This window comes from Eumetopias jubatus, unplaced genomic scaffold (genome assembly GCF_037043125.1).
Source record: "Eumetopias jubatus isolate StellerSeaLion01/CBP00866 unplaced genomic scaffold, mEumJub1_p1.0 scaffold_6, whole genome shotgun sequence".
Classification (NCBI taxonomy): domain Eukaryota; kingdom Metazoa; phylum Chordata; class Mammalia; order Carnivora; family Otariidae; genus Eumetopias; species Eumetopias jubatus.
In genome coordinates, this window is record NW_028274812.1 from 146,727,958 (window position 1) to 147,009,866 (window position 281,909).

The following is a 281,909-nucleotide window of genomic DNA, read 5'->3' on the forward strand; positions in this document are numbered from 1 at the left end:
TATTCTTTCAAAAAGTCAAATTTACTCTACCATACATTTCTAAATTAAAATAAAAATAGCTTTCCTTTTGTGGCAGAAACACCCTCTACAATTTATCTGAGGGACACTTTCACCAACTTGTCTCGTTTTGAAACAGGTCTATTGGTGCAAACTTTTTGAAGAAAGGATTGTACTCACTCCATTTTTTTCTGGGCCCCACAGGGGAGCCCAGCGGCGGTGGGGTTTTGCCGGGTCTAAGAACAAGACACATGCCCCCCTCCACCGCGGTGGTAGGATCAGGTTGCGGAGAGAGCTAAACGGGGCCTTCTCCTCCAGACAAGCTTGGTAAAAGCTCAGACGTAGTCGGCAGGATTCGAACCTGCGCGGGGAGACCCCAATGGATTTCTAGTCCATCGCCTTAACCACTCGGCCACGACTACGGGTGTACACTGAGTTTCCTACAAGTACAGAGGGAAATGTGGGAGATTTAGCCGTAAGACTCCCGGGCGGACAGAAGTGTGTGTAGTGCGTCGGGCAAAAATCCGCAGGTTGCATGAAGGCTTGGGGCGGGGGGTGAACGCCCCCCGCGGCCCCCGACGTTTAGGAGCAGGAGGACGAGGGTGCTCCCCACAAGCATCTTCTTTTCCAACGAAGTCGAGGTCGATTCGTGAACTACCACCTGCTTCCCTTGCGGGTGACCTGGGAGTGTGCTGGTGCTGGGGTGTCCGGAACTGGGAGCAAATTTCCTCGGGCCCCGGGGCGGGGGGCGGGGATGGGGGTTAGGGTACGCAGGGGTTTAGGCCTGGACGGGAGCAAGTCTTCTTCCAGAGCTCGCAGGCCAGCGTCCGCTGGACGACCCTGCGCTGGATGGGCTGCGGGGAAGGAGATACTGTCGCTGATTTGCGTCCACGGTGCAGGGAGGGAGGCGCTGAAAACCGCCCTGGGTGCCCTCCCTCCGTGTCCCCAAGCTCTGAGGCTACACCGCACGTATTCATCTCATTGCTTTCAGGAAAGTGCTTGGCAAATACCAGTGAGCTTTCCCGTTCCATGCGGGTTAGAAGAAATCTAGAGGTATAGACGGTCCAGGAGTTTCATTTCCTGTGAGTTCCTAGCTGCTTCCTAAAAAATGGATTACCTGGTTTGGGTTTGTTTTGTTTTTCCCAATGCAAGGGCCCGTTTTCTTTCAATTGAAACCAACACAACACGTTTCCTGTTCTCCTTTTTAGGTTTGTAACTCAGCTTCCTTCTGCAGAATTTCCAGAGGCTCTACAGGAAAGATTCAGAACAAAATGGTTGAGTGTGGATGCCAGAGAGATGGGTCCCCATTTCATGACCAGCAAAGTGTCAAGGGCAAGATGTGAGAGCTGATGGATATGCCTCTTGAGAAAGCAGAGATAAATGCTTGGATTTAATAGATTATATTCAGCCAGAAGTATCAAAGTCTTCTTTAAATAGAGCTCTATTCAATTCAGATACCACTGAGAATGGGGGGGGGGGCTAGATCCAATTAAAGACCCTAGATCCAATTAAAGGCCCTAGATCCAATTAAAGACCAAATATTTTCCTTTTATTAATATCCAGAGAAGATAAACTGTACCCTCACTTATAAACAGAATGAATGTGGTCATGGAAAGTAAGGACCTTCACTGGCAATCTTTGGAAAATTCCCCACTATTTGCTTTAAAAGATTGTATGACATTTTAAATCTTAATTTTCTGCCTCTCCCCATTGGAATATTTTGAGGGCAGACCTTTGTCTAGAGCTTTCCTAAAACATTTTTTTAAGTTTCAACTTTTTGTTATTAACATAAAACCCCAAAAGAGTTCCTCATCAAAGAACACATGCAAAATAATTCTTAAGGTCTAATTAAATGTCAGCAGATTAGAGACGTAGAGAAGCCTCCATGAATTCTGCAAACCTCTACCTGGCATCAGTTAGTCAGGAAACAGACTCAAGGCCCATGTAATTGTGAAGGGCATTGAAAAAGACATTTGATCACAGCAAGGACTATTGAGGAACATTCAACATCAAAGTCCTTGAGTCTATAGGTACAGAATTCATCTTTCTTGTGCCAAGTAAAATAGATGTTTCTCCTTGATTAGAAGAATCTTGGGTAATAAGGACTGTCTCACCCTGGGATGGAGGGGGGTGGAGAAAACAAATAGCCCACACTCCAAACCTCCCAGAAACTCACAATAGCAGCACTTGGCTGTATCTTTTTTTCCTCTCATGCTCTCCACAGTATTTTTTTTTAATAATAAAAGTGGGAAAGTTTTTTTTTTTAAGATTTTATTTATTTGACAGAGAGAGACAGCAAGAGAGGGAACACAAGCAGGGGGAGTGGGAGAGGGAGAAGCAGGCTTCTCGCGGGCTCCATGCGGGGCTCCATGCGGGGCTCCATGCGGGGCTCCATGCGGGGCTCCATGCGGGGCTCCATGCGGAGGACGCTGGCCCGAAGGCAGACGCTTAACGACTGAGCCACCCAGGTGCCCCTGAAGTGGGAAAGTTTTTTAAAGCAGAAGGTATGCGCTTGATGGGCTCCTGTGTGGCTCAGTCTGTTAGGCGGCTGCCTTGTCTCAGGTCATGATCCCAGGGTCCTGGGATTGAGTCCCTCCTAGGGCTCCTTGCTCAGCGGGAAGCCTGCTTCACCCTCTGCTTGTGCACGCTCTCTCTGTCAAAGAATTAAATATAATTTTTTAAAAAGGTATGCTCTTGAGATATGAGAGTGGGTGAGCTTAAAAGAGAGAGAGCTGGGCCCCCTCCCCCAGTATTTTTTTTTTTTAATCTGTTGCGTTTCTTCCTTTTCTCTCTTTCTCTCGACAGAGGCAGAGGGAGAAGCAGGCTCCCCGCAGAGCAGACAGCCCATGCAGGACTCGATCCCAGAACCCTGGGATCATGACCTGAGCCGAAGGCAGACGCTTAACCGACGGAGCCACCCAGGCATCCCTCGCCCCCAGTATTTTGAGTGCAAAAAAAGGGGGGGAATAGTTGAAGTCATACAAAACATAAATTGTGCCAATATCTTCCAGACAAAAACCACCAGGAATACATAAGTAGTTGAACAGGTTGGGACCCCTGGGTGCATCTCAGTAAAAGTGTTTTAGTCTTGTGTTAGGTGATTTGGGGGATTTAAAAAAGCAGGGCTTCTCTGGATAGGATGCTGTCTGGGAGTGATTCTAGGGTTGGATAGCTTAATAAATCCTACCCCGAAGGAAGACCAAAGCAATGCTAACACTAGGGTTGGTCAAGAAGGTGTCGTCATTCATACTGGACAAGATGAGGAGACGCTGGGTCACTTTTGTGGCTTAACAATATTTGTGTGTTTGGTTCTGTTTTGTGTGTGTTTCACATTCGTGTTTATGTTCAGACAGGAGAGCAGTGTGATCTTATTTTCATTTTGATCCATCAATGGTCACTGAAAGGCCTGGTCTGACATCTGTGTTCTGTGAAATTGTTTATGTTCCACAAAAGAACATCAAGGCCTAGCTGAGAATACCAGGTCAGATTCCACGTGGCGGGGGCTGCTTTTAACTGTCTTGATTTTGTATTTTACTAATTTAATTGAATATTATATCATCAACACTTTTTTTCCAGGCACTTCTCAAATATCATTTTAGTGGCTTTCTAATGTTCCATCATTCAGATGAAGTCGGAATCAAGGAAATATTTCCCCTTGTTGGACATCTATGTTATTTCTGCTCTGCTACTGTTACCCATTTTTTAAATACCATAATTGGTTTTGTGCACGAAACGTTTTTCTGTAGTTAGGATTAATTCTGTAGGACAATGTTTTGCAAAATGAATTACCGGTAGAGTGTTTTCAAGCTCCAAATGAGCTGAAACATCTGTTTGTTAGGTGCTACGGTTGCAAGAAGAAAGAACATCTTGTGAGAATATGAAGAAGGAGATATTATTCCTGTCACCACAGAGGAAGACAGAAGCCAGTGACATTTAACTGCAAATGAGAGTTTTGCAGACAAGGGCTTGAGGAAACATTTCCCTTGTAATCTGAACATTTGACGGATCTCCTTGTTTGTGTCCCCACAACGGCACTTCTGTTCCCAGCATTGCGGACCCCGAATCTAAGTTTACAGCCATTAAAAGGAAGTTGGCTCAACACCCTCCCCTAGGAACCGCATGATTTCTAAGCCCAAAATTAACCCTATTTAGAATATGGCTCAACTTTGCCTGGTACTTACGTGTTTCTACCTGTCCTTTCAGCTTTGTGCATGACAGAAAGTTGCTGGGTCCGGCTCTTCGGGAAGTTCGTTCTCTGGGATGGTGTCCTTGGGGCCAGGGGCCGGGGGCTGGGGGTCAGGGGCCGAGGAACCCAGTTGAACGCCATCTAATGAGTATCAGCTCCGTATTCAGCTGTGAAAGTAACTCAGGTGAGTGCCCTTGGAGCCTGCTCCTCTTCCACCTGCTTTTGCCAGTCAGAGGTGCCACTCAGTTCCTGCCTGCCCTTCTGTGGTTCCCCAGACTTAGATGTGAACACACCCGTCCTGGAGGATCAGTGCCTGGAGAATGGACTAAGGTCAAGGAAGCTCGAATCTCACCATCCTCGACTGGTTCTTGATTTACTAGGGGTGCATTCTTTAATCCAAGAACCCTTGGATAAGCCATGAAATTCTTTCTTACAAAACTAAACGTGTGCAGATGCTCCACACACCAGGCACCTGTCACATCTCACCTTAGCCCACGTGGCCATTGGCTTGCCTACCCCGCACTTTCACTAAGAGTTAATATTCTGGGGGCACCTGGGTGGCTCAGTCGCTTAAGCCTCCAACTCTTGATTTTGGCTTATGATCTCAGGGTTTTGAGGTCATGATCTCAGGATTGTGGGATTGAGCCCTGCCCTGGGCTCACTGGGCATGAAGCCTGCTTAAGATTCTCTCTCCATCTCCCTCTCCAACCCCAGCACCCCCCCAAAAGAGCTAACATTCTGTGGAAGGAGCCTGTAGGGTGGTTAAAGGATTTGAAATTCCTTGGGGTTTGCCTGCAGAGGTTCCAACCCTGCCGACTGGTTGTTAAAGGGTAAGCCAGTGAGAGATTTAGGTAGTCTCACCAAAGATGTTTATTTAGAGAGAAAAATCAATTATTCAGGAAAGTTAGTACATAGATCTGCTGTCAGGAAGGTCTGTGAATAAAGGCATAAAAATAGTATCCCATATGACTAATAGCATCAGCCCTTCAATATGCTCAGATTGGAGAGGCTGGATCACTGATCACTGATAAATGTCTTCATGAACTTGGTGGGCTATAAAGTCTGTGTATACCAAGACTGTGGGGGAAAAACAAACTTCACTCTTAAAGATGTCCATTGTAATTCAGTCAATTATCAGAGCAGTCTGGAAGCAGCAAACCAATTTTCTGAGCCACCAAAAAGGAATATCAATTCCCGTGAACAAGGATGACTAGGGGTATAGTGCTGGTCCAAACCCAGGACCTTCCTCAGTGTGAAAGGTATTATCAGTGAGGCAGAGGTGGACCAACAAGCACAATTTATAGGCTCAGGAATTGGAAGAGAGGGGATTACTGGAAAAAAGCAAAATGCTTTCACACAAAATCTATGGTCTGAGAGATCTGGGTTTTTAGGAAACCAAAGGAGTCAGTCCAGTTAATTGGACGCACAGTTTAGAAGATGGGGGGTGGGGGGGCAGAGCACCATAGCTGTGCGAATACATAAATGGGAGATAACACAGGGTCTTTTATGCTACACCAGATTGGATTCCACATGATATATATTGGAAAAGTCTACCCAGTATTTTGAGAATGTGGGTGCGTTATTAGAGTAGCCCATGATGGAGAAGTGGCCTAGAGGACTTTATAATAAAAATAATGTTTAGGTATCATCTCTGCATCAAATTAATTATTTGAAAACATGTTCTCAGATGAGTTTTTAATATTACTGAGCTAGAGGGAATAAGGTCCTGAGGAATACTTCATTCTACTGACGCTGGTTGTGGGATTTGTTACAGATATCTGCCGTAACAAGCTACTTGAAATAATTAACTACTCCCAGCCTAAGGCATCTTAGTTTTTGTTAAGGAGCCCTTTCAAGTGAACTTCTTTTTTTTTTATTGCAGACATAAATTAATGACAAATACATGTTTACCGCTGTCCACCCCAAACGACTTCCTTTCACTTGAAAGCTTTAGAATCCTCCGAAAAGTACAGCATGTGGGCTTAATTATCTCAATTAAGTAGTCTACAGTACCCTTAGCTGTATCTCTGGATTGTCAGATTTGATCTTCCCCACTGACGTGTGCTTTGTGAAGATCTCAGATACTTCATCTAAAAAAGAAAGAAGAAAGGAAGGAAGGGAGAGAGAGAGGAAGGAAGGAAGGAAGGAAGGAAGGAAGGAAGGAAGGGAGGGAGGGAGGGAGGGAGGGAGGGAGGGAGGGAGGGAGGGAGGAAGGAAGGAAGGAAGGAAGGAAGGAAGGAAGGAAGGAAGGAAGGAAGGAAGGAAGGAGGGAGGGAGGGAAGGGAAAGAATTCCGACCGGTAAGCAGGTACGTGGGCGTAGCCGTAACTCTAGGAAATAGGGCGACACCGCTCTCCGCGTCGGGCTGGGGGGCTCTGGCGCTGCAAGAACTTTTCGCGCAGTCCCGCCTTCAGCTCCGGTGAACACGCGTCCTTTCTGCGCGGCGGTTTTCCCGACGGTCGGTTCGGAGCTCGGGTTTTGTCCGGCAAGTTTCAGAGTTAAGGATTTCTTGCCCCGAGGCCGCGGGGAGGTGGGGGAAGGGCGGCCGCTCGCCCGCGCTCGTACTGACCGGCGCCTTAAGCCTCCTGACCCCGAAGTTTCCGGACTCCGCGCGCAGGACTGGGCCCGAATGCCGCGCGTCAGGGTCGCATGGCCCTAAATCGTCTCAGGAACAGCCTGCGATCGCTTCTCTCCCTGGAACGAGTCCCTCCGGATGCTCAGCTCGCCGCAACTCGCGGCTCCCGGACCCGCAGACCCTGGACTCCGCGCGCCGGCGTCTGCCCTAGGCGACCGCACCCGCCGCCCGGCCCTCTCTGTCCAGGACCGGGGCCCACCTGACCGACGGCCGCTGAAGGAGCCGGGGCGGCTGGAGCGCACGGCCGCACAGAGGAGAGGCAGCAAAGAAAATCCCCGAGCTAGGAAACCTGGAGTATTGCCAAAGATGCCTGGGCGCACCCCAGAATCAGAGGGTCGCAACAGCAGCACGTTCCAAACGAACAAGAAGGGCCTCCCTTCCGCGAGGGAGAACCCCGGACCGGAGCCGGAGGGGAAGGAGGGGGACCTCGCGACGTGTTCAGAAAGTCTTCCGACGCCGCTCGCTGGGAGGTCCCCAAATTCCATTTTCGCGAAGCCCACGGTCGCGAGCGTGTGGGTGCATTGGCCGGATGAAATGAGTTGTGGTTTTTGATCCTTGATCAAACTCTTCCTTAACTTGCAGAGACAAAGGACAGTGGTCCCTGGGAGGATCAGAAACTCCCCGCGTCGGGTATTGTGTGTTCCCTGCATTGTCTTGTTTCTGTGTTTCTTGAACTTTCGCAGTGACCGGAGCAGTGTAAGTTTCCGGAAATGTATTGTAGTGATAACCAAATAAATAACCAACGACCTTAGGGCTCCAACCGAAAGCCGCACTTCACAGGCTCTGTGGCGCAATGGATAGCGCATTGGACTTCTAGTGCTGACAGGAAGAGATTCAAAGGTTGCGGGTTCGAATCCCGCCAGAGTCGTAAGTGTTTTGCCATCAAGTGGATTCCCTTCCAATAACGTCTCTGTTCCTGTAAGATGTGGACGTTTTGCCCACAGTCAGCTTCCTCGCTTCGGTTTATTTCAACTCCTTCATAAACAATTCCATTTGTGTCTGCAGGGGTTCAACGACCAAACAGAGGGAAAGGGAGTGGACGCGCGCGTAGCGAAGGTTAAGTATTGAAATAAATACTAGTAATTATTTCTTCGTCATGAAAATTAATTTCCAAGTTGCTGTTTCCCCGACCTTGAGTGGAGGCTCGCCAGGCAGGCGTTCCACACGTGTCTGCAAGAATCCTGCAGCGGCCCCTGGAAACCCCCTGGGTCTTCCAGCAGGTGATGCTCAGCCCAAGTCCGCGCGCCCCTCCCGGCTCCGCCCCCAAAGCGCTAACGGGTAGTGCAGAGGTTTCAGCTCCGGAAACCTACCTAAAATTTAATTTGCTTGTAAATGAATGGTGGGTGAGATCAGTAAAAATTATTTCCCTCTCCCCTTTAATTGTAGAAATGGAGATAGAGCCAAAAAATAAGTCTTCTTTCCCTCCAGGAGCACTACTTCCTTAATTCGGCCCACTGCTGCCTAGTTTCAAGTATCCTTTCAGAAAGAAACAGAAGGACTACAGACGCACTGTATTTGCAGGAGTGCTTGCATCTGGCATCGTTCTATGTGCTATCAAGGGAGAATTGGTTGACCCCTACCTTTGCATGTTGAGCATGGGCTCATAAATCTTCCAATAAAGCCTTTTTCTTGAACCATATCATGTGGTATGGTGGGTTTTCTCCTCCTCAACTTGTACAACAATTTGGCAATGATGCACTCTTTCCCTGTGACCAGCTAGTGTAATGACTAACCTTTAAAATATCACCCACTATACACTCCTCATACCATATACAGCACATGTCTAGCAAGTCAGGCAACCGAATGAGGGGATGCTTTCACAGCCTCTCACCCCTATTTATTCTTGCATAGATTCTTCAGTAAATGAGAATGTCTCATTTCTATTCCATCACTATGGCTGCAAGGCCAATTTTGTCTAATATTAAATTTACACACGTGTGGATGATTTCTGTTTTCTCTATGCCAGTGCATGTTTTGTTTATCTAATGGTTATTTCATGTATTTTTTTTCTGGTTTTCTAATTTTTGTATAACAAGAGGACAACTCTCCTAGCTGTTAATCCTTCATGGGTGGAAGTAGAATTTTCATTAAAAAAAATAATGGACCACAGAGAACACCAATTATTTTCAACATTTCATAGTACTTTTGTTAGATTTTTAGATTATCTGATCTATATATGGGTCTGTTTAAGGACCCTCTTAATCAAATGATTGATTTCTTTTTATCTACATATTCTATTCCCTATATCATTTTTCTTCATAGGGAACCATTCTAATGTATTAAGTGTTCACATTTTCTTACTTTAAAACATGACATGTTTTCTTACAGAATACATAATAATATTTTGTGCATATCCTTTTTATATTACAAAAATTATACTTTGTATACATAGCATTTTACTTCTGACTTTTTTCCAAAACTATCATTATCTTATTTTTATGTCATTTAAATGCTGAGCAATACCTCATAGGGTGCATCTACCATAATTTACCTTTTTTTAATGCTTCCAAGAAGGTGTCCTCTTAATTCCTGATGCTACACGTGACTCTGCCCAAACATCCACATACACTTCCCTTCAGGGACTTGGACATAGCCCAAGTGACACAGAAGTTAGAGAACATGTTATACATATATCTTGATTGGGTTGATTGGTGCCAGATTGCCATCCAGGACGGATGCAACATTTTCAACAAAACTAAGTAGCCACAAAAACCTATCTGTGGCATTAATAAGCTTAGCAATCTAAGAGTTGTAAAGTGATGCCACATCAGAGTTCGAATCTCCCATATAATCGCTGGCTCTGAGCACTTCCTGGTTTCAAGGTTGTTCATTCTTTCCTGCAAACTGTTAACCTTGATTGCCTGCTCCCTAACTGCATCTGCTGCTTTTAATTGAAGGTTTACAGGCCAGTCTCATGTATTGATACCTTATCAGTCTCAAATAATTGTCTTGTGATTTAGTAATATCATTTTTTTTATCTTCAGACCTGATAGGAATACCAGAGGCTACTCAGCTAATGTTACACTATTAACATCAAGATTAGACATCTTCAAAGATCAGCACAGGTACAGGACATATGACAGAAACTAGACCCAAAGCCACTGCCTAGATGCCCAGCTGGAAATTCACCTTTCTGTCTTCATGTCTCCCTCTGTGTGTATCCTCACCACCTTTATTTCCTTCTATATGCAAGAACATTGGCCCTTTATACTTATAAATTACTACAGAAGGTCCATCCGGAAGGTCCCTAGCTCCACGGCATGCAGTTGCTGGGTGCTGTCTTCCCCCTGGTGGCCCCTGATGGGTAAGCTCTCCACTTGCCAAATGGGGAGAGTCCTTCCAGGGCGCGTGTGTGAAAGAGTAGGGGAAATAATGCAGGGGGTGGGAAAAATCTTTCCTCAAGTGCCTTTTTTTTTTTTCAGCAACAGTATTTTTAGTTGTAAATCATGCAAAGGCCTATGACATAGGTTTTCTTAGAACAGACCCATCTTGGCTAACTCAGTGGCACAATTCAAAAGTGAAAAATTAAGATATATTCTTGGTACAGAAGAGTCTTTAATAAACCCAAGGAATGTTTTCCACCAAGATACAAACTAGACCCTAGTTTTGCACGCAAAGGCTGATGACTTTTATCACACACCAAGATTTGCTTTAATAGTTAAGGGACAGCAGTCAGGCTAGCAAAAAGTCACCAGGACAACAAAACATTTCCATGAGAGTAGTCATTTATTAACTGGCCAGATTACAACAATAATCATGGCAGATACCTTAGTTCATCCTTCTAATAAGCCTATTGATCTGGTCTTCCCTGTTACAGCATCTCCACCTTCTACAAAATGGGTGGTCTTTGTCTTCATTCCCCCTCGTGGAGAAGATAATTTGAAGGGCCATAAAAAGTTGTTTGCTTCTTTGAAACGTTTTCCAACAGTATAGATCTCGTGAATCAGATCCTCCATGCAGATGATGCCATATTTACCAAGAGATCGGGCAATCAATGTGTTATCTGTCAGGGCAATTCGCTTCTTGTTGATTTTGCCATAACCACGCTTGTAGATCAATTCATTCACCGACTTCAGATTTGGGTACCCCCATGCTATATAAGGTTCCACAATCCTTAGTATGTTAACTGAAGCCTTGTTGAGCTTAACAAAGGTGCCATTGAAGATCTGGCGAAGGCGAAGAAGCTGCAACACCTTTCGAACCTTTGGGCTCACACCATTGATACCTCTGATCCTGAAGACAAATGCCAATTTGGGTTCCGCAGGTACGTAGAAGTTGCCAGCTTTTCTTGCCATCCTTGCCATTCGAATCTCAGTTCTGTACAGATATCTGCCTATATTCCTTGTGGTAATGCTTAGCTTTTTCATAGATAAGCTTCCTTCTTGCCTTTCGAAGCATCTTCTGAGCAAACTTCTTCCTCAGACGCTTGATCTTCAACTCTGCGAAATTCCTTCGCTTCTTCTTAAGGGTTTCTGGCACAGCAGGAATCTTCTTTTTCTTCTCTTCTGCACCCTCCATGGTTCCAGCCGGAAAAGAGGTCCTCAAGTGCCTTTTCAGTCCAGTTTCCCTGACCTCACTAGAATAGAATCCTATTTTGACCAGTTTAGGTTAATATGTGTAGATGAACTCCATTCCACAAACCACTAGGGAGCAAATATGGCCACTTTTCTGGTTTTGCCAAGCAGTTAGATTCACAAATGAAGGCGAGGGGTTTCTCTGTAGGACACGGGCCTGGACTGTTTAGATGATAGCAGGAGAAGAAAGGGAATCAGAAAGCCAGATATCAGGGAGAATTGGGGCTTGAATTATCTTTGGGAACCTGTGGGGGGAGAAGTTGACTCTGTCAGTGTCCAAGTTGGAAGTGTCACTCTTAGCCCTACAGCATGTACACAGAGCTGTTCCTGGAACCCAGGACTTCTGACTCAGAGCTCTGAAGCAAATACAGATGGATAAGCGGCTAGACAGAGTGCTGGTGCTAATAAAAATGCGGTCACAAGGCAGACATGAAAATGTGCCTGCACATCCTAGGGTCTAAAGATAAGCAGTCACAGAGAGGACATCCACAAGAAATTTGGCCTGTCACACTGAGAAAAAAAAAATTGCTTGGCTTAGTTTTGGGGAGTTGGTCCTATTAATGCCACGGTTCTGGGCCATAACTTTATCTTACACCACTCTCATGCACTCCTTTGGAAACTAAAATTATGAGGAAAAGTGATTGATAGGAGAAAGTTCTGGTGACACTTTCCTGCAGGAAAGGGTGAGGTAACTGGATTTGAATCCACTGTGGAAGAGATGGCCCCAGCTTCCGCTCTAGGATAGCAACACATAGTCCACACTTCCATGGCAGAAAATAGGAAAAAGAACAGGATTCCCTTGGAGAGGAGCAGTACCCTGCAGAATTTAGCGGGAAACCACAAAGGGGTAAAGGATGGCTTCCCAAGAAGTTCAGTCAGCATCTCCTCAGTTTGGACAGGGCACAGGTGCCCTAGGCTCTGGAACCTTGGTCTAATGTCCCTATAACACCTCCGCACTTGGGGAGAAATCGTTGTTTTTTCCCCTTAACACACGTGACGTGTTAATACCCTGTATTTGCAGAATCTCACTTAAAACCTTACCTACTCTCATCCTTAGGGCATCCTGTCTCTCAGAAGTTCTACTTCAGAGCAGTGCAAATTCATTTACAATGAAATAAGCTAAAATTATGCATTTGGAAGCCAAGAGGTGAATATGGCTGGTTTGGCACCTGGCACAAGGGAAGGACATAAAAACTGACTCTGGTCTTGGATGTAAACAAAGACTTTGATGAAGAAAGGCGCCTAAGTTTGGACTCTGATAACTAAAAGATCAATAATAATAAAGAGGACCAACAGAATATTAGATCTACACAGATTTGAAGAAGACACCACAAATATCTGAACAAGTTTTAGTGACCACTCTCTCTTGGCAAGAAAGGAGCTTCTCTGGAAGGATAGGGAAAGTTGGTGAGAATAAGAAATAAAGCTGGAGAAAATGGTTTTGCCTAAAAAAGGATTTAATAAAAAAGTTTTGAAATGGCTTTGCCCAATTCTATCTGCAATAGTGGACTGTTACTGACCTAAAAAAAATCCACAGAGATAGCCATAAAGTGGTTATTTTGGGCTCTATTTGCTGACCCATCATCCATAGAGTAAGTGGCCAAAACACTCCAAAAAATAAATCCTTCAGTTTCCAATATAAAGTGAAATAACCCACTTTTTAAAAACAAACAAACATAAAAAACCATAAAAAACGAATAAGCATGACAAACAATATTATATTATAATCATCAAACTTGCTAAGAGACCAGAATTTAATTTTTCCAACTACTAAAAAGAAATGAAAATTATTTAACTGATAAAAGTACTAATTTGTCACTACAATAGCAATCATATTATACTATGTAAATGTATCAAATCTTTAAAACCTTTTTAAAAAAGATTTTTTATTTATTCATTTTGAGAGAGACAGCAAGAGCAGGGGAGAGGGGCAGAGGTAGAGAGAGAGGCAGGTTCCCTGCTGAGCATCCCCCCCCAATGCAGGGCTCGATCCCAGGACCCTGAGATCATGACCTGAGTTGAAGACAGACGCTTAACCAACTGAGCCACCGAGGTGCCACTAAAAAACTTTTGAGGAGCATCTACTATATGCTAATCTCTAATTTACATTTTAAATATATAGTAACTGAAATTTACTATAGTGAAAGAAATATAGTCACTGCTTACAATCTTGACTTGACTTTCAATTGTATCATTTTTGTGTTTGGAGGCATGATAGTACATTTCATACAAAATTATAGTTAGATAACTAAACAAAGGTCCAACTGACAAGAAGCAGTCCAACCCTGGTTTGGCTCTGATGTGTAGCAGTCTGACTGTGTGTGAGGGAATGCAAATATTCAAGGTAGATCCTCTCTAAATAAGTAAATAAATAAATAATCACTGATAAACTTACAAGATCAGAAGTTAAAAAACAATAAAATAAAAAACGTTATTGTAGATGGGACTTGGTGAAACGAATCACTTGCTACATTGCCTAGCACACGTCATTGATACTGCCTCCAAGCTTCTCAGCGTCTTTCATTTAAAATGCATATTTTATAAACAGCCAATGACTGGATCTTCTCCTTTTTCCAATGTGACAGTTTCTTGATTTCAAGATGGGATTTAAACATGATGAGGTATTTCAGAGGATGTTGTAGAAATATTTCTGGTACCTGCTGAATATGAGACCATGTTCTATGTCCATCTCTCGTGATATTTAGCTGTGATACCCTGTAAGAAGGTGGAGACTGGGACTGGAGGCAACATTCTCAGATTCATGGTATTTAGTCATTGATTTGTAGGTAGAAAGTCAATGGACTCCCAGGGGAGTTTATCTCACTGTTATTAAGGCCAAAATTAATACTGTAGGCTAAGAAAATTTAAGAATTTCTGAAAGTTTGGCAAGCTTATATTTGATATTTTCATTTTTTCTTTCTGTCTTACCCGAAGAACAAAGATGATGCGGGCAATGGAGAATTTGAGTAAGCATTAATATCCCACGAAGCTTTTTAGTAACAGTTCTGGGTAATAGAGTATACATCACCAAATGAGTAATGCAGTTTTCACCAGGTGGGGAGGGTGAGTCAAACAACAGTTTCGCTAGGGCTAAAACTGGGCTTTTCAACAAGAGAATGCTTTGATCCATATGAAAATTGTTTTATATGCATTTTGTAAACATTTTATATGCACAAATACACATTTTTATATACACTGTTTTTGTAAATATTTTTATATCTGTGTTTGGTACAATGGCATCAAATTAATTTTAGAATGTGTAAAGAAGGGGTGTTGAGGCTTGACTCTCATGTCTTTACAGTTTTGAGGGGATTACAGTGTAGGCAGGTCGGATGAGCATCAGAAACATCCTTGGCTTCACCTTTAATACTTTCTTACCAATCCTCATTTAAGATTGTAGTCAACTTATCTTTGGCGTAGTAAGTAGTAAGACCTTAGCTCCAGCTAGTGTATTAAGTTAATCAGCACTAGCAGAATGGAAGACAGAGGGGTCCCTTCTGGTAGTATAACAAATCATTTGTGGAGTTAAAGATTATCCTGTGAGTAGAAACATACCATAAACCCTGAGGATGTTGGCAAATCTCCAGGAGCTCTGTTTTACATCATAAAGTATACTATCATTGTCCTTGATTGACCATCACTTTATAGACAATTTTTACACCTATCTTTATGCCTGAACATGAATATGTTTTCTGTAAGCTGAGAAGTAAAAGATCATTGAAATGTATTTATATTAATTTATTTTATTTTATTGTTATGAATTGAATTGTGCTCCCCCATTCATATGTTGGAGTCCTAATCTCCAGTACCTCAGAATGTGGCCTTATTTGCAAATAGGGTCTTTCCTTGCAGGTGTAATTAATTAGGTTAAGATCAGGTCATTAGGATGACCCCTAATCCAATACGACTGGTGTCTGTTTGAAAGAGGGAAATTTGGACACAGAGACATATATGCATAGAGGGAAGATAATATGAAGAGATAGAGAGAAATAATCATGTTATTCTCATGGTATCTACGAACCAAGGAGGAAAATCTGGAACAGATCTTTCCCTCACAGCCCACAGAAGGAACCAACCCTGCCAACATCTTGATTTTGGAAGCTTCCAGAACTGTGAAATAAACTTCTGTTCATAAGCCACCCAGTTTGCTTTGTTACAGCAATCCTAGCAAACTAATATGTTTATACATAATTAACCTAGGAAGATTGTTCTCTTTTGAGTTTCGGTCTTTTTTTTTAATCCTAAACTTGGTAAATAAAATAACTCTCACAACATTTCTGAGTTAAAGTCTGAAAAATATCAAAGCCAACCTAATTATTTCTATTATTCTTCCTTTTTATAAAGTGGAAGAACAAATCTTTGTGTTATTTGGAAGCCATTCTAGGAGACTTAAAGAATTCTGGTGTAAAAGACATCTTTGTGGTTTTTACTATTCTGAATTTAGAGCCTATACTTGGGAAAATCAAGTCAAGATGAATTGTCATGAGAGACAAAACATGAACACAAGTCAGAATTTTATAAAACAAGGCATGTTAAATAGATAACATGTAAAAACCACAGCACTAATAACAGTGATTATCAGAAACTTAAAAATAAGTAAATTTTCTCAAAATTGTTTAAAAATATACCAGGAGGACAAAGAGGTAACAGAATATTTGGGCAATTAAAAAGAACTTTGGTTAACTTGGCACAAATAACTTGGTAATTTTGCAGAAAAACATTTCTAATTTTGCTCTTTTGCACATATTTTCATACCAGGATTTGTATGTCATTTTCCTGTAAATAAATTAATTAAAAACCACTGTCTCAGACTTTTTAAATCATTAGCACACTGTTTTTTAAATGAATCTTACTACATCTCTAGATGCACGCATTTAAATAGACACAAATACAGAATCAGATGTGTCTCCAGACATTGCCAAGTGTCCATGGAGGGTAGGACGGGGTGCAAAATCACCCCCGGTTGAGAACCACTGTTCTAACCCTTTTGCCTCTCGACGAGTTCATGACACAGAATAGATCACATCCAAACGCTTCACTCCACAGCCCACGCCCTCAGGCTGGCAGAGAGAAGTGTTGGGGAGAAGGTGCGCAGGAAGGGGAAGAGGGAGGTCGGTAGGAAAAAAAAAAAAGAGGACCAGGCAGGACAGTGGAGAGGGAGGCACACGCAGGAGGAGGGCGGGAGAATGCTCGAAACACCTGCCCCTGATTCTCACAGAACAGGTTAAATGCTGGAAACAGGAACTTAGAACCCTCACCTCATCTCTATTGTAAGACCTACATTTTAATACTGACACATTGCTGCTATTCCGTAGAGACTTTTATGAACATCACAAATACCGAAGGAAGAAAGGAGGGAGGGAGGGCAGGCAAAGGAGAAAGACAACTAACCAGCACCGGCTTGAGAAGGGTGAAGCGCGGGTAGTAAAAGGGAGGAAGGATAAGCTTCGGTGTTGCTGCCTAAAAAGGAAGTTGTGATTTAATTTTAAAAAGTTGCAGAATGTGGACACGGCAAGGATAAAAACACCAGCGTGTCAGAAGTGGGATTCGAACCCACGCCTCCATGCGGAGACCAGAAACCCCGAGCGCGGGAAGCGAGCGCTTGAGTCTGGCGCCTTCGACCCCTCGGCCATCCTGACGCACCGACGCCGAGCGCGCTGCCCTTCGGTGCCGTGATCCGCCGCTCGGGGGAGCACCCGCGGCCCCCTGCGCGCTCTGAGCTGCGCTCGGCCCCGCGCGGGGGCGAGCGAGCCGGTCTGCGGGAAGCCGGGGGCTGACGCGGTGGCGCCGGGGGAGGCGCGCAGAGCGCGAGCGGGGCTGTGAGGTGCGGAGCGCGCACAGGCAAGGAGGGGGCGGCGGGGAGGGCCTTACACGCCCCTCTAACCCCCCGGTCGAAAGTACTGGAACTGCCCTTGCAAGAGGAAGCTGGCGGGCTGCTTTATGTTTTAGGTTAAGTCCAAATGACTAAATGTTTTCTCCCCCGGGTTTATGTTTGTCACAGCGTTTGTAATTCCTGAGATTCTGTGTAACTTACGTAATAAAATAACACTTGCACATTATTTCGTGGTAGGTGGCATCGTGGGTACCGCATGAAGTTTATGCATTATTTTCTTCGCATTTGGTCAGAACTGCATTTGTCTTCATGAATAGAAAAACCAATGAAGAACGTCTTAAATGATAAAATAATGACTGGCTCACAAGTAAGTAGTCCTGGTTAGACAGGGCAGGGCGGGAACAGCTCCCCCAGGAAGTGGGCGCCGCGGCCGCCTTTGGGGTAGGATTTTGTCCCCAGGCTCTCTCTCTACAGGTGCTCAAAAACTGTTTCATCAGCCACGAGCACTATTTCCTCAACTGCCGGCCATTCGTGTCTTGGAACGAGTTGGGGCTCACGATGAAACGTGGAGGACAAAGCTAGAGGCGGCCTTGCGTTTCCCCCCGCAGCCCTAAGGACCCCAGACATCCCATTTCTGACACCACCGGGAAAATACCGAAGGGGACAACCGGACTTAATTCCCCGGCCCGTGTCAAGGTTATAACCTTCCTCTCCTGTCTCCATCTTCTCTTTCATTCTCTTGAAGATGCTCCTCGATTACTGCACAATCGTTCCTAAAAGTGGTCACCTCGTCCCGGTTTCCCCCACGGGTTGGTGAGGGAGCCTGAGCCTCGGCTCTTCAAACATCTGCGGATTAAATACTGTCCCCGAGGGTCCTTCTGCCCAAACCCGCGAATCATCTTCGGCAATGACTGACTCTAGGAAGACACTTCGTTCTCCCGGTAGTTGTGCGCATGAACCGGCTGTTGGATGAATGTACAGTGTGGCCGTTACCTGATCTGCTTAAGAATTCGATGACCCGGGTAATGGAGCCACACTTTTGGAAGGTCCTCGAAGTTCCTGAAACCTTGGATCACTCCAGCCCTTCCTGGTAATCCAGATTGTTTTATGGAATTTAGTTATTTATAAAATAAATTAACCACTTTCACTAAGAGCCTGGGTAGCTCAGTTGGTAGAGCATCAGACTTTTAATCTGAGGGTCCAGGGTTCAAGTCCCTGTTCAGGCATCACGTGTACATTTTAGTTCAGCCACGTGCGGAAGAGGGACCCTACATGTCGCCCAAATGAACTCAACTTCTTTACAGACTTTCAGGCCTAATCTTAGCTTCATGTAATTATACCTTCTAAGAACAAACTAAACAGGTCCTAGACTTTGCAAGGGAATTTGGAATTGTGGGTGATAGAAAGAAAGACAAGAACAATAAAAAACTTGTCACAGAATTACTATGAATTCTGCCCTTTTAAAATTCCCTGTCATTCTGTGGGGGTGACTCCCTGGAAGGTGGGGTGCAGTTTGATTAGATCCTACTAGAACATAAACTGAGAGCGGTGATTTCTGGGGTTCCCCAGCTCTTTCACCTGATGGTAGTACTACAAGTCTTGCCCACTCTGCAAAACGTAGTTGGTGAACAAAAATCCAAACACATTTTGAGATTGTGTTCGCCATCCACCTTGTGTGTTCATTAAATAGCTACCCTTCTTGGGGCGCCTGGCTGGCTTAGTCGGTAGAGCCTGTGACTCTGGATATTAGGGTTGTGAATTCGAGTCCCACGTTGGGTGTAGCGATTACTTAAAAATAAAATCGTAAAAAGAAAAAGCTACTCTCCTTCTGAGATTTAAATATGCTGTAAAAGCTCTTGAAACGAGGTTCTTTGCATTTGTTCTGTGTCCAGCACTATATAGATTTTTGTAAGATTTTAACTGCACTTTGGACAAAAAGTCAAGGTTTTCACCTGGTGGGTACTGTGTGTGCAAAGCAAGATAGCCTCTGCCTCATCATTGTTTTCTTCATTTCCACTGTCATATATCTGCAGGAGAAGAACACCATGTCTGAAAAGTTGTGGGGGTTTTCCCCTGCCTTAAAATGGACCTCAGAAATCCTCCACCAGACAGAGCAGCAGAATCCTCTGTATCTAGATGTGCCTGACGTAAAAATGTCAAATAGCTCCTCAACAGAAACACATATTAAAAGATCAAAAGTTTGCTGTTTGTTCTCCGGATCGAATTTCTCGCCTGCCCTTCAGTACTTAACTCAGTCAGTGAAAGGATGAGATCTCCCAGATGAGCTGAAGGAATCTACAGCTTCAACATCTCCCAAAAGTGTGGATCAATTACCTAGGGTCTCGGGCTGGTGCCAGAGCCTTTATCACTGAGCAGATCATTTAACCTCCACATTGTACATTTGCTAAACGGAGGATTTATGCACACAATTGCATAGGAAATGAAGGAGAAAAGTTGAGCTCAAACAAGAGCAGGTTCCATTTCGGAGTGTTTTCACTGGAGTCAGTCAGGGATTGCAGAAAGCGGGTAGGTGGGCAGAGCAGGGGCCCAGGGACATCATTATTCTTACAGGGCACGAAGAGCAGGGCATGAGGTTCCTTTATGAATCTGAGGAGAGATGAGTCCAATGACTGGAGCTCATTTAATTATTCAGGAAAGTGAAAGATAGGGAGAGAGAGCTGAAGGTCAAAATTACAAAGCAGGGCGTATGAGTCTGTTTCCCCCTTTGGAGTTTTCCCTGCACTTTCATAATTGGGATTTTGCAGGTTGTTTAGAGTCAGAAAAAAAAGGGATGTGGTGCACACTTCAGAGGCCTTCTTCAACTGGAAAAGACCGTTTCCCTCAGAACCCACTTCTCGCTTCTCAGTAGGTGTTTCCTCTGCTCATTCCCCCTCCTCCCTTCTCTCTACCGTTCCCCAGTCCCCTCTCCTCCTTTTTCCCTCTTCTCTCTTCTCTGCTTCCCTCTCTGTTACCCCTCATCTGCCACCTAAAGTCTCTAAAGGCAAAGTGGAGCAGAATTAAAACACGTTATCCCCGCTGCACCCTTTGGCATTCTGTGGTGACTCTATGATTTGGAGGAGAAACACGAAGTTACTTTTGTTGTTATATGATGGGTAGATAGGTACATGACGATCTAAGCTAGATAACTAGGGGTTTTTTTAAAAATGCTATACAAATAGTTTAGATTTTATATTAAATACAATAAACATTTGAATATGTTAGTAACATAATCAGAATAACCAATGACAGAGAAATGACTAATGGCTCCCAAACTTTGAGGCCCACTGAGATCACCTGGGAATTTCCAACACCTATTGGAGGCTGGCTCCCACCTCCAGACATTCTACTTTAATTGGCTTGGGTGCCAGCCTCCATCAGGGATTTTAGAAGCTTCTAGGTGATTCTAACGTACAGCAACATTCTAATGTACATTGAGAGTTTTCCCAAGGGTGGTTGGTTCCTGTACCACCAACATCTCCATAACTGGAGCTCTTGCTAGAAATACAGAATGTCCAGACACACACTGTATCTACTAGGGGAGAATGTGCATTTGACAAAAATACCCAGGTAATCCCGAAGCGCTTAAAGTGGGAGAAATACTGGCTTACAACACCTGTCTCTGCTAATACTTCCATGTTTACTCAGTTTGAAACACTATATAACAACTTATGTCAAGGTTCACCTGTGTCAAAAAAAATTGTCAAAGTTTTGGAAATGGACAAGAGAAAAGTATTGGGTGTCCTTTCAGGGAAGTTTTGGACATTGTCTGATAGGCTTTTGGAAATTATTTGGTTCTGAGTGTGCACCTTTAATTGAATTCCTTTTTACTAAACTATTCTTGAGTTTTGTATGGTACAAGTTGACTTGCAATGCAAATGATATTTGTCCACAGCAATTCAAGTAAATGTTGCCCAACAAAAAAAGATAATTTCAAGTATCATTGTCCTATAGATTGCTAACCAGTTCCCATTAATGACTCATTTATTAATATCTCCTGAAGACTCTTGGGGTAGACGTTGTTATCCTAAATGTACAGGTGCAGAGAGGGGACTGGGGGGCACAGCACCCTAAGACGTCACCCACTATGTAAGCGATGCAGCCTCAATTCAAACACAGCTATCCTTGATTCAAGGTGCTTACGGTTTCCGCTACTTTCCCAAAAAACAGGTTGAGCTGCTTCATTTTCTTGTCAGCTCTACCGAAGCTCGTCCTTTCCCGCCGCTTCAGTTCGGAGGCAAATCTGAATGGCTACATCGTGCAGACTTTTTAAAAACTCTATCTTTCCTGAAAGCGATTTTGATCAATATTGCCTAGAGCTTTGACCGCAACGATAGGGAAATCGTAGAGCCGGGTAGTCTCTGCGGGCGGCGTTCTGGCTGCAGGGAGTCAGGGGTTCAAGTCCCACGACTGACACACCTGCCATTCAACGGTGCGCGACCTCCCGAGGTTTCTTCTTGCTCCCGCCCCTTCGCCTCCACCCTGCTCGGTCCCCGAGCGCCCGCCCTGCCCAATGCGCCGCGTCCCGCGCCCCGGGTGCTCCAGGGCACCGCCCTCGGTCTCCTTACCTGTCCCGGCAGGTGTCGGTCCCTGCCGGCCGCAAGCACGTCCTCCCGCAGCCCCGCCCGGCTGCAGCGCCTGGACACACCGCCGCGGGGAGACACGCCCCCCCCCCCCGCGCGCACCCCCGACAGTCTGCAGATCGGTTCCCGGCGCAACATCCCGCACAGTTTCCAGGGCGCAGTTTGAACCCGAGCGGGAAAGCGGCCGCGGATGCCCTGCCAAGGCCGGCGGTAAACCAACGCGCGGAAATTCGCCTTAAAACTGGAGATGGAATCCGAGCAGGAAGACCTCGTTTCCAGGGAGCCACCCCGGGAAGGTTTGTTAACTCTGAAAAGGGCAGAGGCAAAAGGGGCGGCTGCTCTCTCCCCGTCGGGGAATCGAACCCCGGTCTCCCGCGTGACAGGCGGGGATACTCACCACTATACTAACGAGGAGGACGTGCTCCCACTTGCAAAGTCTTGATTACAGAGGATTCACACGGTGGGTTCTGGCCTTTCTTTCCTGTGCACGGAATTCCTGGGACATTCACCCATCTCTACAAGAGTCATCTGTTACAAGATTCTATAAAACAGATTTCGCAATGTGACTTCGAAAATCTAAAAATGACAGCCCACCAAAGATTAGACATTGCTGCATATGGTTTTATCACTCATAGCAAAGAAATGTTCCTTAACAGCAAGAAATGCATTAAACATTTTCAAAAAGCCTTCCCCCCACCCCCAAAATAACTTTCCTCCTTCTTCGCTTCAAGTTTATTCCTTATTTTAGATTTGCCTCAAAGGTCACCTTCCCCTGGGACATTTTCTCGGATCACTCTGCGTTAGATGTACTGCCTCTTTTTCGGTTTGCCACAGTAAGAATCGCAGGTGTTATGTATGAATTTCTACATGGAGTACAAGTAAGAGCTTACTCTCAAAATCTATATCTTAGATTTCCCAGCGTTGGCATTAAATGAGTTCTTATTTTTGCATAGCCTTTTAGTTGTGGAAATCCCACTATTAGGAATATTCCTCAGTGAAATTCCAGCTCAGTTAGTTCCACAAGGGGCTTCATAGGAGATAGTCATTGTAGCAACTCAAGGTAGCAAAGAATTGAAGACATACTGGAGGTCAATTACTGAAATGAATGTGTATCCTGAGAGAACAACAATACGTTTCCTACCGCTTCAGAACAAATCACTACAAACCCTAGAAATGTGTGATCTCTCAGTTCTAGAGACGAGTAGTCAGAGATCAAGATGTCAGGGGCAGGGCTGTCTCTGAAGGCTGTAGTGAAGACGCTTTCTTGGCTTCTTCCCAGCTTCTTGTGGCTCTGGGCAGTGCTCCCGGCTCCTTGGCCTATACCCATCCCAATCTCTGCCTCTGTCTGTCTCTGTGTGTCCTTTCTTAACAAAGACACCAGCCACTGGATTTAGGATCCACTGTAATTTAATTTAACTAATCTTAATTTAACTCATTACATCTGCAAAAACCTTTTTCCAAGTAAGGTCACATTCTGAGGTTCTGGATAGACTTTCCAAGGGATGCTATTTAGCCCCCTACAAATAAAAATAGAAGATAAACTGTTTATGCATAAACTTAGTTGACTGCACCAAAATATGCACCAAGAGCTGGAAATGTGCTGATTAAAACTGGTGGTGGCTGAAAGAGCAGGGAGCTGGGAGGGAGGAATATATAGTGCTATGTTATTGTTGCTCGGACAAAAAAGCAGAAGAGATTGTCTAAAGAAAGAGGAGAACAAAGCTCTTAAATGACACGATGAGGACCATAACTAACAGTTAAAAATACAAACTTTCTAAAAATATTAAAAAAGGTAAAATGACAAAATACCCTATTTTCAAAAGAGACATTAAAGACCTAAATAAATGGAGAAGTATATAATTTTATGGATGGGGGACTTAATATCTCAATGATATCATTTCTTCCTAATTTGATCTATGAACTCAATGTAATTCCAATATAAATTCCAACAGTGTTTTCCAAGAACTTGATAAAATTTCCAAGACCTTGTTGTAAAATTATATGTAAGTGTATAGGGCCTATAATATCAAGGACACTTTTACTAAAAATAAGGGGAGGATTGCCAACAAGCTTGCAGAACTTATTAGACACTCCAGGAATTAAAATATTTCAATACAGGCACTGGCATTGAACCTCAAATTGATTAAATAGGACAGAGAGCTCAGAAGAGATTGTGTGTTTATATGGTTTGGTATATGGACAGTGGTGGTATGCCAGTGCAGGGGAGAGTCCAAGCTATTTAATAAGTGGAGCTAGGAAAAAATATTGTATTCCCATGGATGGAAATATGAAATTGGATAAAGATTAACACTAGAAAGATCAAGGATATAAATGTCAAAAACAAAATTTAAAACTCTCGGTAGCATGTATATGAATCAATCAGGAACTTGTTTATACTGTCCTGGGTAACAATGTGGAGAAATTTAATACAGTAAACTGGCTACATTAATGATAGAAGAACTGATGTGATCAATGGGACAGAGACTATCTACATGGAAAGCCACCAAACGTTCAAAGGCCAGGTTACCTGGGAGAACTGGAAACCACAGCAGATGTGCCTTGAAGGCATTTGATGCTTTGAGGAGGTGCAGCTAGGGCCAAGCGGGGGTGTGTAAAGCCTGCTTCCACTCTTGCTTCTCTCCTCTCATCTCCATCCAGTGCTGAACACTGATTTAAACCCAACCAGAAGCCACCCGACCGAGCAAGTTGGGGAACGTGGCTTCCATGGGCCAGCATCTCTGTGTTGTAGAGCACCAAGGAGCATGGGATGTGAATCACTCTGAGCACAGACGTGGGAGGGCTGCCCCTTTTGCTACTCATCATCCAATCTCAGCATTTTCCTAAAATTTAACTTACATTCAAAAAGTTAATGCTCTGTACACATGAAGATATCCTCAAAAGCTTCCAAGAAAGAAAAGCAAAGTACCATCATACCTTTGGAAAGAGAGGGGAATTGGAATTAGACCCCAGATCTAATCACACTAGCCCCGGTTCACTGAGAACTGAAACCAAGGAGACTATGCAGCTACTGCAGAAGATGGTGTCCAGAGTAGAAAGAGGGGTGGAAGTTACCTGGCTACTCTATCCCTTTTGCGCTCTAATCTCCCACCAGTGCATTTTATTCACTAAACTAAACTGCAGTCAGGTGGGAAGTTGGTTTGGGAAATACAGCCTGAGGAATGGCGCCCTCTTGATCCCAAATTAGCAGAAAGAGGAGGGCTACCTCGTGAGAATGTGTATTGGAACAGCAACGACTGGGAGAGACCGGTTAAATACGACACAGAAACGCGCAAGGTTCAAGAATGGGTTTGCGTGAATGAAATGAAGTTTCTTTTAACCAAATTATCGCTTAAAATGAAAACACAAGTTACACTGAGAAAGGCTAACTGCAATTCAAATGAATGATTGAATGGAATTGCAAGAAACTGATGAGAAAAAGAAAAAAATGTATCAAGAACTCCCACACATGAAAGAGCCAAGCACATCAACCCAATAGAAAAATGGGCAGTCACATAAATAAATAAACTGGAATTCAGGAGAAAATTCAAATGTATAAATCCAAACATACGTAGAGATGTTCAATGTCATCGTGATACAAAAATGGAAGCCATTCTGCCATAAACTTACTTCCGCTTGATAGGATAAAAATGTAATGTACAAAAATAACAACAGCTGGAGAGGATTTGAGTAAACAATATCCCTTTATACATTGCCCAAAGACACCATGGTGGTTAATTTCACGTGTTACTTTGCCTGGATCACAGGGTACCCAGATATTTGGCTAAACATTGTTTCTAGGTGTGTCTGTAAGGGTGTTTCTGGGTGAAATTAGCACTTGAATGAGTGGATTCACTGAAGCCTTTTGCCCTCCACAATGTGGATGAGCATCATTCAAGCCCTTGAGAGTCTCGAGAGAACAAAAAGGCAGAGAAAGAATTCAGCCCCTCCTGCCTGATTGCTCAAGTTGGAAACAGAGATTTTCTTCTGCCTTTGGCACTCCTGGTTCTCAGGCCCTTGGACTCGGGTTGAATTACATGGAGCAGAATGTTATGGACTGAATGCGTACCCCCAAACTCATATGTTGAAATCTTGATCTCCAATGTGATGGTATTAGGAAGTGGGTCCTTTGAGGTGATTAGGTCATGAGGTAGTCCCCACTGAATAGAATTAGTGCCCTTTAAAGGAGACCCCAAAGAGCTCTCCTGACCTTCCAACCCATGAGGACTCAGTGAGAAGACAGTGGTTTAGGAACCAGGACGCTCTCATCGAACAGCTGAAGCTGTCAGCGCCTTGATCTCAGACGTCCCAGCCTCTAAAACTGAGAAAGAAATCTCTGTTGTTTATAAGCCACCGAGTCTATGGTCATTTGTCATGGTGGCCCCAGCGGACTAAGACAGGGGCACACATTTTTACAGCTTTGGAAAAACAGTTTGTTATAACCTCAAATAGTTAAAACATTTACATAACCTTACAAATCAACAATTTGTCTTCTAGGAAGGTACTCACAAGATATACATGCACACTTTGCCTTCTTGAGCTTTGCTTTATTGCTTTTATTGTTTTTTACAAACTGCAGGTTTGTGGCAACCCTGCGGTGAGCAAGTTTGCTGGCGCCATTTTCCCAACCGCATTCGCTTACTTCGTGTGCCCGTGTCACACTTTGGTAATTCTGACGATATTTCAAACTCTTTTGTTATTATTATATTTGTTGCGGTGATCTGTGACCGGTGACCTTTGATGTTATGTTGTAATTGTTTTTGGGGTGCCACGAACCGCACCCAAATAAGAGAGTGAACTTACTTCATCAATGTTCTGTATGCTTTGACTGGCCGGCCCATCCCCATTCCCCTCCCACTCCTTGGCCTTTGTATTTCTGGAGACACAACAGTGTTGAAATTAGGCCAATTAGTAACCCTACAATGGCCTCTAATTGTTCAAGTGAAAGGAGGAATGGTGTGTCTCTCGCTTTAAATCAAAGCTAGCAATGGTCAAGGGAGGAAAGCATGTCGAAAGCCGAGACAGGCTGAAAGCCAGGCCTCTTGTGCCAAACAGTGAGCCAAGTTGTGAATGCAAAGGGAACGTTCTTGAAGGAAATTAAAAATGTTATTCCAGGGAAGACACGAATGATAAGAAAGTGAAACAGCCTTATTGCTGATATGGAGAAAGTTTGAGTGGTTTGGACAGAAGATCAAACCATTCCCTGAAGCTGAAGCCTCATCCAGGGCAAGGCCTTAACTCTCCAATTCTAGGAATGTTGTTCCTGAGCTATTTATCAAAGTCTATCTTTGCACCTGTGGTTTGAAATGCATTCTCTATCATATACTAAATGTCCTTATGTGATCTGGTTTATTTCTGGACTTTGTATTTTATTGCACTGAGCTATTTGTCTATTCATTTGTGAATACCACAATTTGGTATATTTAAATATCTAAAAATATTTACATTTCAAGAAATATGATAAACAAACTAAAAACAGCTGACAAATTTGGGGGAGGAGGAGAAGAAGAAGGAGTATTTGCAATACATATCACAGATAAAGTGTTAATATCCCTAATATAGAGATAAACAATTAACGATTAATTAACAATTAACGATTGAAAAAAATCCAAAACTTCATCGTAAAATAGTCAAAAGATGTTAATAGACAATCTTTTTAAAGATAGAAAAAGGGCCCTTATATATATGAATATGTGTCCAAACTCTCTAATAGATAAAGAAATGCAAATTGAGACCAAACTGAGATGCTATTTTTCTGCTTTTAGATTTGCAAAAATTAAAGAGCATGTCAAAGATCTGGGGAACAGGCAGTCTTATTTATTGCTAGTGGGAATACAAATTGATACAACATTTATGGAGGGGAATTTGGGTATATCTAACAAGATTGCATATGCATTCATCATTTCTTCCAACAATCTCAAATCTAGTGATTTACTCTGAAAATCTACCTTCAACAGAATGAAAATACACACGTGTCTATTTATTTGTTGCAGTATTGTCTGTAACTGCAAACAACCTAAAAGCTCATGCAAAAGAAAGTGGTTAAATAAAGTGTTACTTCCACATAATGGAGTACGTATGCAGCTGTAAAAATATAAAAAAGAACAGGGAAGATCTCTATGAACTGACAGAGCAATACCTAGGATCTATCCTTAAGTGAAAACATTAAGTGCAGATCAACATCTATAGCATTCTACCTTTAGCTTAAGAAAGAAGGGGAAACTTAAAAATTATGTATCTGCGTGTTTATTCAAAAAGAGATCCAGGAAGGGTAAACCAGAACCCGGAGAGACTGATGACCCACAGAGAGCAGGTGGGAGTGAATGGAGAGAGACAGACAGAGAAAAGCGAGAGAACCATTGGGGTGAGTGACATTTCTCTCAGTACATCTCCCTGCAGAGTTTTGACTTTTAGAATGATGTTATCTTTCATGTGTGTACAAAAATAATAAATAACATAAACAAGGACCGGATAGGGATTCAAAATGGCACACACCTGATTATTTCAAACTAATAATATAACAACAGAGAAGGAGAGAACTGACACAATGAACGCGGGTGCAGTATTTCTATTTCATATCATCAGGCTAAAAGTATACAGAATTACCAAAACCGAATTCACAGCCGCGTGATTGAACACACTGCCCAGAGAAACCGTGCTCTTGGAGCCCAGGTTCAGGGTCTTCAACCATAATCGAAATCCCTGGATAACAACAGAAACTTTGTAATGTAAAGACAAAAAAGACAGCTAAGACCATTTCAAAAATGTGTTTGCATATTATAGCTTTAACAACCAGGGGCTTTTAAGATGCTACACATTTTTTTGTGTAGGGAGAGTCGGTCCAAACTGTGGGGAGCCTCAGAGACGACTGGACAGAGTCACTGCTCTCTTAAATTCTTATCAGGTCCCCCTAAAATGCTCCCCCGCCACTCCAAGATGAATGAAGCACGTCAAGGGAACTTTAGAATGGCTGACTTAGTAATTGCGTCCCTTGTGTATTATTTTTACATCAAGCCCTTTTTCAATTCCTTTTGGCATCTTGGGACCACGTTTTAATTAATATTGGGAAGAGGTAATTACTGAAACACTAGAACATAAACCACTTCAAGGATATGCCTTTGTTTTGGCTGTTATGGATACCCCACTCCAGAGGTGTTCTAAGTGAATCCAGACCTTACCGAAATAAAAGGAGCGGTTATCGCCTGAACAGGGACTTGAACCCTGGACCCTCAGATTAAAAGTCTGATGCTCTACCGACTGAGCTACCCAGGCCTCGCGTAAGCTGCCTTCGTTCACTCTATAAATAAGAGCTCCAGGAAGCGCTAGTTACGTTCACGGTTTCAGAAACTACCAGCGTCTTCCCGGTGCGCGGGTCACACCCTCCAGCGCGGCGCCGCACCTGAGCTTGATGGCACTGAGCATTGCAATTCTTCCTTCCACAATTACCGGGTGATAGTTACTGCAGGAGGATTGCCAGGAAAGTGGCTCAGAACACGGTGGGATCCACTGGGGAGGGAATGAATATTCCTGCAAGTGAGGACAGAGCCCTTGGGGCCGGCCTTCCAGTGGACTCGCAGGTCCCTTGCCGGGAGGAAGAGGTGTCCGTTCCACCAATGGCTTCGGTAACTGGAAGAACTTCAGGAGAGCCAAACTTCGGTGAGGATGGAAGGTTGTGGACAAGGCAGGAGGTTCACTTCCTGTTCTTTCTAACAGTGTTTTCTTTCGGAGTTGGGGGTCCTGGGATGTTGATGGCGGAGCAACGGCCAGATGGACGTGACACCCTCTCCTGAGTGGGGCTTCGGTCCGGGAAACTAACCCCCTGGAGCCCGCGGCTCTGCAATTCCTTCCTCGCCATCCTCACCTTCCTCCACGCTCCCTTCGTTCACCCTCTCCCCGTCCCCCTGCCCCCCTCCCCTGTCCAACCTCCCTTTTGCCAGTTCTGCCATTTTTGCGCCCCCTCGTCCGTCCTTCCACGGCAGTGGACCCTATAACGCGCCGCCCCCTCGCCACCAACGCTCACCGGAGTCCACTTGGATCCACTTGCTCTATTTTTTAACTCCACGTTTTATGCTGAGCTGCATCCTATTAAAAGGCAGGAAGGACCAGGCAGATGGAAAGGCGTGCGGCCTCTGTCACTGCAGATCTTCGCTCGTTCATGAGACCCGGTAGCCCCTCTGCAGAGCAAAGAAGCAGGGGAGAGTCAGTGCATATGGACAAGGAGTAAGATGGTGCGTTGTTTCCCCGTACGTTGTGAGCTTTAAAAAAAATGTGACTAAAGACACAATTTTGATAATGGCCAATTTTCAACAGGATCCGAAAGAGAACAAGAGATGTAAAGCAACACTGTCAAGGCCATGAATGCTCGGGACTTGGTTTGGTCGGCCTGGTGCTCTGTGGCAATTTTGGAACTTGAGGAATAAAGCGTGCGATTTCGCGTTGGGAGTAATAAAACGCTGTAGCAGAGGATGGTTTCGATCCATCGACCTCTGGGTTATGGGCCCAGCACGCTCCCGCTGCGCCACTCTGCTGCCTGCTATCGACGACCCTTTGATTCTCAGAGATTTGTTTGTGCCTTAGCACAGTCAACCACCGTACCAACACTCCCTTTTCCTCTTTTGCGCCCCGCTCCTCTACTCCGTCTCCCACTCTGGGCGTACCCCACACTGCCTTCTCAAACGCGCGGCCTACAGACATCTCTAGGACGCCTTTGCAACCTACTCAAGAGAACCAGAATCTGAACGGAAGCCCTTTCTCGGGAGCTCGGTGTTCACCGGCTGGGGCTTCCCACACGGATTTCTAGGTGTGGATTCAAAACTAGGCTCTCCTGCGCCTCCACCAGCGCACTCGGCAGCTCCGCGACCCTCGCGGGGCGGAGGGCGTGGGGGCAAGAGCCTGGGCGCGGGGCCCGGGAGCAGGGCGCGGCCCGGGCGGAGCGGGGCGGGGGCGGAGCGAGGGCAGGACAGAGGGAGGGGCAGGCGGGAGCGGGGGCGGGGCGAGGGCCGGGCAGAGGGAGGGGCAGGCGGGGGCGGGGCGAGGACCGAGCGGAGGGGCGGGGTGAGGGCGGGGCGAGGGCCGGGCAGAGGGAGGAGCATGCAGGGGCGGGGGCGGGGCGAGGGCCGGGCAGAGGGAGGGGCAGGCGGGGGCGGGGCGAGGACCGAGCGGAGGGGCGGGGTGAGGGCGGGGCGAGGGCAGGACAGAGGGAGGGGCAGGCGGGGGCGGGACTCCCCGCGGCTGGCCACTGTCCCCGCGGAGGGGAAGGGGGGGACGCGGTGTGGCGGGAAGACCCCAGGATCATGACCTGAGACGAAGGCAGACAACCACTGAGCCACCCAGGTGCCCCATAAATATCTCATTTCTATCGCTCACTCCTCACTGCCTCGTCTTTAGCTTCAAAATTGTCTTTCAATTTCTATTCAGAAACTTAAAGATCTTGTGTAGAAGGCCCGTGGTGCAGTCACAGTTCAGACCCGGCTTGGAACTGCTAGAGGAGCCGCAGGGGACATCCCATCACTGGAGGGACCACGCTGTTATCTCTCCCTCGAGGTTCCGAACGCGGTTTGAGTAGTGACACACAAATTAAATTTTGAACAATTATTTTTAAAGGCCTTTAAACCATAAAGATATTTATTATCTCAGTACTGAATTAGCCTGTTAACCTTAAAAACAAAAACTGCCAATTATTTTATCAGCAAAAGATGGTTTATTTGGGAATAAAAGAGAATTGCGGTCTGGAACAAACAGGCTATGGCAAAACCATAGGCAAGTCCAGAGAACAGAGGAGAAATACGCTCTTATAAGGAGAAAAAGGGTAAGTTGGGAAGACAGTTACAAATGAAAAGCCCATTGGAATAAACTGGGAGTTGAAGTATGGTGGCTTATTGGCTGAGCTGAGGTGGGGGGGGACGAGGACAGCGTCTCTTCCTGTGGCTGGAATAGTAGAATAGTATCCATGTGCAAGGTCAAGTCCATGCAAGGTTAACTCCCTCTCTTCATGTTGGGTCTCCCGTTGGAATGGTAGGGCAGAAAGTGTTGTTGGGTGGACTGGGGAGAACCCCGGGCCCCAACGCCTCTGCCCAGCCCATCCCCAGGATGTCCCTGGGAGGCTCTTGGTCTTGTCACGAGAAAGAATTCAAGGACAGACCAGACACAATAGTTGAGAGGTGCAAGTAGAAAGTTTATTAAAGTGAGAGATTGTGAAAGCAGGTGAGCTCAAGGGAGAGTTGCCTATACAGGGTTTGAGTTACCATCTTTCACTGACCATTGTTAACTAGGGGATGTAATATTTATTACATGGGGAGGGTTTGTTTTTGTTTTTTTGTTTTGTTTTGGTTTTGGTTTTTTTTGGTTCTGTGACTTTTCACCCTTACTTGGTCAGGGTTTCCCACCTGCCTTCTTTGTCTTGGGCCTGTCTGATGCAATCTGGCTTCTTGTGGTTTTGTTCTGGAGTGCTACCAGTACCAGCCTTTAACTTCCTCTTTGTTGGCCTCCTCCCTGTTGGAACCTAACTAACGCCTACTCTAGCAGGATGGAGTTAGTTACTTCAATCAATCAAATTGTGGGTCTTTAATGTCCGTGGTTATATCTCTGGTCTGCTAGACTTTGTGTTTCAGTTGACTTGCATATCGTATTGGGCTTGAGAAACAAATATCACATGCCTTCTAGAGCCTCTGCTGATTTTGAATTCCCTTCACAATACATACATCTGATATTTTAAATAATCAAGGAGGGAGGGATAGAAAAAAGATTCAGAACAAAGGAAGAAGAAAGAAGAAGAATACATTTATTTTTATTAATCTGGGGAACATAAGACGATTAGAAAGTGTAGGGGAGGAAAAGTTTTCCTTCTATCCTTCTAGATTCTTTTGGCTAGTCTACTAATTAAATTGACATAAAACAGGTCAATAGGACAAAAACAAATTTGATTTCTTATCTATGGGAGCCCCAAAGATAAGAGACTCAAGGGCAAGTTGACTTATATGTCATCCTGAGCTAAAGAATGGGATGGGGGTCTGGGGCTTCAAAGAGAAGGAAAACAATTCATGGGAAGATGGGAAAAGCAAATGTTTGGTGAGCAAATGTTTGTCATGCCAGGCAAAGACAATGGGACACAGGGAGGACTTTGAACAAACAGGCCCTGCTAGTCCCCCTCAGCTTACCACACCTGGCCCATACACTTTATAATTATCTCTGCTAATAGCTCTCTTCCTGGACCAGGCCCTCTATCTAAATTCTTTTAGGCAATTGGGTCCAAATACCAAAGTGGCACAACCTTGGTGGCATATTCTGCTCCCCTTCAAAAGCATGTAAACTAAGGAAAGCATAAAAGGTTTTAAAATGTTCCATCTGACCACAGTACTGCAATTAAATACATATGTCCCCAGTTTTATAAATAGGTAAACTAAGAGTCAGAACTAAGTGACCTGATCAAACGTGTCTCCCTCTCCACTAACACTCCCCTGATTGGCTTACTGTTAAACAGCTTATATAAGATTTCATATATGTCAGAAAAAAATTGTCAAAGACTTAAAAGTGGACCACAGAAATTATTGGGTCCTTGCCTTAGTGAAGTGCTAGGCATTGTCTGCCAGACCCTCCGGGAATTATTTTATAAGAACGTGACCCTTTAACTGACCTTCTATTCACTAGGCTTTTCTAGAACTCTATGATGGTAGAAGTTAACTTATAGAAAGTGACAATAATGCAAGTGATTCTTGCTTATATCAGCACAAAAGATTTTGCTCAGTTGAGATACAATTTTGCCCAGTAGAAGAGATAACTCCAAACATTGTTTTATTGCCCTATAGGATGTTAACCAGTTTTGCATCTTTTACCAACTTATTTCAGCATTTCTGATTGTGTGTTGTCTGTTCTTCATACTCTTCTTTGAAGCATTTCTATCAGTTTACCCATTAATTGGCGAGATATATGAAATCTTTGACATTGTGTTTATATTATATTTGTTTAAAAGTCAAGTTGTCAGCTTTTCATCTGATTGATGACACCAATATGTTTTGCGAATTTAAAAGAGAGAAGGAGAAAGAAGTCCTGACTGAGATGTGAAGCGCATCTTGACAGAGCCATGACCCAAGGTGGGCGGGCGATTGTTAAGTTGCTGAAAATACCAGTGTACGGGGGATATTTCAGGCCCCCTCAGGGTCCCCCTCCCCACTAATAAAACTTGTTGAGATAAAGTACTATGAGGGACCGTGCGGGAGAGTCTGTGAACCCCGGGGAGAGCCCCCTAGACGGTGGTTTCCACGTGGCACGGATCAAACCCGCATCTCCAGCTCCCACGTCTAAGGCCCGTCCTGCAAGTCTCGGCCAGCAGGGTTTGGGGGCAGCGGGAGAAAGACCTCCAGAGGGGTGCGGGCGCCCGGACTGCAGAGCTGCGTTCATCCTGTCGCCAACTCGCAGTTTCCCCGCAGACCTGGTCCGGTCCCAGGTTTGGGTTTTGCCGGTCGTGCTGAATGCTTGTTCGCTCCAGCACCTGCTAGAAATAGCTCTCCGCTCCCTTCCTGGATGGAAGGTCTTTGATCACTGACAGTTGTTACTTCGCACGGCTCTCGCGTGTCGTGTCAGGATGGCCGAGTGGTCTAAGGCGCCAGACTCAAGCACTTGCTTCCCGCACTGGGACTTCTGGTCTCCGCATGGAGGCGTGGGTTCGAATCCCACTTCTGACATGGCTCTTTTTTGTTCTTGCCATACTCATCAAACATTTTCACCTTTAGGTCCTAGGTCTCATTCTTCCCTCTCGAGACTCCTCCCGCTCTCCTCCTCCTCTCGGCCCCATCCCGATTTCCCCGCACGAGGGCAGCACCCTCCGTTACTTCGTCCTTCCCCTCCCCCCACCAGACCTCTTCACAGGCAACATCATCCGGCTTACAGCACCTCCGAAGGCATCTCTCGCACCCCAGCCGGGGAGCTGACCAATGAAAATTCTCCGTTAGAGAACCTGCGTGTCTCCACAGCCCATTGGGCGCATTTAAACATCTCAGAGCCACCAGTGACCCCCTCTTCCTGGAGAGAAGGCGGCAGTGATTTCCATCAGAAGGTCATGCCTTTTTCTGCCAACCCGGTAACCTTAACGAAGCCTGGGAACTCGTCTTAAAACCAAACCAAACAAACAAACAAACAAACAAACAAACAAACAAATACAAGGTAACCAGAAAGACCTCCCTTTCCTGGGAGAGACGAGCAGCCAGATCTGTGGTCTGTGGGAGGAAGATGCTACACTGTCTGCCTCGCCATTGGGAAAGTAAAGGCCAGTCTCCTGCCTGACCATGAGAACGAGAAGACCGAGGCTTTCTTGAGTAGTAGCTCAGCTGAAAAGGCTCCCACACATCTGTCCTAGGCTTTTCCACTGGGGAAATTGTTACCGGACAGAGAACTGGTTCCCAACTCAGGTGGGCTGCTCCCTGCTGGAAAATCAGTGCTCAGAGACAAGAGACAATGGGAAAGGGAAGCTGGCAACCTGGGAAGATGGTGGACTAATGTCTCAAAGACCATCTTCCCTGTCCAGGTGTTGCTGGAAGGCCGTGAAGGGGAAGGCATGGGGAAAGGGAGGAAGCTACATGCAGGAGAAGCAGGTGCCCAGGCGGTTACTCACATGTGGACGTGACCCTGCACAGACTTGCTGGACTCTGAGTCAGCTATTTTCAAATGCAGTCAGGCCTTATCTTCTGGGAAAGTCTGGTCCTTCACTCCTCAAGGCCAGTGGTCTGCAAATCTCAAGGAAAGTAGGTTATTTCTGCTGCAGTTTAAGGAACTTAGGTCAGCAAGCAAGAAGCCCATAAGCTTGAAACAAGTTAACCCTTAAGACTGGTTGGAGTGTTGTTACAAAATTACTGGGAAATTCACTGCTTTTCCCCACAGAGAGAAACTGAAAGAAACAAAACAGAATCAATAATACATCTGCTGGAATTGATTTGCAGCCTTTGTGTTTTTATATTAGTGAGATATACCATACGAGTAAATACATACATTTTCTGGTTTTGCCTTTTGCCTTTAAAAGAGTATCAACATACGTTATGTTGCCATCGTCCAGGTTGAATATCAAATGACACATTGGGGAACGGGGCAAATACTCAGATCACTGCTTCCACATTTCCATCAAGCTCCGTAACAGTTTCCTGGCTAGAGGGAGCCTCAGAGGCCAGTACTCCTTGTCTTGAGCAGGTTTGGGTACTTTACAAAGGGAAGCAAATGTTGCAAAAGGATCTTTATTTTATTTTATTTTATTTAGGTTTCCCTATCTAGCCCAAAATATACTGTGGGTGCTTTGAAACACAGAAAGTAAAATCAGTAACAGAAAAATAAACAGTCCCAATTCAAAACAATGATTGAAAAGGGTAAAAATGGAGAATACAGGGAAAAATAATTTAGACTTTCATCATTTCAGAGGAAAGGTAAAGCAGGAAAGAGTGGTAGGTGGTTATAAATTTGTAGAAGTGAGAAGGAGAGTGTAAGAAAAGGAATTTAATCATCTTGGGAGGGGGAAAGGAGGCTTTGAATTCAAAGAAGTAAATTAATCACACTTGGCTGTCCATAACTCCCTTTTGTTATTAGTCCATAAAAGGTCACTCCCAGTTATACTTTGATGCATTGTTTTTCCCTGTCATGCCTGGTATCCAACCCTTTCTTCTCCCCCAACATATAGATTTTCTGTAAAGTGTTTAATATTATTCTTTAGAAAAAAAGGTATTCTTCTGCACACCAAAGAAACAATCAACAGAATAAAAAGACAACCTACAGAATGGGAGAAAGATTTTGCAAACCGCCATATTGAATAAGGGGTTAGTATTCAAAATGTGTAAAGAATTCATACAACTTAATAACAACATAACAATCAATCTGATTTTTAAATGGGCAGAGGAACTAAATAGACATTTTTTTCCAAAGAAGACATCCAAATGGACAACAGGTACATGAAAAGGTGCTCAACATCACTGTCAGGGAAAAGCAAACCAAACTCACAATGAGATATCATCTCACACCTGTTAGAATAGCTATCATCAAGAAGACAAGTGATAACAAGTGTTTGGGAAGATGTGGAGAAAAGGGAGCCCTACGTGCTGTTGGTGGGAGTGTTAACTGTGCAGCCACTCTGGAAAACAATATGGAGGTTCCTCAAAAAATTACAAATAGAACTATCATATGACACAGAAATCCCACTTCTGTGTATTTATTCAAAGAAAATGAAAACAGAGTATTGAAGAGACATATGCACTCCCATGTTTATTGAAGTATTATTCACAATAGCCAAGTAACTTTTGTCTGTCAATGCATGAATGGATAAAGATGCGAGAAATATATATGTAGATATAGATAGAAAATTATATATATCTTGTGTGTATATTTATATATAAATATATAAAATTATATATCATTATATATACCCTTCAATTATATGTATAGAACATAGATCTATCTATATTCTCTCTCTCTCTATATATATATAAAATAGTATTTAGCCATGAAAAAAAGGGGAAATTCTGCCATGAATCAACATGGATGGACCCTGAGAATATTATGCGAAGTGAGATAAGTCAGAAAGACAAGTACTACATAATATATTTTATAGGTGGAATTAAAAAAGTATTGTGAAAGCAGAGAGTAAATGGTGGATACCAGGAGGTGGGAGAGGGGTATGGGAGAGATATTGTTCTAGGGTACATATTTGCAGCTAGTAGATACATACTTCCTAGAAACCTAATACACAGTGTAGTGATTATGGACAACAAAATTGTGCTATAAACACTAAACTTGTCAAGAGACTAGATCTTAATTGTTCTCAGCACTAGAAGAAATGATAATTATGTGACCAGACAGAACTAGGTTGTACAACGTTGTGTGTCAAATATATCTCAATTTTTGAAAAAAGAAAAAACTGCTACAAAGACTATACTAGGTCAGCCATGGAGCTGAGCTGGAATCTCACAGAGGTACATCTCCAGGAGAGACACTGCTGAACAGTAATTCAAAAGCTATACAATACAGGAAGACAAACTCATTTAAAAGCAAATCTGCAAAAATCTAAGATCTTAATTTTAAGACCAATATTTTAGCCTGTGTAGAACTTCATAGGATGCATTTTATTAACTTCAAAAAATGAAAGAGAAGACATCTAAATCACATAATTCTGAGATCATATCTCAGAGGGAGCTATTGATTGAGTTAATTTTAACAGCATGGCCATTTCCCTGCTATTGCCGACCTAAACATTTTCAACAGTGTCAGCGAAAAGCCAGGACCCAACGTGCGGTCGACTGGTCCACCGTTGATATGGCTTTTTTTTTTTCTGGGAGGAGAGGAGCTCTGATGACGCCAGGGGTTGCGTCCGAGAGAACATCCCAGCATTCTCTAGTGAGGGGCTTTTCCTTCCTGGGGAGTCGGGGTGTTGAGGGGGAACAAAACCGGAAGTGTCAGAAGTGGGATTCGAACCCACGGCTCCACAGGGAGGCCAGAAGCCCCAGCGCGGGAAGCAAGGGCTTGAGTCTGGCGCCTTGGACCCCTCGGCCATCCTGACACGGTAGCGGCCCGGGCCTGAGGCTTCCTCCCTGGGCTCCCGCCCCCGCGCTCCGCGCCCGCTGCATCGCGGAAAACGACCATTCCCGGGCCTGGCGGGCGAGGCGCGGGTTCCGAACTCTGATGCAGAAACGCAAAGACACGAGCCTCTCCTGCGGGCCTGGAGCCCAGGGCGCCGGCGCGCTGGGGGCGCCCCTCCTGGGCTCTCCCCGCAGCCGGGCCTCGGTCCTCGCAGCGACCCCACCTGGGACCTGGACTGCATGCCGGTCGCCGTGACCTCTGTGACTCGGACCCGCATCCTGCAGCCCAGGTGGAGGCTGCCTGCGCCAGGGTCGGCGGAGACTCAGCCAACAAATGCCTTCCCCACTGCCCTGGGCGCAGGCGCTCATCATCAAGAGACCCTTTCAGTGCATTTCTTTCTTTCTTTCTTTTTTTAAGAGATTTTATTTATTTGCCGCCCAGCAGAGAGCCCGATGCGGGGCTCGATCCCAGGACCCTGGGATCCTGACCTGAGCCGAAGGCAGACGCGCAACGACCGAGCCACCCAGGCGCGCCCCCTTCCGGTGCATTTCGAGGCGTTCGTCCCGTTGTCAACCGCCCGAGACTGTGAAGCCACTGCCCGCAGCCATCTTTCGTTTCCGCACATGGTACGGGATGCAGCTCGGTGTCCTGCCCCGCGGGGTCGCCCGGGCGCTGCGGGACAGGCCTGTCCCTCCTTTCTCTAGAGCCCTCGGAGGCTCTCCATCAGCCGCCCTGGGGGGCAGCGGCTCTTCTGCAACATAAGCTTGGCCGTTTAGAGCTGAAAAAAATATGTTTCAGTGACTGTGGAAATGAAGTAGCCAAAAAAGAAAAAGAAAAAAGCAATAACCTTGTTGCAACTAGTATTCTCGGATTACACTGTGGAGGAGAGAAGCAATGTAACATTCCGGTAAATAGGAGCCTCAACAGGTTTCTATCATTAGGCCGCAAGGGTCTATATCCATAGGATACTTAAATTTGTAGACATCACTTTTAAATCTAACTTAAAATTAATTTTAATTTCTTCATCTGTGACTCTAAAATTGAGTGGGAAATATCTCTCTTGAAAATTAAGTTATTATTTGTACATGTTACTTTTTTTAATGTGACTGTATTTCAGCAGTGCAGTTGCAACAGTATGCAAAATTAAATGTATATTTTGATATATGCCTATGTTGAATTTTTGCATATTGCTTCCTATACCTGTTTGAAGTCTATGTATGTATTTTCTACGAAATGAAAACTTCTGAATATAGCTTTAAAATATCTGGGATACTTGAAAATGGATGTTACTAAAATGTAATGTGAACGTAGAACTGCAGCTGAAAATATGCTATAATCCAGTTGTCTTGGATAGATGGGTTCCTGCACAGTACAGTCAATATTTCATGACCTTCTGGGTAGACTATCTCCTAACATCTCTTTATTATTAATTTATTTTCTGAAGTTTTTCTTTACAAGTTCAGGGGAAATTGGATAAGTGAAATCTGAGGTAGTAGGGGCTCTGAGTTCAGCGGTAGAAAGCCTGTGACCGATTGTGTTTTCCAAAGATGGCCATCGCAACATAGTTCATCGCATGTGCTCTTCCTTTAAAGTGATTTGACACATTTCCTTCGAGAGGTAGGGGTCTGTGTTCCCTCTCATTGAATCTGGAAAGATCTGTGATGCACTGGTATTGATCCCTTGGGACTCCCCAAGCTAGCTCACAAGAGCTTCCAACAGCTTTCTCTCAGAACGTTTGCCCTCAGAACCGAGCCACCATGCTGCCAGAAAGCCCACAGGGAGGGACCCTGTAGAGAGGAGCTGAGGTCTCCGGCCCACAGCCAGCAGCAACCGCCAGACATGTGAATAGGTGACTTCCTGCCCCCAGCCTTCTAGTCTTCCAGTCGGGTCTCCAGAAATCAGGAGCAGAGACAAGCTGTGCTCTGCCCAAATTCCTGACCAAGTCTGTGAGAGAAGACATGATCGGTGGTGTGTAAGTCAAGCCATTACGTTTTAATATGATTTTTTATGCAGCAATAGGTACATCGGTATCAGTCTTGGTCCAATCAGGAGAGAGAAACCATGCAGCAATTTGACAGGAAAAATTGTTTGCTTGCTTATTTATTTACTTATTTTTCCAGTTTTATTGAGATATGATTGACATACAACACCGTGTAAGCTTAAGATATACAACATGATGATTTGATATATGTATATATTGCAAAATGGTGACCATAATAACTGGAGTTAACATGCACACCTCACACTCTGACAATTTTTTCCTTGTGATGAAAACTTTTAAGATCTCCTCTCTCAGCAATTTTCAAGTGTACAATTCAGTATTGCTAACTATAGTTGACATGTTTTACATTATATCCCCAGAACATATTTATCTTGTAATGCCCAGGGAACGTTTTAATATAGAGAATGATTAACTACAGGGGAGACGGGAGGACCAAGGAATTGGCTAGGAAAAAGTAAAGAGAATTCTAAGAACTGTAAGGGTAGCAGCTGTAAGGAGCTGTCACCACCCTGGGGGCTGATAAAGCACCTTAGGAAGTGAGGGCAGAGATTAGCACAGAAGGAAGAGCCCTCCACTCCTCACCCCACCCCTAGCGAAGCCCCAGACCTTGCTGTAGAGGGCACAGCCTGGCTCACCGAAGAGCAGAGACATTGCCTTGCTGTGCTAGCAGAACTTGCTTGAAAGTGCCCTCCGGAACTTGCTGGAAATCCATCTTCTAGCTTTTCTTGGAAAGCTATTCTTGGAGAGGTCTCTCATTGAGGATACTCATCTGGGGGTGAGAGATTTGTGGAGGGCAGAGATCTAGCCACGTTTCTTCCCTCAGTCTTGCGCTGGAGGCCCCATCACCTTCTCTGCCCCGGGGTGCACTTTATTCCCTTTCTTTACCTGAGAGAGGGATAAATCTATCTCCAGATTTCCCATACAGGTGGGCTTGGCGGACCCAGCATGCTCTTCTGTTCTGACTCTTCCCTGGAACCAGCGTAGAATGTCTCATTTGTGGAATTCCTGACATTCTTGCCAAGGAACTTCCCTCCCATGCCCTTTGGACTCGGTTTCAGTTATTTATGCCTAGCGGGAAGTGTGTTTGTACCTTCTCAGCTCCTGCTACCTCCTTCTCATCCTATGAAAGAAGAGACAAGAGCATTTGTTTCACTAAGTCTACCTATTAGGGATTGCAAAGACCAACCGCAGCTGGGGCAATTACAGCCACACTCTGTATTAGTCGTTAGGAGAGCTGTTATGGATTCCAGTTGAGTCCAGTTGGCCAGAAATCTGCCTCCAAAAGGAGCTATTAAAAAATCAGGATCTTCTTTTCGCTTTGTGTACAAACTCCGTCCAATGGAATGAGCGGTGTCCATCAGCCCCAGGTGATATAAATGTGTGTGGATACTGTCAGTGGATACTCTGTTTGAGGGCAAATGACTAGAAGGAGGGAAAACCGTGGGCAGAGCCTCTCGAAGTGTGACTGGCGACCGGCACAATCCATAAATGTTTATTTCCAGTCTGCTCTGTTTCAAGATATGGAGCTTGTGCCAGAGGTAAGTCAACTATATCACTAAGCATCTTGTTTAGTTCTGTTGATGATTTGTTCATAGTGGAGTTCCTCAGGGAAGGCAGGAGTGCATTTAATTATATTCTGGAACAAGTTTACGTCTCTGTGGACCAGGAACTGATGTTTCCTGACTGGCAACTTTGCACACCATGGCTATTACAGGAGTATTCCAACACTCAAGTGCAGGGCGAGGCTGTGCATCTTAAAAAGATAACTCATTCTACTAGCATCATCAGAATGAGATTTCCAAAACATTATTTGTCTAGATCACAGAGTCTCCAAGAGAAACAGACTTGCTTACCCCTCCAGCAGACTAATGGAGCCAGGAAACATGCCTACACTGCAGCCTTAGTTGGCTGTTTGGAATGAACTGAGCTATTGCCTGAAACCAGAATCCACACATTTTCTCCAGAACCAGATGCCTCCTCAGCCTTCTCTGACAGAAGAGCTGCCTTCCACATGCCAGTCTCACCGGGACGCATCTGCTGGAAAGAACCTACACTTCATGCCTTCTTCCTCACTTCACGTCAGGGAGTGGCAAACATACCCGTATTCCTCCTTGCAATGGCTGTACTCTTAATATGGGATGATAAAAATTGTTTAGCAATACATATTACTTGTCAGCTGCTCAAGCTTCAACCTACGCTGTTATCCAAGGCTTATACAAGATGCGCGTTCATGACTCAACCAACCCTGCGCTAACCCTATCACTACAGTTACAACAGCAGGTGCTGATCATTCTCCATTTGCCCATCCAGACCCATTCTCTGCCCGGTTTTTCTGCCCAGGAAGGCTGCATCAGTTGGGCTCTCTTGCGTCCTAGCTCCTGTCTGGACTCAGCCAATGGAAGGCACTAGCAGATGGGAGATGGCAAGAGAGGGAGGTAGAGGTCCCTGGCGTCCCCTCCAAAATTTGGAGATCAGTCCAATGGGTGTTCTGAAAACCCTTGCTAAACCAAGTTCCAAATGGGCGAAGATTTCCTACATTAGAAGGCGGTGAAAAATAGTAACAACAGTTTGGAAAAGTTAATTGTCTAGGTTAGCATCACAGAGTCAAAGGGCCAGGTCCTACATAGGCTGAATTCTGGATCATTTGGCTCCTCAAATCACATTTATCCTAAGTAAGGCTAAACCAAATGCAAAGAAATAGTACTAGTATTCTAATACATGATATTCTGTATGGATCTAGAGTACCTCAGTGCGGTGTTTTAGGCTCTAACGAAGAGGCCATGCCTCATTTCATCAGCACCTGACAGTCAGTCCTGTCTTCCCGGCTCTGCTGACTTTTGGAGTCTGAGGTTGGGAGGAAGAGAGCTGGCTCTCTGGGCTGGTACCCTTCCAGAACTGTGTGTTTTTGCAGGCCCTTGCAGAGCTGCAAAAGCACTTGCAATTTAACTGTATTCGTAGGTAAACTAGTCTGTCACACACGCCCTATGTGGTAGAGATTTGAAGGCAGGCGAGACAGTCTTCTAACTACCGAGAACTCGGTGCGCCAGAGAAGTGTCCTCCACAGTGTCCTGCCCGTAATGATTGCTCACTGTTAGTAAATGCATTTAAGGATGAGAAGGCTTTGTCTCTGCAGACAGGGGAAGAAAGAGAGCCCACTGAGATCTCACTTAACATCATTAAAATATAAAGCACCAAAAAAAAAAAAAAAAGTCCAAGTGACTCCTCTGAACCTAACAGACCTGTATTTCACTGAGGTTATACATTTCTTTAGGTGCTAGAAACAGGAGGTGAGCACGGTACCTAAACGGGATGAAATCTGAAAAAAACCCTGCAAATCACAGGCTTGTTGGAGCTTCATGACCCTCCTTGGGCCTGCAATCCCCTTCTTCTCTGATAGCAGGGTGATGATGAGGAGTCTCAGTAGGTAGTGTCTCTTATGCACAGACAAGTTTAGGATTTTGGAGAATTCGAACAAACTGGCTCCTCTGGGATGCAGGAGGCGGATCTCTAATCCTAAAAGATCTTTTATCCTTAGTGATCTTTAATCACTAAGAATAAGTGGTAAGACTGACATCCCCTCCCCTGCCCTCACTCTCAGCTTCGTTAATATGACCATTCCTTGTTTTGCCTGGTTTTCCCGTCACGCGCGTTCGGGACACCCCGGGTCACCAGGGCCTCGTCGTGCCTGTGTGTGGCCGTGCTCCAGCCGGTGGGCCCTCTGCGGAGCTGGCGGCCGGGCCCGGAGCGCACCGCCTCTCCCTCGCAGCCCGCGGTCCGGCGCCGCGGCCTCGCGCTCCCCACCCCGTGCATCTGTTTGCCGAGTCGTTTGAAGGAGCGGCGCGTACCGCCCGCAGTCGAGGTGTTCGGTTTGTATTTACTCGTGCGCAGGCCGGCGGGCCGGGGAGGCGGCGACAGCCGTGCGCGCGGGCGTCAGCGGCCCCTGCGGCGGGCCCGGGTCGGGCGGCGCGCCGTCTCCCGCGCGGCTTCCCTCCTCACCCCGGCCTCCCTACTCGGCGGGGTCGCGCGTCCGGCCGAGTCCCCAGACAGCCTTTGTGATGAGACGGAGGAACTCGGAAAGGGGAGGGGTGGAACACCAAACTTCCAGAAACTCTCGGGAGCAGAAAGCGAAATAGTTGCATGTGTAATCAGCTTTAGGGCAGGGAGTCAGGAGCCGGATCGCCGGGCTCCGTAGCTCAGGGGTTAGAGCACTGGTCTCGTAAACCAGGGGTCGTGAGTTCGAATCTCACTGGGGCCTCCAGCGCTCTGCTTATTTTTTCATCTTGGGTACAGGATTTCAAAAGCAATGTTTCCTTGACACCAAGACCTGGAACTAGAAATGAATTTACCAAATCTGTATCCTCAGAAAATTACTGCTAACACAGCAGGGAATTCTAAGATGGAAATTCCTCATCGTGAGGAATTCCTCATCATCGGGAGTAAAGGTGCTGTACCATCTTTAAATTGTTGGTGATACCTGAAATTCAGGTGTAGGAAACCTTGAAGCGCCACCAGCACCACAATTAATGCCAATATAAGCCAGCAGATTAGCTAATTTGTATTGAGTTTCAATTACAATCTAGAGTCCTGATTAGTTTAGCCACTGTAGGCCTAAAAGAATTATAATTACTGATTTTATTATACTTACTTAGTGGACTCTAAACTCCCCCTGCAGACAGGAGTCTATCTTATTTGCTATTGTATCTCAGAGGTTGCAAAGTATGGACCTAGTCTGTGCTCAGTAAAGGTTTGTTGAATGAAGCCCAGCTAAAGAAGAGTGACCAGAGTGTAGTGAGTTTGTAGATACCTTAGGAGGTATAAAAATTATCTGAAGGTCAAGGAACCAAGGTCAGCTAATAGAGAAGAACAAAAGAAAGCAACTCAGCCCTGATAAAGATTCTACCAAATATGAAGTGACTAATCCTTCTGGTCTCATTCTGGTGTCTCATAATGGGAATGAGTTGTCCACAAAAACAAACACTGAATGTCATCTAAAAATAATAAACAATATTAGCGATCTTTACTCCATCAAAAGCAGTAGGCCAGTATGTTTCTTTCCCAATTCAGAAAGAGCATCTGTTCAAAAGTTGCTCGGTGAACAGGAAGCTGCAGGTTGCTGCTGAGCCTCAGAGTGCTCGGATGATCTCCTAAAGGCAGGAACCTGGTGGAACGAAGGGAGAGGACATAAAAATGAGCAGAAGGCGACGAGAAAAACCTTTTGCCAGAATAAGAAAAAGACATAAAACACGGCTTCTGATTATGATGCTGAAACCCAGATCTGCCTTACTTGGCACAGAACTAGAGACAAATGAAGTGAGCAGCACTTTTGGGGGGCCCATGTGTCAGGTCTCAACGTATGCCTCCAAAAAACAGACAATCAGCGGAATGAGACCCCAAAAATCCAAATGAAAGACTGAATTTCTATTTTTTTCCCCATGAACTCATTTTGGCCTCTGTGTCTACAAAGCAGCCTATTCGTGGGCATCACGTTTCAGTCCCAAGATCACTGCCCCCTCCATTGTGATTATATAACCCAGTGGCTTCCACTATTTGTTGAGTGACTGTGTGTGCGTGTGTGTGTGTGTGTGTGTGTGCGTGTGTGTGTATCCAGAGTCAAGGCCCAGGAAACTGGATGATAGAACTTGTAACGTTGTGTATTGTCAGAGTGTGAAGAAGCATCAAAGATGATGAGACCTGCCAAAAGAACACACTTTGAAGAAATATCCACTGGCCAAATCTGAAACTATTTGAGAATTAAGAAAAAAATAAATGTAAAGCTTTATAACTTTCTGATTCAAATGTAAACCCATACAATGAGACCATGGTGGTACGGACAACTTTCTTTTAAATGGAAAGAAATAAGAAGGCTTTCCTTACAGTGGAATATTCTGTAATAGATATAAAAAGATTGATGGAATTAGAAACTCACCATTGGAAAACCATAATGATAATTAGTGACTCAGGCAGATCAATGCCTGCTAAAATTATTGTGTAATAAGATACTTATTAATGACAAAAGGAAAAATAGTAAGATATAGTTGAAAAACTTGAGATACCACCTTAATCAAGTGACCAAAGTGAAAATCACCAGTAAGGAGACAAGATGACGTCACAACAATGTGACACAAAATACTGAGAACAGCAGAGTAGTACTTAACGATATAAATAATTGAAATATTAGCCAAATCCAAATAGACGTATCTTCCACAAAATAACTGTCCTGTATTCTTAAAAAGTAGCAAAGTCATGGAAGACAAAGGGAGAGGGAGGAATTGTTTCAAATTAAAAAGGACCTAAATTGCATGACAACTAAGCATCACACATAATCCTGGGCCTGACACTCTTTTTTTTTTTTTTTGCTTCAAAAGATATTACTAAATTGGGATAAATTTAAAAAAAACTTGTAGTAAGATAATAGCATTGTATCAAGTTTAATGTTCTGCTTTTATTATATAATTGTGTTGTGGTTAGGTAAGAGAATTTCTTTTTTCTAATAAATATACACTGTTTGAAATATTTATGAGTAAAGGAAAAATCATGTCTGCAGCTTCCTCTCAAATAGTTTCAGACAGAAATAAAATAATAATTCTGCTACATATTCATACACATTCATACGTATGTATCAAGATTGAGAAAATGATAAAGCAAATGTGATAAAGGGCTAACACTGGTGAATCTGGATGAAGAGTAGTTGGAAATCTTTGTGCTATATTTGCAAACTTTAATCTGAAATTTATTAAAATAAGAATTTCATTAAAAAATACCTTGGAATAATCCTGAACTCTTCTTTCATGCTCAGTTCATCAACATATCCCTTCTACTCCCTTTTCTCAATAGTTTCAAAATCTAAGTACTTGCCACCACCACCCCCACCTCGATCACTCTGGTTCAGGCCACCATCGTTTTCACCTGGGTTATTTCAGTGCCTTCTGACCGGCCCATCTCTCTCCCTCTGCTCTTGCCCCTCTCCAGACCCCCTCCCCCCAGTAGGGCAGTCAGAGTTACTCAGGTGAAGCATGACAGATCATGTCATCCACTCATTCACCTGCTCAAACCATCCAACCGTGAACTCCATTGGAGTAAAAATCAAGCTCCTTGCTACAGTCGTGATGACCATTATTAATCAAACTGGGACACTCACGAGAATGAGAACAGCATCATTAATAATCACAGCAGAACACTAGGCGTAAACAGGGCTGTATGGTCACCCTGATTACAGCATCTAGCATCCAGTATGGCCCTCCTCTCTGCTCTCCTATTGGTCTCCCCTGATTCTGCTGGCTGCAGTCATAGCAGCCTTCCTGCTCCTCTGGGAGCAAACCAACAGTCTTCCATCTCAGGGTGCTCACACGGGCCGCTCCCATCTCAGGGTGCTCACACGGGCCGCTCCCATCTCAGGGTGCTCACACGGGCCGCTCCCATCTCAGGGTGCTCACACGGGCCGCTCCCCGCCTGGCATGCTCGGACGACAAATGTCCTTAGAGTGCATGTTTTCATGTCCTTGAAGTCTGCACCCTCCACTTCCTCAGTGATGCCTTCTTTGGCCATCCTGTCTAATATTTCAGTATCCTCCAGCATTAATATCCCTCTTCTCTGCTTACTATTAACATGTATTTATATACTTACCAAAATAGAGTGTATATTTTAGTGATTTATCTCCTATATCGTCTGTATCCTGTATCGGAGTATGAGATAGCTGAGCGCAGGTGTTCTTGTTTGTTGGCTATGATCATATAATCCATAGCTTCTACAGTAATGCCCAGCACCTATTAAGCAGTCAGTAAATATTTCCTGAATGAGTTAAAGAATTATCTTATTTTAATAAAAAATGTTAAATTTAATGAGTGTTTAGGAAATATAAATGAATTAGATGAAAAAAATGAAAAAATGTAGCACTCTGGGCAAAATTGACATCTCTATGTATATAAAATGCCTCATTAATGTGACTTGGGGGAAAGGCTGTTAATTTGTTGTTGTCATATGTTTATTTTTAGGTGTGGCATTTTTCTTTATTGTCAAGATAGAGAGTGGAGGGAAGGGGAGAGGGAGAGACAGAGAGAGGCATTACACCCATGACGGCGGCAGGGAGTGGCAGGTACCTCAAGCATCCGTTGGAAGCACCGTCCTGACAAGAGCATTTTGTTTTCCATGTACATGTATCTGGATGTCCTATTACCCACCCCCACTTCACGGTGCCTGAGGTCAAATCCAAAAACTGTGACTCTGATGATTCTCTGACTTCTAGAATCCATCTTCACAATAAACTCTTACTCATGGGGAATAAAATATAAATATAAAAACTAATGGATTGAAAGGAGCATGACTTCTGTAGATGGAATAGACATACTTCTACTTATTGCTTCCACCAAGTACAGCTACAAATCCGAGGCATTACATGGGAGACAAAGGTGTGGAAAGGAAAGACGATCAAGAGATCTTGGGACCCAAAGAATGACATGGTGGCGAACTCTCTGGGTTTTCTTTATGGGCTTTTATAGATCCCAGATTGGGTACTGTAGAGGCCTGCTGTGTAATATTTTATATATAATACAGTGTAATATATATATATATTTGACCCTTGAACAACGGGAAGGGGTCAGGGCACTGATCCCCATGCAGTCAAAACTCTATATATAACTTTTGATTCCCCAAAAACTTAACTACTAATAGCCTGATGTAAGAAAGACGTTAGGGTTCGAAGCCGATGGCCAAGAAAGAATTCTTGAGACATCTTTGGTGCAAAAGGGTGATTTTATTAAAGCACAGGGACAGGACCCGTGGGCAGAAAGAGCCGCGCTGGGGTCATGAGGAGTGGCCCATTACATACTTTCCAGTTGGGAGGGGGTTAGGGAGAGCGTTAAGTCTCTAAGGAATTTTGGAAGCAAGGTTTCCAGGACCTTGAGGGGGCTAGCTATTGTTGGGAAAAGGTCATTTATTACCGTCTAATAAAACCTTAGTCATGAGACCCTTCAGATGTACATCGGTGGGCCATATGCTTGGGGGATGATGGCCAACACGTACTTTGCCAGGTAGAGATAAAGGAAGTTTCCAAAGGAATTTTATGTGTTAAAGTAGACTTACAGGATCCTGGAGGTCCGGCTAGGATTGCCTTATGCCCTTAGCAAAGTATTAACATTGAGGCAGTTGAGTTCCTAGAGGAAGGTCTCTCTGCCTGTTTCAAGGACTTGACAATGGGCTGTAGGTAGTAAGGAAATTTAATTTTTCTTCTGCTTTTGTTTCCCATATCATAGTCTGTTGTTGACCGGAAGCCTTATAACATAAAGTTAATTAACATTTATTTTGTATGCTGTACTCTTACAATAAAGTAAGCTAGAGAAAAGAAATTTTATTAAGAAAATCACAGGAGTGCCTGACGGGCTCAGTCGGTAGAGCATGGGACTCTCGATCATGGGGTTGTGAATTCAAGCCCCATGTTGGGCATAGAGATTACTTATAAAAAGAAAAGAAAAGAAAAGAAATCACAAGGAAGGCAAAATACATTTACAATACTGTGCTGTATTTATTGAGAAAAAATCTGCATATAAGTGGACCCATGCAGCTTAGACCTGTGTTGTTCAAGGATCATATACAAAAAGTATATACATATTAACCTCTGTCCCTGGTTCTAGGCACAAAGCTCCTAAAACCCTTGCAGTTTCCCAAGTCATAAGAGCACTAGGAGCATCTTTTGGTCTAATATTTGGTCTTTGACCCCAATTCCTGGCACAGAACTCCTAAATCCCCTGGAATTTCCCAGGTGACAGGAGCGTCTTTTTTTCTAATGGGGTGACTCTGGGTGGGCTCCTGGATGGGGGCTGGTCGCTGGGAGACTGAGCCTCAATCAGAGACTTGGAGTTTTCAGCTGCTCCCCCCCAACCATCCTCCAGGAAGGGGAGAGGGGTTGGAGATTGAGTTAATGATCATCATGCCTATGTGATGAGTCTCCAAAAAAATCCCCAAAGCACAAGGTTCAAAAAACTTACAGGTTGATGGCTAAAAACATCTAGAAGCAAGAGCCTGAGTAGCTGCCCTGATGGCAGAGCGAGGAGCAAGGCACAAAGAGGGTGAGCCATCCTCCTCCCAGGTATCAGAAAAAGCTGGGTGTTTCTCGGTGATGGATGTGCACCTCCCCTGAGGGACTGCGGCTTCCTTCGCTCGCGTAGGAAGGAATGTGTGCAGGGCCTGGGGCGGCAGTGAGGGCGGGGGATGACCGGCTGGAGGACAGAGTCTGAGTGGGGTGCACACCGACAAGCCAGATCAGGAGAAGCATTGCTTGCCACAGAGAACGGAGGTGAGTTTCCTCAGGAAGCAGGGTTTCTGACGATGTAACACGCTGCCTAGCAGGGATGGATGCCCTCTACACCCGAGCCCTTGTAAAGCCCGGAGACGGCCACACCCAGGACCCGCTGCACAGAATGACAGAGTGGTTTTTGTTCCTTTCACTCTGCTCGACCTCGCAGGAGCCCAAAAGGGCAGCAGGAGGGACGACGGATAGTTAGAAGAGCAAGCATACCTCCTCACCCCCTGCACGTTGGAGAACCAAAAAGGCCTGAGCTGGGAAAAGAGAAAGCTTTAAATTGGGTGAGAATGTTAAGATTTGATATTATACTGTACTGGAAAATAAGACCAGTTATTAGCGTTGTTACAGAGAAATTATTCTGACCCTGGTTAATGACACAGGGGAGCTGAAGGTGATGAGGGAGCAGAAGGCAAGCTGGGGACAAAGCACAAGCTGACACCCCATAACTCCCCGCCCCCCACTCCCAGGTGGGACGTTCCTCAGGCCCTCAGGCCGCCCCAAAGCTAAGGGAAGGGAAAACAAATGGTTAACTTAATCACAGTCCTGAAGGACCTGAGTCTCCCTCAGTTTACAAATGTCTTGGTGACTTACAAGGAAAAGGCGTTCTTATCAATAACCTAAGTTCCAGAAGGAAAGTAGATGAAATTAAATGTCCTAATAACCTTCAGCCCATTGACAGATACTTGAAGCGAGCAGAGGGTACTGTTCCTCCGGGAAGCTCCCAACTGTCTTCCTGCTAATGCCTTGCTAGAGGGAAAAACAACCTTGACTTGACAATGGCAAGGCCTCTGGTATCCGGTAGGTCCTCTTTAGCATATGAAAGTCCTTTTGAAAACCTCCCTTTGCCTCACTTCCCCCAGCCGCACAGTATATAATCAGCCACGCTCACAACCCCGGGGCAGCCGCTGTTTCGGCCCCCGGGTCCTGATCACGGGCTTTAATAAACCACCACTTTGCACCAAAGACATCTCAAGACTTCCTTCTTGGCCCTTGGCTCCGGACCCCACCAACCTCACCAACATTCCAAAACTACATCAAAGGGACTGCCTTTTAGGAAGACTCCATTTCTGCTGTTTCTCTGGTAGGCCCCATGTACTCATGTTCTGTACTTCACCTTGCATCTGAGGAAACCAGAGAAGCTCTGTTCCCACTCCAAGAGGGAGGCAAGAGAGTGCATCAGTCTGAGTTTCCTCCTAGGCCCCCATACGCCTGATAACATCTGAGAAGAGCTGCCCCCAAGCATGTCTCAGGACACTAGCTATTCCCAAGAGCCATCTGCCCGGTGAACTGAAGAGACCCCAGGCCCTGAGGCCCCCACCCAGCCCACCCCAAAGATGGCGCTGCAGGCTCTTGGTCTCCTCCTGGGAGAAGTCGGGGACAGACACATCACAGTGTACAGTGATATAAGCGGGAAAATGTATTACAGCGAAAGTACGTTCTCGAGTTTTGAGAGCAGGTGAAAGAGAGAGAGCTGTGTGCATGGGGTTGGGTTCCTTTTATTGAGTTGTTAACAAGGGAGTGGAATATTTATTACTTGGAGCAAGGATTTTTTGGTAGGACAGTTTCCCGCCTTTTCTTCCCACTTGCTCAGGGCTTTCCTGTCGTGGCGCCGCATCGTGGGCCTGTCTGGTGGGATCCGGCCAGCATCTCGTGGATGCTGCCAGGACAGGCCTCTGACCTTCCCCACAGCTGCCCACGGCCGCCTCCTTGCGGGCCTCCGGGCATCCTGTTAGAGCCTCAGTAACTGCCTATTCTAACAACCAATGGGTCTCCACTGACATCCTGGAAAAATCAACAAAATCTATCCATGCTTCTTCCTCACATTACTCTCCTCTAAATCATAGTCCTTTATAACTGTGTCTATTGGAGAAAAATCTAAGTGAACTTAGCACCCTGGGTTCCAGGGAGACTGAGAAAATGAGTTTCTAACTTCTGCCTTGAGATGAATGGGACTCTTAATAACATAGGTTGACTACTCAAAAGCAGTGTTCAAAATATACATGATACTTTATTTTATGTACTTTATTTTTTGAGAATTCATAGCATTTTATTCAAGTTAATCCATTTCATTCAATAATCTGCCATATTGTTGCTGTTACCATTAATATTATTGTCATGATTATTTTTCTTTCGAGAGGACCATGGTTTTTAAAAATCTGGGTTGGATTTCCAAGATGTTTAACTCTGTGATTAAAAAATCTTTTTCCCTACCAAAAAGCAACCCCCTAATCACAAAAGAAACAGGAAAGACTGAAATTTAGTTGTAGAAATGGATTTCTGCCAGAGATCATAGTCCAATTCATAGTCCATAGCCTTTCAGGGTTGTATTTTATTCGGGGTCTCTTTCTTTGAGGAGGGGGCTGTCCCTCATAAATGTTTGCTTAAAACAGATAATATGCCCTCCTGCATCATAGAAGGAAATAAGGTCTAGTCCCTAGAGAACAGGCAGGTGGTCTCCCAGGAAAGGAAACCTAATGGCTCCTGGAGGTGACAGTCATTCTGCCAAGGTCAGGGGACAGTGTGGATGACCCTCCTGCCCTAACCAGTCAGTGGTAAAAGGGTCTAATCAGGTGAATGGGAGAGGTAGTAACTAGCTTCCGGTTAGAATCTCTAGCTCACAGGACTGTATGTGTTTGAGTAAGCGGAGCTGGAGGGAGACGTTACAGAGTCTGGAGAAAGTGACTAAGGGTAGGCAGGCAGGTGTGAAACAGACACAGGATTCCTACCTAGGGACCCACAGAAAGGCACTACCAGTCAAGGGCAGTCCTGTGCTTTTCTTTGAGAAAAGAGTACGTGAGTAGGTTCTGCAGTTTTCATATAAAACTTGGAATGATACTGAACAAGTGGAAAGTGAAATCAGAATTTCCGTCCTTTGTTCAGAAAACGCTGATAGGACACCTGTGTGCAAGGCAAGGGGAAACAAAAAAGAGCTAGATGTGATCCTGACTGGAAGGAGCAATCTTAGCAGTGTCCATCGGACCCCTGGCCACCACAGAGTGTGGTGTTCGTGGGGCCACGTGGAGGGAAGGATGGTTTCCGGCTGGCAGGACTGGGGAAGGCGTTCCCCAGTCCACTCCTCGTGGAACTCAGCATGTCCTCTGTGCCTCTGCGTTACTGCTCAGCCTGGCCCATTCCAGGCACTTGCGTATCTTCCTTCCCTTTGTTGGTGGTGTGAGAAACGGTAGTTTGAGAGGATAAGACCATGCCTCACAGGTGCCTAGCGGTGTGGAATTGATGTGTTGGGGAAGTGTCACTCTGTCCTGGCTCAGAAAGGTGGAAAAAATTGGGGGAAAGGAGAGCTAAGATGGGGTGGTAAGGGTAAAGTGTTTTAGTCAGAAAGTGGAAGCAGAGTTATACCAACAAGAAAGTTTAGTACATGGCTTAAACCGGTGATAGGAAGAGCACCAACACTGTTGAGAACCTCAAGAAGGTAGCTGGAAGCCCTCTGCCAAGTAGGTTAGTCTGCAGAATTGGGAAGCTTAAATGCTTTCCTATTATCTAGTCAAGCTCAACCAGAGCATACAAAAGAATAATGAATGACTAGAGCATCTTAAATTTCTGGAAGGTAGAAAGATCAAGTAAATTTAACCCCCCCCCCAAAAAAAAAACCAGTGAAATTGAATGTCAAAGTGTAGAGAAAGATTTTGGATACCTTCTTTGTTTTTGGTGTTTTGGTCTCTAAGAAATCAAGATAGAGAGAGATGCTATCCCAGATTGGAAAGTTTGTAGGAACCAGAGTAGTTGAGCTGGACTATTCGTGATGCCTTTAGACTTGCACAAAACTATGGCATACAAGGACTGTCCCATGTGAATCAGCCAGACAAGTCAATACCTATTCTGCAAGAGGGTGTGACGGTGGTCTGCCAAGTAGCGTGAAAGGCCCAGGGGCCCCAGGCTCTGAGAAGGGCTATTCTGAGGCCAGAAGATAACCCACCATCCCCATCTCTGCAGCACATCCCCCAGAACACAAAACAGGGCACTCCACTGTACCTACAGGATATTATAATTGTGTTTCTGTTGGGGAGCAAGACTTTCCTGTCCCCTTCAAGGTCCTTCTAGCTGGACTAAGAATCAAATTGACATGAAACAGATTAACAGGAGAAAATAAAATTTAATAGCATGTGTACGGGGCATCCACACAGACATGGAAATTCTAAAGATAGTCAGGTTATATGTCATCCTCAAGCAAGGAGAAGGGGGTAGGGGTCTGGGACTCAAAGGGAAGAGACACAATTCACAGGAAGATGAAAAAGAGTAAATGTCTGGTGCACAAATGTTTGCCGGGCCACTCAGAAACAACAGGACAGAGAGAGCATCTTCATCAAACGGGCCTTGCTAGCTTCCTGCTGTCTACCATACCTGGTTCATACCATGATGTGGTCATCCTTGGTGGCAGCTCTCTTCCTGGAGCAGGACCTCTGTCTAAGTTCTTTTTAGGCAGTTGTGGGGGAAGGAAAAGAGTTTCTCCCGAATCTGCTGGGTATTGATGGCTTTTAACTAAAAATAATCTTTATGCCAAAGTACCCCATCTTGGGGCAGCCTGCCCTAGGCCCCTACATATACACCCATAAGTATTTTTTTAAAGATTTTATTATTATTATTATATTATTTATTTTATTTATTTATTTACTTATTTATTTAAGAGAAGGAGAATGCGAGCACAAGTGGGGGAGAGGGAGAGAGAAAGGGAGAAGCAGACCCTGCACGGAGCAGGGAGCCCGATGCGGATGCGGGGCTCGATCCCAGGACCCTGGGATCAGGACCTGAGCCGAAGGCAGATGCTTAACCGACTGAACCATCTAGGCGCCCCCACCCATAAGTATTTTGAAGAGCTTATTTTTTTTAGGGAAAGTATACTGAATTTACCCATTCCCTGTTTGGCCTACACCCTCAAGTTTATGTAATTTTTTTCATTTGACCTATAATTGATATAATTCAGGTCACACAAATGACTTTACTAACCTCCCTTTGTGTTTCTGTAGATCCTGCCCTTTGCAAGAGGAACAGAGTCCTCCTGCACACCTCGAAACAGGAACGGAACTCCCTCACCCTGCCCCACCCCAGCATGAGAGTATCTGTAGTCGGCATCCTGGCGTCTGCACATAATTGAGAAATGTTGCGGGCCTCTGCACTCCCCTTGCTGATGAACTATCCTAAATCCTTTAAAAACCCCTGGGCCAGGCAGAAACCTAGGAGCTGGCTTTTGGACAAGCATCCACCTTCTCCCCAGTGTGCTGGTTTCCTGATTAAAGCTCAAATTCCTTTCCAGTCAAAATGCCTCTCTTGACTAATGATCTTCCAGGCGACAGGCAGCCCAAGTTGGGGTCCATAACATTATCAAAGGAGAAGGCGCTGACTTGACTCTGCATGACAAACATGACCCATGTTTATCTTGCTTTTCCTGATAACCTCTTCGAAACTGGCCTCCCTACACCTTTCTCTTTTTTGTCTTTAACTACAGATGGTATTTAAGCTAGAGTTGGAAGTCACTGGGTGATACCCTTGGTATCTTTCATACATATGATGTAGGAAAGACGATGTTAGGGTTCAAAGCCGATGGGCAAGAAAGAAATCTTGAGATGTCCTTGGTGCAAAAGGGTGGTTTTACTAAAGCACGGGACAGGACCCGTGGGCAGAAAGAGCTGAACTGGGGTCGTGAGGAGTGGCCCATTACATACTTTCAAGTTGGGAGGCGGTTAGGGAGAGCGTGAAGTTGCTAAGGAGTTTGGAAGCAAGGTTTCCAGGACCGTGAGGGAAAGGTTATTTATTACCGTCTAATAGAACCTTAGTCATGAGACCCTTCAGATGTACATCGGTGGGCCATGTGCTTGGGGGATGATGGCCAACACGTACATTGCCAGGTAGAGATAAAGGAAGTTTCCAAAGGAATTTTTATACGTTAAAGTAGACTTACAGGATCCTGGGGGGTGGGGGGGCGCGGTTTGGGGCTAGATTGCCTTATGCCCTTAGCAAAGTATTAACATTGAGGCCGCTGAGTCCCTAGAGGAAGGTCTCTCTGCCTGTTTCAAGGACTTGTCAATGGGCTTTAGGTAGTAAGGAAATTTAATAATTTGTAATTTTTCTTCTGCCTTTGTTTCCCACATCACATACAGGAGTTTCTGTTTGTTTTTCTTTTGCTAATTGTTTACAACAGGGATTTAGGGCTAGCACTCTGAGGGGCAGAGGGAAGATTATTTTTCCTACTTTACAAAGCAAAATTAATCAGTTTTTTTATTAACAAACTTTATGTTTTAGAATAGTTTTAGATTTTTCAGGAAAACGAGCAGAAAGTGAAGTGGGAAACAAAGTCTGAAGAAAAATTATTATATTTCCTTACTACTTATAGCCCACTGACAAGTCCTTGAACCAGGCAGAGAGACCTTCCCCTGGGAGCTCAGCTGCCTGGATGTTAATACTTTGCTAAGGGCATAAGGCAATCCTAGCCCGACCCCCAGGATCCTGTGAGTCAACTTTAAAATATAAAAATTCTTTTGGAAACTTCCTCTATCTCTACCCCCCTAAGATACATGTTGGCAATCATCCCCCAAGCAGATGACCCATTATTATATATCTGAAGGGTCTCATGACTCAGGTTTTATTAGACAGTAATAAATGACCTTTCCCCAACAATAGCTGGCGCCCTCAAGGTCCTGGAAACCTTGCTTCCAAAGTTCCTTAGAGACTTACGCTCTCCCTAAGTCTTTCCTACATCAGAAAGTACAGAGAATTCCTATACTGGTGCTCTTTTATTGCGTTACTTTTATTTGTTGCTGGTATCAGAGTAATACTGGTGTTGTAAAATCAAAAAACAAAGGCACTTCTTCCTGTATGATGCTATTTAAATATTGAAAGGGTTCCAAACATTCCACCCCAAAATATGCCACTTTGGATGCAGATTATTTTTAGTCAACAGTAGAACCCCTCTGCCCTCCCTGCCCTCAACTGCCTAAACTACAGTATGAATATCCCCTTTTGTAAAGGAAATTTACACTTATAAGGGAAACTTCCATTAGACAAAGTATCTGTACCAAGAAGAGAGCTAGTCCCAGGGATAAGTTTATTGCTGGAGACACTCTTTCTGCACAAAAAAGCAACATTGATTTACCAGCATTTCTTCCTGTACCTTTTGATAATTTGCCTCTGCCAACTCAGAAGCTCCAAATCCCTATTCCTCTGTGTTATCCCAGGGTAGTGTGTAAATCTCAATCATGTGTGAACTCCTATGCATACATAAGAGTAATTAAAACTGCTTTTTTCCCCTCTTGTCAATGTTTTATGTCAACGTAATGCTTATGCCACTCACAGAACCTAGATGGGTTTTCTTCTGGGTATAGTCACACACATGTGATCCGTGAGGATTTGAAAGGTTCTCTCCCGTGAAACCGTCTGGGCCTGGGGAAGCTGAGGGTTGGCTCTCTGACAAGTCACTTAACTGCCTCCAGGGGTATAAGCCTCTGTGGCCCTCTAGCTTCTACGGAATCAACCTTAGGAATGCCTCTTGTCCTGGAAAATCACCAGTTTTGTCCCAGTTCTCCAATTTTTTGCTAAGTGATACAAAGTACTCTTTTATGATTTTTATTTTATTTATTTTTAAAAGATTTTATTTATCTATTTGACAGAGAGATACAGCGAGAGAGGGAAATGGGAGAGGGAGAAGCAGACTCCCCGCTGAGCAGGGAGCCCGATGCGGGGCTCGATCCCAGGACCCTGGGATCATGACCTGAGCCGAAGGCAGATGCTTAATGACTGAGCCACCCAGAGCCACCCAGGCGCCCCCAATTCAGCCTTTTCATGTTATTAATATGGTCTTAAAGATTTGTGGAGAGAAGTTACACCCACAGGTAAATGGCATTTTTCTCAGGTTATAAAAATACATCATTTTTCTCAAATGGCACATGGAGCCCAGCCATATCCGATTCTTTCCAGAGCAGGATCACGAGAACCTTGAATCATGAATTTTTCAGAATCATCTTTTTGAGAGAGAATTTGAGCATTCCCTATAGTTCCTGTCTGAGATGACTTTGACAGGACGTTTCAGTTGTTACCAGATCACTTTCATCTTCTTGAAAAGTACGTTAAAGACCCAGTGGTTTCCCTGTGTTTGCATTACTATTAATGTAGGGAAGGGAAAAAAGTTTTCCGGGACCTTCTTAGGGTCCCTGGCTGGATCTGAAAATTAAACTGACAAAGACAGTTTAACAGGAGGAAAGCATACAAGTTTACTTGGTAAGAGGTTTATGGGACATGGGAGCCTTCATAAGGAAATGAAAACCCGAGGAAGTGGTTAAAGCTGAGTATTTTTATGCTGAGTTTGATGAAAAGTGGACCGTTGTGGGGAAATACCATAGGCCAAAGGGTACAAGGTAAGTCTAGTAAACTGGGAGGAACTTCTTGGTGTCCTTTTGTCTCTGGACAGAAGGGTGCCCCTTTCCTCAGGGAACTCTCACATGAGAGTTTTATGACCTGCTTCAGGGGAGAGGGGCAGGGGCGGGTCAGAGTGACCTCCCGGCTTCTCATATTTTCTCAGACTCCTTCAGCTTAAAAGATTTAATTTGCCAGGTTGCCACATTTTGGGGTAGTGTGTTCTGAACCCCGTCAATTACAAAAATATGTTTATTTCCATGCGATTGCTCCCGCATTCAAAACATAATATTATAAACTATCTCCCAAACTGTTGCCAGTCATTCATCCTTGTCAATTAGATCACGGTTTCTATCAATCAGGAACTCAAGAGGGTACAGAGGGATATTTTTAGAAGGGTTTCAGAAAGGGGCTATTTAATAAAGGCGTGGGCAGGTTTGGGGGAAGGATGGAGTAGAGGGCTCTCAGGTGGTTAGCACCCCGACGGCCTGAAGGAACGAGGAAAGAAGCCATTACTGGAACTTGAAGGAAAGGTCCACTTGGATGGACTAGACAGAGCTGACCTCCAGAAAAGAATGCAGGAAACTGAACTCTGCAGCCTCTGTGTCCTGTTTCATTCTGATCTCCTTCTAGTGCTCCCACCATGAAATTCGGGCTGAAGGCCGAGGGCAGGGAGCCCGTGATGTAGTCCATACAGGCTAGGCTTCCTTGGAAGAGGAGACGGAGGTCAGAGATGGTTATTATTTTTTTAGCATTAACGATTCCAAGCCATTTAGCTCTCTACTTTTTCCTCCATGAACGTGACTTCATGCTCTGATGCCTATGTTGTGTCACAGACTTGTCTTCTCTGATGAAAGTCAGTTTAATAGCCAGTGGCACGGTGGTTCACGGTAAGTTTTCCTCCCTTAAGAACAATAATTCCCTAGATACTGGTTCTTTCCTAGATCCAGACTTGGAGCACGGCCCCATGCTGTTGTTATGAGATTTACGTAAACCACTTAGAACCATGCCGGGCCGCTGGTAAGCTCTATCCAAGGGGTAATTGCTAGGGTTGTTCTGTAGATGGAACAACCTCTAGAGGTTCAGGCGAACTTGTTCTCTCTCTAGGACGGTATGGTGGGGATGTTGGAGGAAATTCTCTGGTGAGGTGGTCTTCTACCCAAGAGCTTATGGTGCTTCTCACTGCTTCTCATGTTAAGGTGTTAATACCCATGCAATGAGACCGGTAGGGCAGCTCAATAGACACCCCACTTTCCACATGTCTGGAAGCAGGAGGCTGGCTGCTGGTCTATTACTCACAGTCCTGTTTGGTAGACACTGTGTGGTCAAGAATAGGCAGGCTAAAAAGAAAAAAAAAGAAAGAAAAAGAAAGAAAGAAAAGAAATCTTGCCATTTGCATTTGCAGTGACGTGGATGGAACTGGGGGGTATTACGCTGAGCGAAATAAGTCAATAAGAGCAAGACAAATACCATATGACCTCACTGATATGAGGAATTCTTAATCTCAGGAAACAAACTGAGGGTTGCTGGAGCGCAGGGGGGTGGGAGGGATGGGGCGGCTGGGTGATGGACATTGGGGAGGGTATGTGCTATGGTGAGCGCTGTGAATTGTGCTAGGCTGTTTTATCACAGATCTGTACTTCTGAAACAAATAATACATTATATGTTAATAATAATAATAAAAAAGAACAGCCAGGCTAGTCCCTTCGTTAAACAATTCTCCTACTTCACGGGGATTATTCCTAACAGCCAGAAGGCTTCGGAGCTTGGGTGCACGCGTCCAGAGAGCTGCAATTTCCCCAGGCCAAAATCAAGGCAATAAGCAAACAGAGAGACGCACGCAACGGGCCTTTCTCCCGAGAGGCCCCGGGGAGGGCATGAGGATCACGGGCGGGTGCAAGGAGCCTGCGAGCCCGAGACGGGTGCAGGAGCAGGGGAGGGGTGTGGACGCCGCCCTGGCCGCTGGAACCGGCGGCACGAACGAGGAGTGGTCACGACTCCTGCAGGAGAGGCCCGAGCAGCCGGCTCCGACTCGGAAGGCGGCTTTCAGGCAGGCCCGGGAGGATGTGGGGGACGCGAGGCGCAGCTGCGGGGTGCCGCCCGGGGACGCGCGGAGCCAGGCCCGGCCGACTCGGCTCCCCGGGGTCCCGGGTCCGCTGGGAGCATCCCCGAGCAGCCGGCTGTGCGCCGGGAAGCCGCGCCTCGGCCGGACGGCTCCGGTCTTCCACGGACGTGGGAAGGCGGGGAGGAGCCGCGGTCCGCGCGCCCTGTCTCCGCCGCCGTTGCTCGGGGCTCCTGAAGGGCGCGTCCTGGGTCCCCGGCGGCTCAGAGGAAGAAGCGCTGCCTTCTCCCGGGAGGGACGGGGGCAGGCGTGCAGACCACAGCGGGTTCGCTCGGAAGGCCGGCGGGTGGCAGGCGCGGGAGGCGACCCCGCGGCTCGGCGCGCTCCCGGCGGCGGCGCAGGGACGGGCGCGCCCTGGCCCGAGGCTCTGTAGAGCGCGCGCCGACGCTGCGGGGAAAGCATGCTCCAGTGGCGCAATCGGTTAGCGCGCGGTACTTATACAACAGTATATGTGCGGGTGATGCCGAGGTTGTGAGTTCGAGCCTCACCTGGAGCATGTTTTCTTCCCTTCGCGATTTCCGATTCTTCTTATTCTAATGCATTTTCCCCTCCTCTTGAAAGAAAAAGCTGGAAGGAGGGTATTTTATTTTCCATGCTGAGACCGCGGATATTCCCACGATTAAGGAGGGCATTTGGTAGTTTTCGAACAGCAAGAAACCACAGATCAGAAGGAGGCAAATGGAGTTTACCCAAGGAGGTTCTCCTCCACCTGAGCCCTTACAGCCACTGCACAGCTTCACAGGAACCCCCTCATCCTTTCCCCGCTCCTTTCTTTAAAGGAATCCTCTGCTCTTTGGGAACTGAGCAGAGGAGTGGAAAACCTGGGTCCTGCGCTCTGCGGTTTGGTCAGCTCCGGGGTCAGTCCCGGGGTCAGCTCCCGGGGTCAGCTCCCGGGGTCAGTCCCGGGGTCAGCTCCCGGGGTCAGTTCTGGGGTCAGCTCCGAGGTCAGCTCCCGGGGTCAGCTCCGGGGTCAGCTCCCGGGGTCAGTCCCGGGGTCAGCTCCGAGGTCAGCTCCCGGGGTCAGCTCCGGGGTCAGCTCCCGGGGTCAGTCCCGGGGTCAGCTCCTGGAGTCAGTTCTGGGGTCAGTCCCGGGGTCAGCTCCGAGGTCAGCTCCCGGGGTCAGCTCCCGGAGTCAGCTCTGGGGTCAGCTCCGAGGTCAGCTCTAGGGTCAGTCCCGGGGTCAGCTCCAAGGTCAGCTCTGGGGTCAGTTCCCGGGCCAGGTCCCGGGGTCAGTTCCTCGGTGAGCTCCCGGGGTCAGCCGTCCCCGGAGTGGGGAAAGAGCATCTTTGCTCTGATGCCGCAAGGCGCGGTGAGGTTGCTGACTTCCACCTGTGAAATCTGAATGTGATTTGAGTCCCACAAGCCAGCCTCCAGCAGTCATACATGGGGCAGGGGTGGCTGGGTATGTATTTATTTTCATCAGAAAAAAACCAAACAAACAAGTCCTGTTTGGACAATTACATTCATTCTGACGCTGTGTCCGAAATCAATGATTCAAGGTTACTCTGCTTTGATCCCGTCTCTTCTGGATTTATTCTGTTCCTTCTCTCTTCCTTAAGAATGATATTCCTGACAGTTCTGTCCCCCGCTTTCCTCTCTGCTAGTGATATGCATGTTCTCTGTATTACATTCACGCCCTTGATTACGACCTCTCTGTAAACACTGAAGACCCTGTACCATTTCTCCCCCACCCATCCTCCCTTTTGAACCCAGAGCCAGGCATCTTGCTGACCAACCGCACTCGTCTGACCGAAATCCCCACAGGTCTGTCACAGCAACTCGGGAGAAAATGATCAGGCTTCAATCCACTCCCTCCCCTGTGCTCTTTCTCCTGAATGCAGTCATGTCACAAATGTGCAATGCCTACGTTTCCCGCCGGTCCATTCTAGGTGCAGGGTTACTGGTGACATAGAAAGAGGAAGCCTCTGGGCTCTGGAAGGTAAGTTCTAGTAGGCAGGAAACAACAGTGATCAGCTAAAAATAAATATACACGTAGATGAAGTTTTATAGAGAAAACTGAAAACAGGATAGAAGGAGAGGAGAGCCCAGGGTATGCTGGGAGTGCTGTATTAGGTAGGGCTGTTAGGGAAGGCCTCTCCGGCAAGGTGGCATTTCAGCAGCGGCCTGGCGGTCAGGAAGAAGGTGATGGACGCACACAGTCCAAGACCGGTGTGGGCGGAGGGCAGAACGAAGGCCAAGGCCTGTCGGCGGTGTGGCCCCAGAAGCACAGTCAGAGAAGAATGAGAAAAAGACCTCACACCAGCACGTTTCAACAGAAGAGAGGCTTCCATCATTTTCATAAAGCTAATACCTGATGTGATGTTATTTATGATCCCAGTTAAGGCCAGGACGGAGCGGTGGGAAGGTATAATTGTCAGAGGCACAGAGAAGTGTCCCCAGGGGTTGAGGCTGTTTGCTCTGGGAGGCTCTGACCTACCAAGGGCTGGGCTCTCCCCAGGTTCCATGGCTTGATTTGACAACTCCGCTGTGACTCTGATCACACCAGCTTCTGTGGGGTGAAAACAGCAGCAGTTTTCTTTCTATTGTGCCCTTTTTAGTAAGATTTCCACCAACTCAGTGGCTTAAAATAGCACAAATTTGTTGTCTTACAGTTCTGTAGGCCAGAAGCCTAAAGTGGCTCTTCCTGCCCTGAAATCAGGCTGCTGGCTGGGCCGTGGTCTTCTGGACGCTCTGGGCGAGAGCCCTTTTTCTTCCCTGTCCCACCTTCTAGAGGGTGCTCACATTCCCTGGCCCTCAGCCACCTTCTACCTCCAAAGTCGGCAAGTGAATGACTCTGGTCTTTGCCTGTGTTGTCGCGTCTTCTTTTCTGACACTAATACTTCTCTTCCATCTTTTTTTTTTTTAAGATTTTATTTATTTATTTGAGAGAGAGAGAATGAGAGATAGAGAGCACGGGAGGGAAGAGGGTCAGAGGGAGAAGCAGACTCCCTGCCGAGCAGGCAGCCCGATGTGGGACTCGATCCCGGGACTCCAGGATCACGACCTGAGCCGAAGGCAGTCGCCCAACCAACTGAGCCACCCAGGCGCCCTTCTCTTCCATCTTTTAAGGACCCTACTATATCAGACCCCCTGGATAATCCGGGTGATCTCCCTATTTTAAGATCCTTACCTTAAGCACCTCTGCAAATCCCTTTCGCCCTGTGAGGCAGCACATTCCCAGCTCCTGGTGCTTATCGTGGGGACGCTCCGAGGAGCCCCTGCTTTGCCGGGGTCGTCACACACCATGTGTGAGACGGAGAACAGACCCTCCCCGAGAGTTTTTCCTCCTCCGCTTGTGTAATCCATCCTTCCCTGCCCGCCTGCCCCGGCCGATCTGCTTTCCATTGCTATCCTGTTGCCTTCTCTAGAATTTTGTGTAAATGGGGCCGTACAGTTTGTGGCCTTCTGTGTTAGACCACTTTTACTTAGTATAATGGTGTGCTAAACTCTGCAGCCGAGATTCATTTTTTATTCCTTCTTTTCTAAGCTCCCCGTATTTACCTGTCAGTCTCCTTGATTCCCTCTTACCTCCTAATGTCTCTCAGTATTTTCCTGCTCACAGTCCATGTTCCCAAAGGCCTCTGTGCCTTGGCAAATACCCTCATTTTGCCCCGGCTCTTTCCTCTTTCCTTGCGTCCACTTCTCCACTGGAGACCGCACACCTGCACCTCCCAGTTCCCAGGGATGCTCCCCTGTGAGCTTTGCCTGCTTGGCCAAGGCCCTGATGCATGAGCTCAGGCTTCTCTTTGCTTTCCTCCCTCACTGATTGGATCAGAAGCTCCTGGGGAGGGGGGGTGGTGGACAGGGGCTGTACTCTAACTGCCTTTATTTCTTTAGTACCCTGCTCAATTCCTGACTCACCTCTCAGTGAACTTTCTCTACCTGTGGTCTCAGGGAGGTCTCTGCTCCTTGGCTCCCTCTGTCTCCCGCCTTAACCCCTTGGGGTGAGAGTTTCTTTTGTTTTATTGACTTAATCCATTGATTTTAGCAAAAGGAAGGTTAAACGTAGCTACTGAGAAATGAACAGTATCAGCAAGAGAGTTTTGTTTTGTCTTGCAGTTCCTTTCCCTAAAGAATGTAAAGTGAAAGGTCAGAGAAGGGATTTGCTGGTGCAGATAAAGATAAAAAACGAGGAGGGCTGTTTGACTCCTTTCTCTCCCTACAGCGCTCTCCTTCATCTGGTCTGCATGACAGATCCCTGCTCATTCCTCATGGCCCAGAAAAAAAATCTGATGGTTTCTTCCTTCTTACTAATAGATCATTTGTTGTATTAAATTCGCATTTATCTCATTGTAAAAAAGATGTATTTATATACACAACTGTCTTTTCTACTAGTTTGCTTATGGAGGACAATTACCATGACTTTTTAAAAAAAAAACTTTTAATTACATAGTCCATCATGTGACATGTAGAAAATACTCAAAAATATCCATAGAGTCTCAAAATGGCACAGTGGCATAAACTCAGAACTTTGGGGAGAGAAGAGGAAGACAACAAAGGAAGGAGGAAAAAGTGAGGTGGTTTGGATGGAATGATGAGGAGAAAAAAAGATGTGTTTCTTTTGATTCTTCCAGGTGAAAATACTGGATATTTTAAACACTACAACTCAAGGCTTTTCTAGAGTTGATATATGCTTCTGCCAAACGAGGATTAATACACACGCTTGGCTGACAAGGAGAACTGGTAATGAGTTTGTTTTAGCCCCTGTGTAGAGTAACCCCCCGCCCAGACCTCACATTGCCATCATCAGAAAGGGCCAGGTAGTCAGTCTACTTTAAAAATTTCCCTCTTCATATGTGTCCAATACGTTATTTAAAAGATTTTATTTATTAGAGAGGAGACGGGTGTGGAGAGGGAGAGAGAGAACCCCAAGCAGAGTCCATGCTGAGTACAAGCCCGACGTGAAGCTCGATCCCAGGCCCTGAAATCACGACCTGAGTGAAACCAAGGGTCCACTACTTAACCAACTGCACCACCCGGGCACCCCTGTGTCTAATTATTTTTTAAGACTATTTATGGAGTGATAGAATTTTAAATTGTTGAACAAGAAACTTTTCTTACAATTTGACCTTTTGGTCTCTTTACTATTTATTTCTCCCGGTTTCTATTTCTGTTTCTGGTGCAGACTGAAAAGGTCCAGATCCTTAAAAAGCTCTGCAAGTGATTTTATCCATTACAAATATGGCCTACTTTTATGTCTTTTGTTACATCCAAATTATATTTCATATAACAATTTTGTTAATTTTTATTTTTTATTTTTTGCCTAGATAATACATTCCTCTGGTTCCAAGTATTTGTAGGTATAAAGGTACTTCCTAGTCCAATTTTTAAAGAGGAAAGAAAAGAGTTTCATTTGAGCCCAAGTTAGGTCAGTTGCTCTGGATACACAATCTTCACAAAGAAGAGAGTCCTCCAGGGAGGGAACATCTGGTACAGGGTTATATATGTTTTTTACATTTTAAAAAAGTTACAATCATGTTACATCATGATGAAGAACATTCCAGAAAGTTACAGACTTCATCTTATGTTTTTAGTATGTGTGAGACTGTATGACTTTAATCTAACGGGAACCAGGGGGGTTTTAAAATTTTTCTTATCTTTATGCTTGGAAAGCTCCTTTTTGGTTATTTACTTTAAGGAAGGAGATGCACATGGTGCTCAGGGCAGAAATGGAGCCCACGCTCTGAGGTTTTGCTGAGTCATTCTGACCTGGGTAAATGTTAGAGTAGAGCTTCCCTGGGAGCCCAGGGGCAGGGCCCACACACAGGGAAGGCTGGACATTTCCTTTATTTTACCAGTGTTATTAGTTTCTTCAAAAAATAGTATGACTTACATTCTCTTCTTTGCCAGATACCATTCTAGGTGAGTGTGTGGAGAGGAACCCATCCCTTCCCATGTGGTGAAAAATTGGGCTGTGCCCAAAGAGAGACCTGGTCTTTGCTTTAGCTGTTGGGAGATAATCCATGTCATACCTAATAATAGGATATATCTTTAGGGTGGATCTGGCTGCATACCTTAGTCATGTCAGAAAGACCAACCATGTGATTTAGGGTGGAGGCTTTGTTACTCTATCAGTCAGCCTGGAGAGTGAGTTCAAGCACACGGGTCATCAAGCGCTTATGGCGATATAATGAAGCCCCAATAAAAACTCTGGACATGGAAGCTCAGGTGAACTTCCTGAGCTGTCAATACTCTGTGCATCGTCACACATTGTTGCCCGGAGAAGGGATTTGCTAGTGCAGATAAAATGTGCTCAGAATGCTTACATTAGCCTACAGTTGGACAAAATCATCTAACACAAAGCTTATTTCGTGATGAAGTGTTGAGTATCTCACACAATTCATCAAACACTGCACTGAAAGTGAAAAACAGGATGGCTGTGTGGGGACAGAAGGGTTTTCACTGTATGGGTTGTTGTCCCTGTGATACCGTGGCTGACCGGGAGCCGCGGCTCACTGCCCAGCATCACCAGAGAGGATCCCACCCACATCACAGCCTGGGAAAAGATCAAAATGCAAAGTACTCTTTCTACTGAATGTGTATTGCTTTTGCACCATCGTAAACTGAACCAACCTAAGTTGGGGACCGACGGCACAGTAATCCCCCCTTACACATGGCAGCACTTTTGACAGTTTCAGTTGCCCACGGTCAACTGAGGTCTGATATTCCTCCTTCTCTCACGTCATCAGAAGGTCAGTAGTAGCATCAGGCTACATCGCAATGCCTACTAGTCACTCAACTAATGCATTTGTCAAAATCCATCGAACCCTACAACACAAAGAATAGATCCTAATGTAAACGATGGACTTTAGCTAGTAACAATGCATCAACCTTGGTTTATCCATCGTAACAAACATATCACAAGATGTTAATAATAGGGGCATCTCTGAAGTTAAGAGAAAAGGAAATATGGGAACACTGTACTTTCTGTACAATTTTTATGTAACTGTAAAATACTCTAAAGAATAAAGTCTATTTTAAAAATCAACATAGGAGGTAATATGATTATAAATAACCTTAACTGTTTCAAAAGTGGAAAGACTTTGTTACCTTAAATAATCAAGGACATACTAAAAAACGATAGTTCTAGGAGTTAAATTCTGCCATTTTGGGAGGAAATGAACTGAATTGTCACCATAGTGCCAAAGCATGTAATGGTGGGGGCTTTTGAAGGGGGTTTGCGGGTGGATTTGGAGTTACCCGTAATACCAAGGTTAAACAAAAGCCAGGAACCAAACCAAACCCAAAGAATTCTCAAACAAAGAAGTGAAATTAAATCCTTACCAACCTACGACAGATGAATGTGTGGAGCACCTGGATGAGGAGCTGGGTTCCCTGTGGGATCCCATGAGGAAAGGAGCACAACAGGCTTGGGAGGACTCAGTGTCTGGGTGGATGAGATGGGTGTCCCAGGTGGGCTTTTCCTCCTGGGTGACTCAGGACACCAAACTGTCAAAGACAAACACCAGATAAATGAGGACATTGACTTTATTTAGGGTCTTGCGATCCAGAGAACACCCCAGATTGCAGGATCGGAGTGTTCTCTGCAGGGTAGTTTGCCGTAGACTTTTATAGGGATAGTACACAACTTCCAGATGAGGTTATTTGGAATTGTTTTGCATTGGAGAAGCTTCAGTCAGATGAATGGGATGTGTTCATTTGTGTGTCTAGCTACTTTCAAGGGGGATTGTACAGAAAGTTAGCATAGCAGGCCTGAGACTATGCTCCTTAGAAAGGCCTGCTTGCAAGGTTGGCTCTTGGCTGGCACCTGGGAACTTAGATTTTAAGAGAGTTCCCACCATTTCCCAGATGACAGGAATGGCTCACTGCCAAAGCTGTTCATGCTAACCGTATGGTTTGTGCTGAACCCCTGCTTTCTTTCTGGGTCTGGAGTTTTGATATATGCTAGGCATCCTCCCAGTATCTTGGGTACCGAGTCTTTAGTGAACTTGCCTGCTGGACATTTTTCATGTGTTGTCACAATTTTGGGTTGAAGGAATTAAGCCCATTCTGTGTGACTTGCACCTGGTTTCCTCCAGACCTTGCCCCATGTGCCTTTTCCCTTTGCTGACTTTTGCTTTGTATCCTTTTGTTATAATCAATAATAGCTGTGAGGACAACTATATGCTGAGTCCTGCGAGTCCTTCTCAGATCATTAAACCAGGGGCAACCCAGGGACAAAGTGTCCTCATCTTAGCTAATCACTCATGAGATAAAGAACAAGACCTTGGCTAAAAGTGAAAGAGGAAGGGTCTGTGTTTGGCCTTATCAGCAAGTTTGAGCAAAAGAGCAAAGATTTGTGTTTGGCCTTGTCCATACCTAAATACTATAACATTTTGCATTATATAGGAGGTGGGGTTTGTTGACTGCAAATATCTCATATAATTTTTGATATGGGATATGCTAAGTTATTATTTTTTCAGTTTTTTTCAATTATTAAAATTTTCAATTTTTTCAATTATTTTTCCATTATCCAAATAATAGATACTCCCATAATGTAAATATTTAAAAAAATAGAGAGAAACACCAAAAATATCTTATTCTCTCCCCTGTTAATAATTAGCATCATTAGTCATCAAAAAAATACAAGTTAAAATCACAAAGAATTTCCACTACAACCTGGCCTGAATAGCCAAAATTAAAATGGCTGACAATACCGGGTATTGACTAGTCTGTGGCGTGACCGGAAGCCTCGTTAACATCGTTGTTAACAGTGTACACTGATACATGCATTTTGGAAAGCTGTTTAGCAACAGTTAAACATACATATATCCAGCATACATGACCTAGCAATTTCATACATCTATCCGCATATCTATGTACCTATACATGTATATACATATCTATTTATCTGATAGATGAGTGTTTATGTTCACCTAAAATTTGCACAAGAAGGTTCCATGATTTTTGTAACGTAAAACTGGAAACCAAGCGCCCATTAGCATTAGAATGGACAAGTACATTGTGGTCTGACCAAATGGAAGGTGACGAACAGGAACAAACTGTTTTCATAGATAAAAACACAGATGAATCTCAAAGACAATATTGAGTGAAAGAAGCCAGTTAGAAGAATGCAGATTCAATTTGATTTAATGTACGGGAAGGTACAAAATAAATGACCGCACATGTAGTGAGAGTTCAGACCAGTGGCTAACTTTGGGAGGATAGCAAAGGAGAGGGATCCTGAGAGAGCTGAGGTGGTTACCCAGGAAAGCAAATTTGTAAAAATCATCAAGCTGTGCACTTAAGATTTGCATACTTTACTGTATGTAATTTATACCTTAATAAATGAAAGGGGAAAGGAATAAAAACAACTGAAAGAATAAAAAAATATTTGCGGTCCAAACTAGAATTTATCCCAAATGGTGTTGTCTTGAATTCTTCCAGCAGGAAGATTTGAATCACTACCCCAACGGTTGTCTAATTCATATCCTTAGAAACCGTACCTAAAATTTTCGTTGTCACTGTTTTTTCGTTCTTCCTATAATACTCAGGAAACTTTGAGTGCGTTTCCCCATTGTCTAATTTTTATGTAGGTATAATCATTTTTGAAATGGGCACAATGTTACATTTGCAGAAAACAAGACGAAGACTTTACTTATTTTTCCTGAAATGTAGCATCCAAAAAGGAAAATAAGCTGTTCAGAAACGGTTGTTGTAAAAGAAATTGATGAAAAACGTCTTAAGGGCTGGCCGAGATAGCTCAGTTGGGAGAGCGTTAGACTGAAGATCTAAAGGTCCCTGGTTCGATCCCGGGTCTTGGCACGGTCTCCCATTTCTTTTGCAAACGTCATTGACTTTCCCATTACTGATTGGCTGTGTAAACCAGTGACTACCCACCCATACCAATGTCACTCACCTTCAAATAGGTTGAGACCACAGTGCCAGGGATGTGGAAAGGAGCTACAGACATTTACCCTCATCACGGAAAGGGCTTTTGTAAATTCTTTGGCAAAACACAGTTCTACGTCCATACACCTAATTCCTTCCAGCAATTCCTTGAAGTAAAGAAAGGAAACCTCCCCAGTGCCTTTTTCAGAGCACTTGGGTGTTATTAAGTGCATCTATAAGAATCAGGGTATGTGCACTTTCAATTCTTAATTACCTCTGCTCCTGCCTTCGCTCACTGTTGGGCCTTACCCATCCTTACATTGTTGTCAGCACTTTGAATCCTGTAAAAAGTTTTGCTTATCTTATACAGCATTTGGTTTTCAGCGGCGGGGTCAGGCCTAGTGCGTCACTTTACTATGAAGAAAGGCAAGAATGATGGTATAAGCATAAATTGAATTTTAGTAGTATTTATTAAGATTATATGGGATGGTATATATACATACGTATATGCCGTAAAATATAATAGGGATTCTTAATATTGATTTATTATTTTTCCCGAGACAGTGTTGGATAATTCATAGACTCTAATCTGGAATATAGCACACATAATTTGAAGTTTTCTTACAGGACATTTGAGGCAGATACTCCCTTGTGTATTGCCAACGACGCAGGGGAAGGTATTAAAGGTATGCTTGACTATGCATAGACTATTTTGAGGAGGATAAACAAGCGCGGAGCGCTCCGGTGGCCTCCCAGGAGGATCTGGGGGCAGTTGGAGTCTAAGATCGGTGGAGATTCGTTCTGTACCATGGTGTAATGTTAAAGGACAGATCTTTTAACGAGTCCTTCTTTTGATCCCGAATCACTATTAGTAAGGTTCATACACAATATTTCATTCAAAAGCAGGGCACAGAAAAATATAGTTCTTGGATCTGGAGCCCTCAGTCTACCCGGGACGTAGCTGAAGGTGGGGGTGAGGACAACAGACCCATGTCTTGGGTTTCGCCAACTGGGAAGGTGCTGGTTTTTCTAGGAGAGCGAGTGCCCGGCATGAGTAAGCCTCCCGGACACCCTAGGGCGGAATCGGAAAAGTCAGGGAGGTCTGCCACCCGGAAAACTCCGTTCGTTCGCAGGAGGAAGGAGTCAAGAGTAATCCTTTTGGGGTTGCAAGGCCCGGACGCAAGCGAGGTGCGTCGCGGTGGCTTTGCCTGCGGACCTCGGGGTCCGTGACGCGCTTGGGAATGCAGTTCGCCGCGGCGACAAGGAGGACGCAGCCTGCAGGCCTCGTCGGAGAGCGCCCTGTAGTGTGGGGTCGAGGTTCGCAAGCCCTGGGCCGCCCGCGAGAGCCCCGCAGACTGCAAGAAGGCAAGGTGGAACATCGCGGGACTCCGCCCTCGACCTGAGCGGTGGACACGGGAGGCTCAAGCTTCTCTCCGGAGCCCGCGTCGGCCTTCAAATCAACAGAGTCATTACTTGTTGATTCACTTAGCTCCAAATGAAAGTATTCGCTGAAAATTGCCTAGGCGTCGGTCAGCAAGAAAACTGGAAAGTTACAAGGAAACTAACACACGGACGCCTCCCACCTGTCTCCGGGTGAGGGACCAGTAGGCTCGCTGGGCACCGCAGAGCGCACCTCTCCGACTCCGGCCTCCGCCGCCCGGGCCGGGGGTCCCTCGGCTCGCGCCCCGCCACCTGAGTGACGCACAGAATGTGCCGTTGGGTGAGAAGTTGAACGCTCAGCCGGCGCCCCACCACCTCGCCCTTTGCAAACCTCCGCGGCCCCTTTCTCCCACCCCTAACAAGATAACAAGTCACCCCGACTTAGCGCGTGACCGATGCTGCCGGAGGCCGCGGTCCAGCGCCCGACCGCATGGCTGATGACGTCGGTGCAGGTGTCTGCGGGTCTTCCGCGACCCCGGGGCCCTGGATCCTTCCCTCCACCGCTCGTCTTCGTTTCCTCGCCTTGGAACAGCCTGAACTTAATGGGACATTAAGTTACAAGTCATGAAAGACAAGTGTGCAATTTGTGATCCAATGCTACAGACGTGCTTCTATAAAGGGGGGACTCCCTTCACCAACGACTGAAAATCCGGCTACAGCGCACCCTCCACAATTAGACTAGACTCAGCCTCTGCACAAAAGTTTCTCCGTGGATTTTCTTCTCCAAATCCGAAGAACTGAAAGCATGTAGACTCATTACACTCTGTGAATATGGTTGAAAGATCCCCTTAGAAGGAGGGGGAAGAAGAAATTCCCTTTAGTTTCAAACAAAAATTTAGAGAAACTTACCATTTTTAAAAAAATAAGGTGCCGCAGGAGTGGCCGGTTAGCTCAGTTGGTTAGAGCGTGGTGCTAATAACGCCAAGGTCGCGGGTTCGATCCCCGTACGGGCCAGGCAAGGTCCTCTTTTGGCCTTCGGCCTGACCAACTCAAACCACCTATTACCCGAAATCGCCAGTGCTACAATCGAGAGTTCAGACATTGCCCCTCTCAGCAAGAAGGCTGGGTATTTTCGTCTCGCTTTGCTTGTTTTTAATAAAAAGTAACGTACACCTGCTAGGAAGACTTCACTGAAGAAACCTGAGGGAGTAGCGTGGGAGCCAGGCGGTTGTGTTTTAGGAACGGGGAAATTGAGGAGTTTTTGAAATACGCCTGCTCAGTTTTCAGTGAAACTCAGGAGACAGTATTATCTGGGCGCGTCCTAGAAGTTTCAAGTTTCAGGGGAGAAAAGCAGTCATGCGCAGCGTGGCCAGCGGCTCGGTCGGCTAGAGCAGCGAGACACGCGCTGTGTTCCCGTCGGGTCCGCGCTCGGTCCTTCCTTTTCACCGAGAACCCTCCGTCCGGGGTGCCTGCGAGGACAGGGCACCGAGTGCGGCGCGGCGCGGGCTGGGCTCCATGCACCTGCCGGCGCCGTGCAACACTACGCACCTGCTTTCTCTGGTTTGGTCTCCGCCCCCAAAGCGACGCGGTGACTGCAACTCACCTGCGATGCACACCAAGGAGACAAGCTACACTTTCGGAAATCGGTCCACATATGAAGATGATTTTGGGGGGTTGGTCTGAGGACTTTTTCCCCACTTGGCAGTGATTTCTCTCCAGCCTCTACGCGCGGCCTCGACGCATAGGGAGGAGGCAGGTCTGTCGAGAGAGGCAGCCTGAAAGCTGCCACCTCCCAGGTCTTCCTTACACTCTCATCTTTTCCCGGCTGTTTACCTTTGCAAAACAAGGGATTCCTTCCTGTTGATTCTCTGTCCCCTGGCGGGGGGGGCTCTGTCCCGACGAATGCTCGGCCGCTCACGTGGGGACACGTGGGGTGGGGGGAGCGGCGACCGCGGTCTTCAGGGCCAACTTCTGTCTAAAGGGCTCAACTGAGGCAAAGAGCCGCTCGCACCCGTGTCCCCGCAGCCGAACCTCCCTTGCCTCAACATTTCCCCAGGAGATGTCTGTCCCCTTTCTCTTTGGTAGCCACGCGAGGAAGGAACTGCGCAGGAGAGACCTCTAAGGTGAGGACTCTTCCCAGTGAGGACAAAACATCGATGGAGAAGACACTGGAAGAAAAGTCATTGTTTATTTTTCTTTAGAGCTTCTTTGATTTTAAAAGCCTTCCTTCTAACGGTCTTTTTCAGCCCATCTCCTGTCTCAAGTTCAGGAAGCGATGACAGAAGAAAATCTTAGAGGATCGTTCCTTTGATGCTTCTGACATCTCTTTCAGGCTCAACCGACAGTCGATGCGGGAGAGCATCCGCGAAAATGAAGGATCAGTTCCAGGAAAGTGTATTCGAAAGACTTTAAGGATTGCTTCAATATTTTGTTTAAAAAAAAAAGTACCTACAGAGTGTGAAGAAAAAGCGAGCTCCGCGAGCCAGCCAGGAGTCGAACCTAGAATCTTCTGATCCGTAGTCAGACGCGTTATCCATTGCGCCACTGGCCCGCACCTCTTGCAAGATTATCAATACTTGTATTTTCTATCACCATACACAATTCATATCAGACAAACAGTGGTTGATTTTTTTAATTTAGGCAGGGATTAGGAACAAAATCTGTACCAATTCTGGGAAAGCATAATTTATTTTGTGACTGGTTTGCATTATGCACATTTACATAAAATGTTTTCATTGAAAATAGGTCAGTCTTCACTTATTTTCTGACTGTATGCTTTGGAAACTTGTTTGGTGCTTAGTAGCTGTTGGTTTTGTTTTTGTTTTGTTGTTTTACTTGAACGTATCTCCATGGACTCAGTTTCCACGTTCTCTCTTCACTCCTTACCCAGTTTATATTAGTGCCTAGTTTTGAGCTCTTCATTACTGCCCCCCCCAATATTCATCTGCCCACAAATTGCAATAAACACAAAATGCAATAAGGAGGCAAGAATTCAATAGAAGTATACATTTTAAGAATGGCATTTGACAAAGAATCTTGGAAACCAGGAACTCACTTACTAACAAATACAAAATTGGCTTAAATTTTACTTAGCTCTTCAAAAGAGCTGCAAATGCAAAAGTGCTTATAAAAGAGAGGTTTAGTCCACTGAGGGGACGAGGTTTCATATGGGCTTGAAAAGGCAAAGTCAGAAGTCCAAATATATCCTCTCTGTGCCTCAATTTCCTTATTTGTAAAAAGTGCTTCAAAGAGCACTTGGCAAATATGATGGAGTATTATCCTAAATTTTTTATGGCTCTCACCAGCCTTTGATGTCAGTTATAAACACTAAAGATTACTGCCTGAGAACGCCTTTAAGGAAGCTGCTGGCTCTATGATCAGAAAGGGCATCTATCCCCCAAATTTCAACATCTCCTGTGTTCTCTTTGCTGCTGTGCTCTGGCATTCACCAGATTTAACAAATTCACCTCCACGAGCCAGTGTTATTGAGTGCTCCAAGTCTGAAGCCGAAGCTCGGTGTGGACAGTGCGGACACGGAGCAAGCACCCAGACGACAAAAGAAGATGATGGAACTCGTAACTAGCTGGCGCTGTCCTCCTAAAGGATTTGAGTTATAAATTGGAACTGCCGCTTAAGAGATGTCTCTGCGGTGCTGGGCGGGGAGCCGTTCAATTTTGCAGAAGCTTCAGGGGATAGGCCCCACACCAAAAAGCACAACGCTGTGAGCAGGATTTGAACCTGCGCGGGGAAACCCCATTGGATTTCGAGTCCAACGCCTTAACCACTCGGCCATCACAGCCCCTTTCCTAAGGCCGTCATTCATTAGACTGAAGACAAGTACATGTCATTTACCATGTAGTGTATTAGAGAGAGAATGACTGGTTCCTGAGTGTCCTCTCAAAACCTTCTCCAAGCCCAGGCTTCCATATTTCACTTAATGGCAATTTCACCTTTTCAGATATTTATGCAAAAATCTTGGCAACGCCCTTGACTTCAGTTGTTCTTTCATTCCACATATGTGAGGGGATTCTTGTTTCCTCTCCCCTCAAAATGCATCTAGATCTGAACAACTTCTCACCACCTAACTGCTATCACCCCGGCCCACCACAACTTCATCTCTGACATGGGGTATTGCAAAATCTCTTAATAGGTTTCCCTTCTTCCATCCTTTCCAGCCTTATGAAACACTCAATGATAAGCAACCGGAGAGATCTTTCTGAACCCAAAACACTTTGAGCACAGCTTTGCTCAAAACTCAACAACGCCTCATTTCATCAGAGCAAATACCAAAGCCCCCACTTGGGCTACTGAGTTGCCCAAGATCTCATTGCTCCTACTGCACCCCTTGCTAAGCTATTCTTGCTTTGATATAAGTATGACCCAGCCCCTTACCTACTTCAGGTGCTTTCTCAAATATCAGTTTATCAGGAACACAGCCTGAACATTATATCTAAGCCCTACACGCCCCTCATCCCAGGGCTGCTCCCCGTTCTTTGCTTTATTTTTCTCCAAATCACTCATGGTCCTTTAACACATTATGCACCTTATTTATTTTGTGTGGAACCTTGTGAATTATGGTTCAAACGCAACTACTCCTGGCTCCACATTACATGCTTCATCCTTCACATCTTTTTGGATATGTGTGTATTTTCTTCAAATTCCCAAAGCCCCGATCTTCACAATTTCCATATGTAAGGAGGAAGAATTTTTCCTCTATTCTGTTAGGTTTGTAGCAGGGGCCTATGAGTCCAACTGACAAAGGATAGGTTAACAGGAGAAAAAGTTTACAAATTTTGTTGATGTGGATATTTTTTATTTTAATTTTACATGCATGAAGGTTTCCCAGGAAAGAAACGAGAACCCAAAGAAGCAGTTAGACTTGAAAGATTTCATACCATTTTAACAACATTGTAGGGAAGTAGGTAGACAAAGAAAAGGGAAGTTTGGGCTTCTAGGGGCAACATTTGTGGGAAGGTAACTATATGGGGAAACTAGTGGAAGCAGGGATTATTTTAGCAGGATTTGTTTCTGCAGACTTATCTTGGTGCTGACTTTCCATCTCTAGTGATCAGGGTAGTTCTCCTCCGTCATGAGAGACGGGAGGGGAGCATCTTCACAAAGGGACGTTCATGCCCTGCTTTTAAGCAGACAGAGAAAGACAGAGAGCCCTTCCTGTTTGCTTTTTCTTAATAGCTCTCAGCTCAAAATCATCCTTATGCTAAAGTGGCATATTTCGGGGTCGCAAATACTCGCGTTTGTTTTTAAGTCTGAGACCCTCAAAAGAAAATACAAGTTCATGTCTAAAAGGAAATAGGCTCAGAAGCAAAAGTACCTGTTTCCGCCCGGTTTCGAACCGAGGACCTTTCGCGTGTTAGGCGAATGTGATAACCACTACACTACGGAAACCCCGTGGGGGCACCTTTCGGTAAAAGTTAATATTGCTTGATACCCCAGGTCTTTTTTCTGGAGGGATTTCCCTTTACGAAGTTAACACTGTCATATACCAGTAGAAATGCTTTTGCCAAATATATCTAGTATAATGTTCAGAGAAGCCTGTTTAGAACAGCCCAAAAATTGGAAACTCACCCTAGTGCCCTGATGGGTTTCTAGAGAAAATGACAGCAGATCGGAGACTTCATAGATGAAAAGAGTGTGATGAAATAGGATGCAGAGACGTTAGAAAGGGGACTTTTTTCATTGGGAGCTGAATGGAGTGGGCATGATGTTGGTGGCGGGAGGATATCCAAGGATGTGAAGCAGGGTATGGAAATAAATTAGGTTAAAAGGGAATATGTGGGCCAGATGAGAGAAAATACGGGTTGTGCCTTCCAAAGCGGGGAAGGTATATTTAAATCTGAATATGAGGAGAGAAATTGGGCTGTTAATTCTTGGAGTACAGATGTCATCAGTGAAGATTTCTTTTTTTAAATTAAGATTTATTTTTATTTATTTATTATTTATTTTTAGACAAATTTTTTAGATTATTTATAAATTATTTATAAGATTATTATTTGTTTATAAGATAAATATATTTATTTATTTTACAGAGAGAGAGAGACAGTGAGAGAGGGAACACAGCAGAGGGAGTGGGAGAGGGAGGAGCAGAAGGCAGACGCTCAAGACTGAGCCACCCAGGCGCCCCAAGATTTCTTTTTTTAAAAAGAATTAAAGTGTAATTTACATAATTAAAATGCACTGATCTTAAAGACACAGCTCAATGAAAAACAAAAGTCACATCAACGCACTGATTCAATAAACTCGGAAAATGACAGCCAGATTAACCATAAAGAAAATTGTAACTACCCAAATTATTTTGAAATGCTTGAAAACCAAAATTTTAAAAATCTTAAAAGCAGCTGGAGGGAAAAGAGAATACATTTTAGGTTAAATAAAGATTAAATGGAATAATAAATATTAAATCAAAGAAAGGCAGAAGAAGAGAAACAAAAAACAAGTGGGACAAATAGAAAACAATTAACTTGATGATGGACTTGAATCCAAATATAAATAATTGCATTTAATGTAAATGAGATAAACACATAATTAAAGGCAGAGATTGGCAGGCTAAATAGTAAAACAAAACAAAGAAAAACAGGAGCCACCTGTACCCTGCTTACAAGAGACACATAAGACAAATAAAGATGACAGGTTGAAAGTAGAGTGATGAGGGAAGATATACCTTGAAGACATGAACCATTATATCGATATCGGATATATATCAATATCAGACAGAGTAGACCCTAGGGTAAAAAGTAAGACCAAAGATAAAGAGACACATTCAATAACAATAAAATGAACAATTCGCCGAGAGGACTTATTCTTATATGAAGCAAAACTGAGGAAACTAAAACAAGAAATAGAACAACCACAACTATGGTTGGTGATTTTAAAGACTCCTTTGAGTAGCTGATGAGAAGCTGAAAGAAAAGGGGAAATAAATAGGATGTAGAGGGTTTGAACTGTAGCTAGTAACTGACCAACTTGACCTAGTTAGCACTTAAAAGACACTGCACTTAACTACTGTAGAATACACATGTCAAGAATGGCTTTGATGACCAATCTTGAAGACACGGGGGGGGGGGGGGAGACAAGAGGAAGCTATTATAGATTATGGTCAAGAAGAGATATTCAAGACCCAAATAGAGACCAATAGCAGGACAGAAGGGAAAGACATCTTACTCATGTTGAAGGCAAAGTCAATAGACTTTGTGATGATTTGATGGTGGGAGGAATCAAAGTTAACCACAGGTTTCCAATGGGATTGATGTCAGTTGAGTTTATGGTGCACTGTGTTAGTGGTACCTATATGAAATTCCAGTGGAGATTGAAATATGAGTTTGAAGCTAGGGAGAGATCTGTCTTAGATGTGGATATTTGGGGAGATTAGCTCCAGGTAGGCAATCAAGAGATTTAGAGTTGATGAAGAAATTCTGAGGGATGAAGGATCAACTCCAGAGACTCTGCAATGAGTCAGGATGTGAACATCAGCCCTGGAAAGCACCAAGATGTTTGAGATTCTTCCAGTTGCAATCATGGTGTAGGTACAAGACTCAAGAACTTAAAACTTAACGATCTAAGAGTGTTTGACACTCCTAAGTTTGATGTGCTGTGTATGTGGAATTGTAGACACAGATTCAGCATTAAACAATCCCAGTACAGAGAAGAAACTGTGATAACAGGTAACAGGGACAGATGAATCCAGAAGATCTCAGCTGAGTCTGCAGAGTAATGATTTCCAGAAGTAGTTATCCACAGTGTGGTCATTATCACATTTGTTTCAAACCTAAAGTTGCCTGGTTAGACAAGTATGTCCAAGTGGACGTACTTCCTAACCATTTCCCTTTCCCTGACATTTCTCATCATGGCCATGCTTTACGTTTCACTTTTTAAAAAAATTTTTTATTGTTATGTTAATCACCATACATTACATCATTAGTTCTGGATGTAGTGTTCCATGATTCATTGTTTGTGCATAACACCCAGTGCTCCACGCAGAACGTGCCCTCTTTAATACCCATCACCAGGCTAACCCATCCCCCCCCCGCCTTTCACTTTTTAACGGACATTTCATTCAGGTGAATTCATCAAACTATCCAATGCCCAACTTCACCAATGAATAGCGAGACATGAAGAAGAAAGAACCACACAGCTGGTCAAAACAACAGCACGCCTACTCTAATAGCACAAAAGAGGAGCTGTCTGTCTGAGGATCCCAAGCCAGGGAACATTTAATAGGGGAGGTGGTTTGAATAAAGAATAAGTTGTGTCAGGAAAGAGATAGTATTTCCATTACAGAAAACTCCCTTCAGCAAAGACACAATTGTGAATGTCCAGGACATGGTTAAAACTGTCTTACAGAGTAGCCACCTTTTATCATTTAGTACTGTTAACCACTCAGTGCTTCCGGAGTTACATGATGTCATCTGTTAGATTCAAATTCACTTTAAGGAGTTTTAAAAAATAGTCCTCTAACATCTTTGCATTCCCAGATGCTCAGCAATCGACAAGAAATTAATCCTTTCTTAGTAATACAAAGAATATCTGGAAGGGCATGTTCTTAAAGTGGTTGAGTCTCCGTCACTTGATCTCAAATGGTAGGACAAAGGGGCAAACCTCATCTAGGCTACTCACTTACTGCAAATATCATGACTAGAACAAATATTCCGAGTCCTTAAATTACTCTTGATATATGTGTTGGGAATGCTTCTCAAGGGCCTGAGTATTACAAGATTCATCCAAAGTAAATTCAAGTTGGTTCCTACTCACGTAGAGAAAACATAGGAGGTTAAATCACAAAAGCCAGGAAGAAAGCAGGAGAACAGGCCCCGCTGGGATTCGAACCCAGGATCTCCTGTTTACTAGACAGGCGCTTTAACCAGCTAAGCCACGGAGCCACATACAGTAACCCCTCTAACTGCATCTTATTTGAGTATGATTTCACACACCTCAACTGTAACGAACTTAGTAACTAGTTTACCAGATGTTTCAAAAACAAAAAAGAATAGACATTGTCTCAGTCAAAACCAAAGAAGAATGTTCTTTTGGAAGGATGAACATAGGGACTGGATTGAGATGACTGTCTCTTCTTGGATCAGTGTTTCAGTGTGGACACTCCTAGATTCACTAGACTATAAACTCTGGTGGCAGGGACAGAGCCCTTTGTTGAACCCAAAAGGAAAAATGAATGGACTTTATACTAACCACCATTTTGTTTTAACCACACCTGTGCGCTCCTCTATTAGTGTGGAAAAGTACATGCTACTGGTCAAAATCAACAGGTGTCTGACACACTGTTGCCAAAAGAACTGTGAGGATACGTTTGCACCTGTCAGATGGTGCTTAAGGATGGTGGCACTCATTTCTCAACTCCAGAAATGTTGACTGCCGATGGCTCACAACTGGGTTGGTCTCTGGGAACTGTCCTCAACAGAAGACGCACCTTGCTCAGATTTACACCCACCATTGGGGGTGCTCACATCCAAGACTGGTTGATGTAAGAGTATAAAGGCCTCCCCTCCTCCTGTTGGACTCAACGCAGGACATTTTTGAAGGGCCATTCCATGATCAAAGACCCCTGAGAGAACAGTGAGGCCTCTGTTAAACTACATCAAGCTCAACTTCTGCCTCTTCCCGACCCCGCTTCCCTTACCCTCTCTTATTTGCTGATTCTAAGAGCATTCCCAATAAAACTGCACACAACCTGACCAAAGGCAAGTGACTGATGCCTCCTTCGAGCTCTAGAGGTCAAAGTAAGTCTGAATGTGGCCCAGACTCAGAAATCATTTACCACAGCAAGTGCCCTGGTACAACAAGAATGGTAGCAATATTAATATTCTACCCTACAAACTTACAGAACTGTTGCCACAGAGCAAAAAAAAAAAAAAAATGAAGATATCTACTAATTGGTTCAAAAGGTGTATAAAGTTAGTTAAAACGTGCTCAAGGACCAGAAGAATAATTTATGATATTAGAAGCAAGTACCTGGAATGGGAGGTTAGAAACTAAATGGGAAATTTAGCTAGTCAAAGAATATGATTCTCATTTCTGGTAAAAAACGAGAATATCAAGTACTAAACATCTTACAGACTATAGTGCGTATCCAGAAGAAGACCATATAATACACAGATGTGCACGTATGTTCTTACAAATGGAGGGCAAAGGTTTTTAGAATGTACACAGACCGATAAGCTTCTGAAAATACTAGTACCCCTAGCTCAGAAGGAGCCATGGTGGGAAGAGGAGAAGCCGAACGGGGCAGCGAGAGCAGAGGATGAGAGGACCCGGCGGCTCCGTCGGCCGCTCCCTGGGCGCGCACCTGCCGGCAGGTGCGTAGGGCGTCGGTTGGAGAGGGCACACCTCCGAGGAGGTTTCCCGCCGTCCTCCCGAGCCTCCCGACCCGGGTCAGTCCCGGCGTTTCTCCCAGGCCAGATAACGGCCCTGATTCTGGACACGCCCTGCCTCCCACAGCCCTCGTCCTGGTTTGGGTGGGTCCCGGCGGGGTCAGAAGCTCTTCGGAGACGACCCCGGTTCCGGTGCCCGCGCCTACGCCAGCCCCGCACTCGGGCGCCACCGCGCGTCCGGTGAGCCGCACTGCAGCTCCAAACGGCGACCCTCGGGGCGGACTAGGGGGGCGGCGGGGGCTGCGGGTCCCGGGTCCCCGGGGTCCGGGCGGAGCTGGCCTGCTGCGAACAGGCCGCAGGAGCCGGGAGCCACTTGGTCCCGCTGCCGGACGTTGGCCTGAATCTTCTCAGGTTTTCCTGGAAGAAGCGTGATGCCTTGAAGCGGAATATGGAATTTTCCCCTCCCTTCTCCCCCCTCGGCCCCTCGAGAGGGGAAGGACGCAAAGAGTGGGAGCAATGCTCTCTTTTTCTCAAGATAAACCTCAAGATAGGAATGCTGTTTCAGCCCCGCGTCGGGCTCCCTGCTCGGCGGGAAGCCTGCTTCTCGCTCTCCCACTCCGCCTGCTTGTGTCCCCTCTTGCTCTGTCAAATAAGTAACATCTTAAAGTAAGTAAGTAAGTAAAGAAAGAAAGAGAGCGAGCGAGCAAGCAAGCAAGCAAGCAAGCAAGCAAGCAAGCAAGCAAGCAAGCTGTCTCAGTGTTGTTTAGAGGAGGCGCTAGACATCCGGGCCGGTTAGCTCAGTTGGTTAGAGCGTGGTGCTAATAACGCCAAGGTCGCGGGTTCGACCCCCGTACGGGCCAAGCGGTGCGGCGCTTTTGCGCTACGCGAGGGGAGTAATGGCGGACTCTTAGCTTTACGAAGTAAACACATCTGTGAGCCAGTTTGCTGCGATGTCTGGTCCTCAGATAGAGCTGGGTACTAGCCTCGGTTCCAGGCGCTCCTGCATATGTCGAGCAGTTCCCCCTTGGCAGCAAAGACCGGGGACAACAGACGGCGGTGGCCTTACTTTGCTTTCCTGTGAAGAAACTGTTTTTGGAGGCGGGTGGGGGCGGGGAATCCCTGAATTAACCAGTTGTGGAATCACCCTTTATATCACTCCTTCTGGGTCGTTCTGCATTTCCCAGTTCAGTTTAAAGAAAAAAAGCTAAAAAATGAGAAACAAAAATCTCCCAAAACTTTAATAGTAAGAATGACCAACATCCTTGTGTTTCAAAAAGAAACTTTAAAAAGATAAAGAGATGTTTCCTTTTCACCCTTATTCTTAGCCCACATCTCAAAATCACTTTCTAGGTAAACTCTGTCCATAACTTTTCATTTTATCCTTACTGGTTTTCCTTGGGCATGTATACGTAAATATTTATATTGATTATTATTTTTCTTCTTTTTCACACAAAAGATAATCATTTACTCATTGTTTTGCATTTGCACTTTTTTCTTAGTATATCTTGAGTATTTCTAATTGCACTTTCTACTTTGTACGCCGCCAAAATTAAAGCTTATTTTCAAATGAGTTGGTCCTGCCAGCCAGAAGTTGAATCTGGAAACCTCTCAACATTGTACAAAATGTAGGCTTTTCCAACTCAGGGAAGGAGGTAGTGGAAATTATATCCTTAATTTTCTCTAATGTGAACAAAGCAGTTTCTTTCTTAAGCCATATCACATTTAGAGGCTTGAATATGCACTCCCAAAGTGCTCAATCATCAAAAGAAATTATGTACAATTTTAACAAATATTTATTTGCTTGTGGAAGGAAGCTTTTATTTTTGCTCATTATTGACCCCCCCATGTGTACATAATGAAAGTTTGGGTTTTTTCCTCCTGTTAATCAGTCTCACATAAATTTAATTCTTAGACCAGCTAGAAGAAACTTGAAGGGTAGAGAAAATTCTTCCTCTGCATTAGTATAGCAACTGCAAAGCCCTAAAACCAAGTGAACACAGTACTGTAGAGATAGATGACCCGTGTGGCTGAAGGAGGCTGTCAAGGAAAAGGGTCTGGTGCTCTGGCCTCCCATGCCCATTTTACTCTCAGAACGATCTCTAGCTTCAGGCAGTCCAGCTGAAAATTCTGCTTTTGTGAGATAGGTTGGCTGATTTGTGGGCTTTGTCATTAGGAAATAAGGAAGAAGCTGGTGAAGGGTGGCAGAATATGCCAGCCCAAAATATGACACTTTGACACAATGATCACTTTGAGCCAAGGGCTTTTGAAAAGCATTAAATACAAGAAAACCACTCCAAACTTTCTACTTATTCTTAAAAGTAGGAGATAAAATTCCCATGTGAAAGATGTCTTCTTTATACCAGGAGAAGAGTCACATTCTAATTCTCAAGGATAGAAAGTTGAGGCTCAGGGAAATCTTATTAAATTAACCCCAATCTTCCTAGTCACTTCACCCAATTAATTATCCTAGCCCCAGCCCCATTGCCTTATCACATTTTCCTGATTTTACTGCCCTTTGTCCAATTCAGTATATGCACATGCAACTCTATCCGCTTCTTTGGGTCATTTCCTTATGGAGGGATCCCGTGTTACATAAAACACATTAAATAAAGTTGTGTGTTTTCGGTTAATTTGTCTTTTGTTATGGGGGCTCACATCGAGAACTTAGAAGGGCAGAAGGAAAGACTATTTTTGCTCCTCTCCACTGGAGTGAGAGACTGGTTTTCTGCTGTGTGCCTTCTTAAAAATCCCCAGGAAACAAAATCCAGACTGTGGAAAACCTCAAGTTTCTTCTACAAATAAAAGGAGAGAGAGAAAAACTATAGATTCAAAGAACTTGAGAGACATATATGTTCAAAGGCTTGTTTTTAAAAGAGTATACGTGTAATCTATATATATATGCTTTTTGTAATATATTCTTTTATTATACAGATTATTATAATATCTGCATATAATTGTAATATATTATAGAACCCATTTATAAAATATATAAAACAAGTGGCAACATTTGAACAATAATTGAATACTTGACTTTATTTTTGTTTTTAGATGTGATCATTGTGTTGTGATTGTTTTTTCAAGTCCTTATCTTTTATTTTTGTTTATTTATATTTTTTCCTTATCTTTTAGAGATACATACTTAAATATTAGTCCTGTGCCGGTTATATTGGAGCCTGAGGCAAAGGAAAAATCAGTAATACTGATTCCCTACTAAAAGCTTGGATATTGTATTCATTATGGATCTTTTGCATTGATTTTTATTTTTTAAAAATATTGCTTTAAAATATTATTTCGTTTGCTAAGCTTTTTGGTTAAGCCTTCTCAGTTTTGTGCCCAAGGCAGGTAACTCACTCGCCTTACCCCACCCCAGGCGGAGCTGAAGTTGTGGATGATTCAGGTCTGAGATTTACTTCAACGTGTCAATGAGGGGAATGAGGGCTGGGGTTATACATGAATAAAACTGCATGAGTTGATAGTTATTGAAAGTGTTCGATATGGCTATCGGGCTCATTATACTGTTCTCGGTCAAACCCGAACCCCTCCCGGCCCATTTCGGAGGCAGGCCCAGGAGAGAGAGACCCGGGGGGAGCAGGCCCATCGCGAACCGACCACCGAGGCGCAGAAACCTCCAGGTTCCTAGAGCGGACCGGAAGTGACGCCCGCGGCGGGAGGCCGAGCGTCCGGTTGCGGACCCGAGCGGTCGCTGTGCTCGCGGTGTTTGTGCGGGCCGGAGCTCCGGCGGCGTGGGAAACTGCTCCGCGAGTCCGGAGGCCCCACGGGACCGCCATGGGCTCTGAGGCGGCTCGAGAAGGGCCAGGTTTCGGAGCCTGCCACCTGACGAAGGCGGGACGTGAGGGGACGTGTCCAGAAACGTAGGTCTGCGACCAGAGCTGCCCCCGCGGCACACAGGCTGGCTCAGGAGGCGCCCGGCGGAGGGGAAGGCAGTAGTCGCTTCTCCTCGGCCTTCGGGAGGGAACGGAGTGGATGACTGTGCAGAGTCCTCGGGCCCGGGAGCAGATGGCACTGGCCTGGCGGCTCCCCACCAGTGAGATGCACCCGGAGCAGCCTGGCCTTGCGGACGGTAGGACGTCCCTATTTGTGCGTGTGGTTGGGGGTGGGGGACGCACGGAGGGGCTCAGGTGCTGGGCGGCAGGTGCGGGAGGTTACTGCTCCGGCTCAGGTGCTGGGCGGCAGGTGCGGGAGGTTACTGCTCCGGCTCAGGTGCTGGGCGGCAGGTGCGGGAGGTTACTGCTCCGGCTCAGGTGCTGGGCGGCAGGTGCGGGAGGTTACTGCTCGGGCTCAGGTGCTGGGCGGCAGGTGCGGGAGGTTACTGCTCCGGCTCAGGTGCTGGGCGGCAGGTGCGGGAGGTTACTGCTCCGGCTCAGGTGCTGGGCGGCAGGTGCGGGAGGTTACTGCTCGGGCTGACAGCATCTTCTGCAAAACCATTCTCTGGAAGGCAGAAGCGTTGCGACTGTGTTGAGTGCACTGATAATTCTGGGCATCAGGTCAGTGTGAGATGTGTAATGTCATGAGCCGGGGCGGGGGGGCCAGGGGGTCATCAGATGATAGCAGTCCATCGACCTCAACAGCCTGCCTCTACCTTGAAGTCGTTAGAGATTAAAGTTCTGGAGCAGTGTTAATGTGCAGAGGGTGACGATAACCACCGGGCTCCACTCAGGTCCCAGAGGTGTGTCTCGGCCTTCCTTCTGGGCAGACACGGTTCTTTGACACCGTGTCTAGTCGAGGCCTTGTGGCTTAACCAGCACTTAAATCGTGTGTGTGGTTCTCGCCGAGTGAAATTTACCAGCACCATAGTAGAGGTGAAAGAGGTGAGCAGAGGGAAAGAATTCTATCTTTATTTAAGATGAAGAACTCCGAGGTATTTTTCTCTGTTTAAGCAGGTTTTTCTTCAGCAAAAAGAGAGTCCATATAAGCATTTTCTGGCACTGCTAAAAGCTCAGTGATAGAATTTTAATGTCTTTTCTATCAGGGCTTAGGGTGAAAAATCAGGCTCTTAAAAGCTCCAGTGATTTGAAAAATCCTTCAAAAGATCTTTGTTGCAGTAGTTACCGGAACACACATGGAGGAATTCTATGGCAGCTACTACTAAACGGCTTTGCAAATATTTTGTGGTTAATCCTCACAACCCTGAACGAGAGATGCGTTTACACTGTGTAAAGCTGGGGCTCAGAGAGTTTAACTTGGTAAATAGGTCAAGATCACATAGCTAGTAAGTGGCAGAACCAAGGGTTTGAATTCATGTTTGTATGACATCAGAGCCTGTGTTTTTTACTTTTAAGCCAATGGGGTGCTTCTGCTACAATCTCTCAATTTTTAAAACGTCTTTATTATATATTTACTTTTTAAAAAACATTATATATTTATGTGGTTCAAAATCAAAATACTAAAGAAGGTACACGGTAAAGTCTCACTCCTGCCCGACCTCCCATCCACCCTGTTCCCTTTCCACCACAGCAAACAGGTAACCATTTTTATTAGTGTTTTTAGCTGTCTCTCCAGAATTCCTTTGTGAAAATACAATTAAACACAAATTGTGTTCTTATTTTCACTCTTTCTTGTATGTTAAGTGGCATACTACACTTATTTTTTCCACTTAACGCTGTATCTTAGAGATTTCCATCTTAGCAATAGCTTGTTTATGTATGAATAAACTATTTATTATGATAATATAATAAATATATATTTTGGTCTTTATCCATGGTTCTTGGCTCGTAAGTCCCAAAATCTTTGTAGTTTCCTAAGAGACTAGAGTTAGAGGGGCATCTTTTGCTAAAATATTTGGTGTTTACCCTTTGGTTCCTGAAGTATCTTTAGAGTGATAAATGTGAAAAGAATGTTTTCTGTTATTCATTACAAACCCCTTTCAACCACACCTGAGTTTATGTTAATAAAGTGATTTTTTTTTTTTTTTTTTTTTTTTGGTATGCTCCTAGTAACTTAGAATAGGGTTAGGAACCAATTTTGAGATTAGAGGATTGGAACTTTCAGCTCTACCCCCTCTGACCTCCAGCAAGGGGAGAGGGGCTGGAAGTTGGATTAATCACCAGGGGCCAATGTCTACATGCTGAAGCTGTATATTTCTATCCAAATCCCTTTCTCCTTCAGTTTCCTGTACCATAGTAGCCAGAAAGCCAAAAATTCTTCCCTCACTCCCTTATAGTTGGAGTGGTTGGCATGGGACCTGGGTCTGACCATTGAGATTCAAGTGAAAATCACTTGTGAGGGGCTTGTAGAAACCTGTTTTTAAAGGGAGTGACTTCTCTAAAAGAATAAAGTCTTTATAAAAGGTGGAGGGTGACTTGGCTGGCATGCTCCATCAGCTCCTTACCCTGAACTTCTTTGCTCTTCTCTTCCTGTCTGGACCGCAGACAAGACTCCTGGAGGAACGGCGGCCGTCACGCGTCTGTGATGCCGAAAGCCACAGGACAAAGACAGGTAAGCAAGAAAACAGAAGGTGCCCAGGAATGTCATGACATTCTTGGCCAGTGGGGTCAGCCCTGGGTGCTTTACCTCAGGACCTCTTGTTGAATGATGTGCTCACTCCTTTCCGCCGCAGGGAACCCAGTCCTGACTGGTGATATTGGCTGGTGAACATTAGCGCCTGTTCTGTGGCAGCTCTAACCACCCGAGGTGTTAACTTTTACACTGTCCTCATTACACTCTGCATAAGGGTCTTAGGAGATGGACCAAAAGTTCTCAGAAGTGTGGTCCCTGAGCCAATGGCATTAGCATTACTGGAAACTTGCTAGAAGTGCAAACTTGGGTGCCTGACCCCAGACGTGGATCAGAAACTCTGGGAGTAGGGGCCCAGCAGTCTGTTTTAAGAACGCCCCAGGTGATTCGGATGTATGCTGAAGTTTGACAGGTTAATCTCTGTAGATAGGGTACTATACCCATTTTACAGACAGGTAGACTGAGCTGAATTTAAGTCCTACAATGTCCTACAGCCAGTAAGACTGACTACTGAGCCTGTGTTTATAACGACTACATTACATCCCATGATAAGAATTCCTGCTCTAGAGAAGTGGTCTCCAGAATTTGAAAACCTACCCCTTTGAAAAATAATCTATCCCCTCGTACATTTCTAGATTGGCATATAAAATTTTACATCATAAGTTTAAACAATGGTAAAGAATGTGTTTTCCAGTCCATTGTAAATTATGATATTTTAAAATGTGTTCCATCACTCTCCTAAATCTATCCAGTGGAATCTAAGTACCATAGTGATTATTATTTTAATTATTATTATTTATTATTTTATTATTATTTAAACAGACTATCATTTGTTTAAAAAATGTTGTTGTTGTTTTTTATTTAAACGGGCTATCATCAGTTTAAAAAAATAATTTTCCTCTAACATTTGAAATTTTACATCCTCCTCTTTTATACCTGAACTTGTATTTTCATTCCCCCACCCCACAAATAAATTCTGTTGTAACATGGCTATTTTTGGTCTACCTTGTCATACTTCTCTGAAACAAAAAAGTATAAACATTGAATTTCATATTTTTTAAAAAAGTTCCAGTGACCTTAACAGCTTTAAGAGTAAATTTGTTTTCTGTATTAAGTTATTATGATTTTTATTAGCATAAAATCAAATTCATTGTGAATGTATTGTATATTTTGATAAGTTAATAGATAAATTGAATTGCAAATGCATCTCTTAATGAGATGGGTGTTGCTAGGATTTTCTAATTAATTCATGTATCTATGGATCAATATTCCTTGTTGCAAGAATGAGACAGGTTCATCAGTTTTCAGTTTTCATTATTGAAGTTATGAGAGATTATATCAGTTTACATGAGTAGGTAGGAATTCCAGGATTTTTGAAGTAGGAATGCAATTCTAATTATTCTGACACCTGTATTACATGCCAAAATCACTTTATGTATTACAAAAATTTGTTAGTCTGTTGCTGACGACTGGGTGAGACGCTCTTTTGTTGAAAGTAAACGTACGAGAAACCACCTGAGCTGCAGAAGGCCGTTCTCTTGCTCACTGACATCATTGTTTTAGAGCCCTTGGTCAGATGCTTTGAGGAAGCTTTGCCTCTTGGGGCAGCAATGAAGGGTGTGACTTGGGTTGGTTGAGAGTTACCCCCCCCTTTCCTTAGTGGGCGAGGGGTTGTGACAAAAAGGTGGGTGGGAAAGCAGGATGTTTCAGGCAGATCGATCATGATGAGTCTATGTGGAAGCCCAGGATCCGCAAGTGGATTCCCTGAAAAGTGTGTTCGTGGATTCCCAGGGATGCCCATAGCCCAGCTTGAAAACTAAAGGATACTAAGAGATATCTTAGAATCATGGTCGTCATGTTCTACAAAATGTAAACAAATAGATTACTTCAGTTTAAGTTTCTCACTTGGGAAGTGGGTGTGTCTGCAGAGAACATGGAGCTAAGCTGCAGGTCACAAATTGTTTGTATTCACAGTGTCGTTATACACCTCTGAGAGGGGATTATTTGAGTATCTTGGGTCATCTTCAGCCTTTTCACATATTTTTAGGTGAATATTCAAATATTCTGAATATGTCCTAATTCCAGGAGACACCTTGTTCTGGTAGCAATAGTCACAAATTCTTGAGCTCCAAGAGACTAACCTTCATGCTACCCTAGGACTTTTGGCCTCTCTGTAACCCACACCAGGGGAAAAGGGTTTAGAATCACAGGTATTCAGCCTGTTTTCATTCTTTGCTGGCCCCACATCCTCCTGTAATTTCTCCTGTGTCTGCGCTAAGTTGCTTTTCTTCTCTCATCCATAACTATACTGATTCATTTTTCTTTTCTTTTTATTGTGGAAAGAACACTTAACATGAACTCTACCCTCTTAACCCCCCCTTTTTTTTAGGTTTTAGATTTTTAGATTTTAAGATTCTAAATCTTAGATTTTAGAAAATCTTAGCAACATCCATCTCATTAAGAGATGCATTTGCAATTCAATTTTAGTTTATTAACTTATCAAAATCCAAAAAAATTTTAGATTTTTAAATTAAAAAAATTTTTTTTAGATTTTATTTATTTGACAGACAGTGAGAGAAGGAACACAAGCAGGGGGAGTGGGCGAGGGAGAAGCAGGCTTCCCGCTGAGCAGGGAGCCCGATGCGGCTCCATCCCAGGACCCTGGGATCATGACCTGAGCCAAAGGCAGACGCTTAACGACTGAGCCACCCAGGCGTCCCTATCTTAACACATTTTTAAATGAACAGTAGATTACCACTGACTGTATGTACAGCATTGTACGGCAGATCTCTGGAGCTTACTCATCCTCAGCTGAAACTGTGCCGATTGATTAAGAACTCGGTTTGCCCCCCAGCCCCTGGCAACCCCTGTTCCATTCTTGGCTTCTGTGAATTTGACTATGTTAGATGCCTCAAATAAGTGGAATCATGCAGGATTTGTCCGTCTGTAATGGCGTATCTTAGTAGTCTGTCCTCACGGTTCATCCATGTTGTCAAATATTGCTGAATTCCATTCTCTTTTTAAGGCTGGATAACATTGCATTGTATGCATAGACCATGTTTTCTTTATTCTGTTGAACATCTAGGCTGTATTCACATCTTGCCTGTCCTGAACATTGTTGCAGTGAACACGGGAGTGCTAAGATCTCTTCCAGATCCTGATTTCATTTCTTTTGGGTAAATACCCAGAAGTGGGATGGCTGGAGCGCGGTATGTTTTTGATGTTTTGAGGAAACTCCATACTGATTTCATAAGTGCTGCACATTTCATTCCTACCCACAGGATGCAAGTGTTCCATTTTCTCCACATCTTTACCAACACTGTTCTTTTTTTGCGGGGGGGGGGGTCCTTGTTTTTTAATAGCCCTCCTCACAGGTGTGAGGTGGCATCTCACTGTGGTTTTGATTTGTATTCCTCTGATAATTAATGACACCGAGCATCTTTTCATGTGCCTGTGGGGCCATTTGTATATATGTTCATTGGAGGAATGTTCGAGTCTAGCCCAATTTTTTGTTGAACCATTTGTTTTTTTGTTTTTGTGTATTGCTATTGAGTTGTAGCAGTTCCTTATATAGAGAATTATCCCTTATCAGACACGTGGTTTGCAAATACCTTCTCCCATTCTGTAGGTCACCGCTTCGCTCTACTGATGGTTTCCTTTGCTGTGCAGAAGGTTTTTAATTTGATGTCATCCCATTTGTCAGTTTTGGCTTTTCCCACCTGTGCTTTTGGTGTCTTATCCATGAAATCATTGCCAGGACCGGTATTGTGAATCTTTCCCCCTATGTTTTCTTGTAGTTTCACAGTTTCAGGTCTTACGTAGAAATCTTTAATATGTTTTGTTTTTTATATGTGGTATAGGATAAGGGTCCAGTTTCATTCTTTTGCGTGTGAATGAATGTTCAGTTTTCCATCAGCTTGTGTTGAACAGACTGTCCTTTCTCCATCTTGTGTTCTTGTTGACGATCAGTTGACCGAGATGCATGGGTTTATTTATGGGTTCTCCACTCTATTCTTTGGTCTGTATGTGTATTTTTATGCCATTGCTATATTCTTGATTACTCTATCTGTAATATTTTTGAGATCAGGAAATGTGATGCCTCTGGCTTTGTTCTTAAGATTGATCTGACTATTCAGTGTCCTTTGTGCTTCTGTATGAATTACAGAATTGTTTTTTCTATTTCTGTAAAAAATGCCTTTGGGATGTTGATAGGGACTGCATCGACTCCATAGATCTCTTTGGGTAGTGTGGACATTTCAGCAGTATTGAGGTTTCCACCCAATGGGAAGTCTATTTGTGACTTCTTTGCTTCATCAGTGTTTTGTAGTTTTCAGTGTACAAGTGTTTATTTCCTTAGTTAAGTTCATTCCTAAGTATTTTGTTCTTTTTTGTAACATTATGAGTGGGATTGTTTTCCTCATTTCCTTTTTGGATAGTTCGTTGTTAGTGTATAGAAGTGCAAGTGATTTTTGTGGGCTGATTTCATATCCTATAATTTTACTGAATTCCTTTATTCTAACAGTTTTTAAAATGGAGTCTTTAAGATTTTTCGCTCTAGAAGATCATGTCAGCTGTAAACAGGGATAGTTTTACTACTTCATTTCTGATTTGGATGCCTGTTCTTTCTCTTTCTTGCCTCATTGCTCTGACTGGGGCTTCTACTACTGCCGATGAGTAGAAGTGGCGAGAGTGGACATCCGAGCCTTGTTCCTGATCTTAAAGGAAAAGCTTTCATTTATTCATGTTTGAGAATGATGTTAGCTGTGGGCTCATATTTGATCTTAAATTATGTTTAGGTACATCCTTCTAAACCTAGTTTGTTGAGAGTTTTTATCATAAAAGTTTGTCGAATCTTGTCAGATGCTTTTTCTGCACCTACTAAGATGATCATGTGATTTTTATACTGTATTCAGTTAATGTGGTGTATCCCATTAATCGAGTCATCTTTGAGTTGTGTTGATGATGATGAATGTCCTGGCAAACCCAGCAAGAATGTGTCCCAAATCTACCGGTTTTGGTGAGTCTAATTTTGTGTTCACCTAGGATGCAGAAGCCTTTTAGTTTTTGATTTTTCAGAAAGGGAGTCTGTCCATGAATTGTAGCTAAATTGGAGTGTTTGTGGGAATAAGGTGGTCCACATGTCTTTCTCCAGGAATAGCACTGATCCGTTTTTCTTAGCGCACCTTGACGGATCAACTAGCTCTTGGAGTACGGCCCAAGTGCTCTTGGTGGGCCCTTACCCTGCCGGCACCATAGTTCCAGTGACTGCTTCCTGAGACCATCCTGGAGGTTTAACTAGCTCTGTGGTAAAGGAGCTCTAGCTCTTGACCATTCCAGTTTTGAATATTCCACTTGTGATTTATGGTTTTCTGGGCACTGGGGCCATCATTCTGTGATGGGTTCATCATCCAGCAAATAGCACAGGTGACTACATGCCACACTGTTCTAGGCAATGGGGAAATGGACACGGTGGGACCTTATGGGCTAGTGGGAGGAAACGAAAAATAGGATCTCTGGTAGGTAAGAGCTATGAAGAAAAATAAAGCTGAGTATGTGGACAGAGAAGGAGGAGGAGTGCTCTGTCATGTGGGGTGCGGAGCAGAGGTGGCCCTTGAGCAAAGAAGTGAGTATTCATTATAGACTACACTTGCACAGAACTGCTAACATGGTAGCACGGACACTTAAGAGATCCCGTCTGTTCCTCGGCTTCGTAGTCTTTGGAGGCCTGAATCTCGTCTGCCTAGTGGGGAGAGAGAAGCTGGCAGAGGGCATGGCCCACGATGCTCTCCTCCTGCCACAGCTCAGGGCTCCGGAAGTCTCCCCCACACCCACATTCATTACACCTCCCCTGTACCCCCAGCCCAGCACCTGTCAGCTGCTGGCTGCTCACTCGTGAGCCTGACCTCTCTTTTCGTCACCTTGGGACTTTGTTCCCGAGCATAGGGTTTCTTCCTTCTTGAGCAGAAAACAGGGACACAGACAAAGGATGGCTTTGTGTCAAGTGCTAGAGAGAGCTGAGAACGCTTGCGTGCTCTCAGAGGCAGATTACATTATAATCTTGGGTCTGTAAAAATTTTCCCACTTTTATGATGTCCCTAAGTGGGCCCACTAATGAGCAGGCAGGATACATTGCCTGTATTCTCAGTCTCTCTGACTATTCCTTTCATATTCTCACTCGAACGGAAATCTGGTTCTCTCCTATGGACCCTGCCTGCCTTGCGGTCCTTCTGAGCGGTAGCGGCTGTTTCTTCCCCACCCTTTGTTACCACTGGGCCTGGAGATGGGTGGGTCTCCTTCTTGCTCCTCATTGCCCTTTCCGGACTGTTTTGTCCTCCCTTCTCCTAAAACCACTTTTCTCCTGGACTTGACCACTCTTCCTTCGTTTTGCTGTCATCTACAGACTGTTGGAATAATTCCTCTCATTCCTTGAACATTTAAGCCCTTAGAGCACTATCACTCGCTGAGACTACTCCTATCATAATTCTTGGTGGTGGTAGAATCCAGAAAGGTGATTTTTCCGGTGCTCTTGGCCTCCCGGTTCCCTGAGCCCTCATGCAGGGATCTTTTTTCCACTCTCCTTTCAACCCCCTCATGTGGCCCAAACTCAGACCAGTGCTTTTCACCTTTTACGTCAGCTCACAGTCATAAATACACATTTCTTGTGTGAATATTTTTGTCTGGAAGTTTTGCAATCCACTGCTTCCTTTGCTACTATAAGTGAAAAGAATAAAGTTAGTACCAAATATGTGTCCATTGTCCTACGGTCTTGCCCATCCGCCTCTCACACTCTCACTTCCCTCCTTACCGAAACTAGATTCCGTGGCTCACCACTGCGGCCACTCTGTTGCCCACACCCTCAACCCACTTGCTTTTTCATTTTTTTTTTTTTAAGATTTTATTTATTTATTTGAGAGAGAGAATGAGAGAGAGAGAGCATGAGAGGGAAGAGGGTCGGAGGGAGAAGCAGACTCCCTGCTGAGCAGGGAGCCCGATGCGGGACTCGATCCCGGGACTCCAGGATCATGACCTGAGCCGAAGGCAGTCGCTTAACCAACTGAGCCACCCAGGCGCCCGCTTTTTCAATACTTGTACAAAATGCTTATCCTTCTAAAAATCTGCATTTCTATTTATTCGTTGCCTAAACCCATACAGGTGAACAAAACTGGAAAAGAAAGCAGACCGACTAGTTCAGCTGTAAATTCATGACCATACACCTCGAGTGAGCCCTTCGTGCTGCCACGTGATCCCACACCATTCCCCAGCCCACTCTTCTAGGTAACTTGGCACCTCTCTGCAGATCTCCAGTACCTCCTACCCTGTGCTCACCTCAGCTGTGAATTTGCCTTCTATTCCTCTGAGAAGATGGGAGCAATCAGAAGACATTTCCCACGCATTCTCGTTCCCCCATCTAACAGCTTACTGGTGTATGGTCGGCTTGTCTTCCTAACACCTGTGCATAATTTGCTCATTCTTTCATCTGCGGCCAGCCCCAGGAATACTGACCTCCCTCAAGCTGCCGGTATCTGCCTCCTGCATGTTAAAAACAGTAGACCTTTTGGTCCCACATTTTCCTCTAGCTGCAGCCTCTTTGCTTTTTCGGCAAGCTCTTCAAAGAGTTGTCTATTGTTTTATACCCACCTCCCCCCTGTGTGTTCTTCCTTGGGACCTCTGTCAGTCTTTTTGATAGGCTCTACTTATCATTCTACGCAAAGAGCTTTTGTCGAGGTCACAGTGGCCTTCTCATTGACGAACTGGTGATCCGTTGTCATTCCTCACCTGACTTGGCTTCTGGATGACATTTGACACAGACATTTCCTCCTCCTTGAAACATTTTCTTCTCTTGGCTTCTGGGACTTCTTCCCAGTCCTCTTGGTTGGACACTTCTTGTCTCTAGATCTCTAAATCCTGAAAAGCCTGAGAGCTGAGTCCTAGGACCACTTCTGTCCTTGGGCCACACTGAAGCCTTTACTCTCACTGGTTTTAATTCCCAGGTATTGTGGATGTTTCTCAAATTTAAGTCCCAGTGTCTAGCCTGGACCTCCTTCCTAATCCCCGTGCTAGTGTATGCAATCCCCTAACATCATCTTTGGAGATCTAAAAGGTATATCGAATGTAACATGTCTAAAGTCAAACTGCTTCTCGCTCCGTGGTGCCTCCAACTTGGTCTTACCCTTATCATTAAAGAGCAACTCAGACTTTACAGATCTGAGTCTAAAACCTTGAGGCCATTCCTGACTCCTCTTTCTCTCGTATCACATGTCTCATCTCATCACTAAGTCCAGTGGCTCTACCTGCAAAGTAAGCCCAGTGTGGGACTTCTAATGCCCTCCTCAACCAAGAACATGCTCCAAGCCACCCTCTCATCTCATGTGGCATCACTACTCCGGTAATTCCTGGGTCCCTTGCTTAAACCTGTGCCCTGTAGTCTAACCATAACACGGCAACTGAGGGAACCGTAGAAAATGTGAGTCCAGTCTTACTCCTCTGCTCCGATGGCTTCTCGGAATAAACACCAAATTCTTTAATGTTACCTGATGGTTCTTATGCAGTCTGGTCTCTATCTCCTTTCTGACCTCTAGCACTCGCCCCGCTCACCCCGCTCCAGCCACCATGCAGGCCTCCTCGCTTGAAGCAATACATGATTGACTATGAAATGGGGCAGTCAGTCACTGTCCTGTGGAACCCCACAGGGTGAACACGGTCTGGACAGTGTGGTTGGGTAAGCTTCCAACCCAGTCTTGGGCCTTGAAGGATAGGTTTGCACTGGCTGATGAGAAGAGGGAAGCAGGAGGGCCTAGGGGATGGGATTGAGCAAAGGCAAAGGGTTGTACAGTCTAGGGGTATCTCTGTATGGTAACCATATTGGTTTTTGTTTTTTTTTAAAGATTTTATTTATTTATTTGAGATAGAGAGCGCAAGAGGGAAGAGGGTCAGAAGGAGAAGCAGACTCCCCGCTGAGCAGGGAGCCCGATGCGGGACTCGATCCCGGGACTCCAGGATCATGACCTGAGCCGAAGGCAGTCGCTTAACCAACTGAGCCACCCAGGCGCCCCGGGAACCATATTTGTTTGCAAACCAGTATCAGGCACCTGGAACAGTTATAGGGACCACAGTAGGTGGTCGAGACATTTATTTACTGAGTGAATGAGGGATATTTGGATGGTAATTAGTGGGCAATAGGACAGAAGGTTTAAATGGAGTCCATTCGAGGAGCACTTACCTATATAGGATTTGGGAAACAAGGTAGTAAATGTTTTTTGGCAGAGAGGTTGAATTTTTGGAGGGAGTAGACAGAACAAAGCTGGAAAATAGGTTGAAGCGAGATTAAGGAAGGGCTTGGATGTCACTTGAAGGATTACATTAGGTGTGCTCGGGGACATGTTAGGGGGCTTCCAAGCAGGGGGAAAACCTGATAAAGTTATTGGGGGAGGGGCTGTCCGTCTGGAGTCTGGAATGATGATGGAGCCTGGGAGAGACGTGAGGAGGCAATGTTCCAGAACTTCAGGCGTGACACGCTGTGGGCCCACAGTACTTGTTAAATAGGGAGCTAAACCGTAGGGGGATATTGAGGCTAGAATGGGAAATTTAAGAAAGTGTTAGGAGTGAGGGATCATTAGGAATTGTCTAGGAAGGATGAGGAGTGAAATTAGAGGGTCTGGAGGAACGCCTCCCACCTCTTCCCTCCCTTAGGCGATGCCTTCCCATCGGTGCTTGAGGATGAAGAACCTGGACAGAGACGTGACCCTCGCCTGTCATGTTCTGGCCACTACCCTCATGTGGTGGTCTTCCCTTGTCCCCTCCTGGGTGGAACTAGAACTGCCTGGAGACCCCAGTGTCCTCGTCAGTCTGCCCTTCGAGGACTGCAGTAGTCAAATGTGCTGGCTGCCCAAACACAAGCCACGTGAGTCCTGGTGCAATCTGTAGCCTCGGGTACCTGCCTCCTGCCCACCTCGCCGTCCCAGCCACTCCTTCCTGCTGGTGCCCCCAGGACCTCCTGTGCTCCCTGTATACCTGGGCACTTGGAAAACCGGGGAGTGACCCCTAAAAAAGGGTGAGCTTCTCAGACTCTCTCGTCATCCTTCCCTGATCCTAGCCTACTTCATACTGGGTGGAGTTCTCATGATCAGCTCCCTTCTCTCACTCTCCCTCAACTCTTTGTTGCTGACCTTCCCTCAGTTATTCCCTGAGACCCAGAAACAGTATGTTTCCTGTGCTTTTATCCTCATCGTCACAAGTAAGGAGAGGCAGGAGTGAACTCAGAAGGTCTTGGCTTTGGGTGAGGGTGGGATTTTTGCTTGATTAGCTTTTTAAACACTGTTCAGGAGAGTGCAGGGGAAAGGAAAAGTCTAAGGGAAACACATGGTCTCAAAGGAGGCAGAAGGAAAGTGAGGGGCAGTAACTAATGACGTGATTCTCGTTCATTGATCATGACCCTGCAGTGAAACCTTGGAGGACTGGTGGAGTCTAATCAGGAGATCTGTCTCTCCCCTTTCTTGGGTCCACAGGTACTTTTGTGCTCCTCTCATTATTAATGTACTACATGCAAATTTTGGAAATGTCTCAGGGACCTGATCCACCAAAAGTCACCTATAAGTTTCCTTACTTCATGAATGTGTCCAGCTCTGCCCTGTTTCTACTATCTGGTGAGTGATCGTTGGATTCTGATGGAGGAAGGTGAGTCAACCCCCCAGGAAGTAGATAAAGCTCATTTCTTTGATCTCCCTTTTCCTTTGTCTTTGAGTCTCAAACACGTGGAAGTTACATCCACAGCCACTTATCTAACTTTCTCCTTTTCCTCTTTGGTTTCTGGGCATTGGTGTCCCTTATGATGCTTGTCCACAATCTCTTCCTATTGTCCAGTGACCTATATTAAGAACTGTTCTTTCTTGATTTCTTCCTGCAATTTAATTTTGCAATATCAACCCCAAAATTGGGATTGAGAAGCGGTCTCTCTGCACCAAACATACCTTGAACAAGGGGTAGAATGCAGACTATGGGAAAGAATTATTTCCTTTTTTTTTTCACAACGGGAAATAGAAGACAACATGTAGAACCAGTTACATAATTTGTGAGGCCCAATGCGAAATGAAGATGTGGAGTCTCTTGTTCAAAAATTATTAACAATTTCAGGACACAGCAAAGCATTAAAGCAAGTCTGAGTGTCTTCCGAATGCAGGGCCTGTGTCTCTGCCCAAGTCATGTGTCCGGGAAGTCAGCTGGGACAGTGTGTTATGGGGTCATAATAAAAATGTGTATGGGTAACCCGCACTTTGGTCTCTGGGCCTGTTATGTTCTTTGAAAACTAGAGATGGTCCTCGCCAGATTCATCGGTATAGTTATTTTCTTAGGGGCCCTCTGCCTTCACAATTCCCAGCGTGTGGGAGCTGTTGAGTTTTAAAATCTCGAACACGCCACATGGATACCCCCATTTCATTAGAAGACACAAAGCTGAGCCTAAAACCAAGCAGAAGGCGTGAGCATAATGCAGAGGACTCTCCACCCGTAACTGGGGATTTCTCAGCCATTCGTCCCGAAGACAGTGTTGCTGATTCTGGAAAGAACTGACTTCTTCCCTTTCTTCTGGTCACTTATCCGGAGCCCCGGACCTCAGGTCTGTTTCATGGCAGAGGAAGGGAAGGGGGTAGAATTGTGTGTGCGGTCTTGCGTTTCGGCTCCTAGATTACGTAGGTGCCTGTTCGCCATTATCTCTGCAACTCTGCCGTTGCTGGGGCCTGTTCTACGGGGGTATTTCCTTGTCCTTAACCGAGCCCTTTCCCCATCTGTGAAGTTGAAGCGTTAATAAAAGCCCTCTTCCCTCTGGAAGTGTTGTGACTGGTCTTTTTTTTCCCGTGGTGTTATTTCAGCAACTGTTGCTGGCGGGCACAGTTTCTGTGTTTGGGGGAGAGGCCTTCCTCACGTCTGGGGTCACAGAAGGGCGGTAACCATGTGTCACTACCACGTACAAAACCATAGCTATGCCAAGGTGCAGCACAGGGTCCGAGAGCCCAAAGAGACTGCAAGCTGTCTGCCCCCCTGGGCGTCTCCCGCACAGGTGTTGGGCTGATACAGGTGTTGAGGAGGTGATACGGTTTTTAGAGGAGGGAGAAATGCGTTCTAGACTATTTTAAAAGCTACAGAAGTTAATCCGGAACATTTTCATTAAGGACAGCTTATAAAGGAAGAGAGTGGTTCTCTTTTAAGGTGCAAAGGAACTAATCTTTCCTGCGCACTTACTGCTTACCAGGTGCTGTGCTACACACATTGTGTGTGTGTGTGCGCGCGCGCGTGCACACGCTCACAATCCAGTGCAGTAGGGGCTATTCTCTCTGTCTTAATAACGAACGCACTGCGGCTCAGGGAGAGTATGTGTCAAAGCCAGAACTGGGAGACAAGATTGTTGGGCTGCAGTGTCCATGTGTCCATGAACTTTTCCCTTCTCAAGCTCTCAGGTAAGGGGTAGACTTATCTAGATCTGGGCAATCTGCTCCAAAGTCCTTGTTCTGAACTTTTATACTCCACAGCCTTTGAAAAGCAAACTTACCTTTTTACCAGCGAGTGACTCTCTTTGTAGAAATCCTCCTATCTAGATAACTAAATTCACAGAATCCCGACGATAAACCAGAATGTTAATTGTTCTAAGTTTCTGTCGTTTTGACTTTCCACATCACTAATACCAAATATGGACTGTAGGTCCGCTGATTCCTAGCCTGCGTAAGGGACGCTGAGTGTCAACCCTATGCTGTCGGGGCAAGTTTTATTTTATGTGTTCCATCTTTTCTTCATCGTGCTGGGTATATCTTCAGTGTAATGAGCCAAAGGTTTGAAATCTTGCCGTTTGCAATGACATGGATGGAACTAGAGGGTATTATGCTAAGCGAAATAAGTCAGTCAGAGAAAGACAAATACCACATGATTTCACTCATATGTGGAATTTAAGAAACAAAACAGATGAACATAGGAGAAGGGAAGGAAAAATAAAATAAAAACAGGGAGACAAACCATAAGAGAGTCTTAACTCTAGGAAACAAACAGGTTGCTGGAGCGGAGGTGGGCAGGGGGCTGGGGTAACTGGGTGATGTAATGAGCATTGGGTGTTATATGAGACTGATGAATCACTGACCTCTACCTCTGAAACTAATAAAAAAAAAATCCAAAGGATTGGTTTTTTTCACTGTTTCTGAATTTACTTTTCTCCTCTTTTTAATTATACAAGTATTATAGAGGGTTGTTGTCAAAACACATAAAAATATGGCTAAGGAACAAATATATATATACCCCACATTCCAAAGTAAACACTGTTAACCACATTTTATTGTATATATATATTTCTGGACATTTATATACATATGCTATGTGTATACATTTTTAAAAAGGATTATCATCCTGGGAAAACTTTGTACCCCATTTTTAAAAAATTTAATTCTTTGTCTTAAACATTTTTACTAAAAGGTAATAGATAACTAATTATTACAGTCTGAAGAGTGAAGGCCAATAAATATTTGTTGGGTGAATATATAATTTCTCTTGATCACCAGCTCCTTTCAAACCCCTAATTCATCTCTGGACACTGTATTGCTTCAGGCAAAAAGTGTTTTGTTCCTCATTAGAGCAAAAAATAGTAATAATAATAAGGATGTCATTTTCTCCTTCTCCATCTACTTCCAATAAACCTGCACTTTGTTCTCATTCCCTCTTTTAGAGGGGCAGTGGGAAGGAATTTCAGATTCAACTCCTTCCTGGTTGGATAAACTCATTTGAAAATAAACCACACTTGTTCAGTGTGCAAAGTTGGAGATGCTGTTTGTAAGCCAAGTACTGATAAAATACAGCTCTCCAAAATCTATTAAATGGAAAACAGCTGCAGAACGACAGGTAAATATTTTATCTTTTATGTAAAAAGATAGGTAAATGAAGACTATGTTCATATTTGCAAGTATCACTACAAAAAGTCAGGACGCTGCATTAGAAGCTAAGGTGAAGGTGCTGGTGAGAACCAGAGCGATGTGGGGAAGGACGGCCGCAGACTTCAGTTTGCCTCCTAATACTTCCTCATTGTTGAGCTCTGTGAATATACTTCGCATGCAAAAAATACGTATTGCGTTGTTTCTTTCATTCTTACTGTGCTAAGAGTGTTGAAAAGTGTTCTTATTTTTTAATCATGTTTTCTCTTACACATGTGATGGTTAATTTTATGTGTCACCCTGGGGTTCCCAGATATTTGGGCAAACATGATTCTGGAGGTTTCTGTGGGGGTGATTTGAGGTGAGTTTAACATGTAAATCAGTAGGCAGAGGAAACCGCCTTGCCCTGTCCAATGTGGGTAGGCTTCATCCGATCAGCTGAAGGCCGGCCCTCCCTTGAGGAAGACGGAACTCCCCCCACGTGACTGCCTCGAGCTGGGACATCAGTTTACTCCTGCCTCAGACTCGGTCTGAAACAGTGGCGCTTCCTGAGTCTCAAGCCTGCTGGTCTTTGGGCCAGAAGTGCACCGTTGGCTGTCCTGGGTCTCCCAGTTGCTGACTGCAGATCTGAAGACTTACCAGCCTTCATAATCACAGGAGCCAATGTGTATATTCCATCGTATTCTGCTGCTCTGGGGAAGGCTGGCTGATAGAACCAGTAAAGACAGGACGGCCCAGAGTGAGGTGGTAGGAGTGTGGCAGGCTTTACATTTTCCGTACAAAGACAAAACCGATCCAGATTGCCTCATTTTTCCTCCTCGAATCCATTTCCCGTTGAAAATAAAAGCTACCTGTCAGTCTCTTCCTCTATCCAGAGAGCCTGGGTGGGAGGGGAGAAGCTTGGTTTTATTTTCCCTCAGTGTTGTGTTCCCAATAAGAAGATGCATGTTACAGAAAAAAAAAAAAGTTTAAGGGATGAATTGGTAGCTATTGTTAATTATGTATTAGATGAAAAATTAATATCCGTATAAAGGATTTTACAGCAGGGCTTATACACCATGGGGAGGCATCTTGGGGGCCATCATAGAATTCCGCCTACCTCAAGAAACAACAGAGGTTGGAGTTGAGTGGGCATTTCCAGCATCACTGACGATTGGAGGAATTTAGTAAATCAAGCACCTGAGACAACAGGTTCAGATCTTCCTGGTGGCAGAGATGGGTGTGGTATGGTAGTTTTAGATCAGTTGACCCTCTGGCGAGGAAATGTGACATAAGGGATGTCTATAGGGATGGAACCTGCACCCGGTGCCATTGGCATGACAGTCTGAACAAAATTACTCACTGACCACTAAGAGACTGCTGTGTCTTCTCTTTAGCAAGTTTCAGTTTGGTAAAATCTTTGCCACCTGGAGTTTCATTTCAGAAAAAAGTAAACCCTCCACTTCCACTCATCCTTTCTCTCTCTCCTTAATCCACAGGAAAGAAAAAAGATGACAAAACCCACCTTTGGTAGGGATGAGTCTTGCCTCTCCGTGGAAACTGAGTCTCTCTTAAACCAACTTACTTCTGACTGTGAAGACACAGATGAACTTCTTGGGAGGAGCTCCCTTCTGCCCAGGAAGGCCAGGAGCAAACATGAAGCTCAAGGCTCAGACTTGAAATTCAAGGCAGCTCATGAAAATGATCCACTGAGCTGCCCCTAGGATCAGAGAACTTTCAAATGTGTAATCCCAGTGTTTGATCTCAAAACATAGATGCAATTTAACTATCAGGACAAATTTTATCTAATTTTTAATCTGATTTTGGACTGCTATAAAAGAAATGTGGGAGTTTCTTCTAAGGGGCAAGGGGACTAACCTATATAGTGACAAAGACACTTCTTAATTCACCAGGCACGTAATCCTTACAACTGCCTTTCATGCGGTAAGGATTATTACCTCCATTTAACAAAGAAAGATATCAAGGCTCAGAGAGTTAGAACATTGGTTGTTGAGTTCCAAAGTTCATGGTCTTTCAAATCATCCCAGCCTATACATTTTAGACAGAACAAGATTTAGTAGTCTGGCTTTTCAGTCGTTGGGGAGAATATGGATATTCAATAATATGGTGTTTGCATGCAGAAGAATGAAACTGGACCACTTTCTAACACCATACACAAAAATAAACTCAAAAAAGATAAAAGACCTAAATGTGAGACAGGAATCCATCAAAATGCTAGAGGAGAACACAGGCAGCAACCTTCTGACCTCGGCTGCAACAACTTCTTGCTAGACATGTCTCCAAAGGCGAGGGAAACAAAGGCAGAAGTGAACTATTGGGACTGTATCAAGATAAAAAGCTTCTGCGCAGCAGAGGAAACAGTCGACAAAACTAAAAGGTAACCTTTGGAATGGGAGAAGATATTTGCAAATGACAGATACGGGGCTAGTATCGAAAGTCTATAAAAAACTTATCAAACTCAACATCCAAAAAACAAAAAGTCCAGTTAAGAAATGGGCAGAGACATGAACAAACATTTCTGCAAAGAAGACATCCAAATGGCTAACAGACACATTAAAAAGTGTTCAATATCACTAGCCATCAGGGAAATACAAATCAAAACCACAAAGAGATCCCACCTCACATCTGTCAGAATGGCTAAAATTAACAACTCGGGAAACAGATGTTGGCAAGGATTTGGAGAAAGGGGAACCCTCCTACACTGTTGGTGAGAATGCAAGCTGGTGCAGCCACTCTGGAAACAGTATGGGGGTTCCTCAAAAAGCTAAAAATAGAGAACTACCCCACCACCCAGCAATTGCAGTACTAGGTATTTATCCAAAGGAGGCAAGTATAGTGATACAAAGGAGCGCATGCACCCCAATGTTTATAGCAGCAATGTCCACAATAGCCAAACTGTGGAAAGAGCCCAGATGTCCATCAACAGATGAATGGATAAAGAAGATGTGGTGTACATATACAATAGAATATTACTCAGCCATCAAAAAGAATGAAATCTTGCCATTTGCAATGACCTGAATGGAACCAGAGGGTATAAGGCTAAGCAAAATAAGTCAGTCAGAGAAAGACAAATACCATATGATCTCACTCATATGTGGAATTTAAGAAACAAAGTAGATGAACACAAGGGAAGGGAGGGAAAAATAAGACAAAACCAGAGAGGGAGACAAACCGTAAGAGACACTGAACTCTAGGAAACAAACAGGATTGCTGGAGGTAACTGGGTGAGGGGCATTAAGGAGGACACGTGATGTAATGAGCCCTGGGTGTTATATGCAACTGATGAGTCACTCACCTCTACCTCTGAAACTAATAATACTGTATATGTTAATTAAATTGAATTTAAATGAAAAAATATGGTGTTGGCATTACTGGCAGTTCTCTGGAAATAAGGTAGAGTTAGATCTATATTTCACATATTAAAACAGGAAAAATTGGATAAATCAAAGATATAAATACAAAAAAGAAATGAACATTCTAGAAGAAAGCATGGCATTCCTCTGTCACTCTTTTTGATCTAGTGGGGAAAGGCACACCTAAGCCAGACATTGAACCAGAAGACTCATCACTTTGGCCACAGACCCAAATCACTGCAAAATTCTAGGGCAAATAACAAACTGGATTATCGGTGACATATCAGAATGAGGCTTGATTGATTCATATTTAAAGAGCTCCTATAAATCATAAGAAAAGACCTAACAACCAATAGAAAAACGAGTACACAGGAGAGGAAATACAGGTGGCTCATAAACTTAAAAAATGCTCAACAACACTAACCCCAGAAAAGCAAAATCAAACTCCACTGAGGGACCATTTTTAGATTTCAAAGCACTCATGTTCTGCTGGTGACGGTTCACCTCTGCTTTCCGGGGCGAGCTGGAGGGGCAGCCCCAGCCGAGCTCTGACGACCACCGTTAGAAACAGTAAGAATCTCCTGGCAGGTGGTTCTCGCTTCGCAGGGGCCACAGAGAACGAGGGCTTCCTTCCTGTGGCTTCAAGGGCAAGGCCTCCAAGTTTCCATCCGCCTTGCAACTGAAGGGCCTGGAGTGTTAAAATCTCATTAGGAACACTGCGGACATGGTGAGTTTTCCTGGTTGGCAATTTGATGGGGGCGGGGCAGAAAGTAGCTCACGGAGGTACTACTGTTTAGTCCTCCTCCTGCTCGAAGGCAGAGCAGGGTAACGTTTTCTAATAATACTTTTCACTGTTTTCGCGGAGGGATGGAAAAAGCAGACCCGGAGGTTGCCACGGGCTCGCCTGCTCCCGGGAAGGGCTGCAGAGGCCAAAACCTGCTTTACCGGGAGTGGGGTTCGAACCCACGCGGGCACACGCCCATTGGATCTTAAGTCCAACGCCTTAACCACTCGGCCATCCCGGTGGCTGGGCTCTTGCCCTCGGCAATTCGTTTTTTATTGGATCCAATGTATTCGCGCTGCGCGTGAAGAAAATACTGAATTATTTCTGTTTCTGTGGAACTGCACGAGGAGGCCTGTGATAGAGAAAACACAGCACACTTCTTGTGCTTTCGGAAAGCGCCCACTTTCCCCCGAGCTCCCCTCGCTAGATCATCGCCTGTGTTTCAGAGAAATCGCTCTTTTTCTTTGATACGGAAAGGAAAACGCGTGGGGAGGGACAGAGAGTAGGAGAAAGCCCCGCCTGGACGCACCTGCTTCCTCTGGCCGCGGCACACGCCGCCCCGATTCTGCCAGAAGACACCAGGGTTTTCCTGCTCTCGTCCACCCCCCTGCAGAGCCCCCGGGCTGGAGGCTGCAGGGCTGCGCCCCGGGGGACGGGAGGTGAAAATGAGCAAGCCCTGGTGGGGGTGGGGTGGGGTGGAAATCCCTAGGGGACACAGTTCGAATTCGTGACTTTGATTTTAATGACAGGACACTTTCCCCGACACCCAGTATCCACAAAGGAGCGCACTGAGCCCAGTGTGGGCTGCAAAGACAATAGGCCCCCCCCAGAACTCCGATATAGGGTGGACCCCAAGAATCCACCAGGCACACTCCGCTAACTGACGTCAACCGTGGGCTGAATGCACTCAATCACGGGCGCTAAGAGTGGTCGTGGGGAATTTAAGAATCCATGAAAGAAGCTCCCAGATGGGACATTTGGGGTCTCTGGAGGACACGGAGCTGAAATGAAATCCTGTAGCACAGGCTGGAATATAATTAATTAATTTATAGAACAATACCGAGCACCCCGAGTGTGCCAGGGCGCGCAGGGCGCCTCAGGCAGCCGAGGGAAGGTACCGCAGGATGACGGGGTTATGGCAGGGGTACAAGACAAGCAGAGGGTCCGAAGATGACTCTTCCCAGAACCTCAGTTGATGAAGAAGCCTAACCCTCATTTTGAATGTTCAGACTGAGTGGATCCCCATCCAGATCTTTCTCTTTGCCTGATAAATTCAGGTACGAGGAATGGCCCCCATAAGTGTGGTGGTTGAGGTACAAGGAATGGCCCCCATAAGTGTGGTGGTTGAGGTACAAGGAATGGTCCCCATAAGTGTGGTGGTTGAGGTACAAGGAATGGCCCCCATAAGTGTGGTGGTTGAGGTACAAGGAATGGCCCCCATAAGTGTGGTGGTTGAGGTACAAGGAATGGCCCCCATAAGTGTGGTGGTTGTCCCGCTCTGGGTTCATGGTCCCCATAAGTGTGGTGGTTGAGGTACAAGGAATGGCCCCCATAAGTGTGGTGGTTGTCCCGCTCTGGGTTCATGGTCCCCATAAGTGTGGTGGTTGTCCCGCTCTGGGTTCATGGCCCCCATAAGTGTGGTGGTTGAGGTACAAGGAATGGCCCCCATAAGTGTGGTGGTTGAGGTACAAGGAATGGCCCCCATAAGTGTGGTGGTTGTCCCGCTCTGGGTTCATGGTCCCCATAAGTGTGGTGGTTGTCCCGCTCTGGGTTCATGGCCCCCATAAGTGTGGTGGTTGAGGTACAAGGAATGGCCCCCATAAGTGTGGTGGTTGAGGTACAAGGAATGGCCCCCATAAGTGTGGTGGTTGAGGTACAAGGAATGGCCCCCATAAGTGTGGTGGTTGAGGTACAAGGAATGGCCCCCATAAGTGTGGTGGTTGAGGTACAAGGAATGGTCCCCATAAGTGTGGTGGTTGAGGTACAAGGAATGGTCCCCATAAGTGTGGTGGTTGAGGTACAAGGAATGGCCCCCATAAGTGTGGTGGTTGAGGTACAAGGAATGGCCCCCATAAGTGTGGTGGTTGTCCCGCTCTGGGTTCATGGTCCCCATAAGTGTGGTGGTTGAGGTACAAGGAATGGCCCCCATAAGTGTGGTGGTTGTCCCGCTCTGGGTTCATGGTCCCCATAAGTGTGGTGGTTGTCCCGCTCTGGGTTCATGGCCCCCATAAGTGTGGTGGTTGAGGTACAAGGAATGGCCCCCATAAGTGTGGTGGTTGAGGTACAAGGAATGGCCCCCATAAGTGTGGTGGTTGAGGTACAAGGAATGGCCCCCATAAGTGTGGTGGTTGAGGTACAAGGAATGGCCCCCATAAGTGTGGTGGTTGAGGTACAAGGAATGGCCCCCATAAGTGTGGTGGTTGTCCCGCTCTGGGTTCATGGCCCCCATAAGTGTGGTGGTTGAGGTACAAGGAATGGCCCCCATAAGTGTGGTGGTTGTCCCGCTCTGGGTTCTGTCTCTGGCCAGATCAAGGGTCAACTCCTAGAAAGGAGACATTGCCGACGAGAGTCGTGCACCGCCCTGAAGGAAGCCCAGATCTCTCTGCTGGGTGAGAACTGGGCTGGGGACGGGGTTGTGCATGACTGCGGGGTTCCAGAAGAAACAGATCAGAGAGAGAGTCCATGAGGTACGGACAGACACAAAGGTTTCCGAAATACCCCATTACTGTTGTTCTTCACACGGGCTACACGGCAGAACCAGCTAGTAAGTTTGATTCTTAAGTGTGAAAGTAAAGAATAAAGCTACCAGAAGTATATGAAGGAGAATATCCTCATGTGCCAGTGAGCAGAGGACTTTTAAAAACTTCAAAAGCACAAATAACAAAGAAATACAATTCTAGTATTTGCTTCCATTAAAATGAAGAATATGTAAAATAAAGGCCATAATAGAAACATCAATAGATAAATGTGATCATGGGAGAGTATATTTAAATTGTCCCCAAATAGCAGGGGCGAGATGGATAATTAGATGATATAATAGCAAGAAGCCATGAAAAGCAGCAAGATCAAAAGGAAATGGACAAAGTATAGGACAAGCAATTTAGGAGAGCGAGACATGAAAACTAACAAATATTATGCAAAAATTTCTCAAATCATTAATCACCACAGAAATAAAAAGTAAAAAGAGATGGTACTCTATCGCCATTCGATTGGCAAAAGTAAAAAGTGGAGTAAAACCCATTATCGTAGGACTAGGAATTAAAGAACCCTCGAATCCTGCTGGTGGGATCTGAAATTGAGGATGTCCTCCTGGAGAACTTGTTACTCTGGTGGAGGCTGTCCCCGATCTAGCGTGGAGCTACTCTGCTCCTGCTTCTGAATCTTCCTCGCCTCTTCCCACCCCTCAAATCCTACCCGTGACACAGGCACACGGAAGGAAGTTAGTGTCAGCAATGGGTGCGTCTTGTGAAATTGGAAGAAACTTTGCTTTTCATTATTAGGCAGTGTAAATGCATACTTTAGAATAGTATGCGCGTTCATTCTGTAGTAACAGAGAACGTGACCATGGAGCAACACGGATGGAACTTAAAATTCTAACACTGTGGCAAAGGAGCTCTGCCAACAGTGGCGCCTTCTGTTTCCACCTGTGAAGCATTCGCGGGGGGAGGCACTGCCCTCCCCTGTACACGAGGATGCTAGACACAAATATGGGACTAGCGGAATATGTCCTGACACTTGCTGTCAGTGCAGGACCTTGGTCCCTGACCGAAAGAAGTGATGAGCCTTACAAAGGTTTTAGCTTGTTGCCTAGAGGCACTTTCTAGGCCTCCGCACACCCAGGGGCGGCGGGGTGGGGGTGGGGGGAATCTGAGCCAAGCAGCGTGTCTGAACCGGGGGCACAAAGATAGCATTTCAGGGAGGCCAATGCAGTTAGCTTATTTGGAACAGCGTACGAGAGAGGAGAAAGCTGCCGAGAGAGACAGAGAGAGGGAGCCCCAGTGTTGGCCGAGGGGCTTCCTTGCACCTTCAGTGGAATACTGGTTCATGATCAAGTGGGGTTAAAACTCCACGAGGCTGGGGAAAGAGCCCCTGGAAAAAAGCAAGCTGCTTACAAAGTGCTGGAAATAGCTCCCAGCAGCTGCCCTGAAGAGTTGCGCTTCCTGCACTGTTTTGGAATGTGGACAGCAAACCTCCCAGCCGCCAATGTAGCCAGAGACTTCCGGTCAATGGCGCTGGCTTGCTTAGCCTTTCTTGCTGTTCATAGTGAAACGGGAGATGGGAGATTTAAGCTAAGGGAAGAACTGTTAAATACAAATGAGCGAGAATTTACAGGGTTGGAAAGAAGAAGCCGTTTCTTTTTCCCAGCGGCTCCAGGTGAAAGCCGGTGCTAAGATTAAGAAATGCCTTTCAGGCACACATTGTGAAATCTTTTGTTGGCAGTCCCAAGTGAGTTCGGTGATCGCTCAGCAGAAAACCAAACCTCTAAGGATCTTCGGGGCCTGCCCTGCGTACCCCAGCCTCGAACCCGCAAATCTGAGGGGTGGGCCTGCCAGCACCTTTACAGGAAGCCAAGGTAAACAAGGGCTTATTTTCATCAGGTTTGCAAATGCAGTTTATATTTAATACAGAGGTGGGAAAACTTTTTCTTCAGTGGGCCAAACAGTAAATATTTTAGGCTTTGTGGCCCAAACAGGGTCTGTTGAAACGACTCACATCTGCTATTGAAGCAGGCAAGTGGCCACAGATAATAGGAAAAGAGTAAGTGTGGCTATGTTCCAATAAAACTACAAAAACAGGGAGCTGGCCAGATATGGCCTGTGCGTCAGAGTTTGCAGGCTCCAGATCTAAAGGAAGACGCTCCAACAACGTTCGTGACATCACAGGGGTGTCAAGAGAACGGCAGTGAACACTGACGGCTGGAGTGAAAAGGGAAGGAGGGACAGCACGAAATGAAAAGAGGACCCGAGCCTCCCAGACTGCGATGGGAAGGAGACTTAGTAAGAGAAATGTCGTATGAGCAGGATGGATGATGAGGGGGGAGCCCAGAGTCCAGGAGGACAGTTCCCAGACAGCACGACTGAGTCCCACTCAGGTGGCATCATGTGCCCACTGGCTTCTGGAATTGCTGTGGACGATGTGTCCCCGGTTGTGTTCTCTCTGCCTGGGAGGGTGTACAGCAGCTTAGCCGCTGCTTCCTCGGCCTGTCTGAGGGAAGACACGTGACTTGTCCCTTCAGGCCATAGCTGCTCCGGTCACGAAGAGGCCTGCTTGAGCATCCCCACCGAGGAACTCCGTCTGAGCCTTCCCCGGATCTAGATGATGCCATCCTGGATTTCACGTTGATGTGACAAAGGAATCCCACTGGGAGGGAGGGAGTATGTTTTGGCATGGGGGAGAGACAGCATCATTGGAGGTCAGAAGTTAGGGGGACATATGGATAAAATCAGGGCCTCGTTTCTACTATCACTCACCCAGAGTTGGAAGGGCAGGCTCACTGCTGGTCCTAAGGGAAGTGATGGGTCTCAGCACCAAGCAAGATGGGCTTCTCAACCCGGTTCTCGTTCCACAGAGGGAGCATTCTTCTTTGGTTTGGACTGGCGTCCAGGTTCACCTTCTTGCTAGATCCTAAAGAAATTGCTGAAATAAGAACACAGATTAATGTGTGAATTTTTTTAAAACAATATGTGAGAAGAGAGGGTAGGCCGTGGGGCTCCGTGGCTTAGTTGGTTAAAGCGCCTGTCTAGTAAACAGGAGATCCTGGGTTCGAATCCCAGCGGGGCCTTTCCCTTTGTGGTTTTAATGAAAACTTCGGTTTATTGCAGAGTGGAGCCTGAGACACCAGTCTGCCTATCTGAGGCACTTTGTAGAAGAGCTAGAGAATTATTCACCATGAATTAGCAAAGTCTATGCTATGACCTAGACTTGAGCGATGGTTTCCTAGTTTTAAACTTTTGTGGCTACTCTCCACATTTCCTAAGAAACGTGCAGTCTCCCTTCACATTTTGCTTTGAATATAATTCAAAAAGACAAGAAAAAAGAGATAAAATGTGCATATTGTATAAATTGAGTGCTGTAATATGATCCCTCCTTCTCCCATGATTCTGCATTCTAGGACATCACTGAATATTTTGAAAAGTAGAGCAAAATGATGGAATCTTGAAAGAGTAAGAATGATTAGTGATGAAACATATGGAAACAAAACACAAGGGAAAACAAGAAAGCTAAACGGGACGGGACCTGAAGGACTCAGATGAAAAGAAAAGGCTGAAAAAAATGCGTCAGACCCTACAATAAAGTTTTAATGCGTTAGTGGATCTTTTTCTTTTGATATTCTAGGGCGTGTCGTCAAGTATTACTATAGTCTACAGAGGCATCCCCTCACCCTCAGGAATGTGCGCATTTCTGTCGAGCAGAGGGTGGGCTTGTTCTCAACTTCTTGCTCCTCCCTGTAAGGAACGCTGAACTTGGATGATTGCTCCTTTTGTGAGCTTTTGGGAGAACTTCTTACATTACTTATGGTCCCAGTGCAAAATGAGAACGCAGGGCTTTTTAAAAAAAGTTCCTGAGATTTTCCAACGGGCCATCGCGGAACATTACATCAAGGGGCTGGTCTGGTGCGCATGCACAGGTTGCGAGGGCGAAGCCAGCCCGCTCTGGGAGTGCCATTTTTTCCGCAGACTGGATTTCAAAGGACACCTAAAAGTGGAATGGAATCCCAAGTGATGGTCCACGATATCAAGTAGTTTTAGGGGAGAGCTCGAAGGTACTGACGCGGGAATGTTACACCATACAAACAAACCCTGTGAAAACAAACCTGGTGGAAGAGTCTTCTCTCCAACTGAATTTTTTTCTGGCTCATGTTCTTGTCTCAAGCGACTCCTCCTTCCAGGTCCCAGTAAATGTCACCTGGCCTTGGCGACAGGGCGCACAGACACCTTGTCCCGGCGCGTCCCCGTGACTGTGTTACTTGGGCTTTATTCCACGTAGCAAGGCTGCGCGCATGGATGCCCTTGATAGGTTTGAATGGGAGGCTGGGTCAGAAAGGGTGAGAGGTGTCCGCGAAACGTGATCTAAACGCGAGAGAGAAAGAAAAGCTAACCCGCCACGGGGCACGCGTGTCTCCGCCCGGTTTCGAACCGGGGACCTTGCGCGTGTGAGGCGCACGTGATAACCGCTACACCACGGAAACCCCTGAGCGCGCACGGGCGCTCTGGTAGCGCGCTCCTCGGCTTCCTGCGTTCAGCCGCGCTGGTTCCTAAAACCCTGGGGTCTTCTCCCCACTGGGGTCTGTTTCGGAGTCGTTGTCTGCAGCCGCATTTTCAAGCCGACCCAAAACCAGCACCACGCCGAGGTCAAGAGGTATCCGACTCCCAGATAGATATTAAGTATTTAAGTTCTAGGAGCCTTCTGCTAAAACCATGACCAGCGCCGGAATAATCTCAAACATCCTGGCGCTGACCAAGCTGGCATCTTACTCCGGCATCTCTCGGGATTCCCTCCCACCGGCTCACCCAGCCTGGAAATGATTGCCGAACTCTGCTGGGTTTCCCTTCAGACTCCGCGAAACGCCCCCCCTTCTTTATGGGTCCCTAGTTCAGGCCCCTGATAGCTGTTCCTGCCCCTCTCCGCACAGCCCCCAGGCATGGCTCTCAGTCTATTCCCTGCCTACCTTGAAATTCAAAACTTCACTTCCTTTCATCAAATTCCGCAAACAGAAACCATTTTCTTTCCTAATATAGGTTATTTATTATTTTTTAACAGAGGTTTTTTTTTTTTTTTTAAAGAGCTGTTTCAGGTTCACAGAGCACAAGGTACAGACATTTGCTGAGAGTTCTTATCCTGAAAGGAAGTTGGATTTTGCTGAATGCTTTTTCTACATCTTTTGATCTGATCATGTACTTTTTCTCGCTTAGCCTGTTGGTGTGATGGATTCCATCAAGTGATTTTGAATGTTGAACCAGCCTTGCACACCTGGAATAAATCCCACTTGGTCCTGGGATATTCTTTTTGTACGTCATTGGGTTAAATTTGCTACTATTTTGCTGAGGATTTTAGTATCTGTGTTCATAAGAGATACCTGTCTGGAGGCGTCTGTTCCTGTAATGTCTTTGTTTGATATTTGTATTAGGGTAACCTGACCTCATTGAGTAAGCTTTGAAGTATTCCCTCTGCTTCTGTCTTTTGAAAGAGATAATAGAGAATTGGTATAATTTCTTCCTTAAATGTTTGGCAAAATTCACCATGAACTTATCTGGGCCTGAAATTTCTGTTTTGGAATGTTATTAATTACTGATTCAATTTTTTAAATACATGTAGGCCTGTTCAGATTATTTCTTTCTTCTTGTGTGAGTTTTGGCAAATCTTGTCTTCACAATTCCAGTTGGTCCATTTCATCTAGGTTATCCACACTGTGGGCATAAAGGTTGTTCATAATAGTCCTTTATTATCCTTTTAGTATGCATGGGATCTGTAGTGATGTCCCCTCTTTCAATTCTGATATCATTAATTTGTGTCTTCTCTCTTTTTTTCTTAGTTAGCCTGGTGAGAGGCTGATTGATTTTATTGATTCAAAGAACCAGCTTTTGGTTTCAATGATTTCCTGTTTCTAATTTCTGCTCTAATTTTTCTTTATTTTTTTTTCTGCTTACTTTGGATAATTAGGACTTCTTTTTCTCCTTTCCTTGAATGGAAGCTTAGATGATTCATTGCAGATCTTTCATTTCAAATATATGGATTCAATGCTATACATTTCCCTATAAGCATTTCTTTCACCGTATCAAAGAAATTTTGATAATTTGTATTTTCATTGTCATTTAATTAAAAAAATTTTTAAATTTCTCCTGAGAATTTTTCTTTGTCCGATGTGTTATTTAGAAGTGTGCAGTTTAGTCTCCAGGTATTTGGGGATTTTTCCTGCTCTCTGTTATTGATTGCTACTTTGATTTCATTGTGGTCTGAGATCAGACATGTATGATCTCAATTCTTTTAAATGTGTTAAGGTGTGTCTTGTGGCTCAGAATGTGGTCTATCTTGATGAATGTTCCATTTGAGTTTAAGAATGTGTGTTCTGCTGTTGTTGGATAAGCTGTCTGGAGATGCTGATTTCGTCAAGGGAGAATCGAACCCCTTATCATTCTATAATGCTCCTTTCTATCCCTGATAATCTTCCTTGGTCTGAAGTTGGCTCTGTCTGAAATTAATATCATTACTCCTTCTTTCTCTTTACTAATGTTAGCATGGTATACCTTTCTCCATTCATTAACCTTTAGTCTATAAATGTCCTTATATTTAAAGTGGGTTTCTTGTAGACAAAATATAGTCTTGTTTCTTGGTCCACTCTGACAGTCTCTGTCTTTTAATTGGTGCATTTAGACCATTGACATTTAAACTGATTCCTGATAGAGTTGGATTAATATTTCCCATAATATTTCCCAAATTTTCTATTTGATGCCTTCGTTTTTCATTCTTATTTTTGTCTTCTACTCTTTTTCTGCCTTTTGTGGTTTTAGCTGAGCATTTTATATTATTTCATTTTCTCTCACTGACAGACTGAGCCCACAGCACACAGGGCTTCCGGTCTGTCCCCTCACACCTTGAATGACTCCAGAAAGAACTGTGAATCGCGGACCCTATTTAAGAAGTCTCTAGGGAAAGCCAGACCCAACAGGGGAGGAAATGATAAGGGCGGTAGAGGGACCTCAGCAAGCCGTGAATACAGCATCACTTCTAGCCAGGTAAACGTCAAACCCCACACTGCAAGCCTGTTGACCCCAGTTCCTTTCAGCAGCACTCGTGTTTGGCTTTCAAAAAAATGACAAGTCATGATGAAAGACAAAAACACAATTTTTAGAGACAGAGAAAGCCTAAGAATTAGATTCTTAGTGGAAATTTTTGGAGTCATCAGACCAGGAATTTAAAACAACTATGATTAATGTACCAAGGGCTTTCAGGGGAGAGAACAGTTTTCTTTCCCCTCTGAGGGTCCCTGGCTGGGTCTGGAAATTAGACTGACAGAGACTGATGCACAGGAGGAATGCACACACATTTATGTGAGTTTTACGGGGCGGGGGGCCTTCCTGAGGAAGGAAGATTCAGAGACAGGGCTAAAGCTGAGGGCTTTTATGTGGGATTTGATGACGGAGGCAGGAGGCCTTGCCTGGAGAGGAGCCAGGATAAGAATGATGGCGGACTTCTCCTCAGAAACCATGCAAGCACGAAGAGTGGAGTCAAATGTTTAAAGCATTGAGGAAAACTACTACCAGTGTGGAATTCTGTTACAGTGAAACTATCCTTCAGTGTGCCGAAGAAGGAGCCTTTGTCAGACGAACAAGAGTAGAAGGAATACATTGTCATAGATGGGCCTTGCGAGAAGAGAAGTACTTCACAGAGAAGGCAGCCGGAGTCTGCAGAAGCTACGGAAGAACACCCCAGAAGGAATACAGGAAGGAGACGGTGCCCAGGTACCTGGTGGGCAGTCCCCTGGGTCTCCCGAGGCCTCCAGGTCACAGGGACCCTGTGGGCCTCAGGCAGCAGGGATGGGTAACAACATAAGGTGCTGAGTCTCATCCCTAGATGGTAAGTGCCGGGCCCCCAAATCTCGTGGTCCTGGGTCACGTCTGGGGGGATCCATCTTGTGCACTCGAATTCCTCAGCTTTCTCCTGTTCTGCAGTGTCTTCCTAACCTCGACTCTCTGCCTCAGGCTGCCTGCGTGTTTCTTCACGAAGGAAAAAACTAAGAAAGAATGGCTGGAGCCAGGGGTGGTAGGATGAGACCACCCCCGAATCTGCCACTTTGGCGTGAGGATTATTTTGACCTGAAGGCACCGGAGAAGCAGCAAGAAAAGCTCTCTGCCCTCCCCCCACGGGCCTCAAAGCAGGACAGAAGTTTACAAAGGGGCCCATCCTCCCTCCCCCCCCCCCCCCGCCCCCCGCAAGACGAAAGTTAATCCCCAGGACAGCTCTAGACCCTTCTGATGGAGAAGGCACAACCTTAAATCTATTTAGCACACCTCCTCCTGCGCACTGGGCTTGTCCGGGTCACCTCCCCGTGACTGGCCTCCCGCACACGAGTTTCTCTCTTTGTCCTTAGCGGACGCCGGTGCCCAGTTCAGCCCACCTCTGGGACTGGCTCCTCTCCCCCTGGGTCTCTCCCAGGCGCGCAGGAGGCATACATGTTAATAAACTTCTCTTTTTCTTTCTCTGCTCTCTTGTTACAGAGTTCCCAGCCAAGGGCTTCCAAGAGTAGAGAGAAAATGATCTTCCCTCCCCTTCCAGAGTAACGGACACCCTATGTGCCCTGGGGCTGGGTCCACAGGTCCTCCGTGAAGGCGGAGGGACCCCTAGAAAGGCAGGTGCAGAAGCTGGTGACCCAGCGGAGCAAGGCTGCACGGGGGCCGCGGGTTCCGGGGACTGGATGGCCCGGGGTGCGGGGGGCTGGAGGGCCCCGGGGTGCGGGGGGCTGGAGGGCATGGGGTGCCGGGGGGCTGGAGGGTGCGGGGGGCTGGAGGGCACGGGGGTCCGGGTGCTGGAGGGCCCCGCGGGTCCGGGTGCTGGAGGGCACAGGGTGCGGGGGGCTGGAGGGCACGGGGGTCCGGGTGCTGGAGGGCACAGGGTGCGGGGGGCTGGAGGGTACGGGGGTCCGGGTGCTGGAGGGCCCCGGGGTGCGGGGGGCTGGAGGGCCCCGGGGTGCCGGGGGCTGGAGGGCATGGGGTGCCGGGGGGCTGGAGGGTGCGGGGGTCCGGGTGCTGGAGGGCCCCGCGGGTCCGGGTGCTGGAGGGCACGGGGTGCCGGGGGTCTGGAGGGCACGGGGTGCCGGGGGGCTGGAGGGCACCGGCCTTCGCACCGCGCAGACGACTCCTCCCAGCCTCTCCGGGGGCCGGGAAACCGGGCTCCTGCGCTCCTCCTAGCCCTCAGGGGGTGCGGGCCTGGGCCCAGAGAGGCTCACCGAGGCGCGGCCGGCTTCCTGGAGGAGGCGGTCCTGCGGAGGCCGAGGCTGGAGCCAGGCGCGGGGGAGAAGGAAGTAAGGAAGGTGTGAAACAAGCTGGTGAAGGGCCGGGTCGTTCCCATGGTAAATAAGAAGAGCAGGCCCGCTGCTCGCAGAGCAGAGTGGCGCAGCGGAAGCGTGCTGGGCCCATAACCCAGAGGTCGATGGATCGAAACCATCCTCTGCTAACTGCTTTTGATTCCGTGTCTGGAGGAAGATGGCCTCAGAAAGTTAAGTGCATGCTCATTAACTAAAATTCGTCTCTGACATTGCATCTGATTTCTAGATATGTGTGGTATTTTCCACCATTTTCCCCAATTGAGTGTATAGTTCCCTTCTTGCTCATTTCAAATGGAGGCAAATCTTATCTCTAGAAGAGAAAAAGGGAAGGTGACAAACCCAGTGTTTGCTTCCAACAGGTTAACCCACCTTCCAGTGAATAGAATCTACCTCGAGGTGGCATAGCACTTTGTATTTCCTTGCATATTTTCTTACAATTGAAGGAAAAACATTACTTTTGCCTGAGACCGTTGGTTACCGTAAATCTATATTGTCTTTTTTACTTGGGTGGGAGTTTTCTGTTTCTTTCCCTCTTTTGTCTATTTCTATGCATGATTTCATTACCTTCATTTCAAGTTGATGGTAATGCGCTGCAAATTTTTCTCTAAAGCAATTTATGTACACTAACTGGGAAGATGTCTTTTATAGCCTCTCCTTGTCCATATCCACAGAAACTGGATTGCTGGGAATGTCATGAGAAAAACAAGAAGTTAAATGTGAAATGGTAGAAAACAGTGGAATACATTAAAATGAAACATTTTGTGCATCAAATTCCATGGACAAACAAGGAAGAAAAATAGTCTTTCTGATATATTTGCCGAAGAAATTGAGAGAAAATTACTAATCGAAATACTTTTAATGCGTGCCTAGAGTGTGGCAGGAAAATATAAAGTCTTCTAAACAATGGGAATTCACAGAGCAAGATAACAAAAGCAAAAATATTAATAAGACGGTGTATGCGGTAGACCTGGTATGTTCCCTCAGTTTAGTGGTGAAGATGTTCCTGTTTGGCAAGACCAACCATCTTCAATTTATTTTGCTTGTTTACCCCCTAAGAACATTTTAATTAACTTTAAATGTCCAGGTATAGTAGATCGGTTGAATAAACAGTGACATACGGACTCAAAGGAGAAGACCTATGCAGCTACAAAAGACATAGACTGATTTCCAGGAGATATTACTAAGTGCGGGGTGGGGTGGGCAAACCAGCGCAGATGAACATTACACTATGTTACCAGTTTTTAAGACGGGAAGTTAGGAAAACCTACACATTTAGTATTATTCATAGATAACCCGTGAAACTGGTTATCTTAGAGGGTAGTAATAGTTGTGGGGGGAATTGAGTATAAAGGACTATGGGAAGACTATTTCGCTGAGTATACTTTTTTTGCAAACTTTTACCTTTTGAAAGCATGTGAAAAATCTGCCTGAAAATTAGAAATGAGCCAGTCTGACGGAGATGATGGAGGGGGCTGCTTTGGCCCATCCCTTCATTGTTTTAACCAAGAACAGTGTCTTTAAGCAATTTTAATTCCTTGGAGTCTTTATGAATTGCCACAGTATTTTGTGTTCTCACACATTGCTTTCCAGTGGTCTTCTGAAAGGTTTCCTCATAAATTTAAATCACTCCAAAGAATGTAAGTGCTAGCATATGGTAAAATTTGGACATGAAGAAAGAGTCCAATCAATGATTGGATTTTGTGCATTGGAAACTAAAAGCTCTAACAATTTGATATGCAGTAGCATTCTCCAAAAATATACTTGGTGAAATAAGGACAGAGAGACAAATACCATATGACCTCATTTGTATGTGGAATCTAACACAAAAACAAACAAAAGAGCTCATAGATACAGAGAACCAATCGGTGGCTGTGGAGGCAGAAGGTGGCAAAATGGAAGACCAGGGTCAAAAGGTACAAACTTCCCGTTACAAGAGAAGTAAGTCCTGGGGAGGTAATGTACATCATGGTGACTGTCATAAATAATACTGAATTGCATATATGAAACTTGCTAAGAGAGGAGATCTGAAAAGTTCTCATCACAAGTAAAAAAGGAAATGTAACCATGTATGGTAATGGACGTTAACTAGATTTATGGTGATCATTTCACAATATATATAAATATCAAATCACTATGTTGTACACCTGAAACTAATGTTATATGTTAACTATACCTCAGTTTAGAAAATATGGCATGCTTTTATTTAACAGTTGAAAAACGTTCATGAATTCTTTTTTCTTTTAAAAGTATTTCTATACTATAACTGTCCCAGAATTATGTCCCAAAATATTGCATTTTTATGCTTAAAGGCTGTGATTACCTTATCATACTAGTCTAAAGCAGAAAAACATAAAAATTGAGAAATGATTTTTAGGTATTTCAAGTGTTTGTCTGTTTTAAGTGTTTTTCTTCTGGTTTGAGTTGTCTTTAAATTCAATAGCATGCAATCAGTAAAAAGTAAATATAAAATTTTTCATAAGTATACAGTATATGAACAAGAAAATTGTATTGGAACTTAGTGAAAGGGACGGGATTTCCGCCCCCCCCCCGCCCCCCTTTAGGTCATGGGTCTGCAGATGACAATTTCTAGGGGCTGGAATGGAAAGGATTTGGTAAAGATAGTAAAATGATTAGTAGTTTACAGAAAGGAGCTAGGAATTGAACTAAAAGGCACAGAAAGAGGTCCCACCGAGATTTGAACTCGGATCGCTGGATTCAGAGTCCAGAGTGCTGACCATTACACCATGGGGCCCACTTAGCGGCGGCTCTTTCTGATATTTAGATGACAGTTTTTCCTCTCCCAAGTCCCCTGGCCTTTCTGCCTAAAAGGTACAGGTGAGCACGCGCTGCTCTTCCTCTGGGATGATGGGGACCGCTACCTGTTGCACACCCTCTGCCCCAGAGTCTTAACAGAAGACATCGGCTTCCGGACGTCAGGAACCCTCCCCTCCAGCCCCGAATTGCTCCCACGCGGTTGGGGAGCTGGGCGCCCGCGCCCCTGTTCCTTCGCGGGAAAGCGGGCGAGGCCGTGGCGGAGGCCGAGCCCTCCCCGAGGTGCAGGCTCCGAGACACGTGTTTCGTGGCGTTATCTCACCGCAGGCTCACGGCCGCCCTGAGCTGGGACCGTTGTCGCTCTTTACTGGGGAGACACCTGAGGCACAGCCCTGAGGTCCTCACGCTGCTCTCTCAGAATCTCTTCCTTCCGCCAACAACGGTCCTGAGAAGGTAGCCGGAGCCCGCAGACGCCCTGCCCGAGAGCTGTTCACGCAAGTACAGGTGCTCGGACCGCGGGGCGGCAGGAGGGTCGCGGGGGGACTTGGGGGGGGCTGGGGACCAGGAGGGAGGAGGGTCGCGGGGGCCGCTGTGGGGGGGAGTGGGGACGAGGAGGGAGGAGGGTCGCGGGGGTACTTGGGGGGGGCTGGGGACCAGGAGGGAGGAGGGTCGCGGGGGTACTTGGGGGGGGGCTGGGGACGAGGAGGGAGGAGGGTCGCGGGGGTACTTGGGGGGGGCTGGGGACCAGGAGGGAGGAGGGTCGCGGGGGTACTTGGGGGGGGCTGGGGACGAGGCGGGAGGAGGGTCTCCGCGGCCCTGGGGCACCTCGGGTCGCGGTGGGGGCCCCTCAGGAGCGCTCCCGCACCAGCCCCGCGCCCTCGCGTCCTCCTCCCCGACGGAAGGCGGGCGCAGGGGAGGCCCCCCGACCTCACGCGAAGGCTCTGCGCCACCTGCCGCGCCCGTTGCCCGCACTGGGGTGGGCGCCCTCCGTCGAGCCCACGCGGCCGTGGAGAAGGCGCGCGCGTGGGGGGGGGCGCGTCTTGCAGAAAGCGGGACGCCGTTCTGACCGCGCGCCTGAGGGAGCTACCTGGGGGCCTCCCGCCCGCTCGGGGCGCGACTGCACTCGGCGTAGGGGCGAGGGCCGCGGCCACTGCCTCGGCTGCGCGGGGGGGGGGGCCTGCCTCCCGGGGTCTCAGGGCGTCGCGGAGCCGCGCTTCCGGGCCGGCGCGCCCTCTGGTGGACACGGGCGGTAAAGCGCAGCGGAACAGCCCCCAACGCCCCAAACAGGGGCCGCTCCACTCCACAGCACGCAGCTCTCCCTGTAAGTACCGGGCTTCTCGGGGATTCCCTTGCAAAGGGAGTTTTGCAGGGTGGCTCTTACTGGACCACTGGGTCTTTTCTGGAAAGCTGGGCTGGGGATTTTCCTCAAGCTAGAACAGGTGGAGGATGGTCAAGGTCGGTTTGTTGTTTGCACAGAGGTGGTAGGAGATCCTCGGGAGAGAGGGTAAAAATCCTCCACAGGTGAGTCCAAACTGTCAAAACCTGGCAGAGATGAGGAAAAGGTCCTCACAAAGGAAATACTTTTAAGCCTGCGCTGTGAAATCCGCAGATTTCTCATTCCTTGACAAAACTAGTCAGAGATGAATACACTAGTTTGATCACATCTTCCAATGCTAAAGGGAAAAACAGTCCCAATGGCCTTGGCCCTGCGGGGTCCAGAAGGCGCCCCTGACTTGAGCAGCCCTGGATCTCCGTTTAGCAGACAGGATATCTGTGCTGCTCCTGGGCCGCCCCCTGCGGGCCTCCTTCCCTCCCTCAGCTGACGCCGGGTGGGAGCCAAGGTGGGGCATGAGTGGGAGCCCACTGAGTGCGCGGTTCAGAAGGCAGTGTCTCCTTCCTGAGCCCTCAGAAAGGAAACAGGGGCACCTTCAGCCCAAAACCTTGCTTCCTGGGCAGCACTCACAAATCTTCAATTTAATCACAAACGTGCTATTCGTGCTTTCCAGAGGCTAGGCCCCTGACAGGCACTGGGCTCCTTACAACCAATAGGTAATCAAAGCTAGGCGCATGCAGACCTCAGGATGAATGGGCAGGTATGCAGCAAAAGGAACCTTTCTTCCCTGAGGTGAATTATCACCGAAAAACAAGCAAAATACAGTGGTCCAATCCCCCCACCCTCCTGCCTTTAGCTACTGAGTGGCCTCATTAAGACAAGTCATGGTTGGGGCCTCCGACTCTTGGTTTTGGATCAGGTCGTGATCTCCCTATCAGGGGACTGAGCCCCTGGTCTGGGCTCTGGGCTCACCAGGGAGTCAGCTTCCCCCCCTGCTCCTCCACTCTGCCCCCCCCCCCCCCGGCCCCAGCTTGCTCACTCTCTTTCTTAAATAAATACATAAATAAATCTTAAAAAAGAAAAAAGTTGTAGTTGAAATTCATCTCCAGGGAGACTTGTGCTCCAGTCTTGGGCAAAGCCTGTTCTTAGCGCAGGTGTAGACTTGGGGTCCTCGAAGGAAAAGGAGTCGGAAGAAATCTGGGGAAGCAGAGCAGAACGTTTTGGAACCAAGCATGGACAAGAGCTCTTCTGGGTTCTGGGATGATCAAACCAGAGCAGGCGAAAGGCTCTGCACTGGGCAAGTCTTTATGAACTCCCGCCCCGAGCTAGGGGCTGTGGGACGGAGAACTGAAAGGTGAACAGGCCCCAGGACCGACCCCTCCAGCAGGAGAACGTGCTGTCTTGAGCAGGAGGGAGGGCCTGGTAAGCGAGCGGTTGGGACAGGTATGAGAACAGGGTTTGGGGTCCCGAGGAAACACAGAGGAGGCACTTAAGCCCAGGTATAGGGAGCCAAGGATCGCCTCAGGGAGAAGGCTGAAAGGTCTAGGTTAGTATTTGAGGAGTGGGTAGAGAATTGGACCTCATAGCCCGAGCGCAGAGAGGAGGGCAAAGCCACATAGCACATAAAAGCTGACAGGAGAGGGGGAAATGGGAAACTGGAAACAAGTTCAGCCCGGCTGGTGACTAGAAGCGAATGCGGGCGGGGGTCTGTGAGGGGCAGGAACGGCGAAAACGAGGCTGGAGTGGAGCTGTGCGCACGTGAAGGTAGCAGCCATCGAAACGGGGGAGGCCGCGCCTCGAAAGCCGAAAGGTGGCGATTGCTCCGCGGTGAGCCCCCTCGAGCGCGGCGGCATCCCTGAAGGACGAAGACAGAACCCAGAATTTGCAGCTGCGCTGGGCCTGAGGGCCGGAGTGAGGCCGTCCCCTGAGCGTCGCGGGGACAGGCGTGGAGAGCGCCCCCGAGGCCGCTCCTCGGCCCAGGTTCCCGTCCCGTTCCGGCCTTACAGTAGCAACGTGGCCCTCCTTCGAAAGCCCAAGTCCTCGGTCGTGCGCGCAGATTCCCGTCTGCGAGGCAGGCAGGGCCGACGGGGGAGCGCCCCCCCGGCCCCCCGGGCCGCCCGGCATCCCCGCACCGCTAACTGGACTGGCCGCCGCTTCTCCCTGCGCCTCTCTGCCCCTGGTCTCGCTGCCCCACGTGGGCTCAGACTTCCTAATACTCGTGCTCGTTCTGGCTGCCCTATTGGCTGCATTACAGGGGACAGTGTTAGTTTTAAGAGAGGAGATAGCAGGGAGAAAAATGAAAAAAATTTGCAAAGAAGATTCGCGAAGGTCCCACCGAGATTTGAACTCGGATCGCTGGATTCAAAGTCCAGAGTGCTAACCATTACACCATGGGGCCGGCGGGGGCCGGTGCCTAGCGAGTAACTCTTGTGATGAATGTGCATCACCGAGGCACTAAATCCCTACCGCCGGCGTTAAAAGATTGTTTCTCCCTCTCTTTCCGATCACACTGCCCCGCCCCCTTGCGGGGGTGTTTTGAAATCGTGTGGGTGTGGTGGTGGTCTCCATGCATGGGGGCCCAAATGGCTCGAACAGGTCCGGAGCAGAGAGGCTGGAAGTCCTGCGGGTCTCAGGACAGTCCTAGCAGAGAACCATCCTTAGGATCGCACAGCTTTTGCAAACGGACCTGTATGTTTCATCTGGTTTTCAGGGCCTTTTCTAACAGCGACATTCCTGCTCCCGCCTTGGTCCCCTTCCACCCATCCCGAATTATCACCCCTACAGCTCATAGGGCAAGGTAGGGCCTTGTTAGGGCTTTGACTTTTATTCTGAGGTGGGAGGTCACAGCTTCTGGTTGGGTGTCCTGGGACTCACCCTCGGAATGGTGGGAGGAGTCTGACCACCGGGAGGCCACCATCCTGTTAGGAAGCCCGGCGCGCACAGTAGTAGCTCCGGCTGGCAGTCCCAGGGCCCGCGCGGCAGCAACCGACAGACCTGTGAGCCAAGAAGCCTACGGAGGAGTCCAGCCCTCAGCGCCTCTATCGAGAACGACCCGCCTCAGGAAAACTCCCCTCTGAGGTTCCGGACATCCCCAAGCGCATCCTGACCAGAGTCCATGAATATAACAAAAGGTTTGCTTTGTGGCACCAAATTTTGGGCTGGCCTACTATGCAGTAACAGCAACAAAAACAAAAACAAAAACAAAACAAAACCCCCCAAAACCCACAAACCCCTCTAGAAACAGCAGTTGGCCCTATCTACTCCCTCAGTACTGCCCAAGAGGACTGGCCTCCATTTTTTTTTTGGCACCATAAGTAATATGTTAATGAACATCAGTGTTCGTGTCTTCTTATGGGCCTGTTTAAGATCTTGTTATATACTTCCAAAAATGATGATTGTTTACAGAATTGTTAGCCTTGGGTTCTGCAAAAGTAGGATGAAATGGGAAGAGTTAAAAATAGGAAGTAGATGACTAAGGATAAGAAAACTCCCCCAAAGACATCCTCTAAGCACCATGTATTGTTATTCTATTAAGCAATAAAAAGCCATCCGTTGGGACATCAGTCCCTCAGTGTCATTCCAGACTGTCTTGGTGCTGGGGGTATGTATGGCTGGGAACAAGATTCCTCTTAGAATTCACCTCTTTAGGGAGAGTTTTACAAGAATGTCATTCGCTTTCCTAGATCTAGATCCTAGCGGAGGTGGGGCCATCGTCTCTTATTTTGCAGAGCTTATCTTCAACTATGTAAAAACCTTTAGGGTTTTGAGGCTCAATGCAGGAATTAAGTTGGACTCAGAGAAAGAGGCAGACATGTGAAACTCAAAACTTCTCACCCCATTACTCCCTTTGCTACAACCACACCAGCCTCTCTTGCTGTTTCCAGAACACACTAAGCAGGGAGCTGACTGGAGCACTTGGCCCTCATTCCTTCCACCTACAGAAGCTTCCCCCCATGGTGACTCCTTCAGCACTCGATGCCAGTGAGTCCCTAATGAGGCCCTGTCTGCATACCCTCCAACAAGCTGTGACTCCCAGCTCCTTATCCACTTCCTTGCTTTATTTTATACAAACTACTTCATCAAGGAGCTGACATATTATAGATTTCATTAATTTATTTCCTATTGTCTGGCTCCCTCCTCCCCTCGATGTGCCACAAGAACAGGAACTCTCACAGGCTTTTTTCACTGTGTCTTCCTCAATGCTAGACTAGCACCTGTCGTATAATAGATAGTCCTATTTTATGATTAAATACATTAATTTTCTGTACACACAGCGGTAAAGTTACTGGCTCTCCAATGATTTGCCTGACTTGTAATTGGAATTTGCAACAATGTGCATATTCTTCTTCTTCCCTTAATGCGTGATGCTTAATTATGTTCCTGTTACACACATAGTCTCAAGCTCTGTGGATTAGTCAGACCTTTGTGACAGTTCCTATCTTGTCAACACGTTCTATGTTCTGAGACAGACTGAAGAGTAAGTTCATAGAGAAAAATGGGAGGTTAAAGGAAACCATTTTAGAAAAGAAGCTTGCATGAAAGAAGATGGGGAATGTTTCTATACTAAACAGAAAAAGAAAAACCAAAGAAGTCCCTTCTTACTGACAATAAGCCAGTAAGTACATACAAAAGAAGGACCTCCTGGATGGTAGAAGACAAAGCCCCGTCAAAGGATGCCAATTCTCTTGTAAGAAAGAAAATCGTCTTCAACCTCTTTTCTATTTCTTCATGTAAAATATGAATCCAAGGCTGCCCTGTGGGGCCCTGTCTGCGAACCATGTTGCCTGGCCAATATGAAGTTCTCGGTCAGTGTTCAAAGCTGCCACCCCATTATTTTCAGTTAATAAAAACCCCAGAGTGTCACTTGATTTGTAAGGGGTCTCCTGGGACTTTCAAATGCTAGACATTGTTGCACAGATCTTAGTCCTGGATCTGAGCAGTGTGCCATTCTGGTCTCCTGGCTTATTTGATCATATACTACAAAGATAACAATGTTGCTGTGAAGTCTTTCCTTTCAACAGGTAATAAATACTTGTAAGATTCCTCTGCTAGTTCCAAAATAGACCAGTGCTACTTTCTTTTCCTCCTTCTTGCTCATGGAGCAAAGAAATCCTATGAATGCTGGATTGATTTAATAAATAATTTGAGAGTCTGCTTCACTTAAATAACCATACACTCTCATATTGGCATCTAGAATTTGGCATATTTCAGAATCTTACTTGATAAACTCTTCACAATCCCTACCTAGTTGTTTTATCCTGAGGTCCTGTCATCATTTTAAGGAGCCTGCGCCTAGTACAGAATAAGCCCTGGGTTTGACATTCCATCAGACTCATTGCTCAGCCCCTTGGCTTGCTCTCTTCTGCCTACCCTTGTAGACTCTAGCCCCACCAACTAGTACTGATCCCTGGAATGTGATACCCACTTTCTTACTTCATCTGCTTAGACGAGTTGTGTATCACCCCCACCCCTACTGGGAACATTATCTATCCTGTGCTCCTGAGGCTTTCCACACACATCTTTACTGAGGCATTTATTTATTGATATTATCTTATCAATATTTGAGCACGGGTATTCCCAGATTCATTCATTCAGTGGCAATGCACCCATGATTTAAAAGTCAAAGAGCATAAAAGGGTTACAATTGAAAAGATCCTCCCTTCATCCATGGCAGCTTACCTAGTATCCCTCTAGAGATATTTTACAATTGTATAAACATACATGTAGGAAATTCTGCACACTACTAGGCATAGTAGTAATTTAACTCATAAGGTTGTTATAAAGATTAAATAATTAGATGTATGTAAGGAATCTTTTAGGACATTATCTGGCAATAAATTTAGGACATTATCTGGTAAGCAATAATTACTAGCTACTGTTATTATGAAGAAGAGCATTCTCAATTGTTTTTACCATCAGATAGAATAATGCACTGTAATTCATTCCCTTGTTTTTGATCACTCAGATTGCTCCTAGTCATTTGTATTACAAACTGGGCCATTGCAAAACCCTGTAATATGCCACTTTGTACATTTTCAAGAATGGTGCAGTTCCAGAGGTGGTGTTTGTGGGTGTAAAAATATATGCATTGTTTTGAGAGATGTTGCCAAATTTTCCTCTATGAAAGTTTTACCTATGTTCAGGGCCACCAGTGATGAATGAGAATTAAGATCACGGAGTCTTGTCCAGGAATTTCCATTCCTAACCCAACATACAATGAGCAGCCTATAGTGAAGAGTAAATGCTAAATAAAACGTTAGTTAATTGGAGAGAAGAATGGTTTAGGAAATACAGTTGGGTTTTGGGGGGCAGTAAGAAAAGCATTTTAAAATCCACCTTGGCCTCTTGTTTGATGGTAAAGTCACTGAAGATTATTGGAAGGCAAGGTAGAAATAGTTAACTTTGATCACTTTGAGTTGGTCTACTATTACAGAGATTTATTTGAGAACCTGGAATGAATAATAAATAAATATTACTGCAGTTTTGTTAATACCTTATTGCAACAGGGTGGCAGAAGATCATAAATAGAATTTTGGGCAGACTATATTTGATTTATTGGCTTTCCTGTAGCAAAATGCTTTCCTATTGTAATAATGTGTCTTCACATTTATTATTTCACGTGATTCTAATACATATGAAAAGATACAAAGGCAAAAAGACAAATGAACATTGAGACAATAAAAGCTGCAAGCTCCCTTTACATTTATCAAAATCATCTTCAAGTTATTCCCATTTTAGAGAGCAAAGATATAGAGATCCACAACTTATGTAATTTGCTGCAAGACACAGAGCCAAGAAGTGGCCTTGTTGTGCTAAGAACCTAGCCCTGCTCTGGGAACATAGTTAATGCCCAATAAAGTTGAATAAATGAGTAGTTACCATGAAAGAATGATCGGTAGAAGCAAAGGCCTGTTTTCAGTCTTCATTTGCACTTTCCATTCTCACAAATGTGGGGATTATGAAACAGGCAGATCTTACAAGCACGGACTCAAAATTTGGAAGCTTCAATTCCATTCACCCCATTTTTTGCTGTGTGACCTTGGGAAAGTTACTTCTGTTTTGCCTTGAGAAACGGAGATGATTGTACCTACTTCATAGAGCTGTTCTAAGAAGTTCGCACACCTCGAGCCCTGGAACAAGCCATACTGTACACCGTGCGTTTACTAGCAGTGCGTGCATTCCACAGATCGGCACTCAGAGTGGTTCAGTACACCCATGCTCACACAGCAAGTGGCGGAGCTGAAGCCAGAAGCCGATCTTCCCATTTCCATTCCAAGGAGTTGAAGAACTTCACTGTACCTAGTGCTCACATTTGCAGCTTGGCAAGTAGCTAGCGGAGACCCACATTCACTATTTTTCTTGCCTCAAATATTCACGAGTCCACAGCACCCGTTTAACCCTGCGAAGGCACCGCAAAGACTGCCTCACCTTCCCCCAAAACGGCCTCAGAGACTCAAAAGCTTCGGGACCTCCCTCCCCCCCCCGCCTTGGAACGTGGAAGGAAGCGGAACCAGAACGGTGGGGCTTTCCCGCCCGCGCTGCTCTAGTTTTCAAATTTATCTGAAGGGCTCAAGACTGTGTCCCCGCCCCTTCCCTCTGGAGTGCGCCAGTTTACTTTTGGCCTTAGGGTTTCCATCTACAATATCATCAGGTCTAGCTGTGGCAAAAGTAGGAGGAACTGGAACTGGGTAAGGGCAGTGCCAAGCACCACCGTAACGTGGGGCGCCGACAACATGCAAGCACCGCCAAATTCCTCATCCGGCCTCACTTACCGGAGACCCGCTCAAGGTGTTCTGGACGACGACACCTACACGGAATACCATGCATTTTTCGACAGTTAAAAGCGCAAGAGCTCTTTCTCGGTAAAAGTTAAGTGGCTCTGAAAAGAGCCTTTGGGTTGCCGTCAGCGGCCGGCGGCCGGCGGGCTCACTTGGAGCTGGTGTACTTGGTGACGGCCTTGGTGCCCTCGGACACGGCGTGCTTGGCCAGCTCCCCGGGCAGCAGCAGGCGCACGGCCGTCTGGATCTCCCGGGACGTGATGGTCGAGCGCTTGTTGTAATGCGCCAGGCGGGACGCCTCGCCCGCGATGCGCTCGAAGATGTCGTTGACGAACGAGTTCATGATGCCCATGGCCTTGGACGAGATGCCGGTGTCGGGGTGCACCTGTTTCAGCACCTTGTACACGTACACCGAGTAGCTCTCCTTGCGGCTGCGCTTGCGCTTCTTGCCGTCCTTCTTCTGCGCCTTGGTCACCGCCTTCTTGGAGCCCTTCTTCGGGGCCGGAGCCGACTTGGCGGGCTCGGGCATGCTGCAGACAACGCCAAAAAGGGCTCACGAAAAAACGAAATAACAGCATAAGCAAGGCGCACCTTGTCCGGTTTATATAGAAGCCCTTATGCAAATAAGGCGTAAATGACACCCTGCGTCTGATTGGTGACTGTTCAACCCAACGTCAGAAGTTAGTCCTGCCCAATCGGAACGCAAGGATCCCAAAGTTGCATTTCCATTGGGCGATACGAAGCCACAGTCTTAGCCAATGCACAACCTCCCTTTTGGCGCCCAACAGGGTTATAAAAAGTGCTGGGCTGGCGCTTTAGGTTTGGCAGTTGCTCGCGGTGCGTTTGGGGCCGTGATGTCGGGACGCGGCAAGCAAGGCGGCAAGGCTCGCGCCAAGGCCAAGACGCGCTCGTCGCGGGCCGGCCTGCAGTTCCCGGTGGGCCGCGTCCACCGCCTGCTCCGCAAGGGCAACTACGCCGAGCGGGTCGGGGCCGGCGCGCCCGTGTACCTGGCGGCCGTGCTCGAGTACCTGACGGCCGAGATCCTGGAGCTGGCGGGCAACGCGGCGCGCGACAACAAGAAGACGCGCATCATCCCGCGCCACCTGCAGCTGGCCATCCGCAACGACGAGGAGCTCAACAAGCTGCTGGGCCGCGTGACCATCGCGCAGGGCGGCGTCCTGCCCAACATCCAGGCCGTGCTGCTGCCCAAGAAGACCGAGAGCCACCACAAGGCCAAGGGAAAGTAGATCGCGATTCAACTTGCCACACAACTCTCCCAAACCAAAGGCTCTTTTAAGAGCCATCTACGACTTTCTGTGAAGAACTGAACACTTTGAAAAACCTTCACTTTACAGCAGTTTATATCAGCTTCACAACTTGAGTTAAGGGAGGACAATTTGATCAGTTAGGTTTTGCAAAACCTGCAATTTTTAAAAAATCCTATGCCTTCGTGGGAATATTCTAAAGCCTGGGTTGCATTCATAGGCACTTGGTAAATACATAACGCAGGGTCTCCTTCACACTTAATTAGGGACGTTCCTAACCTCCCATTTTAAGCCTCATAAAGGCATAAATTCTGGCGGTGGAGTTGAGGCAAAGGCAGCAGTTTCAAAACCTTGTTTCTTGGCTCTTGGTAATTAAAAACATCCTAAGTTAAAGGGATCAACCCAAGCCTCCCTACCAATCCAAAGCTGTTTTCAGAGCCTTTAGAATTCTGGGACACACCTGATCTGGCCTTTTCCACATTGCTAAATTGACATTTTTAATCAGCCTCTTTGAAAAATTAGGTAGCTGATTGGCTTTTTTAAATGCCTTTTTAAAATTGTGACTTAAAGGTCTTGGTTCACGAATGAAATTAGATTCTAGAATTGCCTGCCTTGGTGACTTCTAGCTCACTAGGCATCAAGATGCATCATGCCATGCAGTGAACCTATCCTATGGTTTTGCCAGTTGCTAACTTAGAACTACTTGATGTATGCAAAGAGGTGGCTTAGTGGCTTAGTTTATCCCCATGTAGCTTACTGGTGGGGGGTGGGGGATTAGATTCTTTAAGGCAAAGGAATTATGAGTAATTATGTTAAATTGCAGACATACAGTGCTTCATGCCCATCGCAGAGCCAGCCGGTCCACCCCCAAATTGAACAAGACAATAGGTTTCTGTTATAATTTTGAATTTCCAGGATAGAAAAATGAAGCATACTGTAATGGGATTGTCTTACATTATCTGAAAATGAAGTTCATGTGGGGATGTGTTTCTTTGTGAAATTCCTTGCCTTGGATTGTTCACATGCAAATTATATTTTTCTAGCTGAAAAATAAAAACAAATCTTAAATTTAAGTATTCAAAGAATAAGAAATTGAGAGGAAAGGGTATAGAGTTGAGCTGTCCTGTGGTAATCACTAGCCAATTGTGCCGGTAATCACTGGGCATGTGGCTAGTCTGACTTCAGTGCAGAATCTATAAAATACACTGTATTCCGCAGGGTTCGTACAAAATAAAAAGGAATGTAAAATATCTAACAATTGCTGACTATGTGTCGAAATGAATATTTTGGATATATTCGGTTAAACATTTAAAATAATTTTTCCTGGTTTTACCTTGTTCTAATGTGGATCCTAGAAGAATTACCATTTCTTATGTAGCTTGCATTTATTTCTACTGGAAATCGCCAGTAGAAAGACAGAAAACATATATGAAGGTCAGGGGCAAGTCATAGGGCGTTTGGGGCAAAATTCGAGTCCTTAACCAATCCGGTTCCCGGTTGTGTAGACTGGTCCCCTTTTGTCCAATCAGCTCCTGGCTCTCACTATAAATACTCTGACCAGCTTCTGCTTCTAACTGGCGTTGGGCGTTCAAGCGATGGCTCGCACGAAGCAGACGGCCCGCAAGTCGACCGGCGGCAAGGCCCCGCGCAAGCAGCTGGCCACCAAGGCGGCCCGCAAGAGCGCGCCGGCCACCGGCGGCGTCAAGAAGCCGCACCGCTACCGGCCCGGCACGGTGGCCCTGCGCGAGATCCGGCGCTACCAGAAGTCCACCGAGCTGCTGATCCGCAAGCTGCCGTTCCAGCGGCTGGTGCGCGAGATCGCGCAGGACTTCAAGACCGACCTGCGCTTCCAGAGCTCGGCCGTCATGGCCCTGCAGGAGGCGTGCGAGGCCTACCTGGTGGGGCTCTTCGAGGACACCAACCTGTGCGCCATCCACGCCAAGCGCGTCACCATCATGCCCAAGGACATCCAGCTGGCGCGCCGCATCCGCGGGGAGAGGGCCTGAGCCACACGGTCTGCCCACGCCTTCACAAAGGCTCTTTTCAGAGCCACCCACATGCACGCTGAAGAGGCCTGTTTCCCTGTAATCTGTAGTGCGGTTTCATCTGCCAGATAGGGCCCATTTCCGGGCATTTTACAATTTTCTTTCTGGAAGTGTCTACTGAAGTTCCTTATAAGTGCATTTTCCTTTGCCTTGACAGGTTTGCGCTCTGGCTTATACTTCCCCCTACTTGACCTGTTCGGCTCTGGTGTGCGTCTCAGAACGGCACACAACTTCGTTTAAGCATACAGGAAGACTACCTGCAAATTGCATCGTTTCCTTTCTACTTTGTGAAGCTGATGGAAAGAAATTTCTAAGTTACATGGTACTTTAGAAATTGTGTAGTAAGATCACAACTGCTAACTGTTAAACCATCGACCATGATCCTGCTATTTGCCTTCCTGTAAGTGACTTCATCGTAAGTAGAACCTGTGATCTCCACAGCTGGAATTTAGGATGCTGCCAATATTTTACCAGTTAGAAATGTCCTAATACCTTCCAGGAAAAGAAAGTATTCTGTGTCCTGTCAGTAATCTGCCTTCCCCTGGAAGGAAATGTAGATGTGAACCCTCCCTCACAAATCACTCCCCAACACACACTTGAGGCCATGGTGATCCACTCTAAGGCCAAATTCTAACCAGAATGGTATTCTTGAGTGTTAAGCAGTGCCTTCCTTTCATATGGGCTGGGAAACAAAGCACCCACAGAAGTCCCTGTCCCCACTGATCAATACTCTTGCTGCCCGGGCAGAGCCCCCTCTCCTGGAGATAAAGCATGAAATTGAGTTCTCCAAATTAGTCTTTTGGTTCTGATTATATGAAGGTTTATTCAGGAGCAGCAAGTGGTTCTAGTTAAATGTGGACATTTATATTTTATTTTTTAAAAAGGATTTTATTTACTTATTTGAAAGAAAGAGAGCACGAGAGGGAAGAGGGTCAGAGGGAGAAGCAGACTCCCTGCTGAGCAGGGAGCCCAATGCGGGACTCGATCCCAGGACTCCAGGATCATGACCTGAGCCAAAGGCAGTTGCTCAACCAACTGAGCCACCCAGACGCCCTAAATGTGGACATTTTTAGTTCTGTGGACATGGATACTCCATGCTTTTCAAAACACTCCATGTGCTAAACTGGTCATCTTGTGGCCTTCTACCTAAGCTCTTTCTGGGCTTTCAAGGTTCTCTCATCACCCTGTACTAGAACTTGAGTTTTGCTATAGGAATGGCACACAAAAACAAATAGTGACACCGGATCATTTTGGCTCGTGCTAATGTGGATGGTGGGGCCATTTATTAAGAAGGCCCCTGGAGGAGTAGTGATGGTGTTGACCAGTCGGATATGCATTTCGAGTTTCCTGGAGGTCTACAAGAATGAGTATGCACGTCTGAGCTCAGGAGGTAAGTCTGGGATGGACATAAAGATTTAGGAGTCATTAGTATATAAAGTAGTATTTTAAACAAATGGCGTGGCCTGCAGATCTGCTCTGGCTCCATCCTGCTTTATTGCCAGTATCAAACTTCATGTCATTTGCCTGAACATAACACAAGCCATGAGTCTAATGATGTTCATTCTCTGCGGAGATCCCCATACTTTCCTCTAATTCCCAATTTCCTTTAACCTTTAGATCAGATGTTCCTTCTCACAGACCTTACTCCTCTATGCCCTCCTAATTTCCTGTACTTACGTCTCTTGCTATATTGTGTTTTAATTATTTGCTTTTGTGTGATTCTTCCCATTAGATTGCGTTTCTTTTGGATAAGCAGTGTTTTATTGGTATGTCCTTAATGCACTGTACCTGAATATGAAATAAGTATTTATGGAAAGTTTAAGTACATTAAGATTCAAAAAAAGAGGAAACAAGAAATAGTCTTTGTGTCTCGTTTCTTGAGATGGCAAAACTAGTAAGTGGAATAAATATTCCAATCCTTTCTGAGGCCTAGAATAAAAAGATTTGCTTTGCCTATATAGAAACATGGACTACATACCAGGATCTTTGATCTCACTATTCTCAAAACAGCCTTTGGCTTTTCAGAAGTCTTTTTTTTTCAAACTGGGGGTCTCCATCATCAAAACTTGGAATCAAGTTAATAGCACTATCAGCCTTGGCATCACCAAGCTTGTACTGCTGTATTGAAGATCTCATTTGGCAGTGTGGTAATGTATGTGCTGTCAGGTAGTAATATGGATAATTAGAATACTCTAAATTGTACTTGAATACTTTTGGTAAGCATCATGAAAAAAATTCTTTAAAGGCAAGTGTTTTAAGATACAAGATTTCCTACCTTCCTGACACCCCCACCGGGTTTCTGTGTGCCATTTATGGAAACCACTCCTGCATCCCCCCAAGGTTGCTTTGATTTGATAGTAAAATTTGTCACCCATAAACCACCCCCAACTAATTTGCAGATATGGACTTAGGTAATCATCTTGAGTTAATTTATTGTTTTTGTATATTCAATATAAATGACTGAAATAATAGTCTATTTAGTTCACAAATGTCAACCTGTTGGCAATGTATCCTAGATACTATAGGGAAGGTAAACAATTTTTTCTTCTACCCTTCTGGTTTAAGGAATAAATTGACATGAGTACCCTTCTACCCTACCTGGTTTAAGGAATAAATTGACATGGGACAGATTGAACAGGAGGAAAAGCACGTTTTATTACATGCAGAGGCCCACTGAAATTTTCAACCCCAAAGAAATGACCAAGGAGGTAGTTTTTATACTTTATAGACAAATGTGTGAGGACTTGACAAGATAAAGAAAAAAGATACTTGAGCCTGAATTAGTGAGGAAATAGAAGCAAAATCTGAGCTCAGATAGATTAGTAAAATGTTAAGGTTTGTTTCTACAACTCCTCAACCTTTACGGTCCACTTAACTCTGGTGACAAAAATTTTTTTAGTATAGGGAGGGCATTTTTCACGTAGGTTTAATTCCTGCTTTCGGGTTAAACACGAAGGTCCAAGTGATTATCTGGCTGCTTCCCAAGTAGCCTCAATTCACAATAATCACTGTGGTAACTTCCTAGTGCAGGGGCAGCCTGTCCTCGGCCACTAAAAACCAATTCTGAAATGTGGACAAGGATTAAGGATTAGCTAGGACTAAAGCCTAAGTGGAAACAGGCGTCCCAAACCAACCCTTGGTGATAGCACAGAATGACAAGTGTCACCTTTTTAGGACCATGGAAGTGGCTCTGAAAAGAGCCTTTTGTTTCTAACTTCCTCACTTGGCCTTGTGGTGGCCCTCGGTCTTCTTGGGCAGCAGCACGGCCTGGATGTTGGGCAGGACGCCGCCCTGCGCGATGGTCACGCGGCCCAGCAGCTTGTTGAGCTCCTCGTCGTTGCGGATGGCCAGCTGCAGGTGGCGCGGGATGATGCGCGTCTTCTTGTTGTCGCGCGCCGCGTTGCCCGCCAGCTCCAGGATCTCGGCCGTCAGGTACTCGAGCACGGCCGCCAGGTACACGGGCGCGCCGGCCCCGACCCGCTCGGCGTAGTTGCCCTTGCGGAGCAGGCGGTGGACGCGGCCCACCGGGAACTGCAGGCCGGCCCGCGACGAGCGCGTCTTGGCCTTGGCGCGAGCCTTGCCGCCTTGCTTGCCGCGTCCCGACATCACGGCCCCAAACGCACCGCGAGCAGCTGCCAAACCTAAAGCGCCAGCCCAGCACTTTTTATAACCCTGTTGGGCGCCAAAAGGGAGGTTGTGCATTGGCTAAGACTGTGGCTTCGTATCGCCCAATGGAAATGCAACTTTGGGATCCTTGCGTTCCGATTGGGCGGGACTAACTTCTGACGTTGGGTTGAACAGTCACCAATCAGACGCAGGGTGTCATTTACGCCTTATTTGCATAAGGGCTTCTATATAAACCGGACAAGGTGCGCCTTGCTTACGCTGTTATTTCGTTTTTTCGTGAGCCCTTTTTGGCGTTGTCTGCAGCATGCCCGAGCCCGCCAAATCGGCTCCGGCCCCGAAGAAGGGCTCCAAGAAGGCGGTGACCAAGGCGCAGAAGAAGGACGGCAAGAAGCGCAAGCGCAGCCGCAAGGAGAGCTACTCGGTGTACGTGTACAAGGTGCTGAAGCAGGTGCACCCCGACACCGGCATCTCGTCCAAGGCCATGGGCATCATGAACTCGTTCGTCAACGACATCTTCGAGCGCATCGCGGGCGAGGCGTCCCGCCTGGCGCATTACAACAAGCGCTCGACCATCACGTCCCGGGAGATCCAGACGGCCGTGCGCCTGCTGCTGCCCGGGGAGCTGGCCAAGCACGCCGTGTCCGAGGGCACCAAGGCCGTCACCAAGTACACCAGCTCCAAGTGAGCCCAACGGCCGCCGGCCGCTGACCGCAACCCAAAGGCTCTTTTCAGAGCCATCCACCATTTCTAAGAAAGAGCTTGTTCGCTGTTTACCTTTGGTAAAAAGAAGTGAACAATAGTTTTTCCTGTATAAGTAGTGTTAGAAAATTTAGCGTCCTAGGTAATTGCTTTTGGGATTTGCCTCGTACCTCTCTCAGTGTTTGGGTTGCAGTTGCTTTTTAGTATCGATTATTTCGTCTAGTAAGGCACGATGCAAAGAACACCTCGCATCTTCGGTTAGGCTGTAGAAGTATTTGGAAGTCCTGTGGAGAACCTGTCCTAACAGTTGTGGCTTCTTAAGCTTTTATTTGGGTAATCCTCACTAAATTGCCTCTAGAGTTAAAGGATTAAGCAGGATTTTGGAGCGGTCAGTCTCAGTGGATGAGACTAGAATTCATCCTCTAGTACATCTAGCAGGGCCACACAGCCGCCTCCTTCATCTTTTAAAGCTATATTTAAGAGGTAATGTGTCAGGACAGTAGTGCTGACTGGAAGCTTGGTGACTGGGTGTCACCAGGCAGAATAATGTAGATCGTGTTCCACTTTCTCAACCAGTTAACTCCCTCAGGTCACCCCTGCAGGTATCCACACCATGGTCCCTTGGCCCACCATCTCCCATTAAAATTCCAAGCATTAGCAGTGTAACCAGTATGGTTTGCAAAATAAACCTGAGTTCTTTCTCGTGGAGCCGAGTGAAGAGCTGGGAATGTTTCTTCTCTACCTCTTCAATTCTCTAAAATAGTATTCCCAATAATGCAGCGTATCTTCTCATTTCTGTTGGCAGGGAAGTCTGCGGCCTCTGATGACGGGAAGCCATATTAAAGGCATGCCTGGTTTGGGTGCTGTGTTGGACCAGCTGCAGTAAATTCAGGAAGATCTACCGTTAGCACCTTTGCTCAAGAGTAAGGACTTGCAGAGTGCATCACAAGAACAAAACGTGTGGCCAGGTTACCTCTTAAGGCTAACTTTGAGATTTGCTTACTCAAAGCAGCCATCATTCTTCACTCTGACATTTATCCCGCACACAGCTCTCGGGTGCCTCATAGGTACTAAGAAATGTACCTGCAATGGGGGAAAGTCCCAGCTTCTTCCAAAGAAACGGTTAAGAGAATATGAACTCTAAAACGAAACTGGGAAGCTAGCAAAATGGAGTCGGCTGAACGGGGCAGATGGTATAGCCTGGAGGGGAGGGGTGCTCTAGGTCGAGTGAGTGCCCGGGACTTAGAAATCCTTTAGCATGGCTGGAGGCTGGGATGGCCAGAGATGAATGTGGAAAGATAAGTAGAAGGTGGGGCAGTGAACCTTACGATACTGAGGAGCTTTGTACACCTTGAGAAGAAATATAAAGATTTATCTAGTAGAGGAAGGCAGGATCTGCAGAATTTTAAAATCTTGTAAAATGTATGATTCAGAATCATTACTCTGGCGGCCCAGTTGAGAACGGATGGAAAGGGGGGTGAGATCCAGGTGAAAAGTTTGGAAATACCAGCCGGGAGCGAGGTTCTGAACTGAGGAGGAGGCAGGAAGAGGAGAACGAGAGGGAGAAGGGGGAAAATGAAGCCGAACGGTGAGGCCTTGCTGCGGACTGGCAGCAGGGGAAGGGGAAGGAGGACAGGTTGGAGTGTCTTGCTTTCAGCTTGTGCCACATCACTACTCAAGAAAGGGGTTTCAGAAAGTGGGCTTGGGAGGAAAGGAGACCTGCCACGTTCATTCTGACTCGATGCCCCAAAGCACCTAGGCATATATTGAATACCTAAGCTTAAAAGAGTTTGAGAAAACTGCCGAAGCAGGAAGGTCCCTTGGACCGCCCCCCGCCCTGCTCCACCCTTCCCTGAAAGCAGGAGATAGACCTGCCCTGGGACAGGCACCCACCCTGTACCCTGAGGGAAGGAGGCCTTCTTATCACCAGAAGGAATTTGGGGCTGAAAGGCCCCAAGAAAAAACCGTGTTTCTTCAACTTACTACCCTAAGCCCAAACCTCGTTGTCTTGTCAATTTTTCACAAATTTATCTTTTCTAAAAATATGAAATCTCCCTGACTCGTTGCTTCGGGACTTCCTTCTTGTGTGAGGGCTGCCATGTAACATGTAAAAATTCAACAAAACGTGTATGCTTTTTTCCTGTCAGTTTAATTCTTAGGCAGAAATCCAAAGAGGACAGAGAAGTTTTCATTCCCTTACATTTCATTCAACAAATACTCATTGCCCCTCTACCGTGAGCCAGACACTACTTTAACATAACGTTATGACAGTGAAGGGGTTCAGAACAAGTCTCCCCCAAATGCCATGGACACATGGACTATTTTGAACTAAAGTCAACTGAGAATACCACGGGTCAAGGGAAACTTTTGCCCTCCCCCTAACTGCCTTAAAGAATTTAGGTAAGGGGTTGATAACAGAGAGAGAGAGAGAGAGAGAGAGAGAGCGCGCGCTATTATCAGACATAATTTTTTAATGTGAAAGACTCAGCTTGGCAGGGCAGACATGTGATTATGAAACTCTTGCTGTGGATTGGCCTCCTCTCCAGAGCCCCAGGCCCCCCTCCCATTCCTTAGCTGGGGATGTCCTAGAAGCCTTAATTGCCTGACTGCCTTTAAGTCTTATTTTTTACAGGGCTTCTGTACTTTCGAAATTAAATCTGTTTTTCTCCTGTTACTCTGTTTTATGTCATTGTAATTAGTAGATCAGCCAAAGAACCTAGAAGGAAATAAGGGAAAAATGTCCAGCTCCTACAATATACGAAGATGAAGAACTCATTCTATTAAAGATGTCCGTTTTTCTGCCCCAGTTAATCAGTGCGATGCAGTTATGATAAAAATTACAAGAGGGTTCATTTTTCCTTTAAACCTGAAACAAGTTACAGTATTTTGAAGGGGAGCAGAATATATCATCTCAAAATATGCCTCTTGGAGTATGTATGATAAACTTACATGCACAACAGTTATTGCTGAATCTGGTAAGAATTTTGTGGAAAATGTAGAAATATTAATCAAATACCACAACATCTACATCCTCTCTGACAAAGCATTTCAATTCTAGGTTATCCTCAAGAAATAAATTATGTACAGATCTCCTTTAAAATAGAAAAAATAGAAAGCACATTATGTTAAATACTAGAGATTTTACTTAAAATGTATCATAGAAAATGCTTGTGATGGAGTATTACACATAAATAATCCCTCTTTTCACTTTCCCTAATGTAAATTTTCCAAAGATTCAACTGAAAATAGATTTCCTTTGGCAAAGGAAATTGATTAAACTATAAAACAAATTAGAATTTTTAGTAATGGTTCTTTCAGAGAGCAGGAATATGCTGTCCTTTTGGAGGCCCTTCTAGCCTCCAAATTGACATGAGACAGATTAACAGGAAAATATCAAGTTGATATAAGACAGATTAATAGGAAAATATAAACTATAATAGTATACCTACAGGGAATCGATACAGACATGAAATTTCAAAGACAGTCAAGTAAAATGAAGTATATATGTCTTTCTGAACTAAGGAGAAGGGGATGGGAGTCTGGAACTTCAAAGGGGAGGAATGTAATTCACCGGAAGAGTAAATGCCTGGCAAATAAAATGTGTGCTGGGCCACTCAGAAACAATGAAACATAAAGGGCTTTGATCAAACAGGCCTTGCTCCTCCCCATGGTCTATACCTATACCCAGCTCATAGTATAAAACAGTTCTTTACTGTGATAACTCTCTTCCTGGAGCAGGTCCTCTATCTAATTTCCTTTTAGGCAGTTGTGGAGGAGGTAAAAAGCTTTTCCGAAATTTCCTGGATTTTAATAACCTTCATGTCAAAGGGAGCCATCGCAGGGTGGCCTGCCCTTGGCCTCTACCGTTCCAAGTATGTACATCAATCAATAGGGAAAAGAATTATTTTAAACATGTGGCTTATTAAGGAATTGCCAGGGAATTTGTTAAAGTGTGCTACAGAGAATTCTTAAGAAGGAATAACAAATAGATATTAAAAACAACTTTTTTTTTGTCTTTAGAAAAGGGAAATTAAAATGTAATCAGTGTAAAGAAGTTCCAAAACGTCATACATGGCACTGTAAATTTTCTTTGAAAAAATATGTGCACCTATCTGTTCACCAAAGTCCCAAACTAGCCAGTAGGACTAAGTGTTCTCTGTGTGGTGGGATAAAAGGTTGTTATTTTATTACTTCCCTTTTCTGTATTTCTCACATTTCGCGCTTGGCGTTCGCATTGGAAAGCAATTTTTAAAGTTTTCAAACAGTAATAAAATGGTTACGAGGTACAAACAAAACACCGAACAGGAAACCCAGGACTTTTTTTTTTTTTCTTTTTTTGTCTCGTCACACTTCCCTCTCCCCACGGGGTGGCACTTCCCGTCTGTCTGAGGTTCTCAGTTCGGTCCGCAGCAGCGGTATAAAGCCTGCAGCACCGGGCAGGGGACGCGACGCTGTGCGCTTTTCACTCTCGGCATGTCTGGCCGCGGCAAGGGCGGGAAGGGCCTGGGCAAGGGCGGCGCCAAGCGCCACCGCAAGGTGCTGCGCGACAACATCCAGGGCATCACCAAGCCCGCCATCCGGCGGCTGGCCCGGCGCGGCGGCGTCAAGCGCATCTCCGGCCTCATCTACGAGGAGACCCGCGGGGTGCTCAAGGTGTTCCTGGAGAACGTGATCCGGGACGCCGTCACCTACACGGAGCACGCCAAGCGCAAGACGGTCACGGCCATGGACGTGGTCTACGCGCTCAAGCGCCAGGGCCGCACCCTCTACGGCTTCGGGGGCTGAGCCCCCGGCTTCCCAGCTCGTTTCCTACTGAGAACTAAAGGCCCTTTTCAGGGCCCCCACTCTTTCATCCGAGGAGCCCTGACGCTGGTTTCCCTTTAACTTGTGTTAGATTGCGGCCTTGAAAGATACACCCATTCCCTTAGAAGAAAGTTTCTCTGTACAACTAGAGAAGAGACGGGTCCTGTAGTTTTCCATGTTTTCACGCGGGGGTTTGGAGAGTTGTATTAAGTTAATAACACTGGCACTGTATCAGACGGTGGAACGTTAATTGGCGTGCCAGTTGGAAGGAAACGGGTTTAGGACTTGAGCAGAACGGCTTTCTCGGTATGGACGGAATGCAGGTGTTGGGGTTGAAAACAAGAACAGCAGGTCCCTCCGCGCTGAATTCGTGAGAAGGCGCGTTTCCGTGGACACAAGGCCTTACAATTTAGTCCTCTCCATTCTGGTGCCAGGTGTCCTCTGCTCAAGAAACATAAATGAGTGTTAAGTAGACAATTGGAGACCAACAGTGTGACAGTTGCTGAGAGACGAAGCATGTGATGCGCTCTGGACGCCGGTCCTGGTGTTCCCTGGGAGTGGAGACTGGAAGCCCCTGGAAGACTTACCAGGCCGATACGCCACAGAGCAGTTGGTGAGGGTGGGATGCAGTTAAAAGGCCTGTCAACTAAATGATAAGGAAAACAAGGTTGCATTACAGAAATGTTGCTGTGAGAAAAGGCAGCCCCTAGCCCACGAGAGCTGCTAAAAGGGATCCTTGGCACAGAGTGCAAAAGGAATTAAAAACACGGGATTAGGCCGTAAATCCAGACCTATGCTCCAAGTAGTTTTTAGGATTCTCCCAGAGGGGGTCTTAACTAGAGAAGGGAACCCAAAGTCAAAGGGGAAGACTTGGGTGTTGGTAGGAAGGTTGGCTATAATGCAGGTACAGACTAAAGTAGCAATTGCCCACACGTATATAAAAAGGGTAAGCAATGATGAGATGTATACATTTTAAAGCTGAACTTAAAAACTTTCAACATCTTGTCTCACCAAGTTTTAACCCTTGGAAGGTCAAATGCTAAATGTGCAAGTAGCCTGGCTCAGGAATGTTTCCTCAAGGACCCTAGAGGCATCTCTGAAATACAGTGCTGTCTTTTCTTAATGATGGTGAGCTCCCATTTTCCTGGGAAGACTTGGGCCCAACTGCAGCTAACATAAGGCTCCAAATTGCAACACTACAGTATTTTAGATGGGTTGTGTCCATCTCGCTATCCAACAGAGTGAGATTTCTGTGTCTTTGCTATTTCTGTAGCAGATTGCCTGTGATACGCATCACATTCCGGTTTAATGCTTATTCAATAATAAAACTTGTGTTTCTACTACTTTTGTGGAGCGGTTTCCTGGGTTATTCCCCCAACACCTTCTGAGGGTCAATTATGTATTTGTGGCTTTCCATTACTTCCTTTCTTTTTTTAAGATTTTTATTTGTTTGACAGTGAGAGAGATAGAACAAGCTGGGGGAGCGGCAGGCAGAGGGAGAGGGAGAAGCAGGCTTCCCGCTGAGCAGGGACCCCGATGTGGGGCTTGATCCCAGGACCCTGGGATCGTGACCTGAGCCAAAGGCAGATGCTTAACTGAGTCACCCAGGCACACTGCTTTCCATTAATTTCTTGAATGATTTTGATAAAAGTCTCCCAGTTCTTAAAAACAAAACAAAAAAATCCCTAAGTATTCTATGTTATTTCAATGCTATTTTTATAGCTAATATTCCAGTATTTGTCGTTAGATATCTGATTTATGTTCATAGCCTGATTTAATGAAACTTTCAAAACTTCTTGATAATACTTTTCCTAAATCCAGGCCCTAAATTTTGAATAATGAAACCTTTAAGGTATTACTCACATCTAAACTCCTGTAGTTTCCCAAGTGGCCACTGGGCCACACATAGTTTCTCATTTCATGAGAAGAGACATAGTTTGTATTTGTGATTAACCACATACAATTGTGAGAACTGTTTTGTTATATATCATGCAATAGGAAAAAAGAGAGGAAATAAAAAATAAACTATACATCCTTGTTAACCAGATAAAATGTTTTAATATGTTTAACAATTTTACTTTTTAAATTGAGTAGAACATACTTGCATTTGCTTCTTAATTAACAATGTTACATTAACTGTTATTTTTATTGGCAATCACCAGTGACACATAATTGTTTGTCCATCATAAAGGCTGAAGGAGTGCCAATTATGATCACCGTCCTTACAAGACAAACGAGAATACCTTTACTAAAACTTTAAAGGTTCTCTACTCTTTGTGGTAAGCGATGGAGGCCAGCAATAAGCCATTAATAGTCCCTCCAGGCTAATAGTGACCTGAGTTGACAAGCCAGGTCCCATTTACAAGCTGAGGTCAATTATAATCAGACTTAAAAACTGCCACTTTTTTCCTTTCCTGACAGAACAAGTTTCTGAGTTTGGGTCTGAACATTTTTCCAACTCTCATGCCGACTCTCTACTAGAACCTTTGCCAGGATTTTACCGGAGGTAGAAGTGTTTTCCCAGTGTGTCCATAGAACAGCAAAGTCTTCAAAAGGAAGGTGTGCGGAGCCAACAAGCCCTAAAAGCTCTCCCAGGACATACCTCCTAGAGGAAGTTCCGCAGCAATCTAGGATACCAAACCAACTTACGGAAAAACGTCTAGGTACAGGGTTGGTTGGCAGGACTAGCGACCTGTGCGGGTCACGGTGACCCGCAGCGAAACCTGGCCACGCGGACCAACGATCGCCAACAAGCCAGTGTCACGCTCCCCGGGTGAAAGTGGGGGGAGCCCTGAAAAGGGCCATTTGTTTGTTTGCATGTGACGGCTTGGGTGTGTCTCAGCCCCCGAAGCCGTAGAGGGTGCGGCCCTGGCGCTTGAGCGCGTAGACCACGTCCATGGCCGTGACCGTCTTGCGCTTGGCGTGCTCCGTGTAGGTGACGGCGTCCCGGATCACGTTCTCCAGGAACACCTTGAGCACCCCGCGGGTCTCCTCGTAGATGAGGCCGGAGATGCGCTTGACGCCGCCGCGCCGGGCCAGCCGCCGGATGGCGGGCTTGGTGATGCCCTGGATGTTGTCGCGCAGCACCTTGCGGTGGCGCTTGGCGCCGCCCTTGCCCAGGCCCTTCCCGCCCTTGCCGCGGCCAGACATGGTTGCTCGGAAGCTCTGTGCGAGTTCGACACAGAAGTGGCTCTGCGCCTCCGGCAGGAGAAATTATAAGCAGAGGCCGGACCTCGTTGAGAACTGAAAGCGCGCGCGGGAACCGCGGCCCCGCTGCCCCACCCCGGGCCCCGCCCCTCTCCGGGCCGATCTCCAATGACTGTGGCGCAGGGAGCAGGGCGGTTTCCCGCGGAAGCTCTGGATTGTCCTGAGCGCCGTGGTGTTTGTAGCTGCAGCTCTTCCTATGAGAAAGTGAGTAGGGGCTTCTAGTTTACCACGAAGTACTGTCGTTCTCATTCAGAAGGGAATGATTGTTAGCCGGGAAGGGAACCCTCAGATGCCACCCCAAAAGAGGAGTGTAGGAGTTCAGGACAAACCGTCTCCACACAGGCCACTTTGGTAGGAAGGGTAGCAGAATATGCCACCCCCAAATATGCCTCTTTGGCATAAGGACTGCTTGTGAGCAAGTCATTTTTAAGAAACACCAGACACAGGAGAATCTCTAAAATCAGAGTAGAACTCTGTCTTAAGGGACATGTTACGTTTATACAGGAGATCTCAATCTGTAAGTGTCTCCCTCTCAGTACCAGAAAGAGAAGGATGATTAAATCACCAGACAGTTTTGTCCATGGAGAAGGCCCGAGCTTAATTCTGCATCACAGCCTTGTTTACCTTTTCCCGGTAACCCGTCCCCGGCTCCCTGTGCACTCCGCTCGCACACCGACATCTTTTAGCTGAAGACGGTATTTAAGGCGGTGGCTTGGGCCTTTCCTGGGAGTTTTACTCAGTTCTTCAGAGGATCTCTCATGTATACAGGACGTATACGTGTTATTAAACTGCTGTTGGTTTTTCTCGTTAATCTGTCTTTTATTATAAGGGGGAGGCTCACAGCACCTAGAAAGGTAGAGGGGAAATTATTTTTCCTCCCTTACACTGTTCTTTTTATTACATCAGTATTTTAAATTATGGTTGTATTACAGGTCATAATTTGGCACTGCAGGTCCCATTATTTCTTTTCAAAAGTTTCTGATCTAGTTTCAGAAGATTCCTTTTTTGTGTGTAAGTTTAGAATCATTGTCGTGGTTTGGAAAAAAATCCCTTGAGCTTCTGATCACGATTGCATTAAGTATAAATTAATTAGAATACAATTAAAGCCCTACAAAAATCAAGTACTTAAATTCAGAAACTTTGTGCTTCTAGTTGCTTTTAAGCCTTTTAATTTTAATGACTAAAAATTTTGTTTTTAAATTTTGGTTTTTATATAATATTTAATGCAGGTTAATTTTTTGCATACATTGAATTTTATTTGTAAAAAACACATACAAGATCATCCTTTGAAATTCTTGACCCTAACATAGTTTTGTAAACTCCTGTAATTAATGTCACCCATTATTCAATTGTTTTCGAAAGTGCTTAGTAGCCGAAGCTCTACTTAGAAAAACTTCATTTTAGGGGCGCCTGGGTGGCTCAGATGGTTACGCGTCTGCCTTCGGCTCAGGTCATGGTCCCAGGGTCCTGGGATCGAGCTCCTAGAGTGGGATTAGGATGGCAACAATACTTACCTCATAGAGTTATTTTAAGAACAAATGGAGAGGCAACTGGGTGCCTTGGTTGGTTAAGCGTCTGACTCTTAATTTCCCCTCAAATCATCATCTCAGGGTAGTGAGTTCAATCCCTACGTTGGGCTGTGTGCTGGGCGCGGAGCCTCTACCGCGGATTCTCTGTCTCCCTCTACCTATTCCCCTCCCATGTCTCTCTAAAAAAAAAAGTGGAGATAATTTATATAATATACTGAGTAAATTATTACATAAAGTATACAGAGTATGCTTATATATAGTATAATAAGCAATTTTTATTGTTAGTACTAAATTTAAAATATTTTATATTTACATACTTTAAAATATTTGTACTTTAATAAACATGGACTTAAGACATATTCTATATCATATATAAAATGCTAAATAATGAATATATATTTTTGCTACATATTATCATATTATTAAGAGTCCACATTTATCTTAAATATGTATTAATAGTGGGGCGCCTGGGTGGCTCAGTCGTTAAGCGTCTGCCTTCAGCAGGGTCCTGGGATCGAGCCCCGCATCGGGCTCCCTGCTCCGCGGGAAGCCTGCTTCTCCCTCTCCCACTCCCCCTGCTTGTGTTCCCTCTCTCGCTGTGTCTCTCTCTGTCAAATAAATAAAATCTTTTAAAAAAATGTATTAATAGTATGTGGGGGGAATATTTCCCTTCTAAGGTCTTTGGCTGATCCAATAATTGATATGAGACAGTTTAAGAGGAGTAAAACAAACAAACTTCATATGTAGGGAAGCCTCAAAAATATAAGACCCACACTGCACCCAGTTAATTGAGTCTTATATAACATCCCGATCTAAGGAAAAGGGTAAGTGTCTGGGAGAATAAGGGGAAAGAAAACCATTTATAGGCAGGAGAGAATTGTTTGGAAAATAAAGGTTACCTTGTTATGCAGATAACTTTGTTAGGTTAACAAGTATCTCTGGTAATAGCTCTTTTCCTGGTACAGGCCTCCTTTCCAATGTAAATTTAGGCAGTTGAGGGGGAAGTTAAGAGGGTTTCCTGAATCTGCTAAATTTTGACTGCCTTTAGCTCAAAATAATCCCTATACCTGGGGCAACTGGGTGGCTCAGTAGGTTCAGCTTCTGCCTTCAGCTCAGGTCATGATCCTGGTGCTGGGATCGAGCCCCACATCGGGCACCCTGTGTGATCTCACTCTCTCTCAAATGAGTAATATCTTAAAAAGAGAATCCTCCTTATGCCAAAGAGACATATTTTGGGGTGACAAAATCTGCTCTCCTTCAATAGATTTTTAGGGACATTTATTTTTGGTGAAAACACATTTTTAATATTTATTACCCTAACAAAATAAACATCTGTTACTTTATTCTTCTGTGCAAATTTCTTATTTATGTATGTACAGCTTTATCATGTATTGTGTTTTGAAATAACTTCTAAACAGTATCCTAACAGCTAAAAATGTAAGTGGAGGGTGATCACAGCAAAGAACTCATTGCTACTCCCTCTTTACTAAAACCCCCTCCTGAAACACTACCACTACACCAGGAAATCTAATATTTTCATAGAAACAATCTAAATAGTAAGCACATGTAAAAGTCTGGAAGATGAGAGATTTATAAAAACCACAAAAAGAAACACACCGTCAGGGGAAAGGCATTGTTGGAGAGCCTCAGAAATTTGTCTTGGTTGGGTGATCCCTAATTCTCCGCCCCGGGTGTTTGCCCTTGTCCAGAGTCCCCACCTTCCTCCAAAGCACTGGTGCCCCTGATCCCTGAAGCTGCTTCATTCTTCCACCCGGTAACTAAAATTCATGAGCATCCGTAGCGTTTATTTAAATTTGAGATTGTTGATAGATTGGGGGAGCAAGCAGGAGGTAGACCAAATTAATAATGTCATCCATGGGGCGTCTGGGTGGCTCAGTTGGTTAAGTGACTGCCTTCGGCTCAGGTCATGATCCTGGAGTCCCGGGATCGAGTCCCACATCGGGCTCCCTGCTCGGCAGGGAGGTGGCTTCTCTCTCTGACCCTCTTCCCTCTTGTGCTCTCTGTCATTCTCTCTCTCTCTCAGGTAAATAAATAAAATCTTAAAAAAAAATGTCATCCAGAACAACCATTTTCCAGATAAATTAATATCATGAACTGAAAAGGCAATTTCAGCCATTCAAACTGGTCTTTGCTCCTTGGACCAGTCTCATCCTCATGCTGCCTCCACTAGTTGATTGCTTTCAAGTTGCTCACTTAAAAACCCCTGTTTTCCGTCACGCTTTCCATCCTTGTTTAACTTTCAACTTCTTTTTTGGTTTTTATCATTTTAAAAATATTTTATTTATTTATTTGAGAGAGAGCGCACAGGCTCACAAGCAGGGGGGCGGGGGGAGGGAGAAGCAGACTTTCCGCTCAGCGGGGAGCCCAACACCCACCCTGGGATCGTGACCTGAGCCAAGGCAGACGCATAACAGACTGAGCTGCCCAGGTGCTCTTTTTTGTTTTTATTTTGTACCACTTACCTATGTTATACGGCTTTTGTTATTATAAAATTAACACAATTTATTGACCATATTTCATGGGGTCGTCATTGAAGTAATGTCAAGGAAGTTGCAAATAGGAAAAAACCCACTCTCTAAGGGATTTTGTCAACTACTGGATAAGATGCACAAGAAATGTAACTTAGGAAGACACTATTAGGTGGTTTCATAGAGTCTGCGGGGAGAGAAATTAATGGGAAAACCAACTCCAGAAAGAAAGCTTAAATACTGCTTCCATCTGGGTCAACCACACTTCAGTTTAAAAAAATTTTTTTTCCCATAAATCTTCTGGTACTAAAATTGAACTTTACCTTCTATGAAAATAGCTTCACAGTGTAAACCATGAAGTTCTAATTTGCTCTTCTGGATCTAATTGCAATTAAAAATATCTGAATTTTTTTTATCAAAACTGTCCAAACTTTGTTACGTCCTTTAAAAAAAGTTTAAAATGTTTTTCTGATTATGTAAGTAATAATAGTACACACTTTATCCAGTGGCATGGGAGTGAGAGTTGATCAACAAAAAAGTTCAGTCAACAGGGAATCATAAGCAATGATGTATCACACTTGGGTATTTTATTTTACTTAAAAAAATGTGTATTTATTTGTCAATTATTTGATTATGGGCTCATTGGTTTGATAAATCAAAACCACACCAATAATAAAATTTGAATAACTATTTAACAATGTAGTGGTTCTTGTGAGGAATACAAACCATGCAATAAAGCAGGTACTAGTAGTTTTCATCTGTTGGGGCGAAAGAACTTGTCCTTCCTTCCCTTCTAGGTTCTTTGGGTGGTCTAGTCATTAAGTTGACAGAGGACAGCATAACAAGGGAAAAACATTTAATTTTGTTCATGCAGGAGCCCCACACAGATAGGAGAGGCTCCCCAACAGTCAGGGGCTCATCTAAATTTGAGGCTCGTATGTTATCGAAGGGAAGAAAGACAGTTCACAGGAAGATGGGAAGGGCAGCCTTGCAGAGACCGAGGAGACACAGGGAGGAATGTGAAGGAACAGGTCCTGCTGCCCCCAGCTCACCACACCTGGCTCGTACTCTCTGTACTTATCTCTGCTGATCACTCACTTCCTGGACTGGACCTATTCAAATTTGTTTAGGCAGTTAAGGGGGGAGGTAAAAAGCTCCTCCTGAGTATTTTGAGCCCAATTGTCTTCAGCTCAAAATAATCCATGTGTCAAAGTGGCTCATTCTAGGAGATTTGTACTGAACCCTGTCACGCCATCAACGTCAATGATAAAACAATGTATTTTCTTACAAAAGAAAGAACTCATAGGCTTTCCTTGAGCTGTATAACTCTACTTGACATTTCTAGGTCTAAGAGAAATTGCTATTTAAAATTTACAAACTCAGATAATGCAGGTGACTTTTTAAGAGGGAACAACTGAACAGTCAGATTTACTGAAATCAGGATCTGGGTCCTCCGACATCGTATAATCATAAATTAAAAAGACACGTTTTTAAAGGTAACATTTACCTCCTCTGTGATTGCTGTGGTCACTTATTCTGTCTGTCTTGGCTTGTGATTGCAGTTCAGGTTTAACTATAGGACATACAAATATTTCAAGAGACTCAAAATGAATTTATTCCAACAGACTAAGAATGCCATAGAATCTGATTTACATTAAGATATCCACGAGTAAGAAGTAAACATTAGCTGCTGTGTCCATGGGTGGAGAGGAACAGAAGGCCCTCTTCAGCTAGTGACTTGGTGATGAGAAGCGGGTGAAAGGGGCAGCGGCGGAAATGGACAGCATCACGACTGACTGGGTCCCCATAGAGTTAAGGTAAAAATCTGACTTACGATGTCCACCTTTCACAGTTGTTGCAAAAGCACATGATCTCCCTAGTGCAATTCCATGTCATCTTTCCTCATTTCTGTGTATGTGGACAACTACGAAATGCATTCTCTGCCTGAACCTATTTGAAACAAGGAACCTACCAATCCGTGTGACTAATGCAGGACCATTTAGTGGCACGAGTCCTACTCAGTGAGATTCAGTTGAATTAGGAGAAAAGGGAAGGTAGGCCAGTCATAGTGTTTCAGAACTTTTTTCTTATCTCAGCTTTCTGGTGCCCATCGTCCTCTGTCCCGCCGCTCCGACGAATGAAGAGGGAGACCAGACAGAGTGGGGGGCAGCAAAGCAAAGTTTTATTAAGACGATAGAATCAGCTCTCCACATGGGGGCGGAATCCAAGTATTCCCCGTCCCCCCTCCCCGAGCAATGAGAGGAGTTTGTCTTTTGTGGAGTTTTAGCTGGGGTTCTTTCAGGGCAGATCCTTCAGGATTTCTTAATGTCTTTGATCAGCCGGGGAAGTTTTCCAGGGAGGCTATCTTCCCGAGCCCAGCCCCCTGGGGTTGTTTTCCTCTGTGGTTTTTCAGGGAGGCGGAGCAGGCACGATACCGATCTTCCCCCTGGGGCCTCTGGTCCTGTTGTATGGCTCTCTGCCTGTCTCTCTCCTATCCGTCCCTGCCATATTCCCCCCTCTGAACAGGTAACTCCTAACTGCCGTAAGGAACAGGGGTGATGACCGATCTATGGCTACTTCCTGCTGGGGAGGGGCGTCGACTGGTTCCGAAGTCTGTCCAGAGGCCCCTAAACTAGGTAGGGGCTGTCTCCATCTGTGGTTGCATAGACAGGACCATTTGAAGCCTGATGGACTCTAAACGAGAAGACACAACTTGGATGAGTTCATTTAGAATACAAGGTCGTCAAAAAAAGCAGAAGAAAGAGGGGACTAACTCTGGGGCCACGATGGCCATAGTCAGCGCGACAGCTGGGCCCTAAGGGAGGTCCGCCAGGAGGAGAGGTCTTCTACGTGGGCCACCAGGTTACCTGATGAATCTGAATGAGGGACCACCTGACCCATGTTGTTAATATAAAAGTAGCTTTCTTCCTGGAGGAAGGTGCAGGTGCCCCCTGCGTGGGGGGTTAACAGGTCCAGGGCCTGGGGATTTTGGAGGGCCAGGCCCTCATGGAGTTTCCTTGCTGTGTGAGGACTGCGGGTCTCTATACCCCAGGCTGGGTTTGGTTTACAGCCTGCGGCATGTGGCTGGACCCAGGGGCGTAGTCCGTGAGCGGAGCTAAGTAGGCTAAAGAGCATCGCCCTCTCCACTGCGGGGGTAAGGTAATGTATGCCCTTTCCCCACAATAGAAGAATAAACTGTCCTCTGCTCGGAGATTTAGGTGGAACCCATATTTATAGAGAAGCTTTGGCGGGGAGGTAGAGGTAGCTCCTGACAATTTATTCCATATTAGGGAAGCATCTAAACGGAGCCGCTCGCCCACCGTGGAAGCAAGTGAGCTGGAAGGATAGATTTTAAGAAAGAATTCTTGGGATGAGAGGAGTAAACCTTTGGCCAATCCTAGTGTAGAAGAATTGCAGGACACCTGAGACCACCCTGCTGAACAGGAGTTGTTAGCAGAGGTACAAAAAGATGTCTTTTCCTTTGGGGGATACTGGGCCCGCAGGAAGAGGTGAGGTTTATCAGGATCTTTGTAGGAGCTGAGGGAGTTGAAAAGGGAACCATTCCAGTATTCCTCTGTAGAGGTCGAAGTGACTTGGAAAGTGAAGTTGCACTGGGACGTGGAAAGATTTCCTACAAAAAACCCTGAATTTGGAGTGTAAATGGAGTTTTCAAAGCAAATAGGGAATGTTGCTGAGGTACTGAGCTGGAGCTGATCCAACCAGGCAAGGTTTGGGGTCTTGTTGGACCAAGGGACACCGGCTACTTTGGTTTCCATGTCCTTCTTCCAGGCTTTAAAAAATACTTGCTCTATATTTTGATTGGGGAATGAATTAATATAGGAGACAAAAGGGATGACAGAGTAATTAGCCCGTAGCCAGACTGCAATAGGGGCGGGCACAGCAGTTCCTGCTGAGTCATTCCCACATATCCAACAATCAGTCGAATTGAGGGGAGTGGCATTGAGTTGAACCCATCCTAAGATCCCTGCAGATGAGTGGCAGTGTAGAAGTTTAGGAAGAGAAAGAAGAAAGAGAATAAATGCTTTCGAAGGCATGTTTGATCAGGGGTTGAAGTACTTAGCTTGGTGTTGCTGGCTTTTCTGTTTTTTAAAGATGGGTTTGAACCCTTCCCGGGCTCGCAGTGGTATCTTGGTTTCCTGTTGTCTTGTTCCACTGGAAACCAGGGCTTGGCCCTAGAATGGTAGATCCAGGCCTCGATCGCGGGTAGCTTGATGGCCGTTGGGGTGGCTAAGATGACTGTGTGTGTGCCTTCTCAGACAGGCTCTAGGGACAAAGATAAAGAGGGAAGAGTTTTCACAAGCACTTGGTCCCTGGGACGATACAGGGAAGGTTGGTTGTCTTGGAGCTGGGGGTTAGGAAGCGCCCGAAGAGCTTGCGGAGCACTTGCCAGAGGGATGACACTGTTTACTAAGTCAAAGACTCCCTTGTCACCCACGGGTCATTTACATGGAAGGGTCTCCCATATAAGACCTTTCCATGGGGGTGTTTCTAATCTGGAGTAAGGCAATAGGGAGTATAGACACCCAATTTTGACTAGTTTCTTGTGCTAGTTTTCTGAGGTGTTTTTAAATAACCTCATTAGTGCTTTCTCCCTTTCCCGAGGATGGGGGTGTCCAGGCACAGTGGGGGTGACAGTGAATTCCCAAGGCCTTGGATACTCCCTCTGTCGCCTGGGACTTACAGGAGGGGCCGTTATCACTTTGAAGGGACAAGGGGAGTCCAAACCGAGGGACGACTTCATTTACCAGTGCCTTTACCACCTCTGCAGGCTTTTTGGTTCGGCAGGGGAAGGCCTCCACCCAGTGTGTGAAGGGTATCTACCCAAACCCGGAGACTTTTGTACCCCTGTGCCTTAGGCATATGTGTGAAATCCAGTTGCCAATCTTCCCCAAGCTCCCCACTCACTGTCTGCCTCTGGGGATTTGTGGATGAGAGTGCTCAAAAGGCCCTCCTTTGCTCCTGGTTTTAGAGGGTATTGTTTCCGATAGGGGAAAGTTGTGGGGGTCTTTAAAATGTGTGCGAATGGGCACTGCAGGTAAGGCCCGACCCACTTCTCCCTGAGTTGCCCAGACCTGGGGATAAATATCAGCCTCTATTAAGGGGATGCAATTGCTAGTCTGTCCAGGGGCCATCAGTATGAGAGTTCCCAGACTGGTCATAATATCGCTACCTAAGAGAAGTGTGGGGCTCTCAGGCATTATCAACAAGGAGTGAGAGAAAATTCGTTCTCCCCAGGTGCATCCCAGCGGGCGAGAAAAAAATTTGATTCTGGGCTGTCCAGTGATACCCTTAACAGCAGCGCTGAGGCTGGACAGCTGGCCCCGGGGTGGAGAGAGGGACCAGAAAGGGGGAAGGAGCTTGACTGGCATTCCCTCTGTCTCGGGAATTACCTGAGGCTCTGGGTTCCCAACGGCAAGCTGTTCTGGGGAGCCGCCATGAAGAGCTCCAGGTCCCATCAGACCCTGTAGGGGTGCAGGTCATCTGAGCCCTGGCCGATGGAGATGCTTGCGGGCATTCAGACTTCCCATCCCCCTCCACAAGCAGGACAGGGCTTATGGGGCTTTGATTTTGGCTGTCCCCTTTGAGGACATGCCGGCTTCCAGTGCCCTGGGCGGCCCAGATGTGGCATCTGGTACCAGAGCCGCAGGGCTTGTAAGGTCGCAGCTAGGGCCTCAGAATTCTTTCTTAGCCTCTTCTCTTGTTCCTCACTCCCCACTTGGTCCCGGCCGTAAAAGACCCAGTTAGCAGCTCCTAAGAGCTCTTCTAAGGCCCCCCTGGGGGCCAACGGCTGACTTTTGCAGCTTTTTCCAATTATCTGGGGCTGACTGGATCACAGATTTGTCTTTGAGAATGATCTCAGCCTCAGGAGAATAGGGGGAGATAGCTGTATATTTAATGAGAGCCTCTCTCAACCCCTCTAAGAAGGCTGTCGGGTTTTCCTCTCGAGGTTGGGTGACAGCGGACAGCCTGGTGTAATTTAGGGGTTGAAACTTTGACCTTTTTAATCCCTCCAGGACGCAGGCCTGGAAGTGACTGAGGTACCAGTTTCTGAGGGGATCGTTAGGGTCCCAACTGGGGTCTTGGGAAGGGACAGCTTGGGCTCCAGTTGGGAAATGGGAGTCCCCCGTGGGCCCACCCGTGCCCTGAAAATTAATCAGCTCTTCATCCCTGTTCTCTCAGAGGTGGCCAGGACCCCGCATTTCTCCGCCTCAGAGAGGGTTTGATTTAACAGGAGCATTACCTCCTTCCAGGTTAATTCAAACACATAAGTGAGATTTTGGAAAGCTTCTATATGTTTATCTGGTTGTTGGAAAATTTCCCAAGGCCCCCCTTCATCTCTGGTCTTGCCATGACAAGGGCACCTGTACCCCGGCCACAGCGGCAGGTCCCCTTGGTCCTCCTCCAGGTCGGACGTATTCTTGCAAGAGATGGAGCCCCCGAGCGTCAGCCGGGGGTCCAGGATAAGGCAGACAGGTAAGGGCACCTGATCTTAAATCTGGATAAATTGGTGGAGACCCTAGGGAAGATGGAGCTGGGAGTGGAAAATCCTCTGCGGACGCCATGTGCCCGTCTGCCTTTGGTGTAGGTGTGGTATTCTTTCGTTCCTGTCCCCCAGTGTCCGGCCACGAAAGAGCAGCCAGGAGGCTGGCCCAGGCCCTTATTTTCCCTTAAGGCCCAGAAACATTGCACATTGGGTACTTCTCCCCATTTCCCTCATGTTTGCAAAACCAGTCCAGTTGTAACAGGTTATTATAACCAATACATCCCTCAGGCCGCCATGTCTCCTCCAATTGGTACCGTGGCCGTGCCTTGGAACAAAAGAAAGTAAGCTGCCTTTTCTTTAAGGTTTGCGGGTCAAACCATTCCAGTTATTCAGGAAGCATCCCGAAGGAGTACTGGCTTTGGTCAGGGGATTGCAGTTGCCCATCTCTAGGAAGAGCGGAAATGGCATCCCTTACCTCAGTTCCTCACAGTTGATCAGGAGGGCTTCTTCCGGATCCAGTGTCCTGGGGGCTTTGTGACTGGCAGCCAGGGCTGCTGTCTCTTCTGCGAGGCGCTAGTAGTCACTCTTACCAGGCTCTACCTCCAGGGAGCAACCCGCTTGTCCTGACTCTTATTCCCTTTGCATTTCCCAGCCACGGGACTCGAAGGATCCTGGGCTGGGACCCAGAAAGGCTCCTTTAGTGGTGGGTGGATGTGCCAGAATTTTCCTGGCCCGTTGAAAGGTGGCATAATGGGCCTACTAAAATTGCTCTGTTTGACAGACCCGTCTTAAGTGGTTACCAAAGGCCAATTTATGGAGGCACAGGGCGGGCTGCTGGGGAAGGGGGAAACAGCCAAGGTAGAGGTCCGTTCCCTTGCCCTTCTCAGCAACGCCTACTCAGATGTGTCCCAGCCAGACGGGGTCCATCTTAGGATGGTCGCAGCTGAGCAGAGGGGCATGCACCTTGCCAAGTGTAACAAAATGGTCCCCGTGTGTCCCGGAGGCAATCCCTCCCGATGTCCAGTGAGCCTGATCCAGACGGTGTGGGGATCTAGTGTCCGTCACACAAAAACAAGCATGCTTAGTGGCTGCAGGGTCGCAGGTCGAACACTGCTGGCGGGACCCCAATAAGGGAATTCAAGGTGTGTGGGGTGGGGCGTGGGGGGACTACTTCCAACAAGATCTGGGCCACATCCCGGAGGAGGCCACGTGTCTGTGTTCTGTCCACCTGACAGGGTAACAGGTGAAGGGGTAGTACTCAGAGGTGCCACCACAGACAGAGGGCAGAGGCAGAAGGCTGTTCCTCACCGTAATGGGGAGCTGTGGTTGCGATCCCTTGGAGGCCTCTGGCAAGAGGATGTCTGGGGAGGACCTTCCCAGGGATTTTGCATTCCTTCCCCTAGAGGAGGGATCGGTGGGAACCTACCACCCGAGACTTGAGGATGGCAGCCGTGCTTTGCGCTTGAGATGATGACTGCCCATCACGTTGACTGTAACTGAGAGGAGAGACTCGGGGTCCACTACTCACGGTTAGAGGTCCTTGATGACGACCAGAGATCCCGGAGGAGCCCCCAAGAAAATGTTTCAGGAATCTTTCTTACCCCAGCTTTCTGGTGCCCACGGTCCTCGCTCACGCCGCTTGGAGGAATGAAGAGGGAGACCAGACACGGAGGGGGGGGGGCAGCAAAGCAAAGTTTTAAGAGGATAGAATCAGCTCTTCACACGGAGATGGGGGATCCGAGAATAACCCCCTCCCACCCCCAGCAAGGACAGATTTTCTTTTATGCAGTTTTAGCTGGGGCTGTTGCAGCCCAGATCCTTCAGGATTTCTTCATGTCTTTGTCTGATTGGCCCGGGGGGAAGTTTTCCGGGAAGACGATCTTTCCCAGACCAGCCCCCTGGGGTTGTTTTTCCTCCTTGGTATTCCTGGGAGGCCAGAGACTTGATAGGGATCTTACCCAGTGGCTTCAGGTCCTACTAGATTCCTCTCTGCCTGTCCCTTAATCTGTCCCTGCCATAATAGGATGCCAAGTTTGTGTTCCAGATGGACATTTGATCCGCAGAGGAATCAAGGATACCCAAATTTTGCTCACATGGGCTCATTAAAGCAAGTTTTTTTCTTGCAAGGTGACTTCAATTTAGGGACTCTTGGATCAAATGACAGATTTATGAATACCTTAGGCAAGCTTTTCATTCTTCTTTACAGGATTTGTCAGTATTCAACACCTTGGTATGCCAACAATGCGACTTGAAGTCACAGCTCTTTTGTTGATTAAGTGGGTGGCTCTGAAAAGAGCCTTTTGGTTTGGACAGGAGGTTTGAGGTGCACACTCTGCTAGACTCCTACTTGCCCTTGGCCTTGTGGTGGCTCTCGGTCTTCTTGGGCAGCAGCACGGCCTGGATGTTGGGCAGGACGCCGCCCTGCGCGATGGTCACGCGGCCCAGCAGCTTGTTGAGCTCCTCGTCGTTGCGGATGGCCAGCTGCAGGTGGCGCGGGATGATGCGCGTCTTCTTGTTGTCGCGCGCCGCGTTGCCCGCCAGCTCCAGGATCTCGGCCGTCAGGTACTCGAGCACGGCCGCCAGGTACACGGGCGCGCCGGCCCCGACCCGCTCGGCGTAGTTGCCCTTGCGGAGCAGGCGGTGGACGCGGCCCACCGGGAACTGCAGGCCGGCCCGCGACGAGCGCGTCTTGGCCTTGGCGCGAGCCTTGCCGCCTTGTTTGCCGCGTCCGGACATGACGGAGAAAAAGGAACAGACCTGACTAGGGTCAGAGTTGAATCAGCCAGAGCTAACCCTACTTATAGTCTCTATTGGGCACAGAAATGAAGCTGTGCCATTGGCTAAAATTACAGTTTCACTTAAACCAATGGAATCCTGGTTTTCAAATACACTTCTTTTGATTGAACAAAATTAATACGTGACGTTTGCAGAATTCGCCAATTAGATACAGGATTTGACTCACTGCTCCTTTGTTTAAGAAGCTGTGGATAAAAAGGGCACTTAGAGCCTCATACTCGTTCTTCCTGTTATTTTCAGGTCGTTTAACAGTTACTCCCGGCCATGCCCGAGCCCGCCAAGTCGGCTCCGGCCCCGAAGAAGGGCTCCAAGAAGGCGGTGACCAAGGCGCAGAAGAAGGACGGCAAGAAGCGCAAGCGCAGCCGCAAGGAGAGCTACTCGGTGTACGTGTACAAGGTGCTGAAGCAGGTGCACCCCGACACCGGCATCTCGTCCAAGGCCATGGGCATCATGAACTCGTTCGTCAACGACATCTTCGAGCGCATCGCGGGCGAGGCGTCCCGCCTGGCGCATTACAACAAGCGCTCGACCATCACGTCCCGGGAGATCCAGACGGCCGTGCGCCTGCTGCTGCCCGGGGAGCTGGCCAAGCACGCCGTGTCCGAGGGCACCAAGGCCGTCACCAAGTACACCAGCGCCAAGTGAGCCCGCCTGCTGCAGAGCAATCGGTAAGGCTCGGCACACACCCCAAAGGCTCTTTTCAGAGCCACTCAGCGTTCTAAAGAGAACTGGCACTCATTTACCCTGGGTGTTTATTTGCTGTAAAGAAACAGTACCTGACTTCCATGTTTTCACCTGGCGGTAAATTAGTTACAATGTATGGGAAGCTGAAGTAGCGCTGGAGACGTATTTAAAAAGGTTTCGGTCAGGAAGGATCACGTTCATTATCAGACAAATGGAGTAAAATAAAACATTGTTTGTCTCCAAGCAAAACCTGGTCACCTTTGAAAGTCCCAACCTAGCAAAAGGTCTTATTAATAATGCCTCGAGCGCTCTGTCCTTAATTCTCAGGTGTACCTTACAGACGGGGCACTGGGCACGCGCTAAGAGGCGCACAAGTCGTTTCGGGGGCGGTGCTGGCTCTGGTCCCTGGAGTTTGCATTTGCCACGTACTGAGTTAGAAAGGCAGCAGAAAAAAATGGAAGTCGGAGCCGTATTGAAAATGTCAGCGCGCGTCCATGGTGGCACGTGGGTGTGAGAGCCAATCCAGACGCTGCGCGGGCCGTTTGAAGTCCCCCGGGGGCCGCGCTTCGGGAGTCTGTCCGAACCGGTAGTTGTGCGCAGCGCGGCGTGCGGGAGGGAGGAACTGCCGCTTTACTCCCTCGCTTCTCTGGGTGAAATTCCTCTCATGGGAAGGACTGGGCTCAGGTTCCTACCTTTCCGGTCAGAATCCACTCCATCATATTTTCTGTGTCACTTGCATTTCGTGTTTCTATTGGAAGACATTTAAAAAGAAAACTAGAGGAGGGGGGAAGCCCAATTCAGGACGTCAAAATCCCTCTCCCCGACTTAAGCCCTTAGGAGTGGCACATGTAGGAGTATTTTGGTCTTTGCCGGGACTCGGGGTGGGAACACTTCCACACTGAATTGTATTTGCTGAAGTTGTTTTTTGTTTTGTTTTGTTTTGAATAATATCCTTTATCCAATTACGGAGCCGAGGTGTTCGCGTGAGAATATTCTGCACGCGTTGAACAGGAGACACAGGAGAAGGCAGCAGCGCTATTCTTATTCACAAAACAGGAGAAGCAACCGCATATTTATGGCCAAAAGAATCAACAAATTTATTGAGATACGGTCACTCAATAGGAGTCCATACAGAGAGGGGGAAAAAAAGATTAAATACACAGTAGCACTTGGTTGAATTTCAGAAACCTATAATCTCAGAAGGCTCATATATGATACCACTTTATGAAGCTCAAAAATAAATTATTATTTAAGCATGTAGAGAAGCACATGTAAGTGTATGATTCAAAAACCTTTTTAAGAGCTTTATGTATGAGTTTTTAAAAAATCAGGAAATGGACACCTCAGTGACAGACACAGTGTAGACAAGAGGATGTAGACAAGAACAGAGGTAAATACAAGTTGTTGCCAGCATTCTAGATTTACTGCTAGAAGTTCCATCGTGGGTGTTTGATACAATTTGTTTTAAACTCAAGATATTCCCTTTATGTATCAGATACTATACTGAAAACCACAGTAGGGAGAGGACGCTTGCATACAAACAAGTTCCAAGCATCATCTACTTTGTCTTAAAGGAAATCTTATAAAGGAGAATCCCAAACCTTATGGTGTTTCTTTTAGGGAGTGGGAGAAAAAGACTGACAGGTCATTAAGAAGGTCTATGAATTTAGAAAACTCAAGATTTGGGCTACAATTACATCAGCAACCTTCCTCCTCCAGCTCTTGTAAACTTTCCATCTACTGAGATTTTCAAAATCTTTGTGACAGCCCGCTGACCCAAATGGGTGTGAGGAGGTACGCAGGTGTGTGTATTTCGTACACCTTTTATGTGGTCAGGTACATGTGTGTGCGTGTATCCCTCCCTCAATTCTGTTAGAAAAGAAATTATACTTTTTAAATTTATGTATCTCTTCTCCTTCCATCATCTCTCAAGATAGTTGATGATAGTAAATTCACCACATATTTGGTTCTTTTAATCACTACTTTTCAGAGCACAGAAGCCTTTCATCCTGTCCATTAACCCATTAATGCAGACAATCGATAGCAAATTCTGGTATTTCTTTGTTTTACAGAATGAGGGGAACAGCAGACAGAAATCCGGGGGAGGAAGTGGGAAGAGGATTTAGAAGGATTCAGTTAGCTAACCACGAATATCCTGGGCCTGGGGAATGTACGTGTGTATAGATGCAGGTATGGAAGACATTACACACACAGGTATAGGTTTGGATATGGACGGGTATGCTTTGGCGATCAAGGACTGCTTGAATGACTTGCAAGTGTCAGCAGGAACAATATCTAGAAGAATATGGGGAGGGGGTAGCTGAACTCGGTGCAGAATGGACAGAAGCATGCAGAAGGAATCTGTGGCCCCTCTATAAAAGGTTCACATATCGGGCCCATTACAGTCCAGTATTTAGAAGGTTAAAATTCCTAAAAGGAGAGAAAAATAAAAAAAACCCCTCAAAGCTAGATTTTGTGGGTTATTTGTGCCTTGGTGATCCAGGCATCTAACACTTTGTTGTTCAAAGTATCTTGATTAATTTGTGTCATTGCTGATCAGCCTTGGGAAATGGACTTGAGCTCAGCCAAACCTGGATGTCACTTTACTATTTTATACTGGAACAGCTGGTAGCTTTAATAATTCACATGATTTGCCCTTGATAATATTTTTTGTCATTTTTCCCCTAAAGAACAATTTTCAGAACACAAAAGAACAGACCGGAACATTAAAATAGACAAGAGAGTCTTATCCTAAAGGAGAGATTTTTTTCCCCAAGTTATGTTACCTGAAACTGGCCTTTGTCCAGCTTAGAGAAATTCATGTTTTCTTCATTGAAAACTCCATTCTATGGAGGTTGAACAAAATTTACTGACAAAGCTTAACTCTTTTTACTCCTTTCTAGATTCCATGCAGTTTGCCATCCTTCAGTTAGGACACTATCGGGCACATTAACTTAGACCACAACTTATCTTAGTTACATTTTAGGTTCTTTGATGTGGAAAACACCTGCATCTCGTCATCCATAACTGTCCAAACAACCTCAAATGTTTATTTTTTCTGCAGATGACTAGTTTATCCATTGTCTGATACCTTTTAACTTCTATTTCAGAGGCTCACCTTTTCCGATGTCACCAAATCAGCCTCTTCGGGGGTTTCAAGAGTAAAGCAGATGTGTGGTATTAAAAAACAAAACCAATTAACAAAAAGCACAAGGACATTTTTTTCCAGACTTGAATAAGGATAAAAAGTTCCTATCAACTCCTACAGAGTTGAACATACATGTAAGTATTCCTAGGGGTCAATGAATAGGACTGCTCCAGCTTAAGACGACTTTAGAGGGCCCGAAAAGTGCAAAGAGCATGGGTGGGGTAGACTGGAAAGACAGAGACCCCTCCCCCTGCAGATGCACCAGAATTCCCACTGATGGAAGGAAGAATAAAATCAGTGTCTCAGCCAAACATCTGCATTTACATCAAAAATTAGCAAGTCTTTTTGATGGAGAAATTATGAAAAGCTGTAAGGGAACACTGGAATCGCAAAGATATTGATTTGTCCGCCTGCTGCGGCCGTTGAGATTGGGGGGGGTCGCGGCCTGTGTTTACTGACATCGCTGTGACGTCTGTGCTTAATAAACCGCTTTCATCTTGGGGTTAATTTATGAAAAGCAGTGGTTCCCATAGCTGTCATCCTCAAGGCTCCCCTTTGATATTTAATAGTTTTAATGGCCCCTTTCCTATGCTGACGTTAAATTCTTAGGTAATAATACTTAAACGCATGCATAATTTTTCAAAATCATGAAACACCATACTGTTTCATAAAAACAAAGTAAGAGACAGTTATTTTAACAACAAAGGAGGTAATTTCAACCACATATCATTGCTTGGGCCCTACACTCAAAAACATAAATTAGAAGTTGGGTATTTGTACCTGTATTAGTGAGAAATAAAACCAGTGGGATGGATGTGCATATAGATATTAGGAGATTTCTTATAAAGAACTGGTTCGTGTGGTTATGGAGGCCGACAAGGCTCCAGATCTGCAGGCTGAGCTGGCAAACTGGAGACCCAGGGGAGCCGACGGCGTAGTTCCAGTCTGGAGGCCAGCAGCTTCGAGACCCAGGCAGGGCCCATGTCTCAGTCTGAGTCCAAAGGCAGGAAAAAGCCAGTGTCCCAGTTCCAAAGCAGCCAGACATGAACTGTTGTTCAGGGGAAGGACAGCCTTTGCACTCCATTCTTAATTTCAACTGATTGAATGAGGCGCACCCACATTAGGGAGAATAATCTGCTTTACAAATTAAGTCTACCAATTTAAGTGTTTTACTCTCATCCAAAAGCCCCCTCACAGAAACACCCAGAATGATGTTTGACCAAATATGTGGGTAACACACAGCCTGGTCAAGTCGACACACAAATCAGTTGTCACAGAACCTGTAGGTAGAATCATCCTGAAGGCAAAAAGGACCCTGTAGACCGACTCAGAGGATCAGGCACCAGGAAGACACTTACTCTCAGTGATGTGATTTTTCTTTTTTAAACAATAATTCTTGGGAGACATTTGAAAAGAACAAAATACAATCTCAGTTTATAAAATGATTGCATTCTTGGAAATTTCGGTGCCTACTGAACTACACAGAAACACACACATGCGCAAAGACCTCGTGCTTCTTTGTAAAAGGAGTCAGGTTCTAGGATTGATTAACAGGTTTTTTTACCTTCAGATTTGCTATGGGACACTTGGAAGTCGTGCATAACCTGACTCAGTTCTTCATGGGACATCTAGCATCACTGGTCTTTTCCTTTTTTTTTTTTTTTTAAAGATTTTATTTATTTATTTGACAGAGAGAGACACAGCGAGAGAGGGAACACAAGCAGGGGGAGTGGGAGAGGGAGAAGCAGGCCTCCCGCAGAGCAGGGAGCCCGATGCGGGGCTCGATCCCAGGACCCCGAGATCATGACTTGAGCTGAAGGCAGACGCTTAACGACTGAGCCCCCCAGTCGCCCCTACCTGGTCTTTTCCTAAATGTCAGTGCTGCACCTTCCCCCAAGCCCTGGGACAGCCTAAAAACAGTCTGCTTGGTTTCTAGAATGCTCGCTAAAGGGCCACTATTGTTCTCTGAGAAGGCAGACACTGATTACTTTCATTGCAGAAGCTGCAGAAGGGAGATGTCAACGGTGGGAGCTGCCGGAGAGCTTCCAGGAATGCCAGAATGTCCCCAGAAACAGTCTGCGACGCTGAAACGTCCGTTGCGAAGCATCAGCCCTGGGTAAGCCCGTTGGTCCTTGTGCCTCGTGGAACAGTCCCAGACTCCTTGTCTTCTCAGCAGCTTACCTGTGGACGTGTGAACAAGCAGGGGGCCTTGATGTGGAGACGAGGTGGACAGCTTTTAAAGGAAAAGGGCCCCTCACCCAGAAGTCCCCCCTAGTTGCTGATACCCCGGCCAGCTCTGGGTCTGCAGGGGCACCAGTCCGCTGGCTTTGAACTCGGGCAGCAACCATGAGATTTACATTCAGCTTTAGCCCAGTGAACAGAAAAGGCACGGCAGGACATCGAAATACAAGTGGTGGTCCCCCTCTGTGGGATCCACTGTGACACTGGCTGGCTGCCCCTGAGACCTTAAGAACAAATGGGGACTCAGCTCTCCTCAGATTATGACACAGGGAGGCCCGGTGATCCCAAAGAAGGAATGAACTCCCCACAGCCACCTCCTGGGGAGGCCTTTGCACAGTGAGCTCATCGCAGATGCCTCCCACCGGTGTGTCAGACCCGTCCTCTCTCCGTAAAATCAGTCCGCGATGTTGAAGAACTGCCCTTTCTGGAACTTCGGTAGTTAGACATGAGTGAGAACACGCTCTGGGAACGACAAGGCCCACTGCGCCTCCTCGTCGTGGGACGAGCTATCCCCAAACCTCAGTTTTCACTTTCCGATTTCCTGTCCTTCTTCTGAGATGTTGTACCAGCCTAGAAGGAAAGAAATGAAAATAAATGTGTCTTTGGGGGGCAGGGGGTGAGATGGAAGAAGGGGGCCAGTTATCATTGAGTGTGTCCTTGGGGGAGCAGGCAATGCAAAAAAACACGGCCCTTGTCCTAAAGGACATATATCCTAATATAGGAAACTGAAGGAGCTTTATACACGATCTATCTGATTAATGCATCGTGATCTAGTGTGCTTTTTAACATTTTATTTATTTATTTGACAGACTGAGAGCAGAACACAAGCAAGGGGAGTGGGAGAGGGAGAAGCAGGCTCCCCGCTGAGCAGGGGGCCCGATGCGGGGCTCAATCCCAGGACCCTGGGATCATGACCTGAGCCGAAGGCAGACACTTAACAACTGAGCCCCCCAGGCGCCCCCTAGTGTGCTGTGTTTTGAGGGAGATGGAACAGAACGGGCAAATTCTTCAAAGTAGACGCCAGCATTCAGGGCTCAGGCAACACGGTACCAAGGGTAACGAGTCTGGACTCATTTGTGCAGGAAGAGAAGCATTGTTTGGAAAAGGTTTTTAACGAGGCAAGTGACATTTTAGAGATTTTTAACTTGGCAGAAGCGTGCAGGGAGAAGATTGGGGAAGAAGGTGCTCTTGGCAGCGATGGAGGGAGACAGACGCAGGCTCCGAGTCCCTCACACTCTCTGGCACCACCACCCTGTTCCACACTCCACCTCCTCTCTCCTGGTCATGGCAGAGGCTTCCCACCGGGGCGTCTGCTCCCAGCCTGGTGTTCCTCAACTCTGCCTCCCCTCAGCAGCCCCGAGATTCCTTTAAAACCCTTGTCAGGTCGGCGTCAAAACTTGAAAGCCCTTCCCTTGGTCTCTGGGGTGTTGTGTGCGTTGGCTCTGGGCTGTTTTAGGCCCCCAATCCCAGGGTCCCTCATGCTTCCTCTGCTCCAGCCACCCCGATCCCTTTGCTGTTCCTTCTCAGACACGCTGAGCCCGGCGCCCCGGGAGCCTGTGCACTTCCTTTCCCTCGGACTGCAATGCTCCCCCACAGCTCTTCCTTGCCTCCTACGTTCGCTGCCCAAATGTCCCTGTTCTGCGGTCTTGTTATGACATTCCAGCATTAGTATCATGCAAGAAATTGCCTCGAGGCCCAGGCAGCCTCCAAGCATCGCACCACGCAAGCTCTCCCAGGGACACAGCAGAGAAAGGCTCTCGGGCTGCATCTAAATGCTCAAATCATAGCTTCTTAAATCAATTAGAAATGCAATTAGCAAGGGAGAAAAGATGCGCAAGCTGACAGTTTGGTGGACAAGTGGGTGAGAGCCATGCTGCGCGAGTCAAGCGCGTGCACTCTTGTACATCTCGGCTCTCTTTTGCGGCATCGGCCTGTGGGACAGAGGCCGGGCAGCGAGCCGGGCCGCACCCGCACTCCCCGCGGTTTGTGGGACAGACGCGGGCTTTGTTTGTGAGCTCCTGGTGGGCCCGAAGCGGGGCTCATCTAAGGCCTCCTGTTACTGAGTGAGGGCTTTATGTGACTCTTGTGTCAATGAATTCCAAATATTTACCGTCTCATACATTTAGCCAGATCCCTGGACCCTTTCATTCCTACAGTCTCTATTTAACCACATGTGCTCTACTTACTATTTATCCATACTTGAAATATCCTAAAGGTTTTGGCCTCTATGTTACTAACTAAAAACATCTTTTATAATGAAATTGCTAATTTTCAAAAGTAAATGTGTGTGACGATCCCTGGCACAGAACAGTAAATATATGGGGGCTGGATGAAGCACGCTCTCCCTCCTGCTCCCCCTGAATCCTGTGTTTGGCATAAACACGCGCGTGCGCACTCGCGCACATGCACACAGGGGCCTGGGTTCTGCCGCGACAGGGGGCTTCCCATGACATTTCTAGTTTCCAAGTCCTCAGCTGTAAATGAGAGCGGGGTTTAACAAGATGATCTTTATGTTTCCTTCCAGCATTTAGGATTTTGTCAGTGATTTATTTCTCTGCTGTGGTTTCTTTGTGCTGTGGCTTAACTTTCTTAGTCTATCAAACACATTTCAACAAAATCAAAAGTCTTCTCTCTTAACTATCACTGTTGCTAGGAGGATTACTGCTAAATCCAAAAGCAGAGGAGATTTTTCCTACATGCACAGTTGAATTTTGCATAAAGGAATTTAAAAGAGAAGAAAGTAAAGTTTAAAGCCTTTGAAAGTGATAGAAAGTCAAAACAGTAACAGGTTTACAGAAAATCTGTGAAACTTTCCAAAGTTTTTTAAAAAATTATTTGAGGGCGCCTGGGTGGCTCAGTCATTAAGCGTCTGCCTTCGGCTCAGGTCATGATCTCAGGGTCCTGGGCTTGAGCCCCGCCTCGGGCTCCTTGCTCGGCGGGCAGTTCGCTTCTCCCTCTCCCACTGCCTGCCTCTCTGCCTACCTGTGATCTCTCTCTCTGTCAAATAAATAAATAAAATCTTAAAAAAAATTACTTGAAAAACTCAAGTAAACTTCTTGTGAAAGGAATACGTAACAATGAAGTAACATGATAGACTGCCATCACTATAAAAAACATAAATTAAAAGGCAAAGAAACACCACTACATACCAGTTAGAAAGGTCAAAATCTGGAATACTCAAAACACCAAATGCTGGCGAGGATGTGGAGCAAGGTGGGCCATCCTTCACTGCTGGTGAGAATGCAAAATGGAAAAGTGTCTCCCACCTTGGAAGATAGTTTGGCCAATTCTTACAAAACCACACATACTCTTCCCGCACAATCCTGCAAGTACATTCTTTGGTATTTACTCAAAGGAGTTGAGAATTTATGTACACACAAAACTTGCCCTCAGAAGTATATATTAGCTTTATTCAGAATTGTCAAAACTTGGAAGCAACCCAGATGTCCTTCAGTGGGTGAAGAGATAAATAAATTGGTACATCCAGACTATGATAACGTTCAGGGCTAAAAAGAAATGCGCTATCAAGCCATGAAAAGACATGGAGGAACCTTACATGCATATGACTAAGTGAAAGAAGCCAATCTGAAAAGGCTACATACATATGATTCAACTGGGGTGGGGGTGGGGGGAGTCTGCTGCTCCCTCTCCCTCTGCCCCTCCCCCATTTGTGCTCTCTCAAAATTAAAATCCTAAAAAGAAAAAGAATAATTTTTAGTGTATTGTTATAACAAAACAGAGACTAAATAATTCCCAGAGGATTTCCTCAGATGCTTAGAATGAAGAGAAACAATCCACTAATAAATGAAGGCTTTTTTTGGGTGTGTTTTATTTTTTAAACAGTGACTTTTATATCACAGCTGCTTTAATTGTGAAAACAATACAGAATATAAAAATGAGAATATAGGCATGGATTATTCATGCAAATGTTCAGGTGTTGCATAAAAATGTTCAGTAATGATAACTTTCTAAAGTCCCTGCACTTGCCTAAGAAAAAGACAACTATGAATTACACCCCAATTAATATTAGAAATATGTACATGTAATGTGAATATGGAGTTGCACCTAAAATATGTTATAACCCAAACATTCTAGTGGTTTTTGCCGGTTGGTCCTTATGAAAGTGTTTTGAGAATATGGAACTATATAAAATTCTTCCACTCAAATTTGCGGGGTAACATTGTAAAATATAACACTGGATTTTTTTTAAAAAGAATTATTGGTATTAATTTGGTTGCACTGTAGCTTTATCTTAATTTACTCCCCCCCCAACATTTTAAACTTATATCTTGAAAATGAGGTAACAGAACATTAAGGTATTCTGTAAGTATTAATGTATTGTATTTGGCCAAATACAATTATTTATATTTATTTCCAAGTAATGAAACCTGATACTGCTTGCAATTTAAATAATTATATCATAAAATGAGTGTGTGCGTATATATAGTATATACATATATTTGTGCATATATATTGTATATACATATAAAACGTGTTATTTATAGACTTACAGTAAAATATATTCTATTTTAATTTTCCCAATACTTTTACTCCAAGGGGATGCCAAAAACTTCAAAGGTATTGGGTCTCCATTTTCTGATTATTTCATGCTCCTAGTTACAGAACAGCAATGACATGGATCCTAATCCTTTGAGATTTTAGCTATATATTCTGTGAGCCCAAATACACTATATACATACATTAATACATACCCTAAAATAATTATACATATAATACATTTTATATATTATATTTTATTTATATCATATTTAATGGAACTAATGGAATAATCAGAAACTGGACAGTCCATGACCTTCTATTTTTTGGTACCCTGTTGGACTAAGAATGTTAGAAAAATTCAAATTCCATATTCTTTTCAAATAAGTGGTGTACAGATGATAATGACTGGGAGAACCATTAGGAACTATACATGCTAACAGCATCCTTATGTTTATTCTGTGGACTATATAGAATTTTTCCAAAGCTCAAAATGGAATATAAAAATTACTAAGGTATTATGAGTATTCTTTTAATATATATCTGGATAAGAGTCCATTTGTGTGCTTTCTAAATTTTAAATTGTATTGTTTTTAAAGACACATTATTTAGATTGGACAAATCTGGTAAATTAACCTTAAGAAGGCAGTGTCTTTTGTTGGCAGAGAAGAATGATGCTATTAGCTCTGGAAGAAAAGTGAGTTAGATTTAAAAAAAAAATTCTGGGCCCAGATAAAGGACTTTCAGTGGAAAGGGTAACATGCACTTATCCTCTGGAAACAGCACGTGCCATTAAAGTGGTCTTGAGGTTCCCTGAGTCAGAAAGGTGCAGAGTGCTCAGAGAACTCCCTAACAGAAACCCTAGATGGAGATTTTGGTCTCTATTCAAGAACCAAAAGTCGTTGAAGAAGAATTGATTACAAGTTTTGAATTAATGGGTCCAAGACATCATACTGACTGAAAGTAAGGACAATCTCAGATGTCTGAACTAACAGTAGGAGTAAAAAAAGGGGGGGGTGCGCCAGAAAGCATGAAAGAACCCCCATGTTTAAGTAGTGCTAATGTGAGAATTAAAATTAAACAGAACAATTTAGTTGTCACTTGGAATGGATTCAGCATGTAAACTGGCAGAATTCATGATGCTAATCAATTGGAACCAATCCTGTGACGAGCTGATCAGACCTTTACGCTGTGTATCTCAGGATTCCTCTTTCCCCAGGTCTTGTACCTCCCTTTCTGAGGTCAGCATCACATCCAGAGAAAGCCTCCCTCCTGGTACTCTTGAGTTCTGTGCCCACACAAGAAAGCCCCACCTCTTTCAATGCTATAGATCAAGGCTCAGAAAGAGCCCCCTGAGAAACTCACTGATGCTCTCTTGTTCACGGAAATTTCATCTCAGGACAGCAAATTTCATTTTAATGACAGTCATCATTGGGAACACAAACTGACTCGCAAGGAATTCTCAAATTGTCCTGTGTATCAGCTTCTGCCAAAGACATCCCTAAAGGTACCACCAACACTATGGTTGCTAAATAAATAAATAAATAAATGTTTGCTTTCTTTTTGATTCTCAAAATACAACCTGGGGACCTAAGGGGGTTTCTGAGACCCTTTTGGTGGGTCTGTGAGGCTAAATTTATTTGTGTAATAATCCTGAAACTTAATTTTTGCACTGTTTTCCACTTGACAATTATATTGCAATAGATTGAATGCAGAATCAAATACTGTGCAAGAATCCAGTTGTCTTCTATTAAACGAGATAGTAAAGATACTTACAAAGTGTAAAACAATGCCACTCTTCTAAATTTCTTTGTGATTTTGAAAAATATAGCCATTTTTCATAATATATATGTTGACGTAAAATGGGACTTGACCATGTGAAAATCAATGAACAGAAATGCCACGCCAGAAATAGAGAACATGAAAATGTGAGTGATGAACATGAAGCAGGGTCAATTTCCATCTTTGTGGAACTTCACTAGGAAAGATGCAGAGGTGGAGTGCAGGGGGCTTTGGCTTATCCAAGACACGTGTACAAGAAATAACCAGTAGAAAAATTCAACTGCAGAGGTAGAGCCTGGATTAGCAATCCTCATCCTTAACTGGTGAAAAGAGGTGACTAATTTAGGTTCTCATTTTCCTTTCTCCATATTTATCCCAACACCATGAAGTTATTCTGTGCAAATGTAGTCCTAGAGTGAGGGAGCAAGAAGGAACATCCCTAGCATTGATGTTAAAGAATAAGTGAAAGGGAATGTGACTTGGTAAGTTTCCTTTAAATCAATTTATGTGATTCACAGAGCATTCTACTGGGAAGGAGGATGGTGACTGAAAAATGGTGATATAACCTAAAGGGAGATAAACAGAACTCTGCCAATAAGTTTTTCACTGCAAGTTGAGGGATTTTTTCTTTTTCACCTTAATTTGCAGTTTTCTCACTAATTAGCCCAATGGGTAGTTCTTAAAATTAGAATTTGGATAATAAATGAAATATGCACAATAAAACTTTTTTTTTTTAAAGATTTTGAGAGAACACGAGCAGGGGGAGAGGGGCAGAGGGAGAGGAATAGTGAGAAGCAGACTCCCCCCTGAGATGGGAGCCCAACCCCAGGGCCGGGATCATGACCTGAACCGAAGGCAGACGCTTAAACGACTTAAACTCAGGTGCCCCTGCATAATAAATTTCTTTTGCCGTGTTTGATGTTTGTAACGTGCAAAAAAAGTTAGACCTTATTGAAAATGCACAAGACCAAAATGTAGCTTTGCACAAATGAAGAAGCATGTACAAAAGCCTTCAGATGGAAATTTGCTTTTGCCTCTCAAAAACAAAAACATTGGCTTTTGCCTCTCACTCTTTGGAAAGTGTGGATGGCTCTAACAACAACAACAACAAGCCTTTGGGTGTCTGATGAATACCTTTGCAGCAGGCGGGCTCACTTGGCGCTGGTGTACTTGGTGACGGCCTTGGTGCCCTCGGACACGGCGTGCTTGGCCAGCTCCCCGGGCAGCAGCAGGCGCACGGCCGTCTGGATCTCCCGGGACGTGATGGTCGAGCGCTTGTTGTAATGCGCCAGGCGGGACGCCTCGCCCGCGATGCGCTCGAAGATGTCGTTGACGAACGAGTTCATGATGCCCATGGCCTTGGACGAGATGCCGGTGTCGGGGTGCACCTGCTTCAGCACCTTGTACACGTACACCGAGTAGCTCTCCTTGCGGCTGCGCTTGCGCTTCTTGCCGTCCTTCTTCTGCGCCTTGGTCACCGCCTTCTTGGAGCCCTTCTTCGGCGCCGGAGCCGACTTGGCGGGCTCGGGCATGGCCGGGAGTAACTGTTGAAGGCTTGAAAATAACACAATGAGTGTGAGGCTCTAACTGCCCTCTTTATTTACAGCTTCTTAAAACCTGACTGGCTTTGGCACGGGGGACAGTAACCAACACCCCTCTACCCCCTCCCCACCAACAAAAGCCAAAAGGGTAAAGAAAAACAGGCTGTACTTGGCCTCTTCACTCACAGCTTCTTACGCGAAAAAGGTGTTTAAAGAAATCCAGTGATTGTAGTAAATTCTGGACGGCATCCTACAGTTATCCAATCAAAATAAGAGGCTTTCAAAACCAGGATTCCATTGGTTTAAATGTAACTGTAATTTTAGCCAATGGGACAGCTTTATTTTGGCGCCCAGTGAACACTATAAGAAGTGAAGCTTTCTCCTACTCGGTTCGGATCCTAGACACTGGGGACTTCTTAGTATGTCAGGTCGCGGCAAACAAGGCGGCAAGGCTCGCGCCAAGGCCAAGACGCGCTCGTCGCGGGCCGGCCTGCAGTTCCCGGTGGGCCGCGTCCACCGCCTGCTCCGCAAGGGCAACTACGCCGAGCGGGTCGGGGCCGGCGCGCCCGTGTACCTGGCGGCCGTGCTCGAGTACCTGACGGCCGAGATCCTGGAGCTGGCGGGCAACGCGGCGCGCGACAACAAGAAGACGCGCATCATCCCGCGCCACCTGCAGCTGGCCATCCGCAACGACGAGGAGCTCAACAAGCTGCTGGGCCGCGTGACCATCGCGCAGGGCGGCGTCCTGCCCAACATCCAGGCCGTGCTGCTGCCCAAGAAGACCGAGGGCCACCACAAGGCCAAGGGCAAGTAAGGTCTCAGTAGCAACAACTTCAAAACCCAAAGGCTCTTTTCAGAGCCACCCACTATTTCTGCATAAGAGCTGGGACCGCAGTTTTCTCGAAATTTTAAGCTCATATATGACTAACACCACTTTTAGCTCTAACGTCTCCCCAATACAGGTCTCCCTCCCATTCTGTACCTGGACCTGATATGGGTACGAATTTGTGGCTTGGTGCGCGAAGTACTGTGGCTTGGGTGCGCGAAGTACTACTCTATGCGAGCCGCGACCAATGGGAGTGTAGCGCGGGCTTTTCAAAGTAGTGTCTTGTGTATCAACCGCGAAAACAGGCCTGCAATTTAGACCTAGTTTAGACTTACTTAAGGGTTTGGGATGGCCGGGAAAATTTGCAGTTGTGTACAGCTGTTTTCAGAAAAATTTGGGTGGCTCTGAAAAGAGCCTTTGGGGTTTTGTCGCCTTTTTAAGGCAAACTTCCTACTTCTTTTTCGGAGCCGCTTTCTTCGCCTTAGCAGCCTTAGGTTTCGCTGCCTTCGGTTTCGCGGCTTTGGGCTTGGCCGCCTTCGGCTTCACCGCCTTGGGCTTGGCGGGGCTCTTGGCCGCCTTCTTGGGCTTAGCAGCGGCTTTGGCTTTCTTGGGGCTCTTGGACACCTTTTTGACACCAGCGGCGGCAGGCTTCTTGGCTTTTTTGGGCGTCTTCTTCACCGCCTTTTTCGCTCCCGCGGCCTTTTTGGGCTTCTTAGGGGTGGCCCCGGAGGGCTTCTTGGCTTTTGCTGCGCCCGCCTTCTTGGCTTTGGGCTTGGCTTCCCCCGAGGCCGCCTTCTTGTTGAGCTTGAAGGAGCCCGAGGCGCCGGTGCCCTTGGTCTGCACCAGGGTGCCCTTGCTCACCAGGCTCTTGAGGCCCAGCTTGATGCGGCTGTTGTTCTTCTCCACGTCGTAGCCGGCGGCCGCGAGCGCCTTCTTGAGCGCGGCCAGGGACACGCCGCTGCGCTCCTTGGAGGCGGCGACGGCCTTGGTGATGAGCTCGGACACCGGGGGCCCGGACGCCTTGCGCTTCGCAGCGCCACCGCCCGCCGCCTTCTTGGTCGCCTTCTTTTTGGCAGGCGACTTCTCCACCGGCGCCGGGGCAGCCGTGTCAGCGGGAGCGGTTTCCGACATGGCCGAGAGCAGAAACTGCTACGAGAAGAAAGGTTGCAAATCTAAAGCGCAAGTCTTGCAATGCAGCCTGACTCCGGCCAGGGGCTTATATAAGCCGGTGCTGCTCTGTGATTGGTGGAGCGTCCAATCCACTGCCCTCAGGCAGCCGCCCTTCCCGGTTGGACTCCCTAATTGTGTTTGTTAGCTCCCAAAACCTGATTAAATGCTGAACATAATTATACAGAATTTGACGCTTTGAAGCTCTCAAGGAAGACAGCAGGCTCCACGTTCACACACGGGTTTGTGTTTTCATGAATCGTGCGCAACAGATGAAAGATACTTTTTAAAAATCTTTTCGGCTTGTCTTAAGAATCCACTGGGTTTAGGGCATCCTGTTAGTTAGTTGAAAATTGCAAAAACTTCCTACTAAGTATCAAGTGGACGTTTTTAAACATGTTTTGTCCCTAGGTTCTGCCTTCGGTTTTTGCAAGAGGAAAGACACGGTTTCCTGGGTTTGGGCATAAACGTTACTTCTAACTGTAGCAAGTTAACACAGGCAGGGCAATAGATTGCCTAGTGCCCCAAATTAACCACATAGATCTTACTTTAAAAACCAGTTCTGCCTCCTAGGAGTTTGCACGTGCCAATGTCTTTAGAGAGTGTCTTTTCAGCTTGGAAAAGGTCAGTAGGCAGAGTGACGTCTACCTGCAGCAGGAGGAAGAGGAATAGCTTTGGCTTGAGGATCCAATGACCTGGATTCATATTCAAACCTAAATTTGATGTTTTTGATTGAGATGCTATCTGCCTTTAGTATTAGGCAAATCCATTATAATAAATCGGAAAGATGCTTAGTGTGCTCTAGGAAATACTCAAACCTGCTGAAAGTATTCAAGGGTTTCCAGTAGTCCTCAAAAACACACTGTTTAGATAACATGGGACTTTGTCAGGTTTCAAGGTGCTCTTCCCAATGCTCCCCAATTCAAACTCCTTATCTCCACCAACATTTAATAAAGTGCACTGTCATAAACACTCTTCTGTAATGTGGGCATTATTGTGTGTTTGAGGGAGTAGAGACCGTACTTCGACCTGTACTTCAGAGAAATAGTTGGCTACTGACTCATGAGAAAAGTAGATTGGGGATTCAGGGACTGCAAGTTATAGCGGGTCAGAAGAATTCAGAAATATATCAGCATCCAAGAGAACTGAAGCAATAATCATGAGGGTGGTTAAGTTTGCTGTTTATTTGGGGAGAAGGTGGAGTGGGGAATGGATGGGATTTTGTGACTGGCCTGGATGGTAAGGGAGGTCTAATGATTAGAATCTCTACTGCAGTCAACACTCACTATGTTATTCCCTGTGAAAGACGGTAGGGAAGTTTAAAGGCACCAACGTATTTCTCTCCAAAGAGCTCCTGAAGTTTAAACTGTAGCCATCTAAGGCCAAATCTGGACAGTTTCCTGTTTTGTATGGCTCTCAAGCTAAGAGTGGTTTTTATATTTTATTAATTGTGCTAGAAAAAATAAAAGAGACCATATTTGGCCTGCAAAGCCTCAAATATTTGCTATTTGGCCATTCTGCTATGCTTTGGACTCCTCCACATAGAGTATGGTGTATTGCTACAAGCCTGCCTCTTTCAGAACAATGGAAATCAAGAAAATAACAAGAAAAATGTTTTAATCAAGCATTTCCCACTATTTCAACCACAAAACTTTCAGAAGATCAGGGCGGAGGGGACCTCCATGCTTAAGGAGCAGGAAAGAGGTATAATCAAGGGCTAACGTTCATTGAGCATTCGCTAAGTGCCAAGAACTAAGAATGCTCTACAGTTTTAATTCATTCGCCACATTTTACAGCTATACAGGCTGAGACCCAGAAAAAGGATGAGTAACTTGGCAAGCGGTTATATGGCTAGTAATTGGCAGCTCTGAGTTTGAAGCTAGACCACCTGGCCTCAACTCTATTATGATGGGGAAATCATTCAAGGCGTGGGCAGAAAACAATCTCTGAAGCTTGTAAGAGGCAACATCAAGTAGTCCCTACAAAGAGCCACTAAGGATCTCTAAATAATCTATAGGAAGAGGTTCTTTCTGGTCCCTTGGGTCTGAACTCTTTGCCCTCAATCCCCAGGCATTCCAAAAAGCTTTAGGAGCCAGTAGATTGGATATGAACCTCTCTGAAAGGATATATCTGAAAATAGGGGAAAGAATATAAGGTCCAGATGGCTGAAGTCTCCAGAGAAAAATTGCTAACTCCTGGAGGATTTGAAGTCAAAAGAAGTAAAATGGGTCAGTGGTATTCATATGTGAAATGCATGAAGAGACTTCAAAATCAAACTGGACAAAATATACAGTCAAGGTCAGTTAGGAAACCCAGAATTCTAAGTGTGGAAACCTGTTAACAGCTTTAAAATATGATTTAATTCCCATTATGATTTATTTGAAAAAAAAAAATGAGAATCCAATTTCAGACTGAGGAGCACACTTTTAAAACAGGTGGACAAATTTTTAGAGCTACTGGGAGCTCATTGTACAGACAGCCTGCAGGTTGGTGTCCAGGTCATTGTTGGCCCATTTTCCACCATAATCACATACACAAAGCCCAAGAGCATACTCTTCTCAAACATTACATTGACACAGGGGAAAAGAGAACACCACTTGTTGGCAATCCCGGTTTTGTTCCTTCACATCACAGGAAAGCAAATAAAAGGCACGTTTCTGAAGTAAAAGCATTGGGGGGATCATTTGGCAAAGATAAACTGTACTTGCCATTTACACAATCCATAGGAACTTGAGCTCAACTTTCCCAAAACTTGAGCGTCCTTTTTCTGTCACTTCCTGTAGTCTAGAAGGTTTAATTTCTAAAATGGTTGGGTCATTTTAAAAATGCTTATCCAGGAACAGCTCCTTCCTGCGCGCATTTTTCAGCAGGGTCTGCCTGTGGAACAAAGTTTTACTGAACATAGCCACCTTCTCCAGTCCTCAATTTACTATTGAGCACACAAGACCTTCCTCGAAACATCCCCGAGTTCTTTCTCATAGGACTGTAGTAACATACTCCAAGGTTAACAGCTCTTTCTGAGGACAATGGAGGGGCTCTGAAAAGAGCCTTTGGGGGTAGCGTATACGGAGTACGCTAGGAAGCTTACGCCCTCTCCCCGCGGATGCGGCGCGCCAGCTGGATGTCCTTGGGCATGATGGTGACGCGCTTGGCGTGGATGGCGCACAGGTTGGTGTCCTCGAAGAGCCCCACCAGGTAGGCCTCGCACGCCTCCTGCAGGGCCATGACGGCCGAGCTCTGGAAGCGCAGGTCGGTCTTGAAGTCCTGCGCGATCTCGCGCACCAGCCGCTGGAACGGCAGCTTGCGGATCAGCAGCTCGGTGGACTTCTGGTAGCGCCGGATCTCGCGCAGGGCCACCGTGCCGGGCCGGTAGCGGTGCGGCTTCTTGACGCCGCCGGTGGCCGGCGCGCTCTTGCGGGCCGCCTTGGTGGCCAGCTGCTTGCGCGGGGCCTTGCCGCCGGTCGACTTGCGGGCCGTCTGCTTCGTGCGAGCCATCGCCAAGTAGAGGTAACAACTTAAAGCTGCAAGAAGAGAAAGCAGTCGTCCCAGTATTTATAGCGAGCCCGGGGTCCGGATTGGACAGGAGCCTCCCGCCCCACCCCGCGCACAGATTGGTTCTCGCTTCAGTCCTCTAAGGACAGGAAGCATTTTCCCGCCTCCCGCTTAGGTCTCTAGGATAAAGGACAAAGAAAATGTCTTTTTTTTTTTTTAAAGCCTCCAAGATGCATCAAAATTCTTTAAACTATTGTTTTGAGAATCCGAAACTGCCTTCCTTCCACTATTTTAAATAAAATACAGTTATGACTGGATTCTTGATATATTGCTTACTGAAAATTAGAGGACGGAGTAAAACGGAGGCATTAGCATTATTTGAACCTCTAACCATGTTCTCTGCAAGGACTTTCAAAAGAGCTTAATCACTCAGCTTTTCATAACAAGGGTTGGCCAGGTTTACGCTAGAGAACACATGGTAAACTAGCTCGGCTTTGAGCACAACGGTTTAACAGCGCAGACTCAAGGGGGTGGGGCCTAAGTGTCGACTCCAGTCATTGTAAGTTTTGGCACTTCCGGGACAATCTTAGGCACATTGGTACTTGCCTCTTTGAAATGAATTCTTGTGTACCCCAAGCTCATCTGATCATGGTCAGGTGCTCTGGGAAGCGGATTGGGAAGAGGTTTACAGGTCTTTAGAAGATTCTGTGGGTGGCCCTTAGAAGGGCCTTTTGTGTGAAAGGCGTCGCAACTTAAATCGATTTTAGCCCCCGAAGCCGTAGAGGGTGCGGCCCTGGCGCTTGAGCGCGTAGACCACGTCCATGGCCGTGACCGTCTTGCGCTTGGCGTGCTCCGTGTAGGTGACGGCGTCCCGGATCACGTTCTCCAGGAACACCTTGAGCACCCCGCGGGTCTCCTCGTAGATGAGGCCCGAGATGCGCTTGACGCCGCCGCGCCGGGCCAGCCGCCGGATGGCGGGCTTGGTGATGCCCTGGATGTTGTCGCGCAGCACCTTGCGGTGGCGCTTGGCGCCGCCCTTGCCCAGGCCCTTCCCGCCCTTGCCGCGGCCAGACATGCCTGCAAGACAAGTACAGCTTTGTGCCTCCGAGGTAGCAACTTATATAGTAGTTTGTCGGACCTGTTTGGGAACACCGCAGGCCCGCTGTATCCGCTCAGGGAGGTCCCGAGCCAGAGCCCGGCCCACGTTTTAGGGACCAATGCGAAGGGCGGTGCTTAAACTCTGTTAAACCGGACGCCTCTTGGAAAGTTCGTGCCGCGCTTTGCGCCTGCTCCCTGCCGCGGGGTGTGGGGTTTCTGGGCCCAGTCTGCTGGCTCTCCGTCTCTGAGCTTTGCCGCAGTCGTGACTTGTAGCTGCCGGCATCGAGTGGCCCCCCTCCGGAGTCAGGATCGCAGTCCCCTGGGCATTTGTGCAGGCGTCTCGCTCGCAGCGACCTCCGTCAGGTCGGCTGCGGTCAACGCCGCCCGGTCACAGCGTCGAGGTGCGGTTAACCTCACCTTTCTTCAGTTTGCTTCTCTCTCCTTTACATTTCACTCGCTCTGTCTTTCCCTTTTTTCCATCCCTGCCACATAACTCTTTAGGTTTCTAAAGTTGTTTGAGGAAGGTCCTTGGAGAGCCGAGGAGCGGGCGACCACGCCTTTCCGAGTTCCCTCCTCTGCGCGCCCCCCAATCCTTTGTTGAACTGGGAAATCCACTGCACCCAGAAACCCTCTGCCTTTAATTTACAAATAAGGTGCAGAATGAAGAGACTAGGAACGACTTTATTCCAGGAAAAAACAACAACTTGGAAAGACCAGTTCCTTGGTTGGTTTCCATGACTGGGGCTGTTTGGAATGACCTCCTTCTGGCCTGGCTTGTTTTCCAGATACCGTTAGGTTTACACTTTCTATTTCAAAGGTGTGTGATTATTTACTCCTTGAACAAATGCCTATTTTTATTCTAGGAATCAGCAACCAAGTGTATTATAGATTCCGTAATTACTCTGAGTTGAAAACATTACATGCCCACGGTCTTTGAGTTAATCCATTTCTTACTGGGCTTCTAGCACCTCTTCTATCCCTGTTTAAAAATGGAATCTGAGTGCTTAATCTTGAAGATGTCAAACCTGTATCTGCTGGTGGAATGATTGCAATCTTTCCCTTGCAGCTATAGAAGACCAGGCAGCATTCTGCTTCCTCATATAGCAGCTGTTCTTGAAAGTGTTATTTTAAGACCAACCTTTCCAAGACCAAGTCTTGAAACACAGAAAAGTTATGAATGCTCCTTTATCTGTTGAAGGTAACATACTCTGGAAGATCTGTACTTTCATTTCATTTGCATGTGCTCTGCCCTGAAAATATTTACACTCACATCTATGTTTCCCAAAGGTGTAATGCTGTGTTAAATTAGATGCTTTCTTCATTCTCTTCTACTTTCATGCAGGGAACAAATAGACTGCCTGCAGATTTTTTAAGCTTAAAAAGAGTTTAGGCTTCTCATTTCATTTAAATTAAATTAATTTAAAAATTATTTAAAAATTTTTGGTCTTTCTCAGCATATGATAATGCTGATTGACATGAACTGTCCAATAATTTCTTGAATAATTGGGATAAATACAGAGAATTTTTTTCTCCTCTCACATTATGAAGAGGTATTTTCCAAGAAAAATGTTTGTTTTAAATTCCATGAAATTCCCTTCCCCCTTAGTCATATGAATAAATGAGATGTAATTGCCTTTCCAATGTTCTGAAAATTGCGTACTGATCCACACTTATGTAGTTGACAATTTTTTAATGTTCTTAGTTCCAAATGTTGGGATCAATTCTTTCCAATGTTATATTTTCAATTTAATTTGCCACATATTCATTTCCTTGACACCTGATTTTTTTTGTTTGTTTCGGTTAAGGCTTTGGAATTGACTGGTAGGTTTACATATCTTTTACTTTTTTATCTTTTGTTCTTCATTCAAAATTAATTTGCCTGCTCGTGATCAGTCCCTTTCCTGATTCTCATTTCTCCTGTCCCCCAAATGCATACACATTTACGTATAAACATGCACATCTATACACTAATCCAAAACCCTGCTAGCTTTTTGGAGTCTTTCCCACTCCGTGAACTTAAACTCTCAAACCTTTCCTTCCATTTTGTAGTGTCCTACCCTTCCACATATATTTAGCCTTTTACCAGCTCATAATCTTAAATATGAGACTGGGAAGCATGGGGTTTCCTTTCCTCCTTGCCCCAGCCTATAAGCAATCATCATCCCTGTTCTCAGGCATAAAGCTCCCTTCAGCTTTTCATGCCTCCGTGTGCAATTTTTTAAAAAATTTTATTTATTTATTTGAGAGAGAGAGAGAGAGAGCGCGCGCACATGAGAGGGGGGAGGGTCAGAGGGAGAAGCAGACTCCCCATGGAGCAGGGAGCCCGATGCGGGACTCAATCCCGGGACTCCAGGATCATGACCTGAGCTGAAGGCAGTCGCTTGACCAACTGAGCCACCCAGGCGCCCCTCCGTGTGCTGTTAAGACCAACTGAAGACTGAGGATGTGCCACTGTCCTCCCTGGCCTCTTTGTCTTTCGCCCACCCTCTTTCCTAGGGTCACTAAGCCATAGTCTTGTCGCTCATGGCTTGAAAAGTGATTTGCAAAAGTCTTTTATCAGAGAAAACCCTTGCTTTTCTTCTGAAACTCTCAACTGAGATGTACTCTCCAGTCTACAAGGCATTTCATGCCTGGCAGTCGTTCCTTGTTTTATCTAATACCCTACCTTGTTTCTGCAATTTCTTACTCTCGTGTAATCAGTGATGATCTTTATTTTGTTTTCTAAACTTGCCTTAACTTAGCGAGTTTCCATGCCTGTTAATGTATCAAACAATTTTGCCAGAAACTTTCATTCATCTCACCTTAATAATATCTCCAGGGTTGGTTACTGAGAACACAAGAATCAAGGTGAAGGTGAGGGCCCCTTGTGTAGGGGTACCCGAGCCCTCCTGGCTTCAAAACAAGGGGTAGAGGCTAAGAACACAGTTCCTAAGCTTCTACTCTTTGACAGTGAACAGGTCGCCATAGACTGAATGTTTGTGTCCATTCAAAACTCGTATATTTAAACCTAACCCCTAATGTGATGGTAATTGGAGGTGGGAATATTGAGAGGTGCTTAGGTCGTAAGTGTGGAGCCCTCCTGAATGGTGTGAGTGCCTCTATGAGACCCCAGTGATCCACCATGTGAGGACACCGTAAGATGACCATCTGTGAACCAGGACGTGAGTTCTCACTAGACACTGAATTTGACAAAGACTTGATCTTCGGCTTCCAGCCTCCACAACTATGAGATACAAATTTCTGTTGTTTATAAGCCACCCTGTCTGTGGTATTTTGTTCTAGCAGCCCACACAGAGACGACACTGGTGTTCTGTAAATCATGTTTATTAAGTACTCAGATTTGGTGTCTTTGGTTTTGGTGGTTATTCCGAGTTAGTTGTAAGTAAAGCTAGAAAATTCTGTTGGAGATCCTGGCACAAGTGTCCAAGTATGAACCGAATGATAGCAGCTAGGTTGAGCCTTTGGTTCAGCTCTTGTTTTTGCCATTTACTTGTTTCTTGATCCTAGAAGAAAGAGCATTCCTTAGAATGCATCCACAATATTTTACTTACTCAGGCCCTTAATTTATCTCTACCTTTTTGCTTTCACAAATAGCATTTTGATGAATATTCTCGATATGTCCTCTTATAGGTCTGTAGGAGAATTTCCTTGGGGCATAGACCTGGGCACACCCAATTTTACTAAGTAAATTAGACAGTTCTTCAAAATGTCTTGTGTAAAACCACCACATGAAAATAAGTTTCTCCACCTCCCGTGCAACACGTGATTGCATCTAGCTTTCTGATTTTACCAATTCGATGGGTGTTACCCTGTCATTATTTTAATTTGCACTTATCTGATTACCAAGTGAAGATTAAAAATTCTTCATATAATTGTCAGCCATTCGACTGTTTCCATTTATTTATTTACTTATTTATTTAAAGATTTTATTTATTCATTTCACAGAAAGAGAAAGATTACAAGTAGGGGGAAGGGCAGAGGGAGAGGCAGACTCCCCCTGAGCAGGGAGCCCGACGCGGGACTCGATCCCAGAACCCCGGGATCATGACCTGAGCTGAAGGCAGATGCTTAACTGATTGAGCCACCCAGGTGCCCCTAAAGTGTCTCCATTTAAAACCAGGTTTTTTTTCCTTCAAGATAGGCAATAAACTAATACACTAAAGGCATATTTTCTTACACGGAACTATCATTCCTATAAACCCTCTTTTCAGGTGAAAAATTTTAAATGTACTTTCTACCAGTTTCCATCTAAGGAAGTACACTATTTCTAATCTTGTCCAGTTAAGAAACCTTATCATTGGCAAAGAGATATTAAAAAATTCAATTTTTTTTACATTTAAGAACCTCTTTCATAACGAGAACCACCACATTCGTGGGAGAGACTTTTGGCAGCATATCCCACTGCAGAGTGAGCACAATCTAAGCTTCATTTTTTTAAAAAAGATTTTATTTATTTATATATTTGTCAGAGAGAAAGAGGGCAAGCACAAGCAGGGGGAGAGGGAGAGGCAGACTTCCCACTGAGCAGGGAACCCAGTGTGGGACTCGATGGGACTCGATCCCAGGACCCTGGGATCATGACCTGAGCTGAAGGCAGACGCTTAACCGACTGAGCCACCCAGGTGCCCCTAAACTTCATTCCTAATGAATTCTTGGTGACTTTTCTTGCTCTCCTGTTTGATATCGTCTCAGGGCTTCTACCCTTTGGAGGGACTGGGGGGTGGGCCATTCTAGAAGCATCTGTTCTCATCTAATTTTTCAACATCTTCCCTGCCCCCGAAACAGAAATAGTTCCTGTGCTCCAAGTACTGTCCAGAATTGGAAGACAGATTTTGAAAACTTCACCTTGTGAGACAGAAACTAAGAGAAATCTTCCAAGAAATAAGATTGGCCACTAGCAGAAATGACATGACTTGCTAATGTGTGACTGATCAAATTGGATCATTTCCCAAATCTCAACCAATGACAAGAATGATTCCTCAATCTAATCTTATCAGAGGATTTTGGGCATATTTCCTCAATGTTACAAGAGACATACCAAACTAAGATTCTGAGATGAAATTGGGTTTACTGAGTATTTATTGTGCACTTAATACATTCTCTGGGGTATTTTCCTACAGTTTCATATATTGCCACATTTAATCTTTAACGCAATCTTTTGAGGAAATAAAGTATCCATTTCATTATTAAGGAAAATGGCATCTAAAATAACTTCTAATCTAAGTGACTGCTAGTCTATACTGGTGTGGGATCTGGAAAAAGGAGAGTCACAGAATAAAAATTTATAATGGTTTCCTTAACTAGTATATCTGACCATTAGAAATGGTACCTCAGACAGGTAGTTTTCCAAAAAAGAGGGAAAGAGAGAAATCACTAGTGAGAGAGTATTCGGCTGTTGTCTCTAGCCCAACCTACACCAACACTACACCCCCCGGCCCTCAAAGTCTATAGCTAGAGGTGACCCACCAGATGCACACCTTCAAAGCAGCCTTATGAGCAACCAAAGGTATCATCTTCTCTAAGCTGGCAGCACAAAGCTGGTCTCTGGCCTCTCTGGAGAGCGGCAGAAGAAAACCCTGCTGCTAATGCAACAAGGACTAAGGCAAGTTCCTGTGAGTCCAGATGTCCCGGTGGTAAGGGGCACAGCTGTGGGATGTGGTCATCTCATCTAGACTAGTGGAGGTCATTGGTGACTCTTAACTATTCCTCTTTTTTTTTTCTATTGCTCAGTTATTTATTGTTATATAATGAATTACCCCCCCCCAAAAAAAACTTGGCAGCTTAAAACAACAAATTTATTATTTCCCACAGCTTCAGAAGTTCAGGAAACAGACAGCGGTTTAGCTGGGTAGTCTGGTTCAGGGTCTCTCAAGAAGAGTCAAGCTGTCCGCAGGGGCTATGGTCACCTGAGGCTTGACTGGGGCTGGAGATGGTTCACTCCCATGGCTACTGGTAGTTCTTCACGGACTGTTGGAGAAGGCATCGGTTTAGTATCGAGTGGACCTCTTTCACAGGGCTGCCTGAGCGTCCGCCCAACATGGCAGCTAGGGTCCCCCAGAGCAAGTAGCCCGAGAGAGGGACCAAGCAGGAAACACTACCTCCTGTTAGCTAGCCTCCAAAGTAGGTCTCTGTCACTTTGACTTCATGCCATTGGCTTTGTCCGATTCACTAGAAGCCAGTTCCTAAATCCAGCCCTAACTCGAGGGGAGAGGAATTAGGCTCCATTTTTTGAAGGTAAGCGTATCAAAGAATTTTTGAACATGTCCTAAAACCACCTTTTCTATGTCCAAACTTAGCCTTCAAATAGAATATATCCTTACTGATCCATAGACTCCCCAATCCCAGCAGATGTCCTTTCTGAGGAGCTAGAAAACATAACTTCTAGCTTCCGCCCTGGCCTTTTCACTTCAAGGAAAACAGGCTTTCCTGCCCCTAGTTTTTTGTTGTGTTTTGTTTTAAACTAATTCTCCTTTATTTTCCTACAGCCATTGGAGGCTCATCAGATCTTCTTCCATCCTAGGGTTTAAAGAAAGAATTCTAAAGAGATCAACCAGCTTTATCCCCTAATACTTGGATACTTTTGGAAAAGATAAACTTTTCTAGAGCTAGTGAGGGTGTATGGATAGGCCCTGTCTAAACCCCAGCTGTTGTCAATTCCATATACAAAGAGATATGTAAAGATACTTCGGAAACTGTAAAGTTTTATATAATTGTTGTTGTCAGTGTTTTATCTGCTCACCATGGGAATCGAAGCAGTGGTGACAAAAAGCATCTAGGATGAAAGGTGTAAAGCACTCAGGACCTACCTATGGCTGAGTGGGAGCTATCTTGTGTCTAAAAGACAGCAAATTAACCATACATTCATTCAACTAGAATTTAATGAGCACCGATTCACATGAAATTTTGGGGAACACGTCTGAAGTGTCCTGTAAGGGATAATGGTCAAGTGGAGTAGGGGTTATTACCCCAGATGGTCTCACTGTGGCTTGTCCCCCAGGGAAGTCACCATTACGTCAGGTGACCGGTGTCCAGGCCTCAGCAACCAGATCCTGAGGTTGGGTTGCCTGTGGTTTGCTCCACATGCACACTCTCCATTACCAGGCTCCTGGACGCTGGCAAAGACCCAAGGGGCCATTTTACTGATGTCACAGTATCTTAGGATGGGTGTGAAAGAGAATAAACATTTCAGACCTTTATCCCATACAGTTACCAGATGTTAGTGCTAAACAGGAGAAATTCAATTCTCGAGAGAAAAATAGTCTGAATACTAGCTCATTTTCTATGAGCTGCAGCCAAATTCCAACTTTTTGTTTTCTTGGGAGTTGTGGAGGACACACTGAGTGTCAAGAAAATCCTGCTAGATCCTAGGCAAAACACCAGCATTGCCTGACTTTAACCTGGAGGCACTCACCACTTCCTCAGAACTGGGACAATTCAATGAGCAAACTCTAGGGAACAACTAAAACGTGCAAGGTGCTCTTCCATGCGCCGTGGGTACTTTGGGGAACACAATTACAGAACTCTGCTCCCAGAGTTAGGTCAGGTGTGGGGCTAGGAGGTACCAGTATCCACGCAATGACTCTCCCTTTACTTGGTGGTAAAGTTCCTTTCCAAGTGTTGGCTTTCTTTACATCTGGATTACTCAAAAGAGACCAAAGGGTGAGTCAGCAGGCACTGGTTTTTAATATTAGTTGCCTCTTCAGGAACGGTTTTGAGTACCGACTAAACAGGCGAGGCCTTCCCAGCTTACAAATCGCATAAAGGAGATGCTGTAGCTGCTAGAGAAGACCACGGCATCCCTTCCCCGGACCCAAAACATCCAACCCAGTAGAACAGCCACTCTCCGTGAAAACGGAAGTGGCTCTGAAAAGAGCCTTTGGGAGGGAAAGCAAACGCGCTCGGGGAAGCTTCGCAACGGCAGATTATGCTCTCTCCCCGCGGATGCGGCGCGCCAGCTGGATGTCCTTGGGCATGATGGTGACGCGCTTGGCGTGGATGGCGCACAGGTTGGTGTCCTCGAAGAGCCCCACCAGGTAGGCCTCGCACGCCTCCTGCAGGGCCATGACGGCCGAGCTCTGGAAGCGCAGGTCGGTCTTGAAGTCCTGCGCGATCTCGCGCACCAGCCGCTGGAACGGCAGCTTGCGGATCAGCAGCTCGGTGGACTTCTGGTAGCGCCGGATCTCGCGCAGGGCCACCGTGCCGGGCCGGTAGCGGTGCGGCTTCTTGACGCCGCCGGTGGCCGGCGCGCTCTTGCGGGCCGCCTTGGTGGCCAGCTGCTTGCGCGGGGCCTTGCCGCCGGTCGACTTGCGGGCCGTCTGCTTCGTGCGAGCCATGACCAAACACTTGTGCTGCAAAAACTAGCAACTGCTGAGTTGGTGTCGGACCAGACTTTATACTCATGAGCCCATCCTGATTGGTCAGAGCTGTCGCAGGAGTAACCTGATTGGTCAGAGCTGTCGCAGGAGTAACCTGATTGGTTTTCAATCCAATCCTCGTTTGAGTCCTAAGATCTCCGAAACGGTTTTGTTTTCCATGCTTGGTTTTATTTTTGTTTCCTATTTTTACAGGAAAAAATTATGGCTATACTCCATCCTAAGTTTACTGTTTTCAACCAAAACGTTAAGATTCCACCAGTGAAAAGGAATGGGACCTAGAATCTGGAAGTCAGAGCCCAAAGTGTCCTTAAAAAAATGCATTTTCATTTCAGCCCTTTCCCCCTTTTCATATAGTATGGGGAAAAATAGAATCATCTGTTGGTTAGTCTAAGAAAAGTTGCGTTTCATAACTACATCATTAAGATCTGCTTCTGCTGACTGTGCCGAGACCCAGAACAAAGTTTTCAAGTAAGAAGGGCACAGCGGCCGCCTGGAACACCAGAACTTGACTTTACCCCGCGTGGCGCGGGGGAGGGGAGCTTGGTAAGTGTTAGACTTCTCAATACCAGCGAGCGGTTATCTGACATCATTAACTTACTCATGCAATCAAGTGGCTGATTGGGGTACTTAATATGTAAATCGTGCTAAATTTAATCAGCAGGCGTGAAGTGCTAAGATTTAATGACCGATAACTAAGCTTTTTTCTAGGAGTAGCTCCGAAGTGTTAGGAAGCTTTTCGTTGACCAATGAACCATCAGGTTGTACTACTGATAAAGATCCAGGAACAAAAGATTTAGCGTTTGCTGGAACAAAAATTTACTTTTTAACTAACCAGAAGTGTGTTCGTGGGGAGGAGACAATAAAGGTGGTTTAATGGTTTTATAATTGAGAATATGCATTGTATGGCCTTTACCAGAATTGGCCACGTCAAAAAGGAGACCAGTTGTTTCGTGTTCTTTACATCCAAGAGTGTTAAGTTCTTCCTCAGAAGTGGTGGGTGGCTCTGAAAAGAGCCTTTGGTTCCTAAAGACTGGTATCTGAACTGAGACCTTACTTGCCCTTGGCCTTGTGGTGGCTCTCGGTCTTCTTGGGCAGCAGCACGGCCTGGATGTTGGGCAGGACGCCGCCCTGCGCGATGGTCACGCGGCCCAGCAGCTTGTTGAGCTCCTCGTCGTTGCGGATGGCCAGCTGCAGGTGGCGCGGGATGATGCGCGTCTTCTTGTTGTCGCGCGCCGCGTTGCCCGCCAGCTCCAGGATCTCGGCCGTCAGGTACTCGAGCACGGCCGCCAGGTACACGGGCGCGCCGGCCCCGACCCGCTCGGCGTAGTTGCCCTTGCGGAGCAGGCGGTGGACGCGGCCCACCGGGAACTGCAGGCCGGCCCGCGACGAGCGCGTCTTGGCCTTGGCGCGAGCCTTGCCGCCTTGCTTGCCGCGACCTGACATCACGGCCCCAAACGCACCGCGAGCAGCTGCCAAACCTAAAGCGCCAGCCCAGCACTTTTTATAACCCTGTTGGGCGCCAAAAGGGAGGTTGTGCATTGGCTAAGACTGTGGCTTCGTATCGCCCAATGGAAATGCAACTTTGGGATCCTTGCGTTCCGATTGGGCAGGACTAACTTCTGACGTTGGGTTGAACAGTCACCAATCAGACGCAGGGTGTCATTTACGCCTTATTTGCATAAGGGCTTCTATATAAACCGGACAAGGGGCGCCTTGCTTACGCTGTTACTTCGGTTTTTCGTGAGATCTTTCGGTGCAGTCTGCAGTATGCCCGAGCCCGCCAAGTCGGCTCCGGCCCCGAAGAAGGGCTCCAAGAAGGCGGTGACCAAGGCGCAGAAGAAGGACGGCAAGAAGCGCAAGCGCAGCCGCAAGGAGAGCTACTCGGTGTACGTGTACAAGGTGCTGAAGCAGGTGCACCCCGACACCGGCATCTCGTCCAAGGCCATGGGCATCATGAACTCGTTCGTCAACGACATCTTCGAGCGCATCGCGGGCGAGGCGTCCCGCCTGGCGCATTACAACAAGCGCTCGACCATCACGTCCCGGGAGATCCAGACGGCCGTGCGCCTGCTGCTGCCCGGGGAGCTGGCCAAGCACGCCGTGTCCGAGGGCACCAAGGCCGTCACCAAGTACACCAGCTCTAAGTGAGCCCGCCGGCCGCTGACCGCAACCCAAAGGCTCTTTTCAGAGCCATCTACACTTTCAGAGAGGAGCTGGTGCGTTTTGGCAGTAGTGAGTCGCCTTTGGTAGTGTTTGGGTGGGGGGGCAGGGTTGGGAGAGGAGAGGTCGCTGGGAAGAAGGCTAAGACGCTGGATAAACCTTGAGGCTTACTACCAACTCAGTGTGGGTCTTTTGACGCCCTCTGCAACGAGGCTTCAGCTTCGTGCTTTAGTCAATAGCCGAAATTTCGCCTTTGGTTATGCTTTTGTCAATGAAGCCCCTGTCGTTAATAAGCCTTAGGGATTGGCGGCAGATCTCGCCGACAAACTATCCTACCTGGTGGCGAGCAGTTCCCCAAGCTCATCGTGTTCTCGAACTCGGCATCCCATTCCTTCTCTTTCTTGGCTCTTTCTCGCATGGATGTTTTTCCTCGGGAGACCTTCGGAGCGGCGGGTTAGGACGCACTGCCCTCTACTGCCATCTTGTGGCAGAAAGCGGAGGCAGAGCTCCAAGGCGTTGCTTTTTCCAGATCGAATTGAGATGTTTTCTTCGAAGTTCAACTTCCCAAGGACGACGGTGAGCTGAGGTATATAGGGTCACTATTTCTTTCTCCCTTTAGCCATTGGATTGAAGTCTCTCCAACAGTCGGTCTTGCACATGAAAGAAGGGGAGTCAAAGATGTCAAATAACCAAAATACTCAGCAACCTAAAACAAACCCTGTTTTGTATTTCTGGTCCTCAAAGTGTAAGACTTTAATGTTTCCTGTAAACCTAAACATCTGACAGAACACTCATACTCCTGATTTTGCTGGGCTGCTCTTTGAAGACACGTCAGGATTTAGGAATATGATTACATATAACTAAGTTGCACTTTCTTTACCAAGAAGTCAGTATACGCTTGGTAACCTTGGTCATTTTGCAGGTCCCTCTGCCCTTTTAAATATGCGTGTTGCCCCCTAAATCTGACTCTTGGTCTTTGCACGTAGACTTTTTCTTTCCAAATGTTTCTCTTACTCCTTGTTCGGCACTTACCTGCCTAACCAAGTTCAAACATCCTATTAAAATGCTTGCATTCATTTTCTGGTGTTGCCACAACAAAATGCCATTTATTTGGGTGGTTTAAAAAAACATGTATTTATTTTCTCAGGGTTCTGTGGGCTTCAAGTCCAAGATCAAGGTGTGAGTAGGCTTGGCTTCCCTCTGGGCTTGCACCGGAGAACTCATGTGGCCTTTTTCTCTGTGTTTGCACACCTCTGGAGTCTCTCCATTTCTTCTAACAACATCAGTCCTATAGAATTAGGACCTTCCTTATGCTTTCATCTAACCTTCATTACCTCTTAAAGACCATGTGTCCAAATACAGTCGCACTGGGGTTAGAACTAAAATGTGTGAATTTTGAGAGAACATGCTTCAATCCATTACGGCACATAAGGCCATTTTCCATGCTTTGCTCTCAGCCTTCTATTCCAAATTGTCTTTCATAAAATACCTACATCTAGCTTAAGCTGCCGCTAGAGAGACAGCTCTGCTGTCCCCCAAACCGGAGGTTTAAAGTCAAATGCTCACAAAGGCCCAGCCCATAAGAGCAAAACTGGCTGGATACTAGAAATCAGGCCTCAGCTCCACAAAGAAAGGTGCTCTTTGCTAGTTTGCTTGAAGCACATGGACTCCTGACACCAAATTTCATTTTCCCGGTTTTAATAGCGTGTTTCACTGTTCTCTTGATGCCGCTGTATGAACTGTAGCACGAGGACGTTGAAAAATGCCAGCTAGCATCTGCCCATGAAAGGGGATCAGTTGGAACTTCAGAGACCTGAAGAACACAAGGCCTATGCAATGGGTTTCACCTGATTGTTGCCCTGTGGGGCCGCAAGCCCTGGACAGCGAAACTTTCCATTTTTCAAGGGGATATGCATTTTAATATGGGATATTGTAAATTTTCAGTATAGGCAGCTAGTAAAAAATGTATAGCGTAGTGCAGATTAAACAAAAAATGTCTGCATGCTTCATCAAACCCTTAAGCTCACAGGTGGAGATCTCTGGGCATTAACAGATTTCTGTGCCCATGACAAGCTGTCCTATGTCCTTCCCCTGCCACCAAAGCCCAGATCTCATGCCCAGATCTCCCCAGCTTCCTAAACCCTCCCCTGAAAAGAATCTGTTCTCTTGGCAGCCCTGGGCAGAGACCAGGTCTTGCACACAGCAGGCATCCACCAGCTATTTCGTGCCATTTAAATAAATGGATAAAGAAGTGAGCTAAAAGAGAGATTTTAATTCTTTAAGCTACTACCAGCAATGAAATAGAAGTGGTGAAAGTATTTGGAGTTGTTTATTATGGATTTAATAGTTACCTGGATAAATAAACCCATTCCTCTCTCATTATGTGAAATTTGTCTTACTGTGATATATTCTCTACCTACTTTACTTTGGTCTAGTCTCAACATTTTCTCCGTTTTCTTTTGCTGATTGTCCCCATCTCTCCTGTCTCATCACAAAGGAAAGGAAAGAGACTGTAGAGGCCACAAGAATCTTAAAGTTCCACTCCTTCCCTTCTTACAGTGACTCCCTTCTGCAAATGGCCCACCCTTGCTCCCTGAACCCAGCCTATTTCTTTCTTTTAGCCCCTCATTTTCTACTGTCCATTTAAATGAGACACAGACTCTCACATTCTGTTTAAATCAACTGTCTAGTGAATCACTGATTTTATTTTATTTTATTTTTTACTTTACCTTCATGCATATGAAATAAATAAGAACCAAATTGTCTTCTGACTGAACAAAGAAATATCACAAAGGTAAAGGTCTTGAAGGAAAAAGGCAGTTCCAGTTAGCATCTTATGACGAGGGCAACACATTTTTAAAGAGAAAGACACCAGAAACCAATATTGCACTGTACGTTAACTAAGTAAAATTTAAATTAAAAAAAATTAAAATTAAATAAAGAGAAAGACAATCATTTGCAGACTTAGAATTTAAACGTGACTTTCAGAGGTCATACACTCTGAAGTCAGTCGACATCTTTGAAAATCCTTCATCAGAAACATCAGTGGCCAGGTCCATTTTGTGAAGCCCTCCAGGATCTCTTCCTCAGCAGCTGCAAAGAAGGGGATTTCCCTGTCCTGCACTAGAAGAGGTCAGTGTTTTCAAGGTTAAGTGCTGGCCTTCCCCTAGTTGGTACCTACAGATAAAAGCAGGCCTGAGAATGAAATGTTGACATGGAGAAGTAAAAAGGGAAAAGGGGGTTATTAGTAAAAGAGATGTGAGTTGTCAGAATAGATTACCAACAATTTGGACGCGGATGAAGGGGATCCCAAGGTGGCCTCTCATTGATTCACTGTGGTGCCATGAGGCAGCCTCCAGGGTACGTGATCCGTGGACGGGCACATCTTTGGTCGCCTTTAAATCGTTAGGTTATTTTACAACCTGATAGAGAAATAATGTAAGTTGTAGATATTAGTAGAGTGCAGATGACTCCAGGTGATGAATGTGGGAAGGAAGCGGGGAAAGACTGAGCTGGTCTCAGTCTCGTCGTCGTCCTCCAAAGCTCATCCAATGGACACTCAGCTCTGCAAGAGGAATACAGCTCCACGCAAGGAGCGTCTAGGCCTCTCTGAAATTCTGCGGTTTGGAAATCTCAACAGTCAGCATCCGTAGAGGACTTGGGTCCGTGGCCAACAAGTGAGGACTACAAGTGAGGGCGACGACTTCGAGGAGTCAGAAGGCTCGAGCTCTGTCCACCACTCATCCCAGTTGCAGCTGCTCCTTGCAAATAAAAATTATGCACCCAACGGCCCCGACAAGAAGGGGAGAGATGCCCATCAAATTCAGGTAGAGTTGCCCTGAAAAAGATACTAGGATTGGGGCTGCCATTTAAAAGAGGGCTTCAGTTGCTGTGTGCTTTTTTTTTTTTCTCCTAGCTGATGGGTTAAAATCAATTCTCTGCTCTCCGACAGGGGGCACGTGACCTTGCTTGGTTTGAGATCTCTGATTGGTGGATTATTTTCATCCAAAAGTTAGTAAAGCTTTCCTTAGGCGGGGGAAACAGGATTCTAAGCCCGTGTTGTAGACGCACCCCATGTGGGGCGGGGCGGGACGGGAATGTTGGAAAACAAAGCAAAAGGAAAAGGCCAGTTAGCAGAGGATGGTTTCGATCCATCGACCTCTGGGTTATGGGCCCAGCACGCTTCCGCTGCGCCACTCTGCTCACCTCCGAAAACGTCCTTTAAGTAATCCCTTTATTCTATTTTCTTTTAAAGGCTGTGGCCTTCCTCCTGGTTTTTCTTCCTCCTCAAAAACTACACACCCGTTCTGTCCACGCTCCGACAACAGAATGAGTCCAGAGCACACGACTCCACGTATATTCTGAAAGCAGGAAATTCGATGCTCCTGTCGGGAAACGGCGGCCGCCAGCCTGCGCCACGGGCCTCCGCGGAGGCGGCTCTGCGTCTCGTCTCAGAGTCCCAGAAACGGTGAGCAGCCTCGGAAACCGCACTTGGAAGGAATCCTACGACTACACGGGGGCAATTTCAAAACGATTTGAAAGGACTGAAAGGAAAAAACAAAAAAACCAACAGGCCGTTGCATTGGCCGGGAATCGAACCCGGGCCTCCCGCGTGGCAGGCGAGAATTCTACCACTGAACCACCAATGCCTCGTGTTTGAGGGGGTCACGCCGGAGATAGAAAAGGGTTAGCCTGCTGGGTTTTTTTTGTTTTGGTTTTGTTTTTTTTGCTAATAGCAATACACGTGTATTCCTTTTTTTCCTTTTTTAGCTTGTTTTCTGCTCTTATTGACTACAACCTTGTAATAATCCTTCTTCCCCACTCTTCAGGAAAACCTCACTTTCGTGGCAATCCCGCGACCCGGAGCCCGGCCGGGTGGGGGCGACGCGGTGGGACCCCCGGGCACGCGGCGGGCACAGCGAGGTGGGACCCCCGGGGACCGCGCAGGGAGGGGCCCAGCGCCGCTCTCTGCGGGCCGCCCAGGAGAAAAGCAAGGCAGGGGGAGAGGCAGGCTTCGGTTGCCGTGGTTACGCAGGTGGCTCCGGAGAGGTCTCAATGAAGGGTAATTTCCAAAACAAAAAACAGGTACAATCATAACGGTCCTGTGAATACAAAAATGAACTCCTTTTTTAGCCCCTTAATGAAATAACTGATGAGATGTTACTACCAGGTCAGAGGAGAATTCAAAGGGATGCCATGTACAGATCAGGGAATTTGATGTGAATGTGTAAATAGGGGCACAACTGGCTTTTCCGCGGTGGGAGTGGGTAGGGGGGAGTGGGTCGAGGAGGAGGAAAATGTCCCATCAGGAGACACAACTAATTTGCTTGTCTATAGACACGAATTATTTTCTATTGCTTTCAGTTACCTACAGTTTACAGAGTTGTAAAATAGCTCCCATTGGACTAGAATCAGATGACACAGAAGGGCGTGCCGAAATTTTCCTTTGCAGCACAGACTTTGCTACAGTCTTTTTCTTTTTCAGGGACGTCTGCCAATTTTGAGGACAAACTTAAGGGCCAAACTCGGAAGCTAAACACACCTTTAAAATCTCACCATTGCTCCGGGACTATGACCCCCAGCTGAAGGCAGTCGCTCAACCGAGTATGGTCTTTGTTAAGGACCCCACTGCTCATTCATTCATCCCCACCCCTACCCTCTCCAGGAACCACAGCCTCCCCTTTAGCCCCTGCTTAGGGGCTCAGCTTAGACTGGGGGCAAGGAGGCAAAGAGAAAATGTGTAACTAGGTATAAACAAACATGAATTCCTTAAAATCATGCACAAGACCCAACCTGCCTGTTACACACACACACACCCCCCTCATCTATTCCTACTCCAGCCTTGTTCACGTGTCCCAACCATGGAGAGCTATGCAGTTCCTCAGAAGCCTCCAAGCACAAGCCCAGAACAAGTGTTTAGTGTCTCTCCCTTGTGACCCTCAAGTTCTCCCCTCGAATAGTCACCGAGTCTCTCATCTCCTCAGTCTCTCTCCTTCTCAGGAGTGTCATTCATCCAGAAACTCTAGGTCATCTTATCACTGAGGTCTTTCCTGAACACTCTACTTGAGGCAGCAATACCCTCCCCTCTTTCTTACTTTTTGTTTTTTCTCACACATTTAGTTCCTGGTGACATACCATTAGTTTCCCTTTATTTTCTGTCTGCTTTCCCAGCAGAGACTTGGTGTGTTTAGCTCACTGCTGTATCTACAACTTCTGAGACCTCGCAGGCAACTGCCAGTTGCTCAGGAAGTGTTCATCAGTTGAGTAGATGAATGAATGCGCACTCTTCAGTATGGTATTGTGCACAGAGTACGCCCTGCCTCGGCATTGTGTTGGCTGACTCCTCATCACTCTACTCCTGCCTCTTCACACTGACAATAGGTCTCACCTCAGGGTCTCCCAGTTAGTTTCAGCCAGTGGTTCTCAAACTTCGGCATGCAGGGCAATCACCTGGTGGGCCTGTTAGACACGGCTGGGCCACAGACCCTAGAGCTGCTGATTCAGCAGATTGCTGGTGGGGCCCAAGAACTGACTTTTGTAGCAAGTGCTCAGGAGGTGCCACACTTACAAGACTCACACTCGGGCCCTGCCACACCCTGCTTGCTGTGACGCTTCAGAAGGGGGCCCTCCGCCCACCCGCCCCCCCCCCCCCCGGGCTATTTGTCTTAGGTTCAAATAGGCACATACTCCTGTTGACCTAGTCCCCTTAAAAGCAAGAACTACTGAAAACCTGAAAAACAGCTCCTCTTGTTCCCCTGGGCAAGAGCAAGGTGTACGGCTGGATGCATTTTCCACCTTACTGCGTTGGTTCTTTGGCTGGCCTGATAATCAAATTGACATAAGACCGACGCACAGGAAAAAAAACGAATTTAATCTCCTAGTATGGGAGCCCCATCAAAATATGAGACTCAACCAAGTGACCAAAGCAGTGAGCTTGTATACCTTTCAGACAAAGAAACAGTACATTTGTGAAGAACTGACAAGACAGATAGCAAACATATTGCATTATTATTATTTTTTTTAAAGATTTTTTATTCATTTGAGACACAGAGATAGAGAGAGAGAGAGAGCATGAGCAGGGAGAGAGGCAGAGGGAGAGGGAGAAGCAGGCTCCCCACCGAGCCAGGAGCCTGATGTGGGGCTCGATCCCAGGACCCCGGGATCACGACCTGAGCCGAAGGCAGACGCCCAACCATCTGAGCCACCCAGGCGCCCCCATGTTGCATTATTATTAACTTGATTTTCCCTCTACCCCTATTGATGTAGGCTCTGTTGGGGAGGAAAACAACTTTCCCTCTATCTTTCATTGCTCTTGGCTGAGGACCACCCCCCGTTATAAAAGAGATGAACAAGAAGAAACAAGCAAGTTTAATAACGGGTATACCTCATGTCTTCACAGGAGAGCGCTGCACTTAGGAAACCCCAGAACCGCCCAAACCACTTCAGCTAAAGATGTTGAGGTGAGGGTGGGAAAGAGGAAGTTATGGGACGTTACCAGGCAAAGCACAGTAATGTTGTTACACAGACTTAAGTCTGGGGCCTCCCCCCCACCCATAGAGTTTCTAGCGATTTAGTCATCACTTTCTTCCTGGTATAGACAGGGAGTCACCCTTACAAATGGAGATTTCTCTTCTAAATGTAAATCATCTTTACAAAAGGGTACCTTCTACTCTGTTTTCAGAGCTCCTGGGTCTGCTTTTCCTAAAAAAAAAAAAAAAAAAATCAGTTTATTTTGGTGTGGATTATTCTGCTATCCCTCAGTTGTGGTTTTCTTTTTAACAGCCCTAGATTCCCTATTTCTAGTGATAAGGATGCCTTCTACCCTGCTGGTACAGGGAGGGTACCTTTCACATGGGAGACTTATCTCCTGTTTTCAGGGAGACAAGCAGGGTCAGACTATCCTTCTTGCACTGGCTGTTTCTCAAGTACCTTTAACTAAAAAAACCCAAAACACCAAGTGTCACAGTGGCGTATTTTGGGGTGACAGATTCTGCTCCCCTTCATGTCACCCCCACAGACTTGAGGAAAGGATATCTGGAAACCGGAATTAGTTTCGACTCCCGTCTTTCTCTTCAGGGATTAGGCCATGTCTAATCTATCAGTAAACAGTGCCAGCTCACACACCTTAAAAAGAAAACTACAGGCCCCAGAGGGTGTCACTTGGGCCAGGTCACCAGACCTGGGCTTCATAACTAACCCGACTGCAGTTTTGACCTCCCCCAGAAATGCAGTCTTACCCGGTCAGCCAGGAACTTTCTCGTCTGCACCAGTGAGGTAGGCTGCCACCTGGGCCTCTCCATCCTTAACCGCAAAGCAAAAGAAGGTAATCTGCAGGATAAAACCCTCTGCTTTTCCCCCCGAAGGTAAGTGACCTTGCCTGTGACAATCTTTTCTTTTCTTTTGCTAATAACTTCTTTATCCCACCCTCCCTCTGGAAAAAACTCCCATTTTGTACACCTCCCCAGAGCTCCCCTCTACTTGCTGGGTAGGATGCTGCCCACTCCATGAATCACTTAAGAAAGCCAATTAGATTGTTTAAAAAGCAACCGCCACCACAGGGCCCAAGTGGCATCACTGAGGTTAAAGCCCCAAATCAGGAAACCAAGACTTAATCCCTGATCGAACTGCAGTTTCACTCTCCAGGAAGGTAACCTTTGACCGGTCAACACAAGGCAGGCAATACTAGGGACTTTACTATAGACCCCTTTCGCTCCCCTTAGGAGGGCGGCCTTGCCTAAACAATGCATTCCTTGCTAACGAATTCCTTCCTTCTTTTTTTAATGCCCTCTCTCTGCCTTTAAAAACCTTTCTTTAATTCTAAATTAATTTTAAGTTTTAGTTATACAGTGCAAGATTGGTTTCTGGAGTAGAATTTAGTGATTCATCACTTACATATAACAGCCAGTGCCCCTCACGTATCATTAAGGTGATGGTCCACTTAATGCCCGTCCCCCATCTAGCCCATCCCCCGCCCACCTCCCTCCATCGACCCTCAGTTTGTTCTCCATCCTCAAGAGTCTCTTATGGTTTGTTTCCCTCTCTCCTTCCCCCCTTCCCATATGTTCATCTTTTCTCTTGCTTAAATTCCACATATGAGTGAAATCATATGGTATTTGTCTTTTTCTGGCTGACTTATTTCGCTTAGCATAAAACACTCCAACTCCATCACGTTGTTGCAAATGGCAAGATTTCATTCTTACTGATGTTTGAGTAATATTCCGTTATATATATATATAAACCACATCTCCTTTTTCCATTCATCTGTCGATGGACATTTGGGCTCTCTCCATAGTTTGGCTATTGTTGACAATGCTGCTGTAAATATCAGGGTGCATGTACTCCTTTGTACCTTTTTTTGTATCCTTTGGATAAATACCTTGTAGTGCAATTGCTGGACTATAGCTCTATTTTTAGGTTTTTGAGGAAACTCCATACCGTTTTCCACAGTGGCCACACCAGTTTGCATTCCCACCAACACTGCATGAGGGTTCCCCTTTCCCTGCATCCTCGCCAACATCTGTTGCTTCTTGTGTTGTTAATTTTAGCCATTCTGACAGGTGTGAGGTGGTCTCATCATAGTTCTGATTTGTATTTCCCTGATGATCAGTGATGTTGAGCATCTTTTCGTGTGTCTTGTCAGCCATCTGGATGTCTTCTTTGGAAAAGTGTCTACTCGTGTCTTCCACCCATTGCTAAACTGGGCTTATTTGTTTTTGGGGGGTTCAGTTTTATTAGTTCTTTATGGATTTTGGATACTAACCCTTTATCAGATATGTCATTTGTAAATATCTTCTCCCATTCCACAGGTTGCCTTTTGGTTTTGTTGATTGTTTCCTTTGCTGTGTAGAAGTTTTTTTTTTTTTTTTTAATCTTGATGAAGTTCCAGTAGTTCATTTTTACTTTTGAAAAACTTTTCTTTAATTTAGCTCAGTGGAGCTCCCCTCTCTCTGCTAGATGGGATGCTGCCCAATTCATGAATCATTTAATAAAGCCAATTAGATCTTCACATTTATTTAGCTGAATTTTTATCATCTAACAGTACCCAGAATCTCACCACCGCTCACCACCTCTATCATTACACCCTGGTCCATACTACCAGCATCTCTTACCTAAATTATTGCAAATGCTGCTAACTGCTCTCCCTGCTTCTGCCCTGTTTGCATTATAGTCTGTCATGTCCCTCCTCTATTCAGACCATCTTACCCACCATAAAAAACAAATCCTACAGTGACCCATCCTTCCTGTAGGGGAGGAAACTTCTCCTCTACCCTCTTAGGTTCAGTTGCTAGAATGTGTCAATTAAATACATTAACGGGAGAAAAGGCATACAGATGTTATTTTCAACTTTATGTGCATGGGCACTCCACAGAAAAGAAATGAAAAATCCAAGGAAGCAGTTAGCCTTGGAAGCTGACATTCCATTTTAACAAAGGGTGAAAAATTGTGGAGAAATGACCTGACAAAGGAAAGAGGGGTTTGGCTTCTGGGAGCAGTGAATTGTGAGAAGGAAATGTATGGGGAAATTAATAGAAGATAAGGGTTATGTTAATAAAGTTTGTTTGTGCAGACTCATCTTGGTGCTGACTTTCCATCTGCCTCATGGCCATAAAATTCCCCCAGAGAAGGGATTTCTGGCAGTCCTCATTTCTCAGAATTTTCTGCTTTTAGTCAGATAAGGGAGCTCCAAGGAGGTTTCTTTCTGCCTCTTTTGAGTCTCAATTGCCTTCAGCTCAAAATAACCCATATGCTAATCTGGCATGTTTTGGGGTAGCATGTTCTGATCCCCTTCATACCTCTACCTCTAATCTGTCTCCCACCCCTCTCTCCCTTACTTCACCAAGGTCTCACCACTGTCCTACACGTAGGAGAGGAAAACTAATCTCCCCTTTAACCTAAAAAATATGACTGCCAGTTATTTTACCAGCAAAAATGGGTTCAATTAGCGATAGCCACAGACTTGCAATCTGGGACAGTAAAAGCCATGGGCAAAGGAGAACGCCCTTTTGTAGAGGATCGGGGAATTTGGGAAGGCTGTTATAAACTAAAAGTTCATTGGAGCAACCTGAGATTTCAAAGTGTACTGGCTTTTCATTGGCTGAGTTGAGATAGTCTCTCATTGACTGGGCTGTAAGGGATGGAGGGGAGGAAGGCTTTTTTCCTCCTGCTGGGGTGTAGGAAAGCGCCTGCAAGGTCTGTCTTTCTGTTGCATCTGAAAACAGGTAGTGCTGGGTGTGAGAGCTCCCTCTGCTGGCCTTCTGACTCCATTCTTAAAGATACTTCCTTTCATTAATTTTCATAGCTTCTACCCTTCTAGGTTCTTGGATGAGACATCCCTGTAATTAAAAGACAGATTAACAGGAGAAAAACAAACAGGCATGATGTGAATACCTCCTGGATACTTGGGAGAGACCCACGAAAACTCCCCAAAATGGCTCAAGCCACCACCTTAAATACCTCTCCAGCTAGAGAAAAGAGCCACTGTTGGGGACTGGGAGGGAAGCCAGTTATGGAAAATTTTCAGGCAGAGTAAACAAGGGTATGGTTGTTATGCAGATTTAAGTCTCTGTCTAGACATTGGGTCGTCCTGTTCTTCAAGGTACAGAGGGGACAACTTCTTGCCTCCTGGGGATCTAGGGAGTGGCTGCAAGCCTGCCTGCAAGTCTCCCCATTCTAGTGAGACTCCAGAGATTAGAGACCAAGGAGCAAGGCTGGGCATGGGAAAGGTGCCTCTGTCACTCTTACAAGGATAATCCAGTGAGAATCAGGTTTGTTATAAAAATGTGGAGGAGATGTTTGCTGCCTCTTGGGTGCTAAGTAGGAAGCTCCTCTAGTAGAGAGAGAGACATGGGCTCAAAGGTGGAAAACAGTGCATTTACAGGGTGAAGGAGGCTCACCTAAGGAGGGAAGCTGATGGACAGGGAAGTGAAAATCCCAGAGGTCAGGGAATATGCATCTTTGGTCTCAAAATTCCAAGACCCTTGGCCAGGGTGACATTCAAACCCTTGTCCCTGAGAAAGGATTTCACTCTAAAACGGAACTGGAGGGGATGAAACGGAGACTCTCCTGCATTGCATCTTTAGAAGGGAACTTAAGACCCTAGAGACTGATTTCCCTCAAGTGCCTGATGTGTAGAACACCAAGACTTGCCTCCTGGCCAAGGAACAGACATCGGAAACCTCACTCCCAGGTGACTAGGTGGCACAGTCAGTTAAGCACCTGACTCTTGGTTTCAGCTCAGGTCTGATCTCAGAATGGTGAGATCCCACCGTCCAGCCCTGTGTAGGGCTCCATGCTGGGCGTGGAAACTGCTTGGGATTCTCTCTCTCCCTCTGATGCTCCCCCTGCTTGTGTTCTCATTCTCAAATAAATAAATAAAATCTTAAAAAAAAAAAAGACTGCTGTGGGGGCCAAGGGCAGGCTGCCCCAAGATGGGCAACTTTGTCATATTGATTATTTTATTTATTATTATTTTTTTATAAAAACTTTTTTAAAGATTTTATTTATTTATTTGACAGAGAGAGACACAGCGAGCGAGGGAACACAAGCAGGGGGAGTGGGAGAGGGAGAAGCAGGCTTCCCACTGAGCAGGGACCCCACCCGGGGCTTGATCCCAGGACGCTGGGATCATGACCTGAGCCATGTACTACAGGCTAGTAAGAATACGAGTAGCAGGGAGTCCCATAACGCTTCACCTGGGAGCATACTGTCAATAAAGCACATAATTATTGGCTTCATTATTGGCTTTAGTTCCAGGACTCACCTTTGAAGAATCATGGAAGGCACAGATGTGTTTAACATGCGTAGAATATGCTATGCTAAAGCATGATGCTTTATTTAAGAGGGAGTCACGGGGGGCCTGGCTGGCTCAGTTGGAAGAGTGTATGACTCAATCTCAGAGTTGTGAGTTCAAGCCCTATGTGGGGTGTAGAGATTACTTAAATAAATAAAACTTAAAATAATAAATAGGTAAAGGGCAGTCATGTACTGAGCATAGTTTGTTCCATAAAAGTTAGAATTCCTACTGATGGGTTAAAACAAGGCAGATTTTAGCATGATACAAGACGGGACTCCTAAAAGATTGACATTACACGGTGATGACATAGTGAACGCTTCTGGCAATGTGGGAAAATAGAAACATACCTAAAACAGAGATTGGATTACATAATCTACCTAATGCCTTTCCTCTTCAAATTCCGTTTTAGGAATTCTTATAGTTAAATCACATTTTTCATAACCATTTCTGTTAATGACCAAAGGAACAAAAGCAGATGGAGAGAAAATTGTAGACACAACCAAGTGTTTGGGTGAATGTCACATGGAAGCCATTGAGTGAATTCTTGTGGCTTCTCAGGAAAGGGCTGAGCAGAAGCTACCCCAGGAAAAATGGCTCGAGTGGGTGAGCCTCTCTGTGGAGGTACCGGAGGGAAGCTGGACTGCATGGCCTGTAAGATCCCTTCCAGCCCGGAAAGTCTATGGCTGTGTCCGTAGCAATCTAAGGGGGATTTGGCATAAGAAATAACTTCCTGAAGATGACATCTGTGATATGTGGACTATGTTAATAAAGAATGCAGCGGAGAAGTCAACTGTATTTGTTTCCGGGGCGGCCATAACAAATTATCAGGAACTTGGTTGCTTAAAATAACAGAAACTGATGATCTCACAGTTCTGGAGATCATGGAGTCCGTAAGGTCTTCTCCCTCTGGAAGCGGTGGGGCTAGGGAGGAGATCTGCTCCTCGTTCCTTTTGTTTCCAGGAGCTGCCGGCATGCCTCGGGACGACTCCTTGACTTGTCATCCCACTGCCCACTCTCCTGGTTTCGTAACCCCTCCTCCTCCTCCGTGTGCCCTGGTCCACTCTCCCTCTGCCTCTCTCAGGAGGACACCCGTGATGCACTTAGAGCCCCCCCAGATAATCCAGGATAACTACCACTCTCAAGATTCTTGACTTCATCAACTCGTTTGCCAGAGAATGTCACATTCACAGGTTCTGGGCACCAGGAAGTGAACATATCTTTCCAGAGTCCTCATTCAACCTTCAACAGCATCCATACCATCAGGGCGGTGTAACCAAAAACCCCCAAAGAAAGAAGAATAATGTTAACTTTGAGAACTTTTAGATTCTTAATCAAATGAACAAGAATCCAACTTTATTCCTACCCCTACCTAAGCATCATCACTATTTATTGTCATTAAATGTGTGTGTGTGTGTGTGTGTGTGGGTGTGTGTGTGTGCAAAATGGTGGTTTATTAAAGCATGGGTTCAGGACCTGTGAGCAGAAAGAGTTGCACCGGGGTCTTGAGGAGTGGTGATTATATACTTGGGAGTTAGGGGAAGTAAGGAAAAGGGAGGTTTCAAAAAAATTTCATATTCTAAAGAGGACCATGACTACAAGATACTGGAGGTCTTGCCATTGTCAAGTTAAGGTTCTTTTCCCCTTCCAGCAAGGTATTAACATTGAGTTGGGAGATTCCTGGAAGAATGTCACACATGTCGCACCCAGAAGTAGGGGATGGGGGGCCATTGCAGGGTGTCAGCTTGTGCTTTGTCTTCAGCCAAACTTCTGCTCCCTCATCATTCCCCCCTGAACAATTTTCACACTTAAATCTTTAGGGTTCGAAGGTGGAATGTCTCATCTTCTGTAACATCTTCCTGCTGAATAGGGGCATAGAGATGTCCCTACCTCTGGGTCAATATTGGTCAGTTGGGAAACAATGAAAGGGGGGGAGCTGAATCCAATGCAGTCAACATGTTTGAACCTCCTTGAGTAGAAAAGATCATCTGTTAGCTGGAAGTTATGGCAGTGAAGGAGTCTTGACACTAGGCAGGGAGACACCGGAAATGGCAACAAAACAAGGTTAATATTATAATGAGAAAGAGAAGTCTGAATAAAAGGTCTTTGATAGTTGACCTTTGATAAATTTCCTTCAGTCCAGGAATTTTAACCAATCATTAAAGAGATCATTTAAAGTGCCAATTTGAGTATTCATGTCAGTTAGAAACCCAGAAATATTTTTGTGGTAATCTGGAATGTATACGCAGCATTGTTTTTATGATAGTGCAAGTTTTATATTCATGCATTTGTATTACTTTAGTATTTAATAGAGAAATGCTATTTTGAGTGTCATTTAGGGCTCTGACCATGTACTTATTAAGAGCTTCCACGTGCCAAACAACATCCTCCAGTCTCAAAGGGAACAAAGATCGATGTTTGGTGGTTATACCAATGACACACAGAACATGTCCACCGTTGTTTTAAATTTGGCAGGTTGGCTGGGTTGGTATAATGACTTTAATAATGTGTCCGTGCATCCAGGCAAAACCCATAGGACATCGGCCTGTCCAGCCTGGGGGGAGCCATGGCCACAGGTTAGAGCTGCGTAGCCACTGGGTCCCAGCCAGGAGCCAGCCATCTAATACTGGGCCTCCTTGAACTGCAGTCAGGATATTAAGGGCTATTCGGTTTTGGAGGGCCATCCTTTGAATTTGTGTGAATTTCAGGCCCATTTTTGATCGGGGAGTTATGGCTTGATAATAATCCTCTCCTTAAAATTGCTCTGTGGGCATGTAAGACTAGAAAGGCATTTTTGGGAGTCAGTATAAATATTAATTTCTAAGACTTTTGCCAATTGCAAAGCACAGTTGGGTGCTATTCATTCTGCTTTGGGGGCAGACGTGTTTGCTGACAGGGCTTTGGCCTCAACAGTCTGAGTTAGACTGACTATAGCATACCCAGCTTTTCTTACCCTTCTTTTCCATGAAACTACTGCCATCAGTAAACCAACTGTCATCTGCACTTTCAATAAGGGCATCTTAAATTTGGTCGACTAGAATAAAGAAGATCAATAACTTCTGAACAGTTATGATCTATAAAAGTATGATGGTCAGGTCTGGGCATAAGGGTAGCTGGCAGGTGTTAAGTATTATTTCAGGCATATCTATAAGCATTGCCTCCCATCATCTATTGGTGGCCTTTGATCCGTAAGACACTGTGGACCTGATGTGAAGTCATTCCAGTCAGGGACTGTCCCATAGCGAGCTTTGAGGTTCCTTTTACCAGAAACACTGTTGTATGCTTGGCTAAAGCTTTTATTTGTAATTGTACCCCAATAGAGGTGGCTTCTAGGATAAATATGACTATGAGGGATGAAACCATCAAGAAGACCTCTTTGTTTGAGGTCCAGCCTTAACAATATCCTAATTACAAGGAATCACTGGAAGTGGGAGAAGACTTGTCAAGAGATAAGGGCATCCCCAGGTACATTAGCCAATCCAATCAGAAAGAAAGTGGGGTCATCCATTATCTCCACAAGTCCATAGTTAACCCCATGGAGTGGGGTATGCTCTGGCTTTTAAGGAAAAATTTTATCATCCCAGCCACACAAATTGGTCAAGGTGCTAGTGGAGTTATACAATCGTTGGGGAATCCATCCCATTTTCCAGCTATGATTAAATAATCAAAGGCACATGGGGTCCTGTTATTATCCTCACAGAATAAAAAGCATGAAGATTATCTAAACATGAGATATTGTAGAAATAGAAAAGGTATTTCTCTGAAGTTTACGTCACGTTGTCTAGCTTAAGCAAACAACATTTAAAGACAATCAGATCTAGGATTTAACATCCACAAAGGTGAGTTATTGAAACATAATTTTTCTCTCTAAAGTAACCCTCATTTCTAGAGATAGCCAAATCAAGACTAATTCATTTGCAGAACAAGTCCAGTTTTAACAAACTTGGTCTAATTATTTATGTGAGCTCAGCAAGAATGATTGATCATATAGATCTTTTAGAATCTGCTTTGCTGGAACTTTTATAAGGAATCTCTAGGTTGAACTTTTAGTAGCCTCTCCAGACCAGAAGCCAAGCCAAGTACTTGCCATCAGACATGCCTGCAATACCCGTAGATGTGGGCAATTCCTCTTCATGAGGTCCCCAATGTATCCTGAGGTTCCTTCACCTGCCAGGAAGTGACATTCTTTACTCACCTGATGAGGCTGCTGGGAACTCTGTAAGGAAGGAATCAGGCCAACAATTTCAAGGGGCTTTATGGCTCCAGGTTTCATAAAGTCAACCTTAGTTCCTTAAAGCTGTTTGGTCATATCTGAGTCTATGCATGTCTTTCTCAAATACGACATTCCAGTCAAAGCCCTTGGTAAAATAACCAACATTTCCAATGGTGTCCTGTTGCAAGGAGAACAGATTCTTATTGAACTTATGCAAATGACTATGATTGCCATGGAAGAAAGAACACTTCCTGAGACCTTTTCAATCAGAGGGTTCAGGTAGAGAGAAAAGGTAAATGCTTTGTTTACAAACAAATACTTTATCACATCTCTGTTAAGTCATAGATGTTAAGGAAAAGTTTCCTTAATCTGGATGAGTAAGCATTAGAGAATCAGCAATGTTTTAAATAAGAGTCACAAAACTATAATCTAATCTTTTTAGTTTATTTAGTCCCATGTTACTATTTCTTGTACAGTGTGAATGCAGCTTTTTTAGTTAGTTCTGGAAATTCTGTCCCATTTCAGTTTTAGAATTTAAGATGTCAAAAACCTGTATTTGTCCTAAAAGTCCTTTATATGAATTTCCTTGAGATGAACCATTTTACAAGAGAATAAGAACAATAACTATAAACGACAAGACTCAAAAATGGACATGGTTAAACATCTGATAAGAGGTCACAACTTAGCTGGCAAGGAAATCCAGGTATATCTGTGACACATAACACACTAATAGTCAAAATATCGAGTGATGATGACCTTTTACCAGAAGGTAACATACCAAACAAACAAGCCTAATTAGTCAATGAGACTTGTTTACGATTTAAATCTTGGGGAAGTTTGCTAAAATCTTAAGAAGTTTTAAAACACATGCCTAAATGGGATTAGCGATCATCAAAGACCTGATAAAGGCAAAACATAGAAACTGGTTTTCTGGGCAGACAAAAGAGAAAAAAACCTTTGTTTACATTTTCTTATCAAGAGCAGACCAACAATTCAAGAAAACTTATCTTTTTGAAAAGAGAGAAAGCAGACTTTCCATATTATACCAATGTACTTTTAAAATACATTCATTTCAATCTGAGTCCATTCTTACCACACCAAAAATTCCTTTCCAAGGATTTCCCATCACAAACCTTCTACATCTTTCTTTTGCATTCAGATTTTGCCCCAAGCCATTTCCTTCCAAACAAACATCTTTTTTAGCACAAAATTACTGCCTTTTACCTTAGCCATTAGAATTTTTAAACTAGATACATTTTCCTGTTTGAAACAATAGGAGATAGATTATGTAATTTTTCAATACATACACTTAATTAACCAGGGGGCAAAAATTGGTGGAGAAATGAAACTCCTTTGTGAAGATACGAACAATTCATATATTTGATATAGTTTTGAAAAGGTGAATGAACATTAGAACCATATAGATAGTAATTAGAAATGAGTAAGGGACAGGCGGGGCTAGGTAGGGAGAGAGAGATACGGGGCTATGTGATCAGGCTCAAAGAAATCCAAAAAATGTGGAGGTGTGGGGAAACCAGAGATCTGGGAACAAAGGGAACCACCCTGCCCTAGGTGTGTGGGGTGAGTGTATTTTTTATGATAATCACCTGTGACCAACAAGGAATAACCAGACCCTAAAAAGGAAGTAAGCAATTGGAGGTGTTATTGATAGTCCTTGATCAATGGTGATATCAATAGAAACGTTAAAAGGATTTAAGTTCCCCGGTTAGCTTTCTATAAAAGACCAACACTAAAAGCCCTCATTGGCAACCCTGTCGGGACCCCTCTCACTCTTGAGAGCTTTTTCTGTATCTTCACTTAATAAACTTCTATCACTTTATTCACTCTCCTTTGTCGGCGGGATTCATTCTTCGACTCTGTGAGACAAGAACCTAGCTCTCCCGCTTCAGAAAGACAATTGAATTTGTGTATTTGTGTGTAATTTAAATATAGACCTAGTCACACTTATGTCCGTTGTTTACATTAAATATGATAATCATATTACCACAAATATACATGCCTATCAGTATCCAGTATACCCTGCCTGAGGCTCGTTCTTGGCGGTCTGGCTCGGGGGCTCCCTGAAGAGTGGCAAGTAAAGAAAAATGCAAAACCCACTGTTTGAGGTCCTTTTCTGGGAGAGTGCTGGGAAGAGAAGGGAAATTCTTCTCTACCCTCAGGTTCTCCCAGCTGGACTAAGAATTTAATTGACAGGAGACAGATTAACAAGAGAAAACAAAACAAAACAAAACAAAAAAACCAGTTTTATTCTGTGCACACAGAGGCCCAATTATGAAATTGAGCCCTAAAGAAATGACCAAGGCAAACAGTGTTTATACTTTTTAGACAAAAAGACGATAAATCGATGAGGATTTGACAGGACAAAGAAAACTTAACTTTGGGAACTTCAAGTAGTGAGGAATTCTAAACAGAATTTGGGCTCAGTCGTAATTAGGAACAAGGATTGTCTACACAGCCTTCCTGGCCCTGAATTCCCTACCTCTGGTGAGAAGGCTGTCTCTCTACCTCCTGGTACAGGGAGGGCAACTTTTTGGGAGATTTCTTTCCTGCTTTCAGGGGACAGAGGAGGGTCAGAGGGTCAGAGGGTCAGAGCGTCCTTCTTGCACAGACTGTCTGTTAAGTAACTTTTATTTAGAATAATCAACATGACAGAGTGGCCCATCTGGGGTGGGGATGGGCTCCCCTTGCCCTCCACACTGTTGTCTTGTAGAAGCATCTTAGTCTCATAATGTATCTCCTCAAAGGTGAGTCCTGGAACTGAAGCCAATAATTACGTGCTTTATTGACAGTATGCTCCCAGGTGAGACGTTATGGGACTCCCTGCTACTCAAATTCCTACTAGCCTGTAGTACATAACATGAAAAGAAACACCTCTGCATTAGTTTACGTTCAATTTCACCCATTTACTTATGGCTTCTGTCTTTTAATTTTATTTCTGACTTCCATAGAATTATCAGTTTCTCTCGGTTTGGTGTCACTTTTAATCTAGTATGCCTGTCATCTCTGAGTTCATACAAGTTAGTGATAAGCACATGTTCTAGTAGGACAAATGAGTATAATCCCTGTGACAACAGTACCTTCCTTCCAGAGTGGTAAGGTTTTAGGAATCACCTTTTGAGGGAGGTTTTACTAGCAGATAGTGTAGAGGCTACTTTTAGACAAGAGGCTTGAGCAATAGGACCTTGAGCAAAGCACAAGAGCCCACAGTGACCACCAAGCTGAATGCAAATAGGCTCATTAGGAAACCCACCTCGAAATAGCCATGAGCCCTAACTAACCAATGGGCTGCTTAGAACCAGGCACAGTTAACAAAAAGGGGAATGTTTCATAGATCCCCGTGCCTCCCCCACTCTGCCCTGTAACTGTGCGTCCTCACCACTGTCTCACGGCAAGACAGTCTCTCCTTTGCTGTTGGGTCCACAGCTCCCTTGCAGTTTGTTCAAAAAACTTCTCTCTCTTTTGTTCTGCCCTGGGTGAATCCTTCACCTCCCGCACTGCTAGCCCCCCATCCTCAATGGTCACCCCACAGACAGGAGCAAATAGAAATGCTTCACCATCTTAGTCAGTATTACATCATGTTATACAAAACTATGAGAAATGTGCAAATTCTACTCAGAAATCGAGGTATGTTATATACGTATAACATTTCCTAATAATATCAGTCTAGTACATCTATAAAAATAGACTGTTTAGTATTTGTTGTTCTAAATGAAACCAGAATGGATTCTAGTTAGAGTATGTAGTTTAAATAATGTATTAAATACATTAACTAATATATTGTATATTACATTAAGTAATAAGTAATATAGTACATAAGCTAATATACTAAATAATCAATATGTATTTAAATAAAAATATATATCATATATTTATATTAACGTATATTAATATATATTTTAACTTACATAATTTTTAAAATAATCACAAACTGATAGTAAAATATTTGTATATGTATCTTGTATTAATTGTATTACTTCAAAGCTTACCATTATATCATGCATTGAATCAATTAGTGGCTCATTTTTAAAATTGCAAAATACCTCAATTTCCATCACTCTGATTTCACTGCTATGCCTCACAATTCTTTAAGGTCACTGACATTGACTTTGAGATCATATCAAAATTTATCTCTGGAAGTCCAGTATATTATTTATTCAGACTTCAAAATATGAATGTATTTTCTTTGGGGAATGTCCTCTCATACTTCAATCTATTCTTTTAGTGTTTTGCTTCCATTTTCCTTTTTAATTAGATTTCTCATCGATGGAGATAAAAAGATAGGAACTCAGCAAAACATCTTCATTTATTTTAAACATTAGCCCAGCAGTCTTTAAAGTGTGGTCCCCTGATCAACGTTACCTAGGCATTCATTAGATATTCATTAGATATGCAAATTTCCAACCCCCTCCCTCACCCAGACCTTAGAAAATCTAGGGGTAGGGTGTGGATTTTAAAGCCCTCCCGGTGGTTCTGATACTTTTTTTACAAGTTTTAAGATCCGTTGTGTTGTGTTGTAATTACCCTGAGGCAGAAATGTATGCTGTGATTGGAAGATCTTTTTTTTTTTTTAGATTTTATTTATTTGAGAGAGAGAGAATGAGAGAGAGAGAGCACGAGAGGGAAGAGGGTCAGAGGGAGAAGCAGACTCCCCGCCGAGCAGGGAGCCCGATGCGGGACTCGAATCCGGGACTCCAGGATCACGACCTGAGCCGAAGGCAGTCGCTTAACCAACTGAGCCACCCAGGCGCCCCTGTGATTGGAAGATCTTAAGAAGAAACGTGCTAATTGCATTTCTTAGTTCTTGTATTTTCTGTTTTTATGATATATTTAGTAGAAGGATAGAATTGGGAAAAGAAGGCTAGTGAAGAGGCAGTTAAAATGATTACAATGTGACAATCGTAAATCCTAAAATCAACCAAATAGCCAACTCACAGCTCTAGGTGTTTTCCTCAGCCCTTTGATGAGCTCTGAAGGCCATGTGGAATTAATATCAATTACAGTCTTTTCTACCTCAGGGGAACCCACGTGGAATTAATAAGCTTTGCTTCTTGCACGAGAAAAGAGCATTAGACAAGTAATGGACATCATTATATGATGTGCTATTTTCATGATTTAGACTATAAGTGCTTTAGGATTTAAAAGGAGAGAGAGAATATAGACAGTAAGAGAATCATGAAAAACTTTTTTTCAAAAAACATCTATTTGATTCAGGGCTAAAATGTAGCTACAGTTTTCTTTGGTAGATGGACTAGAACAGGACAGTTTAATTTAGAAGTGGAAAGTAGAGAAGCAGGAGAATAGAAGATCTAGTGAAACAGTGGAATAAAATTATTGTGGATTTTCGCACCCTGTGGGGAGAGTGCTAATAATTTAAGCCGGGGCCGTTAACCTTGTATCTACAGTTAAGAGGAGGGGGCTGTGAATGGTTTTATGGACTTCTGTCCAATTTCCTACAGAAGTGTGGGTTGAGGCTGTGTGGATGTATTTGGGTTGACTGTGGGTTGAGTGTGTGTGGATGTATTTGCATGTGTATAAAAATGTCTTGTCTACTACGCTTTTATTCTAGTCTCACAGGACTCTAACTCTCCCTCAAGTACACAAACCAGGGGTATAAACCTTGAGATATTAAATATTTTAAGGTCACACTATTTCAGGGGATCATAGTAGACCAGTTCTTGGGCCTCGTAAAATGACTATATTTGGGCAGTTGAAAATAAATTTTCTATCAATGACATTTTATTTGAGGAAGATCACCATAATAGTTCTTTCTAAGAGTAGTGAGAATAAGGTAACGTGGAGACAATTAAATTATTAAAATGCTTAACCTCAAGTCTTTAAGAAAGCCTATCATTTGGGCATTCCTATTTCTTAAATAAAAAGACCCTCACAATCAACCTCTTAAATGCTCCCTTTACGTCTTGGTTTCTAAGTGTGTATATGAGGGGGTTCAGCATGGTGTGATGATCCCATAGAAGAGGGACACCATCTTTCCCCGGTCCTTGGAGGCAGGGGATGGTGGTTGCCAGTACATGTAGATAGCTGTACCATAGAACAGTGATGCCACGACCAGATGGGAGCCACATGTGCCAAATGCCTTTCGCCGGCCGTCAGCTGACTGGATTCTCAACACTGCATGGACAATAAAAGCATAAGACATAAGGATTGGTATCACGGGTATTAAAGAGAAACAGCCCACTGATAAAGAAGAGTTCAGCCTCGTTTGCTGCTGTGTCTACACAGGACAACTTGAGCAGGGCAGGGACTTCACAGAAGTGATCTACTTCTCGACGGCCACAGAGTGGCATCTGAAGGGTCCAGGTGGACTGCAGCACTGAGTTGCCAAAGCCACTAAGCCAGGATGCAGCTGCCAGCTGAAGGCAGAGCCTTTGGTGCATGATAACTGAGTAATGGAGAGGCCGACAAATAGCTACAGACCTATCAAAGGATGTGACGGCCAAGAGAAGACATTCAGTGGAGCCCAAGGCCAGGAAATGAAGAGCTGGGCCACACGCCACCATAACAAATCACTGTCCTGGTGCTGCATATGTTTACCAACATCTGAGGAACCGTACTTGTGGTGCAGCAAAGGTCCAGGAGTGACAGACTGGTAAGAAAAAAGTACATGGGGGAATGGAGTTTGGGGTCCAGGTGAGACACAAGAATTATTGCCAGATTGCCGAAGATAGTCAAGATGTAGGAAGCCAGGAGGACCACAAAGAGCGGGAGCTCCAGCCCTGGTAGGTCTGAGAAACCGAGGAGGACGAAGTCCTGTGGACACTCTCATTCCCCTGGCTCATGATCAGTGGTTCAGCTCTTTGTTCCCTGAAACGTAGAAGGTCAGTAAGTTACAAATGCATATTTACTGACTGTCAGTTGGTTATCATCACTTTGTTAATAATTTATATAAATCACAGACTGATGGCATTAATAATGTGAAAAATATATTGATAAAAATATAAATATCTTTCCAAGTATTTCAAAAGTGTTTCTGTGTTTATAACAGTGTCTTCGCAAAATGGATTTCAAAATTTTTAAAGCATGTCATCAGTTTCCACATTCGTGGAATGTGTCCTTTGACCTTTGTTTTGCAAGTTCATTGTTCTCACTTCTTTCTGCCTGGATACCTACTCTTAGGTAGAAGTCAGCATAGTTCTGAGGTGCCTGGGCGGCTCAGTGGGTTAAGAAGCAACTGACTCTGGATTTTGGCTCAGGTCATGATCTCAGGGTCATGAGATGAAGCCCAGCGTCAGGCTCCACGCTTAGAGGCGGCTTGAGATTCTCTCTCTCCCTCTCTTTCTGCCCCTCCCCCGACTCACTCTAAATGAATGAATGAATGAATGAATGAATGAATAAAATCTTTAAAAAAAGAAGCTTGCATAGTTCCTGCCATTGGATTTTATTCTACTCTCTCCTTAATGCCAATGAGATTCCCTGTTTGTGCAAATTAGTTAAAATTGTTTAAATCTCACCCCTCCCACCCTGAAAAAAAATGTAGATAGTATCTAGAAAGTTATCAGACACAATTTAAGGAGATATGTTCTTTTACTTTTTAGAAGCTCAGAATTCATATAGGATTTTTTAATAATAAGGATCTTGAAGTCTGACAGGCCTGGGATCACACTTTGCCCAGTTAGTCACATTACCCTCGTTTCGTATCCTCTGATCTTCAGGCTTTTCATCTGCAGGGTGAAAATAGTGATGCTTTTTTAAATTGTCTTGATCTGAGGCATAGATGCACACCCTTCCATCTGGACGCTGACCCTCAGAAACAGAGCAGTGTGGATGAAAGGAACTTCAGTGATTCAGGGCCTCTGAGGTGCTCAAAGAGGAATTACTTAGTTTTTAGAACTTGAAATTTCCTAAGGTTGCCCAGTGAAAGCTTCCCCATTTCCTCCTTAAGCCCCAAACCATCAACCTGAATAACAGGGATCACAGTGACCATCTGCTGTGAAGTAGGCATGTGACTGTTAGTGTAAATTGTCCGGCATGGTACCTGGCCCGCAGAAACATAGACATATCGGGAAAGGATGGACGTGATAGGGAAGCTCTGAGGTGCTTTGGGCTGAAGCTACTCAGAGTCCTGCATTTCCTAGAGGTGTGAACATGTCCGTTCTACTGGCTAAAAATGAAGTCATGCCAAAGAAATCTTAACAGGACACTCAAAATTATTTCATTATTTTATCAATATTGGAATGTAAATTTTTCATTATTATTCTTGTTCTTCAAAAATGCTAGCAATGTGTATTTTAACTTTGTTTTATGTATTCTAGGGACTATTAGTCTCCCCTAAGTATCCCCTCTCTTGCTCTCAACTGATAAAGTTGAGATACATAGTCGCAGAAATAGATATGAAATGACGTTCAAGTGTATCTTTAAGTGAAAAAAGGCAGTTATTGAACATTGGTGTAGTATGATCCCATTAATTAAAAGAAGAAATTATAAGGGCGCCTGGGCGGCTCAGTCATTAAGCGTCTGCCTTCGGCTCAGGTCATGATCCCGGGGTCCTGGGATCGAGCCCTGCATCGGGCTCAGTGGGGAGCCTGCTTCTCTGTCTCTCTGCTGCTCCCCCTGCTTGTGCTTTCTCTAGCTCTTTTCCGCTCTCTGTCAAATACATAAATAAAATCTTAAAAAAAAGAAGTTATATATATGAATATATACACACACATATAACACACACACACACACACACACACACACGTACTGTAATGTGAATTAAAAGTTACCTTGAAGAACACAGGAGAAAAAAAATGTTACCCCTGGGAAATGGGGATGGGTGAGAGTAAAACAGGCTTTATGTATAAGTTTAACTGTTTTTTTTCTGATTGAAATAAGCAGACATTACTCTTGCGATATATTTTCTTAAATATCCCCACTCATCAATGGACTCTCTGTATTTTACTCTCAGATGGGCCATGCTTTAGTTTGAGAATTTGATCCTCATGAGGGTACTAATCGTCACAAGAAAATATTTTTAACTCTTCATACTTTCTTACAATTAAGTCTGAATCTACGAGGAGCTTCTCTAAAAGATGCGTGTGTATGCGCTGGGGGGTGGTATTTTATTATCTTGTTGGCCAAAAAGTGTTGCCCAGGAATGGAAGAATCAGGAAAAATAGTAAAAATGGCACCAGGGAAGAGATTTCACTTACTTCCCAACTTCTTTGAGTTGCACAACTGTTGAACAGGTCTCTTCAAGTCCATGTAATTGGGGTGACTGAAATGCCCCCGTTTACGCAGGACTGCTGGGTTCACCCACACTGTCCTGATTGTTTCTGAGAAAGCAGCTTCCATTCTCAGAAGTGCCCCGGTTTGGGTAAGGTGTAAGTTCTACCGAACTACGATACTGAGGAGTAAAACAGGAGGTACGTCATCACTAAGGACAGCAGATGGGTTTTCTCCTTCACATGGGCCGGTGGCCCCCCCAACCTGCCCTAGACCTGACCCGGTCTTTCTTTCTAGAGCTCAGCCTGAGACCGAAACAGCCCTTTGTGCTGAGGATCACGCAATGAGGGAATCCGTAAATTCTTTCTTAATCCACTGACTCCCTCACTCTGAGATTCAGTACTTACCGCAAGTAATAAACTGCTTTTATCATCAATATAACATTCTAGTTCGTCCGTAACGTCATATGTAACATCCTCCCAGGCTTTCTGTGGTCAGTGAGGGCCCACGGGGAAACCAGTACTCCAGCAGGAAGCGCTGGAGTACAGTTGGGCATAACACTGGGCCAGAAAGCAATCAGGGGAAGAAGTTCGATAGACTTCAGAGCACCAAATTCTTATATTCTGTTTTGCTCATCTTTTTTTTTTTTTGTACATTCGCTCATCTTCCAAACACAGTAACCTCAAAGGTTTATCCACTCTTAAAAACATATCTTTAGATTAAATAATTGTGATATCATCTAATGTTTTAGAAGGGTTCCTTTTCCCCCTAGGACAAGCAGAGTTATTAGATAATATTGCATGAATGAACATGAAGAAAATACCTTGAAACAATTTCAACCATTTTTGTATTCCAGGAAACCTAATTCTTTTCATGCCAAATTCCTTTTATTATCATATTTGTTTCCAAAATAACGTCACATCACTGACTCAATTTCTTTCCTTTTTTTTTTTTTTAAAGGGGCTCCAGTCCCGGAATGGGGCTTGAATGCAACACCCCATGACTGAGAGTTACGTGCTTTACCACCTGAACCAACCAGCCACCCCTGACTCAATTGTTTTCTATCACTGATCTGATCCTCAGATCCTGACTCCTTCATGCGCCTTTCCCATTTACTGAACTCTTTCCTTTGAACTTCCAGTCGAATTTTGTCTGTAGCTTTACTGTAACACTTTCTTCTTTTCGGTTTGTCTCATTACTTTATGTATCTTGTATATATCTTATATTCACATATATTGTACATGTCATCCATACCCTCCAAGCCTCTGATAGTTCCTTGAAAATAGGATCCACCTTTGCTTCATCTTATGACCCTAGTAGCAATTCACAGCACAGTCTAGCTACTCAAAAAATTAAATGGGTACATAATTCTTCAACTTACGGAGTGTTTCCTCTGTGGACAGAAGTGTGTTAGACCCTGAGGATCCAAAGAAACATCAGAGATAGCTTTTAGTGTAGAGAAGTTTATGGTATTTCGGGGATATATGTATGTACATTAAAAATATAGCAACAGGTATTCATGAGTTTATGATTTCCAACACTTAGACTCATCTTCATGTCTAGGAGTTTTTAAAAAGTAAGTTTCCCTTGTCATGGTATAATTTTTAAAATATTCTTTATGGAAATAGTTTTATTTTGGTATGAATTCAAATCAAAGGACAACTTCATCAACGCCAAGTGGGCTCCAAGGCTTCATGAACTCAGCATGACCCTTCTTTCTGGATTCTGCACCTCAGTGCCTGCAATTGTTTCCTCCTCAGAAAGAAGGCTTTTGTGTGTGCAGTCACCAAACCAGACGCAAGCCCACAGAGGGTATCAGGATGAATTACATATCAGTTTATTATTCCTTTGATTTTCAGATTTTTATTTTTACCTTATTACTTTATTTTTATTATTTCTTTCAGCTTTTCTTCATGTGAGACCCTGTGAGGGCATTGAGTCAGTAGGCTGTCTTCCAGCTCTGCTCTAAAATCCGCATCCCAAGCCATGAAAGTACCAGCAGTTTATTTGGGGAAGGAAAATCTATACAGTTTGATTAGCTAATATCTAACTGAGGGCTGTCAAACAAAACTTAAATGTAGCCTATGTGATTTTCATGTTAAGTCTTACCATCCTTCTTTCCTGTCTTGGTTCTAGATAATTAAGTCTTTTTAAAGAATGCTAAAGCCTCAAGAACACAAAACAGGTATGAGTTTAGTAACTGTTGCAGAAAGCTTAAAAAACAGCTTGGGGGGGAGGGGGGAGCAAATCCTCAGAGCTTGCCCTTCCCCCCTCCAGCAGAGCGGGCCCAGAGCTTGTATCTATTTCCATTAAAAAGTGCTACAGTTGGTACCTCTTTTTTTTCTCTTTGTCATTATGTAACAGACTTTCAGATGTATTTGGCATTTTCAAAGAACTATGTTTTAGATGGTGGTGTTGCATCTTGTTTGGCCAAAAAGCTGTCATAATCAAGGCTAAGCATCTGGCAATTGATGGCATTTTATAATTATGAAAAGATTATAAGCATATGTGATTTTCAGTTTTCTTGCCTGAAAGCTTTTGACTTCAAGGTATCACCTTTGCCTATTCTCTCCTGGTCTGTTTCTGTTACACACATGTAAACATTCTACTGTGTTTCTAGAGGAATGGAAAACAACGGGCAACTCCAGTTTTGAAAACGGCCGTGAATGATGTTGTAAGGAGACAAAGATTGTTCTTTCTTAACAGTGGATTATTTCATAAAGTGAGGGACTTTTGAGTAAAATTAAGCAACTTCAGTTTACCTCTGCTTTTAAATATGTCAAACTACATAGAACTGAATTTTGTAAAAGTGCATTGCCCTTTCTCAGGAGTGCTTCTTGACGAATTTCGCTGATAGAGACAGAGTGAAAACCGAGGGCTGGACACAGAATTGGCTCACTACTTATCCTTCAGTGGAATGTATTTAAATATGAAAGTGATTTGTAAATGCCCAGTTTATATGCTGCAGTACCAATATAAAAATGTCATTATTCCATTAACGTTTCTATTACCTAGTTTTACTTAGTAGGAAAGACTCAAGTCAATTCTTATGGTAATAAAAGGTAGATTCCTTTAGGGAGGAATTATTTAAAAATACATATAACTATAATATATTTCATATTGGATCAGCAAATTTGTTTGCTAGAAAATTGGACTATGATCTGAGGGAGAGGTGTGTGTATATGTGAGTGTGGGCGACCGAAGGAGAGAGCTCGTGAGTGAGCTCTGGGTTATTAGTTCATCCCACATCCACAGAGGCTGAACCTCATGAATTGAATTAAAATTTTGCAACAGGGGACATTTGGCCCCTATGATTTGAAATCATTCTAGGGAGTTTTTCACCAGCAAGAAAGACAATTGGTTTAAATACCTCAAAATAGCACAACTGGTAGCAAGTCTATAATTTTTTAAGTAATTGGGTGATTAACTGAAAACAAAAGTTGAGCAGCGCAGGAAGCTTGCCCATCTTTCAAAAAATGAAAGAAAGTATGGAAATGCATCTCATTTCTGGCTTTGAATGGTAACTTTATAAACTCTTCTAGCTCATCCAATTTGTAAAGCTAAATATAAGTTTCAATTCACAGGAGAATTTTTTACTTGATGAGATGTTTTTATTGCTTGTTTTTTAAAAGTTAATATAAAATCTTATAGCATGCTTCCTAAAATTTTAGAGTATCTTCACGTTTTAAAAAGGTCTTCTTACCTCCTTTGCTCCCTCAGTATTTTCTTAAAGTAGATCATACTGTAGAAAGCCTGGTAGTTAGTTATGTTTCAAGGCCACTGTGTATTTCAATTCTGATATACTTTCATTGTCTCAAAATTCGTTATTTTCCTGCCCACGCATTTCCAACCTCAATCTCACAGACTTTCTCCCCAACTGTGTCGATCTCTTCAGTGCCGCTGTACCAAAGTTTCCTCCCGAAACATACCCTTCTCTAAACAGGATCTCCATCTGACCCCAGTGCAGTAATTCCTCCTAGAGGCGTTAAGTAGTTTGAATTCTGATTCATATTCTCAATGTTAGGACTGAAGTATTTGTTAACATCTAAAACAAACAAACAGAAATCTAAGAAGTTCTTATCTGCATGTCTGAATTTAGATCCTCTCCTGGTGGTTTTCCCATTTACGCATATGTCAGTTGCTTGCCCTTGTGGCTAATACCTTGAAGATCACTGAGTAGATTGCTCTGCTTTTGAGTAAAGCCCTACTGGCTGCCTTTCACGGTAATGTTATTCTCATTTTGAGTGGCAAGCGTTCAACTGGGCAGCAAAACAGAACATTCTGATTTTGTGAGATACCGAGGGGATCAGAAAGGGAACACATCTGGGTTGAAACCTAAGTTAACAGAAGGAGCATTTTAGAAGCTGCTGATGGGATATTAGCAAACCTTATCTGTGATCCTCTTAAAATATCTTAACCCATAGTTCTGAATATTTGCCCAGATGAATACATATCATCATGTCCTTTTAAACCTGTACATAGGTTGACCTTTTATCTGTCATCTCTTGGTTGAATTCTCCCATCCCCTATCTGAGCTTGAACATTAAAAAAGACAAGATTTAACAGAGTCTTAGAAGCATCTCTATGAGCTACAGTATGGACAGAGTATCAAGAGAAGAGAGGTAACAAGAATTTTAGTCCCAAACCTGCCAGTAAGTCGTTGTATACTTGGGCAAGTAAGTTAATGGCTTTGGAGGTCAGTTTTATCTTTTGTAATGTTATGGGGTTGATATTTCCCATCAGCATAAGAACTGTTTACTTTTAAGTTTTCTCGAATTATCTCATATGCCTAAGAGATAAGCTTCCAGATATCCCATAGATGTCGTCTTCTTGCTGGAGTATAAGGAAGAATATTAGGAGTACTTTTTCACACAGCTAACGTATTATAGCTTGGTTTGGCATAACTTACAAAGAAGTTTGTTAAAAAAAAAGTTTTTCCTGTTTATGAACGATTAATTTTGCCGGCAGACTGAATTTATGTCCTCAGAGAAGTTACTTGCCCAAGATCTTAGAGCTAGTAAGTAGGAGACTAAGGGTTAACACCTAAGACTGACCTGCACTACAGTTCTTATTTTCCACAGAGATTACAACATATTCAAAATACTATTATATATAAAGTTTCATAGAAGCTAAAGTGGAATGAATCATATTTTTCCTAGCAGATAATTTGGTCTTTGCTGAGATGAAATATAAATGGTCTATGAAATGAGTGCTTCGAACACTCAAATTTTACTAAGTATAAGTAATATTATACTTGGCATACAAGTATATTATAGGATTATAGTATGCTAAGTATATAAGTATATTACTAAGTAATACTAAATAAATTTAGTAATTTTTTTCATTTTTTTAAAACATTTTATTTATTTGAGAGAGAGCACAAGCAGGGGGAACGGCAGGCAGAGGGAGAAGCAGACTCCCCCCTGAGCAGGGAGCCTGATGCAGGACTCGATCCCAGGACGCCTGATCCTGGGATCATGACCCGAGCTGAAGGCAGATGCTTGAATGACTGAGCCACCCAGGTGCCCCAAATTTACTAATTTTTTGAAATGTATTCTACTTACCTCCATTTTAAGCATTGGAGATAGATCCACTTATTTCTGTGTCCAAGAAGGTTCGACTCAAATAGAATTAAAGTTCACAGATACAGTGACATCTTCATAGGTTACTTAGTTGTGTAACTGGTTTGATGACATTCATTCAGCTTCTTTTAGTTACACTCCATATAAGTCCTGAGGTTCCATTCAGAGTTATAGCTGGAAGATAAGGACCAAGTGTCACAGAATGTGGTGTTCGGGTATCACGTCCCTTGGAATGAGGGCATCAGCTACTATTTTCAGAGGGTTTTTCCTAACCAGTTTTGCAAAATGGATAGAAGTATGTATGGTGTACTTTCTCTATCAATACTGGTGTTTATTTTGGTTCCTGGCGGAAGTCTCAAACACTGAATTGCAAAAGTCTTCCCCCATAGTTTATAACAATTAGCCACATACCCAATGGGGAAGGAAAGAGATTTTTGAAGTGATATTTCTCTTTGCTCTTGATTTGCTCAGCAAACTTCCTCTAGAGACCAAATCCTCAACTTTTTCTAAGACAGAAGTAATGACAACGGGGACTAAAGTATCCAAGAAAATTTGACTTCGTGCTGTTGAATTAGGATTCATTTACTTTTATCAGCTACTCACTGAGTTCTCTAAAAGCACGCAGTTTATTCCATCAGGAAGGAATTCTTTATTCCATGTGTAAATTCTCTAAATAGACCTCTATTTAATTTATCTTAAGAAAATTGCTTATTAGCTTGGTTTATAATACATTTTACATAAAGTAATCTTAAAAATTAACATAGAGCCAATATATCCACCTTATCTTTCATGGATTTTAAAATTTCTAAGTTTAATTACTAAGCTCTTCTTGAACTCAAGATTGCATAGATTGCCTTGTAAGGTTTAATTTTTTTTTATATAACCATGTTTATTCCAGCCAGAATATATATTTATTGTTTATGTACTATAACACGCAGACTCATTTCAGTTTCTTTTCCAGACAAATAGATTTGGAAGACATATATTTATAATTCTGAAAAAATATTAGGACCCATTAAATAGACAAAACCATAAGCTTTAAACAAATTTGAAGAACCCCCCACCACACACAAGTAGCCCAATAGGAAAATGACAAATTATAGGAATTAACAATGTAGAGATTAAGAAAGTCCAAATGACCAATATAAGAAAATATGACCCAATTCTCAAGTAGAGAAGTATATATTAAAATAACAATGATAAAACTCTTCATACTCACTGGCCTGGAAGCAAAAGGAGAATTGAATTCTATTGCTAATGAGAATGAAGGAAAAAGGCTACTCACAGATTACTGGTGGAAATTCACAGTGTTAAAGGCTCTCTGGGGAAAAATATCCAGCAATGACTTTTAAAAACTACATATTCTCAACTTTGTGCTGTCACCCCTTGGAATCTCTCTCATAGAAAGAAATCTAATGTTATATAAGGACAAATGGACATTAATGTATGATGTAGAAATGTTTTAATGGCCAAAGATGGAGAAAAATATAGGGTCCTTTGAGACCCGCTGAGCAGGGAGCCCGATGTAGGACTCCATCCCAGGACCCCGGGATCATGACCTGAGCCGAAGGCAGACACAGAACTGACTGAGCCGCCCAGGCGCCCCTCATTATTCCTGTTCTTGAGGTCTTTCTACTGATAGACTAGTACAGTAACCTCTGGGTTAGTCTTCAACTCTGAACTAACTCCTCCGTACCCTAAGATTGTTGAAAATTCAGCTGTGTTTTTCAGAGGTGTTGGACAAACCTTTTAAATTTCCTTCCCTTCTTAACTTAAACGCTTGTCAAATACCTTGAGGGGAAAACTCCCTTGTATTTCAGGCCCTCGATTCATTTTTTGTCACATTCGCTAAAGAAGAATGACAAATTTCTGGGTTTTTTTTCCCCTTTATTCCCTACTATCAGTCCTTTTACCAGCTAAAGATAAGTTATCAGCTTCTTGCTGGCATCCAGAATCAGCATAGTTCCCAGAGAGAAAAAGCAACCTCAGCTCACTTCACACTTCTTCATTCCGTGGAATATTAAACTGAATACAGATTAACTTTTTTGTCTTTGTTGCTTTAGTAGCACTTTGATATTTTACACAAATGATTTTTTTGTATTTATTATGGCTTTTCTAGTTCTTGATTTCTAAAAGCTATTCGATCTTGCCTGTAAAGCAGAATTCTTGATTCAGATTTTAGCTAAATTTGTAATAAACAGTTTTGCTGGTGCGGTTGGCTTCAGGAGAATGTCAGCAGTGGATTTAGCATGAAGCTGATCAAACTTGATCTTCGTAAGTCCCTCACTGGCACAGGCACCTTCCAAGACTCTGAGAAGGATCCTAGCAATGTGTGCCCATAAACATCATGTTTTTGTAAAATGTCCAAAAAAGTATCTAATCTGTAATTAGCTAAGGCATTTCCACTCCAACTTCCCTCTTGAGGCAGGAGGGAAAGGGGATTAGGGAGATAAGTTGACCAAAGTACAGCCATTTTGGTTTTAGGTTGACCCTTAACCTAAAAGTCAGCTGGTCATAAAAAATGTCACAAGGTGTGATTTAGGGAAAACCACAAGACTGCACTCCCTCAGGCAGTAAAAGCCACAAAGCTGGACATTCTTAAAATTGCTCCTTGTGGGTAATTCCATGACCCTAAGAGAACAGAAAAACTGCCCAATATAATGATAAACCAAAGTTAAAGAGTAAGCCCCTCCTTATACAATTAGCTAATTTTTAAAAAAAACTTATAAAACCCTTTGTTAGAGGTAAAGGGGGGGTCTTCTTCCTTCTCTGGGAGGAAAGACCAGTACTTGGTCAGTGAAGTAGCTCCTTTCTTCCTTCTATCCTTAATAAATCTTTGTCCCTTTCTCTACAGGCTTGTCCTTGAATTCTCTCACACAAAGCCAAGAACCCTCGTGGCCGTGGGCCTGGGGCCCTCCCCCTCGGGGCCCCCTCCCGTCTGACATACTCCGACATAATTCTCATGCCATTGGTAGTGAGGTAGCTGTGATACTTTCTGTCACCTGGCTAAAAGAAAGCGGGTTTAGGGACAGGTTCTGTGGCTCACAGTCATTCGTATGTACAGGTTGGTTATCGTTCGGCCTCCTGGTGTCGGGCACACGCTGACCTCTGACTCTGCTGACTCACCACATCGTGCTGTAAGGTGCAGGGCAGGGCGTGAAGGTTCCTGAGGACGCCAGCCCCTCACGGATGTGGGGAAGCCATGGTACCTCGGCTCAAGCCTCAGAATACAAGGACGTGGTCACTGTAAGGACCCCCAGTGAATGACGGGGTGTATTTTCAGAGCTATAAAAGAGAATCCCAACACAAATGAATACGAAGAATTTTTTCAAAGAGTTGATAAAGCTCAGCTGTCATTTGGAAAGATGCTTTGCAATGGTCAAGTAAAACAATTGAGAAATTATAGATCCTTGAGGTGTAGAGACAAAGAGCACTTTCCATTGTCATCTTTGAATTTGTTTATTATTATTTTTTAAAGACTTTACGTATTTATTTGAGAGAGAGCAGAGCAAGAGAGCATGAGCAGGGGTGAAGGGCAGAGGGAGACAGACAAGCAGACTCCCCAGTGAACAGGGAGCCCACTGTGGGGCTCCATCCCAGGACCCTGGGATCATGACCTGAGCGGAAGGCAGACGCTTAACCAACTGAACCACCCAGGTGCCCCTGAATTTGTTTATTAGAAAATACCTACAGAAAAGCTGTCAGGCAAAATAATTAATGAAATCTTGGGGAAAACAAACAAACAAACAAAAAACAAGTAAGTCTGAGTACAGAAATCATTGAAATCATATTTTCTTCAGATAAAATATGAATAGAAATAGTGAATATGATCTTGAATTTTTTTTGATTTTCCAATTAACAAAAAGACATGAATCAAAGCATATTTGAAAGTGATTTGAATTCTTAGTATTTGAAGACAATACTGACATCAATGAAGCTAACATAAAAGTAGTAAAATGTCGCTACAATATGTACATGGGACATCAATGAGAAAATGATTAATGAAGTGCTATTATGTTATGTTACTCACAAGAAAACTTGAAAGATCCCCCAAATCTTATAAAACATGTAAAAATGGAAATGAACACAGGTTTTTCCCAAATGTGAAACAATAGTAAATATTTATAAGCCTTCCTAATAATGAGTTGTGAAAGCAATAGGAAATTTCTAAACTATTTCTATTAACTTATAACAGGTAAAATTTGATCAACCACGCCATACTGAAGGACAGATTCAATTATCTCTCTATTCTCTCTATAAGAAATTATAACATGAAATTATTTTTACACTAAAAAAAAAAAGGAAAAGTAACTAAGGAGCTCTCATCCACAAAGTAGGAACAGAGAGCAGAGATGTGTATCGGGCAGTTAATTTTAAAATGATATATTATTTTTTTAGATTTTGTGATGTCAGGGAGGACGATATTGTCCTCTATCTTCTTACGTTCAGTAATGGAGGGCATATACATTAAATTAACAGAAGACAGATTAACAGGAGAAAAGGCATACAATTTTTATTAATATTTTAGTGCATCGGAGTTCTGAGAAAAGAAGTGAAACTCAAAGAAGCCTAGACTCAGAAGCTTATATATTATTTTAATAAAGATAAGGGTGTCTGGGCTTCAAGGGACAATAAATTGTGGAGAAGTGACTAGGAAGTACATGGAAGAAACTGATAGAATATAAGGGCTATTTCAATAAAAAGATTGGCTTATGTAGACTCATCTCAATGCTCAGTCTGTCTCCTATGATAAGAGCAGCTCTTTCTTCCTCGTGTAGAAGAGGGGACACCTTCGCAAGGGAAAAATACATGCCCTGCTTTTAGACAGAAAAGGGGAGGGCAGAGAACTTTTCCTGCATCTGCTGATTCTTATTTGTCTTCAACTAAAAATAATCCTTGTACCAAACTGACATATTTTTTTAAGATTTATTTATTTATTTTAGAAACAGAGAGAGAACGATGGGGGAGGGGCAGAGGGAGAGGGAGAAAGAGACTTAACCAGACTCTCTGCTGAGTGTGAGACTTGATCTCATGACCTTGAGATCGCGACCTGAGCCGAAACTAAGACTCAGACGCTTAACTGACTGAGCCACCTGGCATCCCTTAAAATGACATATTTTAGAGTAGCATATCCTGCCCACATTCAGTAGTGATAATGATATTTACCTCCTTTTAGAAATAGGTAATTTGTGTTTTTACGTCTCTAATTCTAAATACATATTCATTATTATATCGAATTTTAATTTATTATTCTGCATTTATTAAAGAGAACCTTCCAGACTGTGTAAGCTTCAGGCTTCCCTAAACCTGGATCTGCTCCTATACAGTAAAAACGCGAGACTGAAAGTAGCAAAAGCAGTTTTCCAACTACAGTAGAGGGAAATGGTTCTAGAATTTTCTAGTTGCTTTGGCAGCAGTCCCCTGGCCCCAGAATCTGACTCAAGCAAAGGCAGAATGAGGCAGCCCAGACCTATCCCTTGTCACGTCGGTTCTGCACTGTGGTTCTGGGAGCTGCTTCTGGAAGCTCAGCATAAAGCACTCTCATGAGCTTGTGAATCTTCTAGTCCTTCCTGGTAACTCCTTTATCTAAGTGACCCCAAAGGAATTACTTTGTTAGCAATCAGGAAGCCTTCTACATATGGTAATTGGTACTGGGAATGGTATCTGACCCTCAAAGATATGGTGACCTAATTTTGGTTATCTGCCTTGAGCCACAACCTGTAAAGATTGGGCAGCATTAGAGAATGGGAATCAGGTATGATGTGAAATGTTGGGATTCAGGAGCGAACAGTCAAGAAAGAATTCTTGAGACGTCTTTGGTGCAAAAAAAGGGTGGTTTTACTAAAGCACGGGACAGGACCCCTGGGCAGAAAGAGCTGAACTGGGGTCGTGAGGAGTGGCCCATCATATACTTTCAAGTTGGGAGGGGGTTAGGGAGAGCGTAAATCTCTAAAGAGTTTGGAAGCAAGGTTTCCAGGACCTTGAGGGGGGTTAGCTATTGTTAGGAAAAGGTCATTTACTACTGTCTAGTAAATCCTTACTCATGAGACCCTTCAGATGTATATTAGTGGGCCATATGCTTGGAGGACAATTGCTAACATACATCTTTTTGGGTGGGTAGAGATAGAGGAAGTTTCCAAAGGGATTTTTACAGGATCCTGGAGGTCAGGCTAAAGTCAAGCTAAGGTTGCCTTTTGCTTCTAGCCATGGAGGCGGCTGACCTCCTTGAGGAAGGTCACCCTGCCTATCTCAAGTACTTCTCAATAGTCTGTAAGTTACAAGGAAGTTTAAAATTTTTTTTGCTTTTTGCCTTTGTTCTCCACATCAGGTAGAGTACAGTCTTTAGGGGTCAAAGAAGCAACTTAAGTTACCTCCTGTGGTATCTGGAATGAAGCTTTGCATTAAAGTTCTGTTGCTATAGATCAGGATGGTAGGCACAGGGACACGAAGTCTGAAGTTTGGGAGAGATCCTTGCAAAAGCATTTTGGAGAACTTAAATAAATAATACTACAGGAAGGGAAGGAAAAATAAAATAAGATGAAAATGGAGAGGGAGGCAAACCATAAGACACACTGAACTCTAGGAAACAAACTGAGGGTTGCTGGAGGGGAGGCCTGGGGATGGGGGAAGTAACTGGGTGATGGGCGTTAAGGAGGGCATGTGATGTGATGAGCGCTGGGTGTTTTATGCAACTGATGAATCACTGAAGTCTACCTCTGAAACTAATAAAAAACAAACAACAAACAAACTAAATAAATAAATAATACCACAAGCTCCAGGCTTCAAATAATCAACTCAAATTGTGAGCAGAGAACCAAGATTTTTTTTTAAAATAAAAGATTGTCCTAAGCGAATCTTTTATTTCTGGTCATTGTAGGGCTAAATATAAAAAAATAAGTTGCAGAGAATGATCCTGTGGGTTTCTGAATCAAATTCTAAATCAAATTCATAGCCCTTGTGATATTGTGCTATAAGAAATGTATATTTGGTCTTAGAACCTGGTTCCTGGCATAAGAACTTTTAATACCCTAAGAATTTCCTGAGTGATGGGAATGAAAAGAGCTTCTTATTATTCATAATAAGCTCCTTTCAATCATACCTGAGTTTATTATGCTAATGAGGTGATCCTGGCTGGGGCCTAGGAGCTTCAAGATGGGTGCTGGGTGCAGGAGGAACCAGCCACAGGATTAGAGGGTTGGAAGTTTCAGCCCCTTATCGTGACCTCCAGAGAAGCAGACAGGCTGGGGATTGAGTTAATCACCAGCAGCCAATGATTTAACCAGATATACCTAAACGACTGAGGTTTGGAGAGCTTCCGGGCTGGTGAACACATGGACAAGCTGGGAGGAGGCGTGCCCAGAGGCCTGGGGAAGCTCTCACCCCCTCCTCCCTTAATATCTTGCCGTATGCATCACTTCCAATTGGTTGTGCCCGAGTTGTGTCCTTTACACTAAGCCAGTCATAGTAGATATGCTGCTTTTCTGAGTTCTGTGAGCCATTCTAGCAAATTAACAAACCTGAGGAGGGGCTTGTGGGAAGCCCTGAATTTAAAGCCAGTCGATCAGAAGTACAGGTGGCTCCCATCTTGGTTATTTGTGTTTGAAGTGGGGTGATCTTGTAGGACTGAACCCCTTAATCTGTGGGGTCTGATGCTAACTTGGGGTTGTGAGTGTCAGAACTGGTCTGAATTATTGGACCTCCAGTGGTGTCAAGAGTTGGAGAAGTGGAAAACCCCATACCTTTGCTGTCAGAAGTGATGTGAGTTCAGAGCCCTGCGTGCTTTATTTTTAACGGAACGTTGGAGATTATTTGGAAAGAATGGGACCCCAAGAATTGGAATAGAGACATTTTTGTGGATTTAGATGATTCTGTGTATCTAAACCCTTAAAATCCATGGAGATTTCCAGGACAGAAGTAAATTCTCCTTTTCTCTCTAGTGAAGCCCTCAGTTGAGCGGATCTTAACTGAAGCAGTTGCAAGAGGTTGACCGTGATCTCACTCCCGATTCCTAAACCCCCTCATTGCCAAGGATCAGAGCACAGTGTGCCCTGGGGAAGCAACTGTAAGTGAAACGGGGCGGGGGGGGGGTTCCCGAGGATGGCTTTCACACTGAAAGAACTGCAGGAATTTGCTTTAATTTTAGAAACCTAGCAATTATGTGTGGGAATGGTTTCCAGGGAGGGAGAACATTTTACATTGAGGTGATTTAATCAATGTGGATTTACTAACAGATTTGGAGTTAATGTTCTAGTTTAAATAGCTGAGAATGCTTTAATGTTTACTTATTTTAAAATTTGGGCTAAATCATGGGCTACAGTAAGTACACTTAATTTGCTAGAAATTCATTAGACTATAAATGGATTTACTCTGTGCGGCTGGATCACTGACTTCCTAAACGTGAGATGGCCCAGAGGACGTGACTTGTCTCGTGGAAGTAAGAATTGGCACTGAGAATTACGTTGTTGAGACTGCCGGCATCCTGCAAAAATCTCCCATAAATCCACAAATATAGGAGTATTTCTCTTATATTTCTCCAATGGTACCTCCAACCATTTATCTGAATAATTGTGTACTTGGGGAAGGAATTCCCCTTTTTTAGGTTTATTGGATCTTAGCTCTGAGCTCATTTTTTTTCTCCCTGGAGATTCTGACTCCTTAGTCAACCACTAAGTGTTGAGATTTGCAGCATTAATGACATTTTTATGTTTTCACTCAGGTTTATCTTATGTGGGTCCAAGGGGCCCACAGATCCAATCTGTAGTCATTTCCCCTGATTCTGGGTGTATGGACCATATGTACTCAACAACGGAAACAATCTCCACATCGACTCTTTGACCCACAGGGCAAGAGCCATATGGCTAGAAGGGCAACATGGAAGTTCAGGGCACTACGAAAACAGTTACCCCAAATCAATACTGCTTCCTGGGAGGGTTTCAACAATAAAGCTCTCATTAAAGACCTGAAAGATTGCATTGGTCCCTATTTACATTTTTGGTTTGTCCTGTGCATAGACAAATGAGTCCAGTGAATGAAATGGATTCTTATAAGCTTAATCGTGGGGCGATTTTGATTGTAATTGGTCTTGAAGTTGTGGCCTTTTTACTATCACAATGATCTAGCTTCTGGTTCCTGACATGTACCTCTTGATGTGGCTATTTGTTCTAAAACTCATTTCAATGAGCCAATAACACCAACAGGAGAGGAGCAGAGTATACCTTTACCAGTTTCCCCACTAAGCTCTAAGCTCCATGCCATAACCATAAACCATAGGATCCTCGATGGTCTTAGCATCTCACAGAATTTCCTGGCATCTCCCCAACGGCTAGTGATGTTGAACGTATTTTCACGTGCTAATTCCTTATTCATCCTTATTTCCTCTGTGGTGAAATGGCAGTTATATTTTTTACCCATTTTCAAATTGTATTATTTGTGTTTTTACAGTTGAGTTTTGAGGGTTCTTCATATATTCTAGTTATGAGTCTTTTGTCAGATATATGGTTTGCAAATATTTTCTTCCAGTCTGTAGGTAGTCTTATGTTCATAACAGGGACTTTCACAAAGCAAATGTTTCCAGTCTTGATGAAATCCAATTTATTGATTTTTTTCCTTTTATGAATCATGCTTATGGTAGCATGTCTAAGAAAATAAACCTTTATGCAGTTTTATTTTTTTAGTACGTCTTTTTTAGGGTTTCTGAAATTCTTGAATATGTTAGTTGATGTTTTTTATTGGTTTTAGAAAATTCTAAGCAATTATCTTTTCGTGTTTTGCTTCTGCCCCATTCTTTCTCACTTCTCCTTCTAATACCCTAATCATTTGTATCTGAAACCAATTGCATTTGACCTGTATGTGGTTATGTCCATAATTTGTCTCCATCTTGTTCTTTCTTGGTGTTACAGTTATTGTTGTTTTTTTTTCCTACTTCTAGTCACTGCTTCTCTGTTACAGTGTTAAACTCAGACTGAGTTTTTTTCAGTTATTTTACTTTTCATTTCTACCTTTTTTTTTTTTTACATTTTAAGTCTCTGGTGAAACTCTCATGAATGCTTTTTTTTTTTGGTCCATATTTTTCAACAAACTTATCACAGTTATGTTAAAATATTCATCTACTGACTTCATGATCTGGGTTATCTAGGAATCTCTTTCTATGGTCTTTTTTTTTTTTGGTCTTGATTACTGATTATATGGTCTTGCCTCTTTTCATGTCTAATAATTTTTATTGTATACTTGACTTTGTGTAAATGCACAATAAAGGCATTAGATGATGTGATTTTCCACCAAAGGGGTTTCTCATGATATCCTTAAATAGATCAGGTGAAGCATTCTTTTCCTCCTACTTTAGTACCTTCTACCCCTACATACAACCGCAACAAGCATAATAATTTTCATTTTTGCTAAACTCCTCTAAGTTTTCCCTTCTCCTCACTCTATTTTATCTTCTTAACCAAGAATTTACTCCCTAATAATTTGCATCTTTAGGTTTTCTTTAAAATAAGCTAAAATCCGGGGCACCTGGGTGGCTCAGTCGGTTCAGCGACTGCCTTCGGCTCAGGTCATGATCCTGGAGTCCCGGGATCGAGTCCCACATCGGGCTCCCTGCTCAGTGGGGAGCCTGCTTCTCCCTCTAACCCTCCCCCCTCTCATGTGCTCTCTCTCTCTGTCTCTCATTCTCACTCTCTCAAATAAATAAATAAAAAAAAAATCTTAAAAAAATAAAATAAAATCCAATATAGAGGGTAATAAGTATAGTACAAATGTAATAGGATTGCAAATAAAGAGCTTCTGGAACCCAGATAAAAATATAGCCAAAAAAAAAAAAAAAAGCAATAAGAGGATCTTCTAGGAAGCATATTTCAGCTAGCTTTTATGATTTTAGTATTTGTTTAATAGAATGAACATTCCCATCTGAAAGAACATCACAAGCAAGGAGACATATAGTTAGGAAAAATCACCATTATCAAAGATCTACTTCATGTCAGGGACAATGCTAGCTATTTAATATTTCTTACCTTATTTAACTTTCACAGAAACTCTTCAAAGTAATTTTTCTCCCCAGTGATAGTGAGTGAGGTTTCTAGTTTTTGAGCCTGCCTCGATTGTTTCTGAGCTGGAGTTTGAGCCATTCTGTCTCTAAAGGCTGTTCTCCTTCCCTTTTCAGAGATGATTCAGCTTGTCATTGTTTAAGGAAGATGCTGAGTAGCTTAATGCATTTGAAGTGTAAAATAAACAGAAGCTCTTGTAGATGGAACTGGAAATGGAAGCTGGTCCAGAACCAACATGAATACTAAGGAATGTATGTATATTTCCATAGGCAATAATAAGGGTCACTTCAGGACTTTAAGCACTGGCATGATAACACCTATATTTTAAGAAAGGCTCCTTTTGTAACAAAGTGAAAAATAATTTAAAGTAGTGAGACTCTAGAGTCTTGTAACAGATCAGGTAAGAGTTAATGATTTACTGGCTAGGGCCAGAGAAGTGGAAAGGGAAAAGAAGAGCAAGGGGTGAAAGAAAGATGATACGGGTAGTCTTAAAAACTTAAGGAATATGAGCATTCAGGGAAAGAAATGGTTCAGGAAAACTGTGATGTTTTAAGACTTGGTGACTGGACAAATCACAATGAGGCAAAAATCAAGAAAAGCAGACTTGGGGAATGAAAGTTCAAAGAAGCGATGGACACATGACATCATGTGATGCATGAATGCGTGTCATAAAAGTTTTCTAAATAGTCTGTTGTTTACTTCCACAAAAGTTACAGTGATGATAAATTCAATTCAGTTACAATAAAAGAGATTTGTTTAAAGGTTATTGCATTTGATGGGGGTTGCCTGGCTGGCTCAGTCGGAAGAACATGTGACCCTTGATCTCGGGATGGTGAGTTTGAGCCCCGCGTTGGGTGTAGAGATTACTTAAAAAAAAAAAATGGTAGGGGCGCCTGGGGGGCTCAGTCGTTAAGCGTCTGCCTTCGGCTCAGGTCATGATCCCAGGGTCCTGGGATCGAGCCCCGCATCGGGCTCCCTGCTCAGCGGGGAGTCTGCTTCTCCCCCTTCCTCTGCCACTCCCCCTGCTTGTGTTCCCTCTCTCGCTGTGTCTCTCTGTCAAATAAATAAATAAAATCTTTTAAAAAAAAAGGTAATTGCATTTGATGGAAATGACAGACAGACGTATAGACTTCTTTCTATGGTGTCACATTACAACATGTTACATCATTTGGTAATGCTAGAAAAGGGCTTTCCTTAGCTACAACATTTCCATCAGTTACAAATTTAAATGTATTTGTAATAGTTAAGGGTGGTGATGTGCCAGGTGTGAAGAAAAGGGGTAGAAACGAGGGGGTAAAAAAATTTTAAGGTTGGTTCTAAAATGTCCTCTTTGGCAAACAATTTCACCTCCCTCATGGAGTTAAGTACCCTGTGAGGACCTCGTCTCCTTCATTTCTCAGAGGGACTCATTATCTCGAGTAGGAAATTCTTGACAGCATCAAATTCTCTAGATAATTCTATCCAGTTTCCATGAGAAAATCTTTGGCTGAGATGGTAGTACAAACTAACAGTTTCATCTAGGAATAAGAAGCAACTCTCAGGGGGTTGGCTCACCTGACTGTGCCAAGAAGTTTGCTCAGATACAGAATTAATATTGATTAGGTTTGATTTCTCATCTAGGTATTTCAATATTTGTTGACAGAAAAAAATCATTGTATGCCATTCATTTATAAATTAATGGAGATGATAATGTTATCATTGTTTCTAGCTCATATATTCCATCTCTACCATTATAAGTAGTGGTATAAAGATTATACTATATGATGGGGCACCTGGGTGGCTCAGTCTGTTAAGCCTCTGACTTTGGCTCAGGTCATGATCTCAGGGTCCTGGGATCGAGTTCCACCTCAGGCTCCCTGCACAGCGGGGAGTCTGCTTCTCCCTCTGCCACTCCCCCTGCTTGTGCTCACTCTCTGTCAAATAAATAACAATTTAAAAGAAATCTTTTAAAAAAAGATTATACTATATGACTTTAATAACATTTTAAAACACAGAGTTTGGCATGGTAATGACCAGTTCTGTTTTGTTTCTACTTGGCAGAGTGTTCAGAAGTGTCACTGAAGTTAGTCGGCCATAAGATATTAATAATAATGGTTATTAAAATCTAAGTGATATTTTAGATGTACAAGTATCTCATGTGGATCAACTAAAATCTCTTCCTTTGAAGTCTTTGACAGCTAAATATAGAAAATGAGCTTTTGAAATGCAATTGTTTCTATATTGTTCACCTTATGACTGTTAACAGATAGGAAAGGGATCTGAAATGGCACATGCATACTATTATTTTTTGTCTTTTTTCAAAACCAAAACCTGGGGCGCCTGGGTGGCTCAGTCGGTTAAGCGTGTGCCTTCAGCTCAGGTCGTGATCCCAGGGTCCTGGGATCGAGCCCCACATTGGGCTCCCTGCTCCGCGGGAAGCCTGCTTCTCCCTCTCCCTCTCCCCCTGCTTGTTTTCCTGCTCTCCCTCTCTCTCTCTCTGCCAAATAAATAAATTAAAAAAAAAACAACCTGTTTAGTCTAATGACTCTGGTGAAGTCATTTGTCAGTCAGACAGATAGTAACTTTCTTGAGATAATTTTAATAATTTCACACTAAACTAGGCAAATTGAAATGAAGTTATTCTAATAATTTTGGTCTATTTTTTTGTTTTTGTATTAATTTAAATGTCAAAACAATCTCTTTTTTATCTTTTTTTTGATAAATCTATCTTAAATGGAAGATATTCAAGTTAAGTTGTATTATGAAGGACCTTATAATTGCATAGAAAGTTAATCTTGAATAAACACAATGGTAAAGGACTATGAGTAGCCCCTCTCTACACTGCATGCCCTAAGAAAGTAGCAGGGGACACATATCACAAAAGTAACCGAGGCATATAGATCCTGGCACATCTTTTCACTGATCCTAGGTTCCTTTCTGAATTAGTGTGAATTGGCCACTCGCTGGGCCTTTGTGCTTGTCATCACTTGATGAGACCCAGTGAGGAAGATCTGGTGCCCCATCTCAGTCTGTCTCTTAGGTGAATCTGGTGTGTGGGGGGATGGGAGCTGTTGGGAAGAGTGGTACTTCCTCTGAGACCATATGCTCTCCCAAATCTCATTAGAGATAATTAGTTAAGGGAATTTTTTAAAAAGAAATTTTAACCCCATAGGGTGAGGCAGAGGAGGAAGAATCCAATCCTATATCAACTCTGAAAACTATAAAAAGTTGTTTCTTTTCAAATTGAATCCCTTGATCTTTAAGTGCTCCCACACTGAGTGTGCATCAGAGACGCCCCAGCTCCTTATCTGACTTCTGATCTGCGGTGGGAGGGGAATGTGGATATTGGCGGCCCTCAGGTGGCATAACGACTGTGTGCTCAATTACAGCCTCCCTTCCTCCATCCAGATTCACTGCTGCTTGGGTCTTGCCTCTTTATCTCCTTCCCTTTCTTGTAGATTTCCAAAATGTCGTTTTCCTTTCCTTCTTGTTTTCACTCTGGTCATCCCACTTGGACTTCCAAGTGAAGTCCCAAGAAAGACAAGGAATCATGGACATGGCATTTTTGACGCTGCGGTCAAATTCGGTAAGTTAATGATCCTGTGCAGGAAGAAATGTGACCTTGGCCTCCAGCCAGTCATCTGGGTTTTTTTTGCCTTAGACTACAGCTGAGTCACATGCAAGTCGACTTATTATGCCAATATTCACAGCATAAATGTCTGTGCTTTATTTACATAGGTTTGATCAAATTTTAAAGATTGTGGTTTAATATCACTCACTCTGTGAGGAAGCTGGAGAGAGCTTTTGAACTTCCTAATGGAATTTTTACCCCCCAAATGAATTTAAAACGTAGTGGAATCTGCTGAATTCGAAAATCTTAAGACTAAAAATATTAATTATGGTTCTGCATTGCATGAGCATCTACTGAATAATGAGCTCTCTGTAATTGTGTTAAATATTAACACTGAGATTTTGAACTCCAAATGGAGAGTCAATGAAAGAAATTTCTAAAATGTTTTTCAGAGTTTCTGTCCTTTGCATTTATCTCCTCTTCCGTTTGTCACAGAACAAGCAGCTTCTCTAGCTATGAAGTGCCAACACTTCTCTTAACCCTGAGACATGATCATTCATTCCTCCAAACAATGTGAGCAATAAATCTCCATTCTGACTCTTCATAGACAAATTACAAAACAGTTGATATTGGGGCATTATTTGGTTCAATTTTTTAAAATCTTGTGAAATTGAAATTATCTGGTCAAGGATCCAGAAGTCACAGAAGATATACAAAATCATCTTGTTTCCCATAACAATGGAAACTTACTTAAATGCAACAAGTGATAATTGCATTGTACCATTAAATAATGCATATAGCTCTTGGGACAAAATGATCATGGCTGTGTGTTTAGAAGCCATTCTATTAGGTTTAAATAAGGACAGGCACACCCACATATCATGTAAAAGAATAATCATTTGTATATACATATATGTTCTTTCTTGACTATTACATATTTTTTAAATTTCCATGTTACAGGAGGTGGAGGAAAAGCTCTCAGTGCTGGCTTGATTCTACGTGTCGGTTGTCAGTCATCTAATCAGTGGATTGGGTCTCCACCTCCACGCCATCCTATGCAGTCATGACCACCGGAGATGCTCTCGGCAGCCTCTGGAGTGATGACCTTGACAACCCTGCAACTTCTAATAACTGCCAAAGTTTTAGTGTACAAAATCTTAAAGCTGTTAGGAGCACATGCCAACTCATGATTTAATTATGACAAAGCATTCTTAGGGCAGTGGAACCCTATTTTGTGCCCTGATGCACCTGAGAGATACAATGAATCACAACTCCATCACTTCCTACTAACTGCTTAGGAAAATGCGCAACAATGTTAGAATGACACTTTGCCTTGGTTAGTTTACGTTATAGAACACACTCACCCTAAGACATGAAACCACTGCCAAATAATTGAAAGTGTACTAGAAGATATAACACCCTTCCATTCTATGGGATCCTCAGAGACACATAAATAAAATAATCAATGTAGGCTTCCTGGAAGTAGAGTTCTTTGTGAGAACAAACTGAATAAGAGGAAAGGAAAGGCTATCAAAAGAATATTGGATATAAATCATGGAACACTACATCAGAAACTATATGGTGACTAACATAACATAATAATAATAAAAAAAGAACATTGGATAGTAGCTCCATTGGGGATTGAGTTCTGGCAATTGTTTTTTTCTACCTGTCTCATCTTTAAAGGAAAGCACTGCCAACTTCAGAGAAATTACCCAATCCCGGAGTTAAAATACACCACGGTGATACAATTTTATCACGGAGGTTGAGGATAGGACGGGGTAGAGGAGCAGAAGATACGCTAGGGTCATGCATTGAACAGAATCAGAGATATAGCTATAAACAGTAATGAGGTCATCTTCTTCCTAAGATTTTCCTTGACCCTTTGTACCCTGTTGAGTTTGGATATGACTCTAGGTTTCCCAGTGTTGATGAGACAATGTTAAGAATGAGGTTTCACCGAACAGCAAGGCTGGTTCTCTGATGCAGAGATACAAGCCACTTTTCTTATCCATGGTTTACATACCGGGCTTCCTCATTAAAGAAAAAAAAAATGGATCATTTTATTTCCTTGTAAAATAATGAGCTTTTGAAATAATGAGCTGTGAAACTGAAAGGAATGATGCAAATTGTTGGTAAATAATCATAGCCATGAATCTGAAAAACTCCCAAATACTGTGCTCCTCAGACCAAATAATGAAATAATGACTTAATACTTACTGAAATCCTGGGGCGCCTGGGTGGCTCAGTCAGACACCTGCCTTCGGCTCAGGTCATGATCCCAGGGTCCTGGGATCTAGCCCTGCATCGGGCTCCCTGCTTGGCGGGAAGCGTGCTTCTCCCTCTCCCATTCCCCCCCACCCCCCGCTTGTGTTCCCTCTCTCGCTGTCTCTCTGTCACATAAATAAATAAAAAATCTTTAAAAAAAAATAATTATTGAAATCCTGAGTCAAGCATCCGGCATTTCCACTTTACCATTTTACCAGTCATTTCACTGAAGGGGTATATCTCTACTTGTTTGTGTGTGTGTGTGTTTGAGAGAGTGTGCGTGTGAGCAGGGGTGGGGGGAGTAGGGGTGAGGGAGGGGCCGGGAGAAATAAAGCATTTTAAGCAGGCTCCACACCCAGGGAGGATCCCGAGGAGGGGTGGCTCCATCTCACGACCCTGAGATCATGACCTGAGTCAAAACCAAGAGTTGGACACTTGACTGACTGAGCCACCCAGGCACCCTTCTATACTCTTCAAAGATGCTCATCTTTCTCCTAACAGATAATACGTGGTCAGAGGTGATGGAGAAAGACAACACAAGCTCTTTTGAAGGCTTCATCCTGGTGGGCTTCTCTGACCGTCCCCACCTAGAGCTCATCTACTTCATGGTCACCCTCACTTTTTACCTGCTAACTCTTGTTGGCAACATGACCATCATCTTGCTTTCCACTCTGGGTTCCCGGCTGCACACACCAATGTATTTCTTTTTGGCCAACGTCTCGCTCCTGGACATGTGTTTCACCACGGGCTCCATCGCTCAGATGCTCTACAACCTTTGGGGCTCAGATAAGACCATCAGCTATCTGGATTGTGCCATCCAGCTCTACTTCGTCCTGGCCCTAAGAGGGGTCCGTCCAGCTCTACTTCGTCCTGGCCCTAAGAGGGGTGGAGTGCGTCCTGCTGGCTGTGATGGCGTATGACCGCTCTGCTGCGGTCTGCAGACCCCTGCACTACACCGTCATCATGCACCCGCCACTCTGTAGGCAGCTGGCTTCAGTGGCGTGGTTGAGTGGCTTTGGTAATTCTCTCATAATGGCACCCCACGTTGATGCTACCCCGCTGTGGGCACAGGCGGGTGGACCACTTTCTCTGTGAGATCCAGCACTAATTGGCATGGCCTGTGTCAATACCGTGAGCCTTGAGGCACTGGCACTTGCCTTGGCAATCTTTATCATCCTGGCGCCACCCTTCCTCATCCTCGTCTCTTAGGTTACATTGCACAAATTGGTGTTTAGGATCAAGTCGGCCGCTGGGCGAAAGAAACCCTTCAGCACGTGCAGCTCCCACCTAAATGTCGTCTCTCTCTCCTAGGGCGCCACCACATACATGTACCTCCAGCCAGCAAACACTTATTCCCAGGACCAGGGCAAGGTCCTCACTCCCTTCCACACGATCGTCACTCCCAGTGTTAACCCCCTGATCTACACACTGAGAAACAAGGATGTTGAGGAAGCCATGAAGAAGGTGCTAGGGGAGGGGAGTACGGAAGGATAGCAAAAGTTTGGGGGTTGTCTTTTGACCCATCTTCTGTACACCCTGTTAGACATAGCAAATAAAGGACTATTCTGACATGGCAGACTGAAGAGGCACTCAACGAGATGGGGAGCTCAGTGTTTAGCGAGGTTGAGAAAATGCAACATTCCTGAGTCCACACTCCTCTCAGGTCCCTGTGAGCCAAGCACCGATCACTCGGAGGGCTCCAATTCGGGACCAAATAGCAACCAACCTATGCTCGCAAAATACCAGCGGTGAACGCAGACAGCAGGCATTCTTGTACCCAGGCCAGCTTCGACCACAGTGATTTGTACTCAGTAAGTCCTCAACATATATGAAAAGAATACGCTCAGAAGTGAAAAAAATAAAAAGTATTTATTTTTTCCAGAAAGTTCACATGTACTTTTATAGGGCCAAATTTCTGAATGAGAGGCAAAATAAATCATTCCATTATCTAGCTCTTAGTATTTCCAATACTGCAATGTGGATCCATCGTGTGGCTCCTGCATATTTTTAATCATTGATATAACTGAGTTTAGTGATATTTATGTTTGACCTTCTGAGGCAAAAGTGAATGAAGAAGGTTATGTAGCAAGACAATGAGGTATTTGGGGGCGCCTGGGTGGCTCAGTCGTTAAGCGTCTGCCTTCGGCTCAGGTCATGATCCCAGGGTCCTCGGATCGAGCCCCGCATCGGGCTCCCTGCTCCGCGGGAAGCCTGCTTCTCCCTCTCCCACTCCCCCTGCTTGTGTTCCCTCTCTCGCTGTGTCTCTCTCTGTCAAATAAATAAAATCTTAAAAAAAAAAAAAGACAATGAGGTATTTGCTTTATACGGAAGACAGAGTTTCTTGCTCATATTCAGTACTTGTTAGTACTTTATTTGTGACAAAAAAAGGCAGAAAGGTCTTTTTTTTTAGTTTTCTTTTTTTAATTGCAGTAAAATATACACAATATCAAGTTTACCATTTTAACATTCCTTAAGAGTATCGTCAGTGGCGTTAAGAACATTCACATTGTCATACAACCATCACCACCAACTACCTTCAGAACTTTCTCATCTTCCCAAACTGAAACTCTGTATCCATTAGCAATAACTCCTCCTTCTCCCCTCCCCCCAGCCACTGGAAACACCATCCGACTTTCAGTCTCTATGAATCTGACAAAGAGCTTCTTGCTTAAAATGTTTGAAGTTTATTAACCTCCATTTCCCCCTCTGTCACCAGGATAACCTTGGACAGAGGCAGAGAGGAATGACACGAATTCTGGGGTATTGTTGGAATCTTTATGATTGGGTGTTCTCTGGATGTCGATTTCTTCACATTTATACCCATGACTGCAGTCCCTTGCCAGTCATAATGGAAGTTGATTGGAACAGTCTGTATTAGATGAATGAATCCTAAAGGCAGACAGGTTTCTTCAGACCTGAAATATTACCAATTGGATAAATCCCATCTCATAATCTGGGAAAACATTTGTGCAAGTGAATAAGGACTTTTAAATGTGGGGGTATTGCCCAGCAGTATCATTAGGGACTGGATAAAAGCTGGATTCAACAATTTCTTTTTTAAGCTCCCTCAAAGTCTTTAAGAAAGTTCAGGTTACTCTAGAGGCTCCAGAAAAAATACCAAATACCTAAATAAATTGTTCTAAAAAAATAAATGGTATATTAAATAACTAGAAGCAAATGTGTGTTTCACATTTGCTTCTTTCAAGTACCAGTGAAACTTGGTAAATTAGAAGGACATAGAAATCAAAATTGAAATAGTTTTTAATTTTAAATGAAGGATTAGTTGATTCATGTTATACTGGTAGATTTGATTTTATCTTGGCATATAATTTTATGCTGGTAGAAAATGATTTATAGGGAAATTCTATAAGCTATTATCAGTTACATTGTGATTATTAAAAATATATAAATCCTTTATGTGTATTCATTTAGAATATAGATTCATTTAGAATAAGACATACAAACTGACTTCATTTTTTTTTTTGCAATTCTGAAAAATTAATTTTTGTAATCCAAATCATTTTTAAGGAAAATGTATTTGGGTTTTTTTTGTTTGTTTTCTTTTTTATTTGAGTATAGTTGACACACATTGTTATATAGTTTCAGGTGTACAACTTAGTGATTTGGCAAGTTTATACATCATGCTCTGTTCACCATAAAGTAGCTACCATCTGTCCCAGTACCTGGTCATTAGAGTATCGTTGACTGTACTCCTCAGGCTCTGCGTTATATTCCCGCGACTTACTCCCTCCATTACTGGAGGCCTCTATTTTTTTTAAATTTTTTATTGTTATGTTAATCACCATATATTACATCATTTGTTTTGGTGTAGTGTTCCATGATTCATTGTTTGTTCATAACACCCAGTGCTCCATGCAGAATGTGCCCTCTTTAATACCCATCACCAGGCTAACCCATCCCCCTACCCTCCTCCCCTCTAGAACCCTCTGTTTTTCGGAGTCCATCATCTCTCCTGGTTCGTCTCCCCCTCTGACTTACTCCCCTTCATTCTTCCTCTCCTGCTATCTTCTTCTTTTTCTTTTTTCTTAAAATATGTTGCGTTATTTGTTTCAGAAGTACAGATCTGTGATTCAACAGTCTTGCACAATTCACAGCGCTCACCATAGCACATACCCTCCCCAATGTCTATCACCCAGCCACCCCATCCCTCCCACCCCCAACCACTCCAGTAACACTCAGTTTGTTCCTGAGATTAAGAATTCCTCATATCAGTGAGGTCATATGATACATGTCTTTCTCTGATTGACTTATTTCACTAAGCATAACATCCTCCAGTTCCATCCACGTCATTGCAAATGGCAAGATCTCATTCCTTTTGATGGCTGCATAATATTCCATTGTGTATATATACCACTTCTTCTTTATCCATTCATCTGTCGATGGGCATCTTGGCTCTTTCCACAGTTTGGCTATGGTGGACATTGCTGCTATAAACATCGGGGTGCACGTACCCCTTCGGGTCCCTACATTTGTATCTTTGGGGTAAATACCCAGTAGTGCAATTGCTGGATCGAACGGTAGCTCTAATTTCAACTGTTTGAGGAACCTCCATACTGTTTTCCAGAGGGGTTGCACCAGCTTGCATTCCCACCAACAGTGTAGGAGGGTTCCCCTTTCTCCACATCCCCGCCAACATCTGTCGTTCCCTGACATGTTAATTTTAGCCATTCTGACGGGTGTGAGGTGGTATCTCATTGAGGTTTTGATTTGGATTTCCCTGATGCCGAGCGATGTTGAGCACTTTTTCATGTGCCTGTTGGCCATTTGGATGTCTTCTTTGGAAAAATGTCTGTTCATGTCTTCTGCCCATTTCTGGATTGGATTATTTGTTCTTTGGGTGTTGAGTTTGATAAGTTCTTTATAGATTTTGGATACTAGCCCTTTATCTGATAGGTCATTTGCAAATATTTTCTCCCATTCTGTCGGTTGTCTTTTGGTTTTGTGGACTGTTTCTTTTGCTGTGCAAAAGCTTTTTATCTTGATGAAATCCCAATAGTTCATTTTTGCCCTGGCTTCCCGTGCCTTTGGTGATGTTTCTAGGAAGAAGTTGCTGCGGCTGAGGTCGAAGAGGTTGCTACCTGTGTTCTCCTTTAGGATTTTGATGGACTCCTGTCTCACGTTTAGGTCTTTCAACCATTTGGAGTCTATTTTTGTGTGTGGTGTAAGGAAATGGTCCAGTGTCATTCTTCTGCATGTGGCTGTCCAATTTTCCCAACACCATTTGTTGAAGAGACTGTCTTTTTGCCATTGGACATTCTTTCCTGCTTTGTCAAAGATAAGTTGACCATAGAGTTGAGGGTCCATTTCTGGGCTCTCGATTCTGTTCCATTGATCTATGGGTCTGTTTTTGTGCCAGTACCATACTGTCTTGATGATGACAGCTTTGTAATAGAGCTGGAAGTCTGGAATTGTGATGCCGCCAGCTTTGCTTTTCTTTTTCAATATTCCTCTGGCTATTCGGGGTCTCTTCTTGTTCCATACAAATTTTAGGATTATTTGTTCCATTTCTTTGAAAAAAGTGGATGGTATTTTGATGGGGATTGCATTGAATGTGTAGATTGCTCTAGGTAGCATTGACATCTTCACAATGTTGGTTCTCCCAATCCATGAGCATGGAACGTTTTTCCATTTCTTTGTGTCTTCCTCAATTTCTTTCCTGAGTATTTTATAGTTTTCTGAGTACAGATCCTTTGCCTCTTTGGTTAAATTTATTCCTAGGTATCTTATGGTTTTGGGTGCAATTGTGAATGGGATCGACTCCTTGATTTGTCTCTCTTCTGTCTTGTTGTTGGTGTATAGGAATGCCACTGATTTCTGTGCATTGATTTTATAGCCTGCTACTTGACTGAATTCCTGTATGAGTTCTAGCAGTTTTGGGGTGAAGTCTTTTGGGTTTTCCACGTACAGTATCATATCATCTGCAAAGAGTGAGAGTTTGACTTCCTCTTTGCCGATTTGGATGCCTTTGATTTCTTTTTGTTGTCTGATTGCTGTGGCTAGGACTTCCAATACTATGTTGAATAGCAGTGGTGAGAGTGGACATCCCTGCCGCATTCCTGACCTTAGGGGAAAAGCTCTCAGCTTTTCCCCATTGAGAATGATATTCGCTGTAGGTTTTTCGTAGATGGCTTTTATGATATTGCGGTATGTACCCTCTATCCCTATACTCTGAAGAGTTTTGATCAAGAAAGGATGCTGTACTTTGTCAAATGCTTTTTCTGCATCTATTGAGAGGATCATATGATTCTTGTTCTCTCTTTTGTTAATGTATTGTATCACGTTGATTGATTTGCGGATGTTGAACCAGCCTTGCAGCCCAGGGATAAATCCCACTTGGTCGTGGTGAATAATCCTTTTAATGTACTGTTGGATCCTATTGGCTAGTATTTTGGTGAGAATTTTTGCATCCATGTTCATCAAGGATATTGGTCTGTAATTCTCCTTTTTGATGGGGTCTTTGTCTGGTTTTGGGATCAAGGTAATGGTGACCTCATAAAATGAATTTGGAAGTTTTCCTTCCATTTCTATTTTTTGGAACAGTTTCAGGAGAATAGGTATTAATTCTTCTTGAAATGTCTGATAGAATTCCCCTGGGAAGCCATCTGGCCCTGGGCTTTTGTTTCTTGGGAGATTTTTGATGACTGCTTCAATTTCCTTAGTGGTTATAGGTCTGTTCAGGTTTTCTATTTCTTCCTGGTTCAGTTTTGGTTGTTGATACATCTCTAGGAATGCACCCATTTCTTCCAGATTATCTAATTTGCTGGCATAGAGTTGCTCATAGTATGTTCTTATAATTGTTTGTATTTCTTTGGTGTTGGTTGTGATCTCTCCTCTTTCATTCACGATTTTGTTGATTTGGGTCATTTCTCTTTTCTTTTTGATAAGTCTGGCCAGTGGTTTATCAATCTTGTTAATTCTTTCAAAGAACCAGCTCCTAGTTTCGTTGATCTGTTCTACTGTTCTTTTGGTTTCTATTTCATTGATTTCTGCTCTGATCTTTATTATTTCTCTTCTCCTGCTGGGTTTAGGCTTTATTTGCTGTTCTTTCTCCAGCTCCTTTAGGTGTAGGGTTAGGTTGTGTATTTGAGACCTTTCTTGTTTCTTGAGAAAGGCTTGTATTGCTATATACTTTCCTCTCAGGACTGCCTTTGCTGTATCCCAAAGATTTTGGACAGTTCTGTTTTCATTTTCATTGGTTTCCATGAATTTTTTTAATTCTTCTTTAATTTCCTGGTTGACCCATTCATTCTTTAGTAGGATGCTCTTTAGCCTCCATGTATTTGAGTTCTTTCCGACTTTCCTCTTGTGATTGAGTTCTAGTTTCAAAGCATTGTGGTCTGAAAATATGCAGGGAATGATCCCAATCTTTTGGTACCGGTTGACACCTGATTTGTGACCTAGGATGTGATCAATTCTGGAGAATGTTCCATGGGCACTAGAGAAGAATGTGTATTCCGTTGCTTTGGGATGGAATGTTCTGAATATGTCTGTGAAGTCCATTTGGTCCAGTGTGTCATTTAAAGTCTTTATTTCCTTGTTGATCTTTTGCTTAGATGATCTGTCCATTTCAGTCAGGGGGGTGTTAAAGTCCCCCACTATTATTGTATTGTTGTCAATGTGTTTCTTCGCTTTTGTTATTAATTGCCTTATATAATTGGCTGCTCCCATGTTTGGGGCATAGATCTTTACAATTGTTAGATCTTCTTGTTGGATAGACCCTTTAAGTAGGATATAGTGTCCTTCTTCATCTCTTATTACAGTCTTTGTTTTAAAATCTAGGTTGTCTGATATAAGGATTGCCACCCCAGCTTTCTTTTGGTGTCCATTAGCATGGGAAATGGTTTTCTACCCCCTCACTTTCAATCTGGGGGTGTCTTTGGGTCTAAAATGAGTCTCTTGCAGACAGCATATTGATGGGTCTTGTTTTTTAATCCAATCTGATAGCCTGTGTCTTTTGATTGGGGCATTTAGCCCATTTACATTCAGGGTAACTATTGAAAGGTATGAATTTAGTGCCATTGTATTGCCTGTAAGGTGACTGTGACTGTATGTTGTCTGTGTTCCTTTCTGATCTTTGCTGCTTTTAGGCTCTCTCTTTGCTTAGAGGACCCCTCTCAATATTTCTTGTAGGGCTGGTTTCGTGTTTGCAAATTCCTTTAGTTTTTGTTTGTCCTGGAAGCTTTTTATCTCTCCTTCTATTTTCAATGACAGCCTAGCTGGATATAGTATTCTTGGCTGCATATTTTTCTCGTTTAGTGCTCTGAAGATATCTTGCCAGTCCTTTCTGGCCTGCCAGGTGTCTGTGGATAGGTCTGTTGCCAATCTAATATTTTTACCATTGTAGGTTACATATCTCTTCTCCCGAGCTGCTTTCAGGATTTTCTCTTTGTCTCTGAGACTCGTAAGTTTTACTATTAGATGTCGGGGTGTTGACATATTATTATTGATTTTGAGAGGGGTTCTCTGTGCCTCCTGGATTTTGATGCCTGTTTCCTTCCTCACATTAGGGAAGTTCTCTGCTATTATTTGCTCCAATATACCTTCTGCCCCTCTCTCTCTTTCTTCTTCTTCTGGGATCCCAATTATTCTAATGTTGTTTCATCTTATCGTATCACTTATCTCTCGAATTCTGCCCTCGTGATCCTGTAGTTGTTTCTCCCTCTTTTTCTCAGCCTCTTTATTTTCCATCATTTGGTCTTCTATATCACTGATTCTCTCTTCTGCCTCATTTATCGTAGCAGTTAATGCCCCCATTTTTGATTGCACCTCATCAATAGCCTTTTTGATTTCGACTTGGTTAGATTTTAGTTCTTTTATTTCTCCAGAAAGGGTTTCTCTAATAACTTCCACACTTTTTACAAGCCCAGCTAGTATCTTTAAAGTCATGATTCTGAACTCTAGGTCCGACATCATACTAATGTCCGTATTGAGTAGGTCCCTGGCTGACGGTACTACCTCTTGTTCTTTTTGCTGAGGTGATTTTTTTCGTCTTGTCATTTTGTCCAGAGGAGAATAGATGAATGAGAGAACAAAATGCTAACAGGTTTACAACGTCCCCAGCAAATATACTGTATACAAATCAGAAAAGACCTGAAACCAGGGGAAAAGAAAGGGAAAGAAAGAAAAAAGAAAGAGAAAGGAAAAAAAAAAGAAAAAAAAAGATAAAAACAAAAACAGAACAATACAAAAAAAGCAGAATGTGATCAAATATGATCAGGCTAGTGCGTAGATCAGTGCCACACACTAGATTTTGGGCGTATTTTGGTCTGTTAGAAAAAAGTGCCTCCTAAAATTTTAAAGGAAGAAAGACATATATGTACAAAATAAGGGTTGATACAATGAAGGGATGGAAGATGACTGTAAAGATGAAAATTATAAAAGATTTTATAAAGGGACTTGATAAGATAAGAAGTTGTTTGAAAAAAGAAAGAAGATTTAAAAAAAAAAGAAGAAAAAAGGAAGAGAATGTGATCAAGCAGGAGACTAGAACAGAGCCATACACTAGTGATTTAGGGTATATTTTGATCTGTTAGAAGAAACTGTATCTCAAAATTTTAAAGAGAGAACAACTTATATATATATGCCAAAAATAAGGGTAACTACTATGAAGGGATAAAATATGACTCTAAAAATGAAAAATAAAAAAGGTTTTTTTTTTTTAAAAAGAGATTGATAAGATGTTGGTTGAAAAAGGGAAAAAGAAAAAAAAACAGTTAACAAAAATTAACTTTGATGAACTAATAAATCATGGTAAAAAAAAGCCATGAATTCTATGTGCAGTATTCCCCTAGCGCTGGAGTTCTCCCGTTCTCCTTGATCGGTAAACTTGGTCTTGGCTCGCTGGCTGTTCGGGCTGATCTTCTGGGGGAGGGGCCTGTTGCCGTGGTTCCCAAAGGTCTTTGCCGGAGGCAGAATTGCCCCGCCCTTGTCGGTCCGGGCTAAGCAAGCTGCTCGGGTTTGCTCTCGGGAGCTTTTGTTCCCTGCAAGCTCTCGGTACAGCTTTGGAGGACCAGGGCGAAAATGGTGGCCTCCCAATCTCCACCCGGAGGAGCCGAGAACTCGGGGCCCCGCTCCTCAGTGCGCCCCCAGAGAAAAGCAGTCACTCCCGTGTCCCCGGTCTCCGGCCACACTCCGTGCTCACCCGGCCTGTGACCGAGCGTTTGTATCTCTGGCACCCGACCCCGTGTGGAGTCTCCAAACCCAGCAGATCCCTGCGGTGCGCTCCCGCGCCGCTCCTCCCGGGGGAGGAAGGGGAGTCTCCCCGGCTCTGCCGCTTGTTGGGTCCCTGCTGGAGGAGCAGTGGCCCGACTGGGCCGCGGATCACAGTTTATGGCCACCCCGAGCTGAGAGCCCGCGCCTCGGCTCCGTCTCTGCAGCCGGCTTCCCCGCTCCGATCCCTGGGAGCTCTGCCGCACTCAGGCACCCCCGGTCTTTCTGTGACCCCGAGGGTCCTGAGACCACACTGTCCCGCGAGGGTTCCACCCCCCGCTTAGCCACAGGAGTGACGTTCCTCCGTGGAGCCGACTTCTAAAAGGTCCGATTTTGTGCTCCGCGGCTCTAGCACTTGCCAGAAGCGGCCGACGGAGGCCCCCTCCCCCGCCGTCTATCCTCCCGAATATCGCCTCGGATTCACTTCTCCGCACCTCCTACCTTCCAGTAAGTGGTCGCTTCTCTGTTCAGAGTTGTTGCTACTCTCCTCTTTGATCTCCTGTTGAGTTCGTAGGTGTTCAGAATGGTTTGATCCCTATTCAGCTGAATTCCTGAGACCAGAGGAAATCTAGGTCTCCTACTCCTCTGCCATCTTGCTCCGCCCCCCCCAGGCCTCTATTTCCCTCTCCCCCTCTCCCATTTTGCCCAGCCCCTCAGCCCCTCCCCTCTGGCAAACAGCAGTTTGTTCTCTGTATTCATAGTTCTGATTCTGCTTTTTATTTGTTTATTCAACTTTAAGATTCCATTTATGAATGTAATCATATGGTATTTGTCTTTCTCAGTCTGATTTATTTCATCTAGCATAATACCCTTCCAGTCCAGCCATATTGCCTCAAATGGCACAATCTCATCCTTTTTTATGACTGTGTAATATTCCGTTGTGCATATATATCACATTTTCCTTATCTATTCATCTATTGGTAGACACATAGTTTGCTTCCATGTCTTGGCTGTTGTAAATAATGCTGCAATAAACATAAGGGTGCATGTATCTTACTGAGTTAGGGTTTTCATTTTCCCTGCGTAAATACCCAATAGTGGAATTATTGGGTCATGTGGTATTTCTAACTTTTTGAGGAACCCCCATAATGTTTCCCACAGTGGCTGCACCAATTTATATTCTCACCAACAGTGCATGAGGGTTCTTTTTTCTCCATATCCTTGTCAACACTTCTTGTTTCTTGTCTTCTTGATTTTAGCCATTCTAACAGGCATGAGGTAGTATCTCATTGTGGTTTTCAATTGCATTTTCCTGATGTTGAGTGATGTTGAGCCTCTTTTCATGTGTCCATTGGTCAGTTGGATGTCTTCTTTGGAAAAATGTCTATTCAGGCCCTCTGCCCATTTTTAAATTGGATGATTGCTTTCTTCCCAGTGACCCTTGTTACTTGTATCTGTTCTCTGGTGCCAACCAAGATGTATGGTCTGTCCTTCATAGTCTTCCCCCAGCCCACCAAAATATCATTCTGCAATCCACATAATTAGAGTTGTGTTCTACTTGTCCCAGAGAGATCAGCTATAAACTATTTTATGCCAAACAACCATTGAGAGATATTGTCTTGTAAAGCAGTAATTACTTGAGAACTCTTCATGATGAATTGGGATCAATAAAAGAACTAAAAGAGGGCACCTGGGTGGCTCAGTCGGTTAAGCGTCTGCCTTCAGCTCAGGTCATGATCCCAGGGTCCTGGGATCGAGCCCCGCATCGGGCTCCCTGCTCACTGGGGAGCCTGCTTCTCCCTCTCCTTCTACTGCTCCTCCTGTCTGTGCTCTCTCTGTCAAATAAATAAATAAAATCTTTAAAAAAAATAAAAAAACTACATGTATTCTCCATGCTCTATATTATCAGCTCCATGAAGCCAAGTGTTCATCTTCTAACTATCTGCTTCTCCTAACACCTGATAAGCATTTTACTTCAGTAATTTTAAAAAAATTCAATGTCTATAAGAATGACTGAAGTATGCAAGCTCAAGGAATGGGACTCTGTGAATGGTGGAGGTGGTAATGATGTTAATGATTAGATGGCGATAAAATAAAGAAAAAGTCAGTTGATAAGGAAAATTATATACATATATGTCTTCAGTCCAGGTCTCTTTTTCTTAATTTCACACCTGTAGATATAGCCTGTAGGTATTTCTTCTTCTTTTTTTACTGAGGTATAATCGACCTGTAACATTATATTAGTTTCAGGTATACAACATAATGATTATTTGTATCCAGTGCAAAGTGATCATCACAATAGGCCTAGTTAACATCTGTCATCATACAAAGTTACAAACTTTTTTCTTACAGTAAGTTTTTTTTTCTTATGATAAGAACTTTTGAGATCCACTCTCTCAGCAACTCCCAAATATGGAATACAGTATTATTAACTAGAGTCATCGTGCTGTACAAGACACCTCACATCATCTATCTTATAATTAGAAGTTTGTACCTCTGGCCCCCTTCATTCATTTCACCTGTCCACCCCCGACCCCCGCCACCAATCTGTTCTCTGTATCCATGAGCTCGGTGTTTTCTTTTTTTTAAATATTCCTACTTTTGATGAACTTCAGAATATTAGATTCTACATAGCTTACACTAAAATCCTATTAATTACTTGCACACGTACTTATGTTTGTTTTTTCAATTTATTTAGCAAATATTTATTGGATAGCTACCAAACTCCATGGTCTATTATAGAATTTGAGATACATGAGTAAACAAAATAGACAAAAATCTCTGCCTTTGCAGGATTTGCATTCTATCAAAGACTACATAAAATAAACATTACACCTAATAACTTAAAAAATATACAAGAAGGTGATCGTTATATAACAAAAGGATTTGGAGAATTTGGGAATGCTGAGGGGGGGTGTCAATAGGAAATGGCATATTCAGGGTAAGCCTCATGCAGAAGGTGAGATTTGAGCAAAGGTCTTGAAGGGGTTGCATGCACACTAACCGAGAGCACATCTGAGGGAACAACGCTAGTCAGAGGTTAGAGGTAGAGTAGTTGCTGAGAGTCAAAAGCATGAATGAGCAGCTCTTTGAGGAACAAGACAGGTGTGGTCAGCTGGGATGGAGGCCGGGAGGGTGCTCCAGTCGAGGTGGTCTATGTTGTGCTGAGATGATAAACAAACCAAAACCACAGTAACTTAACACAACAAAAGTTTACTCTCTTTAGTACTAGGTATCCAGTGAAGGCCCTTATGGGACCTGTTTATCAAAGTCACTCTGGGACAAAACAGAGCAGAGATTTCATGCCGAGTTGTGCTTTCATGATCAGCCCAGCAGCGGGGACCTGTTCTGGGGTTTTAGTGCTTCTTCCTAGAAGGGACAAATGATACTTCTGCTCACATTTGTTTGACCAAATCAAGTCACGTGGTCATCTCTTTATTTAAGGGGACAGGGAAATACAATCTTAGCATATGGATACAGAAGGTATGAGAAATGGAAACAGTTGATAAATGGCACTTACAATGACTATCATTCACTCTTATCATCACCAAACACTTGTTTTTTTTTTTCCCTTCCTGCACATATGCAAAAACACACTCAACTCCTCCAAGAAAGAGACATCTTCAAAGGCCATGTTGTTCCTCGCAACCAGCCAAAAGTGTAGACCCTCCATGTAGTGTGCATCTGTGTCTCTTACGTCCTCGCGATTTAGAGACCTATAAACCGATCTCTCCGCCCCCTACGACATGCACCTGATACTCATTGCTAGAACTAGTCACCCGAAGAAAGTGTAATGAGGAGAGAGAGGACACTAGGTCAAATAAGGATTAAAAATTTGTATTTGGCAAATTGGAGGCAATTTGGGGTATTGACAAAAGCTGTTTCTGTATAGTGGTTGGGTCAAATGCCAGACTAGAGTAAGTTTGAAAAAGAATAGGAGAAATAGAGTTTCTTTGAGAAAATTTTCTGTGAAGAGGAATAAGTTATATAAAAATGTACCTGGTAGGGAAAGTGGGGTTAACCAAGTTTTTTTAAAGATGTTAGAATTAATGGTATATTTGTTTCCTCTTGGCAATGATATGGTAAAAAGTGAGAACTTGATGATCCAGAAGGATGGGCAAATTTCTGGAGTTCTACCCCTGAGTAGATGAGGCAGAATGAGACATGCTGAACTGATGGAGGGTCTGGTTTTGCTCTGACGATGAGTGTTCTTTTGTGGTAATAGGCAGGGTGGCAGAGGATACTGTGGGGAGTGATGTCGGCAGGTGGTAGAAGACGTCACTAAAGAAGAGTCTGTAAAGGTTTCTTCTGATTGCCTTGATTTTCTCAGGAGAACTAGGTGCAAAGTTCATAAAGTGACAGTGAGAGTGAACGAGGAGGTGCTGGTAGCTTGAGGAACTAGGAGATGTGCCAGTGGGAAGCACAGGACTGACAACGTAGGGCACAACCGCCCAGCGGCACTGAGGGTTTACTTGAGGTATGTGCTTGTGGATTTGAAACAAAATAGAGTTTTCTCCAGTCATACTGAGCTGCATTAGGAGAGGTAGGTGGTTGATAGAGAGTTGAACATAACCAAAGTTTTGATATTGCAAATTTTGGCTAAGAAAGAGGATAGGAAGGAGAAAAAAAGATAGACCAAAGGATTGGATGGTTGAAGGATAATTAGAATCAGATTTCAAGACAAAGTCAGCTGGAAAAATAAGAGGTGTTATTTGTGAAAGAGATGTTTGAAACTGAGATTATAGAGAGGATTCGGTTGGTCAAACCAGAATTTCAAATAGCAGCCACGAGTCAGCCCTTTTTCTCATTGTTTGCATGCAATAAATGATCCTGTCAGTTTCTTCTCTTCAATATCCATATTCTTGAATTTGTGTTTACTTCCTACTATCTATCACTCACCGTGTAACTACAACAATGTCTTAATTTCTCCCTTGGCCTCTAAGCTTGTTCCCCTCACATTCATTCCAACACCAGTGAGACTGCTCATACCGAAACATGTTTATTAATGGCATACGTTATGTTTTTTAAGATTTTATTTATTTATCCATTCATTCATTTATTTTTAAGTGTTTTTTTTTTAAGTTATTTCTTTATATTTTTTTAAGTAGGCGTCACCCCTAGCATGGAGCCCCATCATAGGGCCTGAACACACAACCCTGATCAAGACCTGAGCTTAAATCAAAAGTCGGGCACCCAACCAATTAAACTACCCAGGTGCCCCATTTTTAAAGTTTTTATTTAAGTTCCAGTTAGTTAACATACAGTAGAATATTAATTTCAAGTGTACAGTATAGTGATTCAACACTTACATATAACACCCTGTGCTCATCACAAGTGCCCTCCTTCATGCCCAGTACCTGTTTCACCCAACACACCCACCCCCCATTTCTGGTAACCCTGTTCTCCAGAGTTAAGAATATATGTTTCTTGATTTGCCTCTCTCTTTTTTTTCTTTGCTCATTTGTTTTGTTTCTTAGATTCTACATGAGTGAAATCATGTGGTATTTGTCCTTCTCTGACTTACTTCACTTAGCATGATACACTCTAGCTCTATCCACATCTTTGAAAATGGCAAGATTTCATTCTTTTTATGGGTGAACAATATCCCATTTTATATATATATATATATCTCACATCTTCTTTATCTATTAATGTCATACTTTAGTTGAAACCGTGGCACTAACTCACTCTTGCCCCAAACCCTCCATTGCCATTATTGTAAAGTTTAAACTGTTAACATGGCTTATAAGTCCCAGCACGATTGCTTCACCAATGCCAAACTTTCTTCACTTTCATTTAATGTCATGTGAGATTCATCCATTTTGATTCGTTTTCTATATTGTAGTATCTTCCTTTGCATGAATGGACAACCGTGTATTAATCTCCAGTTGCTATTTAGTTAGGTGCTCTCAAATTATCTGCTGTTACATATAAAGCTGTATTGAACATTGTATCAATCTCTTGGGCCTATGTGCAAGTTTTTCTATAGATATGTAATTTCTGGAACATTATATATGTGAATCTTCAATTTTGCTATATATCACCTGCTTCCACTTATTATTTTTATTATTTAACTACATGTATATAGTTGTCAATAAACAGAAATATTTATGTATAGTAAATGGAAATGCATGAAGAAAAAAGATGATACAGATGTCATCATTTTGAATCCATTCTATTGAAAATTACCTGTGTTTTTTTGTTGTTGTTGTTGTTGCAAAATGTTCCCTGTAAAAGACAGCAGGACTTCAACACGTTATATTTCCTATCACTTTGGAGATTAACTGATATATTTACATATCATTTTTTGAGTCACTGCTAACACTTTGCTAGGCATTGGGAATGCAGCAGTGAATACAATACCTAAAGGGAAGAGAGATAAGGGGCGCCTGCGTGGCTCAGTTGATTAAAGCGACTGCCTTAAGCTCAGGTCATGATCCTGGAGTCCCGGGATCGAGTCCCGCATCGGGCTCCCTGCTCCGCAGGGAGTCTGCTTCTCCCTCTGACCCTCCCCGACTCATGTGCTCTCTCTCTCATTCTCTCTCTCTCAAATAAATAAATAAAATCTTTAAGAAAAAAATAAAGGGAAGGGAGATATGGTAGAGTGGGAAAATAATGAGCAATGAACAATACAATAGAATCAATAAACCAACGTTTATCCTTTTTTTCTGTCTTGAATAGTTATATATATAAAACTAACTATATGTTCTAGTTATAGAATGTTATAACTTCCTCATTCTTACCTTCCTCAGGATTGTGAGATCCTCAAGGGCAGATGCATAAAATTTATTTATACACCATGTGTCTTTCACAATGACTGCGAATGTTTGTTAAGTAAGTTTACTGCGTCCCCAGAGTACTCTTGTCTTACACGTTTTTATGGGAATTATTGCTGAAGAGTAAGTATAGAACAACGAAAAGTCACTGACAGAGAACAGCTTTCCTAGATACTCCTACTAAACCCCTGCTCAACAAAATGCCATCCAGAAGTGAGGGGATGATTATTCCAGTTATATTGGGAAAGTTGAGATTCGGTGTTTTGTTTGAAAGGTCAAGTGTGAATAACATTGTTGAACAAATCCCCAGGGCTCCGGAGTAGCTCTGAGCAGCAACTATACAGCTAAGGGAACCCAATGGTGAGAGGGGCTGATTCAAGTTAGCTCTCCACGGCAATCAGTTCCTAATTGACTGTTTCTCCTTTAAGGCAGGTAACCCTAGAGATTGCTCCATTCTGTGAATTATAATGAAACTCATTGGAAACTTTTTAATAGCTGCATGCAGCATGGGGAGAACATGGAAATCAGTTCTACTCTCCAAGAGCCGATCCCTGTGGACGTGGAGAAGATGAGATCATTGTCATCAGCAGCCCAGTCTAAGGAGCTTTGTAATGAGCTCTCCAGGGTCCTGTTCTTTCTTCCAACTTTTATAAAAACTGCAGAAGTTGAAAATTGCTCTCCTGCCTGCTCTAGTTTTAAATATTGCTCATGGACCTCATCATCCAAAAACCTCTTAAGATTCTCCACAGTTACCCAGAGGGAATCACATGAGTAAATGTAGCCATATTTCAGTTTTACCAGAAAGCAAAAATGGTCTAAGAAAAACTGCTTTTTTCAACAGATCCAAACATTTCTCATTCTTCAGTTTTTCCAGTCTATAATTCCATCTTTCCTTCTCATATCCTGTAGAACATAACTGTCAGGGCAAATGAATCACTTTTCAGTGAAATAATAGGCACCCATATTTTCTTTTCACTTAGAAGACAGGGCAAATAGAAAAAAACAAAAGACTCAAAACCCTGCATTTTCTTCTTAGTTATTTAGATTCATTAGTTTTATGTTCATATAAAGAACTGTAAAGGGTGCCTGGGTGGCTCAGTCAGTTAAGCATCTGCCTTGGGCTCAGGTCATGATCCCAGGGTCCCCCGATCAAGTCCTACATATCGGGCTCTCTGCTCAGTGGGGAGCCTGCTTGTCCCTCTGCCTGGCACTCCCCCTGCTTGTGCTCTCTCTGTCAAATAAATAAAATCTTTAAAAAAAAAAGAACTGTAAAATATTTAAAGGTAGAAAACAATGTATTATTATATCTGGTTTCTTCCATACTTATTCATACTATTACCTTGAAAAAAGAAGAAAATTGAGCTATTTTTTTTTCTTTTAAAAGACTAGTAGTTTATACAAAAATACTTGTGGTAATGTTATGCTTACAGGTTCCATCTGAGCCCACAGAATCAGAGTGAAGTCTAATTTAGAGGGATCAGGCAAGTATCTAGTGGAAACTGTGCTGGATTTTATCAGCTGAATTGCGATTTGGTCTCAGTGCCACAAATCATTTTTCCTGATTTGATTTTGAAAAATATTTGTTTTCTCTACCTAAATGTCAGTTTGTGAAAGAGGCAAAATAATTTATCTCCTACCAAATTCCTGGGTGGTGTGAGGAAATGATGGAGTGCTGAATGTAATTACACCACTACATTACTGTGGATCAGAAGACTGAGCGCTGGAGTGCTCTCAGTCGGTGTGGAATCATGGGCTCTATAAAATATGCATGTAGCCAATCCCAATAACGTTCGTGCTTTAGAAGTGAGATGCAAAGATATATATTCTTTGTGAGGTTAAGATTGTTCTGGAGTCAAACCTAAATATTAAACTCAAGCTGAATTATTTTTATTCACTTCCAAAATTTTATTTAACTCTTTTAAATGTTTAAAGTAACATAATCATGGTTATATGTTACATTTCTATGTAGTTATATGTTAACATTTTTTTAATTTGAAAAAGATGAAGATTGAAAATTCATCTCCTCCAAATATATTGCATATTTATGTAAACATAGAAGTAAGAATGCACTATATCTGAAATTTTGAAAATTAAGTTTAATATATTTTATATATTTAACATAACTATTTTAATAATTTTATTAATTTTAACATGTTTTAAAATAGAATTTATATTTAATATAATTTTATATGGTCAATATACTTAAATATATTTAAAATATTTAATATATAATATACCTGAAATATACTTTATATCTTTCATTTTTGTTTCCATATGAATTTCATATCAGTTCTGTATCAATACCAATATCAACACACACACACACCACATTGTGTGATTTTTAAATGTTATTTATTTCACAACTGTGCAAACATTTATTTAATGATTATTCAGTCAATGGACATTTAGTCTGTTTCCTTTTTTAGCCACAACGTAACTGATATAGAGATTATAGGATATATCTCTATTATATATCTAATATATATCTCTATTATATAGAGAGAGATTATAGAATATAGATTACATATATCTTTACATACCTATGGAAGAAATCCAAATAATTAATTCCAGGAATTAGAATTAGTGGGTCAAAGACTGTGGATTTGCCAAATTTAAATTTGGTAACTATCCTCCAAAAATTTAAGCCTGATTTACATTCCCACGTAGAACATATGAGTGCCAACTTCTCATATCCTCACTGATAGGATATTACCAAACTGAAAATATCTCATTGTTTTAATTTGTATTTATTTAATTATAAACAAGGTTGAAAAAGTTTTATGTATTTTGGGATCATATGAATTATAATTTCACTACATTTTATCTCATCCTTTTCCCATTGTTTTATCCAGGCAAGTGTAATCCTTATCTGAAAAAGCTTGTTAGCAAATCCCCTTTGATACCAAAAATATTTGCTTTGTTCCAAATAGGTGTTGTAGGTATTGTGCTGTTTTCAAAAACGATTAGCAAGCTTTATCTGAGGACTCATTAATCATTGCAGTTGGTCCTTTGGCTGTAATGCTTGGTTCCTACTTTTTTTTTTACTTCATTATTATTTTTGTAACTATAAAATACCATTTTAAACCCAGATAATTTATATGTATGTTTTGCTTTGGAAGTGGGTTCTTAAGGGTTGGTCATGAGTTTCAAATAACATCAGTCTGGGGAAAACCTGTAAGCTGGAATGTGTCACATCAGTGAATATGATTTATGATTACTCTTAGGCTATCATCATTCTGAGAAGAATGTCTCTAGTCCTTGATTTCTGGTTGCAAGAGATGATGTTATCATTTGAGTTCCTTGGGGGCAATTTTACCTTCTCCAAAGGGTAGTCAGTGTGGTTTCCATTTTTTTTTGTTTGAATATAATTTAAAGAACATCAATCAATCAAATTCCTAGTATTTATTTTATGTTTACAATATTCCAGGAACTTTAACCAATCTAAGTCAAAATAAAAGTTACAAATCAAGTAACAAAGAGAAACTTGACACACTCTTTTGTGTTATCCTTTTGAAAGTTATATTAAGAAAGAAATTAGAATTTAAAATTTTTTCCTCAGAAAACAGACTAAATCTCATTTCAAGGATAAAGAGGTGTTCAAAAGCTATCCATATTTGCACTACATTGCCAAACTTGAACTTTTCGCCTCACCAAACACCAGAAATAGTTAACCACAAAAATAAAAGATCAAATTTTGAGGATATGACCCCAGAGGGAAACCAAGAAAAGAATCTAAGAGTTTTGATTCCTAATCATCTGGTGTTATTCCAAGATTTCCCCTAAGAATATATTCTTCTAGTCTCTTCCCGCAGCCCTGCTAATTACCCGTAGGAGTATGCAGTCCCTGTGATCTCAACAAGGAAACGTGTTATGTCAACCTCTAGGCACCATCTTCGATGCTGAGAAATTAGTCTTCCATTTTTTCTATCTGGGTCTATAAGAGCATTCGCATCTGTGTTGGTTATCTTCTGGGGCCAACAGGAAGTCTTTGCCTTGGGGTTTTGGTTGAAGGCTCCTAAAAGCCTCCTGAAGGCTGGGTATTTGGCCCAAATGGTGGGCAGACAGGGAAGAATGCTAATGCTATTTTTCTATTACAGTTGTCTCTTTTCTTTATAATTTAACTACCCTATGGGAATTACTCCATTTTACTTTTCCTCTGAGGTGGGGATATATCATTACTCTATCACTTCAGTCAAATCATTGGAATAATCACACAGCTTTTACAACTCTTGAGGAAGAAACTAGAATCTAACGTATGAAATCAGTTCAGGGCTTGATGTGCAAGTTGAGACCCTTGTAACCACTTCTATATGATTTCTGGTGCATTTGTCTCATATCACCCTATTGTTATTTTCTACTTATATTAACTGCACCATCTTCCATAAAATCCCAGGGAACAAATCCCAACCTGAAGGAAAAACATTACTATGTGTTAACTCTAAATCCCTTGGGAAAGTTAAAGCCAGGTAAGCCTAAATGATTAGAGAAAGTTAAGAAAACTTTCTTTCTTTTACTTTGGTATAATATATTTGACTGTGGAAAATAAATTTACTATAAGAACTTTGAAGATGAGAAGTTTTCACTGAAGATAAGTTTTTTATTTGAAAATTAAAATATTCATGACAACAATTTGTGTTCTACTCTGCCTTTATTTTTTTCCCAGGTTACTACTTGAATATATTATGATTAATTGAAGCAGCTCAGGATTCTCTAGATCACACAGCAGAGTAGATATTTTAGCATGTCCACTTAATACTTTTAGTCTTGTTATTTTTGCTGCTATCATCAAAGAATCAACATGACAAAGGGTCTGAATTACATTTATTTCCTTCTGCTGTTCTGCTATTTTCATACTTGTTCTTCTTTCTTTGGTCATTATTATCCTAAGAGCCTCTATTCCAATTATGAGGCGTCTTTTATGACTCCAGCTCTCTTTATCCTTCTTAGCCATATCAGAGTCAATCTTCAGTTTACTTTTTAAAATTATGCACCACAGTCTCCTTCCTTCTCTCTCCATATTCATCTCTATTGCTATGCACCTTTCTTCCGAAAGCTAATCACGTTGTTTCAATGTTTCTAAAAGACTACCAGAAGACAAATATACCCAAAGTTGCCATTTTATTACTGGACAGAATATCTTCCCCGATCCTGGGATTCTATGCTACAGAAATCTTTTTCTTTCAAAAAGTGAATGAAAGAGGTCAGATTTGACAGCATTTCATTGGATAAGTACATATTTAGTAGATCCGATTATAACCTAAGTAAAAAGGTAACACTGACACTATGAAGTAGCTACAGACTTATAGCACCTTGATAAGAATATAATATCCAGGGACGCGGGGGTGGCTCAGTCAGCTGAGCATCTGACTTCAGCTCAGGTCACGATCTCAGGGTTTTGAGCTCCAGATCAGGCTCTGCCCTCAGTGGGGAGCACGCTTCTCCCTCTGCCCCTGCCCCTGCTTGTGCTGTCTCCCAAATAAAATATTTGGAAAAAAAAGAATATAATATCCAGGTCATGATAGCAGTAGTTTCCCTGTACTTTGTGTTTTTCAAATCATATCCTGGATACTGAACTCAGCCCTGGTTGTCAGAGTTCCAGAAAGTCATTGTCAACATTCAGGGAATGTGGAAGATGGTTATAAGGTGATAACAGAATTGACGGCCTTGTTATAGGAAGAATCGTTGTGGAAAACTAAACATCTTGGCCTAAAGAAAATTTAGTTTTTAGCTTAAAATATTTAAATGGTTGCCATATGAAGAGAGATTAGATATGATGTATATTCAATAAAGTTGAAATATTTTGCCTTAGAATGAGGAAGAAAATTCCTATGTAGTAAAAGGATGATGATTATAAGTTGGAATTTTCCAACAGTGAAATAATTTGTTACATGCTTGAACAAATGATGAATGGCTTAAGTGGCTGGGCAGAAGCTATCCCAATATAGGATGGGTTGCTAGACTTTGATGGCTTATCTGTTCCTTAAAATTCCTGACATTCATTGGTTTTCAGAAAATATAGATCAAGTATTCATTTTATTCTTACCAGGTACACAGATGATGTGAAAGGAAGACAATGGAAAAATCCAATGACAGCTCAGAGTATGGTTTTATCTTGGCGGGCTTCTCTGATCGTCCCAAGCTGGAGCTGGTGCTCTTCATAGTAAATTTTACCCTATATTCAGTGGCTGTGTTGGGAAATTCAACCATAATCCTTGTGTGGATATTAAACATTTGACTTCATACCCCGATGTACTTCTTTCTGGCCAATCTTTCCTTTCTAGATCTCTGCTTCAGTACGAGCTGTTTCCCACAGATGCTGGTGAACCTCTGGGGCCCTGACAAGACTATCAGCTAGCTGGCTGTGTGGTCCAGCTTCTCTCCTTCCTTCCTGTGGGGAGCTTCGAGTGCATCCTCCTGACTGTGACGGCCTTCGATCGCTAAGCCCCTGGACTACCTGGTCATTATGCACCCCCAGCTGTGTTTACAACTGGTGGCCGTGGCCTGGGGCAGCGGACTGGTCAATGCCTTCATCATGTCCCCACTCACAATGATTCCTTCCCGATGTGGCCGGCGCTGGGTCAACCACTTCCTCTGCGAAACGCCAGCACTGATCAGGCTCGCCTGTGTGGACGCCCGTGCAGTGGACGTGCTGGTCTTTCCCTTCGCCATTCTCATCGTCCTGCTGCCCCTCGCTCTTATTCTCGCTGCAACAGTGCTGCAGATCGAGTCCGCGGCTGGGCGCCGGAAGGCGCTCAATACCTGCAGGTCCCACCTCACCGTGGTCTCCCTGTTCGATGGGAGCATCATCTACATGTACAGCAGCCAGGAAACAGCTCCTCCCAGGACCAAGGCAAGTTTCTCACCCTCTTCTACAACCTGGCAACTCCCATGTTGAATCCACTCATATACACCTTAAGGAATAAAGAGGTAAAGGGGGCGCTGAAAAAGGTTTTGGGGAGGCAACCGTGAGCAGGAGCAACAATGTGCTAAGTTATGCAGTCCTAGATGATTTTTTTTTTCAAATACTGCCATTTACTTTGTGCTTATAATAGAATTAGCCCATGAGTCAAACCCTTGGGTTTTTTTAAAATATGGATAAATACCCTGAAGTGTATCCAGAATCAATAGGAACCAACCATAGCCACGAGTAATATGGATCTATCTCAGCAAAATTATATTTAGTAAAAAGAATTAAGTCTTAGAAGAACAGTGAAATGATTTTCACGGAGATATAAAATAAACATGTGTTAAAGATTTTATTCAACTCTGTTAGTGAAGGAATCAGGCAAACTTAATAACCAGTTAAAAAAAAAAAAGTCAAGGGGCTCCTGGCTGGCTCAGTTGGGGTAGCCTGAAATTCTCCATCTCAGGGTCCCATGTTGGGTGTAGACATTACTTAAAAAAATAAAATCTTGGGGCCCCAGGGTGGCTCAGTCAGCTTAGTGACTGCCTTTGGCTCAGGTCATGATCCCAGGGTCCTGGGGTTGAGCCCCGCATCAGGCTCCCTGCTCTGCAGGAAGCCTGCTTCTTCTCCCTCTCCCACTCCACCTGCTTGTGTTTCCTCTCTTGCTGTGTCTCTTTCACTGTCAATTAAATAAATAAATAAAATCTTTAAAAAAAAGTCTATAAAAATAAAAAAATAAAAAGTCAAAAGGCACAAATTTATAAAAAGTGAAGAAATGTTGGAATGAATGTGCAAAAGGAGACAAGAAAATACTTCATCTGCTGTGGGGAGAGAAGCCAATTCCATTTCTACCTGACAGAACTGAATTCACATGTCATTGACAAGAGTTATTTTGCATTCCTCTCAATTTATGTATAATTTACAATTAATAATAATATATAATATATAATTTACACAGGATCAGAATCCGGTAATGCATAATTTTCTACTGAAGGATACATTTTCTCCTACAAAGTTAACCGTGTATCTTATTTATGTTCTAAAACTAAGTATACAGCCTCTTGATGAAAGGATGTAGGTATTTTCATCCTGTCTTTTAAAATGACAAAACTATGGTTTATAGACCCTTTGTAAGTTAATGCAGGTCACACAGAAGATAAGTGGGGTTCAGAAGTGGTGTGTACAAGTCTGAACCTTTGCTGTTATCCACTGAATAGCACTGCTTTTGCTACTGAGTGCACAATGCATGTGCAGGGTACCTAATAATCAGCCCCAGCCCTGTTATAAGAGAATTCTACCATTCAGAAACTCACTCATTTTCCTTTAACTGTTAATACCATGACATCACCCATTTCCACAGTGCTCATGCAAATCCCCTGTCCAAATCTTTCCCGTGCTCCACTTGTTAGCTTACATTCACATATTTGTAAAATTATCTGAGTCTCTTTGATTTAAAAATGCTCTGTCTCTTCTTTTAACTAATTGCATGTTTGTACACTGAAATGACAGTTTTTCTAGTTAATACTATTATATTAATATGTCTCCTATTAGTCTATAAATTCCTTGATCATAAGACTATTATTTATTTAATCCTTTTTAGCACCATTTCAGGTATTAAGTTGTTACTAAAATGCCTTGTAGATAGTAAGTAATCAGTAATAGCTTGGGATGATTATTAATTTTAACTGATTACACCCAGAAATCAGTCCTTCACTTTAACTGATGCACTAATTCTGTCTGTTCTTCAAGATTACAAGTGGATCTATCACAATATGGAGTCTGAGTTTACATTTGCTGTCAAATGTTTTATAATTTTTTTCTTAATTCACTGTAAACTCTATGAAAAGAGAGGGAAAAAAGCCAGTGAGGAATCTCTATGTGTATCAAAAGTCATTCCCAACTTTTAGGGGACAAAACCTTTTCTTTTCCGACATATGAGTCATAAACTCGAGGGGAATTACTATGAATTTCGCCATGGCTTAGAGGCTATTACGGTAACAACAGTTCAGAATTTTAAACCTCTTCAGATTGACCTAAGAAAGGTATTTCTCCCCTCCTCATTAAAATGATTTTCTTCTGTATAATGCCTTTGAAGTCCCCATTTCATTATTCCTTGTTACTCATTTCCCATTTTTTTAAAAGATTTTATTTATTCATTTGAGAGAGAGAGCACAAGCAGGGGGAGGGGCAGAGGGAGAAAGAATCTTTTTTTTTTTAAAGATTTTATTTATTTATTTGTCAGAGAGAGCGCACAAGCTGGGGGGGGCAGCAGGCAGAGGGAGAAGCAGGCTCCCTGCTGAGCAAGGAGCCCCATGCGGGGGGCGGGGGGGCTCAATCCCAGGACACTGGGATCATGACCTCCTTAAGCAATTGAGCCACCCAGGCATCCCCAGAGGGAGAAAGAATCTTATACCTAATCTCAGGACCCTGAGATCATGACCTGAGCTGAAATCAGGGGTCAGCGCGTAACTGACTGAGCCACCCAGGCACTCCTGTCTTGACATAATTTCTAGGGAGTATTCTTAAGACAGAATCAAAAAGAAAAAGGTTTATTTTGCTTCGAGAGGTTTAACATCTATCTGAAGTAATTTATAGAGGTAAAGCAGAACAAATGTGAATGTGGAATGAGTGTCATACACCTATTATAAATTATATGAATTTTTTTTATCATATATGATTGTCCTTTCATTCCTGACATATTCCCTGAAGACATGCTCAGGATTTTTCACAACAAACTCATTACTCTGTCTCTACTGTGGTACCAAAGCAATTCTTCTGTTGGTCCTGTTTTTACTCTCTTTAGAAGTGTTTAAAAAAAAGATAAATTCAAACTTCTTTTCACTTAAGTATTTTATTGTCTTAGGGGATCATTTAAAAAAATAGCCATTCAAAGGAATGAACCCATAATATGAGAATATCACTCATTATTATGATGCTTATTAAAAATAATATTTATCAACTTGAGGAGGGCTCACAAAACTCCACAAAGACATAGCTATTCATATCCATTCTGTGTGAAATTAAATATCACAGTTGCAATTGATAAGAAAATGTAAATTAAAAAATTTACTTACTTTTTAAGCATAAAAAATAACTTCCTTCTGATTTTTTGTTAAAAAAGCCACTATTCTCTTTTTGAAGAAAAAAATTATTTTGCTTTGCATAATTGATAGTTTCTGAAAGTCCAGAATTGATTGGCTATCTGAAAAGCAACAATCTATCTCTATCATAATTTTTCTACCATATTTTTTCTGCCGTAATTTTTAATGCATTAACTAGAGTTATTGCCATACAAACTATGCCCTATGTCAGGGGAGTATGGCAGGCTTCTTTAAAAATGTTATCTAAAGAGTCCCAGTAGAAACAGTCATAGAAAAGTAAAATGAGAAACTTCATTATTCTATGACATCAAATAAAACCTAAGATAACAAAAATGTTGAATTCCTTTGAAAATTGTTAGATGATTTCTTAGGGACTTCACACAGGAGCCTTTGTGAAAGTTCTGATGGTCACCACCCACCAGACAATGTGCCCACTAAGGTCTGCCATTTCTTTTGACAAGTGTTGCTGGAAAGGAAGGTGTCTTTTGAGCAGGTTTGAAGGTTCTGTAAGGCGGAGGCCTGTCTTATGCCTGGAGACTGCCTGCTATAAGTTGCTGTGCTGAAAACAAGCTGCGGTTATGTTCTTGGGACAGTTTTCTGACAAAGGTGGCCTGTGACATTAGTATCAATTAGGTTAACATGGTTGATAGTGTTCAGAACATCTGTGTCTTTACTGATTTTTTTTTTTTGCCCAGTTATGTCAACTGCTGAGAAATCAACTAATATGAATGTTAAAGTATCCAGCTATGACTGTGAAATTGACTATATCTCCCTTTAATTTCATCAAATTTTGCTTAAAAAAATGACACAGATGATATGTTTATTCTTGTACAGGTGAATAAAAATGTTGCTTGATCTATTTTGGCAAAATAACAAATTTATTGCATTCATTTGCTGATGAATGTTGGTTATAACTGCAAATCATATGTATTTGAAATGTATTCTACCAGTAGGATCCTGAATCTCATGTAAAATATTACCTCTAGCCCTAATTCTTTGAGGCCAACCAAATTAATTGCATCAAGGGAGTAATTATTGATCTATTGGGATACACAGGTGAAAATTTCTGGTCATGTTGGTGCAGAAACCCTCTAAGACTGTGAATAAATACAGTGGACCCTTGAACAATGGGGGGCTTAGGAGCACTGACATCCTGATGGAGTTGAAAATCTGCGTATAATTTTTGACTCCCCTAAAGGCTGACTACTAATAGTCTACTGCTGACCAGAAGCCTTACTAATAACATAGATAGTCCATTAGCACGTATTTTGTACGTTATGAAATGTATTTTATACTTATTCTCACAATCAAGTAAGCTAGAGAAAAGAAAATGTTATTTAAGAAAATTGTAAGGAAGAGAAAATACATTTGTATGTATTTATCGAAAGAAATCCATGTGTAAGTGAACTCACACAGGTCAAACCTGTGTTGTTCAAGAGTCAACTGTATAAAGATTTCATCATAACATTTTCTGACTTAGAAGTATAATCTACACATTATGCCCAGAAGTTACTTTCAAATCAATGCAAATGATCAGTCCAGATGGAATTAATTTTATATTTGATTCACACATCTTATGATTTTTTTTAAAGATTTATTTATTTGACAGAGAGAGACACAGCGAGAGAGGGAACACAAGCAGAGGGAGTGGGAGAGGAAGAAGCAGGCTTCCCGCGGAGCAGGGAGCCCGATGCGGGGCTCGATCCCAGGACCCTGGGATTATTACCTGAGCCGAAGGCAGCCGCTTAACAACTGAGCCACCCAGGCGCCCCAAACATCTTATGATTAAACTGTCTAATCCTTAAACACCTCAGTTTATTTATTTTTTATTTTTTTAAGTTTTATTTTACTTCCAGTTAACATAGAGTAAACACCTCAGTGTGATTCCTCATTTGTATGCAGTGATATCCTTTTCAAAGCCTGGATACAGGTTTCCATGAAATTTTAAGATGCCCCAGAAATTAAGAAAACGTTTCTCCTTCTGAATTCACTCTTGTCATTAATTTCTCATGGTGTATATAGTAATTGTTAGCATCCAGATTTTGCCCTGGATCTCAGAAAATACCCCTTTTCTTTCCCTTCTAGTCTTTAACTTTTATTTTCCTTCACTACAGAGCAGTGGAAAGAGTATAGACCATTTAGTTACTGAAAGTTAGAATTGAATCCCAGCTCCATCATATTTTAAATGTGTATCCTTGCTTATGCTACTTAATCTCTTTGATTCCTAGGTTATTTAGCTGTGAAATATGAATTATTCTACAAATCTAATGGAGTTGGTTTAAACAGTTATTGATACTGTGTTTGCATTAATGTAAGTGTTTGCTTTAACTATGAAAAGCAAGACGATTGTGTGGATGTTTGAAAGTGTAGGTGGTTGAGAAGAGCAGCCAGTGAGGGGGGCTGATAGTACTGGTCAGGGAACAGTGGACTAGCCCAGGAGGTGGGCCCACAGCCTCCAGGGTGTGCAGCTGTTTGGCTTCATGGTCAGAACGCATCTGTAGATGGGGAAATACATAGCATCCTTCGGCTGAACAGGGGTAACTCCCAGATTTTGACTCTTCCTCCTTTAAGTCATCAAAACTCTGAACAAATGGTTGAATTGCCCTAAAATGGTTTTGGAAAGATTCAACAGTATTGCCAAGTTATTTCCACTTTGAGTCTATACTTAAGTCTATAAACTTTGCTAATATTATTTAAGAGTAATGACGTTAGCTAATTTGATTTTCCTGTTTTTTTTTAAGTTTTTATTTACTTATTTGAGAGAGAGATTGAGAGAATGAGTGGGTAGAGGGGCAGAGGAAGCAGCAGACTCCCCGCAGAACAGGGAGCCTGATGCAAGACTCTATAAGACCCTGGGATCATGACCTGTGCTGAAAGCAGACACTTAACCGACTGAGCCACCTAGGTGCCTTGATTTTCCTGTATTAATTCTCAACATAAAAATTCTGTAAGCTGAACTATGATAAGTGCCTCTCATAATATTGACTGATAGCAAACATTCTAACATGATCATATCATAATAGTCATTTCAGTGAAAGAATACAGTCAGACTAAACTAATCATTAGAAATATTCGAGCCCTAAAAACTTCCTGAATTATTTGAGGAAAAATAAATATCACCTTTGTTTGAGGAACTGTACAGTTTTTAAAAGATTTGCTTATTTATTTTAGAGAGAGAGCATGAACGGGGGAGAGGTAGGAGAGAGAGAAGCAGACTCCCTGCGGAGCAGAGAGCCTGAGGCAGGGCTCAGTCTCACAATCCTGAGATCACAACCTGAACCGAAATCAAGAGTCAGATGCTTAACCAACTGAACCACTCAGGCACCCTAGGAGCTGTACATTTTTGAGGAAAGTCTTCTTTTCTTGAAAGCTCATACTATATTATCTTTATTAGTATAATATCAGTTCTATGAAAAAGGATAGAAATACCAGACTTTGTAAGTCCAGTGGAGAGACGCAATAGGCCTTGCCTTATCTTTCCCTCAGGTTCAACAAGAATATAGTAACAAATATAAAAGGTGATACCACTAATAACCCAGTAATAACCCACCCTAAATGCGACACCACTCTAGAGTAGCCCTGGGCCACAGCCACTTGTCAGTTTTGGTTCAGAAAGAGGACTTCCAGGAACACTCATTTCTGCTCTATGATGTCTGGGTCCTCAGCAAGGATGGCTTCTAAAGTGGAAAACGGCTGTCACAGCTCAGATGGGGCCATAAGTCTGGGGCCTCATCTCTTCTTCTTATAGCATCTTTTGGGAATAAAGTATTCAATATGCTCTTTCACTTACATGCTTGGTGCTTTCTGATGTTTGAAATACCTGGGTGTCTACTGGGAGCACTCCTTCTCCACCAAGTAGTCTCAGGGTAGTTAGACTTCTAACGTGCTTGCTGGCTTCCTCTAATGTGAGTGTTCTAAAAAACCATGGTAGAAGCTTTAAACTTTTTATGACCAAAACTCCGAAGTTCCAGAATGTCTACTTTCACAGCATTGTATCGGTCAGGTGAGTCATGAGGCCACCAATCCAGATTCAAGAGGGAAAGGAAGAATACATTCTTTCTATTATTAGGGGAATGGCATGATGTATGCATAGGGAAGAGATTGGTGAACATCATGGAGACAAACTACCACAAGCTTGGAAAAAAGTACACAGAAAAACATCTTCATGGCCTTGGTAAACGAGGATTCCAACAGGACACAAAAAATACTAACAGTATATGAAAAAAATAAGTTAGAATTCATCAAAACTTCTGATTATCAAAAGACACTCTTGAGAACATCAAAGGGCAGGCTACCGAGTACTGGAGAAAATACTTACCTTCTATATACCTGATAAAAAGACTCCTATCCTGAACCTATAAAGAACTCCAGCATCAATCCTAAAAAGAAAAATATCAAAATTTTTAAATGGGCAATTAACTTGAACAAGAACTTCACAAAAAGAGATCCAAATGGCTGACAAGCATATAAAAAGATGCTCAACTCAGTACTCATCCAAAAAAGTGCAATACGTCCTTACTATGAATAATGGCTAAAAATCCAAAGGAGACAACACCAAGTGTTGGTGAGGATGTGGAGAAACTCGAACTCTACACAGCTAGAGGGAGTGTTGCAATGGTACAACCATTCGGAAAGCTGTTTGTCAGTTTCTATTAAAGTTAGCATATACCCTATTGTATTGCCACATTAAGTAACCATTTCAAAGTTTAGTGGCATAAAACAATAATTCTTTAATTTGTTCATGATTTTCTAGATCAGCAGCTTGGGCTGAGTTCAGCCAGATGGTTCTTCCACTAGTCTTATTCAGGGGAGACAAGACTGGGAATTGGCACTACAGTATTATGGTTTGTCTGGGACCAGAGAGTCTAAAATGACTTCACTCCTATGTCAGGTGATGGCTGTTGATTATCTGTCTTCAACAAACCAACCCAGGCTTCTTTACCTGGCATCAGTGTTCCAAGAGGACAATCCCTTTTCAAATTTCTGCTTATGTCATGTTTGCAATGTCCCATTGGCCAAAGCTACTCACACAGCTGATGTGTGGGGGGACTATGAGACATGGATTTAGGGAAGAGGCCATTACTTGACAATATATCATCTGCCTATTCTTTGACCTCAAATTTCATTCCTAGGCATATATTCAATAAGAATAAACGTGTATGTCCACCAAAAACTTACACTGTATCTACTGATTGTCAAATTCCCCAAAGACCACCATACACAGTTGTTGATCAAGCAAAGCTGAGTTTATCACACCCACCCCAGAAATGGAAAATTCTCGACAGCGCTATTGGTGTCTCCAAAGGGAAAATTTAAGGAAGGATATTTATAAGGTTTTCAGACCTGGGATGAGTGATTATGAAGTGAACCTTGCAAGACAGAGAATTGGTTGAGTTTGGGCAGAGCTTAAAAATAGTAGCTTTGGGTTGGTGGGCACAGCAAGGCCAAAGACTTGAAGGAAATCTTGATAAGTGAGCCGTTCAATTGATATTTCCTAGAGCAAGTAGCTAAGTTATTATTGCTTAATGTTGTTTAAAATAGGGATTGGAGCCTTGCAGATGCCGCTGCTCAGGAGTCACCAGCAGCGCCCAGCCATGGTCAACCCCACCACGTCCGTTGACATCACTGTGGAGGGCGAGCCCATGGGCTGTGTCTCTCTCCAGCGGTTTGCAGACAAATTCCAAAGACAGCAGAAAACTTGTGCTCGGGGCGCCTGCAGGGCTCAGTCAGTGAAACATCTGCCTTTGGCTCAGGGCATGACCTCAGGGTCCTGGGCTCAAGCTCCACATGGGGCTCCACACTCAGCAGGGAGTCTGCTTGTCCCTCTGCCTCTTTCCCTCCCCCTGCTCATGCTCTTTCTGTCAAATAAATAAATAAAATCTTTAAAAAAAAGGAAAAGAAGACTTCTGTGTTCTGAGCCCTGGGGAGAAAGGATTTGGTTATAAGTTTCCTGCTTTCACAAGATTATTTCGGGATTTATGTGCCAGGGTGGTGTCTTCACCCGCCACAATGGCACTTGCAGTAACTCCATGTGTGGGGAGAAGTTTAATGATGAGACTCTCATCCTGAAGCATATGGGCCTTGGCATCTCGTCCATGGCAAATGCTGGACCGAACATGAACGCTTCAGTTTTCCATCTGCACTGCCAAGACTGAGTGTGATGGCAAGTGTGGTCTCTGGCAAGGTGAGGGGGGCAGGACTATTGTGGACGCCATGGAGCTCTTTGGGTCCAGCAATGGCAAGACCAGCAAGAAGACCACCATTGCTGACTGTGGACAAACCTGATAAATTTGACTTGTGTTTTATCTTAACCACCAGACTATTCCTTCTGTAGCTCAGGAGAGCACCCCTGCATCCCCATCTGCTCAAAACATCCTGTGATCTCTGTGCTCTCTTGCTGCAGTTCTTTTTGTTTTTTAAGATTTTTATTTATTCATCTGAGACGCAGAGATACAGAGAGAAAGAGAGCATGAGCAGGGAGAGAGGCAGAGGGAGAGGGAGAAGCAGGCTCCTCGCTGAGGTGGGAGTCCGATGTGGGGCTCGATCCCAGGACCCCGGGACCATGACCCGATCCGAAGGCAGATGCTTAACCCTCTGAGCCACCCAGGCGCCCCATCTTGCTGCAGTTCTATGGGCTCCTTATTTTCCTTACTCCTCTGCAAGTCTAGCTGGATTGCAGAATTAGATTTATGACTACGAAATAAAAACTAAACAACAACAAAAAATAAAATAAAATGGGGAGTGGAAAGTGTGTCTGGGCTCAGTTTAAGGCAGGGACAGAAAATTATGGCTTTAGTGTTCCCCACACAATTCAACAGTTTGGTATATTCTGAGATTAGTCAGTCACAGTGAGGATGTAAAGCAGCTTGCTATTGATTCATGGGTTTCTTCTGTGTCTTCTTTGTAACAGCGCCCCTCTAAATGTCATAAATGTTTCTGGTTGTAGGACATAATCAGTCTTAGTAAGTGGGAGTTTTTAAACTCTATGTTTCACATTTTGAAGTCAAGTTGTATTTTATCCCAATTCCTTTACAGTTTCTGAAGCAGCCGCAGGATCATGCTCAGGTGTAACTGACAGAACTGTATCTCCACCATACTCCTGAAAGGTACTGACTGTATTAGTCCTTCCGGTTTAATAGCTGAAAGCGAGTGTTATAAATTAATAACTTCTTATGAGATTGAGTACATTATTTGGTGTTAAGTAGAAAAAGCTCCAGTAATTTCATCCTTGTTACCGTCCACAACTTTTCACCTCACATAGTCTCATAAATGTTATCTTGCAGGATATTAATGATGTTGGAAAGCCAAAATTATTTCATGTTTAATGTTAATTAAGTAATTAAGCAAATGTTAATTTATTAGACACTGCTGAAGACACAGTGCAGGGTAATTATCACGTTCTCTGCTCTCTGAAAACTACTAGGCCAGTGGGGGAGAAAACAGTAAGCACAAATTCACGTACAAATCCATAGGTACAATTTGCCATAACAACAATAGTACTAATAGCTAACATATGAATGTACTGCATGCCAGGAACTGTTTGAAGCTCTTCATATATTGTTTAATCCTCACCAGAAATATATGATTTAGTTCCTCTTACTGATATTTTTACAAATGAAAGAACGTGGCATAGAAAGGTTAAGTATGCTCTGATCCCCCAACTAGGTGGCAGAGTTGTGTTTGACTCCAGGCCACCTGGATCCAGAGTCCACCTTCTTAAACACCATCCTGTTCTGACTCTGTGAGTTCTCTTCATAAGTCCTATAACTGCTCGGTATAAAGCTATGACTACGAAGTATAAGTTGTAATAAGGTGTAGGTGTGGGCTGAGACATTATGATTAAGGGAATTAAATTGTTGATTTAAAGGATGAGGTGGCATTATTCAACTACAGAAGCAGAGAGAAAATGAGTACAGTTTTAGAGAAAAATAAGTTTCAAGAAGAGGAGGTGGGAAAAAGGTTTACCTATCAAAGAACTTGGACACAGGTAGTATGGGTTCAGTGGCAAGAGAGGTGACGTTGGGGGAGTAGGTAGGAATCACATCACACAGGACTCAGAAGACAAGTAAGGAGCTTATATTTCAAGTATAACAGAAAGCCGTTGAAATGCTATATGCACAGGGATAACATGATAATAATGCATCTGTAAATATCACTCCAGTTGCAGTGTGGAGACACTCCCAACGTATGGATGTGGGCTCCAAGAAATTTATATCGGGGTATTAAAGAGTAGAATTGACATCTTTTCAGGATCAGCTCCAGGGGTCGAAGGACTGTTTTTCTCATTTTGCTGACTTCCAGGGACAAAGCCCTCAACGCACCCTGACCTGGATATCTAAGAGAGCCTGAAGTCTCACTCAAGTCATCCATCTGCTTGTTTCAACAGTTAGCTCTGGCAGGTAGAGTAGATATGTTGAGGTTAAGAGCAGAGGTAAAATGTTAAATTAGTAACTTTCCAAGAATTCTCTTTAGTTTTTCAACAAAATGACACAGAAAGGTTGACATTAAATGGTTTCAAAGGCACATCAAACATATGCAAAATAATAATAATAATAATGATAATAATAATAATAATAATAAAAGAGTCCAAATATAGCAGCAGACAAGTTTAAATTAAGATTCAAAACATTGAACAAGATAACAAAGGACATTTGTGGCAATGGGTTTTCTTTCTTTCTTTTTAAAAGGTTTATTTATTTATTTTAGAGAGAGAGCAGGGGGAGGGACAGAGGCAGAGGGAGAGAATCTCAAGCAGATACCCCACTGAGCACAAAGCCCGACATGGAGCTTGATCTCATGACCTGAGCCAAAACCAAGAGTTGGGCACTTAACCGACTGTACCACTCAGCCACCCTGTGATGGCATTTTCTATATACAATAAAGATGTGCAATGAAATCATTTAGCATCAATTTCATGAGTTACACTATAAGAATTTAAAAGAGGAAGTAACATGGAAACATTCTCAGTAAGAAAATTCAACTGAACCTGAATACTCATTGACAAATTAAACAGACCAAACTAAGAGAGAGATCCAATCATTTAAAATGTGAATCCAGGGATGCCTGGGTGGTACAGTTGGTTAAGCAACCGACTCTTGGTTTCAGCTCAGGTCATGATCTCAGGGTCGTGAGATCGAGTCCCGTGTCAGACTCCATGCTCTCTGCTTGAGATTCTCTCCTTCTCCCTCTGCCCCCTCCCAATTGTGCTCTCTCTCTAAAATAAATAAATAGATAGAGAATAAATCTTTAAATAAAATAAAATGTGGATCCAGATTATAAATTTAAATATTTATAGGCTAAAAGCAAGCAGTAGAAAAGACAAATTAAAGTATAAATCAAGGAAATTGAAGGCAGGAAAACAATCAAGAAAGATTAATGAAATCAAAGGCTGAATAAATAAAACTGACAAACTTCTAGCCAGACTAGACAGAAAGACAGAGAGAGAGGACACAAGTTACCAATATCAGAAATGAAAGAGGGGTCATGAGCACTGACCTCAGGGACTTTAAATGGATAATAAAAGGGTACTATGAACAAATCTGGACCATGAATTTGATAAACTAGATGAAATGGACCAATTCCTTAAAAGAACAAACTAACAAAATTCAGATATGGATAAAGAGATAATCTGAATAACTATTTCAATTAAAGAAATTGAATCAATAATTAATACTTTCCCAAAGCATAAAGCAACAGACCCCACTGGCTACACTTGTAAATTCTACAAAATACTTACAAACTCATACCCATCTTCTACAACTTCCTCTAGAAAATTATAAGAAGCAGAAAAACTTCCTAACTTATCCTATGAGGCCAGCATTACCCTCACACCAAAACCAGGCAACACACATATATTTGCTCTCTCAACTCAGAGGGTCTAGAAGCATTGACGTCCCAAGGACTGTGAGCAAACCTCATACTCAAGTCTTGATTTCTAAGACTGGTCTCCAGTAAAAGGAACCTGGGCTTTCTGAAGAAATGGCCGATTTTAGGATTAAGGAAGGGAATATACAAGATAATCTTGGAGCATTTTATGGTACCAGACAGTAAGGAAGTACTCTAAGACAACACATGATGGGAATGTATTCAAAGTTGACATGGCAGGCAACTGAAAGAGCTCCCAATGGCCAAAGCTGTAGCAATTTGAGCAATGTATTGAGATATAACCCGAAATATAAAATAAATATGTGATCCATATTGATAAAATTAATGAAGACTAAATACATGGGAAGAATAGACATAGGTCTCATGCAGAAAAATTCTAAATAATCGGGCGCCTGGGTGGCTCAGTCGGTTGGGCGTCTGTCTTCGGCTCAGGTCATGATCCCAGTGTCTTGGGATCGAGTCCTGCATCCAGCTCCCCGCTCAGTGGGGAGTCTGCTTCTCCCTTGGCCCCTCCCCCTGCTCATGCTCTTTCTCTCTCTCACAAAAGTAAATAAAATCTTTAAAAAAAAAAAAAGAGGGGCACCTGGGTGGCTCAGTCAGTTAAGTGTCTGCCTTTGGCTCAGGTCATGATCCCAGCATCCAGGGATCAAGCCCCATATTGGGCTCCCTGCTCAGCGGGACGCCTGCCTCTCCCACTCCCCCTGCTTGTGTTCCCTCTATCACTGTGTCTCTCTCTGTCAAATAAATAACCTTACACCAGTTAGAATGGCAAAAATTGACAAGGCAAGAAACAACAAATGTTGGAGAGGTTGTGGAGAAAGGGGAACCCTCTTACACTGTTGGTGGGAATACAAGTTGGTACAGCCACTTTGGAAAACAGTGTGGAGGTGCCTCAAAAAATTAAAAATAGAGCTACCCTATGACCCAGCAATTGCACTACTGGGTATTTACCCCAAAGACACAGATGTAGTGAAAAGAGAGACCATATGCACCCCAATGTTCAAAGCAGCAATGTCCACAATAGCCCAACTGTGGAAAGAGCCAAGATGCCCTTCAACAGATGAATGGATAAAGAAGATGTGGTCCATATACACAATGGAATATTACTCAGCCATCAGAAAGGATGAATACCCAATTTTTACATCAACGTGGATGGGACTGGAGGAGATTATGCTAAGTGAAATAAGTCAAGGAGAGAAAGTCAATTATCATTTGGTTTCACTTACTTGTGGAGAATAAGGAATAGCAAGCATGGAGGATATTAGGAGAAGGAAGGGAAAAATGAAGGGGGGGAAATCAGAGGGAAAGATGAACCATGAGAGACGATGGACTCTGAGAAACAAACCGAGGGTTTTAGAGGGGAGGGGGTTGAGGGTATGGGTTAACCCAGTAATGGGTATTAAGGAGGGCACATACTGCATGGAGCATTGGGTGTTATATGAAAACAATGGATCGTGGATCACCACATCAAAAACTAATGCTGTATTGTATGGTGACTAACATAACATAATAAAATTAAATTAAAAAAAACAAAAGAAAAATTCTAAATTATGTGAATACTCCACCCTCAAGGAGGTGGAGTCACAACTCTTACTCTCTAACTCTGATATTCACACAGGATCTTCTCCCCAAGTGTATGGAAGTTATGCAAAAGGGGAAAAGGGTAACTTTACAGTGGAGAAATCTGACAAATACACCTCAGCCAGGTAATCCAGAGCAGCATCGACAGGGTAAGTCATGTTGATAGGATGTACCCTCGATAGGATTTCATGAGAATAGCACTTTATCTGCCTGTGTTTCCTCCTGGAAACATACAATCTCAGTTTAATTATAAGGAAAAAAATCAGACAAATATAAATGGAGGGACAGAAACCCTTCGAACTGTGGAGGTCATCAAAGACAAGGAAAGTCTGAGAAACTCACAACCAAGAAAAGTCTAAGGCAATACGATGACTAGATATAAACATAACACTAAATAGTGTGGTGTGCTGGATACGATCATGCAGCAGAAAAAGGACATTAGATAGGTCAATTTAGTGGCGGGAAAATCGGGTCCTGAGGCTGCGTATTTCTGTCCCAGGCAATTCCTCTTCGCGCCAGTCAGAATGGAGAAGCAACCCGGAGAGCAAGCGGCCACCGAGCCCGCGGACTCCGGAGCGGGGGCAGGGAAGGCGGGCCACCATGGGTCGCCGGCGCCCAGATGGCGCGTCCAGAGGACCGCTTGACCCTGCTGCTCAGGCTGAGAACCCAGACAAAACAACAACTCTTGGAATATAAATCAGTGGTTGATGCAAATGAAGAAAAAACTCCAGAACAAATTATGCAAGATAAGCAAATTGCAGCTAAAATTGAAGACCTAGAAAATGAAACTGAAGATGTGAAAATTGCTTTTGAAATAAAAAAGCTTTTGCATTAGACAGGATGCAACTTTCGAGTGCACTTAAAAAAAACCTGGAGAAAATTAACCCCAAGACTAGTGTGCTCATGGATAACATGAAACACGTATTAAAGCTAAACAAATTAATAATGAAATCACACCAGGAATTTTGGGATTTGGAGGAAAAACTACTTGATGTTAGAAAGAAGAGATTACAATTAAAACAAGCTTCAGAAAGTAAGCTTTTAGAAATCCAGACTGAAAAGAACAAACAGAAAGATGATTTGGCCAATATGGAAAATTCAGACGAGATCAAGACCATACAACAAAACCTGCAGACGGAGATACAAATTATGACAGTTATTCAACATGTGTTTCAGAACCTCATTTTAGGAAGTAAAGCCAATTGGGCAAAGGATTCTGCCTTTAAGGAAACTGTTCTACAGCTTGAGAAGAATCTCACCATGATCTAATAAGAATTGTTTTGTTATTTTTTGTTTCAGTCTTTAATGTGTCATTTAAATAGCAAATTTAAAGTAAAATTTTTATTTAGTATTTTTGGAACTAATATTGCAAAGTTTTTGTAGCTTAACACTATAACATGGAATTTGTTCTGTCAACTATATTAATTAAAGTGACTGGCATTTTCTAAAAGAATCTGAAAGTCTTAGCCTTGCAAGGGCCCCAAAAGACATCTAATCTAGCTTTCCACTGAACGTGGACATTTTTTCTACAACATTTCTGGCAGTCCCAGCTCTCATTTGGAATACTTCTTTTTTCTTTTTCTTTTTTCATTTCTCTTTCTTCTTTTCCTTTTCTTTCTTTCTTTCTTCTTTCTTTCTTCCTTTCTTTCTTCTTTCTTTCTTGTTTCAGGTTTTTATTTAAATTCCAGTTAGTTAATGTACAGTGTAATATTAGTTTCAGGAGTAGAATTTAGTGATTCATCACTTACATATGACACTGCAGTGCTAATCACAAGTGTCTTCAATACCCATCACCCATTTAACCCATCCCTCCACCCCCCATTATTTGGAATACTTTTGTGCATTTGTCAGTGAACTAAAATATTAGAAAAATTAGAAAAGGGTATCCACATCTTGATGTTTTTTCAACTATCAGTTGTATTTTATTGAAATAAATCTCATTTTAGTTTTATCTCAAAAAAAAGGACATTAGATAAAACTGAGCAAAACATGGACTTTAGCTAATACCAATGTATCAATATTGGCTTCTTAATTGTGACAAATGTATTATACTAATATGTTTGTAATAGGGGAATGGATATTAGCTATTTGGAAACTTTCTGTACTATCTTTACAATATTTCTGTAAATCTAAAACTGTTCTAAAAGAAAATTTATTTAAAAATTTACAGGTTAAAACAGAATACACATTTGTCTTAAATACCTATGGAGCATTTGCCAGAAGTACCCATGTGTTAGACCATAAAGAACATTTTAATTAATTCTAAAAAGCAGGAATATTAAGAGACATAGTTTTCTGATCACAATAAGAAGTAAAACCTAACATCAAATCTTGAAAGCAAACAGACATAATCCATACCTAGAATTTTCTACAAAGGCTATGAATGTATTAATTTTACCAATTATAAAACATTTAGAAAATACTGACAAAATACTAAATATTATTTTCTGGAATTTTTCAAAATCAGTGCTTACATGAAATTCATAGCCTCAAATAGTTAAGGAAGAAGATAGTAAGATTGTATTTTATACTTCATTTCTAGGATTATTCTGCTTTTTTATTTTTTAATTTGCTTTTTTGGTTTTTTCATCTCTCATTTTATATTTTCCTGGGCTTTTTTTTTTTAGTGTGTGTACATTTTTTTTCAGTTTCAAATAAATAAATCTTTCCTATACTTCTCTAAAGCATATTCTCTAGAGTATATTTAACCCCTTTTATAATATCTTCTCTGTAGTGTATCATGATACAGGTTACTTCTGTTTTGGAAGAATACATTTTGTTTCTGTATTACTGCAAGTCAACCATCGAATAACTAAATTAAACGTTGGAGAATAGCATTTCTTTTATTATATAACAATTAACAATTCTGTCTTCTCTGTTACCAACATACATCAAGGATTTTCAATTACATTGTTGAAATATCTCTTAAACTGTTTCTTTTCTTTTATTCCCATTCTATTAATTACTTCATACCCTATGTTAACAGGAAGACTGAACTGTGCCTCCTACATGGTATTAACATATAATCCCCTCTACAGGGCACCTGGGTGGTTCAGTCAGTTAAGCGTCTGCCTTCGGCTCAGGTCATGATCCCGGGGTCCTGGGATCGAGTCCCACATTGGGCTCCTTGCTGAGCAAGGAGCCTGCTTCTCCCTCTGCCTGCCTCTGTCTCTCTCTCTCTCTGATAAATAAATAAAATTAAAACAAAACATATAATCCGTTCTAGCATACACCTCACAGTACCACTACAATTCATTCTTATAGGGGAAATATGGTAAATTATTGTTTGAATTTGCATCATATTGATTACCATTGAATTTGAAAATCTTCATATATTTTATTGGCTAACAGAATTTTCTCATCTGTGAATCATAATTAATATATTTTTCCATTTCCATTGATATTTATATTTTTCCTACTGGATCAAATGGTTACTTTACCTACTCGGGATTCTAAACTCCATACAGTTTATTTTTTAATTTTTAAAAAAGATTTATTTATTTCTTTAGAGAGAGAACATGTGCACCCACATGTACCAGTGGGGGGAGGGGCAGGCGGGGAGGGAGAGAGAGAATCTCAAGCAGACTCCCCACTGAGTGCTGAGCCCAATTCAGGACTCAGTCTCATGACCCATGAGATCATGACCTGAGCCAAAACCAAGAGTTGGACGCCCAGCTGACTGAGCCACCCAGGCACCCAAGTTTATTTTACTGTTAAGTATTTTCTCCTATTGTTCTTTTTAAAGGTTTTTATTAATAAAATATTTTTTGT

General features: G+C 44.0%; 17 protein-coding genes, 26 non-coding genes and 5 pseudogenes across 53 annotated transcripts; 20 read left to right on the plus strand and 28 right to left on the minus strand.

The window, feature by feature from the left end:
• Nucleotides 1-337: 337 nt before the first annotated feature.
• On the minus strand, nt 338-419 carry TRNAS-AGA (transfer RNA serine (anticodon AGA)). The gene has a single exon. It is a non-coding gene; the product is annotated as a tRNA-Ser (tRNA).
• Nucleotides 420-7,596: 7,177 nt separating this feature from the next.
• Nucleotides 7,597-7,685, plus strand: TRNAR-UCU (transfer RNA arginine (anticodon UCU)). The gene is given in 2 exon segments: nt 7,597-7,633; nt 7,650-7,685. It is a non-coding gene; the product is annotated as a tRNA-Arg (tRNA).
• Nucleotides 7,686-10,577: 2,892 nt separating this feature from the next.
• On the minus strand, nt 10,578-11,344 carry LOC114199803 (large ribosomal subunit protein uL30 pseudogene; annotated as a pseudogene).
• A 5,579-nt stretch (nt 11,345-16,923) lies between these two features.
• Nucleotides 16,924-17,030, minus strand: TRNAL-CAA (transfer RNA leucine (anticodon CAA)). The gene is made up of 2 exons: nt 16,993-17,030; nt 16,924-16,969 (listed from the first exon to the last, which is right to left on the minus strand). It is a non-coding gene; the product is annotated as a tRNA-Leu (tRNA).
• A 1,347-nt stretch (nt 17,031-18,377) lies between these two features.
• Nucleotides 18,378-18,450, plus strand: TRNAK-UUU (transfer RNA lysine (anticodon UUU)). Its single transcript has one exon. It is a non-coding gene; the product is annotated as a tRNA-Lys (tRNA).
• A 3,696-nt stretch (nt 18,451-22,146) lies between these two features.
• TRNAD-GUC (transfer RNA aspartic acid (anticodon GUC)) lies at nt 22,147-22,218 on the minus strand. Its single transcript has one exon. It is a non-coding gene; the product is annotated as a tRNA-Asp (tRNA).
• A 6,782-nt stretch (nt 22,219-29,000) lies between these two features.
• On the minus strand, nt 29,001-29,073 carry TRNAK-UUU (transfer RNA lysine (anticodon UUU)). The gene has a single exon. It is a non-coding gene; the product is annotated as a tRNA-Lys (tRNA).
• A 1,184-nt stretch (nt 29,074-30,257) lies between these two features.
• Nucleotides 30,258-30,329, minus strand: TRNAM-CAU (transfer RNA methionine (anticodon CAU)). The gene has a single exon. It is a non-coding gene; the product is annotated as a tRNA-Met (tRNA).
• Nucleotides 30,330-34,375: 4,046 nt separating this feature from the next.
• Nucleotides 34,376-34,481, plus strand: TRNAL-CAA (transfer RNA leucine (anticodon CAA)). Its single transcript has 2 exons — nt 34,376-34,413; nt 34,436-34,481. It is a non-coding gene; the product is annotated as a tRNA-Leu (tRNA).
• A 3,739-nt stretch (nt 34,482-38,220) lies between these two features.
• Nucleotides 38,221-38,326, minus strand: TRNAL-CAA (transfer RNA leucine (anticodon CAA)). Its single transcript has 2 exons — nt 38,289-38,326; nt 38,221-38,255 (listed from the first exon to the last, which is right to left on the minus strand). It is a non-coding gene; the product is annotated as a tRNA-Leu (tRNA).
• Nucleotides 38,327-44,530: 6,204 nt separating this feature from the next.
• On the plus strand, nt 44,531-44,603 carry TRNAT-CGU (transfer RNA threonine (anticodon CGU)). The gene has a single exon. It is a non-coding gene; the product is annotated as a tRNA-Thr (tRNA).
• Nucleotides 44,604-61,530: 16,927 nt separating this feature from the next.
• Nucleotides 61,531-61,624, plus strand: TRNAI-UAU (transfer RNA isoleucine (anticodon UAU)). The gene is made up of 2 exons: nt 61,531-61,568; nt 61,589-61,624. It is a non-coding gene; the product is annotated as a tRNA-Ile (tRNA).
• Nucleotides 61,625-70,820: 9,196 nt separating this feature from the next.
• On the plus strand, nt 70,821-70,893 carry TRNAF-GAA (transfer RNA phenylalanine (anticodon GAA)). The gene has a single exon. It is a non-coding gene; the product is annotated as a tRNA-Phe (tRNA).
• A 2,386-nt stretch (nt 70,894-73,279) lies between these two features.
• On the plus strand, nt 73,280-73,353 carry TRNAI-AAU (transfer RNA isoleucine (anticodon AAU)). Its single transcript has one exon. It is a non-coding gene; the product is annotated as a tRNA-Ile (tRNA).
• A 1,464-nt stretch (nt 73,354-74,817) lies between these two features.
• On the minus strand, nt 74,818-74,890 carry TRNAR-ACG (transfer RNA arginine (anticodon ACG)). Its single transcript has one exon. It is a non-coding gene; the product is annotated as a tRNA-Arg (tRNA).
• Nucleotides 74,891-76,056: 1,166 nt separating this feature from the next.
• On the minus strand, nt 76,057-76,138 carry TRNAS-CGA (transfer RNA serine (anticodon CGA)). The gene has a single exon. It is a non-coding gene; the product is annotated as a tRNA-Ser (tRNA).
• Nucleotides 76,139-77,672: 1,534 nt separating this feature from the next.
• TRNAV-AAC (transfer RNA valine (anticodon AAC)) lies at nt 77,673-77,745 on the minus strand. The gene has a single exon. It is a non-coding gene; the product is annotated as a tRNA-Val (tRNA).
• A 3,414-nt stretch (nt 77,746-81,159) lies between these two features.
• TRNAT-AGU (transfer RNA threonine (anticodon AGU)) lies at nt 81,160-81,233 on the minus strand. Its single transcript has one exon. It is a non-coding gene; the product is annotated as a tRNA-Thr (tRNA).
• Nucleotides 81,234-83,465: 2,232 nt separating this feature from the next.
• Nucleotides 83,466-83,539, plus strand: TRNAI-AAU (transfer RNA isoleucine (anticodon AAU)). Its single transcript has one exon. It is a non-coding gene; the product is annotated as a tRNA-Ile (tRNA).
• A 2,837-nt stretch (nt 83,540-86,376) lies between these two features.
• LOC148164196 (uncharacterized) lies at nt 86,377-106,362 on the plus strand. Of its 7 annotated transcripts, none has more exons than XM_088024192.1 (5): nt 86,377-86,760; nt 89,069-89,135; nt 98,844-99,054; nt 99,659-99,796; nt 104,533-106,362. In XM_088024192.1, exons 2-5 carry the CDS (start codon nt 89,109-89,111, stop codon nt 104,565-104,567), a joined length of 411 nt encoding a protein of 136 aa, XP_087880318.1. In that variant the 5' UTR covers nt 86,377-86,760; nt 89,069-89,108; the 3' UTR covers nt 104,568-106,362. The 7 variants fall into 7 exon arrangements, 3 of the variants coding, with proteins under 3 accessions (XP_087880318.1, XP_087880317.1, XP_087880319.1); XM_088024191.1 differs by lacking the exon at nt 104,533-106,362 and adding an exon at nt 100,502-101,071; XR_015768421.1 differs by lacking the exon at nt 104,533-106,362 and having other exon boundaries at nt 96,306-99,204; nt 99,659-100,421.
• A 987-nt stretch (nt 106,363-107,349) lies between these two features.
• TRNAL-UAA (transfer RNA leucine (anticodon UAA)) lies at nt 107,350-107,432 on the minus strand. The gene has a single exon. It is a non-coding gene; the product is annotated as a tRNA-Leu (tRNA).
• Nucleotides 107,433-112,899: 5,467 nt separating this feature from the next.
• TRNAT-AGU (transfer RNA threonine (anticodon AGU)) lies at nt 112,900-112,973 on the plus strand. Its single transcript has one exon. It is a non-coding gene; the product is annotated as a tRNA-Thr (tRNA).
• A 1,334-nt stretch (nt 112,974-114,307) lies between these two features.
• On the minus strand, nt 114,308-114,380 carry TRNAV-CAC (transfer RNA valine (anticodon CAC)). The gene has a single exon. It is a non-coding gene; the product is annotated as a tRNA-Val (tRNA).
• Nucleotides 114,381-119,290: 4,910 nt separating this feature from the next.
• TRNAM-CAU (transfer RNA methionine (anticodon CAU)) lies at nt 119,291-119,362 on the plus strand. Its single transcript has one exon. It is a non-coding gene; the product is annotated as a tRNA-Met (tRNA).
• Nucleotides 119,363-121,914: 2,552 nt separating this feature from the next.
• Nucleotides 121,915-121,986, minus strand: TRNAQ-CUG (transfer RNA glutamine (anticodon CUG)). The gene has a single exon. It is a non-coding gene; the product is annotated as a tRNA-Gln (tRNA).
• A 3,679-nt stretch (nt 121,987-125,665) lies between these two features.
• Nucleotides 125,666-125,737, minus strand: TRNAQ-UUG (transfer RNA glutamine (anticodon UUG)). The gene has a single exon. It is a non-coding gene; the product is annotated as a tRNA-Gln (tRNA).
• Nucleotides 125,738-129,821: 4,084 nt separating this feature from the next.
• Nucleotides 129,822-131,699, minus strand: LOC148164197 (histone H2B type 1-C/E/F/G/I). Its single transcript, XM_088024207.1, has one exon. The coding sequence runs from the start codon at nt 131,644-131,646 to the stop codon at nt 131,266-131,268; it is 381 nt and encodes a 126-aa protein (XP_087880333.1). The 5' UTR covers nt 131,647-131,699; the 3' UTR covers nt 129,822-131,265.
• Nucleotides 131,700-131,964: 265 nt separating this feature from the next.
• On the plus strand, nt 131,965-133,603 carry H2AC13 (H2A clustered histone 13). The gene has a single exon (XM_088024197.1). It carries the CDS (start codon nt 131,972-131,974, stop codon nt 132,362-132,364), a length of 393 nt encoding a protein of 130 aa, XP_087880323.1. The 5' UTR covers nt 131,965-131,971; the 3' UTR covers nt 132,365-133,603.
• A 348-nt stretch (nt 133,604-133,951) lies between these two features.
• Nucleotides 133,952-134,445, plus strand: H3C10 (H3 clustered histone 10). Its single transcript, XM_028097320.2, has one exon. It carries the CDS (start codon nt 133,978-133,980, stop codon nt 134,386-134,388), a length of 411 nt encoding a protein of 136 aa, XP_027953121.1. The 5' UTR covers nt 133,952-133,977; the 3' UTR covers nt 134,389-134,445.
• Nucleotides 134,446-137,057: 2,612 nt separating this feature from the next.
• Nucleotides 137,058-138,048, minus strand: LOC148164199 (histone H2A type 1-E-like). The gene has a single exon (XM_088024200.1). The coding sequence runs from the start codon at nt 138,031-138,033 to the stop codon at nt 137,647-137,649; it is 387 nt and encodes a 128-aa protein (XP_087880326.1). The 5' UTR covers nt 138,034-138,048; the 3' UTR covers nt 137,058-137,646.
• A 288-nt stretch (nt 138,049-138,336) lies between these two features.
• Nucleotides 138,337-141,427, plus strand: LOC114199807 (histone H2B type 1-C/E/F/G/I). 2 transcript variants are annotated; one of them, XM_088024195.1, is made up of 2 exons: nt 138,337-138,735; nt 139,559-141,427. In XM_088024195.1, the coding sequence occupies exons 1-2, from the start codon at nt 138,359-138,361 to the stop codon at nt 139,575-139,577; spliced, it is 396 nt and encodes a 131-aa protein (XP_087880321.1). In that variant the 5' UTR covers nt 138,337-138,358; the 3' UTR covers nt 139,578-141,427. The 2 variants fall into 2 exon arrangements, with proteins under 2 accessions (XP_087880321.1, XP_087880322.1); XM_088024196.1 differs by lacking the exon at nt 139,559-141,427 and having other exon boundaries at nt 138,338-138,788.
• A 1,799-nt stretch (nt 141,428-143,226) lies between these two features.
• On the plus strand, nt 143,227-144,813 carry LOC114199800 (histone H4). The gene has a single exon (XM_028091811.2). It carries the CDS (start codon nt 143,227-143,229, stop codon nt 143,536-143,538), a length of 312 nt encoding a protein of 103 aa, XP_027947612.1. The 3' UTR covers nt 143,539-144,813.
• Nucleotides 144,814-146,319: 1,506 nt separating this feature from the next.
• On the minus strand, nt 146,320-146,725 carry LOC114199801 (histone H4). The gene has a single exon (XM_028091812.2). The coding sequence runs from the start codon at nt 146,704-146,706 to the stop codon at nt 146,395-146,397; it is 312 nt and encodes a 103-aa protein (XP_027947613.1). The 5' UTR covers nt 146,707-146,725; the 3' UTR covers nt 146,320-146,394.
• A 12,824-nt stretch (nt 146,726-159,549) lies between these two features.
• Nucleotides 159,550-160,022, minus strand: LOC148164200 (histone H2A type 1-E). Its single transcript, XM_088024199.1, has one exon. The coding sequence runs from the start codon at nt 160,020-160,022 to the stop codon at nt 159,630-159,632; it is 393 nt and encodes a 130-aa protein (XP_087880325.1). The 3' UTR covers nt 159,550-159,629.
• Nucleotides 160,023-160,307: 285 nt separating this feature from the next.
• LOC114199806 (histone H2B type 1-K) lies at nt 160,308-167,005 on the plus strand. The gene is made up of 3 exons (XM_088024205.1): nt 160,308-160,750; nt 163,877-164,048; nt 165,914-167,005. The coding sequence occupies exon 1, from the start codon at nt 160,347-160,349 to the stop codon at nt 160,725-160,727; it is 381 nt and encodes a 126-aa protein (XP_087880331.1). The 5' UTR covers nt 160,308-160,346; the 3' UTR covers nt 160,728-160,750; nt 163,877-164,048; nt 165,914-167,005.
• Nucleotides 165,593-173,993, minus strand: LOC148164201 (histone H2B type 1-K). Its single transcript, XM_088024206.1, has 2 exons — nt 173,569-173,993; nt 165,593-166,725 (listed from the first exon to the last, which is right to left on the minus strand). Exon 1 carries the CDS (start codon nt 173,964-173,966, stop codon nt 173,586-173,588), a length of 381 nt encoding a protein of 126 aa, XP_087880332.1. The 5' UTR covers nt 173,967-173,993; the 3' UTR covers nt 165,593-166,725; nt 173,569-173,585.
• A 438-nt stretch (nt 173,994-174,431) lies between these two features.
• Nucleotides 174,432-175,985, minus strand: H1-5 (H1.5 linker histone, cluster member). Its single transcript, XM_088024210.1, has 2 exons — nt 175,256-175,985; nt 174,432-174,741 (listed from the first exon to the last, which is right to left on the minus strand). Exons 1-2 carry the CDS (start codon nt 175,930-175,932, stop codon nt 174,513-174,515), a joined length of 906 nt encoding a protein of 301 aa, XP_087880336.1. The 5' UTR covers nt 175,933-175,985; the 3' UTR covers nt 174,432-174,512.
• Nucleotides 175,986-178,353: 2,368 nt separating this feature from the next.
• Nucleotides 178,354-179,483, minus strand: LOC114203786 (histone H3.1). The gene has a single exon (XM_028097087.2). The coding sequence runs from the start codon at nt 179,461-179,463 to the stop codon at nt 179,053-179,055; it is 411 nt and encodes a 136-aa protein (XP_027952888.1). The 5' UTR covers nt 179,464-179,483; the 3' UTR covers nt 178,354-179,052.
• A 623-nt stretch (nt 179,484-180,106) lies between these two features.
• On the minus strand, nt 180,107-180,535 carry LOC114203785 (histone H4). The gene has a single exon (XM_028097086.2). The coding sequence runs from the start codon at nt 180,533-180,535 to the stop codon at nt 180,224-180,226; it is 312 nt and encodes a 103-aa protein (XP_027952887.1). The 3' UTR covers nt 180,107-180,223.
• A 5,836-nt stretch (nt 180,536-186,371) lies between these two features.
• On the minus strand, nt 186,372-189,755 carry LOC148164203 (histone H3.1). The gene has a single exon (XM_088024194.1). The coding sequence runs from the start codon at nt 188,889-188,891 to the stop codon at nt 188,481-188,483; it is 411 nt and encodes a 136-aa protein (XP_087880320.1). The 5' UTR covers nt 188,892-189,755; the 3' UTR covers nt 186,372-188,480.
• A 145-nt stretch (nt 189,756-189,900) lies between these two features.
• On the minus strand, nt 189,901-190,376 carry LOC148164204 (histone H2A type 1-E). Its single transcript, XM_088024198.1, has one exon. The coding sequence runs from the start codon at nt 190,374-190,376 to the stop codon at nt 189,984-189,986; it is 393 nt and encodes a 130-aa protein (XP_087880324.1). The 3' UTR covers nt 189,901-189,983.
• Nucleotides 190,377-190,668: 292 nt separating this feature from the next.
• Nucleotides 190,669-195,858, plus strand: LOC148164205 (histone H2B type 1-C/E/F/G/I). 4 transcript variants are annotated; one of them, XM_088024202.1, is made up of 3 exons: nt 190,669-191,679; nt 194,637-194,920; nt 195,349-195,858. In XM_088024202.1, exon 1 carries the CDS (start codon nt 190,701-190,703, stop codon nt 191,079-191,081), a length of 381 nt encoding a protein of 126 aa, XP_087880328.1. In that variant the 5' UTR covers nt 190,669-190,700; the 3' UTR covers nt 191,082-191,679; nt 194,637-194,920; nt 195,349-195,858. The 4 variants fall into 4 exon arrangements, with proteins under 4 accessions (XP_087880328.1, XP_087880330.1, XP_087880327.1 ...); XM_088024204.1 differs by lacking the exon at nt 194,637-194,920 and having other exon boundaries at nt 190,669-191,149; XM_088024201.1 differs by lacking the exons at nt 194,637-194,920; nt 195,349-195,858 and adding an exon at nt 192,798-193,482.
• TRNAM-CAU (transfer RNA methionine (anticodon CAU)) lies at nt 195,225-195,296 on the minus strand. Its single transcript has one exon. It is a non-coding gene; the product is annotated as a tRNA-Met (tRNA).
• On the minus strand, nt 195,672-195,742 carry TRNAG-GCC (transfer RNA glycine (anticodon GCC)). The gene has a single exon. It is a non-coding gene; the product is annotated as a tRNA-Gly (tRNA).
• Nucleotides 195,859-213,978: 18,120 nt separating the features above from the next.
• Nucleotides 213,979-222,849, minus strand: LOC114199760 (olfactory receptor 2B6-like; annotated as a pseudogene).
• A 17,387-nt stretch (nt 222,850-240,236) lies between these two features.
• On the plus strand, nt 240,237-241,215 carry LOC114199789 (putative olfactory receptor 2W6; annotated as a pseudogene).
• Nucleotides 241,216-262,740: 21,525 nt separating this feature from the next.
• On the plus strand, nt 262,741-263,636 carry LOC114199758 (putative olfactory receptor 2W6 pseudogene; annotated as a pseudogene).
• A 15,026-nt stretch (nt 263,637-278,662) lies between these two features.
• On the plus strand, nt 278,663-279,407 carry LOC114199791 (centromere protein H pseudogene; annotated as a pseudogene).
• Nucleotides 279,408-281,909: the final 2,502 nt, after the last annotated feature.

Coding starts and splice junctions, on each gene's coding strand:
- LOC148164196 (XM_088024191.1), top strand. CDS start 89,109: ATGCCGAAAGCCACAGGACAAAGACAG. Junction 99,055..99,658: donor GCTGCCCAAACACAAGCCAC/GTGAGTCCTGGT, acceptor TTGGGTCCACAG/GTACTTTTGTGCTCCTCTCA. Junction 99,797..100,501: donor TGCCCTGTTTCTACTATCTG/GTGAGTGATCGT, acceptor TTATTTTCTTAG/GGGCCCTCTGCCTTCACAAT.
- LOC148164197 (XM_088024207.1), bottom strand. CDS start 131,646: ATGCCCGAGCCCGCCAAGTCGGCTCCGGCCCCGAAGAAGGGCTCCAAG.
- H2AC13 (XM_088024197.1), top strand. CDS start 131,972: ATGTCGGGACGCGGCAAGCAAGGCGGCAAGGCTCGCGCCAAGGCCAAG.
- H3C10 (XM_028097320.2), top strand. CDS start 133,978: ATGGCTCGCACGAAGCAGACGGCCCGCAAGTCGACCGGCGGCAAGGCC.
- LOC148164199 (XM_088024200.1), bottom strand. CDS start 138,033: ATGTCGGGACGCGGCAAGCAAGGCGGCAAGGCTCGCGCCAAGGCCAAG.
- LOC114199807 (XM_088024195.1), top strand. CDS start 138,359: ATGCCCGAGCCCGCCAAATCGGCTCCGGCCCCGAAGAAGGGCTCCAAG.
- LOC114199800 (XM_028091811.2), top strand. CDS start 143,227: ATGTCTGGCCGCGGCAAGGGCGGGAAGGGCCTGGGCAAGGGCGGCGCC.
- LOC114199801 (XM_028091812.2), bottom strand. CDS start 146,706: ATGTCTGGCCGCGGCAAGGGCGGGAAGGGCCTGGGCAAGGGCGGCGCC.
- LOC148164200 (XM_088024199.1), bottom strand. CDS start 160,022: ATGTCCGGACGCGGCAAACAAGGCGGCAAGGCTCGCGCCAAGGCCAAG.
- LOC114199806 (XM_088024205.1), top strand. CDS start 160,347: ATGCCCGAGCCCGCCAAGTCGGCTCCGGCCCCGAAGAAGGGCTCCAAG.
- LOC148164201 (XM_088024206.1), bottom strand. CDS start 173,966: ATGCCCGAGCCCGCCAAGTCGGCTCCGGCGCCGAAGAAGGGCTCCAAG.
- H1-5 (XM_088024210.1), bottom strand. CDS start 175,932: ATGTCGGAAACCGCTCCCGCTGACACGGCTGCCCCGGCGCCGGTGGAG. Junction 174,742..175,255: donor AAAGCGGCTCCGAAAAAGAA/GTAGGAAGTTTG, acceptor CTTGGGCAGCAG/CACGGCCTGGATGTTGGGCA.
- LOC114203786 (XM_028097087.2), bottom strand. CDS start 179,463: ATGGCTCGCACGAAGCAGACGGCCCGCAAGTCGACCGGCGGCAAGGCC.
- LOC114203785 (XM_028097086.2), bottom strand. CDS start 180,535: ATGTCTGGCCGCGGCAAGGGCGGGAAGGGCCTGGGCAAGGGCGGCGCC.
- LOC148164203 (XM_088024194.1), bottom strand. CDS start 188,891: ATGGCTCGCACGAAGCAGACGGCCCGCAAGTCGACCGGCGGCAAGGCC.
- LOC148164204 (XM_088024198.1), bottom strand. CDS start 190,376: ATGTCAGGTCGCGGCAAGCAAGGCGGCAAGGCTCGCGCCAAGGCCAAG.
- LOC148164205 (XM_088024202.1), top strand. CDS start 190,701: ATGCCCGAGCCCGCCAAGTCGGCTCCGGCCCCGAAGAAGGGCTCCAAG.